Genomic DNA, 268,780 nt, shown 5'->3' on the forward strand with positions numbered 1-268,780 from the left:
CAGTACCAGCCAAGGTGTCCAATGCAATGTTGAGCCCAGTGTTGTGGAATCATTTCCAATTGATATGGCCTGAGGCAGTGGACACAATATTTTCTGAGATACCCCCAACCACCTGCTCATTAGATCCTTGTCCATCCTGGCTTATTAAAGGTAGCTGGAGTGGGATGATTGAATGGGTCACAGGTGTGGTAAACACATCCTTGTGTGATGGAATGGTGCTTGTAGGCCTCAAAAAGCCAACCTTAGATCCACAGAGTGTAACAACTGTAATCCGATTGCCAGCACCCAGAGATCTGATACACAGTGGTACCTCGTAAGACAAAATTAATTCGTTCTGCGAGTTTTTTCGTCCTGCGAGTTTTTTGTCTTGCAAAGCACGGATTTTGGAAAAGCTTCAAAAATCACCAAAGTCTTCAAAAACCTCAAAAAAGGCTACCACACCGCGTGCTATGAGTTGCTCCTCGAAGTCAAGTCGCAACTGCACCCCCTGAATGCACGGTTTTAAGAAAAAGGAAACAAACTTGCATGACAAAGGAAACAAACTTGCAAGACGTTTTCGTCTTGCGAAGCAAGCCCATAGGGAAATTCGTCTTGCGAAGCAACTCAAAAAACGAAAAACTCTTTCGTCTTGCGAGTTTTTCGTCTTACGAGGCATTGGTCTTGCGAGGTACCACTGCATTTCAGTTCAGGTTCTTAAGTGAAACCAGAGAAGAACCTGGTGCTCAAAGCTCATTGATAAAGGTAATCCCCCTACCTCCCAAACTTCATTGTGTTTACCTGTACTCCATGTTCCTGCAATTGTTCATCACTGCACTTGTATAAGCAAATATTTAACTATTTATTTGCATTTGCATTCATAGATAAATTTAGTAAGAAAAAGAATCTAATATATATTATTCAGTTCAATGAGTTATGGGAAGGTGACATTCAGGTCTACAAATGTAACAGGCAGGTGGATACCTAGCTAGGGGTGAACATTATTTTGGTGATCTTAGAAATTTTTTTTGGGAAAATTCAATAATTATATTTATTTTATAATACAGGCAAAGACCAAGATCACTGGGCAAGGTCCTACATTCTGAACAGAGTAGAATTCCCATTTCTCCCCTTCTTGCATCCCCTAATCTGTTCCAGAGGGGGCCTCAATCTTCCAGAGCAGATGTTGGCAAAACACAAGAGGCTGTAGAAGGGAGAGGATGAAATCTAAGTCCCTTTTGCATAACTAGAACCAGGTATCCCATGGTTCAGGACACTCGGTTTCTATAGACCAGGCTACCTCAACCTTGGTCCTCCAGATGTTTTTGGCCTACAACTCCCATGATCCCTAGCTAGCAGGACCAGTGGTCAGGGATGCTGGGAACTGCAGTCTCAAAAACATCTGGGGGGCTGAGATCAAGGAAGCCTGTTATAGACCCTCTTTGTCCCTTCACCAATATGGCAGCATGTGAGTTGTGCCTAATGTTTAGACCCTAAACTATGAAATAACCTCCCAAGAAAGTTTCCTTAACCTGCTTTGCCTACTTTTAAACAAGCTCTTAATACAATTTTATTCCAGCATGCATTTTAGATAAACATCTGATATATTTTTGTGCGTTTTATGGAGAAGGCTTATGGTGCTGTTCTAGTGCTTTTTCAAATTTTATTTTTAGAGTGGTTTTTAATTTTTGTGATTTATATTTTTACTTTGTAAATTGCTTTTAGTTTGGTTGTATCTTAGAAAAGCAGGATACAAACGGCCAGGTAAACTAACTATGCTTTTAGTGGTACATGAAGATGTGTGCATAGGGAGAACATGGCAAAGTCAACTTCACTGGATTACCAGTCAGCTCTGCATGTTGATACAGATGCTGTACAGTATTATAAGCTGCAACATTTGGCATGTTGGCTCAGAGCACTTTTGCTAACCCCATTTTAGGCAACAATACTATTTTAAAACTTTTAGTACTTGTCATGGGTGTTGAGAAGAATATACTGGCCAAGCCACCTGTTGGAGGCTAGGTCAAGAATGGGAAACTGGCAGGCAGAGATCTGCCTTTCAACTCAAAATCATGTTTTAGCAATCACAGACCTAGCTCGAAAGTAAATGGAACAACTGCTGCCTTACACAGGGGCATCCAGATCCCAGACCATTTCCACTCAACATTTTTTATCTTCATAAATTTTATTTCCTTGCCACTGCCATCATATATGATGCGCAGAGGATGACTGTTTCTCAGTTGCTCATATATACATATTATGTATCACATACAGCAGGCCATATCTCTTAAACCCAGTAAATGCACTGGGCTTTTAACAATATGAGAATTGTCTGTTCAATTTGGTATTCAAATAGTTAAATAAAAAGCTTCATCCAGTCAGTCCAGCTGGATCATCTCTGCATAACTGACCCTGTCTGCCTGATCTGGTAGTGGATTGTTTACACCACTTTGGTAATTAACCACTATCGGCCTCATTAATGAAACATAAACCACCTCTCCAATTCATTTATAAAGCTCTTGTCAAACATTTAAAACCAAGGGCAAAATCTGAGCAAAGCAGCAGCTCTTTCATAGCTACTGGGACTCTGATTACTGGTGGTCACTTTGTTGTTGTTTTTCATTTTTTAAAAAATTAAATTATGGAGTAATCTATTGGTCTTGGCTAGCCCTCCAAAAATCCATCTGTGATCTGACATTTAGAAGAGTAACGATTGGGCAATTATGCTGCACCCTTCCCTCCCACTACCCCCCCCCCCGGGGTAGAAGACTGATGTTTTAACTCCTTAACTATAAATCATTTAACTATAAAAGCAAGAATGTAGCCCAAAGCAGGCACAGTTCCTTAGAAGATCCCCTTCCTCATCCTCCTATAATAGAAGTGGGAACAAAGTTCATGATGAGGTGCTACATTAGGAATAACCAACATGGTGACCTCCCATTGTTAGACTACAGTTCCCATCATCCCTTATCATTGACCATGTTGGCTGGGATGATGGGAGCTGGAGTCTAACAGCCATCACGAGGTAACCACATTGTCTACTCCTGTGCTCAAAATTTATGTGCATTTAACTTGTGTGCATTCAGCTTTATGCGCTTGGCAAAAAAAATAATAGAAGAGGGTCAGGGTTCTGGGGAAAATGACTTTGGCAATCCTACCCACCATTGAACCCAATATGTTTTAACTATATGTGATTTTGGCTTTACGCTCAGAACAGCATGCATATATTTTCCCCATTGTATAACTAGGTTTATAAGTTGCATCTGAGGAGGAATGGTTGCTTATTGAAAGCAATTAATGCTTTATATATAAATTACACATTGGCTTGGATCCAGACTAAGATAATTGAACGTGGGTCCTGTTGTAATTAACAGGACAGGGTATTCATTATTTAATTTAAGTCCCTTTGGGGACTTAAGTTCAGCTAAGACTGTAATCCTATACACATTTATCTAGGAATAAATCCAATTAAACAGAAGGAGGCTTGGTTTTAAGTAAGCCTGTCTAGGGTTGCACTATTAGATTGGACTCGGCCCACTGTACAGTGGTACCTCGGGTTAAGTACTTAATTCGTTCCGGAGGTCTGTACTTAACCTGAAACTGTTCTTAACCTGAAGCACCACTTTAGCTAATGGGGCCTCCCGCTGCTGCCGCGCCGCCGGAGCACAATTTCTGTTCTCAACCTGAAGCAAAGTTCTTAACCTGAAGCACTATTTCTGGGTTAGCAGAGTCTGTAACCTGAAGCGTATGTAACCCGAGGTACCACTGTATCTTGTTCACTGGAGAAGTTCCTTCACTGAAATCTACCTCTCATTTCTTGCAGCTACATACCTATATTGTGGGTTTGCCACTTGAGTTGTGTTTTGGTTTTGATTTATTTGTTTATTTTGTGTAACTGAGTACTTCTGTAAGTACTAGGGTTTAATTATAGCCACTTGCATCACTCCTCCTCCTCTTTACAACAATCCTGAAAAGTAGGTCATTATTATGCCTACATTGTAGATAGGAAACTGCAGTTAAGTGAATTGCCTAGATCCAGCTGGGCCTAAGTTTGACAGTTTAACATTAGGACAGACATTGTCCTGACCCAGGTAGTCCATATCAAATAAAGGGGCTGCTATATTCATGTATCAGAAAATGAAACCCTAAGAATTTAAAGCTTGAATGAGTAGCAAGTTCTGAGATTGTGTTGCCATTGTGAATAGGTTGTCTCTTCCATCTTAAGTGTTAACTGCTATGGACACATTTAGTCTCCAGCTTCCTCAACTAATGCTTATCGGTAATTTAGCAATGCATGATTTCTGGCCCTTTGGCAGTACAGCCTAATAGGTTCTTGAATGTCATCTCTTGATAAAGGTAAAGGTAAAGGTACCCCTGCCCGTACGGGCCAGTCTTGACAGACTCTGGGGTTGTGCGCCCATCTCACTTAAGAGGCCAGGGGCCAGCGCTGTCCACAGACACTTCCAGGTCACGTGGCCAGCGTGACATCGCTGCTCTGGCGAGCCAGAGCCGCACACGGAAACGCCGTTTACCTTCCCACTTAAATCAGAATGAGAATGACAATCTTTGGATGCTGGAGTCTTGTTGCTGGGCCTCTGCCACAAAAATGTTGTTCAACAGCAGCGTTCAAATAGGGTTTGCAGATTTCAGAAAAACTGTTGATTGTTTATATAGCACAAGGAGACAGCAATTAGACAGGAGTTCCTGGCTAGCATTAAGGATTGGCCATTCTTCTTCAGAGAGCTGGTTAGGTAACAACATAAAGAGACTTCTGTTTTATGTCAAGTATTTTAGAGAAATTTGACTAGTAACATCAATAGTGAAATAAGCCAGTGGTGAATATGAATCATATTAGTCTTCCCTGAATGAGCTACTAGAGTATTCCTAAATTCTGTAGTGGGAAGGATGAACTTCTAGTTTGGATTCCACCCTTGTGCACAAGAAAGCCAACCTACTCATTCTCTCCAGTGACACATGTAAAGGTAGCATCCCTGAGCATGTCAGTCTCAACATTAGGGAAGCAGCTGTACCTCTTTGTAGTAGAGCACGTTCTTTGCTTGCAAAAGCATCCAGGTTAAACCACATGGATCTTCAGGCAGGACTGGGAAATATTAATTTCTGAAACACCCAAAGCCACTGTCACGTCAGTGAAGATGTTGGACCAATTATCTGATGAGCTTCCGGGGTTCCATTTTATTTCTTCAAGATGGTATGACTTCTGATATTAAACAGTTCTGTTATGGAATTATTGCTGCAGAGCAGCAGTACAAGTAATAAGATGACTCCCCTAACCACTTGACACTTGTATTTTGGAACTGCAACTGCTGCTGCTGCAATTCTGTAGTGAATACCGAGCCACTTGGTTACTGTTCTCTTCCATCCAGTGGCTTGAGCTAAATTCAGAGAACCAGGCTTGTCCCTGCACTGTTAATTTGCCTGGCTCTTTGTAGACTGATGTCTGGATTTCTTCAAAGCACATGGCAGATAAGAACAAGTGCTGAAGCACAAATAGTTGCAGTGATGCTGATTCTAGAGTCCTCAAACTCTCAGCTTTGTAAATCATCAACAGTGGCTGTACTGCAGATACCTTGCTCCCATCCTACTTGCTCTCTTTGATTTATTAGCACACACATAGTACCAAAAGAATATGTTCTCTATTACAGTAATCCTGCAACTTGTGCTTGCTTTGCTTACGCGATCACAACCTTGCTCGGGCGTGGGGGTGAGCATAAATGAATATAGAGAGAGCACTCCACTCTCCATTTATTTTCACCTCACCTTGCACACACAGTGGGATTTCCTGACTTACCAGGCGTGACTACTGCTGTTGAGGATATATTTGCTGAACGGTGAACTGCAGAATTTCTTTTAATTTGCCTACACACAAAATTTGTGCTTCACTTGAACACTCAAATCCTGACTGTTCAGAAAATTGGCACTTTCACAAGGTGAGCAATATATGTACACTAGTGTTGGCTGAAGCTATTGGAATATTTGGCTATTGTGAAATGTCATTTCCCAGAGATGTGATAGCCTGTTTTTCTGTTTAAACGGTAAGCTGCTTAGACAAAGGACTTTGTCCTGGTGGACATCCAAAAGGAAACCCAAGCCAGCTGCCCAAATGTTGCCAGCTTAAAAGTATCCTGGTCAAAGGCATCAGAATTAAACCACAGACCCAAATTCTTGGTTTAACTTTATTTCTTTGAGGTACTGTCTTTCTGGGTAGTAAAATCCAGGAGTGGATTGACTGGTTTGGTCCACTATTCAATGGTGTTCATTGCTTGTGGTGTGCCCACTTATTTATTTATTTATTTATTTATTTATTTATTTATTTACTTATTTTATTGGCAAATTTAACAAAGAAAAGAGGAAAATTAAAGAAAATAATAATATAGAACAGGAGGATGTCAGGAGGAGCTGGGGGTGGAGCTAAATGCAGCAGCCACAAGGTTGCTGCTCCTCCACCTTCTCCTGGTGCTGCCACCAATGGGAGGCTGCTTCAACCCCCCCTTCCCCTCTGCAGCAGCAGCAGGAGGAGGAGCCAGGCACTGGAGCTGTTCCATGCTTTGCCTCCATGCTTTTTAGACATTGAGGGGGCCCACTCCCTACCCCCAAAATATTGGGGGGGGGCAAAAGGGCTCAGCCCCCAGGAGTTGGTGCCCCTGAATTGAGACTCAAATTGCCTTGGTGACTAGGAGTATGTGTTCTCCCTTGCTGCTTTTCCACTCAAAAGTCGCTTGCTTTCTTTTCTCTTTTTTATTTTTAAAAATGGCATCTGTGCTCCATAACATGCATAACATGTAATTGGCTCCTCTGCCATGCTATTTATGGGAACATCTTATCATTGCTAATGAAAAAATGTAATAGAACAGAAGTATTTGAGACACGAAAGAGCATTCTAGCCTGAAGAGTGTTTACATTCACATTATAAACCAAGAACCCCCTTGAAACAGCATGTGGAAGTGGGTGGAATACCCTGAGGCTGAAAAAACAACCAGCTGACCCTCTACCTTCCTACAATTAATACAGCTCACTGGCCATTTGGGAAGGAGAGTTATTTAAGACTTACTGGAACCCTGGTTATTAAGTATGTGTTTGCTCTGGAATTATATATTTGCAGCAACCAGTCAACATTAGTATCCAGGGGCCTGCTTTGGCTTGGTTGTTTTTCTGCAGAGAACCAAGACTTCCAGCTCTAATCCAGCAACCACTTTAGCTGGTGTGTTTGTACGTAAGCTGAGCAAGCTGTAGCAAATAGAATTTAATTAGGCTGTGGTGGTTTGTTTTACACATTTATCATCTGCAGCCATAAACCACACATTGCACTTGACTCTTGGCAAAGCTGTGGGGGAAAACTCAAAACAACAAATATTTGAGTTCTAGTTCTGGTACCCTTTGTGGGAGGTCTGGATGGTCAGAGGTGGGCTCACATTACAGAATAAGTATGCTGCTTTCCCACCCCACCCCCCAATTAAGAAATAAAATATTTCCTGTAAGGGTTGTAAAGGGTAGACAATGGACACCAGGAAAATAGGAGAATGAAAGCTGTCTTCTGAGGGATGCTAACCAGCTCCTGAGTGTTACTGTGCTGAGACATGCAGCCAAATTCCATTTTTAATTGTATTTAAGAGAGCATGTAAAGTTGTGTTTGAACACTGGATATTTCTTTTCACACAAAATTCCTGGTTTTATTAAATTCCTTTAGGATCACAGAGAAGATGTAGTAAAAGTAGATGCTGGGGGGATGCAATTCTGAGTAAAATTTAGTTGCATACCACCCATAGTTATACGCAGAGTAGACCTATTGAAATGACTGAACATGGCTAAGGTCCATTAATTTCAATGGGTCTACTCAGAGTAAAACTTAGCTGGATACCACCCGATCTCATATCTGTCCATAGTCACCTGATAACATTTTTGTTAAAAAAATCTGAATATCAAACTGAACAATCTCTTGCAAGCATGCTTTTAGTTTTACAATGGAGCAAAATGGCGTATCTGGGTCAGGGATGGAGGACCTGTGGCCCTCAGGACTGTTGCTGCACTACAGCCCCCATAAGCCCCAAACAGCATGGCAATACACAGGGATGATGGGAGTTGTAGTCCAACTGCAACAATTGCCACAGGTTCCTGACCCCTGATTGAAGTTAACTGTTGTGTGAACAAGCCAGACTGGATTTGTTTCCAAGGATAGCGCTTTCTCCACGAATATTTCTAAGCACCACTGTTTGCCTGCTGAAGTCTAAGGTACAAATTCTCTGGCCAACATCATCAGTAATCCATCCTGGCTTAAATCATGTGGAGACCAAATCTTTGCTAAATATGTTCAGCTCATTACCAGCTCACATATTTTTGCCCAAAATGTAGCAGTTGCCCTTTGGGGGAGAAGCATCAGTTAGTTTGTTCCTATCTGTACTTTTCCTGTTGGGACAGCTCTGTGCTTTATTTGACAAAATGCAGCCATGTGGCTAAAAGAACTATTAAAAGCATTAAAGCATTAACCTCTCATAACCCCATTTTTCACTTTGTACACATCCATAAGTGTTTAATTGAACTGGAGTTAAACACAGAAAACTTGGAGAAGTCAACTTTATACATTCCCTTCAGATTATACAAAGCCAGCACGATAAGAAGCCAAGAGAACTAGAAAGAAGACAGCACCATGTGAAAAGCACTCATCATTTCATTTGCCTCCTTTACCGCTATGATCAAATTTTAGAAGGACTGCTTGGATTTTAAAGTAATTCTGCATGGACAAATTTAGGGGTTTATGCTGCTTTTTATAACAGATTACAGGGGGGTTTTTCCTGCAAAGGTGCCAGTTAAAGTGTGGATGCTTTTACAAAGAACGTGCTCTGGATGAAAGAATTAAGATGAGTCTCTCAATAGATACTAAGCGACAAACTAGATGTCACTAAACTATGCATGCAATTACATATCTTGTTTTTTCCTTAAATAATTACAGGGGTGGGGGAGACCAATTATTCAACAAAGGAAGACTTATCTCTTTACTCCCCCACCAAGATCAGAATGGATGGGGATGTAAAATGGGGACATTTTTTCCCTTTGGCTTCTAGCCACAAGAATGAACAACCCCCACCCCCCACGTGCTGCCTTCACAATGATAACTAAGCTCTCCTGCCCTTGTAATTTAGTGCATAGCTGCTTGCTATGTTTAACTACACTTCAAAATTAACATGATGTGATTCAATAAATGCACATATTACATTTTTGCAGAAGATCCACCTGTCTTTTCTCAAGTTTCCATTGGGCATTAATTTCAGCAGGACATTTTGGGACGTGCAGGGGTTGGAAATTAATCAGTATGACCATCCCAAAACTTCCCAAAAAATAGTATTGAAAGTGGGATTGTGAGTGACCACCCTGCCCCGACAGCAGCATGATCACAAATCACCATGAATGCACAATGAAAAGGACGTCTGGACGGGCCTTAAGCATAGGAATGCTGGTGAGCCTTTTAAAAGAAACTGATGAACAGAAGCAATGCAAGCTCCTTTCCCCCAGCAATTCCCTGACACTGATAATTTTTCACCCTCTTAATATCTCTATTGACGCTTTGAAGGCAATGTGCTTCTCCTCTCCAGCACTGGGGCCCTAGGGTATCAACATTTTAATTGATCACTGTAGGTATGTGTTTAACAGTAGCTTGATATGGAGACATTAGCAGCTGATAATGTTTATTTCCATGTCAAGGCCAATTTCTGTGCGGCAAACTGCTGTTAGAAAAGCAGGCAAGGCTGAACCCCCCCCCCCCCCCCCCCGCTCACTTTGCAAACTTTGGAGGAACCACAAATAAAAACCCTATGGGGTGTGTGTTAAGCTACAACAAATCCTCTGCATCTCGGCAATTCCTTTGTCAAAAAGGCTACTCCTTTATGTGGGGACTGAATATCATGCACTGCATATTTGCCAAGTGTTAATTTAGCAGTACTGTATCAGGACTGGAGGTAGAGGGCTTGGGTTGTGTGAAAGTTACTTTTGCCACCTTGTTGCTTTTCTTACAGATGTTACCATGCCAAGACAACAAAGACTTTTGTGCTTGATGAATACAACAAAACCTACATCCCTGATCTTAAGTGAACACATTTATTTGCAAATCTTGAGATAAAGGTTTCTTGTCTTCCCAGGTGAGCCTTATACAAGGAGATTCAAATATGTGTACTATGTTTGGTGCAGACACCCAGCTTACTTTCTGTCTTGTGAAAATACAAAAGGAAAGATTAGGTTCCAATTATGGAGATGTACTTCAATGTAACTGAGTCTGGGGCCCATCAGACATCATGCAAGAAAGTCAAAAGAAGCACAGAAAATCTACACACTGAACCCAAGCCAGTCGCTACCTCTTAGCCTAACCTACCTCTGGGGGTAGAACCATGTACACCACCTTGAGCTCCTTGTCAAAAAGGTGTAATAGAAACACAGTAAAAAAAATGCAAGGGGAAAGTCTGTAATGCACTGGAAGAGAGCGAGGATGCGTCTTGATTTGAACCAGGGCCTTCAGCAGCTAGTCTTTGTTGCCTTCTGTCACCAGAAGGTTCCTTGACAAACCAGGAAGAAATAGCATTATGAGTTAAAGCTTCAGTACTGGACTGAATACTATCATCTGGACCCCAACCCCATACCCTAAATCCCTGCCATTCAACACCTTGCCATTGGGAAATGCTGCTGAAAAGACTTAATCTGCTTTGTCTTTTTGCTATAGAATTTAACCATTGGCCCATCAACCTCTAGCTCTCTGGATCCTGACCTGCCTGTGCAGCAACTGAATATCTATATAATTTTAGCAGAAACTGCAGAAACCAGAAGATTAAACTTTTCATAGCAGGGCACCAGCAGCAGACAACATGGTGGGGTGAACCTCCCAGTAGGTGAGTCCCTGCTGCTTGCCAGGGTGAGATGGTGGTGACATTGGTGCATTGCAAAAGCCCCAGTGAGGTCAGCCCTGTGGTCCTGACAGTGCTTTTGCACCACACTGCCCTGCCTGCTGACTCACCCTTCGCAATAAGCATCAGAGACTTGCTGCTCTATTATATCATGAATATTTTTAAAATACCAAAGCAGCAATGTTATGCAGTGGGAGAAACGAAAGTATGTATTGTGTGTGAGTTATTGCGCACTCTCTCTCTCTCTGTGTGTGTGTGTGTGTGTTACACATCAGGAATTCATAACCTATAATGGATTTTAAAAGTAAGGTGTGAAAAACCATACTTTTAGCTTTAGTAGCTGGGATTTAACTGGTACCCTTATACTCACAGAAGGGATCCAGTGGAGGCATCTGCTTACGGAAGAGTGGGGGATTTTTGCCTTTTTATCCTTCCATGTGTAACTCTCTGTGACACCACTGGTTCTGGAAGGCCCCTTAACTCTCAGGAGTTGATTGTCAGGGGGCTGTTAGTGCAGGGGTAGGGAACCTATGGCCCTTGAAACATTGGACTCCCAACTCCCATTAGCCCCAACCAGTATGAGAAGTGGTCAGGGATGATGGGAGTTGGAGCCCAAGAACATCTGCATGGCCTGGAAGGCCACAGGTTCCTCTTATGTTAGCAGATGCCTTTTCTGCATCGTAAGCCATTTCATGAATGCAAGGGCAGCACTTAGACTCAGTTCCCTTAAATCAGAGAAAAACATCACAATACTCAATATAATGAAGGTGTGTTGTACACTTTCTTGGAAAAACAGCCTGAAGATCCTAATTGCAGAAAGTTGGAGCAAGCATTGAATAAAGGTTTTTCAGCAATACTGTTTTTAAAGGCCAATAGGTCTGAGCCATTACAAAAATGTCCCATTGAACAAAGTTAAATGAAGAATCAAGGACACCAGCTATCACTAAGAGTACCTTCTCTTAGCAAATAAGTAACAAAGATTCCAGTTTCCGTAACAGAATGTCTGGTTTTTGGTGTGTTTTTTTTAGAAAACATGAATAGAGGCTGTTTACTGTGAAAAGGAGCAAACAAGAATATTAGATAAGATGACATATTGACAAATCTCAGCCTGGAATTCATTAAACACTTTTAAAGGCAGTATTTAAATAGATAACCAGGGCCTGTCAGGTCAAGGATAGGAATCCATGTGCCATGCAAATATATGAGTCCAACTATTTACAGTATAGCAAGAAAATGAGGCACAGTCCTTTGAGAACTAGGGCAGGAATGAATAGGCTCAGGGTTCTTTCAGCAAGCTTGGGTGTGTTGCAATGGTCAACATAACTATGACTAAAGAAAGCAGACCATATATCTATCTGGTTCAATACAGTTGACACTGACTGGCAGCAGCTCTCCAGGGTTTCATGCAGGGGTCCCTCTATATACCTGGGATTGAACCTGGAACTTTTTGTGTGTAAAGCAAGCATTCTGCCACTGAGCTAAGCTCTTTCCTAGTTGCAATTCCAGGTTGCACAACTGTTCAACCAGTTCCTGATTTTCACATCACAACTAACCTTCCTTGACTTACCTCCCCTTCTTAACACAAAACTGCTCCAAAACAAGTTTTGAGGATAAGAAGCAAACAACCCACAGCCAATAAGATATGTTTTTATTCTAATCTTCAAGGTAACAAACTCTGCAGTGAATTCCTTTAGTGGGCCTGGGGTGGGAAGCTCCTGAAATTGTTTTCTGAGAAACATCTGATTGTTTAGGAAATACATTTTTTGACCCTGGAAAGTCATTCAGAAAACACAAAATATTTGTACACAGTCTCTTAACAGTGGACAGATTTCTGCGTCCTCTTCTTGCCATATCAGTCCTTAGATGCAACTGCAAATGACAACACTGCACAGTGGGATTTGTTTATAAAAGCCTTTGTTTACAGAAATCCTTAATTTGCCAAATTCTAGTTTCTTGGCATGGTAGTGGTTTAAACGCAACATTCCTTATATCATTTTTCTCTCTACTTCCATGAGTAGGCCACACTAATATAAATACGGGGGGGGGGGGGCACACAAACATCCATGTTAGACAGAAGGAACATAAGCAATACTGCCAACGTTTGCTAGAGCAGTCTCATCACCACCACTGCTCCAGATGTTACAGAAATTAGCATGAGGCTTAAGTTGAATTCTGTATATACTTGTCAGGCCACTGAATTCAATAGGACTTATTTCTGAGTAGACATGGCTAGGATTGCATTGTCAAACAGTTTTTAATTTAACTATTTGCACCATATCAATCCTGCATTTCCTTTCCCTACAATAGATCCCTTTATGAACCTTAGGTAGAAAATGAAAATCTCTTTTCAAGTGACAGCAAGGTGAGGGCATACAACTTCAATTACTGTAGTGAGCAAGCACTCATAACAAAGAGAAATAACAATTAAAAGTTCCACCCAGCCTTCTCTTCCTGTTCTGATTACAATCTTCCATGTGCAGGACAAAAGTAGTGGAAGTAGAATTCAGTTGTAAACATGTAAATAACACATCCTCTTGGCAACATGACCACTGCCTATAAAAGCTAATTTGCTCTGTCCTTGTTTTTTGGGACTGAATTCTGGGTTGTTGTTTTAAAGAAAACATTAGGGCTAGGAAGATAGACCAACAGGAGAAGTTAAAAGCAAGGATTCCATGTGTCAATCCAATTGATTTTTTTAAAAATTTTATTTTTTTTGTAAATACAGGTTTGCTAGAATCAGACTTTGGGAAATTCGGTACTACTGTCTCCTCAAATCAAGTAATAATTATTTAAAGATTTTTTTACAATGCACTTTAAAAAAGGATCTTGGAACAACTTACAGATAATAAGTACTATAGTTACTGCTCTCAGGTTTGCCAAGTTAAAAGACAAGATCAAAATGCAAAAAAAAAAAAACAACAAAAAAACCCCCAACATATTAGGGTAACACCTTCAGGCAACCAAAATAATGTGCAAGCTTTCAAGTTCTTTTATCAGGCTAGGTTAAGATGGGGAATCTTTTCAGCCAGACAGCTCTAGTCTCCCAGACATTCTCCAGAGAGCCATGCACCAGTGGTAAGCAGCCCTAGCAGCAGAAGTGGGCAGAACATCAAATGTAAATTTTGCCATTGTACCATAGGCTGGTTTCTACACACCCTCCCTCTTGTCCATCCAGACAAGCAAGAGAAATTCCAATCAAGCAAAAAATACTTGGGAGTTTGAAGCAGGACCTGGATGGTAAACAGAGTAATGGGGGAGGGAGTTGGGTGACAGGGACACCATGGAATCAGCATTGGGGCACGCAAGGATAAGGAAATGAGGAGGGTGGAGGAAAACAGAAAGCTTGGGCACTTGCTACAATTCTTATAAGGACTTGCTGGAATGAAAACGGGCAGTCAATGCAATGACTGTCACTAGATGGCAGTTAAAGGGAGGGCCAAAAAAAAAAAAGGTAGCCTCTCAGCAGAGTTGATGGGAACGGTCCTTCTTTTCTCTACTTCTGCTCCGCAGTTTGAAGGACTCCAGCCGGCAGAATTTAAAGCAACATTTCACGCTGCAGATTTGTAAACGGACAGCTAGAAGGAAGGCAGGCAGGTGGGATAGATGCGCACATGGCTGGGTAATGGCTTGCTAAAACAAATGGAATTGGAAAGCGCTGCATATTGAATTGATTTTAAAGAGCAGAACAAGCCTACGCGTGCCTACTCAAAAGTCAATCCATTGACTCCAATGCGGTCTCCCCTACCTCTTACAGCGCAATCCCTATACAGAACATGTCTACTCATAAGCAAGTCCTACATGGCAAGTAGATACAGGACTGCGACCGATGCCTGCGCCAGAACTTGACACGGAGCTTTCAAGTTACGAGGCTGCGCCTGACAACTGATCTCGAGCCTTTGGCTCCTGCTAGCGGAACCGCCGGGCTCCTTACGAGGCTGCAGGCCGCAGAGATGCTGCAGGCGCAGCCTTCCCCGGTCGCTGCTCCGCCAAAGGAACAGGAAGGCTCCACCTGTTGGATTTCCACAACCCAAAAGGGAGCCTCGGCGAGGCGCCTGCAACCGGAAACCGGAAGCTTCTCCGGAGAGCTAGGAATTTCCCTCGACTCGGAGAGGAAGGAAACTTCATACCGGAAGCGGCGGCGGCGGCGGCGGCCGGAGCGCGGAGCCTGTGACCTCTGCGCCCCCTAGTGTGCCTCGGAGCCGGGACCCTCTTCGCTGACGGCCGGAGGGAGGGAAGCCGGAGCGGGAGGCGCGGCCGGAGGGGGTAAGTAGGAGGGCGCGGACCGGGGGTCGCCTTCTGGGAAGGGCGAGGGGCTGCTTCGGGGTCGCCCGGGACTGGGAACGGCCGCAATGCTATGTTGCCTCCTTTCTCCCATTCACTCCATGTCGGACGCGGAAGGTGCTGCCTCCCTGGGAGGCCAGTGAAACCGGACCCTGCTTGGCTGCCCTTCCTAGGGCACAGACCTCCCTAGAACACACAGAGTGGAGCTGGGGGCAACCATGTCGTGTGGCCCAGCCTCCTCTAGTGCTTTCGTACGAAGACACCTCCGCCCTCCCCAAAAACACCCCACCGTAATATTTATTTATTACATTTATGTGGTGTACCTGGTTCTCCTCTTCTCTGCTTCATCCTCTCCACAACCCTGTGAGGCTAAACGATGGGGACTGGCCCAAGGTCATCCAGTGAGCTTCATGGCTGAGGGGGGATTCGAACCCTGATCTCCCAGGTCCTGGTCCAACACTCTTAACCGTTACACCACATATTTCAAAGCCTCACATACTCTGAGCCTGGCTTTGATAGCTCTTGAATCTTAACCCGATCCATTCTCCTTTCAGTTCTCTGACAATGGCCTGTACTATAGAGAAGATCCTGACGGATGCAAGGACCCTGCTGGAAAGGCTGAAAGACCACGACAATGCAGCTGAGTCTCTCATTGACCAGTCTACCATGTTGCACAAGCGGGTTGTGTCCATGAAGGAGGCTGGCACGCCTCTTTCGCACAAAGTGAGTACGGACCCAGCAGTGTCAGCGTGAAAACATGGGTCGGGGTGAGTGGAATGTTGTATGGATATTATTAGACTGCTCTGGGTTCACATGGACCATCTTTCCTTTACAAGTATCAAGAGGACGGAGCTGAGCTGAAGGACATGTCTAAATACAAACCTCATATTCTGCTATCTCAGGAGAACACTCAGATCAGAGACTTGCAGCAGGAAAACAGAGGTGAGCATTGTGTTAGCGAGGTAACTATGAGCCCTCAAGTGACTTGTTTGGCTGCAAGGGTTAACCAGAACATAATGCAAGCCTGCACCACTGATGGTTGTCTTGAACTGAAGGATGTAAAGAGCATCCATGCCTGTGTGGTCTAGTCACAGCTCTAAACAGGATTAGTCCTTGGATATGGTTGCTCATTTCACAAGCACCCTAATCCTAAGCATACATACTTTAAGTTCTATTGATTTCTGTGGGTCTAATGTCTTATAATAATAATAATAATAATAATAATAATAATAATTTATTATTTATATCCCGCCCATCTGGCTGGGCCTTCCCAGCCACTCTGGGCGGCTTCCATAAAAACCAAAAATACAGTAAAATCACACGTTAAAAACTTCCCTGAACAGGGCTGCCTTAAGATATCTTCTGAATGTCAGGTAGTTGTTTATCGCTTTGACATCTGCTGGAAGGGCGTTCCACAGGGTGGGCGCCACTACCGAGAAGGCCCTCTGCCTGGTTCCCTGTAGCTTTGCTTCTCGCAATTAGGGAACCGCCAGAAGGCCTAAGTGTGACTACTGATCTACCGTAATTCCTTCATACTAAGTGGTGTGTGGCACCTGATGAGTGCCACATTTTGTGCTGTAGCACAAAAATATATCTGGATACTGCCCAAATATTCTTCTCAGTACCAGTTCCTTATTCAATTGCATTCTTGGTGAAAGCTGTCTTTAAAGCTTGATAATAAAATTCTATTTCTATGGCATGCACACATTTCACCTACAGTCCTTTTTTAAAAACTGGCACCCATTTCCATTCTTTAACCTGATCACTTTCCCCACTGCCTCCAAAATACAGTCTGAACCTGAATAGCATGGCAGTATTGATGTTTATGATCTATTACTGTACCTTAAACTTCATGAACTGATGAGTTTTTCTTTTAAAACTTTGGAAAACTTCAGGGTACTGGGGCCAGTAAAAGTTTCAATATATTCTAATTGATGGTTTCTGCCAATTGTAACTAATCTAAAAATTTAAGTTGTGCATGTTTGGGCTGAATTAACACCTAATTCAGTTCAGTACACAAAGACTGCAGTTTACAGCCTTTGTGTGCTGGCCATTAATGTATGTCAGATGGATCGGCTCTTGAGAGCATGATAGCGACAGGAGGATTTCCCAAGACTGCCATCCTGAACAGACACATCTTGAACAAAATGGGGCTTATATCCAAGTAGATGTGCACAGTATTGGTCTGGAAACAAAACTGAATAAGTGCTGCACATATATCCAGAGTTTGAATCAATAGGTGAAGTACTGTACAGTTAAGGAAGGCCAGACCCATAAGGAATTTCTTGAAATTTCAGAAAATTTAATTCTTATTATAAGAGTAAGAAATCATGTTCATAAGGCACCAGTGGGCTAAGAAAACGTAAGGATTTGAAAATTATTGTATGTATAGAAGATGGAGAGGTAGGATGCACAGGGAAGTTATACAGCCTTAATGTGACCTTACAATATGGAGTTTCTTCCTTGTATTTGCATGGAATTTGTGTTATATTTTTCAGAACTGTGGGTTTCTTTGGAAGAACACCAGGATGCTTTGGAACTTATTATGAGCAAATATAGGAAACACATGTTACAGCTGATGATGAAAAGAAAAGATGTGGATGCTCAGCCAATTTTGAAAGTGCATCAAGCTCAGTCTGCAGTAAGGAATTATTATATTCCTTCCTTTCTATTATCTTCTTTCTGGAATAAAAAGAATAAGTTTTCAATAGCAATAAAGATGAGTGGCTTAGTTGTTGTGCTCTGTTCCAGTGATGTTTTTTTCTTGCCTTTTTTTACATTTTCCTCAAGAGTTTGTTCTCTGAAACATCTTCCTTCCATTAGTGCTCACAGGTCACAAGTGCCTTCCCTTTGTAAAATAAAGTGTTGCAACTCATCCACAAGGTATCTTCCTTAGAATTCTTATAAAGAAAATTACCTGATATCTCTCTCTCTCTCTCTCTCTCTCTCTCACTCACACACACACACACACACACACACACAATATAATTGCAGTTCTTTGTGACTTCAGTATTGTAAAATGCCATGAGATACCTTTAATTTGTTTTTGTACTGCTTGCAAAAATACATACCAGTTATAAGATCCAAGAGATTCTCACCACCACCACTACCTTAAAGCAGCCAGTATGTTGTAATTAATTCTGTCAGATTGCAACCTGAAGATCTGATCTTCCCTCTTAAACCTTCTGGGATAGCAGGAGAACATGCAGTTCCAGTACCTCCTGCCACATTCTGTAACAATCCCTCTCCTCTATTTGTGACAGCAAATGAGACTTTGGTTTTACCACACCGCCAGTTAAGGGAACTAACATGGGAATATGACAGAAGGCACAGTAGAGCAAAGTTCAGGAAGAAGCTCAGTTGTACAATATGGCAGCACTAGGTTCAGTGAGGGAAGGATGAAGATATGACTCTTTGGTTCTGTGTTCATTGACTTTTCTTTGGAAATATCTGATTTAACTTGTTTTTCTTTTTAATAGTTTATAATTTTGCTTTCAAATCTGCTTACAGGAAATTGAGGGTCAAATCGACAGGATCTGTGAGATGGGAGACGTAATAAGAAAAGCTGTTCATGTGGACAATGACCAGTATTATAAAATACAAGAAAAGCTAGCACAGTTAGAGGTAAGATGCTGAACAGCTGTAGTTGGGGATAGAAAACAGGGATGCTTGTGCCTTGTCAAAGGGTTCTTTCAGCCTCCAAGCCTAAACTAGAGTTGATTGCTGCTTTGTTAAAAGCCAATGCCTGCCTTGAAGTCCTCCTGCTGTAGTCCTGGTACAGCTGATGAGATAGGAAAGCTGGCAGCTGAGCATCATGAAAGTAGAATCGGCACTTGCAGAATGCTGCTCCGTATCAAAGCCCTTAAAACTGCAAGTTAAGAGGCCGTAACTCTTTGAGTCAGGCTTGAATTACTGAAAATTCTGTTGCTTCACTCTGATATGGGACACATGAATTTACTGGAGGGAAAAGGGTAACACTGCATAGTATGAAAATACGGTTTCAAGTTGGCAATTAAGCAGGTTAATTGGGGGATACAGCATTCAGTAGAACCTTACGACTAGGTACAGCAAGGAGCAACATGCAACCACTGAAGCTTTCTCACATGATTAAGAAACAGCAGTTGAGGTGGATAATCAGAATCTTAGCTTATCCCTCCCCTTTGAAAGTCAGGTAGGAAGCCATGTTGGTCTGACACAGTATGTATGTATGTCCAGTAGCACCTTAGAGACCAACTAAGTTTCTTCTTGGTATGAGCTTTCATATCTGAAGAAGCTGAAGAAGTGTGCATGCACACGAAAGCTCATACCAAGAACAAACTTAGTTGGTCTCTAAGGTGCTACTGGACAATTTTTATTAATATTTTTATATATTTCTGCTTTGAAAGTCAGTTGCAGAGGGAGCCTGTGAAAGTAGAATGGCACTGTCTGTAAACACCGAAAAGCAAATAAAATGAAACTTATGGTTCATTTTATTTTCCTTTCAATTCCCTCCTTAAGGAACTGCCATGACTCCAAGCTCCTCAGGCAAGTGCCAATAGTGGTAATGTTTCAGCACCTCCAAAAATTATTACTATTTTATGCACTGCTTTTTACATGAGTCCGAAGGCAGTTTACAGACATACAATAAAAAACAGCTAAAATAGTTTTTAAAGCTGAACAAAAACAACTAAAGATAGGTTTAAAAATAATGCAAAATAAACCTCTAAAACAGAAACCTTTTCATCCAGCTGGAAAAGCTTGTTCAAACAAAACTATCCTCAGTTTCTAGAAAGTACAAATAATGGGTGCCTGTTATACCTCAATAGGGATGTTATTCCACAAAACAGGATTCAAACTTAGTTTATTAACCCTCATCCAGCCCATCACTGCACCCAGACTGTGGTCTGGGACCTACACAACCACTCCCAGTTCAGATGTTACAGAGAAATGGAGCTTGGTATCACCACAGTACTGATGACACCTCACTACAGTTTATTGTGGGAGGAGCGGGGTACTTTTCCATTGGCAAGGAGGAGTGTTGCCAGATGGCCCTAGGGTCACCTAGTCAGGTGGAGAGCTGCCACCAGTGGTTCTTCTGCCTAGATAGTCAACAGAAAGTTCTGAAACAGGATGTTTTTGTTTGGCGGAGGAGGAGTTTGGATTTGATATCCTGCTTTATCACTACCTGAAGGAGTCTCAAAGCGGCTAACATTCTCCTTTCCCTTCCTCCCCAACAACAAACACTCTGTGAGGTAAGTGAGGCTGAGAGACTTCAGAGAAGTGTGACTAGCCCAAGGTCACCCAGCAGCTGCATGTGGAGGAGCGGGGAAGCGAACTCGGTTCATCAGATTACGAGTCCACCGCTCTTAACCACTGCACCACACTGGGGTATCTGTGGCTTTCGATGTGCTGGACCAAAGCCCCATGAATCCCCCAAGGGGTCTAAATTCAACTGCCCCATTCCAGGGCTTCAGATGATCCATAGTGGGTTCACCGCTCCCCTCCACCCCACAGCACCCCAGATCATTTGGATTTCTCTGCATTTATGTGTAGGAAACTTGAGCAAAGCCTCTGTTTTTTAAAAAGACCAAACCAGGATCAATTACTGCAGCCACTCCAAATGGTTGCTAGATATGTTTTTTTCTAGCTGCCTTTAAGGGAATCTTAAATACGAAGTTACAGCATTGTTGTGAAATACTATCTCACCAAACCAGCAATATGAGGATAATAACACTGGATAGCTTTTGTATTGGCACCATTTTAGTGTATTTTTTAAAACTTCATTCTCCAGACAAGTTGGCCTTGGTTTGAAGAAGCATGCTGCTGCTAAATTAGTACAACAATTTAAGTCCTGGATTTCTCTGTGAGCAGTTGTCCCTGTTTGTCACTCTTAATGAGAGATAATCATGGCAACCAAACCAGGAAACCAATCTCCAAACAAAGGATCTGTCAGTCTGATATTATAATCTGGCCATATGTGTCCTTTTGCTGTAGGAAAACAGCTTCCACAGGAGATGGGGATTAGAGTCCTGCTCTTTAGGAAAACATTCAGGATTGGACAGAATGTGTGTGTGCCCCTCTCCTGGTAAACTGGACCAATCAATATCTTAAGTGGCAAGCTTATAAAAAGCCACTGAGGGAGTCTTACGTTGACAGTTTCGCTTTGGTATAAACACTAAATCATTGAACAATTTGAACAGAACCAGGAATAATAAGGTGGCTACTTGGCAGCAATGGGGTGATCTTGACTCTCTTGAAAAATTCTTGCAGAGCATTTAAAGGACATTCAAGGTTGGTGGTCAATAAATAACTAGGCCAGGAAGCTGTGTGTGTGCTTGCTAGGTTCTTGTTGTCATGGCAACAGAGAAGAAATACATATAAGCCCCAGGCTGTGTCCAGAATAGGAGTTTGAGCAGTTCTTAAAATGGATGTTAGATCACCAAGCTGGCAATTACCAGTCAACTCGGCCAACACAGGTTTAGTACAACACAACTTGTGAAAGTGCTGATAGAAATGGATCTGTAAATCATTAATGTTTTCTCTTGCTATTTTTGTCTAATAAATGAGACCAATATTTATTTGTTTATTTACATTTGCCAAGGGTCTGGATTTAGTACTATCTTATGTTAGCACTTATATAACTGTCACTGCTTTGCTCATAGGTTTGAAACTGTTTTTATTGGTTTTATAGCTTGAAAATAAAGAGTTGAGAAAACTCTTAACAATCAGCAGAGAATCTATTGAGGTGAGGCAAGAAGAAATGCCTGATGGTGCTTCTCAATCCACAAAGCAACTGCCTTTGAATAGTTGATCTCTGAAGCTGGTAAACTGCACTGCAGGAAGGAGTGTGCTTATTTTACAAGCTGTTCTTTTAATTCCCTCACGTCTCCGTTTGGGTATCATTCCAGCCTTTTGCTATATTATAGACTGTGCTTTGTGCATAGCTGCTGAAATGACTCCCTCTGCAGGCTAAGCTTTGCCCTGCTTAATCATGCAGAGGAGTACTCATGCAGCTGTAGTCCTAAGCAAATGCTTTCTCAGGGTTATCCTTGCTTTCAGAAATCTCAGTTGGATAGGACAATTTGATCACTTTTGGCTTTTCCAGTGTAAGTACATTTCTTTAAAAGTCAGACTTTTATAGGAAATGCAGCAAAATAGTCCAAACAGACTTATTTTCTTAGAAGTTTATTTACTTTCAAGCAAATAATGCCTAAGATAAATTGTCATGCAGAATTTAGGCACTCCCGTTCTTAATTTGATTTAATTAATTGTCTAAGCAGTATTTTTGTTCCATTTAACTACTGTGTACCAAAATTACTTCTCTTGAATACATCAACCAATATAGAAAGTAATGCACAATTATCTGTAAAAGTATTCTCTGAAACCCTACATGTGTGAGTGCAGTGGTTGCACACAGAGAGATCTCATAATGTATAGCAGAATCTTGCATTTAGCACCCTGTCTAACATGCCATACCATTATGGAGGTCCTTGAATGTCTCATGTATTTCCATCCATTCCTCCTTTCCCTCTCCCTCCCCAACTCAAGGAATCTGAGCTCATGTTCCTTCACTGAACAGAGCTGGCATGTACAGACCTCAAATTCCTTGTAATTGCTTGTTGAGGGTCAGGGGGCAAGATATCTGTTAAATCCCTTGGAGACTCCTCTGTGTGCAGGCATTGCTCTTGCATGGGGAAGAAATCATGCCCCATCTATTCATGTTTACATAGTACTGAAATGATCTAGAATGATGACTCTTCCAAAAGCAGCATCCTTTGGAACTTCATGCTAAGTATTTCAAAATTTACTCTTTGCGAGGTATTGATAGTAAGATGCTGCTGTTTCTAGATTTCCCCCCTTTTCTTCTACTTGAGACTTCAGATGGGTGCTGCATGGAATCTTGTTTGTGTACTTTATTGAAGATCTTGTCTTCATGCTGAGTAGTTAAGGAAAGCATACACCAAACAGACTTGAAGACAAATAAATTATAAAGTGATTGTATAGGAACCTAGCCAAGTCCTGTCTTCATTTATAGTGCTCTGCAGTTTATTGTGTGTTCTTCTTAGCTGCTCGCTTGCAGACTCTCACATCCTCATACCTGATAGATTCTATGACTGTCTCAACATTGTGCTTGTGATTGTGGAGCTAGAACTGGAGACATGTCTAGCCTGTGTGGTCACATCTGTATAAATGTATTTGTCCCATAGCATGCTTCCATCTTGTACAGCATATTGCCTATTGTTAAAGTGTTGTAAACCATAATGAATGGGAAAGAAGATATTTCAGTATTTCTGCTTTCTACAGGTAAGTTTCAGAGTAGGATCAATTGCTCAGTGTTGACTTGAGCTTGCGGCACATGTCCTTTCCCCATGTTTATCGTCTTTCCCCATCAGTGTGGTGGAGATGAGAGCCGGGTTTATTTTTCAAATTCATCTTTTGGTGTTTTTAAATCCTTACCAGTCAGTTTTACTTTGAAGACTGAGCTGATAAAAGAGCTGCTGCTTTTGTGCATTATGCAAACATAACCTAATCAGCGGGACAGATTCACCTGTATATCATCACTTTGCAGTGTAATGCCTTAAATATATGCCATCAGTGCCACCTTCAGAATCAAACAGGCTCTTGTTATGAGCGGCAACATGTGCTCAGTCCATGCATAGATTCTGGATTATTTTGTAAATACCCTTGAGGGATGTTACAATGTACATAAGTGAGTTACAGAGCTGTTGTGCTATTGTTTGCCATCTTATCTGCCTGCTCTGATCAGTGAATTCAATCTTGTCTTTACCTCTCAGGTATTAAATATGTATATTTGTTCATTTTCCTGAAATAAATGTTTTGAGGCAATATTATATGTTGTGGCACTTTTTGTACCGTGGATAATTTATGGACTTACTTTACCATTGGCCAGTACCATTGTTTGCTGATTAACCACTTGGACCATTGCAAGTTACGTTCTGTATTTATCTGCAAATTAGGCTGAGTAAAAGGAACTGAAATTGGCATATGCTGGCTATAAATAGGTGTCTAGTGCAACCATGTTTATCAAACCAATTAAACCTTTAAGAATTTCATAAATGCCTATATTTAACTTTGTAAAACCAAGTTTTATTTCAGTCATTGACAGAAACAAAATGTACACATTCTCCTTCATACATGAGAATGACAAAAGCGAGCCTGTTTTCAAACCTAATTAGTAATTAGCTTTTCTCTAAAATATAGTCTAGGACACACAATATGAAATACAGTAAGTTAAAAGTACAATTCAAGCTGTTACCACTGCAACAGTACAATCCTATACATGTCTACTCTATTAGGCCTCTAGCTGAAAATTGCTTTGCAGTTAACAGACACTGCAAGAATAAAATAACACCTTTGTTTTAGAAAATAGGCATTCAGTTACCAGCCCAATATTGCACCTAATTTTATAGTGATGCTCATAATGGTTTGGACCTAAAAGTAGAGTGAGGTTGCTTTGGCTCATAGAAGGGGGCCTTGTTTGCACTCTTCATTGCAGCAACACCATACACCCTTAAAAATTATCTCCTGAAGGTTGGAGAACGATTCAGTGGCTTTGGAGGGTGGGGAGAGACTACATTTGCAGAGGGGGGAATATGCAGAGGGGGGAATCATGAGTGTGCAGAAATACCTTCTGTGTGTGCATGTTGGGACTGGAGTCCAAGCCTCTGGTTGGTTCACTAAAAGCACTGCTTTTGAGTCAATAAGGACAGGGCATCCCAACCTGCTTCAAGGTAATTCACTGACACAATCAGGGTTATGTCAACAGCCACTGTTGCTGGATATGGCATGCCAATATCCTGCATAGCTGTCACAAGAAGTAATTTATGTGTGCTCCTAAATCCAGTTAAGGAAGTTGCATACCATATTTTGCTGATACATAGTAATTACTATTATGGAGTTGCAATTATAATCCAATGCGACAGGCTAAACTAGTCTGACTAGCCTTGGTTTATTTACCCTACTTCCAAGCAAAGTGGTGTACCATGCAATGTTGCTGTTGTGTGGGAGATGATAGATGTGTGTGTGTGTGTGAGAGAGAGAGAGAGAGAGAGAGAGACTAAGACTACTATGTGACACCTTGCACAGAGGACCCAATTTGTTTGTGTTTTATAGAAAAGGGAACTGGAGGCTTCTTGGTGGTCAAAGGTGTAGGAAGCTGCAATTTCAATTTGGGGATCAACTGTAGCTCAGACAGAGCATCTGTTTTGCATGCAGAAGGTCCCTGGTTCAATTTCCAGGTGGGGCTGAGAGAGGTCCCTGCCTGAAACCCAAGAGAGCTGATGCCAGTCAAGGTAGACAGCACTGAACTAGATGGGCCAAGGGTCTGACTCAGTATAAGGCAGTTTCCCATGTTGCAGGTAGGGCTACAGATACTCTTATTGTAAATGGAGCCAGCCATTCAGTAAGCTAGAACTAAAAAGGTGGAGCCAATAGGCAGCTCCTAAAGTGCAAGGATGTTTCCAGCAAGAACCTTGAGATATTTGTGGTGGTGAACAAAGGGGGATTTAAAATGTATTAGAGGAGGAAATGATAGCCCTGTGAAACATTATAAATCCTTTGTTCCCTGTCTTCTTGTCTCCGTTCATTTTTCTTACAGCCACCCTGTTCATGTGCCTTTTGCTTCCTCTGCATAAAGCATTGTTAATTCTCCCTCTGCCATTCCCCTTTTCTAGTCCCAAGTATTTTTGCAGGGGCCTTAGGGCATGCCCAAGCAGCTATTCCTCTGTGTTAATGAGACTCTGCTTACATAGGTTATTACACAAGCTGCTTTGACTCTTCACATTAGTCTGCAGCTGAAATAGCTTAGTTCAGACTGCTCAACCTGCCTTATCAATGCTTCTTACTTCCAGGAAAAATAAGAGTAATGGAGGGATGAGAGGTGTGGAAAAGCACACTGTGCCAAACTAGGAAAGCTGACAATAGTTATGGTTGCCAATGCAAGGTAATTCCCAGTGCCTTAGGCTACAAAACCCTACACATCATTCTGAATTGGATACATCTACCCATCTTACGTGAGGGAAAGGAAGTAGACGCAGGGCTGTCTGAGGGAAAGGACAAGATGGTTAACAGGTGAAGCTTATTCCTGCATGGAGATGTGTATAGCTTCCCCTGCTGAATCTTTCTGTTGTGCAGCTGCTTAGAAGTGCAAGAGGCATGCAAGAAAATAAAAAGCGGTATTCCTAGACTGCGGCCTGGAAACTGCCTGCATTGTAGGCATGTGAAATTATGCAGTGGGGTGGGGTAGGTGGTGCTAGCAGCCAACCATATGCCTATAGACATTGGGCATCCTGGCACTGGGGCTAATAGCCATAGGCATCTAATTGGACAATATTGGAACAGGATGCTGGGCTAGATGGGCTGCTGGCCTAATCCAACCGGCTCTTGCGTGAGGGGTGATGGGAATTGGGAGTCCAGTCCAGCAACATCTGGAGGGTCACAGGTTTTCCGTCCCTGTTGCAAAACAACTGGACAGTTCACATCCTTCCGCGGAGGGTTTGCAATGTTATTGTGTCATTGTGCTGGTTTGATTAGGTGCCTTCCCTTTGCCGGGCTCATGGTTCTCATGACCTTTGTTACACATACACCCATCTTTTTCACATTTTGCAATAAAGATGCAATTCGTGCATCTCAATTCTGCACGGCGTCCCTTTAAACAGCGGCTGCCCTGAAAGGCGGCCAATAAGTAAACAGAGAGCAAAGGCGCGCATGCGCTTTTGCGTGGCTACTTATCCCGAAGCCTCCCTTAGAGCCCGAGCTCCCGCTTCCACCCCCCCGCCCGGCCTTGCTGCGCACGCGCGGAACCGCCCTCCTCTCTGCCCGCGAGTCTCGCGAGAAGCCGGGATTTATTCCTACGTGCTGTGCCGTGCTGCTCATGGCGGCGCTGGAGCGGGGGCGCTGAGCTGTTGGGGTAAGTGGGGTTGTCCCTGCCGGGAGGCCGGCAGCCTCCTCTGCCCGCCCGGCGCGACCTTGACAGTGGCGGGCAGGGAGAGCCGAGGGGGCTTGGAATGTCGCCTGTCACTCTGTCCCAGGGACCAACGGTCTAGCGCGGGGGGAACCCCTCCCCCACCCGCCGTGTGCCCTGCTCGTTTGACAGACGGGCGCAAAGAGGCGGGGGGGGCGGGAAGGGAAGGAGAAGCGAGAGAAAGGGAACCTTGCTGCGCCGAGCGGGCTCCCTCGCTCTCTTCTCTCCCTAGCTTCCGTTTGTCTCCAGGCAGGGGCCTAAAGAGAGGGAGGGAAAGGGAGCGGACTGGTGGGCCCGAAGCCCGACATCACTACGGCTCCCAATGTGTACCGCGCGACTGGCCTTCCCTCGCAAGGGCCGCTGGGGCTTGGAGTTCAGGGGCGCGGTGCTCTGGGCGGTCGCGGCGATGGAAAGCACTCCAACTCCCGGCGCGGCTCCTGTAAGCTGCGCGGCCACTGGGCCTTCTGGGGGGTGGAGTCCTGGCACCTCGTCTTCGGCGGAGCGGAGTGGGAGACGGGAACTACCTCTCCCGGCATGCAGCGTGCGGGTGCGGGGAGGGGAAGAGGAGGTCAATCTTCCTTTGTGTGAGGGGGAGCGGTCGCCATTTTCCTTCTCTCCCTCGCTCTACCCCCACCGCGCCCCAGCCTCGAGAGAGGGGCAGATAGTGGACACGCCCCAGGCGCCTGAGGGGAAGAACGTGCCCGTCGGTGTAACCGGCCGGAGGGGCGCCCAGGGCTGGATTCCGGCCTTGGCTCGCCCCCAGGCGCAGCAGGACTGGGGCTTTGGGTTTCCGCATCCTTTCTTTTTCGGATGCGGACCCCCGCCCCGCAAGCGTTAGATCGCCCCTCAGTAGTAGGAGCCACCATCTTGCTGCCTCAGTGCCATGTGCTGTGGCTTTCTTTAATGTGATGCTGCGGCACAGGGTGGAATGGCCACCCGTAGCTCCTTTCGCTCATGTGGGCAGCGGTAACGAAGCTGAGGAAACAGACGATTGTCTGGCACCGCTCTGCGGTCGTCAGAAATCCGTTTTGAGTGCTAACCCTACAACTAGGCAATTCAATTCATTTGCTGCAATATAAAACTATAAAGGCATTGTAATCGCGCATTCAGATCTCAGAGCAATATTTTGAGGCTTTCTTCAATTATTATTACATACTGCCTAACCAACATATTCAACCTTTAGGTTATAAGCATTAAATAAGGGTGTAGTCTGATCCGTAAGCCCCCTTTAAGAATAAAGCCTTCTTAATTCTATTGGTGCCTTTGATTTGCTGGTGACTTTGTCTCCAAACGATGACTATATTTGCTGATTTACTCAGTGGGAAAGGGGTATATAACAATACTGAATTCATAAAAGCGATATTGAGTTGCAGTGCACTCCTCTGTGTTCATATATATATACACACTTGGGAGTAAACCCGCTAAATTTGGTGGTCCTTTATCCTAAGTATATATGCATGGTTACAGCTCAAACCCATACATGTCTGTTCAATAGGATTTGCACTCAAAAATGTTTAGGATTGCATTCAGCCTCTTGTATAATTTCCTTTAATTACTGCTATCTCTTAATTGCATGTGGATTCTTCTGATCTTGATTACCAATATTCTATTTAGCTGATACCAAACAATGTTTTCAAAGACAAAACTCTGGTAGATGTCTCTGGAAACATGTAGCAATGCCTTGTTAGTGTTGCAATCTAAATATGGCTGCCACAGCTTACATCAGCTGTGTAGACAATGTACAGAAAACTTGACTCATGTCAACAAAGTACAAAAAAACAAACAAAGATCACTTAAGTCATAAGGGGGGAATACAATTGAACTTGCTTTTTACTGTGCCTAACTTGAGCTAATCCTTTGTGGATTTATGTGTTATCCCAGAGTCTGCTGCATTGGAGGCTTGGCAGCTGCACTGGGTGTTTGCCATTGGGAGGAGTATTTATAGCAGCTGAGCTGAAAAGTAAAGAATTTAAAGCACAGACATACACACTACTGATTTCACTGAACTACAGTCCAATGCTTCACAACATGGGAGAATCAACATATTTTGCCACCAAGTACAGGGAATAGTTAGGTTTAAACTGATTTAGAAGCAAGCCCCTCTGAGCTTGGGAGTTCTGTGTAAAATATGCATAGGAATTAAGACTACATTCAGTGGAATAGGCACTCTTAAGCATGCTTATGTTGAAGTAACAACTTTGTTTTAGTCAAATTTAATTTCAAGGATGTGCTTAGTAGTACAGCATAACAGCATTCTAGATTACACCAGCTAAACTAACCTGGTTCTGTTCTTACAAAAATGTTCAATTTTCTTATCCTGCATGCTGACCTTCCTACTTTGATTGGCTAGGAGAGATTTGGGATGTTCCTTTTTTGCCTTACTAAGTTTCTTGGACTGTTTTTAACTGTGCTAACTGTACATCAGCAATAATATATGGAAACACTTACTATTCAAGAGATGTTGTCTTTCCTCCATAATATGTTGTCTTTCCCCAAAACATTGTGGGTTAGGAAAGACTACAGAAGTATAAAAACAAAGATGTGGGGTTTTTGTTTTTTTAAAAAACTATTTACTCATGTTATCTAGCTCTTTCTGCTCATTCCCCTCTCAAGATCACAATACTTTTTCACTCTCCTTCCCTTTATGTTAACTGGCTCAGCTGTTGCACAGTATCATTCTGCATTCCATGTCCAGTGAAGTTTGGATGCTGAAAAAAATTATCACTAGGTTCAGATTTATCTATCCGTTACTGCATCATCCTGACTCTATCATATAGGAAAAGAAATATGTAGCCCCTTCATTAATGAGAAAATACGTTACATAGATGCTGTTGATTATTTATTAATTATTAGTGTATTATAAAAGACAAAGTAATAAAAGCTAGTTAAAAACCATAATTAAAATACACCAAAACATACGTCTAGAGACAATGAAGACAATGAATGAAACAAACACTAATAGATGTACTGCTGGATAAGTGTTTAATGGTTATTGTATTTGTTTAAAAACCAATTAAAAATTGTGTGGTTTGGTTTGGTTTTTTAAAAAAACTCATTAAAACCAGCAGTAAAATACAGTTTGCCATGGCAGTGGCCCAGTGGTCAGTATTGTCTGCACCTTAGTTTTCAAAGTCCTGTTTAAATAGGAAGGTCCTGGCCTGCCAGCGGAAGAGGAAGCCAGTCTAACTTCTTTTGGGTGGGAATCCCATAATATGGGAGCAGGCTCAGAAAAGGCTCTCTTGTGTCTCCACCAACCATGTTGATGGAACCGAGAGAAGGTGTTCACCTGATATTCTTAGCACCCAGGCAAGTGTGTGTGTGGAATGTACTGTTTCTTCCTAGTGCATTGGGTTTGGAAACAAGTTCAAATACACAACTTAAAATGTAACTTTTGCATTTGTCTTCTTCTATAACTGGCAGGCTCAGGATGAAAAACAAATGAAAACAAAAATATACTTCCATGTTTCAACTCTTAAATCTTTTAGCAGTTTTCTTTGGTATTGGCCCAGATAAACTGCAGGGATTGGTTTGGACAAGCAGCTTACAGCTAATTTTTGTGCTACCTGCGTAGTTATGCTTGTTGTTGATATTATATAATAGCTTTAAATATTACAAATTATTGTACTGTTACGTTAGAGCATGATAATATCAACATTTTTAGATTACCATACTGCTTTCCTAGAAAGCAAGTAAAAGTTTGTTTTCAAAAGAAATAGACATTTCACATATGCTTTTGCATATCTGTGGTGATTCGTGTTTGTCTCTAATCTCTATTCCTGAAGCAACAGGAGTTTATATTCTAGTTGTGAAAATGTTCATGACTCAAATACATGCTTATAAACGTATTGAAACTGGTTAAGAAAGCCTGATTACTATATAAGCATTAGAATTTACAGTGGTGCCTCGCAAGACGAAATTAATTTGTTCCGCGAGTTGCTTCATCTTGCAATTTTTTCGTCTTGCGGAGCGCAGATTCCCCGGGTATTAACGGCTTTAAGAAAAAGGAAGCAAACCCGCAAGACGTTTTCGTCTTGCGCAGCAAGCCCATAGGGAAATTTGTCTTGCGAAGCACCTCGAAAAACGGAAAACCCTTTCGTCTTGCGAGTTTTTCGTCTTGCGGGGCACCACTGTACTGGTAATTTCTGAGATTCTAACCAGATGTTATGTTCAGTGCAATTTAGGATTTGAGCTTAGTAAAAAGGTAGAAGCTTTTTTCAAGCATCAGTAAAACCTTGGAGCTGTGAGAAAGATCTGCGCAGAAGGATGGGATCACATCTGTTAAGTGTCCAAAATGTCTAAAAGTTGTGGCATAATAGACTTCTTATTTGTTTGTTTTCTCTCCAGTATGAAGTGTAACAGAACAGAATTTACCACCTGAAACTGCTGCTTCAAGTTCAGATCAGGAAAGGAACACATCACATCGTAACAACAAAACAAGACCAAAGAAGAGTAAAATTTACACTGAAGACACAACACTTGATCTGAAACAAGAAGTTTGTGCCTACTCAACAGCTTCAAAAGAGCACGTCCCAACGCTGCTAGTAGTCTTTGTTTTCTTCAGTGCTGTGCTGAAACTGCCCAGTGCAGCACCAGTTATTCCTTATTAGCTTGATAGATCACTTGTCTCTTGCTATCTCTTTTTTTTAACAATAGCAATCTTCAAACTTTGAAACGTGTGCTGAAACGAAGAATTCGCGAATACTACTGAAAGTGCAATATTAGAATATCACTGCGAGGTTGGTGCATGTACTCGTTAAAACAGTAATAGATACTGGAATTAAAACTACTGTTTGACATGAGTTTAAATAATGCTTTTATTTAAATCCTGACTGCCTTCATTTGGTCAGAATATCAAAAGCGGAGCTAACATCTGGCTGTGGTGCTTATGTTTTTAAATGATTTGAGTTCATCAGTATTGCCATTTGGTTATATTTGCTGAGCTAACTGTGGAATGCAATCTTATCATTGTAGCTATTTCATTAAGCTTTCTGCTACTATTTTCCAGTTTCTCCCTTTTGAAATCAGTTTACTCTAATGCTATAAGTCTGGATCTCAAACTTTCTCCATATCCTTCTCCCAATTACTAGTATCGGTCAGTGAGTCTCCATTTCATAAGCTGATAGGTTTAAATGTTAATTGTCTGCTATAAGGACAGCTGAATTAATAGTAACCATGAGTTCAGTTAGCATCCAGCTTCTGCTCTCCATTTCAGAACCCCTCTTGAGGTAAAATAAAGCTATTAAATGCTTCCTTAACTAGCACATCAATCCCTTCTTGTCTTAGTATGTTAGGAGGCTGCCAGAATGGCAGCTTTTTATGACACTGGATAAGTGGCAGATATACATTGACAAGGTTGTCTTGTTTGATTTTGTTATATGCAGCATTATAAAATTAAGTTGAAACAGGCGTAAAAATATGGCAAGCACCTGGAAAGAATTTGTTGAATTTTCCATGCCGTCTTCTCCCCCTACTGCATACGTTAGTGCCAACCTGGGCAATGCATCTCCAGTCGGACTGAATTTATCACCTTATGGCCAATCAGTAAGTTCTTTTGCCATACTAGCAATATTCTTAAGGGTAAAGCCAAGCTAGCTCAGATGGTGTGATGCAACAACCTCCTTTGAGCAAAAAAAAAAAATGTGGCCAGTTTGCAGATTACTAGCAGAAATGTCTGCTCATTTTGGAACCTCTTATTAAACAAAGCATCCTATAACCATGCCAAAGTGCAGTGAGCAGGCTAAAACACTCTTAATTTGACAGTTTCAGTTTGAAAATCATTTCACACTCACCCCTCATTCCCAACCATTCTTTTCATTGGTCATTGTACCAGGCCTAGTTCCTGTTTCAGGGCAATTGGTTACCTCTCCAGCTGTTTAAAATCAAAACTACCCTAATACTTAGATAATTTTGGGTTTCTTTTGTTATTTCTCTGGAAAACCCTAAAACAGAGAGATCCAAAGCTTCCTTCAAATGGCCAAAGGCAGCCGATTCAAATTTTGAGCCTTTTTGAAAATGAGCAGAGTATACATCTGCCAAATTTTCTTGTCTGTGACAACTCAGTGTCTAGCTGGAATACGGTTGATAGCTAGTTAGTTGAAACATGTCCATCCTTAGCCTTTACTAGCATGGAAATTGTTCCGGGGTTCTCCCCAAAAGCCTGTAAGATTGGCAGCGAACTACTAAGTTTAAAAGTTTATGTCCTTGAGAGACAATGTGTTTGTTCTCATGTCTAGCATAGTTAAATGCTGGGGAAGGGGCTCTCTTCAATCCTCTAAATACTTGTTTATTGCTCAATAATGAAATGGAAAAGTAGTTGTGATGCCATAAAACATAATTAGGCAAAATTCTCAAGCCTCAAGATCGTATTTCAAAATAATTGAGGGCTGCTGAAATGGAATTATAAGTACAGCCCAGAAAAGGGTCATAGCACAGTGGTAGAGCACATACTTTCCCATATACAAGGTCCCAGGCTCAATCCCTGGCAGCTTCAGTTAAAAAGCCCTTTCAACAGGGCTGAGTAAGACCTTTGTTTTAAATAACATTCAGTAGCTGCTGATCAGTAGTACTGAGCTAGATGGACTAATATTCTGATACTTTATAAGGCAAATAATATTCTTAAAATAAGAAAAAAAAATCCTTCTAAAATCTTTTGTTCATTGCCCTAAAAACCCTGAAAATGACTGCTACTGTACATCAGTGTAGGAATTTCTTTCCTGCATTATGGATTTGACATAGTAAACAGTAAACCAGCAACTGTTCATGAATACAATACTGGTGCAACATGCTCTGTAGAATAGAGGCCGTAAATTGTTGCTGGAGCAATTTCACTTCAGTTCATCTCTGTGCAATACAGTTGATGTTTGCTTAAATTTATTAAATAAAGGTTGAGGAGAACTGAGACCAGCTGTTATCTTGCTGCCAGTGTTCCTGGTGTCCTAAATATAGTTAATGACCAGTTTTGAAGTGCTCATTACTTGAAATTCAGGTACTAGTCTCTCTTCTCCAAATCATGAGAAGGAAAGAAAGACTTCGCCTGAACCCTTAGGGTTAATGAACACAGATAACGTAGTGTTATCTGTGTAAAATTCCAGTTTTTGAATTGTTTATGTGTGAATGTACTCTCTAGAACCTATGTAATAAGCAGTTTTTCTGTGTCTCATTAATAGTGCCAGTTCTTCTGCTATCCCTTTCAAATGGGAAAATATAAAATACTATTATAATTCTATCTGGACATACTGTTTGCTGCAGTGCAAGAACATGCAACATGTTCCAACTCTTAGCTCAATCTATTACTCAGTTATTTCAAATGACACTTCTCCCTTGTGAGTACTTTTGTGTAAGAGCTGGTCAGAGTTCTGGTAGTATGAGCAAATCAGAACATTGTTGGAGAGGAATTGACCTAGAAATAGTGCTTGCTAATACTATTTATACTGTAATCCTATTTTTAAAAAAGAAATTTGGATTGATTGCTTTCGACTTCCAGGTCTCTTGAGAAATGGAATTTGATAATTACTTGGATGTGTTTAAAGATGTGCTAACTATTGACTAGTTATACTGTGTACTATGTTATCACAGCTGTATGAGATGGAGAACCATTATACTGTGTCATCAGATCCTCTCCCCCCTCCTGCAGCTCCCCCTCCTTCTCATCCTTTACCTTTCTCTTCATCTTCTACTTCATCCGGGTCTAAAAAACAGAAGAGGACCCCTCTTTATCAGAGATCTGTAAGTCAGGGCAACTTGACAGACATGGAATCTTAGCATGGGGATCCTTTGCAGTTAACTCATCTCTGTATATGTTCTCACTTCTAACTTCACTGATATTAAATCTCCTCAACAGGTTAAAGGATAAAATTCCACTTGAACCAGCTGGAAATCTTGCTGGGTTCTTAAAAGGTGCTTTCCTGTATCTGTTTCAGAAACTTAATGAAAGCTTGGTCATGTATGTCTATGTGTTGCAACTTCATTTTATTCATTCTGATAAGTTGATTGAATGTATCTTGCCCACTTAGATTTATTTTCCTAAATCTTCGAAAGAATGATGTGATGGCATAGATAATATAAATTCTACTTGATACATTTGTAATAGGAAACAGTTTATAGCAAGCACCTTCTCCAGATGCATTAATTTCTAAATAGGGAGTTGTTGCATCTTATGTTGCCAGAAAATGAGTTGCAGTATATCTTAGTGTTTTTTGGTTGGCATGTGTACAAGGGATTTCTGTTCTTGTTTCTTTGCAAGAAGAGAAATGACCACTATTCTGTATTTCATAATGTTATCTTAGTGCCTGTACTAGTTGACAAAAACCAAAGCCTCTTTCAGCCCAATCCTATACTCAGAAATCCCACTGAGTTCAGTGGACCTTGCTCCTAAGTAATTGTCCATAGGAGGATTGCCCACATGCATCTCCAAAAGCTATGTGTGGGCTTAGAATCTGGCATTGTCCTTGGTGGGTAGGTCAACTGATTAATAATGATGACAGCAAAGGGCATTATTTCCAGCATAATGAGTAAGGATCTGTTTGGTTATAACTGTGCAGTTAGACTATTGTGTTTAGAGCTTCTTACACTTGGAACTTTTGTACACTTAATGGCTCCTTGGAGTTGCAGGAATTTTAGGTTTGCTTTCTTAAACAGATACACAGGAAACTGCAACATATCTGTAAAATATATGGTCTCAAAATGCATGATTTTGGCAATTTCTTGCCTTGAGCCCTTTGACTTGCATGATATGTTCACTGATTCTTCTAACAGCAAAAGTTAAATGATACCCTAATGCTAACTTATCTCTGGATTTGATTTAACTTAAGATAGCTAAATTGTTTTTAAAGCGTATTTATATCTATGTGTTTCTAGAAGATTAATGAGAATTCAGTAGGGCAGTTTTCTCTGTTTTCTGGCATTAACCAATGCATTTATGGCTAGAGAAGGAGCATTTAAGCTGAATGAGTACAGCAAACAATTATGAAAGTTCGTAAGATATTAGGCCTCCAGTTCAACAAGGGTAGAGTAGGTGCTAATGGAAATTGCCTTGAGATTAGCAAGCTTTTGTCTTTGCTTTCTTGGTAGCCTTCTTTGGCAAAGGCAAGTTTATACTAATGACTAATTTTGAATAAAGTATTAACTTTATTCTGTATATAATGGGAAAATATAGCGCTATATTAACCGCATATAGATAAATCCTACAAGGTAAATGTGGTTTAGTTACTGATGGATCTCAGCTAGACAAATAGTGTACACAAGCTGTGCCTTAGCTGCCAGAAACTTGCTTGCTTATCTGATGCTCTTTAATGCACAATATGTGTTCTGTGTTCCCTTAAGTATGAAAGGTGATGGGAATTGCTTTTGGAAGATTTCACAAGTTATTTTTTGCTTTCAGATGAGCTTTGATCCAAACCTTCTCCATAACAATGGACACAACGGGTACCCCAATGGTACTTCTGCAGGACTGCGTGAAACTGGGGTTATTGAAAAACTGCTGACCTCCTATGGATTCATTCAGTGTTCAGAACGGCAAGCTAGACTGTTCTTCCACTGTTCACAGTATAATGGCAACCTACAGGAGCTTAAAGTGGGAGGTAATTCATCTGGTGGAATTCTCTAGGTTCATAACTGAGGCTCTTTACATGCGTGATGAGGATTAGCACCTCTTAACACTAGAGATGTGTCTGCCTAGTCAATAGTAGTTAAACCAACCATTAGTTGAGAGAGCCAAAGTGAGGCCTTGTGTTTCAATTTATGATAATTTTTTGTTTTAGTTTCCCATTTTCTCTGGATTGTTTTTATGTACACTACTTAGAAATGCAAATAAGTAATATAGAATAATGTCATAAATAAATAATGATAGATAGATAGGCTTAACTATATGGATGCTTCTATGATGAAGATATATTGAGTAGAGTATCGTAGAAACTGGTTTCCCATACTGTGTTCTGGGAAGCTCTTCCTTGTTCTTCAGTAGAATGGCTGATAAGTTTGCTCACCACCACAGACTGCTATCAGGGTGGGATGTAGGGCTCATGTTAATCCCCTTATTTACTAACTACATGGCCAGACTATTGGTTTCCTGTGTACAGTTAAGTGCTGTTTTTAACTTCTAAAGCCCTAAATGATTTGGAGCCAGGCTGTAATAAAGGCCACTATCTTCTGTATAATCCTGCCCAAGAACTGAGGTCTTTCACAGAGGCCCTTCTCACTGACCCTTCAACAATTTCAGAAAGTGATAGTCCTTGAGGGCCATTTCTGGGATGGCCACCACCTCTAAAATTCTGTTTCTCAGGCAACACTTAACTATCTGTCTTTAGGAGGATAGTTTAAATAGAAAAGTTTTATCAGACATTTGTGCTCTTGCTTGGGCTGCTGTGAGTTTTACTGTTTTCTATTGTTTTTTAGTGCACACTGCTCTGATCTCAGAAAGAAAGAGGGTGATACAAATTATGTAAAATAAATAAATTTTCCATTGCACTGTGCAGCTACAGGAGGCAGTTGTGTGTGTTCTAGAATGCACTCAGTTTATCTCTGGCAGAGCTGGAACACCTGTGGCTCTCAAGGTCTGACTGAGCTACAATTCGCATAACCCATTACCATTGGCCAAGCTGCCTGGGGCTGATGGGAGTTGATATCCAACATATAGAGGGACAGAGATTCAGTATCCTTAAGGTAGAGCAACAGTGAGGCCCAATCTGTGTGCCCTCACAAGGTAATTAATGGCCCTAAAAATACAAGAGCCCTGCTGAATCAGACCAAAGGCATATTTAATCAATTATTCTTCTCTCACAGTGGCCACCTAGATGCCTTTGGACCCTAGAATTTGCTTTAGCTTTTTATAACACTTAGAGTTGTTTTGGTAGATGAAGAAATGTGGTGGAAAATACCTGCGGTGTCATAAAGTTGTGAAACCAGTGGACTAGAAGAATGGGCTTTGAATGCTGTACAGAAAGAGCCTCTCATTTTGCCTACTCTTGAGTTCATGAGCCATATTCACTGACCGAGGAGAATGCAGTCATGTTTTAAATTGTTATTTTGATCTTAGCATGCATGTGCAAGATAAATGCCACTGACTGAGATCCAGGGGAACCATTTACATGCAAGCAACTCATTGGGCTTTTTTGTAGTATTCAAGAGTTCTATCCTCAGGCAATCCTCCCTGTCTCCAATACAACACAGCCTCAAAAGCAGTCTTAAATTTGCATGCTTAATGCAAATTTAAGACTACTTTTGAGGCTGTGTAGTATTGGAGACAGGGAAGATTGCCTGAGGAAAGGTAAAGCTGTGCTTGCGAATTATTCCTGTTAAGTGTTACTAGACCGGTCCTGTCTCATTGATAAAACTTCAATTGCTTTACAGATGATGTTGAATTTGAAGTATCTTCTGACCGGCGAACTGGAAAACCGATTGCTATTAAACTGGTGAAGATTAAAACAGAAACATTACCTGAAGAGCGAATAAATGGACAAGTTAGTGGCTATAATAAGCTTTTTCCATGCATGCGATTTGCATCTGCTGTGGTCAGACAAACAAGGGCAGAGTTGAGTGTAGCATGCCTCTCCTTGGTTGCATAGAAATATTTTTCTCAAATTTAATTTTTTCCACTTGTTTTGGCAAGCGCGTAAAAATTGGGGTTTTACCTAACCAAGAACAATTCTTACAGTTAACAAAAGTACTGTAAGATATAAGCTTTGCAGCATGGCATACTGTTGTGGGTTACCTGTAAAGTGCATCCCCAAGTGTATTATAGAAAACTAACAGTCTGATGCATAATGCTGCCTCTGGAAATAATTAGCAATGGATTTTTTTTTGACTGGTAGGTTGTGTGTGCTGTTCCTCACAACTTAGAGAGTAAGTCTCCAGCTGCCCCGGGTCAGAGTCCAACAGGGAGTGTATGCTACGAACGTAATGGGGTAAAACTTATGTATTTACTTAAACTTTTTGACTGATCCTCCAATATGATTTAAACTAAAATACTTGCCAGAGTAGACAGTGAAAAAACTGTACTTGCTTTAAAAAGTTAAAATTTAAATTGCTAAAAACTTATTTATTGAAATAGAAAACATCTGACTTCATGTTTTGACTGTAATTCTGAAATATTTTCACAACTTCAGTCTAGAATTATATGGCTAGTTAAAATGAAGCAGAAAAGTTAGCTGTTTACTAATGTCTTCACTGTGACTATTTTTTAGTTTCATAAAATGCTAATAAAATGTCAAATATTCTGCACACTTCCCAAGTTCTGAAACTCAGAAATTTAAACTAACCAGGACTTTATAAATTTCTCTACTCATAGCAAAATATTAATGATATCAAATTTTAATTCACAGGAAGTGTTCTACTTAACTTATACCCCAGAAGATGTTGAAGGAAATGTACAGCTGGAAACCGGAGATAAAATTAACTTCATTATTGATACAAATAAACAGTAAGTAGATACCTTGTAATGACTGAATCCATGTTGGCTCTAAGGTAGTAAACTCCAGAAACTAGTGTTACTACTTGAGTTGAAGTATACTTAGCAAACTTTGCAAAGGCCATTCAGATCAAGTTTCTGAAGATGCTTTGTTTTTAGTGGTTATTAAAATTGCTAGTCAGTTTGTCTTTTTCTTTCAATGACAAATGGATAATCTGCAGTACAGCTATCTAATAGGAAACTTGCTCTTTTTTTTCGACCTAAATGAGAATGTGTACTTCAAGTAAAGAGATTGTAGCAGTGTGATGTTTTCATCTTAAAATATCCTGGTCATAGCGGAAGGAGACTTATGTCTTTCCAGTTTGTAGAATAGAATTTAGCTCATTAAACATATAAGGTGACCCAGTATTGCACCAACTCATGTAACTCATCCCTCCTAGTCCCCCCCCCCCCCCCCGCTGCCCCAATCTGCTCTGGTGGGACAAACTAGGGTTTCCATATGTCTGGGAATTCCTGGACATGTCCTTTTTTTGGGGGGGGGGGAATTTACATTTTAAAGCAGATGTCCTGGATTTGGGGTTTAATTTTGTGTGTGTGTGTGTGCGCGCGTGCGCGCATGCGCGCGCATGCTCAGGCAACCTGGGCTTGGCGGCAGGGGAGCTATCAGGCAATAGCCCTAAAAACATCAATTTTTGGTGTCCGACTTTTTACTTCTTGAAATATGGCAACCCTAGATAAACACAACTGGAGTCACTCATAGAATTTAAGAATCATTCTGTAGTTGGCTGTATTGTGATAAGTCATTGAATCATATTTTCCTTATGTGACCTTCATCTACTTTTTCCCATAGTACTGGTGCTGTAAGTGCTCGTAACATTATGCTTTTGAAAAAGAAACAGGCTCGGTGTCAAGGAGTAGTTTGTGCCATGAAGGTAAATTAACACTTAACTACTTTCTGAAATTTACTTGTACAGTTATGGAACCATGTAGGTGTGGAGGAGAAGGTGTATAGACTTATTCTAGTACTTTTGAGACAGAACTTCCATGTAAGGTTGCTTGGGAGGAAGTCTCATTGAACATTAGATCTTGCATCTGAGAGAGCATCTGAGATAGCAGGCATTAGATTGGGCTTTATATAATTCAATCATTCCTCCTTTAAAAAGTTTTTATATATGCACATTTTTAGCTGTAGATCTTTCTAATGACTATTACTGTATTTTTCCTTCTATAACACGCAGATTTTTTCTCCTAAAAAGGAAGGAAAAATGTCTGTGCGTGTTATTGAGCGAATGTGTGGTCCCTGGAGCCAAATAGTGCAAGGGGAGGCAAAAAAAGCAGGCAAAATTCAAATCGCGCGTCTCCTAGAAGGGAAACCTGAAAGAGGAAGCGGCTGCTTTCCGGCATTCTGCCTCAGGGTCTTACTGCCCACCCACCTCTGTTTCCTTGCTGTGTTTGCTCAAACGGAACAAAGAGCAGAGAAAGCCCCTCCCCTCCAGGCAAGCAGAGGGGAAAGCTGAAAACATGCAGGAGAGAGAGAGAGAGAGAGCTGGCTGGCTGGCTTGGGTGGGTAGGTGAAGGAAAACTTTTGCCTTCCTTTCCTCCCTACCCCTCTCCTGCATTCTTAGCCAGCTGCTTCTCTGCACACCCCTCTCCTGCTCCTTGTCCCTTCTGTGTTTTTCCTTCCCTCCCCACTTAAAATGTGGTTAAAAAGCATGGATCCACATGGATCCTCAGGATCTTTGCATTGGGTCAGCCCAAATTCACCATCAGATCACATAGCATGTCCATGGCTACAGCCTGCCCCCCAAAAATCACGCACCCACTGTTGCCTGGGGCTGCAATGGTGCAAAAATGTGGTTAAAAAGCATGGATCCACATGGATCCTAAGGATCTTTGCATTGGGTCAGCCCAAATTCACCATCAGATCACATAGCATGTCCATGGCTACAGCCTGCCCCCCCCCCCAAATCACGCACCCACTGTTGCCTGGGGCTGCAATGGTGCAAAAACGTGGTTAAAAAGCATGGATCTACATGGATCCTCAGGATCTTTGCATTGGGTCAGCCCAAATTCACCATCAGATCACATAACATGTCCATGGCTACAGCCTGCCCCCCAAAAACCACACACCCACTGTTGCCTGGGGCTGCAATGGTGCAAAAACATGGTTACAAAACATGGATCCTCAGGATCTTTGCATTCAGTCACCCCAAATTCACCATCAGATCACATAGCATGTCCATGGTTACAGCCTGCCTCCCAAAAATCACGCACCCACTGTTGCCTGGGGCTGCAATGGTGCAAAAACGTGGTTACAAAACATGGATCCACATGGATCCTCAGGATCTTTGCATTGGGTCAGCCCAAATTCACCATCAGAGCACATAGCATGTCCATGGCTACAGCCTGCCCCCCCAAAATCACGCACCCACTGTTGCCTGGGGCTGCAATGGTGCAAAAACGTGGTTACAAAACATGGATCCACATGGATCCTCAGGATCTTTGCATTGGGTCAGCCCAAATTCACCATCAGAGCACATAGCATGTCCATGGCTACAGCCTGCCCCCCAAAAATCACGCACCCACTGTTGCCTGGGGCTGCAATGGTGCAAAAACGTGGTTAAAAAGCATGGATCCACAGGGATTCTCAGGATTTTTGCATTGGGTCACCCCAAATTCACCATCAGATCACATGTCTGTGGCCACAGCATGAAGCACAAAAATGATACATCCACTGTTTCATTCAGAATGTTTTTTCCCTTGTTTTCCTCCTCTAAAAACGATGTGCGTGTTATGGTCAGGTGCGTGTTATAGAGCGAAAAATACGGTAGTCACCAAAAGAAAATATGTTTTATTCCACCTAGGTGGATATAGATCAAGATAGCATCACTTTGCTTAACGATCCTATTTTCTTCTTAGGAAGCCTTTGGATTCATTGAAAGAGGTGATGTTGTAAAGGAGATATTCTTTCACTATAGCGAATTCAAAGGTGACCTAGAAGCCTTACAGCCTGGTGATGATGTGGAGTTCACAATCAAAGACAGAAATGTAAGACCAAATTTCTTAACTCCAACTTAAATTGTAAATGCATGACATTGCAGGAACTTCCTTAAATGTCTCTATTAGATTTGTATGTTGTGTGACCTATTGTTGGTCCTTGTAACTACTTAACCAGTTGACTATTTGGCTTAATTTTCTGCTTATAGGGTAAAGAAGTTGCAACTGATGTAAGACTTTTGCCTCAAGGAACTGTTATTTTTGAAGATATCAGCATTGAACACTTTGAGGGAACAGTAACCAAAGTAATTCCAAAAGTACCCAACAAAAATCAGGTAGCAAATATCTTACATTGTTGTGTACAGAAATTTATTTGTAAATGTTTATTTTAAAGTACTTTGATAGTCTGTGACACTGAGCAAATTCAGTAAGGGGAAACAAATTGGGTAAATCATTAATGAAAGAGGCATCCTTGGGTGCTACAATGGAAGATGGAACTTGTTCAGCTCTCAGTTGATGTATTAAAACTGTACAATCCAGGAAAGCTCTAATATGGCCTTTCTTTTGTACTCTGATCAGAATGACCCATTACCTGGACGTATAAAAGTAGACTTTGTGATTCCTAAAGAACTTCCATTTGGAGACAAAGATACAAAATCAAAGGTGACGCTGTTGGAAGGTGACCACGTTAGATTCAACATTTCAACAGATCGGCGTGACAAATTGGAACGAGCCACTAATATTGAAGTTCTTCCCAATACTTTCCAACTCACTAATGAGGCTAGAGAAATGGTAAGTAATTAAAACTGCATGCCATGTCTACTTTCATAGGAGTATGTTCCATTGAACTCAGTGAGAATTACAGCACAATTCTATAGAGATCTACTCAGATGTAAGTGTTCTACACAGAGAAATAGGATATAATTACTGTTGCCTCATTTAGCATTGCTGGTACTGTAGAACGATGCTCGATTTATGTAGCAATGAACACTGAAATAGTCCTGAGAAGTTGTCTGAATCTTCAGCACGTTGCATTTTTCCTTGCTACGTGAGTAATTATTTTCCAAGGAAGCCTTTGATCGAAGATGTGGCGAGCTGCAGTTTTACAGAATTTTAACTTTAGTTCTATATGTCTATATACATATTATAAATACATTTCCATGCGCACAACAGAACATTCTCACCCTCTCCTGTCCCCTCCAGCCTTTGCGCACCCTCAACCTCTGGGTGGTTGGGAAACTCTCTAGAGCACATTTGGGGGGTGGGGTCCTGGTGGTGGAGAGGAAATTATTTTTTAGATAAGTGACCAAGAAATATAATAATAAGCATGACAATGGGAGGGCATTCCAGTGCTGAATTGCTCCCATGGAGAAGGGAGTACATGAAACTTGCATTTGTAAAAATTTTTTTTAAAAAAATTCTCATTTACAGATCCCATTTTAAAGGACTGTATAGCAGGAATTGCATTGAAATCCTTCTGTTGCCTCTTTCCACTTAACTTTATCTCAGTTTTCAGAAAGAGTTTTGCATCTTAAAAATTGATGTTAAAATTCAGAGAGCAATTTGAGCTTACCTCAAAGGCTTGCAAGTTCAGAGTCATGTTGGGACTTGTACAGCTAGTTGCACAATGTTTTGAATCCTCCATCTGAGAATACAGTTATTTTCAATGAATAATGCCTCACAGTTTTTTCCACTCTGAGGAATTAGAGTGAGAAAAGGAAGAAAAAGCTTTGTGGGAAGGAAACAGTTTACTGAGATATTGTCTGCTTTGCTCTGGATTTGTCTTAGAGTTTTCCTAAAAACTACCATTTATCTGAGTCAATAAGCTTTTTATGCTCTTCCATTGTAGGGTTTTTCTGGCCGGGGGAGGGGGGAGTGCTGGGCACAAATTATTGCCATAGACATGTCATTATTTTATAACATTTATTTTCCGCTTGGTTCACATGTGGCTTGAGTTCTCTCATTGACTTATTAGGCTGATGACTGTTTTTTAAGGCAAAGAGAGAATGCCTAGAGCGGGGGTAGGCAACCTAAGGCCCGCGGGCCAGATGCAGCTCAATTGCCTTCTCAATCCGGCCCGCAGACGGTCCAGGAATCAGCGTGTTTTTACATGAGTAAAATGTGTCCTTTTATTTAAAATGCATCTCTGGGTTATTTGTGGGGCATAGGAATTCATTCATCCCCCCCCCCACATGGTCTGAGGGACAGTGGACCAGCCCACAGCTGAAAAAGGTTGCTGACCCCTGGCCTAGAGCATTGTGGACTAGATGGTATTCTGTTGTACCTGACAGATATCCTCTAAGGCAGGGCTTCCCAAACTTGGGTCTCCAGCTGTGTTTGGACTACAGTTCCTATCCTCCCTGACCACTGGTCCTGCTAGCTAGGGATGATGGGAGTTGTAGTCTGAAAATGGCTGGAGACCCAAGTTTGGCAGTCCCTGCTCTAAGAATTCTTCATCAGCTATAGTTACTGACCTATGTGTTGCGTCCACAGGGTGTGATTGCCGCAATGAGGGATGGCTTTGGTTTCATTAAATGTGTTGACAGAGATGCCCGCATGTTCTTTCACTTCAGTGAAATTCTAGATGGCAACCAGCTCCACATTTCAGATGAAGTAGAATTTACTGTGGTTCCTGTAAGTACAATTTTGTGCAATTTAAGTTTACCAACTTCATGTTGCTTCAGGTCATTTATTTATATTTCCTGACTTACTATGCTTCATTATTATCTTTCATCTAATAAGATCTCAAGATTGCTTACTGTACTAATTAAAGCAGAGATAAAACTAATAATGAAAACAGCCAAATAAAATAAAACAATACAGTATCAGCTGCAGAATTCAGTCACTTTTTATCAATTTATCAATTTCATGACCTTCCTCTTCCAGGATATGCTGTCTGCTCAAAGAAATCATGCTATAAGGATTAAGAAACTTCCAAAAGGCACTGTTTCATTCCACACCCAGTCAGATAATCGTTTTGTGGGCACTATAGAAAAGGAAGCCACTTCTGCCAAATCCACTAGTCCAAATAAAGGCAAAGAGAAGGTAATACTGCCTGGGGTTTTTCTTCTGTTTCTCTGTAAAATAATAACTGAAAACTTGTATAAAAATTAGACAAAGAATATATTTATAAACATTTTCTGGCTGAAGATAACAGTTTCCATACTTTTATTTTTCATGTGTCCTTTGAGATGGATAAACACACATATTCTAACAAGATAATGGAAGTACAAAAGCTGGTCTTGCAAGTGTGTCTAAACTTGATTTACTTAGTGTGGTTGCAAGGTTTGGGTTTTCTATAAGCATAATGTAGATTCTTTTTGGTTGTAGAAATAAACGTAGGTGCTGAATCTTAGGAGCATCTCTCTGCTATGAACTTTTTCTTATACAAAGTATCTAGTTGAAACATACCTGTTGCATTAATCTTCCTCATTGCTAAAATAGTTTAGGGCTTTTAATTAAATCATGATTACACTAATGCTAGCAATATCTCTGTTCAGTGGAAACTAGGTAATATATATTTCAGAAACTGGTCATGAGTTACCTAATTGATACTACTTTCCTGTATAATCCCAAGTAGAAAAAGATAGGATAGGCTTTCTTGAAGTTCCAACAGTGATTGGTTATACATCATTTTTAAAAATGAGGTGTTTCCCTGTATAAATACATCTCTGTCAAAACTAGTGAATTTCATGATTACAAAACTTAGTATATTTTCTGTCACTGAATACCTATGTTCACACTACCAGTTCACATTTGTATGTGGTATATTGGAAAAAGTTAAATTCCTTCAGTTTTGATCCTTTTATATTTTATTTCCTCTCCCCCTGCCCCACTTTTAGGAAGCTGAAGAGGGAATAATTGCTTATGATGATTGTGGGGAGAAGCTGACCATTCCCTATCAGGCTAAGGATGTGGAAGGATCTACTTCTCCTCAGATAGGAGATAAGGTAATATGCATACTGTTTTTAAAAATGTAAGAATGCCCATGATTGGGTAAAATACTTTTAGAGATCCTTCTTGGTTTTTCAGTTTTCACTATATGTGTTGATTTGTAATTATTACCTCATTACCTCCTTAATATTATTAGAGTATACTGAGAACTGGTGCATAGTTGTAGCCTCTCTTCAGAAGTTGAGAACCATTCAGGCTATGAACCTTACACCAACATCTTGTGTCCCTGGATTAAGATTTGTTTAAGGCTGCTTTTGTGTAATACATTTTTTTTAAAATAAGATCTCAACAAAAAACAATGGTGTCACTGTGAAAGACTGTTGTGAATTAGTATGTGAATTCCTTCTCTTGTTTGGCTACAAATGAGACTGCTGATGTTCAACTTTAAATGGCATAATAAGAGAGTACTGACTTCAGCGCTTGAGAATTGAATAGCCTCAGTGAGGGGATTTTCAAAAGAGAGCTAATACTACCATAAGTTGTTTTCACTTCTGAGAAAAAGCAAAATGTCCCATTAGATTACTTCCAGAAGTGCATGTGATCTTCCCAATCCTTCTAGAAGGCATTTTATTTTGTTTTATATCTTTTCCCAAATAGGTTGAGTTTACAGTCTGTGAAGTGAAGAGAACTGGGTTGCAAACAGCTACGTCTGTAAGAATGCTTGGTAGAAACTACAGTTCAAAAAGGCTTTTAGGATATGTGGCAACTCTAAAGGATAACTTTGGATTTATTGAAACAGCCAATCACGATAAGGAGATTTTCTTCCATTACAGGCAAGTTGATTAGTCTAAGAGTTTGTTGCACATTAAATCAGGTATGGTACAGGCCGGATGAAGCAGCTTCTACATGGTCCATACAGCAGCACACAGGAGTCTCCACATCACCACTGACTGTTCCTTGAGACTACTAACAGTAATGTGGAGGTGCTCTGTATATTGGAAGGGGGTCCATGTGGTCAGCTTTTGCATCATGATGGTCATGTGCTGCAGTCCCCATATGGAAACCATTACCATCTCATTTAAGTGTGCTTCAGTGGTTCTGAAAAGTGGGAACCTCCTTTGGTGCACATATAACATTTGGAAGGAGAATGAAAATTTCCAGTGAGGGCACAGAATTCTGAGACAGGTGGAGTCTTCCTTCACCAGCAATAACAATTGGTTGAGTAGAATGCCTGCTAGCAGAAGACTCATAATTGGATTTGTGACTGTAACTACTGCTCCCCAAACAGGTTTAGGATGATGTGGCAGAAGCTTTGTTCTACTTGTATAATGCCAGTGCTGGATTAGTGTCTGCATCCCCAGATCTTTGCACACAGTAGCAAGCAAGAGTCCCTGTGCATCCTGCTGTGGAACAGATGGTTAATACTGAGTTGGTTGGTTTGCAGGGTCGAATAGCATGCTTTGTCTGCTCCGCGCAGACTGCATATTAACCTTAATGTGAAAAAATCTTCCTATAATCCTAAAAAAAGTGGAACATGAGTGCTCTATGCAGCAGGGATGGAGAATCTCAGGCCTGGGTTCCCTGCAAGTTTCTGTCTGGCTCATGCTGTACAGCAGGGACATCCAACTCCCAAGAAACAGCGATCTACTCCTAGAAAAATAAACTGGCAGTGATCTGCCCTTGGGCGGGGAGTTCAGAGTTGTTTAGTGTGGATAATTAAAATGAATCGCTCACCAACAACACAGCCGCTAACAGAAGAACACACAGTAAACCCGGCGCAGGGAAAGACCAAGCGGGGAGGGGGATGGAGACATGATTCTAAACGCGAGCGATAAGGATCCCACGATCAACCATGATCAACCGTGACCTGTCGATCACGATCCACCAGTTGGACACCCCTGCTATACAGCAACAGACACACCCATTGGTATTCCGCTGCGCCAGAAGCGGTTTAGTCATGCTGGCCGCATGATGCAAGATGAGCGCCACACCCCATAGTCACCTTTGACTGGACTTAACTGTCCAGAGGTCCTTTACCTTTACAAAGCTTATCAAAAGTATTATTCCAGTGTATGTGTGTAACAAGTTAAAGACCTTTCAGTCACTGGCAATAGCAAAATAGATATACAGTGGTACCTCGAGTTACAAACGCCTCAGGTTACAAACTCTGCTAACTTAGAAGAGTTACTTCGAGTTGAGAACTTTGCCCCAGGATGAGAATGGAAATCATGTGCCAGCGGCGCAGCAGCTGCAAGAGGCCCCATTAGTGAAAGCACGCCTCTAGTTAAGAATAGTTTCAGGTTAAGAACGGACCTCCAGAACAAATTAAGTTTGTAACTAGAGGTACCACTGTATCTTTGATATATTGCTCTCTAAACTGGACTACAACTCCCATTGTCTCTGACTAGTAATTGTGCTTAGTTAGGCTAATGTGAGTTGTACAGCATATGCTGAGGGCATAGGTTTTTTGCTCCTATACTAGTGACATAAACATCCCCACTTTATATATGCTGCATATTCACATTTTATAAGCTTATTCTGATTTACACAAATAATGGCTGATGTAAAAAATACTCATGGAAGATCCATTTGTAATGTTATTGATAGTGGCATGCTATGGGTGTTGCATAGGTCTCTTATATAAAGTAAACATTTGACCTCTGGTTAATAAATTAGGTCTTCTACATGATATGCAGCCTGCTGCACTGTGAACGCTTGAAAAGAAATTAGAGTCTCAATACCATCCCATTTGTATTGGTTTGCTAAAAATGTAAATTTGTTGGGATGGCATTCTTGGTTACATTTATGCAGACTCAAGATTTCTTTATAATTGTTTGCAGTGAATTCTGTGGTGATATCGATAGCCTGGAACTTGGCGATATGGTTGAATACAGCTTATCAAAAGGCAAAGGAAACAAAGTCAGTGCAGAGAAAGTGAACAAGACACATGCAGGTAAAGCTGTTTTTAAATTTCTTTTAAAGCCAAATATTGGTCCTCAAATGGTATGTACTTGGCGCTGACAATTTTGTGGGTGCCTGCTTGTTGCATTTATCCCAGTTTTGAAAAATAGGAACTTAATTCCAGCCTCGGACTGTTCCACTGTAATGGTTTATTATCCAAAACTAGAAGTGAGAATTAGATCTGTCTTGGTTGCCTGACGGCAATTCTTGCTTAAAAACAAGGCTAATTACAAACCTGTTCTATTAGTGTTTTGGATTAGATAAAACTAACACATATATGACATGAAAAGCAGGACAAAGGGGACAAATAAGTTGACAGCAGCTGCTGCAGCTACCACTGCTGCTGTGAAAACAGTAAAAAACTTGCATTTTAAAACATAGCCTTCTTGCTTGGGAACACCACAAAGGATTTTGTCAAGTGTGGAGTACAAATCAATCAATCAATCATGATATCATGATGATGTGTGATTGGCAGATGGCTGGATCCACACACCTGTCATATTTGGTCTGTGAGGCTGATCCTGATCAGGATCTAGCCTGTGGAACCCAAAAGGGTTCCTCACCCTTGCTATAAAGTGTTGTTTGGCTCTGCATTCCTATGTGGTATTTTGACTGAAGTGTGGGAGCCTTACTGTCTTCATATGGGTTGCGGATTCTGATATAAAATATTTCGGAACTCTGTATTGGAAACTGAATAGCAAGGATATAGAACTAAACAACTTTACCCTATAATTGCCACAAATTGAAGAATTGCACTACTCAATATTGGGAAACACTGCAGTAGAAAAATTGACAGTGTAGCTACCCAGTGAGCTTATTTAAACTTCCGTGCTAGAGATGTAGTGTTACATCTTAGAATGTATGTGGGGAGTTGCACATTGGAATGTGATCCCATCAGGTTCCATATACAAGGAAAACGTGAAGTGCATAGTTAGGTGTACTTTGTGCCCTTCCCAAACATATGAAGAAAAGCCAGTACTGACAGTATGTGGATGAATTGCTGTTTTCAGTATTCTCAGAGGCTTTCCCATGACATCTAGTGATGTACTACTGTGTTTCCAGATAGCAAATATTAGGAAAAAAGTATTAAGGGTTAACATTCTACCTAGATTCCATTCCCCCCCCCCCTGCATTTTGCAAACCTGCCACTTTTAGATTTCCATACCTTTAGCCATGGTAGGACAGGTTTTACTTGATATAGGGTGACTCTGCTAAGCTCCATAAAGTTCTTTGGGAAAGATTGTCACTTGTAATGCGGATGACCTTGTTTTATAGTGAATGGCATCACAGATGAGGCTGATCCAGCTGTTTACACGGGTAAAGTAATTCGTCCTCTCAGGAGTGTAGATCCCACCCAGACTGAATACCAGGGAATGATTGAAGTCATGGAAGATGGTGAGTAGTGTGCCTTTCCAGTAGTATGCTGATCTAATTCCATAGTTGGTTTGGTACCCTAATAAATCTTTCTAGGAAAGTTGGTTGAAGTGAGACTTACATGTTACAATGTGATGTCTAAATGACATGGAAGCTGCTACTTGAGAATTCTTAACCATGACACGTCTTTGTGTTATGCTTGCTTCTCCAGGAGAAATGAAAGGTGAAGTCTATCCTTTTGGAATTGTTGGTATGGCAAACAAGGGGGACTGTCTGCAAAAAGGAGAAACCGTAAAGTTCCAGCTTTGTGTCCTTGGTCAAAATGGACAAACAATGGCTTGTAACATTACACCTTTCCGCAGAGCCACCGTGGAATGTGTGAAAGATCAGGTGAGAGGACTTCTTGAGATGCAAGCCATGTCTTTGCTGTTTGGGTGATTTTTCTGCATTATGGCCTCCTCTGTTTAAATACTGGAAGGAAATTGTTGGAATTTAACATAGCATTCTTGTTCTTTTGCACCCAGCTAGATTTTGAAGGCCCCAAGTTTTACCTTCAAACAGTTGAATTAGCTGAATTTATAACTTTCATTTGGGTGTAAAAGACAAGATAACAGTTCTTGAATCTTGACAGAAGCCAGGAAGTATGAAAATATTATTGACCATGGAAAGACCTGTTACAAACGTTTTCTCTTTTAGTATCTTATCGGGCGGGGCTAAAATGTTTTTCCAAAAAAATCCCCTTTTGTCAGGAAACGTTTAAGATGATAGTAGAATCCATTTATTTCAGTGGGTCTACTTTGAGTATGACTATCTTTGAGTATCACCCTAAATAGTCTAAATTATGTGCTGTCTCTAAATAAATTTCAGTCCTACTTGTAAACAATTTGATTGCTCATGTTGTGCAATTGAGAAGACAATTTCCATTCCTTTTTCAGTTTGGTTTCATAAACTATGAAGTGGGTGACAGCAAAAAGCTCTTTTTTCACGTGAAAGAAGTTCAGGATGGTGTGGAACTGCAGGCTGGTGACGAAGTAGAGTTTTCAGTCATCCTCAATCAACGCACAGGGAAATGCAGTGCCTGTAATGTGTGGCGTGTTAGGTAAGCAAAAGATACTAATTTACCTTACTCTCTTGCAGGGGGGAAACCAAGCAATCCTGATCTGATTTCTTGATAGGAAATTAGCAGACATCCTTGAGCTGCCTCAAGTTGGAATCTTGAAAGTAGCTGCTGATGAACAAATTATTGAAAATCTATTAAGCTTTGTGTAAGGGGCCTTTCAGTGGCCCTTCTTTCCCTTCTTTGTACCACATGGGATGAGTTAATGTTGAGAGTGTTGGTTTAAAAGGAAAAATTGGGAAAGAGGAGGAGAAAATTGGCCTACTTTGCACCATATTGTTCTACATACTCCATTCATTGATTCTCTTCATTTATAGCAGCCTTCCCCAACTCTGTGCACTCCAGATGTTTTGGACTAGATAGCTGTCATCAGCCTCTGCCAGCACAGCCATGTTGGCAAGAGCTGATAGTTAAGTAGTGCCCCATCAAAGATGTCTTTCATGAGCTGATTTCTTTAGCATTCAACATACATCTGTTTGGGTTTCCCCCTCTGTTCGTTAATAAACGTTTAATAAACTTTAATAAACTTTCTATTTCTTCACCTGGTCCTTTCAGGAACTCATTTTACACATTTGTAAGCTTGAAATACTACTGTGCCACTCATTTCCAAAACCTTAAAAAAAAAAAATCATCAGTACTCCAGATACTGTGCAAGGACCATTTCCTAAATGTATTAATTCATTGAGTAGTTACTCTTTATATATTTTGTTCTATCAGCTCTTTAACATCCTATTCTCCCATTTTTTTGGATCTGCGAAACATAATGGGTTGTGAACTCATGCAACATGGCTTACCTGTCCTCTTTTTTTGTATTTAAGCCTCCTTCATCCCCCCCCCCCTCCAAAAAAGGTGCAGGGGATTGGGACTCTCAGGAGAGGTCTGGGGCAGCAATGGGAAAACCAGAAATTGGGTGGGGCCTTGTGACAGCAAAGCTCCCTATATGCTGTAGTCATGGGGAGGCTTGGGAAAGCCAGGTTTTGTGAACAGTCTTCTACAGGCAACTCCCAGTTTACAAGGGGGTTACGTTCCAAGGCACTGTATGTTTTAAGTTAATTCATGTGCATTTGAAACCTTTTTTAAAAATTCAAACACCCCATTCCACCCCTTTTTGTGACTTTTGGGGTCACTTCTGGCTTCAGCGCAATGTATGCGTGCACAGTCAGTCATATGTCGGGCACGCCTTAAGTGGTCCCTCCCTGTACTTGCATTGTGTGCACAAAAATCACTATAGTTTCATTACTGTTTTCCTTCTCGGTTCTTTCTTACCCTATAATTCAGTTATCATTGGTGGGGTTTTTTTTAACATTAAGGCTGAAGCACAGTTATACTTACCCTAAAGGTTGTAGTATTAGTATCAGTGAAACCACTTCAAAACATTTTGATCTTATTCTACCATTCCAATTGTCATTCTTAGCACAAAATTGTATTTCATTTATTAGCTGCAGTATTTCTTTCATTGTGCCTTTCTTGGCACTTTCATGTCTCCAACTTATGCTGTGGATTTCTTGCACTTTTTTTGTTGTACTTCATGTTTTTGTAATCCTGTTTTTCTCATATTTTCTTGCTTCCTGCATTCCCATTACTGTTAGCTTTGCTTTGCATGTGTGCAGAAACAAGATAGGCATTTCAAATTCTAACATATTTCCACTTTGTAATCATAGTTTATGAAAGGTTTTCACATGGTTTATGACTTCTGGGGGTTGGCTCAGTAGAAAGCTCACTTGCATTCCAAACAGCTTATCTTCTCTTTCACTTTGTGTGTATGCTCACTCCCCTCCTTTGCCTCTTGGAATCCTCAGATTGCACATACAGTCTGAGATTTTATCTAGATTTGGGAGAGATGTGGGTCTTAGGGTGGGAGAAACATTCTCAGGGATTCCCTTTACCTAATTTGAAGCCCCCTGCATTGGTCCACAACTTACTTAGTGAGGGGACTGTTCAGTACTGGTGTCTAATGGGAAATGTGCAAATACAGATGAATAATAGTTGAGCATTGTCTACATGCCAGAGTACTAAAGATACTGGCAGTCCAGAAGCACACATATCTATTAAAGCTGCAGTCTTAACTCAGTGAAACTTTCACGCATGCCATGATTACTACCATGAGCATAATATTACTGCAGATTAGGAATGCATCTACCTGTTAGGATGCATTTTGATAATGGAATTTTATCCAACATCAAAACTACATTTGTCATTGTAGGGTGTCCATATATCTTGCACTGAATCCCCCTTCAAAATTAAACAGTTATTCCAGGCAGTGTGGAAAAAGATACTAATAACCAGCATGAATGCTGTTATAGTAGAAAGTTGGCTTTTTCTCTCTTTTTTTAAAAAAAAATAACAAAACATTAAAATACACATCTACATGTTTCCCCTAATGATTTAGTTTGTTTCTATTAACAGTGAAGGTGCTAAGGCCATAGCTGCTCCACGTCCTGATAGACTTGTTAATCGCTTAAAGAGCATTACTTTGGATGATGCCAGCGCTCCTCGTCTAACTGTTCTTCGTCAGCCAAGGGGACCGGATAATTCAAAGGTATGTTATAGGATATTTGCCTGATGTGTGGTCATTACACTGGGATTTCTGCTTCTGTGACATACTGGATAAGAAGCCAAGCAACTTCCTTTTAATTGGTAGGAATTCTAGTAAATGTTAATCATCAGCAAAAGATGGAAGGACATAAAAATACTTTAGGAACTCAAAGGCAGTTGAGACAGAATGCTGGATTTCTTAGGTTGCTGAGACTGTGAGTTGAACATGGAAGTACAAAGGACTTAAATGATAAACTGGAACACAGTGCAAGATTTTAGAGTGCCTCTTCTCTAGTGTGTGTAATTCCAAAATAAACGAAAGGGAGGATAGAAAATGGTAGGAATACATGAATGTGTGAGAAGATTTACTTACATATAAGAATGAAGGTAATGGGTCAGCCAAAAACCCTTTAAAAAAAGAGGGATTTGATGGGAGAGAAGAGGTACTAAATGTTTAAGTTATCTTAGAAGACCGAGAGACTGTCAGATTGCAGAGGATTCTATAAGAAATTGCTGTCATTAGCAGGGATGTAACTGGCAGACCAAGGGCTAAAAAGACTTGGTAAAACTGGAGAGTTTTAACGGTAAAGATGTGGAGCATCTGCTGATTTTTTTTTTTTAAAAGGATGCCAGTGAAGAGATTTGGGGAATATTGTGTAGAGTAGTCTTCAAGGTCGGTGAGGGGACTAAGTGTTGTGTAAATTGCGGAAAAACTCCTCTGTGCTAAAGGGATCTAGTTGGAAAGCGCAAGGGCACCTCACAGAGCTTTAGGTTTTGTAGCAAAATATGATGTGTTATTTCTAGCAAAAGCAGTCAGTGGAGTCAAGAATAGAACGGGAAGGAAGGAAGGCAAAATTGCATGAATAAACAATGCCCATGAATTTGCAGCAAAGGGGGAAAAGGAGCAAGCAGCTGGCAATTAGAAGTTGAGGTTGAGTCAATGGAGGTTTCTATTTTTAGAAAATAGGATGTTTAAACATGGTAGAGACAGACAGAGAGACAGGTTAATAAGGAGTGATAGCACAAGAGGTGGAATAGCATCAAGGGGGCATGTGGCATGATTGGGTGTGGACAGATGGCAGTGGAGGAGAGTATGTTATGAAAATGAATAAAGGATTTCCTTCTAATATGCCCACTAGCAATATTGATTATATGTGACTGCTTGCAGCTCTCTTTATTTTCCTTATTCATGATTTCAAGTTCCAATTTAAACTCATTCAGTTACTTCACTATTTACAGGGATTTGGTGCAGAAAGAAAGATTCGTCAAGCTGGTGTTATCGACTAACTGGTCTCAAAGCAAATAACTATGTTGGAGCAAGTGGTGGGGTCTGGTGAAGGGTACTGAATATCCCCATATTCATCCCTTCCAAATTCTAAAGAGCTATTACACCAGTTTTAACACCTTCCTCATGTTATGTTTAAAAATAAATTTATGAAACAGTTTTAAAATATGCACAGTTGCATCCTGGAGAACCTAAGGTGGCGCCTTATAGTATCACGTGTTAGAAGCTTTTTGAATGGTGCATTTAACGCAACTGGTAACTGCAAATCTATTTTGCCTCTTTAAGTAAACATTATAGACAGTTCTACTCTGGTAGACCTTATGAAATTCTGCACTGAAAGGATATACATATATCTATCTATCTATATATTTCCTTAATTCACATCTTGCCAAGGTGTTACAATGCCTTAGCTTTCAGTTGCTTTACTCTCTCTTAAGACAGGAGAGGTTAAGTTCCTGTTCATTCTGCTCTAGTTTTGAGGACCATATGAGGATGAATATACCAACTGTTTATATAGAATCCTGTATGAGCACTCAAACCAGTTCCTTAAGTTGATGGCCAAATGTTAAAATGTTTTGTATGTCTCATTTAAACTAAAGTCCATATAGCAAGCAACGTTATCTCCTAGATCACATTGAAAGTATCTTCCAGAGTAGACTTGATAGTTTTTGTAATTATCTTCAATTAGCATGCACAGTGCAGAATTTCATAAGGATAAGGTGTGCCATCAGTGTGATAACTTAAAGATATTTAAAACAATGCACAAATTTGCTGCTGCTTAGAACACTGCAGCTTCTAAACCCAGTTTATTTTACTGAATAAAAAATTTAAAAAGTTGTGCCTGAAGTGAATACTTTTTTTTTTTTTTTGCAGCCAGCACCCAGTGTACTGTAAAAGAATACTTAGGCTTTCCATAGCTGTATTGAGACTTTCATCAAGGTGAAATAGTTGATGTCTGTGTGCTTTTTTTTTTCCTCCCTCCAGGCCCCTTCTCTCCCCTCCCTCCCCTTCCTCAGCCACACTTTATCAAGCGAGCAAACTAAATGATTGGTCTAAGTATTACTTTAACCAAAAAGATCAGGAGTTATTTTCTTTGAATAGAGGGCAGTACTGTGTTTTTTCCCCATGTTACCTCTATTCTCAATTTAGGGTTTTTCTTCTCTGGGAGATGCATTATCTTTGTAAAACAAACATTGCTTTCTCCAATTTTTCTGTTAATGGCGAAGAATGGAAATAGAATAAAGTTTTACTGATTTTGAAAAACTGCCTCAATCTTGTAACTCCTTCATTAAGACTATTCCTAGTCACAAAATATACTCCATGTGGTATAGATCAGTGTTGACTAACTTCTGTATTCTCAGGCCATTCTAGACACTTTGTCCAGCCCCTGTAAGGATGATCTGGCTCAGTGAAGTGTTGTAAGGGTTTCACTGGTACAGAGCACATGTCCTTGGATGGTATGAGGTCAGATGCTGAGCACAGGTTGGCAAGGAACAGTGGTTTTTTCCCCAGGCAGGGGGTCTCTTCCACACATCCCACAGTGAAATGGATGTCATACCAGTCACACCAGGGAAGCTGAAGTTGAAATTGCCATGTCTAAGTAGAATTAGAATAATTTCAAGATTTTTAAAAGATAACACTTAAAACCACACTGATTGCACTTTTTTTTTTTTAGTATCAAAGATTTCAGTTCAAACATTTTGGACTATGAGACAGAATCTTGAGATTTATGCAACATGTAAAATTAAAGATGTTCTTCATACATACATACACACACACTCACTATATTCAAACACCTCAGATTTGTTGTCGTTAATTTAGGGCACATATTCCGATTAAAATTTGCCAGGAAACCTTTTTCACTGGTATGCTGAAACTTTGACACAACTGTGTGTTTGCATTCCCCACCCCAATAATTTGCAGGCAAATTATTAAGCTTGTCATGCAATTGCAATAGAAACTTTACACACCACCTCAATGCAGTCATTTCTTTTGCATGTGTCCTAGGGCTGTGCGTATTCCTGGTCCGCCGCTAGGCCCCAACTAGATCTGGCCTGCAAATGGATTGCGGACACTCGCCCGAAGCACGGGGAGCCCTCCGGAGGTCTCCCCGTGCTTCGGGCGACAGGCTGCCACCCCAAGCCTCGCGCACTCGGCGGGACCTCCCGCCAGGCGCGCAAGGCTTGCGGACAGCCACCCTCCGGAGGGCTCCCCGTGCTTCGGGCGACAAGCTGCCGCCCCAAGCCTCGCGCGCTCGGCGGGACCTCCTACCAGGCGCGCAAGGCTTGCGGACACTTGCCGGGGCTGCAGGCTGCTGCCCGCAAGCCTTGTGAGCCCGCGGGAACTCCTGCCGGGCTTGCAAGGCTTGTGGATAGCTTCCTGAAGGCTGGAGAGCGAGAGGGGTCAGTGCGCACCGATGCCTCTCGCTCTCCAGGCTTCAGCGAAAGCCTGCATTCGCCCCATAGGATGCACACACATTTCCCCTTCATTTTTGGAGGGGAAAAAGTGCGTCCTATGGGGTGAAAAATACGGTAATTTTCTACTACCCATAAATCCTTTCTGCAATGAAATTATCAGACTGATAAATGAGTTCATAGACAGATTCTGACAGTAGTTATTCTCAGTGTGTAGTATATATGCAGCTATTTGTTTATACAAAGTATAAGTGCTTTGGTAAAAACCGATCACACTCTAAAGTTGGTCAACATGTCTAGCATGTTGCCAACTAGATGTTTCCAGAAGGCACAAGAACAAGAAATCAATAACACTCCTGCTCTTGTGCATGTGTGTACACAATGCAGCTGCTATTACTTTCTCTGAACAGTTTTGAATTGATGTTTTATTTATTTAATAAAATTTATACACTGTTTGATTGTAAAAAACAACCCTCAAAGTAGTTTACATAGGATCTTGTTAATTATATTGTAAGAAAGTAACTTTATTTTGGCTATCCTGAATCTAATGAATTTCAGCTTCATTATGCAACTGATTTCAAGTGTTTGTGGATAAAGGTTCTCTTTATTCACTATCTCTATGATTTCATAAAACACTTGCTTATGTTAGACATATATACTATTTTTGCTATAATGGTATCACTGGGTGCCCACTGTGATTTTACAAGTGTCATGAAGTACCTATTGGCCATTATAGGGTGGGTGTTGGGTGTAAAACATGTGTTTTCAGTATATTATCTCCCCCTCTCCTATCTTAAGAGGCTTGAGTAGAAGCCAAGTCTAGCTGGATTCAGAGGTGACGGGGAAAGAACTGTAGCACTGGTCCGTTCACATAGTGAGAAAAGGGAAGAAGAGCGAGGGTGGGACACCATGCAAAAAGCACATTTTCACAAAAGCACACTATCTTCTAGTGAGAAGGAATTTTGAAAAGTTCAATTCTTTTCATTCACACTCCAGTGGGACCCGTGCTCTGTAAGTGATAACATGTGCAAGGTCCTGCATTCAATCCCCTGCCATGACCACTTTAAAAAGGCAGCATGAGATCATTGTGAGAATATGTAGCAGCGGCTACAATGGACACACAAGTGTGCCTGATGGGCAGGGATGATGATGTTGGCCTCCATCTGCCTCGAGAATAGTGTGCCCCAGGGGTGAAGTCCAACCGCTGCAAAGTGACCTCCCCAGGGTGCAAGCCCTGTGTATGGAGGTCTTGGGCTGCCCAGACGACAAGGCCACCCTCCCAGTTTTGCTGATGCAGCCCAAAGGAGGAGGATGATGATGATGATGATGATACCCCACCCATCTGGCTGAGTTTCCCTAGGAAAGCAAAGCAATATGCTTGGGACCAGCTTGGCTGTAGCAGCTGCAGCTAAGCTGGTGCAGGGGGCGGCGGCGTACAAGGCGCCATCCAACCATCTTAGGGACCCCACTCCGGATCCGTGTAGTCCAACAGCAGACGGAGGGCTACAATTCAGCGCCACCTGGCTCCATAAGCCACTGCTGTGGTCCTGAAGAAAGCGACTTCCATCAACTCCCGGGGGCTGCAGCGGGCATTGCGTTTGGCTTCGGACTCCTGCCAAAAACGAATCCGGCGCCGTCCTTCCTTCCTACTTGCCGCAACTGGGGTGGGCAGCGCCGTCCCGCGAGCCCTCCTCCCACCTGCTCTCGCCCGGCAAAAGGACAACAACATCCAGCCGCCCAGCGCTCCCCGCGGAGCCCTTGCTTTCGGTTAGCCCCGCCCAAGCGAGCGAGGTCTCCGAATACTTCCGGTGCCGGGGGATGACGTCATTTGTACGGCGGGTCGGAAGGACCGATTTTGGGAAGGGCGTTCTGGCGGCTGCGGAGCCTGGAAGTGAGGTGAGAGGCGAGTCGTAACGAGGAAAGGGGGAGGCAGGGCAGCCCCGTCTCCCCTTCGGGCTGAGGGGCTGGTCGGGAAGGTGCGGCGCTGTTTTTCTCCGCCTGGTGCCGGGAGAAGCTGCCTTGGGCGGCTCTTGGTTCGCTGCCCGGGTTGGGTGTGCCCGTCCCTTCCGCTGGAGCCGCTTCTCCCCTGGACCTCCATGCGGGCTGCTGGGGGCTCTATCTCAGCGGCTCTATCTGTTTGGGGGCCGGCAGCCTGAGGGCTTAGTGGGCGACCCCCTTTCGCTGCCCTTCTCGTATGGGGAAGGATCCTCCGGGGGCTGCCCGGCTGCCCTTGGTGGTCCCAAGGCGTGCAGAGAGATGGGGTGTTGGGGCTGCCAAGCGGGGCTCGCCTTTGCCCCCCTCTGGACATCAGACGTTGGCAGTCGCAGGCTAGACGCGAGTGAACGTAAGAAGAGCCCTGATGATGGATCCAGGCCAGTGGTCCATCTAGTAGTCTTAACATCCTGTACCCACAGTGGCGGGACAGGTGCTTGTGGGAAGCCCGAAAGCAGGACACGGGTGCAACAGCACTCTGCCCACCTGTGATCCCCAGCCGCTGGTACGGTGATACCTCGGGTTACATACGCTTCAGGTTACAGACTCCACTAACCCAGAAATATTACCTCGGGTTAAGAACTTTGCTTCAGGATGAGAACAGAAATTGTGCTCCCGTGGCGCGGCAGCAGCGGGAGGCCCCATTAGCTAAAGTGGTGCTTCAGGTTAAGAACAGTTTCAGGTTAAGAACGGACCTCCGGAACGAATTAAGTACTTAACCCGAGGTACCACTGTATTTGGAGGTGCACCGATTGCTGTCAGTGGAGGTGGAATATAGCCATTGTGGCTTGATAGCTTCCTCTGCCACAAGTTTGTGTTCTGAAATGTTTACATTTTGACACGAGACACGCCTAAATCTATTCACTGTATGCTCTGTATTGAAACAACATTTCTGTTTATAAAATCATTTGTATGCTAGCCTTCTGTGCAAAGCCATCCAGTGCAGATTGCATAAAACCGTACATATACAAAATATAACAGCAGCAGTATTTGCAGTCATTTAAAAACCTAAGCTAGTTAAAAACAGTTTTAAAACATCAGTATAAATTGCTAATAGACAGAACTCTCTGCACCAAAATTACCAATTCTAAAAGAGCAACCTTTAAGAAAAAATGGACCAAAAGATAAGTTTTTAAGGACAACATAATGTTGAGGCCATACAAATCTGCTAACCACAGATGTCAGCTGCACTTCAAACTACAAATTTTGATGTCACACTTCAGGAAATGCAATACAGTCTGAGGCCAGTTGTCTTCTCTATCCAGATCAGTCAGATTCCCCATTCAGAGCAGCTCTATCTTATCTGAATTGAGTTTCAGCTGGGTTATCGTCATCCATCTCAAGATGGTCTCCAGTTTCCTATTCAGAAATCATTTACATATTTTTCATCTTATTCTCACATCAGTTTAGGTTGAGCAGTAGCTTGCCCAGCACCACCCAGTAACTTTCTTTCTGCTGTAAAAGTTCCTTAATGGCCTTGTGCAAGCTGCTGTTCAACCTAAACTACTTCACAGTGTTGTGATAATAAGGGGACCCTCGGGCCCAGGGGCCATATGTGTCTCTCCAGGCCTCTCTACCTGGCCCACAAGACTCTTCCTAGGCCACACAGACTCCCGAGCCACACCCCTCCTTAAATATTTTTGCCTGTCTGGAATGCGCCTTTGACTTCTGATAACATTTCTTGTTTGCCTGGCTGGAGTTAAGAGAGGGATGTGTAACTTACAGTACAAACATATATCTACAGTTGCTCCCCCCACTAATGTTCTGTCCATGCTCACTACTGGCATGTGGCCCCAAACAGGTTGCCATGAAGGGAATGTGGCCAGAGGCTGACCAAGCTTCTCCACTCCTGTGGAAGAGAATGGATTTGAGCCAGTGGCTACCTAGGCTAATAATGCAATCCTGTGCGTGCCTACTCAAAAGTAAACTCTACAGAACTTTCTCTCAGGTAAATGTGTACAATATTGCAGCCCAGGTCTAAGATCTTACACTGCTGAGCCTGTATTGGGGGGTTGGGGTTGGGTCCAGATCAATCATCCATGAATTCTCAGACTGAGTTTGGCCTTGTTTTGTTTAATTTATCATCTGCCTTTCAGCCTGTGGTAAAGCCCTCTTGCTGGCTACTACATTACCAAACATGTTGGGTGTTCAGAATTTTTATTCTGTCTCTGCATTTGCTATGTGTTTCTGAAAGACATTCCCTTGGAGATCTTGGCTCTGCTAATGTATCTGTCCTGCCAACAGGTCCCTGAGGAGGGCGATGACTGAATACAAGCTGGTGGTGGTAGGAGCTGGTGGTGTTGGGAAAAGTGCCCTAACCATCCAGCTCATCCAGAATCACTTTGTAGATGAATATGATCCCACTATAGAGGTGAGCTCCTGCAGGCATTTTCAGCCTTGGGACCTTATTGACTGTGTGTGTGTGATATGAACCTATGTTTCTTGTGTTTGCTGTGCTACCAGCATACAAGAGGTGCAGCATACTGTCGTCAGTGCTAAGTGTTAGAAACCCAGAGTCACACTCAGTAAACTTATCCCGTCTTTAGAAAAGTGGACAGAAAATATGGGTTCATTTATCCTTATAATATCAGGAAGCTCAGAACTTTTTTGCAAAAGTATTGATATTTTTTCAGATCTGCTTAACTGTTAATTAGTGGTATCTTTTTAAATCATTGAAATCAGTGAGATTAAATTACTGTAGTTATGCTAACATAAACCCACTGGTTCCAATGGATCTACTCTGAGTATGATTTAGCCAGACACCACCCAGTATGTGTAGCCAAATTAAAATATTTGAGTTTTGGGAATTATTTGGCAAATAATTGGGAGAAATTGGGGGCAGAGGTTGCTGTAGGATTAAAAGGATGAGGGACAGAGCTCTCCCAGAACTGGGACACAGATTCCTCCCTTGTTCTAAGTTTGGTTTCTGGAACTTTACCAGAAACTCCCATGTTTTCAAAATCTCAACTGATGTATTTTCTTGTTTGAAAAGAGATCGTGAGGTTCTTCAGTTGAATGAACAAATAGCTTGTAAACAGGCATGTGTGGAATCCCCCAACAGCTCATGCTTCTGGAAGCACGTCATCCTTTAAATCACCAAATACAGTAAAGATTGGAGAAGGGCTGATTTCGAAACTGTGGATCATCACAGTGTGTTGAAGTGTGTGGCAAACAGGATTTGGTGGATCAGATCATGCTTAGTCCTGAAACTATACTTCTTTCCCACAGGACTCTTACCGTAAACAGGTAGTTATTGATGGAGAGACCTGTTTGTTAGATATCCTGGACACAGCAGGGCAAGAAGAGTATAGCGCCATGAGAGATCAGTACATGAGAACAGGGGAAGGCTTTCTATGTGTGTTCGCCATCAACAACAGCAAATCATTTGCAGATATCAATCTTTACAGGTAAGCTGTGTTTGCAGGAAGGAGGTGGGAAAGGCACAGCTGCGTACTAGTGCTGGGTCAAAATCCACCGTGGCCCTTGAATAGACTGTATTGCTAAAGTGGTTGGTAGTCATGTCTAGAACAGAGGTGGTAACTGGGTCCTGCCAGCAGGTCAGATCCTGACCTCCTCCAACCCCCATAGACTGTTTTGACAATTAGGTGAGGGCTGCCCACCTGTCAGTCAGCTGCTATCTGGTAAAGCATTTTCATTTGCCTGTGTGGTTTGAAATCAAACTGCGCATTCCGAAGCTCAGGAGTTTATGTACAGCTGAATATGCTGTTCAACAGGTGTTTGCTCATTAATCAATCAAATACCATTACCTAATCAAATATTCAAAATAGTTCTGGAGAAATAGGGGACCATTGTGATAGCTGCCCTGGCATAGGAAGGGATGGAGAGGATCATACTCAGGTTAATAAAAGGATGGTTGGAGCACCTTTCTGTTCTCATTACTTGGTTCATATAGTTAATGGTATGCTGATTTGATTTCTATCCCACTTTTAATTCAGAAGGACAGCTTATATGAAATTATGCAATCATGTGATATCATAAGAGCACCTTATGCCATTGCTCTGAACTGCAGGATTTTTCATTATCTGAAGTCAGAAGAGAAGCAGCCAGGTGCAGCTGCCGTGTTTTGGGAGCAATGACAATTTTAACAGCATGTAAAATTGAAACGTAGAGGCTGTGATCTCTTCCCACCCATTTCTCCAGAGAGCAGATTAAAAGAGTGAAAGATTCTGAAGACGTACCAATGGTGTTAGTGGGAAACAAATGCGACTTGCCAACACGGACAGTAGATACCAAACAAGCTCATGAAGTAGCCAAGAGCTATGGGATTCCCTTCATTGAAACATCTGCCAAAACGAGACAGGTAATGGATTCTTGTGCTTCTGCTTTGCTCTCTTGAGAACTGCCAGCACTGTTCTGGTACACTGATTGAGAAGCCAGCACTTGGCAGGCAGAGGGTTGGAGCTTGTTGGTAGGAGTACTATTCTATAGGCTGCATAAACTTGGAACCTTAAAAAAAACACACAAAAAAACAAGCACACTTCCTGAATGTGAGGAGTAAGGTTCCACTGATGAAAGTGGAAGCTTTTTTTAAACCCTATTTGTCATGTAGGGACGCGGGTGGCGCTGTGGGTTAAACCACAGAGCCTAGGACTTGCTGATCAGAAGGTCAGCGGTTTGAATCCCCGCGACGGGGTGAGCTCCCGTTACTCAGTCCCTGCTCCTGCCCACCTAGCAGTTCGAAAGCACGTCAAAGTGCAAGTAGATAAATATGTACCGCTCCGGCGGGAAGGTAAACGGCATTTCCGTGCGCTGCTTTGGTTCGCCAGAAGCAGCTTAGTCATGCTGGCCACATGACCTGGAAGCTGTACACCGGCTCCCTTGGCCCATAGAGCGAGATGAGCGCCGCAACCCCAGAGTCGGCCACGACTGGACCTAATGGTCAGGGGTCCCTTTACCTTTGCCTTGTCATGTAGGGATGACTCTTTCTGGGGGGAATCACAGCTGGGGTTAACCCTTTTCTCCCCTCTCCACTGCCCCAAATGCCATGCATGCAGCAATCAGGCCTGAAACATTCTAATTAATGTCAATAGGAGGCTTTTTTCCAAGCCTACCTGATTGATGTCTTGTGGGCACGTTTGTGGCTTGGGAGGAAAGGGTTAGACTTCCCTGGCACGTGTGGCACACACACACCCCTTTTGGGTGTGGCAAATAGGTTTCAAAAATAACAACAGCACCCTCATGTTGGCTCAAAATAAGAAGCTCTTTTTAAGCCTATTTGCCACACAGGTAGGGGTGGGCAATCTTCATGGTCATTACAGTTAGGGAGGGAAGGATTAACCCTCCCCCCATGTGCTGTGTAATACCCACAAAAATCACCTCCTCAACCTCAGCTTCAGTATTTTATTTTCAATTCCAATGGCTGCTGTTGTTCATTAGTGAATGTGAATGAATGAATGGTGGGGGTTGAGGTGTATGTATGTTTTTATGTGTGAATGGGGGTGGGTGTATATAAGGGAGAGTGAGGGGGTAAGGTTCCCCTATTCCTTGCATTGATTCTGCCGACGACTATAATGCAGTCCCTCGCTCGGTAAATTTGACATGAAACCTTTCAAGAGGGATGTGTGGAGAAGGGGCAACAAAGAAGACATCTCCTAGGCTCAGAAGCACTTGTTTCTGACCAGAGTATCTTTCCCGTTCAGGGTGTTGAAGATGCCTTTTACACACTGGTGAGGGAGATCCGCCAATATCGGATGAAAAGACTCAACAGCAGTGAAGATGGGAATCAAGGCTGCATGGGACTCTCGTGCCTTGTGATGTGATCAGGTGGGTGGCAGTTTCTGCTAAAGAAGTGATTGAGAAATATGAGGGCACAGTGTTTTTGAAGAAATCTCTTATTTTGAAGGAGAGTGATACAAACAAGTTTTGCAAAGTAGGCGTAGGAGACAGCGAGAGTCAGAAAGCTGAGTGGCAAACTGGAGAAAATGCAGAGGAATGCCTCATAAGAAGGACTTGTCAGTTTGCATCTTTAAAGCAGGCTCCTACAAAGCTCAAATAGACAAAAAGGGCTTGGCAAAAATCTTTGGAAACCTCTGACATAGGGGCTGTAGCTTCCTAATGCTAAAGTTCATGTAATAGGTGTCAGGTCTCTATAGCCTCTTTTAAAAATAGAAGTTTAAATAACGTAAAAATCTACCAATCCCTTATCTGATAGGGATAAAATGCCTACAGCCTGTTCCCTCTGCTCTAGCGTCATTATCCTGGGCAAACTCTACAGCTTTCTTGGTTTTTGTAGGTTTTATTCACTGGAAATTAATGCTGCATGTGGAGTTCTCCTGGGACTCTGCTTTGGCAGTCTTAAACTTTGCCCTGTTTCTGTTATAGAGCATGTAGTGGAGCAAAACTAACACGATGTATCTCTTTGTTTCAGCTGTCAAAAACATCTGGCCAACGTGCAGCTAGAGGGTGAATCTTAAGTCCACTGTTGCATTTCACCAGTACCCTGGTGCCAGTTCTAATTCTTTTCTGTCGGCACCGGAAGAGAATGTCTCTGAACATCTACCTCTTTGCTCAGCTGAGCAAGCAAAGAAAGTCTCCTCTGTTGGTGGTGGATTTCCCCACCCCACCCCCTCTTTCTCGGATAGGTTCAAACAGAGGAACTGGTTTGTGAAACTGTAGAGACCGAATACTTTGAAAGGACCATATACCTGTTTCTGGAAGGAAAGCTGGAGAAAATTGTGATCATACTGTTCTGAAAAGCCTGACTCTCCACCATTTTTGGACGGAAATGCTAGCAGCATGCCCCTGCACTGTATATCTAAAATATTTCTATAGCACACCAACTTATTGCACTTATTTTGACCTCTAGCCCTTGGCTTTCTTTCTAGTAAGAGATCTTGAATAACCAAGTGCCTATTTGCAAAGGCAGGACAGGCCTTAAACTTACCCTGCAAAGTTCCTAGCTGTCCCATCTTGAACCTGCCTCAGACCCTTGGTCTGCCTGCTCTTGACCTGCAGTGGGTTTCCAGTGTCCTCCTTCCCTGCTCTGTTCACTGATCCTTCTTAATAGGACTTTCAGGGGATTGAATGTGGAACCTTCTACATGCAGAGCATGTGTTCTGCCATTGAGCTATATCACCTCCCCAGTAATGCACAAGGACGTCTCTGCACCGTTGACTGAAATACACATTGATCTTTAAGACCTGTGGGGAACTCCAGCAGTCATTCGCCATCCTCCAGTGTTAAATACATTTCATTTAACTCTCCTTGACAATGCTGGAAGCCATTGGTGCCTCTCACCAGGCCCAGTTAACAGCCGTGGATATTAAAACTAACATTTACTCCAATGCCGGTCATAAATCATGGCTCTGTGAGGGCTATGTAGAGAAGATTGAACTGCCCCAGCTTTCTATGCACTTCTCTCTCTTTTTTTTAATTCGTTCAACACCTTTGTCAGGCACAGACTCTTTATTTTTGATCTGTGAAAAATGAACCAGGGGGAAACACACTTCATCAAGATTATATACTTTGAAAGCTCTTTCCGGGTGACTGCTGTGCAGTTAAGCTACAGGTAAAGAGCTAGGGGAACAAAAGGGGAACACAAAGGGATTTAGCCACACAGTTTGATGCTGCTTGGATAAAGAAGTAAATTGCTGTTGTGTATTCAGCCTTACGAACTTTGGAACTGGATTTTTCATGAGCCTATGTGCCCCATAATTCTCTGTTCAAATGAATATTTGCTGGGAAAAGAGCTGATTGACTAGATAACCACTATTTATTTGAAAGCCATAATATTTGATCCTGGTTCTCATGTCTTGTTCCTGTTTTGCAATTGAATGTGTGAACTGCCTTGATTCTGAAGTGTTCTTGCTTGATATGATGGAAATTTGTACAAAAGTGCTGTCTGTGGTAGTTGTTTGATACATACATGTCATTGCTAGATGTTGTGGTTATTGCATTTATAAATTCTTCCTAAGCGGGGGCCAGACTGCAGTAGAAATGGAGTACAGGACCGTAAGTCCTTTATTGGTGGTTTTATTACGTTGCCATTTTACTGTACAAGCTCTAAGTTGGAGAAATCACTGTGCAATCACAAATAGCGAGATGGTGGACACCTATTTCCTAAAATAGCTTTTCTCTTGCCTAATATGATGATGATGATGATGTATCGTTTCAGAGATGTGCAGTATTCTGAGAGGGTGTTAATATGTCTTGCATCTAGGTAAACTGTTAATCAGGTCTAGGCCTTAAGACATCACAGAACTCCCTTTCTTAAGGGCTGGTATCACTTAAGCAATAAAGTGGTACATTGTTTAAGTCCATTTCCTTTGTTTTTACGGCCAGAGTTCCTATGTCCCTTTCTTTTTGCATGGCATGTATAAATGTAACAGGTACATTGATGGAGGGGGCAGTATTTGTTGATTTTCTGCTCATCTTGTAGCTGTTCAGGATGTTGAACATGGGAGTACTGCCAGATAAAAGTGGCAGGCCTTGTACCACTTTAGGAAGTCTCCCTTCACTTGCATTTACCATGTAAAGGTTGTGTCTGCAGAAGCCTGAAGATTAAGTGTCATTTCTGGCTGAGCTTTCTGCATATTAGCCAGCGAAAAAGCAGCAGTGAATAAGATATTGGCCAGTTTTACACCCATTGTTAATCTGAGTCCAGTTGCTGCAGATGATATTCCTTCACTAGACTAACTTTGCAATCTCTAGAGATAAAGCATTCTTCCACCTTCAGAATAATTATTATTGTTGTTATTATTATGTGCCCTGATGAACACCTACGGTAATTGATTAACTGAAACTAGTGGTCAGTATTTTTTAAAGTATTTGTGGTATTGTTTTTAAAAATACTAGAATTCTTCTGGCTCGGGGGCAGGGGTGGTACCCTGCAGATGTTACATCTTCCCATCTTCCCTGACTAGTGGGCTGACAATTGGGACGCAGCAGCATTGCCTGCCTCTGCTCTGTGCCTTTGTAAGTGGCCAGTTTTGCCGCATGTGACTGAATTAATGGTTAGAGAAAGCACAGATATGGAGTTGAAAAGGGAAGAAAGTGCCTATTTGCTGCCTGGTGAATTTGAGTTCTGGGGTGTTTAAATATAATTTTAAAATGCTCACAATGGTGCTTGCCTCTTCAGATTCTCCACCATAATACAGGATGGTCATAAGCTACGAGAAATAATAGTAATATACATGAGCAAATGGCAAAGTTTGCATTAATAAGATCCATACTGATTTTACAGCTAATTGAAGAAAAGCTCCCTTGTATGTTCATGAGTTATGGGAGTGACACTCTGCCAATTTCCTTCCATTTGGATAGTAGAAAAGGTGTCTTGTCTTAATTGGTCTCTAACATAACTGATTCTGCCACTGTTTTGCTCTTGCTGACAGGCAATCTCATTTCCTACAGCAGAATACCACAATTAATATGGGGCAGTAGATTCTGTGTGGCTAGGAAGCAAGGCATGCTTCAGCTGTGATTGCACAACACTGGATGGGCTCTCTTTTTAATGAAGTATCAGAACCCAGCATTTAAACATGGCATGTCACCAAAGGACTAAAGTCAACTCTATTACTATGTAATCCATTTCTCACTCATTTTGTGTTTTAATCAAATAATGTTTGTAAAAAAATTCTAAAATACATCGATATTATTCCTTGGTGTGTGTGCAATTCTTATTATCCATTTCATTTCTATACTGCTTTATATTTTTAAGAGGAAAGCAAATCTCAAAGCGGTTTGCAACCTTGGGATACTAGTAGTAACTTCTAAGTGGCAAAGAAGTATGAGCCTGCTTAAAAGTCACTGTAAATCTATAAGTAATGACGGAGTGATCTGAACTGGTCTGAACCCTATATTACTCAATCAAACCACAGCAAGCCTGCTGCTGTGTCATAGACTCTGTCTGACAGTAAGGAAATTGATTTACACTTATCTGTCTTTATCTTCACCTCCCACTTGCTTTAGATAAGTCTATCGTGGGGGAAGTCTCTAGGTTTCCTGTTCTCTCTTCAGCTTAGAGGGTTTCCCCCTTCCTAAATCATACTTTGTAGCTGGACTAGAGATTCTCCATTAGTTATACATGGGTGATGGTGGAAAGTTCCTGAGTAAAGGCCGGTATGAAAGCTAGCATGGTGTAGTGGTCAGAATGTCAGACTGGAGGAGATCTGGGTTCAAATCCCCAGTCAGCCATTATGCTTACTTGGCCCAATTACTCAGCATAGTCTTCACAGGTTTGTGAGGCTAAGCCAGAGGTCTTTGAGGAGAGCAACTTGGGAAAAGGCTGGGATGTAATAAATGAATGATTTCTCTTTTACCTTAAGGGGCATCGCTTTTCCTTAGGGAGCACAAAGCTACAATTTCTCCTATGTCCACAGACTACAGTCTGATTAGTGGGATAAGCCCATCTGGGCAAACAAGACTTCTATTGTTGGGAATTTAGAGCCTATAATCCTACCTCTGCCAAGCACTTGCACTTTCTGCTTTTGAAAGGGCCGTAGTGGATCCAGTTTATCTTCAATGTGAATTCAAAACTTCTTTAGGGTTGGTTGTCATGGATGACAAACCCTAGCCTGCTTCTACCCTGAAGTCACATTTTTGCACATGGGCCAGCGGTTGCTCAGAAATGTGGATTATCTGTTCCTAGGTGAGTAATACATATATGGTATTTAGTCTTCAGATTTTAGTGATGTTTGCCACCCCTTTTCTAGGTGCCCAGGACATTGAGACCTTTAATTCCTAGACTCGATTGCCACGTTGACTCATTTTCTGGGATTTGCAAGCTCCTCTCACAGGAGCTCAAGAGGAAAGCATAAATGCATTTTGGTGGGTACTGCAAAATGATAAGCAACAAAGCCAGAACAGTTTTCATGAGAACATTGTTGTTTTACCTCTCTGTTGAAGAAGTTTGGTTCTGTAGAAGCAGTGTGAAGAAGCTCATTTGAAGGAGAAACACTTACCAGGAAAATGTTATGCAGGATGTGTCCTATCTGCTTTCTTTGAATCATAGTGGCTGGGTAGGACAATTACAGAACTGTACTGTTGAATTGGTACACTAAATGGGCAGAGGGTTTTTTGTGTTGTTGTTTTTGGTAACTATAACAGCCCATCCCTTTCCTCTAAAGTAGGAATGGGAAACCTGTGGCACTCCAGATGTTGTTGAACTTGCCTCAGCCAGCATGGCCAATGCTCAGGGATGACATAGTCAAAAACAACCTATCAAAAGCAAACCTATCAAAAGCAAAACAAAAAAAATCCACAACCTATCAAAAGCAAAACAAAAAAAATTCCTTCCAGTAGCACCTTAAAGACCAACTAAGTTAGTTCTTGGTATGAGCTTTTGTGGTATGAGCTTTCAGGTATCTGAAGAAGTGTGCATGCACACGAAAGCTCATACCAAGAACTAACTTAGTTGGTCTTTAAGGTGCTACTGGAAGGAATTTTTTTTGTTTTGACTATGGCAGACCAACACGGCTACCTATCTGTAACTATCAAAAGCAGTTCTCATTCCTCCTCTAAAGCTGCTGCAGGTGTGTTACTCTGGTATAAATTATCAGAAAGGAGCAAGCAGAATCTACGTATGTTTACTTCTCTCTAAATACTGGAGCTGGCTGGTGGCTTTCAATGCTTGCCATGCAGAGGAAATTCAATCCCTTAGTTATCTGATATGACCACATGCAAGTGTGACTTGGACAAGGGCTGTTGCTTCAAGAAAGAGTAGTAAGAGCTAGTCTGTGATGTGTGGATTATTTGTGCGAGTGTACAAACAGAAACAGCATTTCCCATACTTCTCCTAGAGGTCACAATTTGTTTTTATGAATTAGAACCACAGGCAGAGCACTCATGGCAATATCTAAATTAAAATGAAGTTGTGCCGCCAAGAGTGAGACCTTACATTTGAACCCTGATTGTAGAGTTGGAAGTGACTGTGAGCATCATCTAGTCCACTCCCTGCAATGCAGGAATTACTATTGCACTGGGGAAATGTCTGTGCAGCGCACTTCTCCCATTCCTTTGCTTCCCACTTTCTTTTTCCTAGTGTAAAGTATGAAGCCTTTCCCTACATGTACCTGAGCTGACATGTCCTCAGCTGCCACCTTGTTTCAGCACAGGACGTGGGTGGCGCTGTGGTCTAAAACCACTGAGCTTCTTGGGCTTGCCGATTAGAAAGTCAGCGGTTTGAATCCCCACAATGGGGTGAGCTCCCATTGCTCTGTCCCAGCTCCAGCCAACCTAGCAGTTTGAAAGCACACTAGTGCAAGTAGATAAATAGGTACCATTGTGGCGGGGAAAGTAAACAGCGTTTCCATGTGCTCTGGTTTCCGCCACGGTGTCCCGTTGCGCCAGAAGTGGTTTAGTCATGCTGGCCACATGACTCAGAAAGATGTCTGCAGACAAATGCCGGCTCCGTTGGCCTGAAGTGAGATGAGTGCCGCAACCCCATAGTCGCCTTTGACTGCACTTGACCATCCAGGGGTCCTTTACCTTTTACCTTATCTTGTTTCAGAATGTTATATACACATTGGTCTCAGCAGCACCCTAGTTCTGTGCATCAACAGCAGCTTCAGCCTGAATGTCTAATGTCAAAAAGCCTGCCACATCTTGGTGTCATACGTGAAAAGAGCAGAAGCCTAAACTGCTTGGGTTAAGAATCTTGGTCTTGAAACTATTGGATTTTTGCATACACATGGATGCCAGGAGAAGTTAGGCAGTGAAACCTCCCAGCCAAGGAGGAAAATGTACTTTTAATAAAGGCCTGCCAATGGGACACAGCCATCATGGAGCACAAGGGTCTATCTGCTCTGCTCATATCCTCACATTCTCTGTTCACCCTTTCCTTCTGACCCCAAGGAAGCTTAGCTAGTTAATTTGATATTCTGGATAAAAGAAGGCGCAAGAACTCAAAAGAGAATTAACAAGACTGTAGAGCCTGAAGGTCATTCTTGGTTTCAGATGCAAATTTAATGCCGTTGACATTCAGTGCAGAAAGATTAGAAGCAAATGCACTCTTTATAGATAGCCATAGAGGGCAGATAGTTTGCGCATTCAAAAGAGTGAGCCATTGGGCTTGGCTGTAAGGTTTGGTTATATTGATGGGGGATAAGGAATTTGGAGCGCCTGGTCAGAAGACATTGGTGACTGGAAATAGTTGTCATGGTTGTACATCAGAAGCAAAGCAGCGTTTTAGGAAGGCCACTCAAATACTTGGCCCTGTTTCGGTGGTCATAACATTCATTTCTTGTGCTATCCTTGCTTTAAAATTTGATTTTATATCCCACCATTCTAGCCCTTAGGATGACTAATACTAATTGAAGTTAGTTATAAAATACAATAACATTGAATAATGTAACATCATAAAACAGGGGTAGGTTCAGCAGGGGGTAAATGAAACAAATGTACCCCTGTTCACCACAGAAACCTGAGCATCCATTCTCAGGAAGGATTGGAGCCATATAAGGCCATACAATAACATTTCAAAAAAGCACTAAACATATTTGGTATGTATTGGTGGATTCAATATTTCTTAGTTTTGCCATGCAATCTTGCTCTAAGGGAGCAGAGTACCCACTGCTAGCCTGGATGGATACAGATTTTGAAGAGGCAAAAAACTGCTTGAAAGGATGCTGCAGAAAAGTTTCCAGTGTTGAACATATCCCAAAGGATTGTGGTGCAAAGTCAGTACTTATTTATTCAGTACAAATAGTTGTGCTAATCTGGTCTCCATTCATGAGTCAGTGATAGGGGCCACCTGTGACCAACTCAAAAGCACCCAGTCCTGGCCATGATCCTGGCAACATTCTCTCATTTGTGGTGGGTGGAACAGAGCTCCCAAATTTACTGTCCATACATCTCGGGACAAACAGAGTTAACCCCCAAGCCTGTAGCTTCACCTGTTAACAACTGAGACTTTGCCTGGCTGCAGCTTTAAATAGTCTGCTGCGTATTCCTTCACTCCTTTTAGATGAGGAGAGTTGGGTTACAAGAGCAGAGATAAATAGTAAAATGAGTGTTGGGTGGTTGTGCAGCTTCGTTCTTCCACTCGTCCACGCCACACTTGGTTTCTCAGGACTCTCCTGAGGTAGTAGGGAAAATGCCGAAGGTGAAAGTTCCAGGTAGGTCCAAATTCCCACATAGCCTTAGGCAAGTTAGGAAGGAGCCTTCTTTTATGATTAGGCTGGTGCCAAAAGCCAGACTCTCAAGAATGGATTCACAAAGCAGCTCTGATTGCCTATTTAAGTTGTGCAGGGCACAGGAGGTGGAAGGAGTGAGAGCTTGAGCCATTAGCTTTCCCAATATGAGTAGTTTGGATAGACAGTCAGGCAAGTGGCTTTTAGGCCACAGAAGTGAAATTGGATGAGACCAGTCGATTCAGCAGAACCCAGTTTTGCTGTGTTAAAAATTTATCAGAGGTTGGATAAACTTATACAGGAACACCCCTAGACATTGGTGTTTGCCAGATAAAAGAGAAATTAGCAGCAAGGTAATTAAGACATGCACCAGGCTAGTAGCCAAAGGGGGGGGGGGCTGAATTTAGCTTCTCTTTGTCGGCTCGTAAAAGACCTGAATAAACCCTCCTCAGAACATGTTGCCTTCCAACTCTGTGGTTCTGTGCTGTTACTAGCAGAATAGCAACATGGTCCAAGGAAACTATAACAAAACTGATTAGATTCATTGCATTTTTTGAAGCAGCAGCAGCAGCAACTATCCACATATTAAATCTAAGCCTTTGATAAGCTTAAAAATTACATAAATAATCCTTCCAACTTGCTCTTATTTTGTTATGCTCCTAAAGGAACATTTCTTACAGCAAACAAAATGGGTTTTAAAAGTGTTTTGTCGCTTTTCTCTTTGTCCAATATTTCAAGTTGTTATCAAAGAATTCAGTTCTCCCCCCCCCCACCATATTAGCGTACAAAGATGCTTCCCTTTTAAATAAAAATACTGTAATAAATATCCATAGCTCATAATCAAATATTCCTACAATGTCCATGCCACATGAACAGGTAGCCTCAGGTCTGTTGATTTCATTTGACAGAACGTGAATGGTGCAATAGTTTCCCTTTGAGTATGACAGTTATATTTAACAAACAGACCTTGGTTCCAGTTTGTACTTTTGCATGTTTTTTAAAAAGGTGAAGTATAGGAAGTTTTGCTGCTGTATCCTTTTACTTCCTTTGAGCAAGCGAGCTGAGAAGATGAATCCTACTGGTAGACAGGCTGATAAATTGTCAGGGGAGAATGAAGAGCATGGATGGACCTGTGCTTTATAATGGTAGAAATGCTGAATAATGCCCATAGGTGCCTACTAAGAAGACCTGGACCACATTTTTGTGTTGCACTTTCAACTGATTTATCATACTAACATTTTTAAAAAACTGTCAGTCTGCACCCCCTTCGGATACAGTAGTATCTTCCATGCTTGGAAACACCCCAGCTAAGGGCTCATACACACTTCTGCTTGACCCGTGATTTGTAGACATGGATCTGAGTGGTTTTCCTCTTGCCTCGCTCCAGCCCCAGGGAAAACACACTCTCTAGTGCTAAATTGGAGCAAATGTCAATCTGGAGAAAACCTGAATTGCTGTTTGCTCTGATTGAGCGCTAATGAGTGGTTTTCCCTGGGGGAAAGCAGGGGAACAAAATCTAGTCTAGGCTGATTTTCTCCTTACCAAACAACTGTTCTAAGAAGTACTACATACTAGGTTTTAGGTTTTAGAATATTTGTGTGTGGAAACTACTGGACTAAAGGATTATCTTTTCATATTACGTATTACTTTGGCATATATGGAAGGTGATAATCAGAGCCATGCCCCAGACCACCATATGTTCACAGTTCAGGGTTACCATTTGCAAAGAGAGTATTGCATTTGTAGGCAAATGTTCCAAATCCTGCATACAAGAAGCTATATACCTTCAGATGTACAAGCACAGAGTCTGTGAAAACAGTATTTTTTAAATACATGGAGTCATTGAGTTCAGGCCCTCACAAGCCCCTTCCATATGCTCACTTGTATCCAAATAAATGCATGGAAAGGGATATTGGTGGTGCCAATCCCAGGTTCTGAGGTAGAATTTAAAACACTGCATCCGTCATATCAGGATGTCTGGGCAAGTTGTCCCAAATTGCTTTCTTAACTGTTCTTCTTTCCCATTGTAGAGCTGTTCAACTACTATGGTATGTAGAGTATATATTTCGGCAAACATTTGCTCATTAAAAATGTTCATTTCTGTATATAAATGTGGACAAGGTTAAAAAAAAACTTTAGGTGCTACATCCTGTGATCTGATAACATTTATTTTATTTCACTCTCAAACAGCAGAGGAGAAACGTGAGTATAACTCGGCCTTCCTTGTGCCGCCTGCTGCTTTGTTAAGCAGTTGATCATATCCAAAAGACAAATGATCACAGCAACTCAGCGATTGTCCGTTTCTCAGCAGTCATTGCCAGGAGCTATTGATGCATCTGGGGTGAGGAAGAAAGCTTGTATGGGGCTTGGAGGAAGGAAGGGTGTCATAATGGGACCTGCATGGGGTGTGCTGTCCTCATGAGTCTGGATGATTCAGCCCTTCATCAAACCTGCCTTTCCAAGGAGCTCGGATACCTTCTTTTGAGTTGCAATACTAGGAAGGAACGCTGGAGCCCAGTTCTCTCCACCAAGTCTTTTACCTGGGCACCAACTAAAGGCAGGACCTTGGGTGGTGTTGTGGGTAAAACCACAGAGCCTAGGACTTGCCGATCAGACGGTCGGCGGTTCGAATCCCCGCGACGGGGTGAGCGCCCATTGCTCGGTCCCTGCTCCTGCCAACCTAGCATTTCGAAAGCACGTCAAAGTGCAAGTAGATAAATAGGTACCGCTCCGGCGGGAAGGTAAACGGCATTTCCATGCACTGCTCTGGTTCGCCAGAAGTGGTTTAGTCATGCTGGCCACATGATCCGGAAGCTGTACGCCGGCTCCCTCAGCCAATAAAGCGAGATGAGCGTCGCAACCCCAGAGTCGGCTACGACTAGACCTAATGGTCAGCGGTTTCTTTACCTTTACAACTAAGCTGGACCCTCAAAAGCACCCTGCTTGCTGGGAAAAGAGGAACATGTGGATGGTCGAAGTTACTTGATAGTGGTCCCACTTTGACTCTTGGGTTATATAGTTGGACTCTAAGGTTCTCTGCTCATTAAGCTCCTGGTATATGACTGCATTTCAACCTAAAAACTGGGCATTGGCACAGATTGCCCTGCTGAGAAATGGCTGTCTTTCTGGGCTGCCTGGCTACCGCTGGGTGCACAGCTGAGCATGAGCCACATTGCCCAGCAACCCCTGTGCGCAAGGGCATTTGCTGGGAACAATGTTGCTTTCCTGTTCTTGTGGAATTGAGATGCGGATCACTGGCTGCTTTGACAACACAGGAGGTCTCTAGGCAGGACGTAGGAGCTCGGAATAGGATGATGACCCCTTATGTCCAACCTTCTAGTCTGGTGTGAGTGTGGACTTCATTCCCCGCTCAATCCCCATGCACATTGTCTGTCTGGAAAGTGGCATTGCATGAACTTGCCATTTGCATGGCCTTTGGCATTCCCATCTCATTGTCATGATACCCTATGCCCTTCCTGCTTATTCTACTTGCATATCTCCTGCTGAACCAGATTACTTCCCTGCTTCCTCAATGTCCACCATTAAAGCAGCGCTTGCACACACATGCCCTTCTGATAGCCTACGTGTGTGGATGGATTACAGTGATTGAGATATTAAATTTTTATAGGAAAACATTTTCTCGGCAGCAAAATAGTGACCGATCACCAAAACATTTTACTATATGAATTTAATGTATCCAATAAACTAATCCCATTAGTGCACGGATTTCCATTTGGGCAATGGAACTTTCCCTCCTCCTCCTCCCCACCCCCATTTCTTCCCCAGATCTGCTCCAAAGAGTTGGAGAAAACTTCAGAACAGATTTAGGGGACGCTCAAAGAAAGCAAGAGAGGGGAGGTTCTGTTGCACAGTCCAAAGTCCTTGCACTAAGAGAACCACTTCTCTGGGTACCACCCAATATCTCTGTTTTGTTAGTCACTGTAATAAATATATGCTTTTAATAATTAATTGCATCCTTTCAAGATCCAGAGCAACACACACACACACACCCCTGCAGCCTTTTGTATGATACAGTCGTACCTTGGTTGTCGAACTTAATCTGTTCTGGGAGTCCGTTCGAGGCACAGCTTCTGATTGGCTGCAGGAGCTTCCTGCACTCAATTGGAAGCCGCGTCAGATGTTCAGCTTCTGAAAAACATTCACAAACCGGAACACTCACTTTTGGGTTTTCAGCATTCAGGAGCCAAAACGTCTGAGTACCAAGGCGTTCGAGAACCAAGGTATGACTGTACTAAGACTGCAGTTCTGGGCACACTTACTCGGGCAATGGTGACGTTTACGTGTGAGTAAACATGCATAGAATTGGACGATAAAATTGTAAGTCATAGCCAATGCTGGATTCTCAGCAGAAGTGGCTGTCCTGCGAAACACCTTAACCTGAAAGGTCTCACACCAACCATACTCAGAAGGACCTGTACAGATCTGTATAACACATCCGTTCATGGGACTGTACCTGCATACACCATCATTGCTGGCTACAACAAGAAACATCATGCATTAGTCTCAGGCTGTTTGAAAGATCAGAGCCTGCCTTTTGGAGCTCTGACCCCACAGTTATTTGTGAGCACTCCTTATTGTGCACCTTGAGATCTCTAAGCAGAAACATCTATGACTGTTGCCCTTTCCTGTACACATTGCTCAGTGGCAGAAGGGTGATATCCAGGCTCTGATTTCCACAAAAATGGGCTAAGACTACAATGAGGAAGTCCAAAACAGGTAAGACACTTCTTTTCTAAGTCACCTGGTTTCACGTTAGCTTGGAATTTAGTTTAGTTCCAGTTCACAGTCCAAAGCAGGTTGCACCCACAATGATGATGCCATGTACACTTACTGGCTGAGAAAGCCAAACCTATCAGTCCTAATTCAGCTTCATTCTTATTTTCATTGCCATGACATCATACTCAGTGTAGAGAGGCACAAACATTTCCAGACTATGGAGAAACGCAGACTCCAGCCATCCAGAATCTAGAGCCATGAGTGTATACCAAGAGAAGCTTGTCCGTCTTCACCTCCATGAAGCATTTATGCACCCCAACACATCCATGGTTCGTCACTGGTGTTTCACCTTTCCTCCCTGAAGCCCTGGAATCTCGCTGCAAAAGGTTATCAGTAGAAGTACTAAGAATACTATCTGCTTAAAACCCTGCAGCGACATTGAGTCAAAGTAGACTATGTTGAGGCTGATGGATCAATTGTGTGACACATGATAAGTAAGCTTTTTAAATACTCTGCAGCCCTGTAGCTGCATTCTCCCCTACAACTATCAAGCTGCACCCAGGAATTGTGGTGCAGGTAAACATTCAGTTTCAGAGCACATGTGACATATTGTTTTAGCCTGTCAGTTCCCTGTCATGCGTACAAAGAGAATGCAGGCATGAGGTGGCCTCTGAGTGCACACAGGGCTGGTGTGCTGAGTGACGTAATTGATCCATCCTCCCGCAATGACCAAAAGCTGGCCTAGTGATCTTCTGCTTTCTCCTGACAGAAACGGATGATGCCATGCGCTCCTTCGCAGAGAAGGTCTTTGCCTCAGAGGTGAAGGATGAAGGGGGCCGACACGAAATCTCTCCCTTTGATGTGGAGGATGTCTGCCCCATATCACATCATGAAATGCAACAGCATATGATCAAGGAGGAGGAGAGTTCAAGTGACACTGGGAAAAAGTGAGAGTTCTGTGTATGTGTGCATGCGCTGGTGGGATAATGGGAAATTTGGGCTGAGGGAGGAGCCATGAAAGATTGGATGGGTAACCTAGTAAGGTGTGGCTCAGATAGATCCTGTGCCAGATGTGTGCTGATCACAGTACTCTGAAGCATCATAATGCAGGCGCCTGATACTGTTGCACTAACACTAAGGAAAGGCGGCATGAATGTGAAAAGAGCTGGTTCCTGAACCTTGGAAGACTTGCGTTTATGGGAAACTACAGAGTGGCTAATTCCAGTCGGAGCAGCCACCAGCACAGAGTGCACCATCTGTACTAGCACTCCTTAATCATCAGAGCAGACCAAGTGATTAAGTATTTTGAAGATTAGCTTAAAACGAAATCATTTGCTCATGTAGATTTTCAAAACTGATGTGGATATAAAACATTCCCCAAGTCACTTAGCTGGAATTGTTGGAAGAGTAGCATTTGCCCTATGTTTCTAGGCATTGAACAGTTTTGAGCAGATATATTCTCAACCACATTGCCTTCCTATGGAAGAATGGAGTATTTCCATATGATAATAAAGATGGCAGATAGGTAGCTTTTCACTACAAGCAAGTGTGAAAGACATGGTCTTATTTGTCCTTTTGATTTCCATAACTGTGCCTATTGTCAATACTACCTGAGCAGTGGCACTTTGCTCCTATTCCTCAGTGGCTTACTCTGACCCCATAATTTGTACGCTCTGCTTCCTCGTGGAAATGTCTTTAGATACAGATTACAAATTTGCTGAAGAAGCTAGTCAATTCAGAGAAGGTTCAAAAGCACACCAGAAAGACGCTAGTTCTGAATCTATTTATAGAATGTATAGTTCAGCTTCTTCACAAGTGATCCTTGGGCAGATCACAACAACAACAACAACAACAACAACAACAACAACAACAAAAGACAATAAAATGTAATTAAAACATACCACTAACACTTCCTCTCTCCTTTTTCAAAAACCAATTCAAAGGCTTTTTGAATTGGAGGAAGAGAAAGATCTTCAGTTGGTGCCACAAAATAGGCATGGTAGGTGCCAGCCAGTCTTCAGGGTGCCATTACTGACAAGGCCTTCCACAATACAGTATATAAAGACATTTATATATTCCTTTGCTACCCTCCTCCAGGATCATGAAATATCAGCAAAACTTTCAATGTAGCCAGAGCTATGGGAAGTGTATGGTGAATTGACCATGCAATACAGATGACTGCTGCCAAAGCATAGACAAAACTATATGAAATGAGTTTCCATTTGTATCGCTTTCCTTTTCTTCATCCCTCCTAGGAAGAAGAGGCTCTTGCGGCTGAAGACCATTGCACTGCTTGTTCCTACTGCAGGAAAGTCTTCAACCCAACTGTCCACCTTAGATGAGGTCATCTCCAGCAGTGCTTCATATCAAGCCGTTCCCAAATTCCAGCGTGTTCAGATCACGGGCGACTATGCTGCAGGGGTCAGTAGCTGGAGGTGCCAAACCATCTCCTATCATGGATGAGCCTATTCTGCTGCCTCTTCTTCCATTTTGTTAGATGTAGTATTCCCAATACTGACTTTTCAGTTGCAACATTGGGGGGGGGGAGGTAACCCTCCTGTTTTTCAGGGCTTCCCTGAATAATAATAATATTAAAAAGTCTGTTCAGGGCTGGTACACACCATATATTTAAAGCAGACCTCACCTGTAGTTTGTTAAGGATGCTGGGTTTTGTAGCTCAGTGGTAAACTACAGTTCCCAGGTTTCTTTGGGGGTGCTTTAAATGTATAGTGTGTGTGCTAACTGCAAGTGGGATCGACAAGGGAAGTAAAATAAAGTGTGATCAGAGAATTTAAAAAATAGCCCTCCAAAACAAAAATGTCATGAAGTGGATATAATCAAGCATTGTGCTTACAGCGCACTTGGAAAATGTGGTCCACTCCCCTCCTCCAGCACTGCCTTGAGAAAGAATATCTGCTGGCTTTATGCAGTAGATGGGGAACAAAGGCGCATTTATTGGGCACAAACCTCGATCACGTAGAAAAGGCTTGCTGCTCTTTCCAGATCTTCATCCCCCATACCCCCACCCATTTCAAGTTGCAAGAGACACAGCCCCGAAATGGAATAAGAGGAGGCAGAGTTCAGTGGCACTCCTACAACTAACCTTAGCTGTGTCCTTAGGCTAGCTGTGTCTGTGTTTTGAGTGGCCTAACTTGAACCTGTTGAGAAATAAATCAAATGTGGGGGGATTTGCTGGGTCAAGGGATATTGATGAAATTGAAGTGGGAACATCCTGGTGCTCAAAATAGCTCCAACAGCTGGATCTTGCCATCTCCCTGATCACCTTTCATTGCCAGCCTTGGTGGGTTATTGGAAGACATGGCTGCTGCTGGAATATACTCTGTACTCTCTCCTTCACTCGAGCAACCATACTGGGCTATATCCCACAGACGGCTCCAAGTTTAAGCAAAGTTCTTGCTGTGGCCTCCCTCCTGGGTGGGCTTCCTTTGCAGCATTGTGAAAAAAGTGGTTCTTTCTTTCTTTCTTTCTTTCTTTCTTTCTGTCTGTCTGTCTGTCTGTCTAATTGTAGGGAGCAGAAAGGTTCCTGTGAGTGACAATCTCCCAATGTCGGCCATTTTGTTTTCCTTACCATAGCCCAGGAGTTGTGATGGCCCAGAGCATTGTGGGGAAAATAAAATGGCAGACATCAGCTAAATGGCAGCCACCAGAGCTCAACGAGGACAGGCCCTGCCAGGGACATGGGAGCTGCAATAGCTGCCATGTGCTGACGCTGGGCCTGCTTCATTCTCATTGCTATTGTTATCCCCACCACCACCTCCAACCAGGCATGCTGGGAGAACACTCTTTATAAGGATCTCACAGTGCAAGAGTAGGGAACTTTAGGCCCATGTGTCCCCCATGCCTCTCCATCTGGTCATTGGGATACTCCACAGGCCACTCCCTCCCCCTACCAGCCACACTATCTCTCCTCAGGCTACAGCCTTTGCCAGTCTTGCCTCACACTTTCCATGAGCGTTTTGGTTTTTGCATGATTTGAACTCTGAGAATCCCCTTTCCTTGCCTGCTGTATTATCTGTATCATTTATGACAGACCCTCCAAGTGTCTCTATTTACCAGGGACAGTCTCAGATTTACAGAAGCCATCCTGGTTTCTGATTTGATCCCACAATGTCCCGCTTTTCCTTAGGCTGTCCCTATTTTCACTGGAGAAATGTCAGAGGGTTTGGAATAGGGCATCCCTATTTTCATCAGAGAAATGTTGGCGGGTATGGTAGGATGTCCCTATTTTCCTCAGAGAAATGTCAGAGGGTATGGAATAGGACACCCCCATTTTCATTGGAGAAATGTTGAAGGGGAAGTCTCTATTTTCATCAGAGAAATGTTGGAAGGTATGGAATAGGGCTAAAGTGCCCTTTTGTGGTTTTCAGCACACCTGGGTTTTCCCCCCTTTTGTTTTGTAATTTCTGTCTTTTTTTATCAGTGCCAGAAGTTTTAACAAATATTTCCACAGGTGACAGTGGAGGATTTTGAAGTGGTCTGCAGAGGCCTATACCGTGCCCTGTGTATCCGGGAGAAGTACATGCACAAATCTTTTCAGCGTTTCCCCAAGACTCCCTCCCAGTTCTTGCGCACTATTGAAAGTGAGGTGTGGAAGCCAAATGACGACCTGCTTCCAGGTAAGTACCCAGGCAGGCTGTGCAGGCTGTACTGGGTGACTGGGCTTGTGGGTGTGACAGCAAGACAGCAGGTATCAGTGGAGGGCACTGTGGAGAATTGCATTAGCTGCTTTAATCTTTTTTTTAAAAAAAACAACAACACCACACTCCTGTCTGTGCAGAGCTGGTGTGCTGAGCATGCAGAACACTTACGAACATAGGGAGCTGCCTTAGACTGTTGGTCCATCTGGTTCAGTATTGTTTACACTGACTGGCAGCAGCAATCCAGGGTTTCAGACAGGAGTCTCCTCCAGCCCTGCCTGGAGATGGCCAGGGGTTGAACCTGGAGTCCACTGCCTTCCATTCAGATGCTCTACCACTGGGCTATGGGCCTTCCTTACTTAGAAGTAAGAGCACAGTGAGAGAAGCTTTCTGCCGGAGCCATTGAGAGCCAGGCCTTTGCAAAGACTTGAGGAGAGGAGCTTCCCAGATGGAGTTGTAGAGGTTTGGCATCCCTCCTCCACCTTGGCTCACATTCCTATCTGAGCAAGTATTTTTTTTATATTTACTATGAATACTGTCAAGGTAGTCAGAGAATCTGAATGACATGTAGCCTTGGCCTTAGGGCTGTATGTCTTGTGCTGGACCTCTTTCCAGTGTGCAATATCATGCCATATTTTGGCTTAGCTTTGGTGACTCACCCAGTCTACCATTTTCAATCTCAGCCCCCAGTTTTCCCATGTTACAAAGAACAGCCTGGCCTAAGTGGAGTTCTCATGCTTCTATCACACAGGCCTCATAACAGGTAGGAATATAGAAAACTCCCTTTCACCACATCATCTAGCCTGCTGTTGTCTACTGTGACTGGCCAAGGCTTTCCAAAAGACATCTTAGCTCGGGTTCCTTCATATCATCTTCCATCTGATCCTTTTTTTTAACTGGAGAGGGCTAGAATTGAGCAAGAAACCTGTTGCATGAAAAACATGTGCAAAGGGGTATTTTTTTAGTCTGTACCTGAATCAGACTTTAATTCTCTGGTCTAGACTTCCATTATATCAGATCCATCTACATACAAGATGAAAAGGGGCCTGTGAATCAAACGAGGATATGATGTAAAGCAGGGATAGCCGACAGGTACCCTTGGGATGCTGTTGGACTTCAACTTCCATCAGCCCTAGCTAGCATGGCCAGTGGTCAGGGGTAGTGGGAGCTGTAGTCCAGCAATAAATGAAAGGCGCTGTGTTGGCTAGCCCTGGTGTGAGGTATGAAAAGCCTAGGCACCCGTTATCTTAGGGCTAGAGCCCTGACCGTGCTGCTTCTCCTTCTGCGTTTCTGGACTGCCACAGCAGTAGGCTGCAACTTTGAGGAGGAGGTAGGACTTCCACATTTCTGGGAATGCTTTTCACTACACACTCAAAACAAAAGATATGTGCAATTACTAAAACACACCTAAGCTAGTTATTAGTCACACAGAATAAATTGGATTTTAGGATTGTGCTACAAGAGGCGGCATCTTGTTAACGGATACTCATGCAGTCGGGAGCCAAAATTAGCTAAAACAAAGACAGAAATTGTAGCAAAAACATCTGCATGCAGTGGATGGATAGTGGTGGCATTCTCTCATGGGGATTTCAGTCAGTCTCAGTCCTGGCAGTCATGTGGTTTCCTTAGCGGTGTAGAAATTAATTCTTGTAGGTTGATAGCTGTAAGAGAAGCATGCTAAAGCCCCCCAAGCCTTTTCCTTTGTCCTTCCCTTGTTCAACGTTAGCGCACTTTCCTCTTGATTTTAGTGTTATCTCCCCCTGTGAAGAAAGACGAAGATCCCTTCCAGTCTGGCAACTTGCCCGAGAATCTGGGCTACCATGTGGAAATGAAAGAAGGTGTGGTATACATCTACGCTGACAAAGCTGCTGCCGCCAGGGGTGAGCCCAAGGACCTGCCCTACCCTAACCTGGATGCCTTCATTGATGACATGAACTTCCTCCTGGCTCTTATAGCTCAGGGACCTGTGTAAGTGTCTTAGAGGTATGGCCCCATCGCACATAAGTAGGGCCAGCCCAAGAGATTTTTGAAGCCTCAGGCAGAAAATACAAAGGGCGCCCAGCCTGCAATGAAAAATGTAACAGTGAGCTAACAACCAATGTGCTTCCTTTTATTGAAGCCCAGGGTTTGCTGCCTAAGGTGGCTGCTGCTGTCCTGGGTTTGCCCTGAATAGGAAAAGGGCAAAAGTCGAGCCACCCCAAGGCAGCGCACATATATCCCTGTTGCAATGACTTCTGCTGTCTCGGGTCACTTGCTCTGGAATGTGACCTTTATCAAGCTGTCGTGTGACAGCAGCAGGGTTACTTCTGGCTGGCAAATGTTGGTTGCGTTGGCAAGCTGGTGAACCTGGGCTCGGTCACTTATTCTGTGAGTGGCTTATTTGAGACGATGCTCTTTCCTTTGACTGTTGCAGCAAAACCTACACACACCGACGCCTTCGGTTCCTCTCCTCCAAGTTCAGTGTGCATGAGATGCTGAATGAGATGGAAGAGCTGAAGGAGCTGAAGAACAACCCCCACCGGGACTTCTATAATTGCCGTAAGGTGAGGGATCTGTCCAAGGTGTTGCCTCCTCAAGCAGGAGTGGCTGATTTTTGTCACCCTCTGGGGCTGCAGAGCAAAGTGGGTGTGGCCAAAGTGTAGGTGTGGGTGTGGCCAATATTTTTTAAAGGGCAAATTTTGCGGGATCATAAAAAATACAGCAAAGGATATTTATTTGATTATGTGAACTGCCCTGAGACCTCTGGGTATAGGGCGGTATATAAATTCTAATAATAATAATAATAATAATAATAATAATAATAATAGTAATAAGCAAAAATGGTCAGTATCTTTTTTAATTTAAAAATGTTTTTTTAAAAAAATGTTTATTCGTAATGGATGGATTTGGGGGTTTGGGGGATTAACAAAACCTTTTGGACCCAGTGCTGCCAGAGGAGAGGCAGTCAGTAAACATATTTTTAAATATTATTATTTTAATTTACAAGATTTGGGGGGCCTTGGATGGCCACAAAAAAACCCCTACATATGTGGCACCGTAATATTATCATAATATCACATTCTGGCCTCCCCTGCAAAACTAGTGGGAGTTCATTAAGAGCTACAAAAAAGTCTGGTATCACAGTGGAAGGCCAATAGGGGCAGTAAATAAAATAAAACAAAATACAGCATTTAACTATAATTTTTTAAAGGCAAATGGGAGAGGGTTGTGGGGGATGAATGAGACCTGCAAGTTGTGGGTTAGGTACCCTGGCCTTAAGGTACAATGATGTACCTCATCAGTGCCTCCTCCAATATCATTGCTGTGGTGGGTTCTGTGGAAGGGAGGCACCTGCAGTTACCATCACCTCCTAGGCTGACTTTTCTCTTCTCTTAACAGATCGACACGCACATCCATGCTGCAGCTTGCATGAACCAGAAGCACTTGCTGCGATTCATTAAGAAGTCTTACCGGGAAAATTCTGAAAGGGTTGTGTACAAATCCAAGGACAAGACCTTGACGCTCAAGCAGCTGTTTGAGCAGCTCAACCTTCACCCTTATGACCTGACTGTGGATTCCCTTGACGTCCACGCAGTGAGTCCTGCTTTTCCTTTCCAGTACAGAAGATCTCCCACCCTTCCCCATGGTCTCTGTCATATGACTGGCTGTGGCTAATTACTCTCCCCCCCAGCTGTTGCTGCCCCGCCATCTCTACCTCCTACAAGTATTCTTTGCTCTGTGCATCTAGCCAATGACTCCTCCTCCTCCTCCTCCATGTCACAGGGCCGGCAGACCTTCCAGCGCTTTGACAAGTTCAACGCCAAGTATAACCCGGTGGGTGCCAGTGAGCTGCGTGATCTCTACCTCAAGTCTGAAAATGCCATCAATGGTGAATACTTTGCCACCATCATCAAGGTTAGAGACTATGGTATGCAAGGGTTTGTGTCTGTGCAGCTGGTAGACTGAGGATAAGGCCAGTTCCTGGAAACAGATCAGGTAATCCCTTTCCCTTTTTATTTCGCAGGAGGTTGGCTCTGACCTGGAGGATGCCAAGTACCAGTACGCAGAGCCACGGCTCTCCATCTATGGGCGTTCACCGGAAGAGTGGCCAAAATTAGCCAGCTGGTTCAACGCACACCGTGTTTATTCACCCAATATGAAGTGGATGATCCAAGTGCCCAGAATCTAGTAAGTACTGGTGGGGGCAACGTTTGATCAGGTCAGAATTGCCAAATTCCATGTATAGATCTGATTAACCCAGATTCCTCCTATTTCACTAATTATGGGCCCCTCCATGCAGCCTACCCCCTCAGTACTTCACCTCTCTCACCTATCTCCTGGCTTGAAAGTGAAGGTTTCTCTTCCTTTCCATGCCTGTTTCCTAGTGTGTTGCCTATGGTCTTGGGCAGGTGCAGTGGAGCGGGAGCATATGGGATCCTTCAAGGGGACTGGACTCAGGGGAAGCCATCTACAAGGATTCTGGTTCAAGTCTGCAGACTTATGACCACTAGTCTCAGGTTCAGTAGCAGGAGCCTGGCTCAGTTCCTTACCTGGTAGTATCATAGCCCTGAGTTTGGCTGGCTCTTCTTCCTCTGACTCTGATTGAGTTCAAGGCCAGGGCCATGACACTATCTGGATTTTCTTTGGTTTCCTCTGGGTTCTATGGGGCAAAGCAAAATGAGTAGGAAGCTGGGACACAGCTGGGACAAAGTATGTGCTTCAGGACTGAGTTCACTTGCTTCATCTCAGTTGCTTCTGCCATTTGCAGCCCGCTTACATTTTCCTTTCTCTCAAACATCCCATGCAAGTGATATGGAAATGAGCAGAAGTGTTTCTGTCTCCTCTCAGTGATGTGTTCAGGTCAAAGAACTTTTTGCCACACTTTGGGAAGATGCTGGAGAACATTTTTGTGCCAATATTTCAGGCGACAATCAACCCACAGGACAACAAGGAGCTGAGTGTGTTTCTGCGCCATGTGAGTACTATTGCCCAGAGGCACCCTGGGCCTAATCCTAGTGCAGTGACAGTAGGGTGACAGAGAGAGTGGCCAATACAGCACCAGAAACCTGAGGGTGTATCTAAGTCAGCATATTGTCAACCAGATCTGGCCAAGGGTCCACCTCACTGAAGGTGACGCCTAGTAGATACTACATAAGAAATGACAACACCTACCTGTAACCATTATTGGATTCCAGTCTTCCAGCTTCAACAAGGTAGCACCTTGGACAGAGGTGGCCACTCTATCCCCCTGCAGCAGAGGGTGACTGTTGGGTAATGGGAATTAGAGGCTATCGGCTTCATGTTATTTGGTGAAGGTGGACTTGCTTTTGGAGTTGGTCCCTTCCTCAGAACCAATTGTACGATTTGCAGATTACTGGTTTTGACAGTGTGGATGATGAGTCCAAGCACAGTGGACACATGTTCAGCACCAAGAGCCCCAAGCCGGAGGAGTGGTCCCATGAGAAGAACCCCTCCTATACATACTATGTGTACTACATGTATGCCAACATCATGGTCCTCAATCATCTCCGACGGTGAGTCCCAGCCTGGGCAGAAGGATTATTGCCAGGTGAAAGGCTTTGATTACAAATAACCTGCACCAACATTTAGTACAGTGTTTCTCAAACTTGGGTCCCCAGCTGTTGTTGGACTACAGCTCCCTTCATCCTTAACTACTGGTCCTGCTAGTCAGGGATGATGGGTGTTATAGTACAACAACAAGTTTGAGGAAACACTGCTTTAGCAGGAGTAACACTCCTAGTTCTGCTGGTTCTGATAAGACCACCCACTAACCCTGACTAAAGCATATTGCATCTCAAGAGCTTGACGGCATCAATCCTTCGCCTTCATTGATCCAAAGCCCTAAGAGGCACAGTTCCAGGTTCTGCTAGACTTAAATGCTTGGATTCTAACCTGCCTTCTGTAAATGAAACAGAATTCCCATCTGCATAAAAGAGGTTTGCCACCTCTTCTCTCCCTCTGCAGCCTCCTGCATTCCCCCAAAATCTGCTCCTGGGGATTGGGGGGCCCTTAGGAATGGTGCAGTAGGGAGCTCAAGATGAAAGGGAGAGTTAGTGAAAGCCTCTCCTCCTTTATGTGAACTGAGGACTAAGTAAGGATCCAATCTAGTGTTGGCAAAAGTAATGACTTCATATAATAAGACCAGGACTGCTGAAATAATCTCTCAGATATTTATATATATTTTCCTTTGCTAGTTTGAGAATGGGTTTTATACACCATAATAATATTGCCTAAGCCTTCTATTAAAAGAACTAATGAGACTCTGGGACCTAACTAAATATTATCTGCAGGCAACTGCGATGAAACAAGACAGGTGTTTTTATAAAGAAGAGCAAAATGTTTTAAGAAAGATCCATTTAATACAGAGAAGCAGTGAAGGATCACTTAATCCTTTCTGTTCTTGCTGCTTCTCTCAATCAAACTGCACCTCCAATTTATCCCCCCACCCTGCATGAGTTTCAAATATGTATTAACTTTGTGGGCAGAAAAGCAACTGGATTTGTGTGGCTGTGGAGCAGAGAAGTTACAGTACACTCATCTGCATGTTAACATGGATTTTTATCATTCACCAATGCAAAGCACAAAAGTGAAGTCCCTGCTGCTTGCTAATCATAGCATTACACCAGCATGTTTGGTCCCTTCAAGTAGGAAGTTGTCTGGGGCCATCTGATGGTTGCTTCCTAAATAATGCTAGATGTGTCCAGTGATCTGGGTTTTGCATAAAGGCTGTCTTGCCACCCTCAGGGAACGCGGAATGAACACTTTTCTGTTTCGTCCTCACTGTGGAGAAGCTGGTGCTATCACCCACCTGCTGGCTGCCTTCATGACTGCAGATAATATTTCCCATGGTCTGAACCTCAAGAAGGTGAGTTGCAAGATGTGCTGGGCTGTGGAGTGAAGATCCCCAGGTGTCCTTTCATGCTCATGTTACACCAGCAGAGTTATCACTGATCCATCCAGCTCATTCTTGGAGCATCCCATTTCAAGGGAGCCTTGTGACCTGTCAGAACTCGATCCAGCCCATTCTCAGAGCATCCTTTTTCAAGGGAGCCTTGTGACTCCTCCATGAGCTGCTGATGTCTCCTAGGTGTTAAGATCCTGCCATGGATGTTTGGTGGGCCCATAACTGGGAAAGCCAGGATTTTGTACTTGGCACGTGGTGCTGAGAAGTAACTAAGGAACAGTGCGAGCAATTCTGCACGGCATCTAGAGCACAGAGACAAAATGACTCCCATTTAGAAAGAACCTGGAAGCCCATTCTCATGATGTTTGTCAGGAGGGAATAGAGGTCCTGCTGCCTACTTTGACTTGATCTATCCTTGCCATGTCTCTTTGCAGAGTCCTGTGCTGCAGTATCTGTACTATCTGGCCCAAATCCCCATTGCCATGTCCCCACTCAGCAACAACAGCCTCTTCCTAGAATATGCCAAGAACCCACTTCTTGATTTCCACCAGAAGGGCTTAATGGTGTCTCTATCCACGGATGACCCTATGCAGTTCCACTACACCAAGGTAGGCAGCTGGATCCTTTCCTAGGACTGCTGTTTGCTCTCACAAGTGTGAGGGCTGCTAGCGTCCAGGGGGATACATTGCAGCTTCTGCGATAACCTTTGCAATGGCTACACTTTGTATTTCACTTTTTATTCCCCAGGAGCCTCTCATGGAAGAATATGCCATTGCTGCCCAGGTCTTCAAGCTCAGCACTTGTGACATGTGTGAGATTGCACGCTACAGTGTTCTGCAATCTGGTTTGTCTCATGAGGTATGGTGTTCAATGGAAATCTCAAAGGGGTATAGAGTGCTCCCTGATATGGGTGATTTAGCAGCACCAAATCACTGCTGTTCTGCTTTCAGCTCCAAGTGGAATAACAATTCTGGTTCTAGACTTCTAACAATCTGTAGCCAAATGATCAGTACTACTTTCCTCAGCTGCCATTTTGGGAAGGGAGGTTCATTTGGAAATTTTGGGGGGTGGGGTGGGAATAGTGCTAAATACTGCCTACTCACTGCATCTATTATTATGGTTCCTCACTGCAATGGTCTCCCCACTGCAATCTAGGGGGTGGGGGAAAGGAAAAAAAAAGAAAGACCATGCCATTTGGAAAAGGAAGCATTGAAGTAATATAGCCAACTCCTAGAGATGGAAATGGCTAGTTCGAATTCTGTAAAATATCTAGGCCATCTACACCTGGGAAGACTGTGGAGATTTTTCACTGAATTTTCTGACTCTGGGGAGAGGAAAAAAGTGAAGCAGTGGAACATGACAGATTGATGTTTTATCTTACAGATGCTTTGTCAAAACTGAGTGAAGTAAGTGTGGCTATTCCACAGCATGTACCCTGTGGCTGTGTGGAAGTAGATCACCGCCTCAGGGCTTAGTGGCTGGGAATATAACAAGGGTTGAGCAAACAAAAGAGGGTACAAGAAAGCAATGGAAGCAATAGGGCTTTCTTTTTATGGAAAAGGTGATGGGAATAGGAGTCTGAGTGAGGGGGTGGCTCTCATTTACTGTATCATTTCCACAGGAAAAGCTCCATATTCTGGGAAAGAATTACCAAGAAGAGGGGCCTCAGGGCAATGACATCCACAAGACCAACGTGGCTCAGATCCGCATGGCCTACCGCTATGAGACATGGTGCTATGAGCTCGATCTTATAGCCGAAGGGCTGAAAAGTACTGAATAGAACCATATAGCAGGCTTGAGTAATGAAATCAGCAGTGCCATTCAACGCCAGGCAACTGTAGAGGTTGGAGAGTGAGGGATTATTGGCTCCAACACTGTTGTTTCAGATTACATACAGTCTAAAAGAAATTATGTGCAGTGTGTTTACTAAACTCTTTGCGCTCCTTCATTCTGCGAGCAAGGTGCAGTTTGCCCTGCATCCTGGGTATCTCTTGCCATGAATACCACAAAGATATTTATGTGAAAAGGAATCCAGGAGCCCCTGTTTCCTGGTGTGAACTGTTGTCTTTTATTTCAGTGCTTTCTTAAAAGAAAAGTAGGAACATAGGGTTAAAGTGATCCACACAGCCCCTTGACAAGGACGGAGGCAGGCAACACTGCAGGCACATTAAACAAGTCATTGTCTCACTGTCACAAGCCATTTAAAGGGCAAAAGGAGGCCATGTCCACAAAGAAAATGACTGGATTTTGTAGTGCAACAGGCACACTCTGGTCTGTATGAGGGACCCCCAGAGGCTTGATAAGGGCCTTAACTTTGATGCCTCTGATGAAGTAAAAATCCACAGGTGTCTCATACTCCAACTGGACTACAGAGCACCCTGTACTTTGTATAGTGCAGCAGATATGCTTACATGTTCCACCAACCTCTGACTTCCTTCCTGGGGCAGAATGCTTATTAAATAATTTCAGGATCATCAGCTGATCCCTGCAGATCAGCTGGGTGGATCTCAGCAGATAGGTGATTGAGTAGAGATTTGCATCCCTGTTGTGTTACTGAGCTGGGAAGAGAGGTTTAAAGTTCTTAGCCTGGCCCAGCACCCTGATGAGGATGCAAATATTTTCCTCCCTGCTCATCAGATTAGTTATCTGGTGTGTGATTTGTAGCTCAGCTCCACCATGGAGAGACACACTGCATTTTTTCTACTCTTGTAGCAGAGGCTTAAGCAGGCCAGTTTCTGTTTCACTCTACCCCACCAGATTTTCCCTTTCCCCTCCCAGCTGACACTCAATATTATGTGGCTTCTGGACAGAGGCAGCCCATCCACAAGGCAGGGTGAAGCATCTGCCTCAGGCAGTGGAAATGTAAGAGGTGGTGTTCTGCCTGCCACACTGCTTCCACTGCTATGAGGGGGGCATTATAGTGTGCCATCGGGGAGAAGCTGAGTGGCAAGGCTAGAGGAGTGCCCCGACTCCCGCCAGGTTTGGTGGCAGCCAGGGTATGGTGGTAGCAGACATCAGGGTGGGGACACAGTGGGAGGAAGAACAATTTCTGTTTCACCTCATGTGCCAAAATGGGGTGGGCCGCCCCAGCCTCTGAGCAGCCTCTGTCCTCACCAAGCTATTTTGTTTTTTGTTTTTAAATGTTTTGCACTTTTCATTATCCTCATCTGTTTATTTATTTGTATGCCACTTCCCCATAAGATTGCGCTCAGAGTGCCTCACAATGTCAAATGTACAGTATAACAATTCAAGACGTTAGAAACAATTATAATCATCATATTGATAAGTACAGAAAAGCAATCCATACAACGTTGTGTAAAACAATACAAATAATCTATAACCTACGGTACTTCAACAGTTTAAACTAAGCAGCGTTGCATAGAACAGGACAAATTCATTGAACTGAAACTAAACAGAAGAGAAAATGACAACAGTACAAAAATAGCATGGCATAGTGGTTAGAGTGTCCGACTAGGATCTGGGAGAGCAGGATTCCAGGCATGAAGCTTGCTGGGTGACCTTGGGCCAATCACTGCCTCTGAGCCTAACCTACCTCATAGGGTTGTTGTGAGGCTTGAATGAGGATGGGAAGAACCATGTACGCTACCTTGAGCTTCATAGAGGAAAAGGTGAGAGATAAATGCAAATAATAATAACATATTTCTGTTTTGTACTTCTGCACACCTGAGCATGGTGTTTCACAGGGCCTCCATTTTGGCTGCTGTCCTCTTGGCACTCAACCACCTGAGCTCAGTATTACTAGGGAACACACAAAGTACTGTACAGTGGTACCTCAGGTTACATACGCTTCAGGTTACAGACTCCGCTAACCCAGAAATAGTACCTCAGGTTAAGAACTTTGCTTCGGGATGAGAACAGAAATCGTGCTCCAGCAGCACGGCAGCAGCAGGAGGCCCCATTAGCTGAAGTGGTGCTTCAGGTTAAGAACAGTTTCAGGTTAATAACAGACCTCTGGAACGAATTAAGTACTTAACCTGAGGTACCACTGTATTACATTTTCCCAGGTACCAAGCAGTCTGTAACCTTGAGTGGAAATGTGTAACAAAGTGCTTTTTTGAACTGGTAAAACTAATTGTGAATGTGCAGAAAAGCCCATGGTATGTTTCAGCTGTGATCAGATTGTAAAATCATTTCTGACAGCTGCTCTCGTCTCTCTGAACTGTCATCACCACACAAAGTACCTGTTGCTCCAGATTCCTTTGTCTATATTCAGAGTTCTCATAATAGAAAGTTGCTCTCATAATATAAAAGTTGAAGGAAAATGGGAGGGAAACTTGAAACATCAGTTATATAATTTATAGTCATCTTAGGTTTCTGAATTGACATGGGAAATAGGTGAGGACCAGTGTGGTGGTATGATTCAAGTGTCTGTCTGGAATCTGGGAGACCAGGGTTCAAATCCCTGCTCAGCTACAAAGCTCCCTGAGTGACCTTGAGCCAGTCACTGCCTTTCAGCCTAGCCTACCTCACAGGGTTATAGTGAGGATAAAATGGGGAGGGGGAAATTCAGAAAACACAAACAGGATGTGAGGCCAAATGGCAGTGAAATCCTTGGAGTACACACATAGCACAGATTCTGCCTCTTTCAATTCATGGCTATTTTGCTTTGCAGTTTCGAATTTTCTCTATACCTGGGCGTGCATACATGTGTGTCTGCACACACATATATTCATCATGCCACTGATCTAATCCATGAAAGATTTTGTTGCTGTTGCAGCTATCCTCTACCTTACTGGCTGATATTTCATAGTTACACATTGCCACCTGCTGACTGCTGCTGCAGTAACTCACACAGAAGACTTGGATTCATTTCTTTGCTCAGAAGGTTGGATGGTACTGAGGGCTCAAAAGGGGCCAAAATTAACACCAATATCTCAACAAATGAAACTGATCTGTAGAAAATGTAACTTGAAAAAAGAGACATTGCACATACTTTTGTAAACCAGGAAATCTTTAATAAAAATACATTTTTAAAAAGAGGGGCCAAAATTCAAGACTATTCCACATATTTTTGGGTGATTAGTGCTAATGAGTGGCAAAACAGGAAGACCTCAGAAGTTTGTAAGCTTGAAAAGATAAGTGTCCAACCTTCTGGCCAGCAGCATTTAGCTTTTGTTTTTGAAGCATAGTCATAATAAGCCGCCCTGTATAATTAAACAAAATCCTGTTTGGGCCTCCCAAACCAAAGCCCAATTCTACTACTAAGGAGATCAAAGGCAGAGGCTTCAAAATCGTCCCCTGGTGGCCCTACAAGTTCTTGAAGACAGCAGAGATCCACAACTAGGGACCCACCATATGCAGCTCCCCAGATATGCAATATGACATACAGTACTAAGGACTTGATTCCCCCTTCATTTTTTTACAAACAGCGCTGCTTTATGTTCTATTGGGAGTTGGAACCCTGGGACCCAGAGTGGCACCAAAACTAGGAGGTTGCAGTACTGGCACTAGTCAAGTTGACTGTAATTTGTTTTAATTGATTTTAGTGTTGTATTTTGAAATGGTGGTGACTCACCCTGGGTCCTTATGGTGAAGGGCAGGTGAGAAATCAAACAAATCACCACCGCCACAACCACTTCAAGTCTCAGTCACACATCCAATTCACACTTCACTGTTTGGATAGTGACAAATTAGCAGGCCGCCTCCCAGCTTAATGAAAAGAAACCAAAACTGCTGTAGAAATCACAATGCTGGCAGAACATCTGCACTTAGGCTGTAGAAGCAAGAAGTCCGAAACCACAGAATATATCATAGTTTATTTTGGGTTGGTCCCCCCCCCCCCGTAGGTGAAAACCTAATTTGTCTGATAAAAGAGGAGTCTGACGACATAGGCTGTTGCCTAAGAAAACTCATGCCACACAAACAAGCAACACCCCCAAATAGTTTCTAAAGTGTAACCCACTTTTCTTCCTCAAATTTAGTCAGGTCAGGAAGGGTAATAGACCTCTTCTGATGCTGGAGTGGCCTCAAGAGGCCAGCCTTTGTGAGTCATGCTTTTGCAAAACAATGTTTGAGACTAGCCCATGGCTCCAGAGAACCCTGCTAGCTAGTCATGTGTTTTGCATTACACAGTGACACCTCACACCATTGCTCTAAACCAATGGTTCCCAATTAGCTAATTACTGAGGACACCCTATTTTTCAAAAGGCAAGCCACAGACTCCCTACTTTTGAAAATTTAGATAACTCTATGGTAAGTTACCTGTGCAAAGCAATTTTTTGAAGAAAATGTGAGGTAGCCCCTAATAAGCAAAGGATTTTAGTATACTCTAAAAAACAGACCATAAAATTTGTGATATTACCACAAATTGCCTATCCCCAGACAGCAGGAAAAACTTGTCTCCATTGCTCCACTACAACTGAATAAATGAAAAGCAATTGTGCCCCTAACTTGCAAGTGTTCTGTATGCAGCAGGCTTTTTATATGAGAGTATAATAATAACTATAATTTATTATTCATACCCCACCCATTTGGCTGGGTTTCCCCAGCCACTCTGGGGATTTCAATAGTATTCAAACATGCTATTCCTTGTAATCTGAGATGCAAAACTTAGTAGCATATGGTTCCGCTGAGGGATCTTGCACCTTCAAGACATAGGTGAAGGCTTGGTCAGGGCTTGATAAAGTATTGGTGAAGACTGAGTAGAAAACAGCTGGAATTTTGTAATGTTGGTAATAGTAGAAATAATAATAATAATAATAATAATAATAATAATAATAATAATAATAATATATTTATTTAGTCCTCCTGTGCCCAAGTTTCATCCCTGGCTTAAAGAGATTAATTGGTTTAATATGGTACCGTACATATTTGGAGTGAGGTTTTTATTCTTGCTGATTACCCAATAGGAACAACCAACTTTTTAATTTATTAGGATTCTGCCGTACATCTGTTTCCTTCCACCCCCAAATGTAGCCACATAGCTTCCCACAAAAAACAAGAAAACTGGTATTTAGCGGCTGATATATCATGGTGTTGAAAAGAAAGTATGGTGGTACCTCAGGTTACATACGCTTTAGGTTACATACGCTTCAGGTTACAGACTCCGCTAACCCAGAAATATTATCTCAGGTTAAGAACTTTGCTTCAGGATAAGAACAGAAATTACATGGTGGCGGAGCAGCGGCAGCAGGAGGTCCCATTAGCTAAAGTGGTGCTTCAGGTTAAGAACAGTTTCAGGTTAAGAACAGACCTCCAGAACGAATTAAGTTCTTAACCCGAGGTACCACTGCATCGCCCAGCCCTAGCACTAAACTACATCATCAGAGGGTGAGCTGTTGTGCTAATCATAGTGGCAATTTGCTAAGCTAATTCCTGTGTTGGACTTCCAAGATGAGTCATGAATCCCAAATTCATAAGGCAAGATTCACTGAAAACCCCACCTACAAGCAGTGGGAGGGCCCTCAAAACTTGATAGCCGTTGAAAGCAATTGGAAGTTATTTTCAGTTAAAAAGTAGAGAGCAAGGGGAAGGAACCCCTTACATTTTTTAAAATAAGCACGTGAGCTGTTTGCACTCTTTCCCCCCATTCCCCTCCAGTCACAAGAGCTGAAAAACTGTGCCCAATCTCAGTTCACTTGCCATCTAGCAACTCTTTCACCAAGTTTTCACCCTGCCAGCAAGCAGGCACTGGTTATCACCAGAGGCTGGATGATCTGTGGAAAGCTTTCATGGTGCAGTTAACAAGATAAGTGAGCCCCTGTTAGGGGATGGTGCCACGGACCCCCTGGGTGTGTTCCTTGGACCCCTAATTGGGAGCCACTACTTTAAACAATAACTGTGTCTTATTACAACGGCTTGCTGCCATTTGCCATTTGCTTCTAATTGGTTTTCCCATTTGCTGACATGAGCACTGGGTGAAATGGGCCTCTCTGCCTTGCCTGAGCCCTCTATCCTGTCTGATGGATTCTCCCATAGGAATAAGAGGGAGCATGGAAAGGTATTTGCTAAGCCTAGCAGAGCCTACCTATCTCACAGCTACACATCCCAGGGTGGGTCACGTGAGCCTAACTGGCTGGTGCCTGTCGGTGGGCATAGTGCCACTACAGCACCTGAGGATGAGTGTGCAGTGGGTGAGTCTGCAGGGCATTTTGCTCGTGGGTGTGTGGAACAAGATTTCAGGTGGTGTCAGTGGAAGCGTTGCTCAGATAATTTCAGCTTTGGCAACAAACAAAAAATTTCTTCCTGGAAGTGCAGACATTGCTTGAGTGAATCCTGAGCAAGATGTTCTAGGGAGCCATCATAATGTACATATTTTAATTGTTTTATATCCAGATTATTTATTGTGCTTAACTTAACAGAGTACAAATTTAACCTATATAGATTTGCATGTTCTCGGTTGCTTTTTATGTCCATATTTCTGGTCTGTGAGTATAATGAATCGATTCATTCATTCATTCATTCATCATAATTATCTGTAGGGTTCATATATTTTTTCATGAGTTATCATGGCAGTGGTTGAAAAGCCTAGTAGCTGTTTTTTAAAACAAGACTGGAATACAGCTTGAGGGTTTTAAAAAATGCTTTATCTGCCACCTCATGGATGAAAAAGGTTCATCATAACTTTGAGCCTTCGAGTGTTTTTCTTAAGACTCTTGTAGCACCAGCACTCCCATTCCATGATGCATAGAAACTGCGCTGTGCACGTGTTGAATGTGGACTGTGTGAAGCCTGTCAAGGAAGCTCGATCGGCTCGGACATCCCGCTGCCAAGAAGCCTGTAAAGCTTCAGACGTTTCCTACCCGCGACGGGGCTGCTCGCCTTTCTGCTGCCTGAGACTCATCCTTATTCACCATCCCCGGGGGAGACGAGGGCGGGCGCGGCGTTGCAAAAAGGGGCGCAGCGCGCCAGAATGACCCGAGCCTCCACCTCGGCAGCGCTGCGGGGCCAGCGGCGCCCACGTGTAGCGCGGGGTGGGAGGGGGGAGAGAGAAGCCGAGTAAGCGGGAGTCCATATAAGGCGAGGCGGGGGCGGGGCTTGAGGTCGGAGCGACGCAGGCGCTAGCCAATGGAGGCTTGGCCAAATGTGCCAGCTCCGGAGAGCGCGTCTGGTGGCTGCTTGCAAAGTTGCGAGCGAGCCGAAGAGCCCGGAGTGCAGTTGGCCGGTGGGGAGCGCGGGTGCCTCCGCTGCCGCCATGGGAGCTGGTGAGTGAGAGACGTGGGGGGCTGTCTGCCTGGGGGCCACTTGGAGGTATCGCCTGCCTTGGCTCGGAGCTGGTTGGCGAGGCGCCCTCCGGGTTATTGCCCCCTTGGAGAGCCGCTTTGGGCGCTGCTGCCTGCCTCCCTATCAGCCCTCTGGGACACCGAGGCCTCGGGAGGATGAGAGGAGAGATTGGGGCTGGCACCCCTCCCGGTCCCAAGGGATCTCCCCCCCCCCCCCCCGTGGGGCGAGGCCGTGAGGACTAGACACTCAGGAAACAGAGAGGCGTTTTCTTCTCGGTGGGGGTCTGGTTTGTTTGGCAGGGCTTAAGCTGAACCCTTCCTCACAACCGGAATCTCTCGTGAGTGTTAAGGAGGCATGGGAAGGAAGAAATGGAGGGCGCCTGAGCGTGTGCAGAGTGCCTTCCCTGCAAGCCGGGGTTTCAGAGAGAGAAAGAGAGTGATAGCGATTTTCAGGGTTCGTAAACATGCCCAGATAAAATGCTGGTGGCTGCTTGGCAGATACTTGGGATGCCTTTGTAAGCTGGTTTGCCTTGCTGCTCTTAAATAATCTGTGTAATAGGGCGCGTAACTGGCAGTGGCGTAGCGTGGGGGGTGCAGGGGGGGCCGGGCGCACCGGGCGCAACATCTGGGGGTTAGGGTTAGGGGGCGCAGATCCACGGGTTAGGGGGCGCAGACCCACGGGTTAGGGGGCGCAAATCCACGGGTTAGGGGGTGCAAATTACTTGCCTTGCCCCGGGTGCTGACAACCCACGCTACGCCACTGGTAACTGGTGTTTTATACATAATAACAGTACTTGTTAATGATAGTACCGAAAGGAAGTTCTAATTTGCACAGCACATAAACGATGGAATTTACTGTCACAAGATGTGGTGAAGGTTACCAGCCTGGATGCTTTCTGAGTGGATTCGACAAATAAATGGAAGATAAGAGTAGCAATGGCCACTTGTCATTATGGTTGTTTAATATCTCCAGGACTGGAAAACCTGTGACTTTGAATATAAATTGCTGGAGAATAATGGCCAGAAAAGGCTACTGCCGTCGTGTTGTGTGGGCTTCTTTTTGGGCACTGTGAGAAACACTGTGATCCTTCTTCATAAGTTATTATATTAGCTTAATTGTAATTGCTCAGTTTTGAAGTATTACCAGTTCAGGCAGCCAAATAGGGTGTTATAAAGGAAAATGTTTTGCTATGAGTCTTTTGACTATCTTAAATAATCAGGGCACACATATGCCTTGCTAATTTGGGAATTTGTATGTGCTTGTGGTGTTTGAGCCCTGACAGTTCACATGCGTACCATGCTGGTCTTACACCCATGCACATCTCTCCCAAAGATAGTAGTGAGCTCTGCTGTCAGTGCAGGTTGGTGGTGGAAAAAGTTGACTGATTTCTCCAGGAATGCCTTCTGTCCTTCCAGTATAGTTGGGAACTTGGAATTTTGCTTGTGCATCTAGGAATATTTTGCTAATTCTTCTTACTGGGGTTACCAAAATGGAAAATGTATCCCAAGTCTACCCTGATATTGAACCCCAGTACTATAGCATTTTAGGGTGCCATATATGCTATTATTCTTGTGGTTCAAGATTGCCATATGGTCTACTGAACAAATGTTTAAAGTGGGGATTTTCAGATTCTCCAGAATCCTTTCTGAAATACAAATGCTGGTGTCCTCTGAGGAAGATTTCTCACTCTGGATTAAATGGAGGCAGGTGACAGCTTTCTGAGTGAAGGTGAAGCCAACACTCTTTGCTCTAACATCTGTGCAAACTCAAATGGTTTGGGTTGGAGGAGAGTCAAAGTGTCTAAACAGTGGATTCCCCCCCCCCCCCCGCACTGTTTTGAAGCAGTTTCACAGCAAAACCAGGAAATGGAGTAATGGTGTCCTGTGACCTTTTATTATATTTAGGAGAGAATGACAATGGTTCTTTTCCTAATAGAGAAACAAAGGGAAAATGTTGGATCAGGAGTTTTGAATAATGCCGCAACAGCCTGGTTGAGGGGTCAAAAGTGACAGGACTTTTATTCAGTTGTCAGATTCTTCAGCCTGCTGAGGGGGTATCTGTGAACCTGAATACTAGGTTGCAGTTATGAATTTGAAGAGCAGACAAATGCAAGCAACTGCAACTATTAATACTGTACTGTGGTGGTAGGAAAGATATGTTGTTTTGCTGTGTGGAGCTTTCAAATAACAGAGGAAGTACCAAAGTTTTTCCTGGCTTTGGGAGCTTTTTACAGGAAAAGATGTGAAAGTTTTCTGTCCTTTCAAAAAAGGCAGAAATATTTTTTCTTTCTTTTCATATGTACACTTGTCAGTTAAAAGAAATATTGGGGAGATGGAGGGAACTCCCTGTTTTGTTGGCACTGGATTGGCTTGGAAAGTCAGATTTTTTCGCTTTTTGACCCATTACAGTGGTACCTCAGGTTACATATGCTTGAGGTTACATACACTTCAGGTTACAGACTCCGCTAACCCAGAAATAGTGCTTCAGGTTAAGAACTTTGCTACAGGATGAGAACAGAAATCGGGCTCCGGCAGCACGGCAGCAGCAGGAGGCCCCATTAGCTAAAGTGGTGCTTCAGGTTAAGAACAGTTTCAGGTTAAGAACGGACCTCCAGAACGAATTAAGTACTTAACCTGAGGTGCAAATACCATGTATAAAGGATAGGGCTTTCTTGGCAGTGACAACCTAGTTATGGAATGCACTCTTCAAAGATGATCACCTGGCACCAGCACTGCTATCATTTTGGCAGCCACACTTGTAAATAAACCCACAAAAGTTGCTAGTCTGTAAAACCTTTTTTTAAAAAACATTACCACCGTGCTGCAGACTGGCAAAGGGGATGGAGATAGTGCTGTCCCTCCTGCAGTAACCCACTACACTTTTGTGCTAGGTACACAGGAGGGAGAGACAGAGCACTTTATGCCTCCTCCACCAGCCTGCACACCCATCTGCAAGCAATTCCATGCATATTCCTGCATCCAGTTCCTTCTTACCTCACCTCTGGCTACCAGGCTAGTATTTAAATGCAAAGCACTCCCTAATTAAAAATAAATAAATACTCAGATGTTTTAATAGATTTTATTGACTTAATTGTGCAAGTTGTAGTCTCTTTTAAATTTTATCTGCTGTTTAATTGTGTTTTTTATGCTGCAAATACTGCCTAGAATTTTGGTATGATGGGTGTTATTGAATCATTTGAATTTAATGAATAAAGTCCCATTTGATTACTGGGACTTCTGTAAATGTACAATGGATCAAAATATAATTAGACAAATTAGTTTATCATTTTTAGCAATTATCTCCTTGCTGAGAGGTAGAGCAGAATTATTGGTACTTTTGCATTTGGGAACTGAGACTGAAGAGAGGGTCTATGAGTTCATAGTACAGTGAAGATTCAAAGCTAGTTTTCCTGGGTCAAGTCTGGCTGGCTTTGTGTGCCCTTTTGAAATAGCCTGTGAAATATCCTTCATAATCACCATTTGTTTGTAGCTTTAGCAATATTGTATTTCTGTTGTGGGTGATGCCTGTACTGCTGCTTTATCTTTTTCATTGGAAAACTGGTTTGTTCATCTGCGGAGAACACTTAAAATGGCAAGGCTACTTATTCTGCAAAATGTATATGCACAGCCACTTGATCTCACCTTCCATTCACAAGCAATTTTCCAGTTGAGTGGCTGTAGTTGAGGTTTGCAGCACCTGTGCTGGGATGACTGGTTTAAAGAATACGCCATTTCTCTGGATCGTGGAGGTTCTTCTTCCATCATTAGCTTGAGGTATCAGTCTCACAAAACTGTTACATTTCGAATTCCCTAAGGATTTGGCAGTCCACAGACAGATTGCTCTGATCTGCCACATCATGGATTGGCAAGATTAACCCCTGCTTAGACATACAGACGTATTTTACTGGGAATTAGATGCTGTGATGGCTTTAAGTGACTCATGATGGTGTGATGATAGCATTTGACTCTGATATCTTATTTTTAAAAAGGTTTGATATTCCAGTGTGATATGAGAAATCAGCATTCAGAATCAGTGACTTTTTATGCGTGCTTGTGAAAGGAGACCTGCAAGCAGTGGCTGTCTCTAATTTCTGTGTTTGCAAAGTGTTGAGTGTTAAGATTGTTGGAAGATGAGCTGAAGAAGCCTCTTGTTCTTTTACACCTGAAGCATTGTTGTGGGAGAAGTGGCAACCCTGCATCCTTCCTTCAAAATAAGGGTTTCACTCGCATCCGCTTTAGAAGTCCTCTTTAGAAGTTTGCATTCCTTCAGGACTGGCCCCAACAATGGGCAGATTGAGGCAGTTGCCTCAGGTTGCAGATGCTGGAGGTAGCATGATGGCAGCAGCCTTCCCTGGCCATTTCTTCTCAGAATCCTCTCGGCTGAGTCTCCTGGCCATCCTCCACATTCAGGGTGCTGGAAGCAGCAATGGTTGCTGTCTTGGGCTCTCTTTCAGTCTTGCCTCATCAACTTCTCTCAGTACATCACAGAAAGTGCCATTGGGAAGGCCTGTGATCGAGCTAGTAGGAAGAGAGGCGGCCAAGCCAGGCCATGCTCTCCAGAAGGTTTCTTGTGTGTAGATGCATTGCTTTGCTCCTGCTATGTATTCTGGCACTGCTGCTGCATTGCAAAATCTATTTGAGTGAGAAGCATCAGGCGTCAGATGGAGCAGTGAGCAAGCCATAGTGAAATATTGGAGGACAGAGCTGCGCGTGTTGTGTGTGAACTGTCGTACACCCCTCCCTAAGCTAACCTGCTGCTTTCAAGTATGTTGAATGATGCTGTCCCATCACCAGTATGGAGGCAAGATTCAATTGTCAGCCCAGGTAGCTGCTGTACATGGAACTGGGGTTTGTATGTGCGTATCTTGTCGTTCACCTCCAGCAGCAAAATGTCCTGGGCTTCTATACACATTCTTCTATCTTCACCACATTTGCAAGATTAGGATGATAAGGTTGTTGGATCTGGCCACAGGGCTGGCCCAGGACATTTGACAGCCCTAGACAAAACCGAAAATGCTGCATGCCGATGCATGCACACTGCTGTACACACACACACACACACACACACACACACACACAGAGACACTCTGTCTGCGGTGAGCAAGGGACTAAAAAGAGGTGTGCGACAGGCAGGCATTTGTGTGGGTGTGCAGGCAGATCCACTGTCCCAGGCAACCGCCTCACCCCACCTCTTGAGTACCACTTTTAGGATACTATTTTCCTTCTCCCATTTTTCGCCCGACATACATCTTCTTGCCTGTAGAGTTAAGCACTCCACCACATCTGTTTAGGGGGATTGATGACCAAAGTCTGACAAAATCACTTTTGCTCTGTGACCTTCCTTGCTGGTGCAGTGCAGCTGTCGTATTGTGCTTAAATGTGAGAAACAGTCACTTCAGTATGAGTTCACATTTGCCATTAGCATAATTTCCTTAGAGGGAAAAGCAGAAAGATCTCCTTAGACTCCATAAACCAGGGCTGGGGAACCTGAGGCCCTCCAGATGAAGTTCTGTTGCATGGACAGTGTTCTGCCCATTAACTACCAACACTTTCTAGTGAAAGTGCTGTGCACTTTTTATCTCTTGATCCTGTAACTACGATTCAGAAATAAGCGGGTCTTACTCCCATAGAAGTGTGCAGAAGATTGCAGACAGGTAGTCTTCAAGTGCATGATCTTGCCTTGCATATATGTACAGAGAGCTAAACAAAAATCTACGCATCTAACTGTAGCTCCTTTCTCTCCTAGCAGGAATAGTTTTGTAGTGATGGCTGTGGAATGAAAGGTTTTGGATTTTGCTCTTAGTATAAAGTGCGTGTTTATTTGCACATTGAGATGTTTTAATTGAAATAGTATCAACCAAACAGTGTGCATTTTTGTATGGAGGGGAGAGTACATGGATTACAGAATAGGAAATGTGATTTAAATCAGTTTGATCTTTTCTGGAAAGTTCCTTGCAGCTTGTCTTGGGAGGAACCAGTAACCCTAGAATATGAGGGCAAGAATGATGCTCAGAAGAAGCTATGCAGGATGACTTGTGTAACATGCTTCCACAGTACCATAAGACCCTATTGTGTTGTGTGTTCCCCTGGGAGAGCCCAGCCCTGCAAGTTTGTATCGATATAGATTCCAAGAGGTTGTGTTGTCTCAGTGAAGTGCTTCCTTTCTGCTGTTTTGTGTCAACTGTAAATCTCTAGGCTCTTTGCCAAAGTATTAGCCTGAATCTGCCCTGGCCTACTGACAGGAGGGAAAGGGTGTTAGCTAGCTAGCTGGATTGCTTTATATTCCTGTTCATATCACAGCTTGGAGCAGCAGAGAGCCAGCTTTCTCTCTGTGTGGTAGGGTTTTCCCTCTTTCAAGAGGCTCATAGCAGAGTGAACTGGGAAATGATACCTCTGTCAGTTAGATCCTTTGCTGCTGTTAGAAATAACGTATTTTCTGTTTGCATTTTGTTTTCTATTTTATTTTAAATAGTCAAACTTTACACTTCTGGGGAGCAGGATAAGAGAAATTTAGTAGAATTTTCCTTCTCTGGAACACATTTTTAAACTGGTTCCTCATTTAGCTTTTTTCTGTATCCTAGAATTGACATTTCTGTCTTGGGGCCAAACTACACATGGCATTAATCACTTGGTTTTACACTGAGTGCAGGATTTTTCTTGTAGAAATGTCTAGTGTGGTATTCTGATGGGGACCCTGCAGTGGGCTGTGGGTGGGGCAGGGTTTTAGCTTTCTCTCTAATGGGATATTTTTCTCTGTGCAAATTGCACATGTGGGGCTCCAGATGTGATCTGTGACTCCAGGGTGTGGCAGAGGGTGAAGAGCCCGCTCCCAAGTCCTGCTCAGAATTAGGTCCCGCATACTGACTGTTTCTGCAAGAAACACCCCCCCCCACACACACACATTCAAAAGGCAAATAATTTGACTGGCCTCACATATCTGTTTAAAACTGTTGTTCTTTTTTTAAAATTGTATTTTGCATTACTGTGACCTGCCCTGTATCTTTTTGGTGAAGGGCAGGTGAAAGTAGTAGTAATAATAGTTGTTATCATTTAGATTATTATTATTCTGGTTGTTGTTGCTATATTTATACCCCGCCTTTCTACCTGATGGGACTCAAGGAGGCTTACATATAAAAATGAGAACTGCTAAAAACATAGAAAAAAAACAATTAAACATTGTTAGAAGTAAAACTATATACGTATATAAATTTTATATAAAACCATACAAATAATCCCAATAAATGTTTAGTCTTTATTGTGCTACTTCCGGCCTGCTATGGGATCGAAGTGGGAATTAAGCACTTTTTTCTTTTCTTTGGGTAGTGCCTGAATAACTTAGGTTCATGGGAACATAGGAAACCACCTTAGTCAGACCATTTGACCATCTAAGTCTACAATGTCTGGCCATAATTCTCCAGGATTTCAAGCACTGAGTCTCTCTCTGCTTTATGTGGAAATGCTTGGGATCAAATAGGGGATCTTCTGCATTCAAAACAGATACTCTAGCATTGAGCTTTGGCCTTTCTCCAGTACCCAATGTCTTGGCTCAATTCTTTTCACCGCTTGTCACTCTTGTGAAACTGCCTCACAGTTGGGGCTCCTTGGTTACCTGTGAGACACATGGCCTTTCGACAAAGAGAACTAGAGCTTTGTCCTCAAGCTAAGCAAGTGCTGGAATTCCATGTGCTAGCCAAGGCTGAGGATGCACCGGTTTCTTTTCCTCTGCAAGCAGGTGCCCCTCCAGCCCCAAGCCTAGCTAGGCAAAGGTCAGGCTTGCTGTTCCTGCCTCTGAGCCAGTGACCTACTTTGTAGACGGGAGAGCTGTATATGCTTGTGTGTCTGCGTGTTCCGCTCCCTCCGGAGTGAGAGGAAAGCCAGACATGGAGGACCCACCCCTCATTATTAATATCTGCAATCCAAGCTGTTGGTTTCTCACAGTTTTCTGCTTAAGATTAAGAACTCTTTTACAAGAGTCTTCACCAAGACTTCCTCGACTAGGGAACAGAAGCTGTCCTCGAATAAGCACAGAAATTTCCGCACAGACTAGGATAGCCAGGTGCCATGGAGGAAAGGGCTCAGATAACCTTAGATAATTGTGTAGGAGGGAGCTTTGAAAAAAGCAGCATTCCTCATTTTTGAAGTACTGTGACCTTGCAAGAAGCATCTGCTGAAATCCAGAGAGAAAGAGAAAGCAGTTTCTCAGTACAAAGAGGCAGGGACTAGTGGTTACTAGTAGGAAACAGTAAACATTGCATAATAAAGCGCTCTTGCTTTTGGGACACTGAAAATTATTCTCTGGTTACATTGAGGCCAATTGTTTTTAGCATTGTATCATCTATGGTTGTCAACTCCAGAAGGAGCTCAACAGGTGTCAGTTTCCTGGATCTCAAAATATATGTGCAGCAAAAAGCCCCCACCCCTTTGGTGGTGGTAGTCACAGAATGTTTTGTCAGTGACAGCGGAGGGAGCCATCAACCCTATTTGCAGTTTCATTGAAAGGTGATCCAGTTGTGGACTCACATTTTCCACTTTTAGGACACGTGCAAACTTTCAAATTGAATTAGACCTAGGAGCAATAAGTTCTTCCTATTTATTTCTAGAGAAACCAGCTGTATGGCAGAACACTGATAAGGTGGCTCTTGTGACAATCAATCACTTCCCTTCCATTTCCTTATCAAGCTGTGCAGTTTACTAATTAGCTGGTCATTGTACGATGCTTCTAAACTGTCATTATGTTAGGTGGGATTCAACCACATACAAGTAAATTTGGATTAGAGCTGACTTGGAACTCTTGTACAACAAGCCTACTTCCCCAAAAAGATCAGAGTGTTTGTGATAAGGAAAGTAACAGTAAAGTCCACTGGAAAGTGTGAGATAACTCTTCCTTTGACACAATGTCATTTTTCCTCCCTAGAAATAAGTCAGAATGAATGCTCATTACACAGCCAAGGTTGTCTATTCTCCTTGTAAACAGGGTGAATACTCAATAAACAGGTCATTCAAAAACACATATAGAACCACAGAGTTGAAAGAGGTCTTGTAGTCCCTCTAGGCTTAACACAGGAAATCCAGAGATGGTGCATCCTTAACAGATGTTCATCTTTGGCTTGAAGACCTCCAGTAAAGAACAGTTCACCATCCCTCCAGGTAACTGTCAAGATCCTGTAACCTTCAATAAGTTTCTTCTGATATCAAACCAAAATCTGCTTGTAACTTAAGGTGATTGGAAGAAATCCTGTTCTCTGGGCAGCAGAGTACAAGTCTTTGCCCTGTTTTGTGTGTCAGTTCTTCAAGAGGTTGAAGAGTACTATTATGAGTCTCCCTCCCTTCATGTCTTCTCTCCTCCAGGCTAAAGGTACCCAGTCCCTTCATAGGATTTCTTTTCCATACCACTGGCCATCTTTGTTGCTGTCCTCTGGCCCTGTTCCCATTTGTTTATACCATTGTTAAAGTGCAGCACCCAAGACTAGACACTGTGTTCCAGATGGAGTCTGACCAGTGCAGAATAAAATGGACCTCTGACTTCCTGTGACTTGTAATCTGTGGTACAAGGGCACTCCTCACTGTTACCCAGAACATGCTTCCATCAAAAAATAAAATAGGTTTTTATTAAGGCATCAAATAAACATTTAAATACAGGTGCTTTAATAATAATAAGTGTTTGACTAAAATCTTCAGGGAGATGTGAATATCCACACTGGAGCTATAACCAGATACCTGTGTCAGTAGAGGAGCAAAGGCAGGGAGAAGCACAAAGCAGGAAAACCCACAGTGACTGTTGGAGGGAGGGTTTGTCTTAGTTCTTAATGGGTGTTGCAGGAAATGGAGAGAGTTGCAGGCACTCCTTTCCACCCGCTTGGCCTGGTGGTCTCTCCTTCCCCTGCCCAGCCCTCCATGCCCACTGAGCATGCTCAGTTCTCATTGGGCTATCTTTCCTCCTCCCCCCTCTTCTTTCTTTCTTTCTTTCTTTCTTTCTTTCTTTCTTTCTTTCTTTCTTTCTTTCCTCCATTTGGGTTTGGGTGGGGTGGGGTGGGTGCCCCGTACCCAATCCCAACTACATGAAAAGTTTAAATTTCTCACTGGATCTCTCTGGGCAACACTCCCTTCGTTGGCTGTCAACATTTAAAAATAGCTTTTCATTGTGAACCTGGGAGTGACCTTTCCAGACAGTAGGATGGTTCCTATATTCTCTTGTTCCAGCCACTTTTCGCTATTTTTTTAAAAAATCCTGCTTTTCAGTCATTCTCTTTTCTCCTCCATTTGCCATTTTTCTGTGTAAGTGTAAATAAGTATAAAGCAAACTGTTACAGCTTAAACCCAGTCACATACTGCATATTGTCCTGTATTTACTGTATCTAGGCACAGTGATTTAACCATCCCCTGCCTCCTTAAGAACAATCCAGGGTCCCAAGTCAGCCTCCCTTCTTTTCCTTGACCTAGGAGAAACCCTGCTGCAGGCCTGCATTAGGAGCCTTGCCAGGGAGTTGCATCAAACCCTGCTAAAAGTTGCTGACACCTGTGAGGAGCCTGCATTTAGTTAACAAGGATTCAACAGACAGTGCATTGTGGAATTTTGGAATACTTTCCAAAGAGCAGTGAGCTGATGGACAATGTGGAGGAAGTAAGAGCCCAGAGGGAGAGAACTGGGGCCTTGCGGTAAAAACGTTGGATGCTGCCCAGAAACTTTAAAATCTGCCTTTTGAAATCAGTGAAAACTGAAGAGCACAGTTAAGTGCTCACGCTTCACTGATTTCCACAGGACAAGTTCAGCAGGAAAAAGTCAAGCTGTAGATTTGCTTTCTCTTTCCTCCATGGGTAGTTGTGTGGCATTTTCTGCTGTCATGATGTGATGGGGGAGGTTCTGTGGCTGTTGAATCTACTGCGGTCTCTGGCTGTGGGTCTAAGGGCAGAGAGTGTCAGGCATGTGACGGGACGGGGAGGAGGGGGAATTGATGGGTGATGAATTCTGGGGGAGGAACATTGGGATTAGAGCCGAAACCAGTTCTATCCCTACTTAGTGCCCCAGATGAGTCACTCTTCCTGTGCCCACACCTTTGCTGGGGATGAGTGAAACAGGGTGTTTCTTATGGGCTGTCTATTTACAAACAGTGAACGATATTTTTAGAAAAGTTAAACTTTTATTCCCTCTGGTGGATCACCCACGAGGATGAGGCGTCACTGAGCTCTCCTGACGCCTTTTGTTGGTCTGGCTTATGGTGAAGGCCTGGAGTGCTATTGAAATGGCTCCCGTTTTCTTTGAGACTATTAGTTAGTATAGATTAATGAACCCTTAACATGCTTAGCTTGTTCCCAATGCACCAAGAGGTGAAAGTGTAATTAAAGTTTAGGTACAGCTTCCCTTTTATAGTACAATGCCTCTCCCCCACCCCCACCCCGCTCCTGTGAGTGAATTACCCTGATACAGTGTCAAGATACTTTTCGCCTCTTGCATATTTGCATATTTTCAACTCTTATGTATTTTGTGTGAATGAGGAAAAGAGAGAGTACTGCATGTTAAGCAGGTACTATTCCTAAGTGACGTTTTGAATTCCCTTAAACAAGTTGCATCCGGAAAATTATTAGTCTCTTGAAGAAGGTGTGGGTCTAACATGTGTTTAGAGCTGTGTGTGGGTAAAAGAGCTAGTGCTGGAAAAATGAGCTGCCAGGGAAAGGATTAAGCATCCTTGTGTTGCTGCCCCTCCTCCCCCAAGCTGGTTTTCCTTTCCTGATCTATCTTCACCAAGAGGTTTTTTTTAATTAAAATAATATTGGGGTGTAATATATATCCACATGCAATATCTTTGTTGGCTCTAAAGTTCTTCTAACTTTGGTCTTGGTGACTGGGGTCATCTGATCCCCAGTAATGGAAGGAAGCCCTTGCAAAATTAGGACTCCCAGGTCTTTGTATTCCACTGCCCAGAGCATTCAGGTGGGGGTCCTTCAGGAAGGGCAGCTCCTAGAGATGTTTATAAGTTAACAATGATGTTTTGCATTGCCCACCATCCTTTGTGTTGTCTTAGAAGAGGAAACAACTCAACATAGCCCAGTAGGAGAAATATTCCTGAAAGAATTGGGAGGGGAGGAAGACAATATGTTACTGCATGCAGTGCATCCCACCCCAGATAATTGGAGATAGATGGTTGATGGAGAAAGAAAGTGTTGCACTCTTTCACTGAGAATCTGCAGTTGTTATACACTCTATACTTCCCCTGTCCCACCGTTGTCATTTTTCCTGTTAGTGACAGTTAATGAATGCCAGTGTGTTCTCCATAACAGGACAGATGGTAGCCTTGGTTGGGGCTTGGTTTACATTTAGAAAATGTAATGTGGGTGAAAAGGTTAACCTCCTCCTGCAGGGTCCAGATCCTCACCCCCACTCTGGCTATCTTTAAAAGATATGTAAAGACATAGGAGATTTGTGATTAGATCTCCAACATTTCATCTAGTTTAACCCTACTGTATGTTTCTTTTGGCCAAAAGCATTGTACCTATCTATAGGAGCTTCCAGACTGTTACTGTTTTGGGTGGGATTGAATTGCATACTGGCAAATTTAGGTCGTGCAATTATAGTTGATTGGGAGGTCTTGCACAATAAACCTGCGTCCCCAAAAGATTGGACTTTTTTCAAGAAGGACTGTGTGAGAAAGTTTTAAGACAATAGCAGTGTGGCTGGACTTTGGTATGTAGTGCTGCAGAATACGTTTGACTGCTTCCTCTTCTCTCTTATCTTGGCTAATTCACCTAATTCCTTGTTCTGGAAAAAATGTTAGGTTCCTATATAAATAGTGTGAATCCATATGAGTCTTTGTTTCACAGGTCTTAGTTCCCAAGCCTATCAAATATTTATTTTGGATGGACGGTCTTCTCCACTTTGGACACAGATACATTGTGTGTGTATTTATGTATGGATCTGTTTAATGAGCTTCAAGTGGGGAACTGACACATTTGTGAGGTTTTGAAGTCTGGGGATGGTATTCAACTAAATTTTATTCAGCATGAACCCACTGAAATTAATGAACCCGACTAAGTTAGGTCCATTAATTTTAGTAAATCTTAGTTGAAATCTTAGTTGAATACCACCCTGCATTTTCCAAATGATGAACCAAGGCAGTTCCATGCAGTTCTATAACATTACCTCCTTGCATTTCTGAGAGGAACCTGCTGCAAAAGAACTTGGCCTTTACCTAGATAACTCTGTTCCTGTGACTGCCTCAGCCCACATCCCACTGATTAATGGGATGGAAGAGCTGTCTCAAGTCGGCACTCATGTAGTAATCAATGCATCCCTGGCCACGTTGGTGCACTTTCATCAGGCATGAGTGATCGGTAGTGTCATTTCACTATGGCTGTGATGCAAGCCTCTTGTTTACAGTATTTAGCAATTCTTGCTACTTGCAACTTGGAAGATGCATCACAGGAAGTGCTGTTCAGCTCTTGTCCTTGCCTGGACTGGCAGAGGTGAATTACGTGCTTCAGAGCCGGCATTTCTCTTCCTTGATTCATCCATAACCAGTCATGTTTGGCATTTGATTTCACTCTTTCCATAGCCACATGGGGCAACAAATGTTCCACTGAGAGGGTGTCTTGGATTGATACCAGCTTAGCCGAGGCCTTTTTCTTTTTTCTTTTTGGTTGGATTTGATGATCATCAAAAGAAACTGGGACTTTTGTTCCTTGAAAAGGCAAGTTGGGATGACTCAGATATTAGCAATGGTAGGAAGTCAGTGTTGGCTTTTAAAGTGCTGAGGGTTCTTCTGATGCCGTACTTATGCAAGGACAACGTAAAGCCTTACAAGATCCATGCTACATGCCCTGATTAGTTAATGTTGTGGGCACATTCATTGCTATACAATTGCTAAAGTGAAGAAGATGTGAACCAAGTTTCAGTGCCTGGATGGACGATCATTAACAACTTCAGGTAAAGCAAGGACAGCCAACATTTTTGGACCAAGGGCTGCCCTTACCCTTGGCCAATCCTCTGGGGGCCACATGCCAATGATGGGTGGGGCCACTTTCACTTGCCCATAGCTTGGGGCAGATGAGCAGGGGCAATATTATTACTCCATCTCCAATGATCAAATGATCAGTCTTAATGACCAGGGAGGAGTGATTTGCATCTGTGTCAGGATGCTGGGTTTTACCCACTTCAGTGCTGTGTATCCTCTATTTTTTCCACCTTATTGCTGCCACTGCCAAACTCAGTGGGGTCTTGAGAGGATCAGAAAAATGTGCTTGTGGGGAGGGGTTCAGATTAGGTTCCTGAATTATGAATTAGCCACTCCTGACATAAACCATTCATTGTTGAAGTTAAGTGGGTATGGATCAGTGAGTGCACTGAGAGCCTTGTATAAACTGCTCAGAGTTTTCTAAAGGAAGAGTGGGTTATAAGAATAATAAAGAGAGGAAATGCATTCTGCTTTGTGTAGAACAGGGGCGGGGTGAAAAATCTGTAGGTGTCCAGCTGTTGTTGAACTCTAACTCCCATTACCCCCTCCAGCACTGCTAATGTTCAGGGATCCTGGAACTTGTAGTCTAGCAACATCTGGAAGGCTGTGGGTTCCCCATCTCCGATGAAAAAGCTAATCCTGGAGCTATAATTCTGAATGGTGACACAGCAATTTTTCTCACTGTATTTCACTCAAGCAGGGTTGAGAGATCTTTGATTAGCCAAAGAACGTGACCAATCCTTGTGTATATGAAATACTCTGTTGCATTTTGCAGTGGGCAAGGGCAGTGTTTACAGCCAGGAAGAAAGCACCAGGATCTTAATCTGCTGTTTGGGATGGGTGCTGTGCAGTCAGATAAAAGCTTAGCTGACCTCTTACTCCCATGGGAGACAGTGTCCTCACAGAAGGCCACTTTGCACAACTGCGTCTGTGTGGCTTGTGTAGGCTGCTCAGCATGCCTGTGGTTTGGCCAGAGAACATTGGCGTTGCAGCTGGCAGGCTGATTTCATTTGTTTTATTCTCACTGAGACAGAATCTCTTATATCAGGCTATGGGCTGGTGTGCAGGTATCCCAGGATACAAATTATCTAAATGTGGATTTATGGTCAGGGCCAGCCCAAGATATTTTGCCACCTCAAGTATACACCTCAAGATACATATAGAAGCTAACTGGACTTGCTGTTGAATTTTACTTCAGCAGTGTAAATTGGATAGCATCATCCATTGCGTCTGAGAACAGGGCTCTCTACCTTAGGGGGCACAGAGCGGGCTAAATGGCACACCCAGTGGTGCCTATCATCTCCACCATTCCTTGTATCCCAGCCCCTGCTTTCTGAGGCAACAACTTCCCTCTTCCCAATGTTAGGGTCAGCCCTGCTTCTGGTATTGCACAAAAAAGATTCCACATTTGTATCCTGCTCATACACAGCCCACTCACCAACACTTGCCTTGGTGTAAACACTGCTGTAGGCAGCCGGTCACATAGGTTGCCCAAGTTACAAGCCCTGGTAGGATTGGTGGGATAGGAGACAGTTGATTTTTGGGGCAGATTCCTAGACCGGCCTGTACAGAAGAAGAGACTAGTGCCAGCCAGGAGCTGGTGGAATAAGCTTGCAGGAAAAGAGAAACAAAGAAGGAACTCCTTGAGCAACACAAACAAGGCGAGAGTTTGGCTGTGTCCCAGGCAATGAAGGAACCAATGGCTTCCTGAGGAGGAAGGAGTTCTGGAACTTGCATTCTAATAGTTCATTGCATGCAGAGCAGGAAGATTCCTGGAACTCTGTTGATCTCTCATAATATGGAGGTAAGTACTCTGGCACTGTGAGAATTGCTGGTAAATGCTTCGTTAGCTAGAGAACTGTGTGGGGAATCTACAGCCCTTGGATTTTGCTGGACCCCAGCTTCCATCAGTTGCTGCAAACATAGCCCAATGGTCAGGAGTGATGGGAATTGTAGTCCAGCAGTGTCTGGAAAATCACATGTTCCTTTTTCCTCAGCTAGAGCAAAATCTTCTTCTTTGACAATCACTCATAGCCGAGTAAGATAGTCTTCCATAAAACACGGTTTTAACAGTGAGTCTGTAAGTGATTGTGGAGGCCAGTTCTGGATCCACACGTCCTTCCACAGTGGGAATATAGGTTTCCAGGCAGGAGTTGATTATGGTGAGGGTTTGCCAAATGTGCCTACCTCTTAGCATGTTTCTCCCTTTTGTCCTGTCTGTGGTCTTCTCTGAGCAGTGATGAAACATGAAGAGACTAGCTTGAGGTTGGTGGTGATAAGAAATGAAAGGGGAAGATTAAAAGTTCAGTTTCCACTCTGGTTGCCCTCAAATAAATGGAATCACAGGTTCAACTCACATGATACTTTTCTTCTGCACACAAGCAAACTCTTCTGTCCCTGGGATCATACTCATTTGGTAGGATTTTGTGTGCAAATCCTAAGCAATTTACATGCATGGTTGTATAGATTAACCTCAACATAAACTGAGCAGTATATAAATAAGCATCTCCAGCCGTTTCCTTAGTTGTGGTGGTTGAATAGGGCCTACCACTATTGTACAAATTATTGCCAGTTGTCCCTATCCATTCCTGCTTAATGACAGCTGCAGATTGTTCACATGTAGGAGCAACATCCTGCAAGCAGGGAGATAAAGGGAGTAACAGGGCAACTGTTTCTCTGCTGGGATAAGTCTCTTGTGAATATGCGTTTCCTGACCACTGGTCTCAGATGAAGCTGAGCTTTGATCTTAATGCTTCTCTTTCCTCTGCCACTTTGCTGAGTGATCCTGCAGACAGCATCCCCTGGGGCTAATGGCCTGGCTTTGAAGGATGGGTTGGTTGTGTTTCACACCTTGCCTCTGAACTTCCATGTTGGAGGAGTGGCAATCCAGCTCCTTTGTGGATATAACTAAGCACAACTAAAGGAAAATTGATTTGAGCTGTGTTATTACCTCTAACCCCCATTCCTCCCCTCCTTCCTCTCTTCCCCCTTCTGTTCTGTCATCTTAGTGCAAGTGTTGGGAATTAGAAGACTGCTAAATATGTTGTTGTTCTTGTTGTTAATTACATTTGTATACTGCCCTGTACCTGTTCAAAAGTTGAAATAGTTCACTGCAGAGGTAGGGAACCTGTGCTGCTGGATTACAGCTCCCATCATCCCTGAGCATTGGCGATGCTGGCTTGGGCTGATGAGTCCAGCAACATCTGGCAGGGCACAAATCCCCTACCCATAGTATAGTGTCATGTGTTCAGCTGGAGGCAAAAATGGCAGAGAGCAGCATGTCTGAGAAGGGGTTCATGTTTACTCAATCTGATTTGTTTTATGTATAAATGTTTCGCTTTCAGTACATGGCCTACCTGTGCTCAGGAAAAAAACACAAGGTTTTGTTGCAAGCCTATGTAATAATTCTAGGAGGCCAATTCCAATTAATATGATTAGTCCCCTGGCATAGGATTCCTCAAAGTGGGACTTTGGATGCCATATTAATGATGTTGGGAAGCACAGTGGATGAGAGCAGGTTGTGTTGGATAGGCTTTAGTTACTGCACAGCAGGATAGGGTGAAGGAATTTGGGAACATTTAGCTGCTTTTGTTCGTTCTTCTACAGTTAGACACATTTCTCGGAGGCAGGCAAACTTTCCTTCTCTCAAACAGTTAAGCACCACAACCAAATTTGAAAAGGGGATCTCAAAAAGTGACTTGGAAAGCTAACGTGGTCACAAGGAATCAATTTGTGCACGTTCTGCTGGCTTTTGCAATTGCAGCCTGGTAATATGAGACGGTGTGTACGTGTGTTAATGCTTTGTTCTGCCATTCTGCTGTGATAGCAGGATTGCTGCAAGGGAGGGTCATGCAGACGCAGAAGTGCCTTCATTGGGTGGGCTTGACCTCAACAATGAGGAAAGCAGCGATAGCCAATGATGCTGGCAGCAGTCTCGTTTTGGAACTCATGGCTTCAGGAAATTGAATCCTTTTGGGAATTTTCTCATGGAAAACATTTGAAGTGTGTTCTGGCTTTCAGCACTGGAAAGATATTAGAACTGCCTGTCATGTGGCAAGACCACTTCTCAGCTGCCTTCTTTCGGGCAAAGATGTCAGGAAGGGCACTCTGTTTTTGAGACCCCGCACAGCTGCAGGTGGGTTGGTTGTTGTTGTTTTAATGCATTGCTGATTCATCTCCAGATTTGTGTCATCATTGTTGATGGAGGGCATCACCCATTACTCATTACTGCTGCTCAAAAAGCAGCAATGTGAGGCGAACCTCAAAAAGTGTTGGTAAGCTTGTTTGTTGAAGCATTTGAGAATGCATTTGTTGTGCTGAACCTGATACATTTTGAGTATGATATAACTCAGAATTGAAGACTATGGACATTTAAACTCTCCTGCACATGATATGTCATTAACTTGAGAGAGACTTTGCTGCTTTTCCTCATGAAGACTCTTCAGGACTGCATTCCAATTAAAGAAATTTCAGTTGATTTAATACTATGAGTTGATTCATTGATCTATAGACCAGGGATGGAGAACCAGATAGTGCTGGGTTACAGCTCCTTTCATCTGTCACTATTGGTCATGCTGAATGGGACTGATGCGCCTTGGAGTTGAAGGGCCACTGGTTCCCCACCCCTGCTATAGATTAAATTTGCATATGGTTAAAAATAGCATGTTTGAAATTAGAAGCATAACTTCCTTTGGGCTATATCCAATGAAGTTGTACCATTAGCTTAAGAATTTCCACCTGTGCCATGGTATTTTGTATCCCCACCCCAGTTTGCTCCAAAGGGTGGGGTATCTTTAGAACAGATGAGGCGGGGAGGTGAGGAGAGGAGATTTGCCTGCACAAAGGAGAAGTCATTATGCTAATGGAATAACTTTGTTGGATATATCCCCCCTTCTAAAGTAGTGCATAGATGTGCCTTGGGAGAGGCATTCTCTCTCATGTGAGGGACAAGGGGGGTGCCTCATTTAAGATGTAACATTTGTGATGGATATATTAGTATTTAAACATCTGTAGATGGTTTAAGCTGGGGGTTCCTTTTTAGCCAAATAAATGCTTCGGAAGGGATTAATTAGATGAACTGATTGGCTCTACTGCTGCTGCAAGGAACACTCAACTGCTGCAGCAAAGGAAGGTGACAAAACCAGCCCTCATTTGGCATCATTTATTTTTTTTGCCTTTAGGACAGGAAGGCCTAACTTTTCATACCCAGTTGGCCTCAAAAGTGCTTGGATGTTGAACCCACAGGCCACACACTGCCTTGTCACATGGGGCAGGGGATTGAGGCCAAAAATTCACACCTCCCCCTGCCCTCACACTGCCATGCTAGGTAAGTGAGGCCCTGGACTTTGGGAAGGATGCTCTGACAGTGTCCTAGAGCCCTCTCACCTCCTTCCCAAAGCTGAGAAAGCACTGACTAGGCTTTGGGAAGGAGGAGGGAGGACTCTGACCCTGTCAGAGCCCTCACAGCTCCTCCCCCAAAGTCAGTGTGAAGGTTTGGAGGAGGCATCAAGTGTTGCTGAGGGCCACCCAAAAAGGCCTCGAGGGCCGCATGTGGCCCTTGGGCCATGTGTTGGACCACCCTGCTTTAGGAGAACATCAGTTGCCAGCCATGGGGGACAGGGACAAAACCAGCTGTCCAGTTTTTCAACGTCAATAATTTCCCATATGTTGATTTTAAATGTTTGTTATTTTTTGTTATTATTCTATTTACTTCATTTATGAATTGCTTCCAATGAGGCATTCTGAAGCAATTTATACTACAATAAAAACATAAACAGAACAACTGCATATACAGAAATAGCTAAAACAACACACACACACACACACACACACTCATACCTCGGGTTACAGACGCTGCAGGTTGCACATTTTCGGGTTGCGTATCGCGCCAAACCTGGAAGTACCGGAACGGGTTACTTCCGGGTTTCGGTGCTCGCGCATGCACAGAAGCGCTAAATCACGCTTTGCGCATGCGCAGAAGTGCTGAATCGTGACCTGTGCATGGACAGACACGGTGCTTTGGGTTCGAACGTGCCTCCCGCATGGATCACGTTTGCAACCCAAGCGTCCACTGTGTGTGTATATATATATATATATATATATATATATATATATATATATATCAGAAAGCAAAGTCCCCACCAGAACACCTATATTCAAAGCAGTGATGTTCTCTGCAGGTGCTGCGTTATGAAATAAAAGACATAGAATCATGCCAGATAGGGCTGTAATTTTCTTAATTAAGGGAGAATACTGTCATAACCTAGATGACTGGCTGTTGTAATTTCTCCATGATATTTCAGGAAGCCTAAGTATTTAAGAGCACAACTTCACAAAAACCTATCTATGCCACAAAACATTGTAAATCAAAAAGCTCAATGTTGTGGAATCAAAGCTGAACAGGAAGCACTAGGTTCTGTCTGTTTGAATAGAACCTGAACATTGTAGTCTCTCTCTCTCTCTCTCTCTCTCTCTCTCTCTCTTTGTCTCTCGGGCAACAGCCCACCTTTATAAAATAATGAATTTACAGCATTTCTTGGTATGTATCAGATTAATCTGGATTACTTTGTCTCCAGTGGCTGAAGAAACCTGTTCTGAACCAGCAAAACTTGCCACAAGTTTCTCATCTGCAGCCTTCAGCGAGAAGGTCTGAATCTGATGCTCTCCTTGGTACACTTACACTGGTCTTCAAGCTGGATGAGCCGTTGAGAAACATAAGCAGCCAATCAGTCAGTTGGTCCTTCTTGCTCATATAGTCTGTCTGGCAATAGTGCTTCAGAAAGGAATCTTTCACAACCCTATCTGGATATGTCTGGGATTGAACCTGGCCCCGTAAACTTTTGCGTGCTAAGATTGTGCCCTACCTCTGCGCTACACCCCTTTTAAAATTGCAACACCATTATAATAGAAGGAACTTTATTATTACAGCTGGGGTTTTCCCACATGGAAACTAGCATAGGAAATATATGACGTGGTGGGGGGAATCCCTGCATTATTTAGTAAAGAGAGAATGCTGATATAGCTGTATCAGCTCTTGTTCTCGGATTCTGATGTATCTGTTATATTAGCAACTCTGGTTCAACCTCACCTCAATCTGGGAGGGTCTTGCCAGTTGTTAGAATAGAAAGTTGTAGGTCAAATGTATGGGGTGGGGAACCTGTGACCTTCCATATGTTGTTGGACTCCAACATCTATCAGCCCTAGCCTGCATGGTGAATGGTCAAGAATGAGGGGAGCTGTAGGCCAGCAATATCTGTAGTCCAGCCTTCAGACTCAGAAGGTTGCAGAGTTTTGAGTGGCTCCAAAAAACATTTGTAAGGTTGCTGCTGCTTAGGATGTCCTATTGAAGGAAATATCTGTGAGCTGCATTGCTCAGAAAGCATTTGGGAGAGACTGGATTAAATTCTTTTGGAGCGGTTGTCTGCCAGTGTGTCTGACTGCATGTTATAACAGCAACACTCCTTTAAAATCAAAGACTGGGTCAGCTGCTCTCTGCTAAGCACATTACCAGAAGAGGAAAGTAGACAAAAGTCACTTGCCTTGATGGCAACCACAACTACTTAGTCTGCAAGCCTGTGCAAGTCCAGACATTAGAGTTCTATTCTTCGCATTGGGTGTGGTTTAATAGACGCCCATGCAGGGCTGTGCCTCAAGCAAGAAGAATAGCCAGCTATTTTAGTTAGTTAATTCTCAGAGATAGATGGGAATGTGAGGGGAATGTGAGGTATTTGGGAACCTTATCGGTTTCCAAGAGTAATACACTAAATGCGAGTTGAGAAGCCTGCTTTGAGAAAGAAGTTTTTCCTAAAGTTGTGAACAGCCAGGCAGTCAAGGACATGTCATAGTCTGGAAAATGTCCTTGAACAGAGGACAGCTGAGGAATAGAGGCAAGGAGGTGCCAGAGGTTCCTCATCCCTCCTGTAGATTTTGGGTGCAACAAACAGCCTGTTCTTTTTTCTTTTTTTAAGCTGTTAGAGTCAGGGGTGATGGGGTTGAACATGTATCGTGTGCCCAGGTTTCCGACAGGAATTACTGTAGGCTAGTTCCATCTTTCCGGGACGCAGGTGGCGCTGTGGGTTAAAGCCTCAGCGCCTAGGGCTTGCCGATCGAAAGGTCGGCGGTTCGAATCCCTGCGGCGGGGTGCGCTCCCGCTGCTCAGTCCCAGCGCCTGCCAACCTAGCAGTTCAAAAGCACCTCCGGGTGCAAGTAGATAAATAGGGACCGCTTACCAGCGGGAAGGTAAACGGCGTTTCCGTGTGCGGCTCTGGCTCGCCAGAGCAGCGATGTCACGCTGGCCACGTGACCCGGAAGTGTCTCCGGACAGCGCTGGCCCCTGGCCTCTTAAGTGAGATGGGCGCACAACCCCAGAGTCTGTCAAGACTGGCCCGTACGGGCAGGGGTACCTTTACCTTTACCTTTAGTTCCATCTTGGAAATGATTGGTGCCTGCTGTTTTAAGTGAGCTGCTTTGGGAATGCATATGCCAGGAGCAATCCTGGAAGTTCTCCCCCACCACTGTCAGAGAAAGAGTGTGGAAGACTTATGTGTAAGAAAGAGTTGGGTAGAGAAGGGGAGCACCAGTTGGGGACCAGTGGTGGCTTGCTTTTGCCTTGAGTAGCTGAGACTGGCGCTCTATCTAGGGCTTCATTTGTGCCAGGGTTTAGCCCAGTGCCAGAGCTGGGTTTTGGAAAGTGTGTGAAGTAATGCTAAGTAGTGGCTGTGAGCAGTTTCCCTTCACTAGTGAGTAAGCACAGCCCATCCACCCCACTCTCCACCCACCTACATGTGCACCAATCTTCATGTATCTTTCCTTTCAAAAGACGATTCAAAGATGCTGGCTGCCTGCAGTTGGAGGAATGGGAGGAACTTGCTTATTAAACCTAAACTCCCCCTCATTCTGCACATTTGCTGCCAAGGAGCTGGGCTTCCACCACAGATGGTCGGGTCTTCAGCCAGTCTGGCAGCTCTCTTTTTAGAAGTTGGCCACACTGTCAACATAAATCATGAGCATCTTGGTAGAGCAGCCTTCAACAATCTAGTACCTTCCAGATATTATTGGATTACAACACCCAGCAGCCCCAGCAAGCATGGTCGGTGGTCAGGGATGATGGCTAACAGGTTACCCATCCCCATTGCATTGATTCCTTACTGAATTGATTCCTTGCTGGTATTCTCCAGGCAGCTATGCAAGAGGAGGAAGAGGGAGTACTGGGTGAGTAAATGATAGAGGGAGGCGAGAGACAAGATGGAGAACTAGCATTTGATTTGCTGGTGTGCCCATCCGACAGTTCAGCTGTGATGATGGGCTTGCTGTGCTGTGCATCTTCTTTTTGAATTAGCATCTGTTTTTGCCATATTGGAGAACTCTTTGGGGACTCTCATAAAAGCAACAGATCCCAGGATGTATTAAGAAAATATAGTGCCGTTAAACCGATATACTGTAATTAATTGGGATGGGGGAAAACAATTGTAGCTGGCCTGTGTGTATTCTCAGTGGAATTACTGTATGTGTATGAATCGTTACTGCTGCTTTGCCTTTGACAACATTATTGAACAAGGAAGACCCTCTGTTTTCTCGGTGAAACTGAAGTAACATATTTTGGTGGCAAGTAGGAGAGGATCAAGGTCTAAATATATTTCAGTGAGAAGAAAGGCTCCCCTTTCTTGCCGAGTTCTTTGAGGGTGTGGTGCAGGCCACTTGCACTTGATCAAGGCCCATGCAAAGCTAAGCTTTGAAACTGTAAGGCTAATATGAGACACAGATGTGGCAGCTCTTGTTTTTGCACAAGATCTATGAGGCTATATCACATTATTTTTTTAAAAAACTGATGTCCTGTGTGATGTGCTGCAACCTGTAGGAGCTGAACCTGCTTTACATGGTATTACTACTTGACTCAGCTTCTCACGCTCAGCTCCAATCAGAAGATAAGTTAACAAAGATCCACGTTGGTGTTTAAGCCATAGTAATTACCACCACCCTACTGCATTTATATCACTGTAGTACGCAGGGACAGCTAATTATTGCATATTAAAAGCACTGTCCCTGTAATGTAGCATATGTTTTCCTTTGTTTCACATGGCTTTTCAACCTTTGATGATAATACTAATAAAAATACTTAATATTTACTTTAGGACAAGGGTGGGGAACGTGTGGCTCTCCAGATATTGTTGGACTCCCAACTGCTTAAGCCAGCATGGCTGATGGTCAAGGATGATGTGAGCGGTAGTCCAACAACACCTGGAAGAGCACAGCCCCCCCAGCCTTCCCTGCTTTCAAGTGCTTGAGCTGTTTCATGTACATTAGCTTAGTATTCCTTACAAGAGCATTGTAAAGTAGGCCAGTGTAATTATTCCCATTTTGCAGATGTGGGTGGATGGAGCTGAGACTTGGACTACATATTATCTTGACAAATACATATTTCCAAGGTCTTGTTTTCTGAGGTAATGTGGGGGTGGAGATAGCATTTGCATGGGGTGTTTCGGTAGGAGAGAGTGCTGCTTCCCTGATTAAGTCTTACAGGATTCCCCGCCCCCTCAATCAGGCTTGTTTCTGGTTTTGGACCCTGGGCAACTGCCTAATAGGGACTGATGAATTATTATCAGGTAGTATCTATAGTGGGAGGCCTGACTAACAGCAGGTTCAAATACTTACGGAACCTTCTTTGACTCTACTGAAGATGTCAGCATGGCAGAATCATCTCCATGATAGCAATAGTAGGAAATTGCTGTAGGATGCCTTTGCTGAATTGGTATGCTTGCTTCCATCTTTTAGAGGTTGCTCCCCTTCAAAGGAGGACAGTTGGAAAGGGAGGCAACAGAATGGGATGGGGTGAGAGAGCAGAACTTACATGTTCAGCAAAACAACAACAACATATGATAAAATTATTTCTCTACTGTAAGCACTTCAAGCTCAAGCAGCATGACCAAATGCTCCCACATGTAAAAACAAAAACCTCTTCTACACAGAAAAATATATCACCACATTTCCTGATGCCAAACTGCATGCAGTACCCCTTGTTTTAAAAGTGTAGGAGTATTTTTTACATGAGGAAACCATAACACATTGATAGGACACCCCTTCCCCCAGTATGAAATGGTACAGTCTCTGAAAGATCACCTGGTTTTGCTGAGTGTATAGATTAACCAGTCTTCATTTTGTGCCACTTTTCTAGGCACAAGTATGGGATTTTTTAAGCTCTGTGTCTGAGTGTGTGGTGGTTTTTTGTGTGCAGGCACTTTCCCTGGGGAACCCATGTCTTACTGCTGAATCAGAACAAATCGCAATCTTGTTTTCTGCAGATTGTCTTTTGCTATGATTCAGCAGTAAAATGAGGGTTTTCCCAGGGAAAGTGCCAGGACGGGTAGAAAAACCCACTTGGACACACAGCTTTAAAGTGCAGATGTGTGTTTGGAAAGTGTGGCAGAAAATGAAGTCTGGATGAGCCCTATGTCTGGCTCTGAATGGAAAGAACAGGATGGAGAGGATTTGTGCCATATTACCGGGGAAGGAAATGGCTGGGCAATGTTTTCAAGCAGACAGGCAACATGATGAACATTTTGGGATATTTTGCAAGAAGTTGGAGGCTGTTCTCGCTATTTGGGTTCCTTCATTCGTAGTCTCTCTCCCACCGCCACCCCAGCTAGCCAGACCCCCTTGCTTCTCTTGGGCTCCATGACCTCCAGAGATGTCAGCAGCTGTTCCTTGGGGAGGGGGGAGAGAGAATTATCACTCAGTGCCAGCCTGTTACTTTGGGGAGTGGCCACATTGTTGCTGCTGCTAATCAAGGCCACACAAGGGTGTGTGGAAGAGGCCGACTCCCAGATGCTCAGGATGCTTTGAGGCAGGCCTATTTATAGTAATTTTCTGCGTAGGACTGGAAAGGAACCTCCTGAAACCCTGGAAGGAAGGGAGCCCCAGCTGCTTTGCAAAAGAGCACAGCCTGATGGAGGAGGGGAAGGGCTTTCTTTGCCTGTCAGGGTGGGTCTTACCAAATGGTGGGCATTTCCATGTGGGTCAAAGCACCGGGCAAAAATATGGGTAGGTGTGGGATGCCTGTCGAAAAGTAAAGCTAAAATTCAATGCAAGGAATTCTCCACAGACTGGATAACTCCCACTGTCTCTAATGCCCTTGTCCTAATCAGGACTAAATTAACCATGGCTCATCCTAAGGAAAATGCTGAGGGTCTTTGCCATTTTAGAACCCCCATCGTCAGCACTCATCTATACAAGTTTCTAGAGCTCCCAGTTAAAGAGGGAAGCTTGGAAACGTGATCTGTGACTCCTGAAGTCTCTGAAAGTAGGAACCTTTCTGCACCTGAGGCTTTGCTTAGTTCTCCCGCCAGGTCTCTCTTGAGTGTTGATAACAACCTGGTACCTCTGTGAGCAGAGAAAGGGCTGCTGGCTTCAAGACCTCTGCTGCTGGTTTATGCCACTTCTGGATGATGGTTCAGTTGTTGTTGGTTGTTTATTTGCTGGTGTCAGAGAACACTTGTACTGGTCTTGTCCTATGGAGATGGGAAAATATTATGGGTGTTTTGCAGTGTTGTGCAACTGCCCTGGAGAGTGCAACCACAAAGATATATATTAGTACCGGTAAGTACGCTGTAGCAAACCCCAGAACACCTGGTGCTCTTTCTTCAGTTTCTTTACCTTAAGGGCTTAAAAGAGCATCTTGGGCAGCCTTCAGAGGATCTTTACTGGGATCTGAAGCAATACTGGGCCTGGGAGGATTCTTGCACCCACCTGTGCAAATGATGGGAAAACACAGCAATCTCCCTGTCATCACCATGCAGGGTGTGGGGCAGACAGAAGCCTGTGAACCAGCTCTGTTGGGTCCAAGACTCGCCTCTGCCACCTCCGCCTGCAGTGGCGGTGGGTGGTTTGCATCACTGTCTCGCCCTGTTTTCCTGTTTGTGAAATACAGACAGCATCAGCCTCCAGCTGTGCCCTGGGACTCGGGAGGCCTTGTTAATCTTTTCAGTAAGTGTGCCGAGTGTTGCTGAGCAAAAGAAGACTGTGGTTGTGGTGGGCTTTCACACTGAGGAAAACCCTGGTCTCCGCTTGGCGTCCAGTCCAAGCAAGCATAAGCACTTGCACAAACTCTGGGCCTTCAGCTCGTTCTGTTGTAACTTGGTCGCCTTTCAACCATTGGTAGTTCAGATCCCCAAAATCTGGTGGTGGCAGAGGTGCTGCTTTCCTTCTGTGCCAGCGGTGGGGAAGCTTCTCCCCACTTCCTGTTGAGGATCAGTGGTAGACAGAGCTGGAGTAAGCATGGGTGGGGCAGAGCCAAAAAGGAGTGAGTGGGGCCACCCCTTCTCTCTCTTTCTGACACCCCCTTCTCTCTGTGTGTCTCTTTCCTTCTATCTCCTGCCTTCCCCACCCTGCGGGCTGCCAAGAGAGAAACAGATCACTCTTGACAGTGGTATGAATTGATCCCTTGCAGAGAATTCCCCCCCATCTCCTTTCAGCTTCTCCCTTCAATTTCCCACTTCTTGCCTACCCTCCCTCTGGGCTCCCCCCTATCCCCCCCCAAATTAGACTAAGGGCTGCAGTTCCGTCCCCCGTCCCCCATGCAATTCCTTGGCTATAGCCTGCCTCCATTGTTGGAGGCAGCGTGCCCTTGAATGCTAGAGAATTACAAGTGGGGAAGTGATGTTGCACTCAGGTGCTGCTTACAGACTTCCCATAGGCATCTGCTCAGCCAATGTGAGAACAGGATACTGGACTAGACAGGCCACTGGTCTTTTCAGCAGGCTCTCTTTATGTTGCCCTCAGTTCTGCAGCCACCCAATAATATGCAGTGAACTATCCAGAAGATTCATTTTTTTTCTTTGCTCTCTCCCTTTTCACATTCTATTCTGTTTACTTCCTGGATTGAAAGATGAAGGCTTTTGCATAAATACCTTCACAGTAAGAGCACCCGATAGGTTGTAACAGCAAAAGGAACATAGAAACGTTCTGTAAAATGAGAATAATAATGACGTTTCAAAATGCTAAGTGCTGTATTCATTAAAAGGGTGCAGAGTTTCACCTGGCTGCTTAATTTCTAGATCTGAGGGAAGCTGAAATGGGTGAGGTATTCAAAACCAATCCCTGACACAGCTTGGGAAAGTTAGACTTCCGTTTATTGCTCATGCTCAGGAAGTTATTACCTTATGTGCAGAGGCGCAAATTTGGTTTGGTTATTTAGGTATACGCTTAAGCTTTTAAGGTATACCTAAAAATATAAAATGTGTGAACAAGGCAAACATGTGGATTGTACACTTGTCAGAGATCTGGGACAAGCTGGAATTCCAGGTCAGGTGTACATTCACTTGGAAATCTGGGTTTCCTGCAATGTACAGAAAGATTCTCGGAGTAATTTAAACAAACCAAGAGTGTCTTGTGACACCTGAAAGATGGTTGATTGTGTCCAAAGCATACGTTTTGCACCCCTTCTGATGGATGTCCCGTTTCTCTCTTTTTCTTCAGGGTGCCATCAGAATATGTTTCCCCTTTTAGCACAGTTGTTGGATTACTTTCCGAACTGGATTTGACTGGAAACCCTCAGCATCTTGACTCTGGAATTACAAATCTCACTTACTGCAACTGGGAGGCAACGTGCTGTGATGTGAACTTACGTTGCCTGCCATGCACCCCACGGGCAGCACAGATCCTGGCTTTTCCCGCACTGCTGTGCAAACCCTGTCTCGTAGCCACTGCCGGAACATAAAACAAAAGATTTCTCAGTGGGAGGGTCGGACTCAAGGGGGTTGCCAGGAGGAAAGACAGAAGCCCCAGGACTTTGGGGTCAAGTATGGTCAAGAGAGCAGGAGACAGACGGTGGGACTTGGGCACAGCAGGCATTCAGAAGGACTAGCAAACATTCAGAGCCTTGGCTTAGATTTCCGGGAAAACTCTCGCCTCTGCTGTGTGACTGAGGAGGAAGAGGAGAGGCTCCAAGAGGCTCCAGAGAGCCCCTTGGTTGAGCAGCTCCCCAATGGTGCTATATCTGAAGGAGAGGATGAGGCGGACTGGCAGGGGGAGAGGCTCCCTCCAGGGAACTTCTACACCTCACGGGAGCTGTGGAAACAGATAGAAGCCCTTCCTCCTGACCAAGTCCTCGCTCTGGCTTTGGACCTGAAAAGAAAGCGGGAAAGCTGTGGCTCAACAGAGAAGGAGCTGAACCTGGCTCCGACAAAGAGCTTGGAGAACATCTACTGTGACGTTGAAGGTCAGGAGAGGCGGCCAGCCATCAATCCGGTACCCAAACCACGAAGGACTTTCCGATACCTGTCTGATAAGGACCACACAGATTGCCCTAATGGAGGCTATGCCGAGAGGAAGGCGCCAGAACATCAGTCTAATGGTGGCTGTCCTGCCTCAACCTCCCATGACACTGGGCAGAGAGTGGTCAGCAGAGGAATCCGAAGCAGATCCAAGAGGTGGGTGCCAGGTTGATTTCTCTGGCTCCTCTTATGCAAGTAGGTAAAGGTAAAGGACCCCTGGATGGTTAAAGTCCAGTCAAAGGCGACTATGGGGTTGCAGCGCTCATCTCGCTTTCAGGCTTAGGGAGCTGGCTTTTGTCCACAGACAGCCTTCTGGGTCATGTGGCCAGCATGACTAAACCGCTTCTGGTGCAACGTAACACCATGATAGAGGCCAGAGCACACAGAAATGCCGTTTACCTTCCCGCTAGAGTGGTACCTATTTATCTACTTGCACTGGCATGCTTTTGAACTGCTAGGTTGGCGGAAGCTGAGACAGAGCAACGGGCGCTCACCCTGTCACACGGATTCAAACCATCAACCTTCCAATTAGCAAGCCCATGAAGCCCAGTGGTTTGGACTGCAGCACCACCCGCTCCGTGGTGGATATTGCTCATTGTAGCAAGTCCTGTTCCTAATCATTGTGGTTTTCCCCATCTTAGGGAACAGCTAAGCATACTCTTCTCTCAGTTCCCCCCATTCATTCTTCCATGATCAGGAAATCAGAAAGGTTCTCTCCCCATCTTTCAATATTTCTATTTGCAATTGTAACAGAAAAAATGGGGGGGGGTAGATTAAAAAAACAAAAATAAATTTCCAGATGACTTTTCACCGTAAGAGTATGTCAGGGAACTGCCATCGGAAAGGCAGGAGGTGGAGGGTCTCTCAGAAGTCAGGAGAGACTCAGCAGCGGAGGAAGGCACCAGCAGGGGGAGAGTGGGAGATCAGAGAGAGAGAGAAACGAAGGAATGGCTCAGGGAATCTTCCAGCGATAACAGCGGAGAAGTCTCAGGTCCTCCCATAGATACACCCACTCCTCGCCGGAAACTGTCGCGCCGAGAATCCAGACGACGCGTTTCCGTCAAGGAGCTTTTATGCTGGAGTAGATTCTGTAAACGCCCACTGTCGGATTCTGCCAGCGATTGAGGGAGCCACGCTTAAGGGCTCCGCTAAAGACAGAGTCTTGCTAAGCTGAGCAAACTCTGAGGGACTAAGCTTTTACGCACAAGCAGCTCATCATCCCATCACAGAGTATTTCATCATTCTTGTTTTAGTATACATTAATATAAAGGTAAAGGTAAAGGTACCCGTACGGGCCAGTCTTGACAGACTCTGGGGTTGTGCGCCCATCTCACTTAAGAGGCCAGGGGCCAGCACTGTCCGGAGACACTTCCGGGTCACGTGGCCAGCGTGACATCGCTGCTCTGGCCAGAGCCAGAGCCAGAGCCAGAGCCGCACACGGAAACGCCGTTTACCTTCCCGCTGGTAAGCGGTCCCTATTTATCTACTTGCACCCGGAGGTGCTTTCGAACTGCTAGGTTGGCAGGCGCTGGGACCGAGCAGCGGGAGCGCACCCCGCCGCAGGGATTCGAACCGCCGACCTTTTGATCGGCAAGCCCTAGGCGCTGAGGCTTTAACCCACAGCGCCACCTGCGTCCCACATTAATATAATCAGTCTAAATAGTTGTCTAAATGAAATTGACTCTTACAACCCATATGTTCAAATGTAGATGTATGTTGGACTACAACTCCCATCATGCCTGCCCACTGGCCATGCTGGCTGGGGCTGATGGGAGTCCAGCAACTCCTGGGGCAGGAACAGGTTTCCCCATCACTGCCTTAAGGTATGAAAAACAATTTCTGAGAGAAATTATGTTAAAAATGATCTCACCCCTTTCTGTTGTCTTTATACGTTCTGAATGGAGAAGAACTGAAGACAGAGCTGCATAATACTACTTTTTCTAAAAGAGCAGTTTTATGCTGAAAATTCTCCAAAAGGAAAACAAACATTTCGGTCAGCTCTAGACAGGGGCAGCAGCCCTTTAACAAAACATAGGAGATGGGCAAGTTATTGCTTGTGAGGCTTGTGTGATGATAAGGCAACTATGCTTTGTTTGCAGAAAGTCCTTCGAATTTGAGGACATCCAAGGTTACCGAAACCGGCTAGCAGCCATGGAGTACCAAAAGCTCCATGAAGAATTGAATGGCACCACAAATGTCCGCCTCTATTGCACGCAATCGGAGGACAACCTCTATGAGGACATTATTGGTATGTTGCAAAGTTCACTTGGAGGAAATGAATTGTACTAGTTTGGAGCTGACCTGTTGAACATGTTTATAGATGCCTGTTTGTGGAGTGATATCAAATACCACTTCTTCTGCAAAACAGCAAATTGAAGAGAAGCGGGTGTGGGGATTTGCAGAGCATCCTGCTGCTTTGTGCTTTCTTCCTCCCCGTTTCCTTTCTATTAGTTCACAAGTAGGCACCCTATGGGCCCTAATGTCATTTTATGCAGCCCCCAAACCTGCTCAAGCTGCCCCATTCTTCCATCGTATCAGAGTTCCTTCAGTCCTGTTCATTTCCTCCTTATTTTTCCTGTTTTCTTTTTAAGTGTCTCTTCTCCCCCACCCCATTTCTGTGTAGTTTCAGAACAATTTGAAGGGCCACATTTTATTTGATAGAAATAACTATCAAATAAAGAAATAGAAATAGAAATAGCCTTTTCCTGGTTGTACAAGCTTTGGGAAAAGGATGTTTTCCTCTCAGCTCTCTAAGAACAAATTGATAGATTTCTGATGTGTATGTGTGGTTATTTTGTGGTTTGTGTGTGTGTGTGTGTGTGTGTGTGTGTGTGTATAGCACACCAAAGCCAGAGAGTAATCATTTTCAAAACAGTAGCTGCATTGGTCTGTTGTACCAAGAAAATCCTGTGCATGACCTTTGACATCTTAATGACAGGTGGGTTGTCCCTCCCACCTGCCAAGTTTTGCCTGTGTGGTTGGGCTTCAGCTCCACAGCAGGACTGAACCCGCCCCCCCATCAGTGGTGGTGAGCTGAAACCTGCTATCTGCAGCCACAGGCTCTGTGCATGAGTTCCCTGCTACTTGCTCGTGTAGCAGAACAAGGTAGAATTCACCCCCTGCCCATCAGCTGATGGACAGGTGGCTGTGGTTTTGGAAAATGGTCCTTGTGGGCTGAATTGGAACCCCTGGTGGGCCAGGAGTGGCTTTTGGGCCAGAGGTTCCGCTCCTCTGCTGTAGACATGGTCCCGGTTTGTGCCTTTTGTTGTTGCAAGCATGTTGGTATTCTGCCTCTCTCCTTCACGATACTCCTTTTTCCTAGATCCTGCTAAGGAGAACCTGTATGAAGATATCAAAGTGAAGCCTCTATGGAGGATCCCCTCTACTTGGAAGCTGCCTCCTGCCCGGAGCACCATCAAGCCTCCCAAGGTGAAGGCTCATTTCTCAATGTCTGTTCTCTGCATCCCCACCTAAGGCTGGATTTTGTCCCTGCACCCCACAGGAATTCAGCTGACTAAGATGGAATAAGTTCAGACATGCACAGACTCAGTGGCATTGAGCTAAGTGTTTGAACTGCTTCCACTGAAAAGTTTTGTGTGTTTGGGCTGATGGCAAACCTGTGACACTGTGGCTTTCACCATTGTTGGCAGTTATCAACTGAAGATTGCACGTCTGTGAATTCACCATTAGAGAGTAAAATGCTGCTTCGCTATGCTGTGTTAGCATTAGCTTGATCTCTCCTTGTCCGAAGACAATACTCTGCACTCTCCATGCAGGGAACAAAAGAGGAAGGGGAAAATTTGTGCATGCATGCTGAAGCGCATTCACGATCTGTGGGTTAAGAGCATACCTCCACACCACATGCACTAGGGTACTCTTTTGTGGAGGGGAGCTTGTGCTGCCTGGGGATCAAGCCATATGCCCAGTATCTACAGCACCACAGGGAGCACTGTAGCAGTGCAGGGGAGGCACTTTGTTGCCTAAACATGTGCACCTGTGCATGCTTCCCTTTTCAGACCTCCTACTCATTGTGCTTTTACCACCTATAAAATAGGGAAGTGCATTTGTTCAAGACTGAAAGCTGACGCTTCCTCTTCATCCCTCCCACTTGTGAAGGAATGAGCCTGAGGCGCATTCACAATGCTAGCCTTTCCCATCCTGTGGCCCTCCAGCCCTGAGGTGTTGGTCTTGCTGGCTGGGGCTGATTGGAGTTCCAACAACTTTTGAGGAGCCAAGAAAAGGTGTTGGCAGGCACTTAAAGCCTGTGTCCTTGGTTCCCATTATAACTGACTTGAAATGACACCCACCCCCTGCTTCTCCAGTGACAAAGCAGGGAGATTGTGTTAGCTGCTATTTTGCCCCCAAATGATTTTAGGGGAAGAGGACAGTCACTAAGCTAAACAACTGCTAAATGCACAGGTGTGTAAATTGGGAGAATTGGGCAGGCGGTGGGAGAGGAGGCAGGCCTAATTAGATTTCCCCACTGCTCAACTAAGGGGACTTTTCGGCCTGTGCTCTTCTCCAAACCAGGGATTGTTCCCATGCCTGTTAGACACTTCTACTTCATTGTCACTACCATAAAAAGCAGGCAGCCTGTTTGCAGAATTCTTGTTCATTATTGGTGTCTGCCCACATCCAGCTTAGTGGGAATCACTTTCCTAGTGAAACCTTTTCACTCTCAACCATGTTTTTATTTTATTTTTGGTTTTGTGCAGCTACCCCCGAAGCCACACTTCCTTCACCGCAAAACCTTGGAGCTAAAGACCACAAGGATCTGCCTGCGTGGGAGGCTGCCAAAGGACACAACTCTACCTGTTACGCTGACCGAGTGGAAGTTCTTCAAAGCAGGCGAGGCTGGAAGCAGGAAGAGGAAGAATCTACCTCGGGTGAGGAAGCACGATTCAAAACTTTGAGGGGTTCCCCCCCCAGGGGGAAAGCAGCAAGAGGAACTAGAGTCTTTTCTTTCTTTCCCTGCTCATGCACCACACCACTCAGCTTTGGGAATGGTCCTGAGCACGAGGAGATCTTCACCCTTCCTCTGCAGCAATGCTGAGCAGTGATTTGAACCTAGTTCAAACCTAGGTGCAAGATTCAGCTAGCTAGTCCTCCTTGTGGAAGCCCATGCCTGAATTAATTTCACTCCTTTGTTTATTTGGATGCTGCTGTCCTGCTGTGCATAGACAGCTATTCAGGCTGATTAGCAAGTGGGCACAGGCAGTATGTGGCAACGTGCAGTTAATACACAGCTAACCCCCATTCACTTTGGAAGTTTAATTCTGATTTTAAACAAGTGATCAGTGCTGCTTGTAAAGGCTCAATATATGACCCTGAGTTCATTTTATTCTGCCTAGACTCGTGTAGCTTATTCCTCTGGAGTGGCTTACTCCGGATTTAACATTTTAACCTCCAAAGTGTTTTGTGGCTTAAAGCTGCTGAGCAGTTTATTAGGAATGAGACAGTTCCATAAAACTTGAATATCATTTTCCTGATGTGTTTCCTGCCGCTCCCTCCCGTGGGTGAGTGAGTAACAGAGATGCATGACTGGTGTAGTCGGCAAACTAAGATTCGCTTCTGATGCTGCCTACGCACTGGAGAAATTGGACTCCTGTCCAGCTAGGGGTCTTTTTATATCACCTCGCATACATCTGTATTTTTAAAAAATCAGTGCACAACACACACCAGTTCTCTTGATAACCCTACAGTAAGAAAGCATTGCAAAAAAAGATGTGTTTCAGATATTGTTGTCTAGCTAGGGACCTGAGCAATAAAAGCTCCCAATTCTGGCATCTACTTTAGGCTAAAGGACTGAGCCAGCCCACGCAGCCTAGTAGAAATCTCTTTCTTCTGTGGCAGAGGGAATTGGGGGTAGGAGGAGGCAAGGCTAGCATATTCCCCAGGCCAGACTTGTTGCCTTTTCCAAGTGTTACACATCAGCATTTCTTGGAGTGTGCAAAGATGATTATAAACGTTGTGCCAAGAGGAATGATGAAATGTCCCACATGAGTGCCCTTTGTCAGACAAAGACCCCTAAACAGCCTCCAAACGTAAAGGAGTAATTTACTGACAGGGAAAATGCATGTTGTTCTCTCACTCTGAACTCACAAGATTGCTGGAGTGATGCCCAAACACACTGTGGCAAAGAATCTTGGTCAACCCCACCAGAGAAGCATGTGCTACGTTCCAGCATCCTGACGCCATATCTGCAGCTCTCAACCACTTTTCCTGGGTTCTTGAAGCTGCTGACAAATGTGACAGCCCTGTGACTGCCAGAGTTTGTGGCAGCTGGCTTAGAACGTGTGGGGTGGGGAAACACATTTCCAAATCACAGTGTTTCCGTGGCAAAAAGCTGTGGAAAGTCTCAGCTACCTGGCATGCACACACCCACCCCCTTCTCCCCTCTGGCATTTTGCATGTTTTGTCTCAACAAACACCAGTGTAACCGGGCTACCATTTCAAAGTGCGAAGTAGCTCTCGGATTAAGATCAAGGCTGGGAAAACTCTGCAGGAGCGGAAGAGAGGCAGGAGGAAATGGATGGAGGAAGTGCAGTGCTTCCTGCAAAAGGGCAGCCGTGCCCTCGGGTTGTGCTGCACGCCATTGTGCACCGCCCTGGCCCAGGAACAGCCGAGCAGATTGCTGCTGCGGTTCCTTCTTCCTCTGCCCGCCTGACCCTGCTTGGGTTGCCGAGGTCAGGGAAAGGGTTGGGACTGTGAGCGGATTTACCTGGCGCTTGCCTCTTGCACTTGTGCATTGCTGGTGGTGATGGGAACGACTGGTCCCCACCCTGTGGCCTGTGCTTGGAATGTTGAATGCATTCTTAAAGCCGGGCAAGAGGGAACTTGGCCTGCGTGCCGCGCCTTTCAGGCAGCAAAGCAGTTCCGCAGGAGATGAGAGCGCCAGCAGGTTATGACTTGACATGCTGAGCCAAAGAGCTTTCTGTCTGCCTGTGGCTTGAGACACCTGATACTACACATGGAACTGGATGGGCTTGGCTGCTGCTGCCACCACCACTCATCTCTTAGTGCATGTTTTTTTTTTTTTACAACATAAAGTAGGTAACTCAAAAAAGGGGCACCCAGTAGCTAAGTGCCTGCCTGCCTCCAGATATGGAACTATGTTCCCCTCTCTTATATTTGAAGCGTCAGTCCTTCCCTTCATTTCCAGGACCAAACTGTTCCTCAGTCCTGGCAAGGGAGGTCCCTTGGTGCCATTTCCTTGAGAATCTGTGGCCCTCCAGACATTGTTGGATCACGGCCAGCAGTATTGCATGAGGGGGCCAGAGCATCAGTGCTTCCCTCTCAGCAGTAGCACATGAGCAATCAGATTCTAGAATGGTGAACATGGTTGTAATGGAGCATGAATATAGATTTTCATGTTTCTGATCCTCGAAATAGGAACACCTTTGGAAAGCCAACCCAACCTATGTTATGAATCTTGGGTCTGTGTGCATGGAGTTGAATGTGCCTTTGCTCAAGACTGTAGATGTAACAAACACTTCATGCTACAGAGTACTGTGGGAAGTTCTCTAGTGGTCCACAGGTTTCACTTCTCCCTGTGACCTGGTCCCAAGATCAGGCCCATGTCAGGACTCCTAATGGCATGTATAGCCAGTGTCCATATACATCCCTTGTTATCCTTTTCAATTACACGTTTGTATGTTTCTTCCGGATGCCAGATGATTCAGTTTGCCTTCTAGATGGATCAGATCATCCTTGACATGGGTTTGGTAGCTGCCCACCTCAAAATTTTCCAACATGGCTCTGTGAATGGCCAGCTTTTACAGTCCATGTCTGGATATTTGGGAGACACGTGGCCCCTCTTGATTTCCACTTTGTTTTTTGGGTTTCAGCTTGTGTTGAAGATTCAGGAAATCTTTGACTCCAAACGAGGGAAGAAGAGGGTGAAGTTGGTGGCCCAGACAGGAAAAGAAGTTTCTCCAGCCAGAGGTATAGATTTTGAGTTATGTAAAGTTCTACTAGTCAGATATCCAAACATTGGTGGGGATAAGCATGTAATTGCCAACTCTTGAGTATTGATTATGTTTAATATGTGCTTACTCCTTTTTTATCCTGCCCTTCCTCTAATGACTTTAGGATAATGTAGAAGGTTCTGTACTAAAATTGCAGAAGAATAAAGTAGTCCCTGGTTTTTCAAAAACTGTGCTACTACGTTTTTCTATGCGACTTTTCTTCCTGGCATGTGCTGAACTGCCTAGTAAAGAGCCATGTGTTCTTTGTGTGACCTGCATTTTGCAAATCAGCATTGTCAAGTTGCCTAGCAGTGCTAAACAATTTATGGTGATGCTTCCTTACATTGCACAACATGGAAGATGCCTCCTCGAAACCATATGATGAGTTTTATTTGCTTTGTTTAACACTTGGAGTGTGTGTGGCAGCAGATGCTTTTGCCAGATGTTGCACCTGTGCCCAGCTTTTGGTGCCCTTAGGCCCATGATGGGTCATCAGCGCGTCAATTGCCTTCCAGCATTTCCTATTCCCACCCAGCTGGCAAATTCTGATGGAAATTCTCTATCGTTTCAGGTGAAACCAATGGGTATGACAGTGAACCAGAGAATCTGCCAAAAAGTGAGTGAGTCACAAGGGCTGAGCCAGCTCATGGGGCATAATTATAGCTGCTGGATCACCTGCTGGTATATTTACTAGAAATGGCCAGAATGCATATAGCTTCTGTGAACCATTTGAGTATTTGGAATATTGACCATTTGTTTGTGGCAAAATGGGCTCACTATGAATGCTTAGAGCAGGGATGGGAAGCTGTGGCCTTCTGGATGTTGTTACCTCCAGCCAGGTCGGCCATCAGGGATGGTGGCAGCTGTAGACCATTAACAACTGGAGGGCCACCCGTTCCCCATTCCTGGCTGCTTGTGGAGCTTAGGGAATGCATATTTCTTCCAGCACCTGGGAGAGCATAGCTTGCTTGGGAGCTATGTCTACTAAAACTTTGGCATGAGGACTTCATGCCTAGGATCCCAGTGAAGAGAATAAAGGATTGGGGTGACTGACAGGGAAAAAAAATATCTGGAGGAAGTGGGCATGTTTAGAGCTTTCAAACTGTGTCCTCATGAACTCTGGAGTTCCAGTTGCTAGATGGGAAAATCAGCAACTATGGAAGGCTTTCTTGAAAGACAGCCTGTCTGTCATTATTACTATTTTCTTGCAAAGGGTAGCCTCTCCCTAGTGACTGTTTGACATGTTCTAGGGCACATTTGATTTTTACAGGGCAACAGCAAAGCCCAACAAGCTTAGCTGTTGCTCCGCATAAACCTTGAAAGCGGACCAGAATCCTCTGAGAAACCTGGTAATCCCATGGCAGGCATGAATGGGTGTTGCTGCACATGAGCCAGTGTGGAATGAGTTCACTCAAAGGAGGGATGTTTCCCCTCAAAAAACCCAACTCTTTTAGGGAATACCGTATTTTTCGCTCTATAACACGCACCAGACCATAACACGCACGTAGTTTTTAGAGGAGGAAAACAAGAAAAAAAATATTCTAAACGAAAAAGTGGATGTATGATTTTTGTGGTTCATGCTGTGGCCACAGACATGTTATCTGACAGTGAGTTTGGAGTAGCCCAATGTAAAAATCCTGAGGATCCATGTGGATCCATGCTTTGTAACCACGTTTTTGCACCACTGCGACCCCAGGCAACAGTGGGTGCATGATTTTTTTGGTGCAAGATGTAGCCATGGACATGCTATGTGATCTGATGGTGAATTTGGGGTGACCCAGGGCAAAAATCCTGAGGATCCATGTGGATCCGTGCTTTGTAACCACGTTTTAAGTGGGGAGGGAAGGAAAAGCACTCAAGGGACAAGGAGCACGCATGGGGTGTGTGGAGAAGTATGCTGCTAATAATGCTATTTAGCGAGCTGAGTGAGGAGGAGAGAGGGACAGAGAGCCTGCTTACTTTAAAGGAGCCAACCGGACAGGTACCGCTTACACGAGTTTGCTCCTCTCCTCTCCTGCTTTGCTCCTTTGAAGCAAGCAGGCTCTCTGTCCCTCTCTCCTCCCCACTCAGCGGCCCTTCTCCCGCTTTGCTGTTTCAAAGCGAGCCACGGAGGAGGGAAGGAAGGGGAACCATGGATACTCTGCTCACAACTGCAGCAGATCCTCCCCGCCACCCATAGGCATTCGCTCCATAACACGCACAGACATTTCCCCTTACTTTCTAGGAGGAAAAAAGTGAGTGTTATGGTGCAAAAAATACGGTAGATTCCATCCAAAGCAGTTGTGTCCTTTTCCAAAGGTGAAGAGAAGATATCCGTAAAGAAAAAGGTTAGAGTTAGGGCATCTAGATGCTGCAGAGGCTGCTTCTCTCCAGTTCCTGGGTGCTACGAAGTAGTCACTGAACTTCTTGTGGTAAAAAATATTAAGAGGCTGGTCACACGCCCCTCCCAAAGGCATCTCCAGTGTCGCCTCTTTAGCCCATTCATTTCTGTACTCTGTATGGTCCTGCAAGATTGTGAAACGCCCTTTGCTGGGAAAAAAGGAGTGAGATTATACATAATGAGTTTGGCCCTTTATCCCAGGCTTGCATATAAGCACTGGAGGAAGAACAACTAGAGCAACAGGCTCCAAACTGGATCTGTGTCATGACTCATCTGCTCTAGCTGGCACCGGTGGCTCTGGACACACCAGCATTTCCTGCTCTCCATGCCTGCAAAGCTTTGCCTGTAGCCCAGCACGGACACACTTCAGTAGTACCCACCAATGTCAAGTCATGTCTCCATCCATCCTGCAAACTGTCTTGTGCGGGCACTCAGATCAGCACCCTCTCTTAGGTGCTAGAGTTGGGAAGGGAAGACAATACAGTAAGGTTTGGAATAAAGGAAGTGCGACTTTTTACATGCAGGCCGCATGAAGCCTAAGTCACTGCAGTTGGTGCAGTTTTGAATACTGCTCCAATCCCATTCAGAATGGGATGCTTACTGTGGTGTTCTGTCCCTGTAGCATTCAGATGTTAGTATGGTTTGCCTCAGATTGGGCAGCGTAGCTAATTTGCTACTAAGCTGTCTCTTGCTTACTGCTCCTCCCAACCTTTACTGGTATGTGGGAGAACAGAGCTTGCCTTGTTCCCAAGTTTATCTTTGACCGTCTGCATGACCTTGAGTAAATTCCCTAATCCAGGCCAGGTCAATGTATTGCCCTCCAAATGTGTGTCCAACTACAGCTCCCATAATCCTTGAGCTTTGGCCATGCTGGGTAGGACTGATGGGAGATGGAGTTCGGCAAGAACTGGATGGCACCATGTTGGCTAATCTGCCCCTAACCCTTCAACCTTCTTCCTCTCTGTTGCTGCCTCCCCTTCCTTCACTCAGGATAAAAGGCTTTAGCAGTTAAGAGTTCATTTGTCTATCTTAGGTCGCCATAAGCGCCTGCTGCAGGTACAGGCTCAGTCCAAGAGAAATCCACACTACCAGACTCTGGAGCGGGACCTCATCGAGTTCCAGGAGCAGCAGCTCTTTGAGCTCTTTGTGGTGGTGTCACTACAGAAGAAGCCATCAGATGCAACATACACCCCACAGATTATACAGCAGTTTCCTAGCAAGGTGAGTGGCATAGCAATGCGGACATCTGTCTCCATTGTCCAAAGCTTAATGTTATTATATGCACTATGAGCCCCGTTGCTCTTGTCATAGCAGTATAATACACACTGAGATGAATAGAAGCACCAATACACTAGCTTGTGAGTCCTTAGTTGACGTTTTTGTATCTCTTAAAATAATTCCACTGTGTGTGACTCTTAAGGGAATGAGACTTATCAAAGGCCCATAGTGCAGTGGGTGACTGAGATTGATTTTGTGGCAGTCATCGGGATTTGTCCTAGCGCCCCTCAGGAAGTGGAGCATATTTTGCATTTTTCATATGCAAAATATGGGCAAAAAGAGTCAAACAGCTGCTTTTCCTTAAAAAATGCAGCTTCAGGAGGGAGATGCAAACTACACCATTTCCCTATAAACCTCTATAAATCTCTGTCTATCTGTAAGTGATGTTTTAACCCCACCTTTCAGTTTTATTTCTAAAACACTCAAAGATGGCCTACATTGCCTGAAATAAATTGAACCTCCAAAATACATATCCTGTGAGGTTTAAAATGCATGCTTGCTTCCTCAAAAGTACATCTGGAATCTGACAGAGGTATTGCGATGCAAGCAGCTTGGATGGAGAATTGACTTGGGGACAGAGAAAGGGTTAAATTCTCCCTCTCTGGTTCCATCCCCCTCCCAGTCCAAAACTCCTGCCTAAGAAAAGCAACCATTGGGCTTTACATGTTACATGCATTGGGGAGCAACATGTATTTCTGTCCTCTGGGTGAAACATTGCCTGCTGGATTGTGGTCTAGAGGAAATGCCCAAGTGCTGACCTGGCTGGCTGTGTCCAAGCTCCTGTGCAAAATCTGGGCTTGAAGATTGCTCAGCTCTTTGCCAGAGAGCCAGAAAAGAAGCTCAGCTTTGTTTGGGCAAAACATGCACCAGTTTCTAGTGCTGAGCTGCTGGGGGCAGCCCACAGACAGAGAGAGGAAGTGCAACTGAGTTTTAATGGTAATCCCAGAGCAGCGCTGACTTCATCTGGTTGCTGTTGATAACAAAAACAGGGAGGGGGATGTGTTGGCCTACATTGCTCAGGAGGCACAGTGAGCAACATCCCACCGCCTCCCATGACCTCCCTGTGTGTGTTTTCTCTTTGTGCCACTGCTGACAAAGTGGATGGCGCCCTGCCAGTCTGCTAGCCTTCCCTCTGCCTGGGAGACATTTGGTAGGATGTTAACAAGATTTGCACGGGAGGGTCTTTGAGGCTGGGATCCAGCAGGAAACATTGCCCTAGTAATTACGAGGCAATGATTATAATATGAGCACAGTGATTACAGGCTATCGCCAGCTCTGAAAATAGTGCTGTTTCCAAACAATGTGCCAGTCACTCCCTTGCATGGGAGTCTGCAGCGAAGCAAAGCTCCTGGAAAGCCTTTACTAGTCTCAACAGTAAAGCAAGCTAGACTGGAGTGGGCAGGGGTGTGTTCTTTTTCCAATGAAGGCCATGCTGTAAATTAATCAGGAAATAGCAAGGCATGTATATATTAATATGCCTATTTTTTATTATTATTATACACTCTGTTTTCTGATATTTTAATTCAGCGCTGTTTTGGAAACATTTGTTGCAAATTGGTTAATGAATTCTGAAGGAAATCAGTAACCTGCATACTCTTACTGCAGAATTGATCTGATCATACCTGGAAACTGTTCCTCTGCCTTTGAAAAATTGTAACTTATTTTTATTTGGGGGAGTGGGGTACCCTTTTCAAGGTATTCAGGTCAAAAGCAGCTCTTGGAGGAGAGGAGAGGATGAAAAATTGATGTGGGAGCAGGGCTGGTGTTTGGTGTGCTTGGAGGATAGTTCCCCATGTCTGCACCCAGAGAGAAACTCTTTGCTTGCCTGGCTGTGTTCAGTGACGTGGCGTGTGTTCCCTCTGCAGCCTGACCACCCCTTTCGGCAGTCTAAGGACACTGAAGAGAGGCTAAAGGTCATCCCCAAATTCTGTTTTCCTGACCCCAAAGACTGGTGCCCGACATCAGAGTCAAAGAGGTGAGAGACTGTAAAATGGATTGTTTTTATTTAGCGAGGATCTAGGCTAAGAACTGGATTACTTGGGAGCAGCAGTGGGGAACTGGACCTAGCTAGTGGGCCTGGGTCTGACCTCCTCTAACCCTTGTGTGGCATTTTGACAGATCGGTGTGGCTACCAAACTGTCAATTACCCAATGTCACCATGACATCAGGCATGGCATTTTCATTGCCAGCATGGCCAAAGCACAGCAGGCTTATTGTTGATGCCTTCACACCCCAATTCCTTTGCCCAGGAGATTTGAAATCAGTTTGCAAAGGCACAGGGGTTTAGAGGCGCCTATGATCAGTAGGTCAGCAGCACCTTACAATCCATCCTTTCGGCAGGAAACCGCCCCATGCCCGATGTCACTTCCTCTTGAACTTCCAGTGCTTAATGAAGCCCCTTTTCTTCATTTCCAGCAGGCTTCTAAACTGAATTCTGATATTACAAATTTAACACATTCTTAGTCTTATTGCATTGGGTCTCCTGTACACCGACCACTTGGAGATGACTGATTAAGTGGTACAGTGGTCCCCCGCAAGACGAACGCCTCGCAAGACGGAAAACCCGCTAGACGAAAGGGTTTTCCGTTTTGAAGGCACTTCGCAAAACGAATTTCCCTATGGGCTTGCTTCGCAAGACGAAATGTCTTGCGAGTTTTTCCGACTTTCCCCCCCTTTCCCCCCTTTTTCTAAGCTGCTAAGCCGCTTATCAGCTGATCCGCTAAGCTGATAAGCCGCTAAAAGCCGCTAAAAGCCGCTAAGCCACTAATAGCGCTAATCCGCTAAGCCGTCAATGGGCTTGCTTCGCAAGACGAAAAAACCGCTAGACGAAGAGAATCGCGGAACGGATTCTTTTCGTCTTGCGAGGCACCACTGTATACAAATTGTTCAAGTACAGAAACAAATGATGACAACAGGTGTTGGGCATGACTTATGGGAAATGGTCTTGCAGGCCCGAGGTCCCTTGCTGCTGCTTGGGAGGTTTTCCATCTCTTAGGCTATCTCTTGTTGAGGGCTGAATAGTGACCCTGGGAGTAGAAGTGATTAGCATTGAGGGGTGGGGTTGGTTGCCCTTGGTAAGGGCAACATGTCTCCCCTTTCACGTGGTTTTGCAGCTCTCAGACTGAGATGCGTTAGGAAGCGTGTCCTTTTGGCTAGTTGAAGAAATTGATTTGATTTTTAATTTTATTTTAAAAGATACCCTACCTTGAAAACTACAATCTTTAGCAATCTTTTTATTTGCTTGTTACTTTCTGCCCACTTTCCCCCCCAATTCACTGCAGTGTCGCAGTGACCTAGATATTGCTGACCATGAACTGCTTACCTACCCCAGTGGGACCCTTGCAAACAAGAGTGGGATAAGGAGGTAATCTCTTGGCAGCCAGTTCTGGTCATTTCTGGGTGGGTGGAGATCTTGGAAGGCAGCACACTGATGAAATATCTGCTGTAAACAGATTTAGGAACTGGACAAGCGCTGTGTCATTTTTGCCCAGCAGTGAAATTCACGTTGTGAAGATGGGGCCCTCTGCAGCGTAGGCTAACTTCTGCTGTGCTCACTCAGTAAACATGGCAATCTACTTTTTTCTCTCTTTCCCAGCGAAACGTTTTCCTTTGTGCTGACTGGTGAGGATGGCAGCCGCTGGTTCGGATATTGCAAGAAGCTCCTGGTAAGTAGCTCCCTGTCTTGGATGCTAGCATGAAAGCTCTGCAGCTGCAGGTGAAGGATGAGTGCATGTCCACAGTCCTGTGGACCGATTGGCTTTGAGTGCCACTGCAGTGGCTAGCAGGCTATATGCCTGAGCAGCTTCAAATAATTTTTAAGGCTGGCATATTGAAGGAAAAGGAGGGTGGAGGGAAGATGCACTATTTAGAAGCTGAAACCAGGGGTGCTCAGGTGACAGTAGGGTGAGAGATCTTTAGCAGTCTGGCCTTCTTGCATGTTCCACTGCTTTGCACCTAAAGGTCTGCTCTTGTCACCTTTTTAGCCAGAAGGGAAAGGCAAACGACTGCCTGAGGTATACTGCATGGTGAGTCGCCTCGGCTGCTTCAACCTTTTCTCTAAGGTGAGTGGGTTGCCCTGGACCTCATAGAGAAAGTGGTAAAATGCCTTTCTAGGGTTGCTGTTGGTTGTTGGGATGGCACATATTTTTACGGCACTTCCGACCAGGGTGGGGAGCCTGTGGCTCTACAGCAGTTAGTTGCACTCCATCTGCTCCAGCCAGCAGGGCCAGGCCAGGGATGATGGGAGCTGTAGTCCAGCAGCATCTGCAGGGCTACAGTCTCCCCAGCCCTGTAGTAAAGGAAATGAGGGGAAGGGTTGGATCTTAATGCACCTTTAGTGGGGTGGAAGCAGAATCAGCACCAGTAAAGGTTAATCCAAAGCCAACCCCGCTTTCCCCAGCCCCCAGAGTTGTGGTCTCTTGATTTAAAGAAGCTCTTAAGAAACAAGCTTTCAGTTCCCTTCTTACTGGAAGAGAAGGGTAGTGCTTTGATGAAGACTGCAGAGAAAACTGCCTTGCTGGCTGCAGACTGGCAAAATGACAATAATTCGTTCAACGTGGTTTGTAATGTATTCTGAAGAGACTTCATCACATAACAGCTGTCCACTCCCTAGAATGCTTGTTGCTTGTCATTCATTTCATTTTCAAATATTAAATTTGTATACTGCCCTTCATCTGAAGATCACAACATAAAAGTACAACATGAGAACACAAAATACATAACAAAACAAAACAAATTTTAAAGGACACGTTTTAAAGGACATAGAATGTTATGGGCCTGGTTATAGGGAAACGTTTTTGCCTGGTGCCTAAAGAGACATAATGAAGGCGCCAGGCGAACCCCCCAGGAAAGAGCATTCCACACATGGGGAGCCACTGCAGAAAAGGCCTGTTCTTGTGCTGCCACCCTCTGGACCTCTTGCGGAGGAAGCGCACAAAGAAGGGTCTCAGATGGTGATCTCAGGGTCTGGGTCAGTTCATAAGGGGACAGGCGGTCCTCGAGGCACTGCAGCCCTGAGCCATTTAAGACTTTATAGGTCAAAACCAGAACTCTGATTCACGTCCTCCTTCATTATACGTAGTTGCTGTGGCATTGCCAAACTGATCTGTGAGATTTGCACAAGGCATCCTGATTGTTTGCCAGCAGCTCCTTTTGGACTTCCCATAGGCAACTAACCATAATGGCTATGTTCTGCCTCCAGTGTCAGAGGCAGTATATCTCTGAATGCCGGTTCCTGGGAATCAAAGGTGGGGAAAGTGCTGTTGTGCTCATGTTTCGTTTGTGGGCTTCTCACAGGCATCTGGTTGAGCCCCGTGAGAGAAAGATGGGCCATTGGTCTCATCCAGCAAGGCAGTTCTTCCGTTTCTCTTCGAAAAACTGTTAACTGCTCTCTGCAATCAGTCATATAAAGGAATGTATAACTGAACATTAACATTTAATAGCATTTCAATTTGAAGCATCTTTTGGCCTTCTCTTTGAACCATTTACATCCTCCATGCACCATATTGATGGATTTTAGGTGTGAATTCATGAGCAAGGAGGAAATGCACACTCATTGTTTTTTGTAGGATTAGGGGGTTGAACTGGATCTGCTTTGGCCCCAGGGTAAAACTGCCTCCGCCTCATTTGTCTTGAGATGCCCAGTGTAACATACAGTAAGATCTCAGATCTCATTACATGATCAGTATTACTCCACGCACACTAGCCGCCACTTAGAAAAGTGAAAGAGACAGCCATGGAAAACAAATGGGTTGTGTGCGCATTTAAATATGCAATTACAGTGGTGCCTTGCAAGACGAAAAGAATCCATTCCGCGATTCTCTTCGTCTAGCCGTTTTTTCGTCTTGCGAAGCAAGCCCATTGACGGCTTAGCGGATTAGCGCTATTAGCGGCTTAGCGGCTTTTAGCGGCTTATCAGCTTAGCGGATCAGCTGATAAGCAGCTTAGCGGCTTAGAAAAAGGGGGGGGGGAAAGGAAAAAAAAGTCGGAAAAACTCGCAAGACATTTCGTCTTGCGAAGCAAGCCCATAGAGAAATTCGTTTTGCGAAGCGCCTCCAAAACGGAAAACCCTTTTGTCTAGCGGGTTTTTCGTCTTCCGAGGCGTTCGTCTTGCGGGGCACCACTGTACGCGACTTAACAAAGTATTGTGAAGGAAGCGTAGGCGGCTGGAGTCTGGAAGAATGCTGACAACAAACTTTGAAAGTGGCTCACAATGAGCTAGGGGAGGTGAAGGAATGAGAAATTGAATGTGAGGAAGGTGGAATTGGGGGTGTGTGCATCTAGGGGTGTGTCCTGGGTGGGTGGGGTCCGCCCACTTGGTGACACGGTGACTTACTCACTTACTAACTTTTCTGGTGAATTAACTTGGAAAACTGGTTTCTCTGGATGGTTGTGCCATTACAATGAAGGGCACATCTGTGCTGGGGGAGGGAAATGAATGTGCCTTTATATCATGTGCTAATAACACAGCACATCTTACGAGAGGACATCAGCTGAAGTGTCAATCATTTCTGCTTTCATAGAATCATAGAGTTGGAAGGGATCCTGAGAATAATCTAGTCCAACCCCCTGTGATGCAGGAATGTGGAACTGTCCCTTGTGGGGATCAAAACTGCAATCTTGGTGCTCTAAGCATTACACTATAACCAGCTGAGCTATCCAGCTGCTTCTCACTTGTGTTGCGGCCAGGAAGAACCAGTCTTGTAACAGTAAATTCTTCTCATGCAGATATTGGATGAAGTGGAGAAGAGGCGTGAGATGTCCCCAGCCCTGGTGCACCCATTCATGCGCAGTGTCATGGAGGCACCGTTCCCTGCTCCTGGGCGCACTATCACTGTGAAGAGTTTCCTGCCGGGAGCAGGAAATGAGGTAATGGCAAAAGGCATTGTTGCCTAGCAAAGGCGTGAGGAATGATCACCATGATTGCAGTAGGAACCTGGGGGAAGGCTTGTTTCACTGCCCAGAATGTGCAAGTCATAAAGCAATTTCCAGAGGGTTGATGAGTTGCTGGCATCCTTTATCTGTCCTTTTGGGACACAATTCAGAGCTTGCCAAGTCTAGGAGCACACACCTAAGTAAATGCATGAGCGGAACGACTTCCATTTGCACAGTGGGACTTCCCTTCCCCTTTGTGCACCCCTTTAAATCTGTTCTGGGGGTTCCCCCAACCCTCGTATCAGATTTGGGGATAGCATAGTGCATGTGTGGAGGGAGAAGAGGACGCCATTCTGCTCCTATAATTATTTAATTGAATACAGTCGTACCTTGGTTGTCAGACGCCTTGGTACTCGAATGTTCTGGCTCCCGAACACCACAAACCTGGGAGTGAGTGTTCTGGTTTGTGAACATTTTTGAGAAGCTGAACGTCTGGTGCACCTTCCGTGGCTTCCGATTGGGTGCAGGAAGCTCCTGCAGCCAATCGGAAGCTGTGCCTTGGTTTTCGAACCGTTCCGGGAGTTGAATGGACTCCCAGAACGGATTAAGTTCGACAACCAAGGTACCACTGTACCACCTCAACATTTTGGGTTTCAAGAGAGAACACAACAACAAAATAGCTCAGTTCTTGTCCATAACTCATTTACAATTGTCTGCTCTCAGGTAATTGAGCTTTGCCGTCCCCTGGACTCGCGTCTGGAACATGTCGACTTTGAATGCCTGTTTAAGTGCCTCAGCGTCTCTCATCTGATCCAAGTCTGCGCTTCTCTCCTGCTGGAAAGGAGGGTGATCTTTGTTGCTGACAATTTGAGGTGAGACTGAAATGACAAGTCCCCTGCCTGGCTTGGCAAGATCTTTGTGTGCATGTGTTTCCCCCCGCCCTTTCTGAACCTTTCATGGCACAAAATCATTGCAACTTTTCTTGTTAATGCATATATAGACTATCATCATCATCATCCAAATTCAGCCACCATAAAATGCAAAATCTGGAAACGTGAAGCAGATATTCATGAATTACTGGGGGAAAAGACTATTGGTCTACCTTTACATAAGGTGTAGCTTGCATGGAACCTGACACCAAAATCTGGAATTGCAGGGCCAGCTGGGGAAGGGCTGTAGATCAGCAGTTGATCACCTGCTTTGCATGCAGAAGGTCCCAGGTTCAATCCCTGCCATCTCCAATCTTGTCTGAAATGCTGGAGAGCCACTGCCAGTCAGTGCAGGCAATGCTTAGCTAGATGGACCAATCGTCTGACTTGGTATAAAGCAGCTTCCTATATTCCTATGCTTCTTCGTACTTGGGAAAAGTGCATTACACAGTCATCTTGGAACTGTACAACTTCATAATTGTGGTGAGAGATAGCATGTGTGAATTTTCCTCCATAAAAAACGAATTGCACTTAGAAGACTTTCATACCATGGAAAAGCCTGTATTCTTTCCCGCTAAGATTCTGACTTTCTGGAACCAGGGAGTATTTATTATGGGACAGCATTCATTCTCGCAGTTAACTACCTCTATTTTGCAGTGGTACCGTTCCAAAAGTTTCACATATTTTCTCTTGCATGGGACCATTACATACATCACATTTTAGCCTTTACCCGTACTAAATGAATTTCTCTAAATTAGGGATGCTTTTCATCAATCAGGGACTTCATATACTGACTAATGCTTTTGTGTTTTATTTCCCTCACTTAGCACCTTGTCCAAATGTGGTCATGCTGTGGTTGCAGCACTCTACCCGTTCACCTGGCAACACACTTATATCCCTGTCCTGCCAGATTCTATGATAGACATTGTCTGCTCACCTACCCCTTTCCTTATTGGCATCCTCTCCTGCTCCTTAACTCAGCTCCAGGACCTGCCCATTGAAGAGGTGAGATCTGAGAAAACCTCAGGAGGAAATGTAAGGGATGGTGGTGCCCCAGTTATTACACCATATTAGTGAGGAGTAGTGGTGTGTTCTGGGATGACGTATTCATTTAAGATACAGTGGTGCCCCGCAAGACGAATGCCTCGCAAGACGGAAAACCCGCTAGACGAAAGGGTTTTCCGTTTTGGAGGCGCTTCGCAAAATGAATTTCCCTATGGGCTTGCTTCGCAAGACGAAAATGTCTTGCGAGTTCCTGCGGGGTTTTTCCTCCTTTCCCCCCCTTTTCCTAAGCCCTAAGCCGCTTATCAGCTGATCCACTAAAAGCCGCTAAACCGCTAATAGCGCTAATCCGCTAAGCTGTCAATGGGCTTGCTTCGCAAGACAAAAAAACCGCTATACGAAGAGCCTCATGGAACGGATTAATTTCGTCTTGCGAGGCACCACTGTAATATGCTTAATTTTTACGCTTTCACGAACCTTGAGTCCATCAGTGATACACCGTATCCAGCGTAGTGCTACGTGAATGTTCATCAGCCCAAGGATTTCTGCTTGTGCAGTAGAATGTTTTGTCCCCCTCCTCCCACCCCACGCCCCCTAAATCTGATCTAGGCATTCCCCCAACCCTCCAGAGCAATTCTTGTCCTGACGGGACATGTTAGTTGAATGCTCTCCATTGGTATCAACATAACTGTTTGCTCAATGGCCCATTTACACAGAATAACTTTTTAAAGACCTTGATGGGGCCAGGGACTTGAATATTCATTTGTAGACATTGCTTCCCCTTCCTTCTCTTCTCAGTTGAAATGTGCTGCCATTGTAGATGTGGCCCCCTCCATGCGCAATAGCTTCCACCAAAGTGCTTGAATTGAAGTCAGAGCTATGAAGCGATAACTTTGTCCTATCCCAGATTGCCAACAATTGATGGACACCACAGTCACTTGATAAGAAGAGTTGTGCTTATGTTATCTGATCTGTGTTATCTGTTCCGTGCAGCCAGACAATAGCCTGTTGTCACAGTGTCATGTGAATCAGGATAGGAGGACTGTGGGTTGCACAAGGGGTTTGTGGATTATATGCAGTAACCGTCTATCTCTTTCCTTAGGTACTGATTGTTGATCTGTGCGCAGATACATTTTTACAACAGGTGAGTCAAATTACTTAGCTACTGGCTGCTTCACAAGCAAGCAGAAAAATTCCCCACACATCCTGAATGGAGCCTTACAGTGGAGTGGGGATAAATACACAAAAGAAGCTAAGGATCAAACTGCACATTGGAGATCCATATTCAGATCTGCTGGCTCTTTGTTTAAGCTTAAAAGGAACAGGGAACAAATTGGATTGAGACTGCAGAGCTGGGGGGAAGTCGGGGTTTAATCTGTTCCCATTTGCCATTTACCTGATTTCCTCTGCCCCAAACTGTCTACACTGATGAGGAAAAAGGACATCAAGGATGATTAGTCTTGTCATTTTGTGGTTCTGAGGACTGGGAGGAGGGATTGCAGAACGCTGGGCTTCTGGGGAGATAAGATTGCCCAAGGGAGTTTTTCTTTTGTCTGTGCATTTGAGTGGCTTAGGTATCAACAAGTGTTTTCTGTGGGGAAGTGGTATTTCCTAAGACAGCTGAAACTTAGTAGGGGGCTGTGGCCAAAATTTCCAGTTGGCCCACTTCTCACATAATGAGATAGCATTTTTTCAAACTATGTGCATGAGCAGGAAGGAGTCACCATGAATTCCAGACTTTAGTCAGTTTCTAAACAAACTTAACTTCAAACAATAGATTACAAAGCTGGCTTGCTTAATTAACCAGAGTGTGTTTTTAAACCACAATATTAGGTTTGCACCTAACAACAAGCCAGGTCTTGTGGAAAGTGAAACTAAACACTTTCCTAGACACGCTTGGGAAGAAGGAGGATGAGCATATGGGTCTTAAGTTCAATGGAGTTCCCTACTGCTTGAGCCCATGGTTATCGTGGTTTAGCATGATAGGAATGAGCCTAGCTCCCCTTGGACTTCTGTGCTCTCCATTGCTCCCCCATTCCCAGCATGGCTGCAATGAGACTGGAAGCTTCTGCTTTAAATTAACCTTGGTTTACTGTGTTGTCCAATCCGTAAACTGTGGTTATTCTTGGAAAATAGGAAGCTGCTTTATAACGTCAGATGATTGCCTGTCTAGATCAGGTTTAAGGCAGGGATCTTTCCCAGCCCTATCTGGAGATGCTGGGAATTGCATGGGTGGAGATTTTTTAAACCTTTCCCATGCCATAGTTCTGCTGAAACCCCCCACCCAAGTCGCTATTTGCATCAGAGAGAAGCTTCTGCTGGGACCAATGGCAGCTTTGCTTCTCACACAAATAGCTTTAAGGGGATGGGTGCTAAAGGTTTAAGTCCCTTCCCCCACTTTCTTCAGTCCTGGTCCTGATCGTTGCCGCCTGCCCCATGATTGCTGTTCTGAAATAAAAATGCAGAAGGACAAACTACAGTGGTACCTTGGTTTACAACCATAATCCGTTCTGGAGGTCTGGCTGTAAACCAAAACAGGTTGTAACCCAAGGCGCGCTTTTGCCAATGGGGTCTCCCACCCCCCGCCAATGGGTTGTAATCCAAAAAAAAGGGACATGCACTTCCGGGTTTGACGTGGTTGTAATCCAAAATGGTTGTAGTCCAAAGCAGTTGCAAACCAAGGTACCACTGTATACTTGTAATGTGACTTGCATTTTGGTCTTTAGAAAGCTATTGTCTCTCTAGCATCTTGCTGCTTCTATTTTCTGTGTTTCCTCTCCACAAGAGTTCTTCTCCTCATTGTCTAGAGTCTAGACAGTCGAGAGTTTCCTGTAGTCAGCTGTTCTTAAAATAATATCTAGTGTTGTCATTCTCTGCTGACTTCCCTTTTCCCCTGTTGCCCGAAGGTGCTCCCCCAGGCAAAGCAGGGGAGACTGACAAACTGTTCAATGCAACATTCCACCAAGCAAAATGAAATGTCATTGGGCTTTATAGTTCTAATGCACAACTCCTGGTTAAGGAGTACTCAGGACTAATTGGGTCATTGCATTTGCCCAATATCTAGTACTTCAGTATATTAGAATGTTTGAAAGGCATTGCTAATCTCAGGCCGTTGTTGTTTGTGTAATGGTGTCTCTGTCCATGGCAAAAGACAGGTCTTTGCCCAGAGGAATTTACAGTTTTAAACTTCAGCAGTTGCCAAGGTGGGTGGAGAGGCGGCAGGCAGAGAGGGAAGGAAGGGTGGCTTGCATGAGAGCAAAAGCAGGCAGCTGTATCTAGATTTTGATCCAACTGAGGACAAGAATTAAGGAGTTCAGGCCAAAGGGTTAAATAGGCCAAAGGGTTAAATAGAAGCAATTTGCTAAGATTTGTTTCAGTTTCAATTATAGAAAGCTATAAATGTCCTCAGGAGTACATCAGTTTCTCTTATCGTCTGTCTGTTTATCTGATCCTCTGTTCATGGTAGTGACCATTGCCACATCTTATGGTAGCAAATTGCAGGCTATAGTTCATGTGATGTGTGAAGAAGCATGTCCTCTTTCCCTTTCTTGAATTTTCCACCTCAGTTTCTAATATAACAATAGAGGAAGAATAACTTCTCCCTCTCCACACTCTTCATACCAAGCAGTCCTCCTTTTTTCGCTCCACTGGTCTATTCTGCATTGGAGCCAGTGCATGGGAGTTGGTTATTCAAAGGATCTATCTTAAGATGTGACATTAATTTATTGGATTTTTGTTTAGTTTTTGAATTCTGCTTCTAGGGGCTAGAAATCTGTAGTGGTTGTATCAACATCTGCAATGCTTCTTAAAAATATTTTTGATAATGGGTGGTGTACAACTAAGTTATACTCAAAGTAGACCCCCTGAAATAAATGGATTTTACTTACTTGTCCATTGATTTCAGTGGGTCTGCTCTGTGTATGATGAACACTGGAAACCACCCCATCTGCTTTAAACATAAATTTTAATTGGTTCCACACTTTAATTATGTACAGCCATGAGGTGTGCCCTCTTAAACTGCATGCTGAAATAATTTCATGTGGTAGGTGACATAATTACTTCATGAAACATTTTAGTGATATCACATGGTCCTGTTTTGGAATACATGTTAACTACCACCATTCTGCTTCCTCCCCTTTTATTTTAAAGGTTTCAGATGAAGATGAAATCCTACCTCACAAGCTCCAGGCTGCACTCGTACAGATCTTAGAAGAGAGAAATGAAATCTTGTCTCGGGAGCGGAATTACACACAAGGTGACTTGGATCAGAAAGATGGTGTACAATGAGTTAAAGGAAATCTTCAAATTTACTTACCCCAATAAACCAGAAGCATTTCTTCTAGGTGTACTTGGGAATGAGTTACCAAAGAAAGCCCACAACCTGTTTTTATATGCAACAATAGCAGCAAGGATAGTAGATGCAAGATACTGGAAACAAAGAGAGACCCCAGGGAAAGAACAATGGCTATACAAACTAATTGAATGTGCAGAGCTTACCAGTATGGCATTTAAAATAAGAAATCAAGATGATAAACAGACGAGGAGTGAGTGGGAGTATCTAGGGGGATACTTCCAAAAAAATTGACCTCAGATATAGATTCCAAATAAGGGGGTACTTCGTGACCAACAGTTGATAATATGAAAGATATGAGAATATGGAAAATAAGGTGAAGGAATTAAAGTATATGCAGCTAAGCAAGATGTAAAAAGAACTGTCATGGAATGCTGGATGGGAAGTCAAGCAGAGTTATTGTACAGTATAAGAATAGGAAAAAGGTGTAATTGTAAAACTGGAAAAATTAAAAAATTAAATAATCAGGAAATTAGACATCCATGAGAATATGGTGGTGTGGAAATCTCCAGACAACTCAATTGCAAAGTGTTAAAGTGGGGTGGGGGGGTGAGTGGTTGGCAGAGGGAAAAGTGTCAGGAAGGGGCTTTAACTCCCCAGGGACGATGGGGAGGAGAGGAGGTTGCAGTGGGGAAATGGTGACTGGGAAAAGCACATGCACGGTGCTTCCCACTTCCAGCAAGCTGCACATGCATCCTACTGCTTGGCAACAGAGAAGTGGTGGTTTGGATTCCCAGACCCACTGCTGCACATCCATGTTGATGATTACCTAGCTCCCCATTAAAAGTGCAGTTATTGTACCCACTGAAGCTGTTGACACCCTGAGCTATGTGCCAAGTTTCATTATCTCTGTTTAAATAGAGATATGTAGGTAGAGATTTAGGCTCTGACGCACCCAATAGGATGCGTGGTCCCTTCATAGCCTTTGGGAGCGAAGTTGAGGTTGATCTCTCCAAAGGTTGAGATGTGGCTGCTTTCTGTGCCTTCTGGTAGGTGACGTGACTCTGGACTTGTTGGTATCGGAGGCTTTTGTGCGCTTCTTCGTGGAGATTGTGGGGCACTACTCCCTGCACATGCACGTCACTGAGAAAGGAGAGCGGGTGTTTCAGCGGGATCCCTTCCGGAAGTCCCACACGTCCCGCAATGTGCGCCATTTCCTAGACATCTTCATGGAGACGCAAATGTTTGCTGGTTTCATACAGGATCGAGAGCTACGGAAGAGCGGGGTTAAAGGTGATGCTTGCCAAATCCAGTCCTTTTCTTGTTTTGTGTAGAACAATTGTGGTACTTGCACAAGAATTTAAAACAGCCAAAGGGGAATCCAAGTTGGATTGTTTTTCAATATCTGGAACCTTCTAAAATGTTTTGCTACTGCAGGTAACCAGGACCATTGACCACCTGCTTTCTCCTCATTTTGGAGGGACACGTTTGTTTTGGATGGCCATTTATTTTCTTGGCCCTACCTAGTGCGTATGGTGATTTTTAAAAAAATGACCCTGTGTTTTGGGAATTTTCAATGAAAATTGATTAAAATAAACCAAGTGAAAATGGTAGAAATGCAGAGCTACTTTGTGCCCGCAGAATGTCCTGTGCTCTTCTTCTGGGATTGCCTTCAGTTGTGAGCCCTTCCAGGTTCTGAGCTTGGAAACAGGGACACTCCTTTGCTGCCTTCCCCAAAAGCATTCTTTATTTAGTTCTAGGGAAGTGGGGTGAAGGCTTATCCACACTTCCAAGGAGTTGTAGATTAACTTTTAAATGAGATTGTAATGAAATTCAAATGACTTCAAACAATAAAGCTGGCTTAGCTTTACTTTATTAAAGAATTAGACAGGTAGCTGTCAGCATGATGGACAGGAGAGGAAGCCCCTTCCCTTCACTTAAGTTAATACCAGAATTGGAGGTGATGGAAAACCTTCAGACTCTCTTCCAGCTCTTGTACCAGCTGCCCGGGTAGTGCACCAGGAAATAATTAAGAAGCTGAACTTTTCCTTTGCCATGGAGGAGGTAAAGGCTGGAGAACGTGAGAACATCTCTAACCCAGAATAAGAGGCTATAAACAGGATGCCTGGCTGCATCCATGCACTCATCCCTTTTAGGCAATGTAGGGGTATTTCCCTTCTTTGGGGCACATGTGGGCTTTCTCATGTGTAATCTTGTTTGAAACTTCATCCCAAAAGAGAGAGAGAAATGCATGTCTAAGTGATGCTTTCCTTTTTTTTCTAGGCTTGTTTGAAGTCCGTGCCTTGGAGTATTTGGAGACCATTCCAGAGTCTGAGCCAAGTGGGATGAACAAAATCCTCCGTAGTCTGGGTAAATAATGCTCAATCTTGTTCTTGGCTGCTTTGGTCGCTTGTAATTTGTGTAACTATGAACTACCAAGGAAACCTTTTAAGCCTCCTTCTCTGCCTCCATTGCACCCGCAGTGGAGCTTTTCCAAATGGTGAATGGGCTGGTGAGATGTAGCCCTGGGCAGGATGCAACCAATCGCTTGGAAACTTGCTGTGAGAGTTTTACAAAATACTTTTGGGTCAAAATCACCCGTATCCACACCAAACTTAAACACCACAGCTGATGTAGGCCCCGTAGAAGTGTTTAGAGCACCCTCTGGTTAAAGTTTGTGCAGATACCATCTCATCCTGAGGTTCATTCTGTACAATGTAGAAATCTGGCTTTTGGTGTGATGGAATCTCCCCTTTGGAACTTCCTCCAGACAAATGTAATTAATGTTATCTCTTTGGCACTAGCTGAAGGCCTTCATTTCCCAACAAGCTTTTAAAGTGAAGATTCTTATCTCAGCCTGTTTATGTATTGGATTTAAATTGTTTCTATGTACGTTTCGTTGCTGACATTTTTATGGCTGACTGCTTCGTTGTGTTTCATGGGAAGCGATTAATGAACGCAGTGAAATAGGCATGCCCATGCATGTCTCAACCTTACCATTTTTCTTTATTTTATGCTTTTCCTTTTAGGTAGCAAAATGAAATTTCTGCAAAAGAAGTGAGAAGAAGCTGAGTGCAAAATTGCTGCTAAGAGTGGTTTCAAGTTCTCGCCTGGCTGTCAGAAGGGGGCGCCACATTGCCTGTTGCTGCAGCGTCAGATGGGATGACTCAAATTCAAGCTCAGATACCCTTCAAATAATTGGAAGAAAGGGCATCAGATCTGGGTGGAATTCTCAAATCTTTGCTGTGCCCAGTCCAACGGGACTATTACTGGGAGAAACTAGGCTTCTGTGTCTTTGTAGGATTGGTCTACAAAGGAGAATCCAATTAGCTTTGTGAACTATCCCTGTTTATGCTGCTTGGCCTGAAGAGACTTCCTACGCCCTCCTGTTTTTATAAATGACTCCTGCTCAAAGTAGCCCTGAGGGCTAAGCTGATACCTTTTAATAAGAGGAATGAACCAGAAATAATAATAATAAAAAATTCAGGAACTGACCTATGGCAATACTGCACTGCAGAGATTCTCTGCACCTGGAAACTTCCTCTAAAACTGGAAAGGCAAACCTGTACTCTAGGGCCTGTTCATCCATCTTCCTGTTATGTCCTCTGTTACTGGCTCAGGTTTAGCCACATTCTCTTATTAACTATTGGCTTTACTTATGTCTTTCAAAGCTTTCTGTTTTTCAAATACTGAAAGCAAGACGAGAACACCCACTTCTTTGTTTGTTCTGTTGGTTTTTTTTACTGCAAACTTCAACCTGCTGCAAATATACAACTTCTGTGCCTTTCTGCAGACCTGCTTTTGCTACATCAGGGGATATACCTCAGTCAAGACTGGTGTTTACTGGCCAAGAAAATGCTGTTTAAACCCAATTTGGGAATATGAAGACTTTTAAAAAAACAAAAACAAAATCAAAAAGTGGAATTTAAAATGAGTTTGTTTTGGTTTGATACAGAACTATTGTAAAAGAAAAGTGAGTTTCTTACCATTGCATTTTGTTGTGAAATGGGTGGGATAGAAAAGGGTTCTTCCTTGTAAAGCATTGTTCTAATTTACCACAGCTGAACATTAATCAAAAACATTTTCTTCCTCATCTACACCAAGGTCTATTGTTATCTGCTTTTAGGGAACCCTTATTCCTCCTGGTAGCTTGCACACTATTTCCAATAGCTGTTTAGAGTGTAAAGGCAAATACCTGTGTCACTTCCCTAATCAACTATGGCACAGCATGTCATTTTCTTATTGGACCAGCCTTGTATTTAAGGACTTGGCAGGCAGGCTGGCAAAGCAGGAACTGAGCACCCTGTCCCTCTTTTGAGCCCAGCATAAAAACCAAGCAGGTTGCTAGAGGAGGGAAAGTCCCTTCCTCCATGCCCAGCATAGAAATGCTGCTTCCCATCCTTTTGCCAGCCCCCAGTAGACTATTAACTTTTTGGGAGGGGGCTGGCAACTTTGGAGGGCTTATTTACAAGGCAGTATTAGACTACTCCAATTACTCTTGCCTCTGTGGACCTATTGGATGTAGCCAAAGACTACACTCCAGTGGCGCTTTACCATATGTTTACATGTAGGAAATAGACTCAGGATGAATGCATGGGACAGTTGTACAGCCTTGGAATCATAACAAATGATCACACGAGGAATTCCTTTGACGTACAGAGCACTGTTGTACCAAATGGCCTTTTCTCTGCCTTACAGTCTGATTGACCTCTGGATTTGAGAGAAACATGAATTTCAGGTCTTCGTGGGGTTTTTTTTATATTATTGGTTGTATCTGAAAGGTGCTCCTTTCACTGGGGAGAGTTCCTGAACATATATATCTTTTGCTGTGCCAAAAAACATGAAGACAAAACGTCAAATGTATATATGAGGATAACATCAGAGAACTTTTTACATTTAATCCTGAGTTGGTTGTACAAGGCCAACAGCCCATCCCATATATGTTTACTCAGAAGTAAGTCCCTCGACATTCAGTGGGATTTGCTCCTTGGAAAGCATTTGGGATTTCAGCCTAATGCTAAAATCCTATGTGCACCAATCTGGGAGCAAGTAAATCTCAGGGATGTGCGTACTTCTGAGTAATCATGCACAGGATCACATTGTAACAAGTGGGTCCCAAACACAAAGGAAGTGATTTTGTTCAGTTTCTGTTCTCACGTGTTTTAGAACCATTGCTGCGATTCCATTTCGAATCTCTCATGCTTCCACCCTTACAGAACTAGATTCTTGATGAGAAGAAGCAGACCTGGTCATTATTTTGTGGGAGCTTTCCAGCACTTAAGACTATTGCACTTGATCAGAAGACCAGGAAGAAGAGTTCACCTGTGATTCTGTTATTCATATCCACATTTGGGTTACTTGAGCCCTCATGGTATGAAACCCACTTTAATCATTCCTGTTGCATACTCCTGGATGGGAAACATGCATCTTTCCCTCATCTCCATAAAACCACTTTCCTTCAGACCTTGCGTACTTCTTCTCAGTGGTTGTCTTCTCTCCTGTGTAGCACATTTGTGTGTTTTTGCAGCCAGTTTGCTCATTCTGGATAAAGCCATATTTTGTGGTGTTTAGATGAAACCAAAACTATATGTACAGTTACAGATATGTAATAAACCAAGTTCTTTAAGGAACTGGTTCAAATAAAATATGCTGTGTTTTTGTGTATCGGGTCATCTCCTTTTCCTGTCTGTCAATAATAATGACACCATCTGTGCTCTACGCGTGTCTAGTTTTTCCAGAAAGACTGAGCTCTTAAAGTCAGAGGGATGCGTTGTGCCCTTGCCAGAAGTAGAACTTTAACATTGTAAATGGAAGGGCCTGGATGCATGTCTGAAAGGTGCAGCTTGTACGGAATATTGTGTGTTTATCTGCTAAGAAGTACTGGTTACCAGGCGTGCACCAACCCAGTATGACATCACTGAACCTGCTGCCTTGTATAGCTTTATAGACAACAATTCTAGGAGTGGAGAAAGACTGCAGCTCAGTGGAACGTAAGAAGCTATCTTATACAGAGTCAGATCACTGCTGTGTCTAGCTCAGTGATGTCTACACTGAGAAGCACTGGCTCTCCAGGGTTTTAGACCGTGGACATTTCCAGTTCTATTGTGAGATACTGGGGATGAACCTGGGCCTTTCTGTAAGACAGATACTCTATCACTGAGCTACGATGGTAAACACCATGCTTTGCAAGCAGCAGATCCCAGTTTCTGTCATTTGCCTTTCCAGACAGGGCTGGGAAAGACCCTCTCCGAAATCCTGGGGAGCTTTTGTTAGGACTAGCTTGATGGGTCAGTGGCAGTGGCATAGCATGGGTTTCCAGTGCCCAGGGGCCGCGCAACAGAATGGGAGGAGGGGAAACACACAGAGTACACATGCACATTCAACTGCCTAATAGAGATAAGAAAAAAGAGTCATTCCATTGTCTAGAGTGGTCACTTCCTGGTTTATATGGAGCTGTTTTCAATGGAGCCCAGCAACAAATAAGCGGTTTTCCATACTCATCTGTAAGCAGAGATCATGGAGCACAGAACCCTTTGCAGAAAGTGAATGAACTGCAGACCAGTTCTCAGAACCGCTTATGGCTCTAGCGGTGCTGGGTGCCCACTAGTTTCCTCACACCAACAGCTTCTTGTTCCTATCATTTCTTAACTCCAGCCTATGACTGCTTCGCTCCTTCCCTCATGGGTTGTAACGGAATAAGGAAATGGACCCTGTGACCCTGGTCAGTGGAGAATTGGTATTGAACAGTGAGAAGTAGAAAAAACACCGTTAACATGTAATAAATTTTCCTTAAAAGGGACACCATTTTTGGGAAAATTACAGGTTTGTGCAGTGAAAAATATGTCTGTTGTTAAAACAATAATACCATATAGAGAACTTGCGCAAAGTCCACTGCACTGTGGCAACAGATTAAACCGGATTGGTGTGTGCACTGGGGAAGTGGGCCTGAAAGCAGGGAAAAATAAAAATCCCAGAGGCTGGGGACACCATTTATGCTGTGGGAACGTGTAAGAGGGTAAATAACTCATTAACCAGAGGCCTTGGAAAGGATGTATCGTATGTGTGTATGTATCGTATGTAGTGTTACTCTCCAGCACTGAAAAAGATACACCGCTTGAATCACTGTTGTTGTTTGCATTAATCTGTCTCGTATAACTATTTGTTACTTCGGTGCCGCTGCTCCTGCTGTTCCTTACGCCGCCCTGCAGGGGGAGCAGCAGCAGCAGCATGACTTGCCGGGCCGTGTAGCCGAACACGCGCAGGCGCCGGGAGCCGCGAGGGGATTCCTTTCGCGCCGGAGAGCTACATTTGCGCAGCCGCAGTGGCGCAAGTGGATGTCGGGGAGACGGCGGCCGCGCAATCTTAACGCGACGGAAGTTTGAGGCGCGCGGGCGGGCGGGCGCTGGGAGCTGCGGCATGTCGGGTCCGGGCTTGGTGGCCGGCGAAGTCGCCGTGGACGCCCTGCCCTATTTCGACCAAGGCTACGAGGCTCCGGGCGTGCGGGAGGCGGTGAGTGGGGCGGGGGACAGCGGGTGTGGGGGCGAGGATGCCGGGGCTTCCCCGCGTCCCTCTGACTGCGTGTCTCCCGCTTCGCTCGTTTGTCTCCCCTCAGGCCGCGGCGCTGGTGGAGGAGGAGACGCGGCGCTACCGGCCCACCAAGAACTACCTGAGCTACCTGACGGCGCCCGACTACAGCGCTTTCGAGGTGAGGAAGGCGCCCGCCGGGCTCAAGCGTACTCGCCAGGGCCGGGTTTACGTATAAGCTAACAAGCTATAGCTTAGGGCCCCACTTTCTTTGGGATCCCCCAAAAATTTAAAGGAAAAACACAACTGGATGTACATTTCTAAAATATAAGGTAACCCCCCCCACACACAAATAAAATAAAACCTACATACAGCAACAGTGGTTTGTGTTGTGTAGGTTCCTATGATGTAAGTAATTGTATTTCAGTTCAACAATTACTTTGATAAAAAAAAAAAAATTATGTGCAAATGGCTTTAGGTCCAAAAATTACCATATAGCATATGTTCAACACAAAAAACTGTGACAATTTGTTGTTGACAAAGGACAGCTGGACATATAAAGGGCCCCATTACCTTCAGTAGCTTGGGGCCTCATCAAACCTAAATCCGACCTTGGTCCTTGGGTTCAGAGCTGGGGCTTGCTGGTACTTGGACTGCAGCTCCCAGCACCCACGGCCGCTGGCTGGGGCTGATGGGAATGGTAGTCATAACTATCTGGCGGGCGATAATTTCCCCATCCCTGCCACGGAACTACGAGAAGTGGCCATGCGAGTATTTGCAGATGCCCGCAAAGACAGTGAAACAGACTTTTGGCTGGGCATGATGGAATCATCGAACTGTAGGGTAGGCAGTGGCCCTCAAGGGTCATCTAGTTCAACCCCCTGCAATGTAGGAATCTCAGCTGAAGCATCCATGATAGGTGGCCATCCAACCTCTGCTTCACAACCTCCAAGGAAAGTCTAATGGGCTTAATGTGGCACAAGCTTTGGTGGGCCAAGATAGCAGACTCAATGCTTCCTGCATATGGTAGTCCATGAGAAGTTATCTTGCAGGTGTGTGCTTGTATTTGCAGTGTAGCAAGATTCCCTGAAATCCACCGCCTGGCATACAGAAATCCCGCCCCCCGAAATTTAACTTAAGGTCAGGGTTGAGTCTTGAAGACGCACCTCTTGGTTTTTGGAATTGTCTCAGTAGGCAATAGTTTGAAGTGCTTGTTGTTTTTGTTTTACATGTGTAGCCAGTTTATAAAATATCCAAGATTGTTTACAATAATTAAAAATACACAATAAAAAAGCAGTTTAAGGATGTTAATCTAGAAAAGTTATTTAAAATATTTAAGAAATTTCTAGGCTGCCTTTTAGGGTCAAGACATTGCAAAGTTCTTTTTACTTTATTGAAAGTAAATATATATATATTTAAAAATACCTTAATAAAGCAGTTAACTGTAGTCTGGTACGAATAAAAATAAGGTACGAATAAAAATAAGCCAGTGTTCAACTTCAAAAGTAGTTAGCGGTATTTCCAACAAATGTAAAAAAAAATTCCTGCCTGTCTCCAAGTGAGCAAAAATAGAAAAAGATTCTCAGTGTTTAGGGGGAAGTGAATGGAGAACATCTCATATTTATATTACATAGATTTTTGCAATGTTCAAGATACATTACCTTGGGAATCTCTATATTTTCACCTGTTCTGTAAGGTAGGATAGTATATTATCTCTTTATTGTAAATGGTAGAGACTGAGAGAAAAGTGGCTTGCTTAAAGTCACATTGTGACTTTCTGGACTAGGTAAAACTTGAACTGAGAGCTCCCTGATTTTTAAGTCCTAGCAGTGCTTTGAAAAATACTATTTGTTTCCAAAGGCTGGGCTGAGCCCTAGAATACATGAAGTACCCTGAATGTGTTCAGGAGTTCCAGGGACAAAGGGGACCTCTCTTAGGACAAAGTGATTTTTTTGGTGTTGGGTTGAAGTCTAGATCTTTGTTTCTTACGTGTGATCATATTTAGAATTTTCAGGTTATTGTCTTCCGGACTGCAAGTAATTCTTCTTGTGTTTCATAGACTGAAATAATGCGGAATGAATTTGAACGCCTAGCAGCCCGACAGCCCATAGAACTGTTGAGCATGAAAAGGTAACTCAGAGACCTTCTGTGGGGTGTACCATCTATGCGAAGTCATAATCTAGAAAGAACTAAGGTTTGGATGCGAGATTCTGAAAAGTATTAAAATGTGATGTTCTAGTTCTTGCCTCAGGGTGGCAGGCATACTCTGTTGGAACAATAGCTAGTGGTCTGTTATGTCTTAAAGGAACTTGTAAGTCTGTTTGTGGAATTATAATTCAGCATTTTAGCAAAAGAGATTAAATTTTTTCATGCTGATAGCATTGGAGAAAGCAGACATTGGGTCAGACTTCTGCAAATAGGACTACATGTGCCTGAAACTAGTCAAATGAACCAAAATTGTTGTGCTTCCCAGGTATTTTAAACAGCCTTTAGCATTTATTGAGCTATTGAACGCTGTTGATATACATCTATTTCACTGATAAAAATTAGTCATGGACATGATCAGCGCAATGACTTTCTTAAACTTCAAACCACCTAAACTGTTGTTCCTGAACTATAATTTCTCTTGTTTTCTTCACAGATATGAGCTGCCTGCACCATCCTCTGGGCAGAAGAATGACATCACAGCATGGCAAGAGTGTGTTAATAACTCAATGGCTCAGCTGGAGCACCAGGCCGTCCGAATTGAAAATTTGGAGTTGATGTCTCAGTATGGCTGCAATGCCTGGAAAGTGTATAACGAGTAAGATATTTGTGTCTCCTTCAAGTCATTTCTTACAAAGGGCTAGCTGGAAGGCTCTATAATTTTTTTTAGTTGTGAAATGCCTCCAAAGTGGTAACGGAAAATCTTTTAAAAAATCAGTCTTGAAGTCAATGGAATGCTGTCTTTCCTGCTACTGAGAACCGAACCTACCTCTCCTTCCTTAGCACTTTCACACCTGCAAGTAAAAACTAAGAGCCATATACTATTGGATACTTCTTCATTGAAAAAGGTCAAGAATTGGTTTTATTCCTTCTTTCAGTGGATCTTCATTCACCACATGGATATTTTTTAAGCTGAAAAGATTAGAGAAGATGCTGCAAGTCAGAATGTAAACTTTGCAGTGGGGCAGTGGTGTCCAGACTTTTTTCAAAGAGGGCCAGATTTGATGAAGTGAAGGGCCATGAGGGCCAACCAAAATTGTTGACCTTTTTTAGGTTTGAAATTGTTGAGCTTTTTTAGGATTTTACCCCAAAGTTGTTGAGCTTTTTCTGGGATTGAGCTTCCAGATTAAACCGACCAGTGGGCCGTATTAGGCCCCCAAAACGGACTGTGAACATGACTGCTGGATTGAGAATTAAGAGTGTGTAATGGGGCTGCTGGGTGCTGAGTTCCCTGCCCCCTCCTTACCATGTCAGACTCCCCCACATTGGTCCCTGAAAAAATTCACTGATTATTAGAAGCTGGCATAGTAGAAGTCGCCTCCACTCAATCTCAGGGATCCCATTCTCTCACCCCTTATTTTCAGGGAGCTGGAGGGCTGCTGCAAAAAGGAGAGGACAAAAAAGTTGTTTATTTAAGGATTTCTGTGCTCCTTTTTACAAAATCTATCAAAGTGGTATACAATAGAAAGCAATAAGAAATTTCATTAAACTACACAAGACATACACATCATAGAGCAGACCAGGAATGCCACACACCAGCCCCATTAAGCATGCTTTACTGTGAATCCTACCATATTTGTTTCTCTCAGTAAAATATTGAATTTTCATGACTTAAAAGTATCTAATCTAGAAAAAAGTTTCATGTCAGCTTGGTTTACTAGTAATTAATTAAACAAGAATGGACACCAAGTGCCATATTAGCATTACTGGGAATATGGAATGGGCCAATGAATGTGGTTTGGGTAAATTGATTTCCTTTAAACGACTATGGGTATTAAGTTGGTATCTGAAGTTCAAACATAGAACTGTGTCCTGTGTGCCAAATTTTATTCTTATGTTTCAGGGATCAATAGAGTTACAGCACTGTAAAGAGATATACAAACAAGAGTTAAGATAAAGGCCCCAGTTAGCTTAAGTTATGCTTAAGATAAAATATAGATCAGTACATTGCATTACTTGAACTCTCTACTGGAATCATTTTTTGAACTAGTGTTTTTCTTTGCTGATAGGCATTTAGTTCATATGATTGAACAGGCACAAAAGGAGCTGCAGAGTTTGAGGTGAGTCCTGTTTTTCAGTTGCCTTTAGGAATAAAAATGGAATTATAGTTTATGGGGCTCTAATAATGTATAAGACTTTAGTCTTGGTTGCAGATTGCAAAATATGCATTCTAGTACAGTGTGTATTTTGAATTCTTCATGTATACATGGGATTGTGCAAGAAATAAACATTTAAATATGTTTTTCTTTCATTTTGGAATTTGGGTTGGAATTTACTGCTGCTGTTTTTAGACATTCTCTTGGTTATTATGAAGGTCTCACTAGTCCATCATTTCCAAATATTAGATACAAAATGGTTAGATGGCTCCGTTCCCCTTAGATAATTTTCTGGAGACAACTGCTTGAGAAGCAGCATACCAAGTAACAGCTCAAGAATGATACTCGTTTCTGAGAGTGAAGCTGTTTGTTGTAATTATTTTTTTGAATGACATGAAGTTAGGTCTGTCAGTAGTTTGAATCAGAGGGCCAGATTCAACTAATGGGTCCCTCTAGCCAGTGCTATTTTTCTAGAAAAAGACATGCTGGAAGTCCTCATGAACACCTCCCTTGTTCTCGTAAAATGGCAATGGCGCCCACCTCAGAGGTGCTGGAACTGAGCTCTGGTGAGTTCTGTTTAAAAAAAGCCTTGCTTCTAGCAGAACCCCATCCAAGGACTTCTGCTAGTACAGGGGAGCTTCCCCCCTTCCTTCTACATGCTTCCACACCTCCCCAAAATTGGCTCTGGAGGAGCTGTTTGTGGGGAGGGGAAAGGGAGATCACTGACAATCTCCTTTGTGCTACATTGAACTCTTTCCTGGATCTTTCTTAATGCAGGCAGTGTGCACATGATTAATTTACTTTGAAAAAGATGTAGTTTTCCTTTTTTCTAACCTTCAGTGCCATAAAATATTGTAGAGATCCAAATTGCAGGGATGAGCTCATGTTTCCTGCTCCTGAATCCTTGTCTGTTAAGTTGCATGGCTAGCTAGGGCCACTGTTAAAACTAAAAGGTCATTCATAATTACTGATAAAATGCTTTTTGAGAAGAAATTCAGAAGAAAAGAATTAGGAGTGCCATACAAGGACTAATTCAAGAAGCATATGTACATTGTTTTTTAGAGATCTGAATGGTGGTGGAGTCCACAAGTGGTGCTACTTCTGGATAATGGATCTAGATCAGATGTGGCTAACAGGTCTTTTTAGCCGAAGGATCACATTCCTTGTCAGCCAACTCTGAAGGCTGCATGTCAGCGAAAGGTGTGGCTAAAGCATTAAAGTGTTGTATCCTGAGTCTTTTAGAACTCTTAACATTGCTTCCGAGATAGTCCAAAATAGTTGTCCAAGCTCCTGCTTTTAGGGCTGAATATGTGATTGTACAGTCTATTCCACTTGTCTGTGGACTTAGTAGGGCAGCAGAATAAATGACTACAAGTGATTCAGTATGTCACCCTTTTCTTCAGGAAACACATTCAAGACCTTAACTGGCAGCGGAAGAACATGCAGCTCACAGCTGGTGCTAAACTTCGGGAGATGGAATCTATGTAAGTTTCTTGAACTTTGCTCCCTGCCTCTTCTCTGTCTTTCAGGGAGGAACAGACCTCATACAAAACCAGTTGGAAGTCTCAGTTGAGATTGGCTTCCCTCAACCACAGCGCTTCCAACTTGTTCCCTTAACTGGTAACCTAGCATTAAGGAAGCCTATAGTAATTTAATTTTTGTTCTCTTTCCCCCCTCAGGTGGGTGTCCCTGGTCAGTAAAAACTATGAGATTGAACGAACTATTGTGCAACTAGAAAATGAAATCTCTCAAATCAAGCAGCAACATGGAGAGGCAAACAAAGAAAACATCCAACAGGACTTCTGAGACTTGCGTTGGCCTTTAGCTGCAAAACACAAAAACTGAAGTCTATGCATGGCTGTAAATTCTAATTTCTTAGTGTGTGTGTGGGGGGGGGGGTGGAGCTGTCATTTGTGCAACTGATTGCTGAAAAACTGATTGCAAGGAACAGAAGTGTTCCTAAAAGGATTTACTGAGTTTCCCAATTTCTGGCATGAATGTTGCAGATTTTTTGTTTGTGTATGTTTCCAATTTTTAAAAATAACTAAAAATAAACATTTTTCAACTTAATTTGTGTTCTAGTAGAAACATAGCAATGAAGAAGTTACTACTTCTAAGTTATATTAGAGGTGCCAATGCTGCCAGCTATAGCTGTTAGGAAGGAATACAAGCTTTCGGGTGTTAAAGGATCTTTGTCAAATCCGATTTCTTCAGCGTTTCAATTATTTGCACTACTGTAGCTCAAACTTAATAAAAACGTAATAAACTTAATAAAAAATGTAACTTGCATATTTTTCAGAAATATGCAAGGTGAGACCAAATATATGTATCATTCAGGAGTTGGTACATCAAGCAGTTGGTTAAAATTGTATAACTGGTGGGATTCTTCATGTGTCCTTACTTAAGAAGTGAAAGGTATATCTTTGCTTCTAAAAAATGGGTTACAAAAGTGAAAGCCTGTTTCATGACCCTCCTGCCATAGCTGCTGAACACTTTGATGGTAGGCTACTAGTATTTTGAACAGAGTTGGTTGTGAAGTTTGGTAATAGTCTCAAAATCTTTACTATGCCACTGTAATAGTATGCATTCATAGTGACGTACTGAAGAGCATTCTTAGCACATGTTGCTGTGGGGAAGTATGTTCAGTTAACATTAAGACAAGGAAGGACCAGTGGACATCAATGGACCTGTGAATAGAAGTATTCAACAGCAGGTAATGAATGGGTGATGCTTGCGTATCACACTAATGTCTAATATTAGAAAGTGCATCTCTTGGTAAGCTAGGCCCTGTCTCACTGACTTCACTAATCCTACACCTCAAAAAAGTTTCCAAGTACGATTCCCGGTCTGTAGAAGCATTGACAGAAAGTGGACAACTTTGTTGTCAGCTTGTCCCCAAGCCTATTTCTTCTAGTAAAGGTAAAGGACCCCTGGCAGTTAATTCCAGTCGTAGACAACTGTGGGGTTGTGGCACTCATCTCGCTTTACAGGCCGAGGGAGCTGGCATTCGTTTGTTGTTGCTCCTCTGCCCCACTGATGGATTGAGGGCAGGGGTTTGTGAAAGGACAAAATTGGGGCAGGACTCAAGCATTCAGATTTTGATCTGCATGGAGGAATTAACGGAGTGGTGGCTGGAAGACTTCCCATTTTGAGATAGGTTTTTCAAATGTCCAGTTAGTATCTGTGTCATCTGTAATAACAGCAGTGTACTAGACACAGAAAAAGGGAACTAGTTGATAAGTGTAGTCTCTAATGGTAGTCCCTACCTGGGCCGCTTTGGGAAAGGTTATGCTACTGAAGAAGACATTAAGGGGCTAAAATATGAAAAAGGAAGTGTGCCAAATAATTGGAAATTACAAGTGCTGGACAGTATTGTAGAAGATATGACACCAAGAAGTAGGAGAAGGTGGACTTCCTTCTGAGGAACAGGGAAAGTGAGTGGGGGATATAAAGGGAGATGAGTTGAAATGTTCACTCGGGTTGGCTTGGGTGTCCTTGTTGCTAGGATCTAAAAGGTGGTGACCTATCTATTTCATCCATTATAATCAACTTAGCTATATTAGCAGCTTATCACCTAATCAGTTACAAGCCATCTTTTCACAGTTCCTTATCCAGAGGTTTCTTAAGGGCTTGAGGAATTTTAATTCTCCATCTGCGTCAACAGGAGATCTGGATTTAGCCCTCTTAAGGCTAATGCTTCCGCTGTCCAAGTCTCCAACCACACTTTAAGCAGGAAAGTAGGTTGCACTGTCTGTGTACATACCACAAGAGCAAAATCAGAAGTTTTTCCTAGGAGTCTGAGGATTCCTGAGGATTCATCAGTAAGTCCACTTTCCAAAAGCATGTTACTAACCCGATAATTGGGAACCAACTGGTAGGAGGAAGGTGACATTGTTTTCTTGGTGGATAGACATTGCTGGATTCCACCAATAATACTTTGCAGAAGAAAGTCATCTGTATTTTTAATTTAAAAAATCTGTCTTTAATAAAAACTTAAGTCTTGGAACTGTTACTTTAACTGTTACTCCTCTCAGTTTGATGTCATCTGCAAATCTGATGAGCACCCCCTCAATACCTTCACCCAAGTCCACTGTGTAGTTGCTATAGCAAGTGGACTTGGTATGTTTCTTTGATCTCAACTGATGTGTTGCTTTTAGTCATTTATCTCATTTCTTTTCCCGACTAGTGACCTTCCTACCCACCCTTTTGCGCTTTGCTGTCAGTGTCACCCAATTAACATTTCTTCATGACTTCCAACTTGTAAACCATCTCTGGTCTCTTTTTCATGGTTCTGGCTTTTAGAGAAAAAATGGCTTGTTTCTTACAATGACCTGTGTAACACTTGAACTGGTGATGAACGATTACTGAAATTTCTAGGAGAAATCTGGGCAGGATCAAAGAACATACCAGGCAGTTACAGTACCTGCACCCACTCGAGGGTGTGTAAGTGAAGCTGGTGTGGATGTTCTGCAAGAAAATTCATCCTCCTCACATAACAACTTTCTGGCTTCAACAGTGCATCACTGAGCTTGGAGACTTGGCCAAGAAAGAAAAACTCGTCCTTAATTGTTGTTCAGAAGCACTCGTTGTTGGTTTTCTTGGCAGAGGTCACCCTGCCGTCAGCAATCGTGCCACAACATTCTGCACTAGCTGCTGTTTCCATATCAAGTCCAGGGAAAGCCCCACTTAAAAGATTGGATTACTGCAATGTACTCTTAAGTAACCAATTCATGAACTACTCTGGCCAAACTTTCCCAGTCCAGAAATGGTAATAGCTATTGTACCAGTTGTAGCATCAAAGGGTGCTTTTAGTTGTTGAGGTTACCTGGGCCTCCAGTGACACAACTTGATCCAGAAGCACCCCTAGAATGTGAACTTGCTCCTTTAGGGAGAGTGCAACCCCACTCAGGGTAGGCAACTGACCAGTTTCTCAGGTATGAGAATCACTCTACCCACAGTCCCTATGTTTTGCCAGGATTCAGTATTTGTTTTAGCTCATCCATCTCACCACTCCATCCAAGCACTGGTCCATGAACTCTCCTGATTCAGATGTTAAGGAGAAATTACAATGATTAAGGCCATTCCATATATGATTTCCCTACACAGGTATAAATAAAATAATAATAATAATAATAATAATTTATTTATATGCCACTAATCTGCCACTCTGGGCAGCTTCTAACAAAACATCTAACAGTAAAACATCAAACATTACTTCTGTTCCATGGCAGGTAAGCAAAGGTACAGATTGGGCTGAGGAGTGCTGGGGCATTAGTCCAGAACCCTTTTAAAAATAATTGCTTTAGTGCATTCCAAGTTCTCTCTCTCCTAGGACTGCAGGAGTAAGTGGGAGGGTGGTGGCAGCAATTCCTGGAAGTTAAACCCATTGGCAGCAGGGCTGTTGTGATGCAGTTGGGCAACAAATGGTGTGTGAGAAGCGCTCTGGGGCGGAGGTAGTCAATGCCAGTGATGGGGGGGATGGATCTTTCAAAATGTGACGGAACCTTTTAATATATGTTCAAATAAAATTGGAAAAGGTTCAAGAGATTATACATCTTATCAATGAGATTAGAATTTTTTGTCATATTGATGCAAAACTTAGAGCTTCTAGGATATATGAATCCTTTCACAATATGCTGCAGACTGGAATCCAATGGGGTAGCTTACTATGCAGCCATTTGTCTAAATTTTATATTACAAAACCCACAATAAAGTTTCTTTTCTTTTGTAAACCTTGAATCTTTTGAAGGAGACAGTAGTGTCTAAAGAATGATCACAGGCAGTGATGTGGGTTTTCCAGAAAATTTGAACTGGCTCACTTAGAGAAATCAGAAATGCCTTATAGTGATCTAATTTAGCTTGTAAAGGGGGGGGGGGAATGAAACTGCCAGCTTGTCTAACACTTACTTGTAATTGACATTCACAGTTACTAATTAATCTATGAAGCAGAACATTTTCCACAGAAAAAATGAAGCACTGGAAGATTTTCTGTCCCACATTACTGATCCCAGGTGATGCTGCAGACTATAGTGGTTTTATTAGTCCCCGCCCCCCATAACCAATAAATCCTCCTTATTCTCAGGAGCTTTCTGAATGCATATGTAACACCCTTATGGGGATTTCCCCCTCTCATGAGTCATTATATATATTAAGCAGATTCCTCTGTGAAATCTAAAAATAGACCAGATGTTAGATGTTTTGTTTATTAATAGGATATAAGTAATGGATTTCCTAGTCAAAATACATCTCCAAAGCAGTTTAAATGAAACTCATTAAATATGATAGAATATATAAAATACAATAAAATAGAACAATGAAACAAAGAACAAATGCAATAAAACACTGAGATGTGATGTCAGCTCAAAGTCAGTTGATAGTAAAGGTGTTGTTGTTGTTTTTTAAAAGAAAGGGCTAGATCAGCCTCCTTAGCACTGAGAGAACACAAAGCTGGAGAAAAAAGGGCTTTGGCTCTTCTAAGGTGGTCTTCCTGATGGGACAGATTTACTGCCTATCTCAGTTGCCTCCAACCACATGGACTTGAACCTTGTGCTCCACTGCCTGTTTATGCATGCCTTTGCGACCACGTTTTCTGTCTTTATCAGGACAGGTCTTCTCTGGGGGTGTGGAGCAGAATGAGGTAATGCCAATTTAATTGCCCTGAATTTTAATGTTCTTGAATGCCTCAAATCACACTCCCTGGGAGCACATCTCACACATGCCCCCCATTTCCCAGCCCCATAGGGCAGGCTGTCCACTCACTATGCCACAGAGTGTTGACACCTTAGCTAGTAGGCTGAAGCTAGCTATAACTTAGTATTTCTAGTCAAGGGGGAAGGTCTGGAATAGCCTGCTGAATAGCCTAGTTTCAGGCAGAAGATACTTTTCCCTAACAACTTGGCTTGCTGTAGAAGTCACATTTTAGCCTTGGCATGTTCCAGAATAATCATGGAAAACTGGTGTTCAGGGGATAGGCTGATTCTGCCCACCTCAGTGCTGAGCCTACTCCCAGGTGAATCAACATTTGGGAGAGGATCAGGCTGTTCTATGTCATGTTTGTCAAGATACATCGCATCAGTAGGTTGTCCAGAAAGGCAAACCAATATACGGTAGCCTGGGGCCTGAGGAGGCCAATGTGGGTCCCCAGGGGTTTGGTGGGGAAAACCACCATAGGGCTGAGGTCAGCCTGAATGGGCGGGTTTGGAACTGGCACTGCTATTCTCCGTAACTGGCATTACTGTGTAGCAAAAATGTATGGGGAATTTCAATTTAGTTGTCTTTCCCACCCCACCCCGATGCAGTTCAAAACCATTTAAAACATGAATGGATTAATTAACAAGCCCCTGACCTAAGGCCTGTGATATAATTATTATGAGCTATCTCTATCTCTTTTTTTTACTATGATTTAAAGGGGCCTTTCTTAGCAGCCTGGTCTAGGAATATGGTTTCATAACACAGTGCTGGATTTCAATAGACCAGTGCTGAAGAAATAGTTATTTTTTACTCATATTTAATTCAGAAGTGAAATCTATTATACATTGCAGAACAAAAAAATATGTAAATGATCCATCAAGAACCCTAGCAAGCTTCAAGTAGTCCACAAAAACGTTTGAAAATGGGTGTGAATTCAGAAATAAGAATGCAAAACTGTTCCAGATCAGGCAAAATTAGTTGTCTCAGAAGTACTTCACAACTGTAGCCAAAACAACATCACTTATACTCTCAAAGGCAAAGAACTCTTGAAATTAGCTTGGCGAGATAATTCCAGTTAATCCAATTAAAGTTGAAGCAAAGGCTGGACTCATGTTGGATTCACACCTTTCTATAGCATTGGTGAAGTGCTATTTTCCACCCTTCTCTATTTCCTAGAGCAACATTTCACTGCCCAGCTGTTTACAATTAGTTATACATAATCTAACCTAAATTTGGTTAAAACTTCAACTCATTTTTCATCCTTCTTAAATGAAACCATTAAATATATAAAAATTAATTCCACAACCTCTTCCCCAAGCCACTTTTCTCTAAGTGAAAATGTCTAGTGCCTTCTGAATGCTATTCTCAACTCTGAATTTGTCTTCAGAATCTTCTCGTTTGTTTGTATAATTAAAATGTGAACACATGATGCAGCACTTCAGAGACCTATAATAAGCGTCACAGCGAGAAGTGTCATTACCTCTTATGTCTTGCATGCTTCTCTTAATAAATTAAAAACAGGATTTGCTCCTTCCTCTTTTTTGCTACATCACCACTTTGCTGACTTGCATTGGGCCTCCAGTCACAGTAACCTGTACATCCTTCCTAGCAGCCCTAGAGCCCAACTAACTATATCTGTAACAGCTACCCAAGCCAATGTGCAATAATTTGGGGAACCCTCCAACCAAATATGTCCCATTGTTTTCATGAGAGAGCTTAAATCACGGTCACTGTAGACCTCTGTATTTTATTTTAGGCAAAATATGGATTTGATTCCCTTACTTCTGCTTAAATTGACTAAGGTACACTTTCGTTATAGGGCACCACATTTTTTAGTTAGCTGCGATATTAATATATCTGAAAAAGCAGGGTATATTTCAAAGGCAATGAACTGTATTTACAAACATGGTGTGACTTGGGTTTCACAATAGTGCAACCTGATAGACATCTATTCAGACCAGAAGCTTAATGAGACTTAGTCCCATGTGAGTGTGTATATGATTGTAATCTGACTTTCAAAATACCTATTGGGAACATTCTGTGATGTAATTTCTGACTAAGAGTAGATAACTCTAACAGCTCCTACTCAAAATCAGTCCACTGGCAGATTACCTTGTATGATTCCCCCTCCTCCAATTATGTTACTTCAAGATTGTCCATTTTCTACTCCCCAACTCAATTTTTAAAAGAAATGGCGAACATTAGCAAAATTTCTTTCCCTACCCCATTACACATACAGCTATTCTCTGTGTTTGGTTTTATTTTGTATCTTTAAGGAAAGACAGAAACCAATACATTTGAAATGACTGTGAAAATGGTTTCTTTATAACCATGTTCACGACCTGACATGCAGCAGTCATTACCACCACTTCTCATGCCACTCAATGGCTGGCCATTGGTGCATACTCCAATAACATTTTACTCACCGTATGCTATCCAAATAATGGGATCTCATTTATTTTTCTCTTAATTTTCACCTAGGTGATATCAAACGGCTACTTTTCCCTTTCTGAGACCAAAGAGCCAGGGTGCAACCTTATGGTCCCTGTGAAAGCATCTGAGAAGTTATACTGGATAGCTTCCTTCTCAGAAGCCATAATCCAACTAATTAGAACTCCAACAAGGGTTGGGACCAAAAGGTGACAATCTAGAAAGCAGCAGAGACCCAAGAGAGCCTAAGCTTTTAAAGTCCCATGACTCGCCTTCAAACCAGGAGATAATTTAAATATGCTTTTGATTGTGTCCAAACTTTGAATACAATTGCAGGAGAGAAACTTAAAAAATAAAATAAAATCCTGAGGCCAGAAATGGGCAGAGGTCTCAGTTCTGCCTTGCTGGTGACATTGCAACAAGGTTGTCTGTTCCCCGACTTAGCACTGTGATTTATTCCTTACTTCATTCAAAGGAGGGACGCGGGTGGCGCTGTGGGTTAAGCCACAGAGCCTAGGACTTGCCGATCAGAAGGTCAGCGGTTTGAATCCCCGTGACAGGGTGAGCTCCCGTTGCTCGGTCCCTGCTCCTGCCAACCTAGCAGTTCAAAAGCACGTCAAAGCGCAAGTAGATAAATAGGTCCCGCTCCGGCGGGAAGGTAAACGGCGTTTCCGTGAGCTGCTCTGGTTCGCCAGAAGCGGCTTAGTCATGCTGGCCACATGACCTGGAAGCTGTATGCCTGCTCCCTCGGCCAGTAAAGCGAGATGAGCGCCGCAACCCAAGAGTCGTCCACAACTGGACCTAATAGTCAGGGGTCCCTTTACCTTTACCTCATTCAAACATGTTCAGGTCAACGCAACTCACATGGTACAATAAAATACATCTAATCAAAACAGCCACACACGCATGGGTGTAACGGTAGCCCTACTTACCTAGGAGTAAGCCCCACTGAACTCAACTGGGCCTACTTCTGAGTAGGCAAGGTTTGGACTGCGCTGTAAATCATTTCGAAACGCGGCAAGCCAAGTACAGAATCAAAACAACCCAGTGCAAACTGAGGAGATTCAAATATTGCCCCTCTTTGCGAGGCGCACATAATGGACTAGACCGCCCCGCGTTATGTTTCCTATCATCCCACTCAGGAGCCCCAATTCTTTCAGCGATGAGAAGCCGGCAAGTGTGAGAGGCCGCTCTCCGCCCCGCCCTCGCCCTGCCTCGACTCCTCTCCCGCCGCACCGTTTCTCGGCCCCCGGCACGAGCCGCGTTTCCCTCCACACACCAACCGCCAAACGCTCTCGAGACACCCACGCTTAGAACGTGAATCTCTCTCTGCGCGTGCGCCGCTTCTCTTACAGACCTGAGCGTGCGCGCTCGCGCTCTCCTTTACGTCCGTGCTATTTCCTTTAAACACCATACAGAGAGGGAGGGAAAAAAACTGACCCCCTTTCGCCGGCCTCTCAACCTCGGGCCTCTCCCACCGCCTTCCTCGTCCGCTACTACCGTCCAAGCGCGCGCACGCACACGCCCAGCACCGCCCCCTCCCCACTGGACGCGGCGTCCCTCCGCGGACCTCGCGCCAGATGTGCGTCGGCCGCGCGCGCGCAGGCCGCTAGCGTGCTTGCGGGCGCATGCGCGGTCCTGTGCGTGAGCAAAGCGGGGAGTCGGGTTCAAAGGAGGAAATATGGCGGAAAACAAAGGAGGAGGAGGCGGCGGTGGCGGGGAGGGGGCTGGGGAGGCCGGGCAGGCCGGGGGTGGTACCGAGTCTGTCACCTCCGCCGCGGCGGCCGTGGTCACCTCAGCCGCGGCGGCCGTTGAGTCCCCGTCCCCTCCAGCCCCCGCCGCGCCCGAGGAGAGAGAGAGTCCCGGCGCGGTGGTCCTGGCTGTGGCGGCGGCGGTGGCGGCAGACAAGGGCCCCGGGGAGGCGGAGGCCGCGGCGCCCGTGTTGGTGAGCGTAGGCCCGGCGCCGGGCCCCGTGCCGCTGGCTCCGCTGGGCCCCAGCCCCGCGCCCCCCGCCCTCTCCAGCGCCGCGCCGGGCCCGCTGTCGCTGCTGGACACCTGCGCAGTGTGCGCGCAGAGCCTGCAGAGCCGGGAGGCCGAGCCGAAGCTGCTGCCCTGCCTGCACTCTTTCTGCCGGCGCTGCCTGCCGGAGCCCGAGCGCCAGCTGAACGTGCCCGTCCCCGGGGGCGCCAACGGGGACATCCAGCAGGGTGAGTGGGGAGGCTCCGGGCATGGGCGGAGGTCCAGCTGGGGAAGATGCCCCGCTACCTGGGGTGGACCCGGCTGGAGGAGTCGGGCCAGGTTGCTAGGCGCCCCGTTACTAAGCTGCGACAGCTCTGGCTCGAGTCGCGAGTGTGGGGTGTGGAGGGTGAAGACCAGAAGCCCGCTTCTCATGAGAGGCTGCGGGGAAAGGGGGCGGAAAGCAAGCAAGGGCAAGGTGGGTAGAGCTAAAGGAAGAAGGTCCAGGGAAATAGAGATTAGGGAGCGATGTGTTGCAGGTGATGTTGAGTAGCGAGGACCGATATGCTGGAGTTACCCTAGACGGCCTTTTTCCGTGCAGATGTTGTGGTGCACTTGTTGGTTTACAGCAGGGAGACGGCGGGTTCGCAGCATCAGGGCCATGCACTGAAGAATGTTATGTGTACAGTATCTTAAATTCTAGACAGTCAGCTGTAGAGAGAGCACATGTTGAATCAGTTGTACAGAAAAGAAATCAGGATCTCCAGCCAATCTTTTAAAAGCAGTTAAGTAAGAATATTAATAACTGGAGATAGTACTCTTGCTACTCTATGCAATACAGTTTATGGCATGTGATGAAAGGTTTGTCAAACTTGGCTGGATTTATCATTTGTAATAATGCATTCTCCTTCGAGAATGCAGCCCTCGTGTTACTCTAGGTTTTGCAGCAGTTCTCAATCTCTCTCTCTAGCTGTGATGTAGGTTTTCTGGAAAAGAATTGAAATTAAGGGAATTTGCATATGGCAACTTAAATCAGAACTTTAAAATGCCTGAGATCTAATGTAGAATGCTTGTTTTACTTAGTAAACAAAGCTAAAAGCATTGAATGCCAAGTTTGCCTAATAGTGTATTTGGCATCCATTTGTTATTACTAATCAACTTTTGAAACACTAAATGTTCTGCAGAAAAATAAAGCGTTGGAAACTTTTCTGTTTTGGAGAATTTTCTGCTTCACATCACTTCTCTTTAGTAATGCTAGGTGCCCCTTTTTCTGAACCTGTTTTCAATATATCATTGTCCGCCACCCCAATCTCTGAGCAGTGCAAGATTCCAGGGGTTGCAGGTGCTCACCCAATGTTTGTGTTTCCTTTTGGAAATGAGGCACAGTGGAGACTGTGGTGTCTTGTGACATGGTTTATTTACACATATATGCAATGGACAGGTTCACAGTATTGAACACCCCAAAAGGGTCTTGTTTCTCTATAACCACAGTATTGGATTCAAGCAGGCATTAAACATTGCTCTCTGACTCTCTCCCCCAGCATATCACTGATTTCCTCACCTCTCTACTCTAAACTCTGGCTTTATATTTTGCTGGTGGGTGCCCCTACCCATTTGCCATCTCCAAGGAGCCCCTTGATCCTTTGTTTTCTTAATAACCCATCCAGGAGATCTCCTCAGCACAGGAAGGTAGTTGGCTTAATTAGCTGTTAACAATTGCTGGATCTAGGGATTGGATGTGTCCGGCCCTCAGTTTAACACCCCAAGAGTTGATTAAATTCTAACACTTGCTGGATTCATGGATTATAGGAGTCTGGCACCCATAAACTCATAACAACACCCACCATTATTTTCAATATTCACACACTGGGGGAAGCCACACGGGGGACTGTGGGAATGAAAATAGGGCCATTGCTCATCAGCTCAAGATAAAAAGTCTGGGGGAAACTTAAATTGAGGGGTGTGTGTGGACTGAATCACTGTCTTTCTGAATCCAGAGTCTCTGAACTATGTAATACAAATATGTAATATATGGGCATGGTGCAGTAGTTATGTTTGGTTTTACAGCTTTTGGAGACGCAAGTTAAGTGGATGTTAAAGGTGACTTGCCCAGTATATATTTCCATAAAGTGGGTGGGTATGAAGCAGCAGATATTTTATTGTCTTTTGTGGCTTTTGTTTCGTTGGGACCTATTTGATTGGGGGTCTGTAAGTGTTGATGCCTTTCTTACATTGAAGCATACTCAATAAGAAAATGTTTGGAACTATTATATAGGTCACAGGTGGCAATTGTGTATGCTTCTTTTTTGGCAGCCTATATGTGCTTAGAAACTGTTGTTGCTTTCTAACACATGAATATCACGTATGGCGGTATACATGCAGCTTTCATGCACTTTTTTTACAAGAAAATGCTTAGTAGTGTTTAGTTGTCATATCTACCGTATTTACTTGAATCTAACGCTCACCTTTTTTTGTCAAATTACATTGCGAAAATTAAGTTGCGCATTAGATTCAATGGCACATTTACATTTGTCAGCAAATACTTTTTTTGGTTTCAAGCTTCTGAAAATTGAGGTGCACATTAGATTCAATGATGCATTAGACTTGAGTGAATACGGTAAATCTGTCTTTACCAGCAGTGTCTGTGAACTGCATATACTTTAAATAGGCCTGGTCACAATCCCATTGTGTTTTCCAACTTCAATTTTGTTAGTTATTTCAGAGAAATAACTAATAATTATTGTCAGCTTATAAAATGATCTACTTGTTCAGTAATCTGCTTGCTTGACTTGATCTAAGATTTTCGTAGTTATCCAGAATAATGAGCCAAAATGGACTGTGGTATAATTTTTTATAAATAAATGTAGCACATATTACATATGGACACTGTTCTAATACTCACTATTTATATAGCACTATTAATGTGTTTGTAGCACTTTGAACACTCTGATATCCTTCCAACAACACCCTTGTAAGTTAATCAGTATTATACCCATACTGCAGAAGGGATCTGCTGAAGGACATTAGTGAATTCATGGCAGAGAGGACATTTAAACTGGGGACTCAACTGCTATACTGCACCAGCAGTATATGTATTTTGACTTTTTAAAAATCTAACACGTTCATTTTCTGTGACCATATAGGCTTGAAATTTCAAAAAAATGAAAGCTGATATTTCTGTGGTTAGTTTTCAGATCTCAATCAATGTGGTCAGGATTCATTGTATATTACAAGACTATCAAGCCTGGATTTAACTTTTATGAAGGGCAGTGTACAAATAACCTAAGTGAATAAATAGCATACTTTAATGTGCTAGTCTTGGATCGTGAGAAGATTGCAGTACAATGACCTGGTTAGATAAAAGGTTAAACCAAAGTTTAGTGTTATGTTCATGAGTTGTTCCTCTCCCTCCTTGTCTTCTGTTATGCCTTTAAGTAAATGGAAATTTACCTTTAACTGTGTTTTGTCTGTGCAGCCCAGGGTCGTAAACCATAGTTTGAAGTTGGCTTTTTTGGAAAAAAAAAATGCTTAAAATGCTTAATCTGTTTGTTCCAGTTCGTACATAACATAAACCACAGTTAGTTGAAAACTAAGGCAAATGCTTCTGATCTCCAAGTAGCTGCCCTAGATGGGAAGGGAGAAGGACGTGGGCATAGCCCTGCTTGCTTATGTAGTAGTATATGATGAGTTAGTGTTATGTTTGAATACAGGCACTGTGTTTCAACACGGTTCCAGTTTATGTTTACCGGTATATGAGGGTGGGGGGAGCATTTGTCCCTGCAAATAAGTAGGGCATAGGCAAACTCAGCCCTCCAAATGTTTTGGGACTACAACTCCCATCATCCCTAGCTAACAGGACCAGTGGTCAGGGATGATGGGAGTTGTAGTCCCAAAACATCTGGAGGGCTGAGTTTGCCTATGCTTGACATAGACAAATGTAGAGGAGGGCTGCCTTTAGTGAGTCATTAAAGTGAAAGCAGTAGTGTGTTTACTAAAATATAGAACCTTCTATAGAAGGTTGCCTTTTTTCTTTTCCAAACAAGAATATTTGTATCGTCAACTGATATAATAGGCATAAATTCAAGTCATCATTTGTTCTGGCATGGAGACGGGGAAAGCCACAGTTTTTGAGTTTTTGTTCTATTAATGGGACAGAGCCTCTATCAGGAAGAAGGTGGTAGTGCTAACATAGTCCTGCAAGTGTAGCTGTTTGTTCATAACTCTTGCAACTGGCCTGCCATGAAGTGAAAGTCTTGGAAAGAGTGTGTGTGTGTGTGTGTGTGTGTGTGTGTGTGAGAGAGAGAGAGAGAGAGAGAGAGAGGGAGAGGGAGAGGGAGAGAGAGAGAGGCTGCCTCTTCAACTATGATGCTGCTGAAGAAGTGTGCATGCACACGAAAGCTCATACCGATAACAAACTTAGTTGGTCTCTAAGGTGCTACTGGAAGGCATTTTTTAATTTTGTTTTGACTATGGCAGACCAACACACCTGTAACTAGAACTATGATGATGTCTGTTTTGTGTGAACCATTATGTGATAACATTAATTAATTAATTAGTCACCTAAAAATAAAAATCTCTAAGGCATTTGGCATTTTCACAAGGACATTAGAAGCAACCGCTACCAGTTTTTTTTTTGTCATGTCTGAACCAAGGTTAACAGTGATTGGTTTTAACTATACTCTGAGTAATCTCAGGATCATAAGCCACAATTTGAAGTTGGCTTTTTTTGCACAAACCATATTTAAAACAAATCACAGATTGTCCTGGGATAGACAAGCAGCATATGAAAAGTGATGAAAGTCAATTAAACCTTATCGATATTAAAATTCTAAAATAGACATAAAGAAAAAAAATTAGTAAAAGAGTCCTTCCCAGTCCTACGTGGAGATGCCATACATTGAATTTGGAACATTATATGTGCAAAAGAGTGTGCAGTATCACTGGGTAGAGTTATTCCCTTCCTTGTAAAAGTCAGTCTAGTAGATTTCAGGTCTCTTTAGTAAAGGCTTAGGTTTTGTACCTTTAGCCTACAACCTGTGACTTTAGGAGGAGAATGCCTATCAATTGGCACACAAGTTTTGGATTGACGGAAGGCAAGTAACATTTAAGCTATCCTGCTGTGTCTATCTGGGGAGTAATGAGTTTGTGCTTCTGGTTCTCCATTACACAGGTCCAGGAGATTTTCCCTGTGTATTCTTTGCAGATTTGAAATAACAAAAACAAAGCACTGTAAGTAAGTAAAACCATCTTTTCTGTGCACTTGGATGTTATTGTTTCTAAGATGCATATTTTGGTGTAACTCAGGATCTGCTGTGATGAAAGTAATTTGATACATGGATAGATCCATTCCAGACAATTAAAGATTTAGGGTAGCAGGAGGCTTGGTGCAAGGTGTAGTGAATTTTATGAATAGTTTGTCAAGGTGGTCTTGTCCAATTCAGTTGGGTACGGAGCACATTTATTTTTGGAAAGCTGTTGGTTAAGTTTGCTGCATAAACACACCGTGTGTTCTTCTGTTCATAAGAGTATTCAAATGAGCCATGCATCTGTGGACTTTTCAGGAGAAGTTTAGTATAAGCTAGTCATTAAAGCTGTAGTAATCCTTCAAAATGAATTGGCTTATCTAATTATTGGTTCTGTCTGTGGTTCAGTGCTCTCATTGGATAAATTTGAGGCTGATTTTGCAGCATTTAACAACAGATTTGTAGAATTTTAAAGATTTAAGCAAGGGCTTAAAGGGCTTAAAAATTCTTGATAGAAGTGATAAACAATAAGGCTAAAATGATTGAAATATTTTGCGTGTTTTTGTGTGTGTCTAATTGGACTGGGGTGCTGCTTGCAAGATGCCATGTTCTGCTTTATAATTGGACTTTCTCCAGAAGCAGACAGTTCTGTAGCTGTGACTGCTCACTTCCAGGTGCAACAAGCTGTAGTGTGAATGGTGAAATAGTTAGTCCATAAAGGCATAGCATGGCAATGTCTCTTGTAGAGCCCTTTGCTTTTCACAATGTGGCATGTATTACTTGGTAAGGGTGTTTGGTAAGTTAAGGCCATTTAATGAAATATTCTGGAAGTAGTGCACAGAATATGATCTGCTCTATATAATTAGCTTTTCATTGTGGTACTTAAAGCAACATGTTTATGTTGTCCTTCTAAGCATAGTTATGTAGAAATAATAAAATGCATTCAGTGTTTATGCATGGGCCCTATTGTGCATATTACATGTTTCACAACTGGAGTTTGTCTCTTTGGATGGGGTAACTACTTTTGGTGTTGTCAAAAGTAATAAATTAGCAAAACTAGCTGCCATAATTTTTGATGTTACATAGTTTTCAGAAATGTTCTTATTGTATTTTACACATATATTAAAAAGTTCTGCTGCCACTTCACTTGCAAACAAGTATTTGAGTACAGTTGTCCACCATGGCTCAGATCTCCCTTTCCCTCCCTTGCAACTATATGTTTTCAGCTATGTGTTTTAATATATTGTTGGAAATTGCCCAGAGTGGCTGGGGTAACCCAGTCAGATGGGCGGCATATATCATATTTTTCTGTGTATAATACTAAGTTTTTTCCTAAAAATAATGTCAAAAATTAGGGGGCGTCTTATACATGGATACATCTCTCCCCATTTTTTAAAATCTGAGTCCCCCAAAATAGGGGGGCGTCTTATACATGGTGCCGTCTTATAGACGGAAAAATGCAGTAAATAAAATTACTACTACTAGTACTACTATGCTGTCTCTTTTCACCTCTCCTCCTCCCCAGGAGAAAAAGGGGTGAAGCCAGCAAAGTAAAAGCCCCTTTGTCTCTGCTTGGCAAAGGGAAATACAGCAAGGGGGATTTGGCTGTTATATTCCTCACTGTGTTTTCTTCTCACCCTTGCCTGCTGGGGCAGGATTGCAGCCAACAGTTAGAGGGACTTGCTGTGTGTTCTCAGTTGCAGAAAGCACAGTGCTGTGAAGGCTGCTGAGAGTGGCACAAGTAGATAGGGAACAGCAGCAGGAGTAGTGGTCAGTCTTGTGCCTTTTCTTCTTGGCAAAGGGCATGAAAATCAAGTGAGAACTGGAGAAGTAATCACTTTCACACTTTTTTTACATCTCCTTTTTTTTCTAAAGTTCTCTTCTGGTGCCTTCTGTGTTTGTGTTCTGGATTGATTTTCTTTATTCAATTTACCCGCTCTTCCTAAAGGAGCCCAGGATGGCAAAAATCACAGTAAAACAACTTTTATCAGTTAAAAAGTTATGAAAATCAAAACATTCAAACAATGATCTCAGGGTTGACAGGAACAGATATTTTCAGCCACCAAATATCTGGGGAAACAGGAATGTTTTAAACTTCCTCCTGAAAGTCAGTAATAATGAAGGCAAATGCACCTCAGTCGCCATGGTGGGCTAGAACAGAAAAGACTTTATCACAGGTCAGTGCCAACCAGGCAGGAACAAGTAGTAGCCGAAGGCCTCACCTCCCAATCATAGGATCTTACATGGCTGATACAGGGGAACAAGCTCTTTTAGATACTTGGCTTCTAACCTGCTTAGGCCTTGATACAACATAAGCACTAACTCTGTTACTTGGACCCAGCAGCTCACTGGCAGCTGGTGACACTTTCAGAACTGGTGACACTTGGTCCCATTGGACTACCGCTTTTAACAACCTAGCAGCCACATTCTGTGCTAACTGCACCTTTTATAAATCTTCAAGGGCAACCCCATATACAGTCCATTACAATAGTCCAGATGGGAGGTCACCAGAGCATATGGAAAACTGAGACCAAGCTATCCTGGTCTAGAAACAGCTGTAGTTAACAAATCACAACAAAGCTGGGCATGAGCATTCATAACCACAGAAGCCAAACAAGACTCTAGTGACAAGTTAGAATCCAGGTGTACTCCCAGACTACAAACTTGTTTCTTCAACAGGAGTGCAACTTCTCCCAGAACAGGTCCTACACCTAACTTCTGGACTCAGGCATCACCTACTCATGACACTTCTGTCTTAACAAGATTCAGGCTCAGTTTATTGGCCTCCATCCAGTCCACAGCTTTCTCCAGACACCTGTATAACACATTCACAGTGTCTCCTGATTCCAATAGAATTGAGAAATGGAGCTGGGTGTCATCACCAAACCAAAGATACCATGCTCAGAATCTGCAGATGACAGCTCTAAGCAGTTTAATTTAGATGTTAAATAGCATAGGAGGCAGAATGGATCCTTGCAAGTCCTCACAGTTCAAAAGCTATGGGGCTGAGCAACAATATCCGAATGCTACTCTCTGGTAGTGACCCTGCAGGCAAGAGTGGGACCAGCATAATTCAAGTGCCTCAAACTTCCACCTCAAGTTTCTCCAGCAGAACACCATGCCCAATGGTGTCAAAAGCCACTGAGAAGTAAAGGACTACCATCAGATTTTCACTCCCTCTCTCTCTCCTGATAAAGGTCATCACGGTGACCAAGGCTGTTTCAGTTCCAAAACAACTAGAAACCAGACTGTTAGGGCTTTTTTTCAGAGGGAACTCCCATCTCTCAGGTGAGCACCATTTCCATTCTAAGAGAACAAGGGAGTTTCGGCACCTCTTTTTCACACACATGGAGAGTTCTGGCACCTCTTTTTCTAGAAAAATAGCACTGCTGTTAGGGACCTAGATGATCCATTGATTCATGCTTTGCCTATAATGACTGAATGCAATAAAGTGAAGGTTTTTTCAGTCTTAACATTGAAGGTTTGGGGAAAAGATTTCTTTTCTTTTTTGGGGGGAAAAGATTTCTTTTCTTTTTTTTTATAAAATATTTATTATGGTTTTACCAAGAAAAACACATAAATACATACCACAAAGAAGAAGAAACAAACATAGCCAAAAATACAAAAACAAAAAACAAAAAAGGTCAACAAAAAATCATCAAAAAACGATAATAAAACACATAAAAAAGAAAAAATCCAACTTTTAGCTTTATACTTATTTAACTCTGTTTCTTGACTTCCTCACATCTCCCTTTTTTGTGTTCCCATTTACCCATTTGTGTTTCCATTTACCCAATCAGATTCAGCAAATCCTTACCCTCTTTCAAATCTCATTGTCAAATATATAGTTCAACCTATTATGTCTCCAATCCTTCTTCTCTTTTTAGTTCATTCTTACCTATTCCTTATAACTTAGTCACTTATACCATATTATTTACGTTTGACATAATATAACTCTAGTCTTTCACCCTTTTTTTAAATTCATCTATGCATACTCCTTTAACTTTGTCACTAGTGCCTTATTATTTTAAAATCTAACATCATTATAACATTCATAAATTTTGCAGTGTTTCTGCAAATAATCTTTAAACTTCTTCCAGTCCTCTTCCACCGACTCTTCTCCCAGGTCTCGGATTCTGCCAGTCATTTCTGCCATCTCCATATAGTCTATTCGGGAAAAGATTTCTAACCCACATGTAGCTATCACATTTTGAAACTAATACAAAGAATAATGCAATTGTTCTTCCTTTTGTTCATTGCATACAAAAAATTATCTTCCTATGGTTTCATTAAGCCACCTTTTTGCAGTTACTGGTTACCAGGATAATGTAATGGCATTATGTGATAAAATATCTCATGTGCTTAATCCTGCCTTGCAAATAAATCTCCTCAAATTGCCAGATCACACAAAGTTATACTACCTCACATTCCTACACATACTATGAATTAAATCAACCCTGTTATATTTCTTTAGGATCTAGTCCTGTACAAATTTACCTGGGAATACATTCCATTGACTGCTGAGCAGATGTGTACAAGATTGTACTGTTAATCTCATCCTTACTAGTAATGAGTATAAAAATAGTCCTTCTGTGGTTAGATGGTTAAAGAAGGAAGAACTAAATGGATGAGGTATGTTTAGTTTTTAGGTTTTTTTATTTTTTTTAAAAAAAGATTCCATCCTTTCCTATCCCACAATACTGCAGCTTTTGTTTGTTTTCTGCTCTGACTTGCAAACCAAACAAACAATCAAATGTATGTTCTCAATGTGGGTATAGGATTGCAGCTAATTCAAAATTGCTCCCCTCTACCTGGGAGTTGCCCCCATTGAGCTCAGTAAGGCTTACTTCCAAGTAAAACTGTATAGGTGATCTAAAGGTCCAAACCTGGCAGTCATGTTGACTATTCCTTTGCTCCTTACGCTTTAGAAGCACTCAAAAACTATAGGCAAAATATCTTTTGATGAAGGGCATTATATAAATCAAATCAAATCAAATCAAATCCAGTCAGTCAATCAGTCAATCAATAGAACTGTGGTGTCAAAGACATGAGCCTGGAATTTATGGGAGAGACTGAATCAATTTCTTATGAGATGGATAGGGCCAGTGGTAAACTCTAATAATTTTATTTACTGTAGATACCCGACTTTTCAGCCATGCTTGGCTCCCAAAGATGCCTAATACTCATGTCCAATATTGCAGTAATACTAAATTCCACCAACTACCTTCCTATTTAACATTTGTCTATTTTTTAATTTTAATTTTTATCGCTCTCCAAGGAGCTTGAGGGGCATGGTGTACTGGGGGCAGTATTAGAAACTCAGATTTATAAGCTAGGCACCAAATGACTCCTTAAACCAAGATTACAATCAAAACAAAATGTTTAGTTGTCATTTGGGGGCAAGACTATAAAGTCTTATTTTTTTGAATGATAGACTGACTGTGATTGATTCTTGGTTAAACATCTGGCTAGTTGTATGACAACCTTGAGCAAGGTTAAGAACTTTGAGTCACTTTATCCAGGGACAGTTCACATATATATTTGTCTACTCCAGCTCTTTTTCTTAATGGTGACACAGACCATTCATAACCTAAGAATATTCTTCACCAGTGTAAGCAGGACAGTGGGGTAAGTGAAGACAAGTGACAACAGTTGACTATAATGTTTTTCGCTGCTCCTGCTCAGGCTGCACAGAAAAAGCATTTTGGTTCCTGAAATTCATTCTGATTGTGCAGATAAAATATAACTGATAGAATTCTACAGAATGTGGTATTAGTGTGTGAAAACAGTCAAGATCCAATGATCCACAGGCATACACCTCCAGATGTGGAGATGTCAGACACCATCCTGGCACCTGGGCATCTTTATTTGGTCCTAAGTGGTCTATAGTCAGGCTAATTTCGAACAATGGTTGGGCGCTGTTGTATTGTATCTTCACCACAACTTGTGACAAATGCTTGAATGAGAAATAGTGACTTGCCCAAGATCACTCAGTGAACTTTATAGTTGACTAAGATGATAGTTGCAGCTTCATAGCACAGTTGCTGTTATGTAAGAAATGTGAGTAGTAACTAATTGGCAGCCTTGCTAAGAACTAAATGTTATAAACATAATTACAATTTCTCCTGGGATTAATCTGAACTCTTGCTATTGTTATGCTATCATTAAAACCTATAACAAACTCAGTGCTTCATAGGTGTGTCAATTATTATTATTATTATTTTAAAAAAAACATGCTGTACACAAATGGTCTGCTTTAAAGAAGTGGCTGCATAGCATCTATGGAGGCATACCTCCACTTTAGGATATATCAGGATTGTCTCTGTTCAAAAGTGCTTCAGGAGAGCATTCCTTTCATCTACCAGAATGTTTGGACTCAGTGAAAAATACCAAAGTGGAAATGACTAGGGAAAGAGTCATTAAATGACGGGGAGTGGGGATGAGAACACAATATTTCTTCTGAAAGAAGTTTTGGGACTCAAGGAATATGTTCATCAGAGCAGAAACACTCATACCAGATCTGTGCACAATGTTCCTTAATAATGAGGTCACATACTCAGAGATAGACATCTCCCAATTACATCTAAGGCTAAACATTAAGCCCAAGGCTACATGTAGTGAAATAATCCTTTTAGTATAACAAGTTCAAGGGAGGGAGGTTGTCCCCTGGCCTATTTTATCATTGCAGCAACCTTTTGAGGTGGACTAACTCCTAAGGAGGCACCTCCTTCCACATGAACCTGCATGAGGTCTCTCCTTTGTTTCTGAAGCCTCCACACTGTCTCTTCACTAATAGACATGTGGCTGGCACAATTTTGTTGTACAGCTAGGGCATCTTCTTCATTATTAGATTACTTGCCCCAGTTTTGCTGCCCATCATGTCTGCACATGGCACACACACCACTGATCTGGGAAATGATGGTAGAAAGAGCCACAAAAGAACTGTCAAAGATAGTTAGGAAAAGCTGTTTGGGTTCAGAGTTTTGAGAATTATCATGCAATAGTGATATTTTTTAAGATAAGTTTCACAGTGGTACACTGCAGCTCGAAAGCCACATAAGATCTGTAATACTTTAGAATGCAAAATGATAGTGACAATGACAAAATGCAGTCAAATAAGATTTTATACATTGTATAGTAAACATGTAAGAAAACTAATAACTTATGGAAGATGGTTTCTAAAACCATGTATGCAATGTTATTTTTTTCTGATGTATGTTGGCTAACTTTTATAAAGGAACATGTTACAGAAGTAACCTAAAGGAAGTCTTCCAAAAAGTAGTGACTGGATGAAGCTTGAGGTACTATTAAAAGAGTAAAACAAGTTGTTGCCTTGGAGTTGATCAGGAAAGGCTTCCTGGCTTAGAAGGAGGACTTGATATGATGGTAAGAGTTGGGGTGTATGACAGGGAAGGGCCAGAATATGCAGCAACACCTCTGACATTTCTCCTTTTCAGTTCAGCTATTCCTTCTGCTTTCTTCTTCCTCCTTAATGCTTCCTTGCATTCACATGAATCTGAGTGGCTAGTTGTTTCCTTTGTACAGTGGTACCTTGGGTTACATACGCTTCAGGTTACATATGCTTCAGGTTACAGACACCGCTAATATAGAAATAGTACCTTGGGTTAAGAACTTTGCTTCAGGATGAGAACAGAAATCACGCGGTGGCCGCGTGGCAACAGCGGGAGGCCCCATTAGCTAAAGTGGTGCTTCAGGTTAAGAACAGTTTCAGGTTAAGAACGGATCTCCGGAACGAATTAAGCACTTAACCCAAGGTACCATTGTACAGAAATTTGACTGCATTAGTTGAGGACTTAACAGCAATTAATTCATTGCACACTCTAAAGATTCTGCATAAGAATTTTAGAATGGTAGAATGCCTTCTACAATTTCCAACTGCATCAGAGGTGGGTTGGCATCTATGAAAGCTTATGTCATTTTATAATGAAAACTTGTAAAAAAGAATCTCAAGGTGTGTGAAACACATTTTGCCTCTGTATCATACAAGGCAAACACAGTTTTCATCTTTTATAAATTATTGTTTAAATGGTGTTTAACACCATGTAGGCTTAGCCATATTTATGTTGGAGTAAACAATAAATATTGCACATGTGGTTCCTGTAGAGGAAATATCTTATTCCATGAGATAATGCTACAATATATTTAAGGTGCAACAATACTTTGGGTGGGATTCACTGAACAATCCCTATCATCAGAAGCCCTGCACAATGGGGATTTCTCCCCTCTGCTCCCCCTGTGCACCCCCTCCGGCTGTGGGCAGGTCAGGGAAACCCACAGAATAGCACATGGTGGGGAGGGAAGGAGAGAGGGGATTGCTCCATCTGGCAAACAGATGGGCTTATGCAGATGTAACATTTGTAATAGTGTGATGTTGAATTCTTCCGTTTGCTTTTGTCCTCCTAACAATAGTTTTTATTAATTTCTTATTTAAGGGCCCACTCTCTGCCCACTATAATATGGTTGCGTGCCATCCCAATCTCCAAGTGTTGTGAGATTCCAGGAGTTCCAGACACTTACCCAGGGTTTGTGTTTCCTTTTGGGCACTGTCTTTTTTTTTCTTTTCCTCGTTAATAATATTTTATTCATTTTCCACAAAAGAAAACAAAAAACCAAAAAACCCCCATTTTTATACAATCAATTCACATTTTATCACACATTCATATCTTTTTTTTTACTTCCCTCAGCTCCTCTGCCGATCTTTCGTTTGCATCGATATTATTAACGCATTTCTTAACTTAGTATTGCCTTTAAATATCTCCTTCCTTCCTCTTATTTTCTTTTTAACAATATTTCTCTGTTTTTCACAGAGTCTCTTGAAAACCAACAAACGTTATCTGTTCATCACATATGCCTTTCAGATAATCTGTGAATCTTCCCCAGTCCTCGATGAACTTTTGGTCTCGTTGATACCGAATCTTCCCTGTTAGTTTGTCCAATTCTGCATAATCAGTCAATTTCAGTCTCCATTCTTCCACCGTCGGTAACTCTTCCTGTTTCCATTTTTGGGCCAGAAGTATTCTCGCTGCTATAACTGCGTATTGAAAAAGTTTACAGTCTTTCTTACTTATCTCATTTCCTACCAATCCCAATAGGAAGGCCTCCGGTTTCTTAATAAACGTATATTTCAGCATCTTTTTCAATTCATTATATATCATTTCCCAGAAGCCACTCACCTTTTTACACTCCCACCACATATGATAGAATGTCCTTTCTTTTTCTTTACATTTCCAACACTTATTACATGTTTTGTACATTTTAGCTAGTTTTACTGGCGTTATATACCATCTATATACCATTTTCATCACATTTTCCTTTAACGCAGTACATGCCGTAAATTTTAGTCTTTCATTCCATAATTTTGACCATTCATCATATTGTATATTATAACCAAAATCTCTGGCCCAATGTATCATTACCGATTTAACCTCTTCATCTTTTGTATACCACTCCAGCAACATTTTATACATTTTAGACAATTTTTTATACTCATTATTCAATATCTCTAGTTGAAATTTTGATTCTTTTTCTCCATATCCATACATTTTACAATCTTTTTTAAACATTTCACAGACCTGATAGTAATGCAACCAATCATAGACAAATTCTTTTACTTCTTCATAGGGTTTCATTTTCCATTTCCCCCGTTCTTTAACTGTCAATTCTCCATATGTTATCCACCTCCCCCTCATATTGATCTTTTTTACGCTCATCACTTCTAAGGGTGAAATCCAGTGGGGGAGTTTAAATTCCAACAAATGTTTATACCTGTCCCATACATTTATTAATGACCTTAGGAAGATGTGGTTTTCAAACCCTTTATGAATTTTCTTCTTTTCATACCATATATAGGCGTGCCAACCAAATCTATTATCAAACCCTTCCAGATCCAACAATTCTCCATTTTCTAATTTAATCCACTCCTTTAACCAGCATAAACAAGATGCTTCATAATATAGTTTCAAATCTGGCAGGGCGAAGCCACCTCTTTCCTTCGCATCTGTTAGTAACTTAAACTGAATCCTTGGCTTCTTACCCTGCCAGATATACCTTGATATTATCTTTTGCCATTCTTTAAATATTAATGTCCCCTTGACTATCGGGAGTGATTGAAATAAAAATAACATCTTTGGTAGCAGGCTCATCTTTATCGTTGATATTCTGCCCCAAAAGGATAACTTCAAACTTCCCCACACCTCCAAATCCCTTTTTATACCATTCCACACAGGTATATAATTATTTTGAAACAAATCTATATTTCTGGGGGTTAACCAAATTCCTAAATATATCACTTTGTTCACCACCTCTATTCCAGTTTGTTGTTGCATTACCTCTATTGATTCTTGTTTCATATTTTTCGCAATAATTTTTCTCTTCTTTTTGTTTAAATAAAACCCTGCAACTTGACCGAATTGATCTATTCTTCTAGTATTCTTTTAACACTTCCCAGTGGTTCCTCCACTGTTATTACCAGATCATCTGCAAACGCATTAACTTTATATTCATTTTTACCCACAGTCACCCCTTTTATTTCTTCATTTTTCCTTATTGACTTTAACAAAACTTCCAGAACCAAGATGAATAATAGTGGCGATAACGGGCATCCCTGTCTTGTACCTTTGTTTATTTTTATATCTTCTGTCATAATATTGTTTACTATCAACTTTGCTTTCTGCTCTGTATATATTGCCTTTCTTCCATTAAAAAATTCCTTACCCACTTCCATATGTTCTAAATTCTTTAACCTAAAATCCCATGCATTCAGTAGGACTGACTTCTGTGTAGACATGGCTAGGATTGCACAGTTATGCATGCCTTAGCATATTCTCTATTCCCAGTCTTCAAAGAACCGTTTCAGAAAGTCTCATTGATAGACACCAGTACTTCTAGCAGCAGCAGCAGCAGCAATACACAAGAGGATTTGAGGGTGGGGTGGATCTTATCTGTCACTACAAAAATTGAAAGATGTTTATGCCTCTTTAGTGCTTTTCCTTTCCCCACTGTTGGTTGCAAAGAGACTTGACTTCCACTTCACATTATGCACTGGGGAAATAGCAAGGAGGACTCCTGTCAGTTCTTTCAGTCTTCAAGGCAGAGCACAAAGTGATGGAAAATATTTTCCCCAACAGTCTGCTGCCCAATGATGATGGGGAAGTGGGTGGATCTTATCTCACTTTGGGCAGGAATTTTGCTGAAAGTAGAACAGAAGCAGTGCAAGCCTCAGTCACTGCTTCTGTCAAAACCTCAGCATGATGTGAGGGATTTCTCTTGCAAGATACCTTGGTAGTTTATGGGGAAGTGGGAATGGGTGCTGGCAACTGGATTTGTGGAGCTCAGCCAGTTTTGCAACCAAGAAGACTAGGAACTATTTTCTCATGAATTGGTAGGTTCCCGAGAAGCCCAACAAAGCTGTAAGTTGTGTGTAAGAACTTTAAGATTCACTTGTGCTGGCTTTTCCTAGCTCAAGCAATATATTTCTAAAAGGCATCATAGGACGAAGTGCAGATCAGAGAAAACAAGATAGGGTTGCCATATATCAGGACACAAAAATTATTGAGCTTTTTTTTTTTTTTTCTTTTTTGCAAAGTTGTTGAGCTTTGCAAAAATGTTTTTTTTTTTTTTTAAAAATAAGTTTTTAAGCTACTTGCGAAAAAAATAAAAACTTCTGATATGGACTGCCAAATGCCTGTGTTTCCCTGAACATTTTAACTGCTTTTCGAAAATTCCGTCAGACATCATTTTTGACAGATGGATCCCGGCTTTGTTCAAGAAATTCCAGACATATGGCAGCCCTAAAACAAGACTAACTTCTTTTGCCATGCTCTGAAGGGCATGTTGCTTGTCTTGCTTTTGATATATCAAGTCAGTTCTCTTTGTCTCCATTGTAGTAGCCTTGAACTGAAGGGTGGTATATAAATAGATTAAATAAAATAATGACTTATTTTGAAAACACATGCCCCTATGCTTCTGTCCCTCACTCCTAGCAGTGCAACCATAGCATACTTTTTTTTGTTGAAAGATGCTTATAAAATTATGCATCATGTGAGAGAAGTGGCGAGACACAATAGTTTCTCCCTCTCAATACTGGAGCTTCAGGCAATTCAGTAATGAGAGAGGACAACTTTCAGTTGTTGTTTTTTTTTACAATCAAGCGGTGTATAAATTTTACAAAAAAATTGACAGTGCATAATTTCTGGAATTTGTATCTACAATAATATGTGGTAATGGCTCATAGACAACTTTTTAAAGGGATTTGACCGATACATGGAGCATAGGCCTGGTGGGTCTAAGGAACCTCCATGTTCAATTATGAAATGCTGGGGAGCAAAGGTGTGGGAGGTGTATTTTGTTTATGTCCTTCTTGTGAGCTTTGTGAAGCTACCAGTTTGGTTGCTGTAGGAAGAATCATATTGGTATAATAGACAGGGCTTCTTTTATGTTCTTCAGCTGGGAAAAATCTAGCAGTGTGCTTTGGCTGCTCCACATTTCATTCATCACTTCCTGGTTTTCCCTACCTAAGTACACTCAGATAAGATTGTACAAAAATAAGCAAATATTCAGACTGGTACTAAATCTGTTCTATGTATTTGACCGATACATGGAGCATAGGTGTCAGGGAACTGCCATCAGTAGTGGAGGGAGAGCGCAAAAGCCAGAGGGATTCCAGAGAGCGTCCAGGGATCGGGAGAAGCAGCCCATCTTCTGGGGAAGAGAATCAGCGTAGCACCAGTGGAGAAGGGGGGCAGGTGGGGGAAGTGGCGAGGCAGTCCCATGACTCCTTGCCTGGGACCAGCGGGAAGAGTAGGGGTCCTCCGTTGCCCACGCCCTCCCTGCACAGAAGGCTTTTGCGCAGAGAGGGTAGGCGGAGACTAGGCGTCAAAGAGCTTCTTTGCTGGAAGAAGTTTAAGAAACGCCCACTCACGGATTCTGCCAGCGACTGAGTCAGCCACGGGTGAGTGGCGGTCCGGACAGATGAGGTTCACTTTGGCAGCCCAGCCAGGTGTTTGCACCCAGCCAGGGAGATAGGTACCTGCTTACGCACGAGCAACCCCTTAGAAACCCTTACAATAGGCTTTCCATTTTTATTTTTATTTTGGCCTGGTGAGTTTTTTTTTTTTAATGTAACTTGAAAGCTTGCCTGTTTCTGTGCCAGCAAAAAGTTTGTCCAATTAAAAAAAGGTTGCTTTACCAGTTTTATAGTATTGGCTGGTACCACATAATTATTTGTATTTAATTGTTCCATTTATAGCTTAGCTTTTATCCAACAATGCTCTTGATATCTCTTCAATTTGCTGTAGTTTGCTGTAGGTTTTTTAACAATTGGAAGATTAATTACACAAAATGTTTTTGAGTTGTCACTTGGCTCCTCTGACCTCCTTGTGATCTTCCACAGGGGTTAATTATGGAAATAGTTTTGTTTTTTAGATGCTGTCAGAGCTGCCTCCAGGTCCCAGCTCACAGAGGACCAACGCTAGGCTGTAGTTATGTACAAAAGTCTTTATTAAGATTCAGTCTCCATTTTAAAGCCGCAACGTGCAGCTCTACGTCCCGACCTTAGACCGGCGAAGTCCTGTCTGAGTCTCCTCCCCCTCCACACCAGTTTAAGACTCTCGCTTTGCTCCACCTCTTCCTAAGTTCCTTTCTCCTCTGGGCCCTCCTGCCCGCTAGGGTCTCATCCTTCCTGGACTCCTCTGACGCTGACCCTGACGATTCTTGCCCCTCCTTCCGGCGGGCTTTAGGACCTGGTTCCCTATCCGGGCTACCTTCTGTGCCGCTCGCCTGTACCTTTGAACTTGGCGCGCGCGCCCAGCCTGCAACTTTCCTCTTAACCGTTAACTCGCTCTCCGATGGAGGCGTGGTCAACCCTGACTCATCTTCTCTCGCTGGTGGTGCATATGTGGGCTCTGACACCTGGGACTCCTCCCCCCCACTACGCTCTGGTGGGGAAGCTGGTCCTAATTTCCAACTGCTGCTCTGGGAGTCCCCGCTGGCCCCTTGCTTCTGGGGTGTCCCCCTTGGGTCGCCCCTTGCCCTGCCCATCGGCGCCCCCTTCTGTGAATCTTCCGATTCGCTGGAGAGGCTCATGGAATCTATCGGGCTGCTGTCATATTCTCCTACGCTGCCCTCGGATTGCTCCCCCTCGCTTTCCATCTCCTCTCCTCCCTGCGCTCCCGCTGAGTCCCTGACAGATGCACAATTAATGCATCAACCTAACTTCGACCTTTAATACTCTAATTAACAGCTCTAATTTTGAAATAGGAGAAGACTGTATCCTCAAGAAATGCAGCAACATTTGGCTAGCAGAGGACTGTTGGAAAACTTACTATATTCCATGCTAAGTGCACCACAATTCTTCTACCTCCCTTTGGCCACTAAGATCCTCTGGCTGTCAAGAAAGTAGCACAGGAAATCATAGAATCATAGAATGTCAAGATGGAAGGACCCATGAGGGTCGTCTGGTCTAACCCCCCTGCAATGCAGCCTGGCATTCAGAGATTTCCACATGGCCGCAGTTGAACCCGCACTAGTCACAAAACACGATTTGTGCCTGGGGAATTTTGAACACTGATGAGAAAACCTCTTCAGATTTAAGCTCTGCCCAGAATGTGTTTGCATAAGGCAGAACAGTATCTGTTGGCACATATCCATTTTGCAAATGTAGAGTCCTTGCTTAGGGACTGTTTTACTTGTATTCTCAAACGTTATTGAAAATGGAGCAGAAGAAAGCTCAAACTAATAGCATATTAGTAATAGTACAAACATTCATTAAATGTCAAACTCCTGTTCTTTCATATTTAAATGCTACTGATGAGTGCTGTCTTTTATCAAAAGGCATAAATTTGATTGTGATTGCTATTTTAGTAATGTGACATAGATCTGGTTCTTGTATCGTGGTCAGCCAGATAATGATTTACTGTGACAATGTGAACCTGCTAGCTCCTAGAAAGACGCATTTTGATCCTCCTCAAAGGCAGCCTTCTGAGGCCCAGAAAGGTGCTGGACATATTGAGACAAGTGTTTCCTCAGAGGTGATGAGCTGTTCTTGTACATAGAACTTTGCACTTAATGGCTTAGTTGCTGGCTTCTGGGGAGATTGCAGCCGCTTTGCTGCTCCTTGTCTCAGCACAGCATGGCACCTAAGCCTAGGTTTGGCTTTGCATGTCATCCAAATTTGAGATTATGGTTAAGATCTCTCCTGCTTATCCATGACCAGTAGCCAAGGTTTTTCCTATAGTTACAGGTCATAGTTTGCAAGGAGATACCTTAACTATGATTATGGGTTCATGTGGCACTGCTGTGCAGAGCTAAAATGCCCAGGGAGGAGCAAAGTGCCTGCGCTATTGTCCTCAGGAACTATCATGTTCATACATTCATGCCAAGCCATGGTTCGACTTCTCAGTACATGTGAATGAGACCATAGACTCTGACTCAGTTCTCATGTCATATTAAACTAAAGTTAAACACACACTTTGATTTAACATGAATGTGCATGATGTTCAGTGTGCTGAAAAGTTCTTATTCCATTCCTTGTTGGCCTTGCTGCATCATGAGTGAAACAAGCCAGATTTGGGCTTATCCTGTTGTCTGAACCTGGGCTCATAGTTTGCTTCCCACCAAGCAAGCTGCAAACATCAACCAGTATTTGTTCATGCCTTACTGCTCGTTGTTTTGTTTTGTTTTGTTCTGTTTTGAGGAAACAATGGGATAGATCCATATTAAGTTAGTTGTCCTTGGCTTCCACTGATTTAAGTGTAACTTAAATTAGGGCCTACTGAAATCAAAGTTATTACGTAATTTTAATTTCATTTAACTTGGTCTGGATCCAACCCTCTAAGTGGAAAGGATCAAAAACAAATACCAACCTGTATTTGTTGTGCTGCTATTTATTTAGTTTCATAAAGTGCAATATCCCTGAGAACTGATGAAGTATGGCGTAATAAAAACCAACCATTCTGAAACTTTATGGAGCACTGTTAGTGTGTTAGCTCCCAGGTTATCTGGCCCACTGGAGCTGAAAGTGCTCTTATGCATTGTCCTTGGACATATTATCCTTAATAGGTTTGGAAGAAGAATTTGTATTTTAATTACAAATATTATGATGATTTTAAAAATCAAGTTATGGCAATCCAGTAAAGTGTAAGAAGTACCCTTTTTTTGTTGCAGTTGGTGTGATCAGGTGTCCAGTCTGTCGCCAGGAATGCAGGCAAATAGATTTGGTAGATAACTACTTTGTCAAAGACACATCTGAAGCACCCAGCAGCTCTGATGAGAAATCAGAACAGGTATGACACTTCTACTCTTTTCTCCTTGCAATGTGATTTGAGTTTTGTCTTGTGTAAGATAAAATATTTTGGTAATTTTTGGATTGACGTGTCAAAGCTTCAGCATTTGAAAATATTCCCCTCCCCCGGCTTTTAGGTGTGCACCAGCTGTGAAGATAATTCTAGTGCTGTTGGTTTCTGTGTGGAATGTGGAGAATGGCTGTGCAAAACCTGCATAGAAGCTCATCAACGAGTTAAATTTACTAAGGATCATATGATTAGAAAGAAAGAAGATGTCTCTTCAGGTGAAATTTCCGTTTCTAACTTAATACATGCCTGTCAAGAATAGCTCTGACTCTATAGATAGCCTAGGATACTGAAAATCCATGTCATTTTTGTGTTTTGGAACAGAGAGAGGCTGTTGAATTGCATCTACTCAGTTTGTGACTTCATTGGAAAGCAAATAACACAAAATACTTAATTTCATACATGGCTCAGTCCTTTTCAATTGGGCAGCTCAGTTGCTGTTGTTATGTAGCCCATGGTACAATTCTGACACCCTTGCTGCTAAGTTCATTACCTAGCTACCTTCTGCTGTCCCTTTTCTGATGCTAGAGCCATAGTTTCCCATCGGAAAACTAAACAATTCTTGGATATTTCTGAAGTACAATAACGGTCCAGTCATTAATAAAAAACATTTAAACATTGGCAGTAAACTTTCACAAAAAGTCTGTCCACACATGTCTGTTTTCTTAATGTAATTTGGCAGTATCAGTAAAATATATGAAGACGAGTAATATCTGGCAGTTTATTAGTCAGAAGACAGATGTTGTAGGTGGGTTAGTGGATACACCCTATTAGTTTTGTCCCTGCTATTGCAATCCTACACCTACTCACTATGTGCAATGCTTGTGTTTAACCATTTATAAGTGATGAAGACTTACCTAGGTTGTTTATGCTTGCTTACATCTTATTCCTTTTCCATTACTGAAGCTAAGCTGAAGTATATGTAACTGAACGGAATCCATACTCTTCCAATTTACACTTGCCTCCTTCTCCTCTCTTCTCCCTCTTCTAACATTTCCTCCAGCAGAGACAGTGTGTCAAATACTTGATTACATGTTCCACAGGGCAGAGGCCTACTTTTTGATGCCGCTTTATAGTGGCATATAAATTAATAAATATAAGAGTGTTTTAAGATGAAAGTAAGAAAAGTAACATTATTATGTTTATTTGGATCTAGAAATGGGTGGTTTTGACTAAGGCAGTTTCAATGAACTGTAGGAAGTGGAAGGCAGTTTGTTGAAGGCTGAGAAAAGAGTTGGTTGGAGTAGCTGGAGACATAAGGTAGTTGGAGCAAGTGAGATTCTCTCAGAGGTTAGAGATAAATAATTGTAGGAAAATAGGACAGTAGTTAGTGAGGCAGGATAGTTTTAATTAGTGGGATAATGGGGATGTGGTTCCACCATCTTAATACCTTCCTCTGGTTGAGATCTAGGCCAGAAACATTCACCAAAAGCAACACCCCCTTTAATGTCTTGCAAGGCAACTGCCAAAGGTGGATGTTAATGCTGCTGGATTCTTCCCTTAATGCAGGACCTAAATGAAACTGGGAAGGGATTTTGTTCTGAAGGCAGAAGTTCAGCAAAAGTAACACAGTGTTTGGTTCTTTTTTGGAGGGGAGGGGTATTTGCTGAGAAAGAAGTGAATAGCCAAAATAGATGAGAAGTGGAACAAAGCACTTTCCCATTCCAAAGAAACTGAAAGACAGAAATGGTGGGCCCTGATACTGTTCCTAGTCAGCAGTCTGTGCCTCTGCATGGGGAACTCTTCCATGGCATTGACTCTCCTTGAGCTCTGGACGCACTTCTGCCAGTTTCAGTCTGTAGACTGACTTAATCTTTACATTAAAATACAAAAAGTCTCTCTCTTTTTAAACACAGAGGCTGTTGGAGCATCTGGTCAGCGTCCTGTTTTCTGTCCTGTGCACAAACAAGAACAGCTAAAACTTTTCTGTGAAACTTGTGACAGACTGACATGCAGAGACTGCCAGTTACTGGAACACAAAGAACATAGGTATGGCTCTTCTTCTGTTCCTATGCTGTTTTTTCACACAGCAGATGCATTTAAAGTAGTGTACAGTCCTCAAGTATTTCTGCTATAAAATGTGTGAACTTTGTGTCTGTAGCAGATAGATTTGGCCTGGTGGTGCTTTGGGCTCTTAATTCCAGTACTGGTTCTAAGTGGCAATAGAGCAGTCGTCAGATTAAAGAAATCTTAATCACATGAATTTTAGTTGAAAATTTAAGTTACACATTTGTACATGAATAAAGCAATATTTTTGTGGGGAAACATATCTTGATTTTACATAATGTGTGCAGCAAGTATCATCTTAGAAGAGGCATTTCCTCCAGTGTGGGGTAGAGAAGGGAAAGTGTGTTTGTTCAAAAGGCACCTGCCATTTTTGTAAGTACATCTGTTAAAAATAATTGACATTTTCAATGTATTGCCCAGTTAATCAGGAACTGCTTTTTAATTGATCAGTTTTAGAAATAGATTATTTTATACAAAAAAATTTCTCCCACTTTTTCCTTATAAAAGGAAATGCTCAGAGCGACTGACGAAAGCCTGATTCACATGTCATATTAAATCATAGTTAAACAAAATGATAGTTTAGTCTGAATAAGTAGTGTGCTGGTGCATGTGGTCCAAGGTCCCCACTTGTGCTGCTGCCTTGCTGGGGACAAAACAAGTTTCTTGTTGTAGCTCAAGCTTTGTTTCTCTCCAAACAAACTATGAGCAAAGGTTTGTTTTTGGCTTACTTCTCATATTTGGTTTGGAGAGGAACAATGAAAAGCCAGAATATGGCTTGTTTCCACTATGGTGTGGCAGCATCACAGTGGGGAGGAGTGAATAGGGAACTGGAATTTTTTGAGTAGCGTGGACCACATTAAACTATGCTGCTCCTTCACTTAAACCATAGTTCATTTAACTGTGATTTAATGTGATGTGTAAACAAGGCCGGAGTATGAAAAGGAACAAAAAATTAACGATTCATGAACTGATGTATGCAATTAGATGCTAATGTTTTAATAGAATTGGCACTGATGATGCTGACACTTTAACAAGGATTAGGCTATTATTGCATGAGTTCATTCCGTAGATTGATGCAACACTGAATGTTAATTGTTTCAAAATCACTGAGCTTATGAAAGAAATATGATGCAGCAAATGGCTACCTCTGGTCAAATATACATGTAGGTGTCATTTAAGCAGAAATACTTGTCTTAGCTTCCATGATTAGTACTTTGAAGAATTCATCTGTAACATTTCTGCTTCTATAGCATTAATGCAGCTTAATGAAAACACTTATCGTTTTCCAGCTGAATACATTGATTTGGTTTGTAAGATTGCCCTGCTGAACTTTAAACTGGTGACTTCTTAGAGGTATAGGAAGCTGTGCATAAAGGAAGAAAAAATCAGTGTAGTAGTGCCTGCCTCTGTATGCTAGGATATTTGTGTTCAGTCTGTTATCTTTGCACCTTCTAGGGCATACTTCTAAGGTAATTTCTTTATTTAAATATTTTAGTTCTTCAGGGAAATTCTCATTATGTTGTTTCTGGAGCATGAAATTCTTGAGGTTAAGATTGGTCACAGATTTTTAGAATAACATGCTATTTCAGAAACTTTGACAATATTAATTTGACATTAATTATTAGCAGTATATGGATAGTTGATTGAGCTTTTTTTGCTAACCAGTTGGCTGGCTCTGGTTTACTAAAATAAAGATGGCAAGCTCACAGTATTCTTCTTGCCTTGTAGATGGACCACTACAATTGCTTAGATTCATATGTAATGCAGATTGCAATCTGGACAAGTACAGTACAAATTTCTGAGACATGAACCCTGGTAATAAAATGAGACAACAGATATAATACAGTGTGAAGTTATTACCCCCCATTCACAGACTTATGTTCATGAATAATATTTTCTGGCATCTGCAGCAGAGAAGGATAGCAAAATTTGACGTGCAAGGGATTCTGCAAAAGTTTGACCATTTCATTGTGATTCCATATATTTGATTATTATTTAATATTCTTATGCTGCTTTTCCAGGGTTGAGCTCAGAGCTTTTTATTCTAATAAAGTATTGGAATAACCTATACATAAGTGGTTCATAATATTTAAAAAAACAGTAAAATATCAGTGAAGCAAAAGCAGACCATTCAATGAATGGACAATTCAGCATGAACACATAATTCAACCTTCCTGATAGAATATTTGTGCAGAATTCAAATGATTTTTCACAAAATCACCACATATATTCTTAGATTTCTAGAAAGACTGGATTTTGTTTTGAGAATTGAAACAGACTAAGAGGTGTTGCTAATGGCCTTGAGATCATTCTGTTTGCAGGGGGTTGTACTATATGACCCTTCCAACTCTACAGTTCTATGATTCTTTGTACAACAGAAATCCCCATTTGCAAACCTGTCTTTTAAGCATTCCTTACCAATGGTATTTATGCAGCTGCCACTTTTCACGTTAGCAAGCTTATGTTTCAATCCAGTGTTTCCTCTTATTGCATGGTGCTCCTGCTTGATAATTGCATGTTGTTTTTTGCTTCGGAAAGGTACCAGTTTTTGGAAGAAGCGTTTCAGAATCAAAAGGGTGCTATTGAGAATCTATTAGCCAAACTCCTTGAAAAGAAGAATTATGTTAACTTTGCAGCTACTCAGGTGCAAAATAGGTAGGTGATTATTATTATTTCTATAATAATGCTTATACTGTATTATTCTTTTCTTCAGGTGGGCTAGTTTATAGGATTACTAAAATTCTAGCCTCTGAAGATGGAAGTAGAGCAGCTATTCAGCCTGATCCAGCAAACAGAATCCACACGTACAAATAGATTTCTGCAAATTTTATCTGTTGTACCAAATTCACAAGTGCCTGTTCAATGAAGAGCAGTGTGCCCATGCACTTTGCAGCTTTGGCAGGGAGAGCCTTCCTCACTAATGAGTTAGAACGTCCAGGCAACCTCCCTGGCTTTTTGCGGCTAAAGATGGAGAGTATGTGCATACCAGCTGTGCAGTTACTGCAGCACTACAGTGTGTTTCATTACTCTGGAATCTTAATTGATGAAGGGTAGGTTAGCAATAGGAGTTAATAATGCCCCAGGGAGCACAACACATCAATATGACACCAGTGGCACAATAGGCCGGTGCTTATAGGAGGACAAATTACTACCTGCTTTAGGCAGAGAGGTGAACATTAATTTGAAATAACAGGTTGCCCCTTATATTAATTAGTTTTTTTAAAAAAAACAACAACTAAATTTCTCTGTGCTAAGTTAGGCCCCCCAAAAGCAAAGAAAGCAGTAGAATAAACATTTCATAACACATGAAACATAAATATCTAACAAACGTAGAAGGATATTTTAATGTTGATGGAAGTTGTTGTCCCATATTGTAAAACGAAATTACTTTTAAGATTTTCCTCTTAAGAATGAATGGAAAATATGGTTGGATGTTATGTTGTATTGAGGTTGAACATACTTCATATAAATCTGTATCTATTTACATAATACGTTGAATTTTTGCTTGAGGGGGAAAAAGGTTAAAGATGTTGCAATGCTACTGCCTGACAGCACATTTCTCTCTTTCAGGATAAAAGATGTAAATGAAACTAACAAACGAGTAGAACAGGAAATCAAAGTGGCTATTTTTACCCTTATTAATGAAATCAATAAAAAAGGAAAAGCTCTCCTACAACAGCTTGAGGTACAACTAAATGCAAAATAAATAAGTAAAAATATTTGGCATGAATCCTGCTGTGATCTTTGCACGTATATGGCTTCCTCTATCTTGAATAACCCTGTGGTTGGTTTTGTCCATTATGAAATTCTTGGCGCATTTCACACACAGTGCTAGCAAGCATGATTACATTCAAACTTTGTATATCTTTGGTTAGTTTAAATTACTCAGTTTAGTCAAGCAAGCCAAGAGTCAAACTGTGGCTTATGATCCTGGCTTGTTAACAGACTGTAGTTTAACCTAACCAGATTTGCACACAATGCGGAAATCTAGTTAATTGCGTTCATGGCTATGCTGGAGGAAAGTGGGGAGCATGTGTGCCTGAGGCTTGCTGGTGCTTGTTCATATAGTCCTAAACTACACCTTAGCTAAGTGCAGAAAGGGCCATTGTGTTCCTTGCTCAATATGCCTGCCTAAAACCGACATGGATTGTAAATATTCATGACAGTTCAGTAAGGCACAAATTACAGAGCCACTCGGTAACATGACTTTTAAGTGTGCTGCTTTCTGTGTGATGTCATAAAAATCTTACCCTTTGTTGAATGCATCATTTTAAAATTTGAAATCTCTCATTGATACTTGTCCTACCCTTCAGATTTGTGTGATCGCATCCATACCATACATTTAAAGCACTCTTATGCCACTTAAACAATCATAGCTTACTTCAAAGAATTCTTGGAACTTTAGTTAAGAGTGCTTGTAGCTCTGTGAGGGGTCTCCTAATGGCTCACAGCATCCTTGGGAAAGTACAGTTTAAAGGATTCTTTTAGTGGCACTAATTGAATCTGTAGTTAACAGTTAAAATTCTTCGGTCTTGGATGCAGATTATTATTTTTTCAATGGATGACAAATTAGTGGTCATCTACATTGCAGCTTTGTGTCTCATTACAATATTGGGCTGTTCATTGCCAAGTCCCCTGTCATAAGATGAAAGGGTGTTGGTGATGTGGGTTGCTCAGAACATTTTGAATCGGACAATTTTATGATGACTTTAATCAGTTGGGATGAGATTTTACATGTTTGGCTTTTATATTTCATAAAGAAAATGTTTTTAAAATGCTAATCTTATATGTGGTACCAATATCTCAAAATGGTTTCCATAGCCAGATGTAGTTCAGTGGAAATATTGAATAGGAAAATAGTTCACAAAATGCACAATGTGGTATAATTTTTATGGTCAAATTATTGTTATGGGAATACTTGTAATTTTTTAAAAATGCAATAGCCTAAAAGAATACCCTTCCCCTTGTTAAATTTTAAGGAGAAAGACTAAGACACTGAAAGGCACTATTAACAGTGCAATGCTATACGTGTCTTTTCAGAAGTAGCTTCCATTGAGTTCAGTGGGGCTTACTCCCAGGTAAGTGGGCATAGGATTGCAGTCTAATTTTAGTACACCCAAAGATACTGTGCGTGTACTGTGCTCCTAAAAAAAAGTTAATTGCAATTTAGAAAGGCACAATTTGAATGGTATTCAATCCATTCATTATGCTACTAATTAATTCTTATGAACAAATGAAATTTTAGAAATAGATGATTCTTTACAGAAAAAGAAAAATAGTAAATTTTTTTGTAAAAATGTGACCTATAACAGTGATGTTGCTTTTGTAGAGTTCTTTGAAACTTTACAGTACCTTCCGTGTTTCAAAATTATGATAAATCATATTCACATTCCATGTTGTCTTCCTTTGTGATGCCCAGAGGTATAGATTGCCCCACTTTTTGCTTTAATTTTGATAAAATTACTGAGATGCCTGAAAGCAAGGCTATTAAATCCCTAAACTCTGCGGTAACAAGCACCAAATGGGATGGGATGGGGGATGTTTATTGCTGGTGCTATATTTATTTGATAGGTTAAGTAGGTGATGACTGCTTGAACCAAACTCTGTCAAAATGTAGATATAAAGCTAGCTTTAACTACTTGCGTCAGATTAGCACTTTTTGAAGAAATAAATCATAATGCAAAATTATGGAGCAGTTACAATCCTATTGTATGTTTTTCCCTTTTTTGTGAACTGCCTTGAGCATCTTTTAGGTGGATAATGTATAAAATAATAAAATTGTATATATGGAATGTAGCCAACATTGTGTGAGTAGAAGGCAGGCTCACATAGTGGATCTTTTCTTTCTGCCGTCTGTATCATCCCATCTGTATCATCCCACCACCACCCCAAAACAAACAACTGCTCTAGGGGGCTGGGGATCACTACCAAACATCACAGGGCTCTGTTGTCCAGTGCTACAGTGGTAGGAAGAATTGCCCATAATTGGGCAGAACAAGATTTTCCCTTTTTCTCCTCTGAGGCCCCATCAATCCCCCAAACTAAAGGGTCCCCCAACCTCTGGGACAGATTTTGGGAGCATGCAAAGGGCCATGGGGAGCAGAGATAAAGGGAAAGGGTGAGGTATAAATCTATTATTATTATTATTATTATTATTATTAATTTATTAGTGCGACTGGAATCTTAATCTGCTCATGCACAAATGTCATTGGATACAACCCAGCATCTATATTTTAAAATAATCTAAAATAAACTACGCTTTTCAGCATTATAGGAAGGAAATACATCTGAAATAGTTGCATGCAGTTTAACTAACACTAATGATTACAATTATGGTTACTGGGAAACTGTATGAGGAATGAGGAAGTCATGTCTAAAATAAATCCATCTGTGAGACTGAAGTGTGCAACCACAATTAAACTGAATAAAAATTGATGGTATTGCCAATGACTATAAATATTATTTATTACAATTAAATCCAATTTTCTTCCATTATTGTTTGAACTTTTTGAGTTCTGACAAAGTCTGCCACCCAACCACTTACTTAGCTTCAACAAGTTTTCAGCAGTGTACATTTTCAGATCATGTCCATGCCAACATGATAATTGTAATTTTAAAAAACAATTAACAGAATCCAATGAATTGTTTTTGTTCTGCCCCGTGACCTGTCAGCACTCAGTCCACTCTCAAAATGTTGAATTTTACCCACTATTTGTTATAGCCACACTTCTGATTTACGTCTCTACTAAGTATCTACACGTTGCATAGATAGATGTTTTAATTATTGCACTTGGTATTATTTTAAAAAAACGGATATGTGTGCACTGTTTCTATTCAGACTGTAACAAAGGAGAGACAGATGAAGCTAATACAGCAGCAGAACGATATCAGTGGTCTGTCACGGCAGGTGAAACATGTGATGAACTTTACTAATTGGGCCATTGCAAGTGGCAGCAGCACTGCATTACTCTATAGCAAGCGACTGGTAAGGAAAGCTTTGAATTCCAGTATAGCATAGATTATACTCTTATTCTTGCATTGAAACAAAGAATATTGCATCACGGGGACCCATGTTTTTCTTACTCTCAGGGCTTTCAGGTAAGTACAGCTAATGCCACTTTGCTAATATTTGTACAAGTGTTTCCAGTCCACACTTTATTCCAAACTTGATATTTAAAGTACTGTAAAATTTGGAAGTTTGTTTGGCCAGCCAGCTAGCCCTGACACATGCTGCATTTTGATTAGGTAAATGTAACACTGCAATACATGGCGTTGACAATTATGTAGGTCTTTCTAGCAGGTGCTCAATGGTTTTTTACCTGTTCCTGAATCTATATAGGAGTTGATGTCAGGCCAGATTGTTTCTGGTGGTTACCTAGGCTTCATGATGGTCAGCTGAGGGGCAATTTGTTGGCTTCTTTGCAAAGTTCATGGAGTTAGATGTTGTTTGAAACAAACAGTTTCACTTGTATAGACAGTCAGTGAACCTTTAGTGCCTTGTAGCTATATGTAATTTCCTCAGTACCAGTGAAGTGAGTCTGAAAAGGACTCCACCATAACCATTGATGGTGTGTTGGTAAGGCAGCTATAGCAACAACTTGCCTCCCCAAAAGCCTATGGGAGAATACGATGCTAACAACCAATACCAAGAGGAAGGTCTACCGGGCTTGTGTGTTGAGCACACTGCATTATGGAAGTGAGTCGTAAGCAACTCACACCCGCCAGGAGCGACACCTCAATGCCTTTTGTAAGCGCTATTTCAGGAAGATTTTGGACATCACATTGTAGGACAGAGTCTCAAACAAATATGTGCTCTTCCAAGCCCACATTCCCACCATGTCCACACTTCTGTCTCAGCGATGTCTACTGCGGCTTGGTCATGTCCACACAATGGAAGATGGCCAGATCCCCAAAGATGTGCTTTATGGGGAGCTGTTTTTAGGCACCAGGCCTGTTGGAAGACCAACTCTGTGTTACAAAGATGTGGCATGAAGGCTGGCAACATTAACCATGCCATGTGGGAATCCCTTGCAGACTGCATTTCCTGAAGACAGTCAGGTCAGGTATCCATAGTAGTGACCAGAGGAGAAATGACTGCTGGGAGAAGCACAGAGAGAAGAAATGCCATGGTGCTTCTGTAACAGTGAAACCAGACACCTTTATTTGCAGTAAAACATGTTTCTCCCATATTAGTCTCTACAGCCACAAGAGGCACTTTAACTCTCCAATGGTTTGACTTTACCCACCCGATGGCTCACTCTTCCATTGTCTCTTCAGACAGACAAATGCCAGCAGTTTTAACAGTTATATACCATCCAATGAACAACTTCATCTGGGTAGTTAAGTTAAAAACCATAACAGCAATCACCAAGAATTCTAAAGAGTAAAACTTTTCCCAAGGAAACTTTTCCATTTCCCCTCTCTAGTTCTAGTTACTTGTAAAAACAAAACAAAACACCAGGATAAAGTAAAACCAAAAAAACAGAAATTTCAGTTGATGAAGTTGTCACTTGATTTGCTTCAAGTCAAAACCAGTTGTTTTAATGATGGACTGCAAATCAGAGCTAAAACCCTGATTGCATAAAACCATATCTGAATGTGTTTTACCTTCCATATTGGACTCCATTTGGCAGCTGGCTTAAATGTTTAGCACATTTACATAGCATGGAAAATTAATACAGTATTTATAAAAGTTGTGTTTACATGATAATTCAGATGCCAGTTGAAGTGGGCCATCAAAATTTTACTTGCATCACTGCTTACCACCTTGGATCAATATCAGCAGTTGCTGTGAACTGATCCTGCTCAATTCTCAGTAATTCCTGTGCCTGTTTCAGTGAAAGGCAGGAAGCACATTTTTCCATTAGAATTTTGATACTGGAATTTGGCATTTAGCTTGCTGGAAGTGCTGCTGGAAGATAAGGGGAACAAATTAGTGGGAATTTACTATCATTTTTGAGTGTTGGTATGGCTCTCTCAGTTTGTAATTCCAAAGTGATAAAAGTCTAGCACCTTGCTCAGCGTGTGTGTCTTTCACATTGAATGACTTGAGCTTTGGGTGGCACCTTAATCATTGAAGCAAATTAGAATTTAAAACCACTTCCGGGGTTTTGACTTAGAATAGAACTTTTCCCATGTCAAATATTCATCGTTTGCTTTCTACTCACATGGAAAATTAAAGTCTTGTTCTATATTTTGTGTATGTTTTCTGTGTTATCATTTGAACATTGGTACAACTAAAGTCAGGCATGTATAAAAATACAAGTTACCACTTACAAACTCTGGGTGGTATCAGACTAAGCTATTCCTAAAGTAGATCCATTGAAATCAATGGGTTTCAGTGAGTAAGTATTTTCATTCCACTGGGTATACTCTGAATGTGGCTTAGTGCTGTGCCACCATCTATTTGCTTAAAATCTACCTTCTTGTATTTTAGAAGTAATGCACTCCAGTAGTAATTCTCTTGCGACCTCATGTTTGTATCCTGCAATTCTTCTAAGCGACTGAAAATAAGGTTTAGCTTATTTCTATGAGATAGGTTAGGATAAGAGATGGCAGCTTGCTCAAAGCCACACACAGTTGTTGACAATTTGCATTTTGTTTTGTCGACTTCTTTTTGTTAACTCTCCTCACAATGTCATCACTAATCTGAGAGTGTTTGTCTTCTCACAGATCACGTTCCAGCTGCGACATATTTTAAAAGCACGATGTGATCCTGTCCCAGCTGCTAATGGAGCAATACGCTTCCATTGTGATCCCACATTCTGGGCAAAGAATGTAGTCAACTTAGGTGAGAGGGTGTTCCATTTTTCTAAAAGCTGAATTCAATGTGCAAAAATTCTTAATATGATGAGTAGCATGAACTAGATAGAATTTTCTGTAGACTACCACTAAAATTGGTGGTAGTGTCTTGGATCCATTCATACCAGGAAGCTTTTTTTCACTGTATAATTGTATAAAATTATCTGACTTTAAGCAGACATTAAGCCAAACTCCCCTTGTTTGGCAAGTCCTCTCCTCTCCTGTGCACATGATGAACTGTCATCTGTTTGCTTGTATGGGGTTGGATCCGAGCCAAAGCTTTTATAACATATGCAGCCATTACCCAGATGCTTCTCTCAAACTATGCTTCTGCTTTGCATGCAACTCCCTGTCACTAGAATAGTTCTCTCTACAGTCTGGATGCATCTTTATTCACTTGGAAATCGATATGCCTTAATAGGTAGTGCTGCACTGCTGTTAATCATCAAATACGGTGGTGTTAGGCTACTTCAGATGCTTCTCCAGATTTTAGCTTTAATAGTCTTCTAAGAAAGCACTGTGGCAAGAGAGGTGGAGTGATGAGCAGGCACCACAGAGGGGAGGGGAGGGTAATGACAGTGGTGATGAAGGAGGAGTGGCGAGTGTCTCCTGAACTACATTCAAGATTACTCCATATAGATCAGTAGTGATTTCATGTACTCTGTTGGTCATTCCCTTCTATCCCTCTCTGGTAATAAGGGACACTGGAAAGTGTCAGTCTACAATCAGTGTGCTTCCTTGAAGGGAAAGCAATTGAGGGTCAAGTCTGGTAGCCCACATTCCGGTGTTGAAAGAAGACTTGTTTGTTCCAAACGTCTTAGTATGTTAGGCTGCAGCTTAGTTGCCGTATTTCTGTAAACAAAGAAGTAGAAAACAGTAGGAAGACATAGAAAACTCAGTCTTGTATTTGTCCTGTAGACTTAGTAATATGAGTAATAATTTATACCAGCTAAACAGGGCTGAAAACTTTCCAGAACTTTTAGCAGCACATTTTAGATATTCTAAGAGAAAATTGGGCACCAGATTCCAACTGGTCCCAAAATACTTTTGCATGGTATCGGCAGGACATTTTGGCTTTAAAGACTTAATAACCTTCCTTATAGCGACAGATTAGAATGAGTAAAAACAAGATTCCTTCAGTGACGCAATGACTGAGCAAGGTGCATGCGTTCTTTGGCATGGCAAAGCTCTAGTATCAAGTGAGAGACAGCTTCACAGGAGGGAAATCTATACCTTCACGCATGGCTCTCCAGCTTTTGGCATATATAGAAGGAAAAAGGGCAATAGCAGGCAAAATCCCATTTAGATCCATGTTTGTGTATTAAAATCCCTTCCTTATGTGTTAGACTTATATACCTCCCCATAGTAACTACAAGTAATATAAAAGAACAGAGAACGTTGATGAGAGAATTTGTTGATTGGATAATTAAGAGCCAGTATAGGATACTGAGCAAAATAGATTAGAGCCTCTTAGGTGTGTACAAAGGCTTACATGTCCATACCAGGTTTTTCCCGTGTTCTTCTCCAGCAGCAACTCCTCTTACTCTGTTGGAGGACACTTTCGAGGTTCCTCAAGCTTCAGGGCAGCTTGTTGGGCACTGTGAGGGGATGCTTCTGGAAAGGGGGAGGTATCGGAACCCCCCACTACATGTGCAGAGCTCATCATGCGGCCCTTTGGATTGGGGCTATACATTGGGAACTGAAAAAGGTATTGGAAATGAAGTCTTGGAAACTACATTAAAAAAAAAAAATTCAGAGAAATCCTAGAGGGAGCAGAAAGTAAAAATAAATCAATAAATCTTGTCTTTAATTTACTGAAGAATGAACAGGTATGAGGATGGCCTTTGACAAATGCATATGACTAGAAAAAATCTCTAGAATCAATGCAAGGATAATTCTGAAACCGGGGAAAACCATGGGTGTCATTGTCAGGTTCCTAAATAGACTGTTAAGAGAGGGGTCTCCCATTGTGGTTAATGGTACTGGAGTGCAAGCACTGATTTGGCTCCAGTAACACTGAAGAAAAGATTTCTAAGTTATAATTAATTTTAGACTTCCATTCAATAAATAGTGGGTGTGTGGTCTTGCATAAAACAGATTGTCACCCTTCCAGGAAGTTGTATTTGTTTTAGAATTACTAATGTTGAGTCGAAGTTGTGATGCAAGAAAATCTAAAAATATTTTGATTAAGAATTATGGTTCATGTAAGAAATAACCAGGTACACAAATCATTGCAACTTACAGTAGAATAGCTTCAAGGAAGTTACGAGTTTTATAATTCAGATGATCAAGAAAAGGACTGTCCAAAAACTGGGCAAAAGAAAACAGATCTTGCTTGTTTAAAAATGCAGAGGGGTAGTTACACATTTATCAGACAATTCACATTAATTTGCAGAAAGTTTCTTGAGCAACTAACAAATGCAAAACTTTTAGCTAAAATGGAGAATTGAGATGCTTGTCTTCTGTTTTGGTGACACAAATTCAGTTCATTATAAGTATTTTAAGATGCATTAATCTGTATTTCTGTAAAACCAGCTTAGAGACTGTGCAAGAGACAAATGTCTGTTGGGCATGTGCAAGCGACTCTATATGCACACTAGGACTTCCTATAACTCTTGCTGCTTCAGCTGTGTCAGAGGTCTGTGGTTTGAAAAATTGTACTGCAAAGGCATTAGTATGTGCTCAGAAGCTTCCCATATAGTCTTGAATCTGGGGCACGGTCCTTAAAATGTAAAATTGGGGATGGGGGACCTATAGCCTTCTAGGTGTTCTACAACTCCTATCATTCCTGAACTTGGCCATGCTGGCTGAGGCTGGTGAGAGGGAGTCCAACAACATATGGAGGGTCACAGTCTCCCCATACTTGTGTTAAAGTTGTGAATCATTCAAATTCCTGTTTGAAAGATGAAACAGAAAAATCATATTGCTAAACAGCGTGGTCTTATTTACAAATAACTTGCAAGCATCTTTGCAAGCATCTCTCACTGCTCAACTTAATCTTTGAAAGCAAGCTGTTGTGTAGTTCTGAATTGAGGGACACTGCAGTATTTCAGCTCAGTATCACTGCACAAGATAAGGGGTGGTTGGAATTAAACCTTGCACTCTTCTGATTGTTCCGTCTTCTGAAGTATTTCAGCAATCTCCTCCTTCCCCTCCGCACAATGTTCTGGGGGTTCTCCCAGTTCTTTAGAGTGGAACTGGAGGAGGTGGCAGGGAGGTGAGGGGAAAACCCTGTTGCACTACTGAGAGCCCTTGTGCTGACTTCTGCTAGCTGCCGGCTTAGTTGAATCAGAAAGATAATTTGTTTAATGTGATTATAATTGAAAGACTCTTACATGTAAAGAAACACAAGGCCCCTATTATCATAAAATGGTTATAAATGTTCTGAGGTTTTGTTTTATACTTACAGCATTAACAGAAAACAGTAAATTATCTTACTTTTTTTTAAAAAAACCAAAAACAACCCCACATAAAATACAGCAAGGCTATAAAATAAAAAAATAAGTTTAAATGATCCGAATAAAGCCAGCAAAAACCAGAACAATGTTCTAATGGTCCCAAGGCACCCAAACATGTTTCTAAAAATGAAAAGACTGGGGGAAGGGTTTTTACCTGGCATCAAAAAAACTACAGCTTGGGAGCCAGACAGCTGTCTCTGGGGAGGATATTCCATAACCCGGACACCACTTGCAGAAGGCCTCTGGTGTAAAAATTACAGAGCTATATTTGTATGATTTTCTATCTTCATCTTTTAGTCTCTTAAGTATTAAATGTGTTTCCTTTAAAAATCTCTAGAATGCTTAAAGTTACAATATATAATTTGCATATTATGCACAAGCAATAATTACTCTGTATTTAAGTCTTTTTTCTTCTAATGCTATGGAAATGAGTTCATAAAATATTGAATGCTTATTGATGACACAAAATTACTTTGTTGCAAAAATGTGTTGCATGACATTGATTGTGATGTATCTTTATGCATAAAACTAAGGTAAGATATGGGTAAATCAGAACAAATATCTTATTTAAAGCCAATAAGGAAGTGCAAATAATTACCAGTCTCTGAATATATTGATTAAAAGTACATTTATTTTTAACTTTTTAGCTGCTGTGAAGCTAGGGTGTACATAGTGTAAAACTTCTAGACTGTTAACATTTAGCTTAAAATAAATAACTTTGTGATTGACCAATTCTCTCTCCTGTTCTTTAGGTAATCTTGTTATTGAAAACAAGCCAACCCAAGGTTATACTCCTAACGTAGTAGTGGGACAAGTTCCTCCGGGAACAAACCACATCAGCAAACCTCCACCGCAAATTAATCTTGCACAGCTTCGGCTCCAGCATATGCAACAGCAGGTGTACGCACAACAAAAACACCAGCAGTTACAACAGATGAGGATGGGGCAGCCTGCAGGGCAGATTCCTCGCCAGGCAGGCCCACAGATGCTGCAGCAACAGGCAAGTTTCAGATGATCTAAATTAAGACACTCATTGTAGACACTAAAGTGCACCTTTGGCACTTTGAGTTCTACCTTATTCCACAAAGTTTAAGGTAGGGTTTACAGCGCTGTCTTGTAAAGCACAAAGATGCATCTTCATTTACTTCATTTGGCAAAGAGGACTGCTTTTATCTCATCTTTTAAAATACATAATGTTTTGTAGCCTCCGAGGTTGATAAGTATGCAGACCATGCAGAGGGGAATGAATTGCGGTGCTTTCCAAGCCCACCAGATGAGAATGGCTCAGAACACTGCTCGTCTCCCAGGGATACCGCGCCACAACGGGCCCCAGTACATGATGCAGCCACAGTTACAAAGACAAGTATATGCTGTGTGCACATTTTGTTTCCCATCTTTGATTCTGGACTTTTGATTCAGCTCAGCTTCTATGTATATATATCAGCTGTGAAACCTCTTTTAAAGGGACATCTCCTTCCATGTTGCTGGCTGTTTAAAGAGCCGCATAATAGGAATCTTGTAAAATTTTGGATATTACTAGCCACATGCAGAGTTTTTAAGCTAATGGAGCATATAATGAAATGCACTTGCAGTCACATTTTACCTTTCACAACTTTATTGCCTTTTGGCTGGATGATCAGCATGTTAATGTGGGAATAATTTGTTATGTTCTCCGATTGAGGGGGAGTAGAAAGCTTGCAATAAGGTTTAAAAAAGAGGAGAAAAAAGTTGATGCTTATAATTTTTATGGAACCTTCTGACCTGTAAAAAAGTGAATAAAATGCAAAATGTTTTAGAAGGTTTAAAACAATTATCAGCAATGAGAAACTCATGGAGAGAATTGCAGGAAAGCAACAAGCTTTGAAAATTTTCAGTTTTGCATAGGAAAGAGTTTGCTCCTTATCATAAGAATATTTTCTCTCTTTTGCTTCCCCCTCTCCTTTGTCTTGGCAGCATTCAAACCCAGGACATGCAGGTCCCTTCCCAGTTGTTTCAGTGCACAATAATACTATCAACCCAACAAGCCCTACAACAGCCACCATGGCCAATGCGAACCGTGGTCCAACAAGCCCATCTGTAGCAGCAATAGAGCTTATTCCATCAGTAACCAACCCAGAAAATTTGCCTTCCTTGCCAGATATTCCTCCTATACAGGTTAGTATGCTATATGAAATCAGATGAAAGCTAATAATACGACATCAGAATTTCTAGATATCAGTTGTGTGTTTCGTGTCAACACTTAAAAAACTGTATTGTAAAGGTACATTTGACTTGGGTCATCTTCTCATAAACTGACTAGAATCGTCTTGTTTTCCTAATCAGCTATGAAACTCACTGGACAAATCACTGTGTCTCCTCCTAATCTGCTTCACTCTTTCATTGCATTTTACACCTTTTAGTATCAGTATTCTTATTTAGAATCTTTTTTTGCTGGGGGGCGGCATTTATGATTTTTGGAACCTGTGTCTGAATTTATTCTGCACTGAAACTAAAATGCAGGAAAAGTTTTCAGTTCAGCTATGTGTCTACTAAGGTAGGGATTGCTAACTCATGGGCCACATGGCTCCCTCAAGATGTTTTTGTGTCCTCCCGGTTTGTCATTTAATGAATTAACACCCCCCATATGCTTCTGTGGGTCCTCTGCAGTGATGCCACAAGGTTTTTTGTTCCCAGACCACAAGCACATACACAAGGCTTTCCAAATGTGTCCATTAAAAGTGTGTTTTTAACTTCTAAAACACTTCTACTATCATGCCAAAATGTGTGTTTTATTTGGGGTTTCACTTAATTGCTTTTGTAACTCCCTCACAACCTCCCTGTGTCCTTAAAAAAAACTGTGTCCTTAAAAAAAAGGCCACACAATCTTTTTCATTTGGGCCCTGCCCTCTTTTACACGAAGTTCTCGTAGTGTTGATTATTGATGGGTCAGTGCTACCCTTGGACCTTGCTTGAAGGAAAAGCCCTACTATAAAATAAATGTATTCTTGTTTAAAACTAGATCAGATATCCTAAACTATTTTTGCCATCCACCCTGATCAGCTTTAAAAAAATATGATATATTTTCCATTCTTCTAGTGGCAACCCTCTTAGTAATATTGAAAGCATATGGTTTCTCCCTGTCTATGTTTATTGTCCTATATTTGAATAAGATAGTTAAAACATAGAAATCAGGGCAACTTCGTGAGTAAAATATAAGGTGCAATGAATGAGTTCCATAAGCAGAGAGTGGAAGTTGTTCTGAATGTAGACCTCTCTCTGACACAAACCTATGCATCAGTATTGACAACTAAGTTTGAAATAAGCTTGCTTCTTAAAACTCATTGAATTCTAAGATTTTGCTACAATATTCTATGCTAAAGTTTATTAATAATTTGTAGCCATGTCATTTCCTAGACTCCTTGATTATACATGCAGGAATATAGCAAATACAAATATGGCAAAACTGAGTATTCATCTGTTTGTTTCCCCTTATTATGTGAGTAAGTGCTAGTGCTTTAAACTCCTTCAGTGAAAATACAGATGATCCTCAAGCTGTCATTTCTAGCATGTTGCATTTAGACTTGGCAGAATCACTGTGTGGCTGTCCTCCTTTATTTCAGCTGGAAGATGCTGGTTCCAGTAACTTAGATAATTTACTAAGTAGGTATATCGCAGGCAGCCATCTACCCCCTCAGCCTATAAGCACTATGAATCCTTCCCCTGGGCCCTCAGCCCTGTCTCCAGGCTCATCAGGTAAGCTGGGAAGAGGCAGTGGGCATCTGTACATTTCTGCTTAAATTGAGACCTGCTTAAAGCAACCAGCAATTTTAATAATGACTGCTCCAAATACTTTAAAGAAATTTGATGTTTCCAGTACATTTTCTCAGGTCTTAACATCCCTATTTTTAATTTCATCCAGTTATTTCTAGTAACTTCTGCAGTAATGCTGATGAGCACTTCTTTCTCTCTTCCGGTGTCTGTACCTTTTATGTAGCTGTGATTTTGCCCATTTTTTATGCATTAAATAATTTCCACTTCATGAAATAGCCTGTAAATGAGAGGGCTATAAAAAGGAGTATAGCATTGTAGCCACCAGCTCACTAGAAAGTGTAACCCAGTCTGTGCAGCAAAAAGATTCCTGCTCAACAAGTCGCAAGTAGAAATAAATTTAAAACAGTATTATTGTGGGTCATGAGCCCAATAGTTTTAAAGTACATACCAGCAACTGTTGCATTGTGACTACAGGCTTTAATCCTGTGAGTGGTAAAATTAAGTTTTCTGTACCACCCATTGTCATTGTTTCCAAGGCAGGTTCCAGAAAACCAAAGCAATAAAATCACAATATCATAATATACAACAATAGTTCATAAAATGAGTGCAATTGTCATGGCTAGTATGGAGCTGAGCAGCAATCTCTTTTCATATCTGTTCCATGCTCTGGTGCTTCTGTACTATTTATATAGTCTTACAGCTGTGTAATATTCTGTGCCAGAGTGCAATTGAAGTCCTGTTCTTGAAATTCATCTGCCACTGTGAAAATTCAGTCTAGCATAACTTGCCTGTTTGTGCCACTGCTGTGGAATGTTGGAAGTAAGTGCAAAATACAGAGAGGAGGAGAAATTAGGTTTATAGACCTTTCTCTACACACCTGGACAAATGGCAGCACTAAAATTGCTCTGAATTATACTTCATACTTCACAGTGTGTAAGGTCTCTTTAAAAATGTATTGCTAGTAAATCAGCATTCAGTCCCATTTTACTCTGCACTCCAACCTTTTCAGTTGTCTCTGATTATTCCCAGGGTTGTCAGCCTATATTAGAGTAGGTTCTCTTTAAATGTATCATATGTTTGTGGTTAATATGCAGTCATTAATAGTCTTTTATGATAGTTGCATCAGAATAAAGTAATTGGGATTAGAAATAATTTAGGGCTTGACTTAAGACGTAAGGAATCAGAGCAACTATTTCATTTAAGGGGGGAAATTGTGAGATTAATTAACATGAAATGACACTGAATGTAGAAGTTTTGAATTATTTTATTACCAGTGGTACTGTCTGTGCTGATACACAGGGTATTGCTTGCATAACTTTAGATGTGCAGTTATACAGCTCATGCTGCTGGTGTAAACAATGATTCATCCTTCTTAGGTTTATCCAATTCACACACCCCTGTGAGGCCACCTAGTACCTCCAGCACGGGCAGTAGAGGCAGGTGAGTTGAATGGCTTCAAAACCAGCTACTAAGTTATTGAAGTGTATAGAGAACGAAATGCATATTACAGGATTTTTAAAATTCCCGTTTAAGAGACACATTGAGGCTTTTAAAAATCATCTGCCAAAAAATATGGAAATTGTAAAGCTCCCATTTTGACCACTGCTTTGATCACTTGCATTTAGGTTCTATGCACACACACTTTCTTTTGGTCTTTCAGCCCCCACTTCTATCCTCTACCACAGGGGAACATAGTAGTTGATGACAGAACACAGGTGGCAGGGAGCCAAAGCACAAATTAAATAGGGCCAAAGGAATCACATTATGTGTGTGTTTTGTGTGTATGTGTCTATATCTCAACATACACAAACACATACCTTGCTTTGCTTTCTGAGCTGTTCACTGAGACTGTTCCTTTCTCAGCATGGAAACCGAGCAAGCTGTTCATGGAGGAAGATTGCTCTTTTCTTCCCTGGGCAGCTGGTCAGGGGGACTCAGCCATGTCCCTTCTCCCCTGTTGCTCCTCTGTTTTTACCTAATAAATGGGGGGATCTCAGGAAGGGAAGGTTTAAATCTCCCCACTTCACAGTTTTCACTCCCACCAATGCTGCTTAGCTGATCAGAAGGTAGTAGGTCAACTATGGGGAAACAGTGGCCTAGGAGGAGGTAAAACCTGTGGAGAGACTGGTAGATTCGAGGTTTCCAATCATTGCTGTACACGTTAGGAGAACAGCCACTTGGGGTAAGTTCTAAATCAATGTTTAATAATATATATGCTTGTAAATTATATATAAAAAGGTTGATAATGAACCTCATGCTGCAGAGCCCTGTCTGCGTATGTTGAAGCAAAAGTGAGACCACCAAAGTTATTATTTATGCCTTATATAGCCTGTTGTTCCTGAATGTGGACTAGTCTGTTCATATATGGAATGTAGGGGGCCAATGTGCAGCAAGGGGGCCACTGCCACTGTGGTGATTCTTAACTTCATCATTGCTCCTAATCTAGAGGGTTGAAACATGAAGGGGAAATGCATGAAACGTTAGCTGAAAATTAGCACAATATGTGAAAGTACAATAAGAGGAATGCAGTATTGCGCCCTTCTGATAGTTCCATCAGTGAAAGCGTTTCAGCTTGCCAGATGGCATTATCCTCCCTTCTCCTCCTGCTGTTCTGGGGGTTCTGCTGACCATCACCACCCACCAGGCAGAGGGAAGGGTGCTGGGGAGGGAGAGGGAAGATGCCTTATTGCAGGCTTCCTCAACCTCAGCCCTCCAGATGTTTCGAGACTACAATTCCCATCATCCCTGACCACTGGTCCTGCTAGCTAGGGATCATGGGAGTTGTAGGCCAAAAACATCTGGAGGGTCAAGGTTGAGGAAGCCTGCCTTATTGTGTAAACTGAAGCCCCTGCGTTGGGGTTCTTGTAAGAGCTGTGGTTATTGAACATCTAAAAAAGCAAGCGTTGATGAGGAAAAATCAGCTCTGCATTCTTGAAAGGGAATTTCCACCTTACCAAACTTACAGAAGTCTTGAATTTCTCACTTTAAAAACAGTGCATGAAGTCAGTGAAAGGGACTCTACAGTGGTATACTTGGATTTTTGAAAGGTATGCTTTTTATCAGCAAAAAAGATCAGGAAACAAGACCCTAACTCCTCTAGCTAGAATGTTTAAATTTCAGTGAGAAATTTGAACAGCTTGTATATCTCTCTCAAAAGATTCTCCATACCAGACTCTAATAACAGAGGCAGATTTGATATTTAGGACATACTTATTTTATGTTTGGTAAAGTGCTAAAAATCCATTCCCTCTCTAATTTGGAACCACTTCTACAGCTGTAAAAACCAACTTGGTTATGATGCCTCCTAACCAAGTGCTTTATCCACTTACGGGCACAATTGCTTTCACTAATTATATGGAATTTTTAATTATTTTAATTCTAGCATTTTGAAGTGCAATTTAAAACGTGTGCTTAATCTCTTTGCTTTCCAGTTGTGGTTCATCAGGCCGAACTGTGGAAAAGAACAATATTAGTTTCAAGACTGAACATGTGAAAGTTAAACAGGAGCCAGGCACAGAAGAAGAGGTATGCAGTTACTCGGGACCAGTGAAGCAAGAAAAAACAGAGGATGGCAGGAGGAGCGCTTGCATGGTAAAAATCTATTTGTATGTTGTACAATTTATCATACAAACTATCAGCAAAGAGAACTGAGGGCATTTATATTTTATTGCTTTAGGAAAGTTGTGTTACTTCCCAAACCCTCCCCCTTAGGGCTTGCCCAATTTTCTCTCTCCCTACATTGCAGTAGTGGCCAGTGAGGTGATACAGGTGGGGCTCAGTTGCTCTCCTGGCTTTCAACACCATGAGGGTAACTGCTTCCCTCCTCCTCCTCAGCTGTTACTGTGCAGTAGGTTACTATTAGATTTTTTATAATACGTTATAGAAAAAGTAGGCATGTAGTCATTCCAATCTCATTTTCCAACTCAGGAGTTATTTGGAGAGTTTCACATGGGACTAGTTTGAAACAGTTTTGCCACGTCAGAGATGACCCTTCAAAATTAGTAATTTCTGGCACAGAGGAAGCAAGCAGTACAGTACCTAGTTTGCGTAGGAATTGTGTAGAGCCAGTATTGCTGGGTTCCCATCCCCTTGCACAATAGGCCTCCTATTTCAAAATATTTTAAGCTTGTTAAAATATTTACCAAATATAGTGCACTGAAAACTGTCTGAGAATTGTCTGCACATGCATGTGCATGTTGACATTTCCCTTTTGTTGAAATTCTTTGTTTATAGTCTACCCCAATTTAATCTTTTTTTAAAAAAAACAGTTTTATCAAGTTTTGAGAATACAACTGTAAAAAAACGTAACTGTGACTTAGTAAAGTACATAGGATGTTTATATCATGTTTTTCATCTTCAACATTAAGAAGTAAATAGGGAGCGATGGGAGGGTCAGCCCATATCATTTTTTATAAAGCTGAGCTGAATGGGGGAAAGAGCTGTGGAGACATGGAAGTACAGGTTAGAGAGACATGGAGGACAGATTAGATTGCCTACGTTATAATAAAGAAGGTAGGCAGGGGATGAAAAGGGGGGGGGGGGGAGGGAGGAGCAGAAAAAGGAAGGTGGAAAAGGCAGCAGTCTCCTACCCAAGGCAATTTCTCATAGATTTTAATCTTTTGCCTTTATTTCAGCTTAGCAGTCCTGAGAGCAGCTTGACTCCACCACTTTCTACAAACTTGCATTTGGAGAGTGAATTGGAAGCACTGGGAAGTATTGAAAACCATGTTAAAACTGAACCAGCGGACTTGAGTGAAAGCTGCAAACAGTCCGGACACAGTCTTGTAAATGGCAAGTCCCCAGTGCGTAGCCTCATGCATCGATCAGCTAGATCTGGAGGAGAAGGCAACAACAAAGATGAAGATCCCAATGAAGACTGGTGTGCTGTGTGCCAAAATGGAGGAGACCTGTTATGTTGCGAAAAGTGCCCAAAGGTTTTCCACCTCACATGTCATGTACCCACTCTCCTTAGCTTCCCAAGGTATGAAAACATACAGGAACATTGAGTTAGTCACAATGAGATAGCAGCATCAGCTATCTTCTGTCAGCCAACAGCAGGGATGGGAAGCCTTTTTCAGCCCTAGGGCTGTATTCCTTCATGGACAACCATCCAGTAACTGCCTATCGGGATGGCAAATTTGAGGAGGCTGCATTTGCCTCACTAGCAGCCATGTTTGCTATGCACCACATGTTTGTGGCATCTGGGCTGGGCCAAGCAGGCATGATTCTGGGTCTAGTAAGGAGGACAAGTATGAAGAGATCTGTTTCTAGGTTTCAACAGGAGGCAGTGGTGGGATCCACCTGGATTGGGCTTGGAACCTGCCAGTAAAAGAGCAAGTCACTGCCTTTCCCTACCTATCAGCTCCTACCAGTTGCAGGCTCTTTGTAGGGCAACTGATGGGCTGTGTAATTTCTGGGCATAGAGGAAGGATTGGCAGCGCTTTTGTCCTCTGCACATGGATCAAGGCGAGGTTAAATGTCAGTGTTAGACAAGAATAGGAACCTGTTCACTCTAGAGCCTTTGTGCTCCATGAAACTTTCCCATTGGCTTCAATCCCTGAACATGCCAGGTCTTTCCAGTGCCCCTTTCCTATTTCTTGAAGATTTATTGGTGGTGGAAGAATGTAATTCCTGCCTGGAAAACGTGCAAACAGGACAACCATATAGGACCTGTGCATAATATAATTTATTCTAGTTACAAAAAATTGATTTTCTACCTGTAGATTTTTCAGCACACTAGTACAAAAAAATGCCTGAATTTCTGAACTGTATTTTCCCTATTTTAGTGGAGACTGGATATGTACATTTTGCCGTGATCTTAGCAAACCCGAAGTGGAATATGACTGTGACAACTTGCAACATAGTAAGAAGGGGAAAACTGCACAAGGTTTGAGTCCTGTGGACCAAAGGGTAGGTTACGGATAATACATTTATCTTGTTTTGGAACTGTTCTTAACTAAATGCTCTTGGCTTTTCTTTTGCTGTGGTCTCTTGACTTAGTTTAAACTTTCATTTACATGGGTAACTTTACTATATATCTATATTTTAATTAGTAAGTGGGTGCATGTTGCTATAGCAGGGCTAGAAATGAAATTATTATTGGAGATAGTCCAGTTTTTAAGTGGCAGTTGGTTTTAATATTTATGGCTATAATGGGGGGTCTACTCTAATTGTTAAAGTAGATAAATAGGGACCGCTTACCAGCGGGAAGGTAAACGGCGTTTCCGTGTGCGGCTCTGGCTCTGGCTCTGGCTCTGGCCAGAGCAGCGATGTCACGCTGGCCACGTGACCCGGAAGTGTCTCCGGACAGCGCTGGCCCCTGGCCTCTTAAGTGAGATGGGCGCACAACCCCAGAGTCTGTCAAGACTGGCCCGTACGGGCAGGGGTACCTTACTCTAATTGTTTGAGCTTTCGCATCATAAACAAGAGATCAGAAATAATCTAGACTACTAGACTCCAAATAATCCAGATGACTAGAATGGATTGAAAATGTGACATTCTCACTGGGAGAAAAGGGTTTTTCCTAGAATTGACTTTTGTTTCCATGCTGATTGATTGATTGATTGATTGAACATACTGGCTTCCTTCGGGGCAAAGCTTTCCTATGATGGCTTACAAAAGATCATTACTTTCATGTGCATAGGATAATTTAGCTTCTGTGCTCTTCCAAATGATTTGTAGTACAATCCTCTTGCAATGCTGCTAGTCTCTGCCCTTCATGATCTTCCTTTTTTACCCTTTCACCTGTGATCCAAAGAGCTGTCCTTTTCGACCAGTATAGTTCCCACCTTGGCTTCAGCTCCCTCCTTAGATGGCCCCCTTGTCTCAGTCTGTGAAACATGTGCTCTAATGATGAAAAGATTTGGGAATTTTGAACACTTCCTTTTAGGTATGATTAGACTGTCTTTACTTTCTGTTTTCCAAAGCTGTTCACATCTCTATGATAGGCAATAATTCAGCATGTAATGGAACCATAGAATTGTAGAGTTGGAAGGGACCCCAATGGAGCTAGAAGCACAATGAAGCTGTTGCTTCTGTCTCTCTCTGTAGGTTTCAGTAATGGCAGTTGGTGGCTGCAGAGAGAGATGCTCACAGCTAGTGCTGTATCCTCTGGCTTTGACAATTTGTAGCAGCTAGAATGCTTATGGTTTGATTTTCATTGATGCTATATTTCATTGATAGCTGTTTTGAAGCTTTTTGTACCTTTTGGGGAGGTGTAGAAAGCAGATATAGAAATGGTAAAGTAAGTAAAATAATCACTCTATAAACGGTAAATAGTCTTGCCACCTGTGACAATGGCTTTTTTTCTAAAGGTTTTTGACATCAATGGTCTTGAACAACTGGTTTAGTTTTCTCCATAGAATTAACTGAAATGGGATTAGCAAAGTACATTCTGAGAAGAGGATGCAACAGAAGGTTGTGACACCTTCTCACAAGTGAAGGTGCAGTCTATGAACCAGTTTCCCATAAAAAAAACAAAAACCCAGAGGCAAAACTATCAAGGGGACTTTCTCTTAAGAAAGGCTTAAATAGTTGATTTTTTTTAAACTTAAAGTTGGTTGGATGCATGATGAAGGTTTCTAAAATTATGACTAGAGGGAGAGGAAAAAATAGAGAAATGATTCACTCAAACTCAGAACTTGATGTCATTGAATGTCATTGATAAATTTAATGCATTTAATAACATAAAACAATGTGTGGTAGGTTCAGGATGGGCAGAATACTTCAGACAGTGCCTTATGTTGCACTGAGTGTTGTGAATAGCATACACAAGTTTAAGAAAGAATTACATTTTTTGGATGATAGATCTGTCAGTGGCTCTTAGCTAGGAAGGATGCTTCTACGTTCAGAGGCAGTAAATAACCTGAGCACTAGCTTTGTGGAGGCGAAAAGGGTGGGTTGTCTACATGGTACTTGGATTGTGTGCTTCCCTGAAGTATCAGGCTAGTCAGGAGCTCAAGAGCTTGTTCTAATGTAGTGAGCTCTTTTTGTTGCTTAGAATATACCGTATTTTTCGCCCTACAGGACTCACTTTTCCCACTCCAAAAATGAAGGGGAAATCTGTGTGCGTCCTATGGGGCGAATGCAGGCTTTCGTTGAAGCTTGAAGAGCGAGAGGGGTCGGTGTGCACCGACCCCTCTCGCTCTCCTGGCTTCAGGAAGCTATCAGCAAGCCTGGGGAGCCCGCAGGAGTTCCCGCAGGGCTCCCTAGGCTGCGGATAGCAGCCTGCTGCCCGGAGCGCGGGTCGCGCTGAAGCCGCAGCTGGGGGGGGGGTTCTTTATCCCCCCCCCAAGAACTAGGTGCATCCTATGGGCCGGTGCGTCCTATAGGGCGAAAAATACGGTATTCTTCATCCTGTATCAAACTGCTGTCAAAACTTCCTGCAGCTCCAAAGGTTTTGGCATGTAGTACTGCTGGTTCGGGAAATAAATCCAAAAACCCCTTTGGCACATGGAATTAGTAGCCTGGTTCTTTGAATCTTAACCACAGGCTACACTTTTTCCAGGTAGTCTTGTTGAAGTTAGTGAGGCTACTGCAGAGTAGGAGGTTTATTTGTTTCAGTTGCTGGGCTTAGAGAATCCTTTATATAGACTATTCCCCTGTAACTTATACATTAACTGAAATGCTGCCTTTTGGAATTACTTCTTTTGGAAGATCTCTTGTAAACAGTTCAATAGGTTTTATTGCAATCAAGTAATATATAAATTTTGTTACATAAGCAAATGAATGAATAAATGAATATTTACTGTTTTTTTCTCTCTGCAAGAAATGTGAGCGCCTCCTGCTTTACTTGTATTGCCATGAGCTGAGCATTGAATTCCAAGAGCCAGTCCCAGCCTCGGTGAGTGACTTAATGCATTTTACCATGGAAATGATAGAATGTGAAATAACCAGCAATTGACAGACAAAATTGTCGTAATGAAACTTGGACTAAAATCAGTGTGATTATTATTTTGTTGGCCAGTCTTTTGAGTAGTTTTATCTGTTCACAAAGTCGTTTGGATGAAGATAGTTGACTGAACCAGAGAGCTCATGATGACCACTAATTTTTTTTTTATCACAAGTTTTCTCAGAAGAAAGAGAGAATGAATCTCTCTCTCTCTCTCTCTCTCTCTCTCTCTCTCTCTCTCTGGGAATATTTCACTGTTGCATAAATGAAATACCACCACATTGGATATACACTTTACTTTGACTTTTGTGACTCCCTCCATCTTTTCTCAACAGATACCAAATTACTATAAAATAATAAAGAAACCAATGGATTTATCTACAGTGAAGAAGAAACTGCAGAAGAAACATTCCCAGCACTACCAGACACCTGAAGATTTTGTGGCAGATGTTCGGCTGATCTTCAAGAACTGTGAAAGGTTTAATGAAGTATGTTAACTTCCAACCTGCAGAATCATTCTGGTTAATATGTGAAGCTCATTCCACGTAGACTTTAGTTACAACTGCTGTAGGAGTTCTAGACTTGTGGTTCATTTATGTAGGGCTCCCACTCTATAGGTTGTATGTTTACATGGTTGGACACAGAACTGAGTCTTGAGCTCTTCCCCAATTGTGCATAGAACATTTACTGTGAATGGGTTCAAAGCATATAAATGCCTATTCATGTGATCTGTCAACCTACCTTATAGTAGACAGATTACAGAGTGGTGCTTACTTGCATATTAATGTATGCACAAAGGCTTTTTTTCACAGTTTTAAGTTTTGGATAGCCCACTCACGTACAGTCTACTCTGTGATCTGTAGACAATTCCTTGGCTTCTCATATTTTCAGATTTCATGTTAGTGAACTTGGTATTTGGATGGCTCAAATCATGTCTGGAAGAGACTAATATCTGTGTATTGTCTAAATATATTGCAAGTTTTGATTGAAGATTGCTTGTGTTTTCTGTAGAGCAAACCTTCCTATGCTGGCACATTATTGCCTGAACTGAGCAGACCCAAATGATAAAACTATCCCAGACAAGTTCCTTGTGGGAATCACTTAACGGGATAACTGCAAAGCTTTAAAAGCAGTGGAAAACAAAACAAGCCATTACAACTAGAAGTAATCTTACTTATAAATTAAATCAATTATATCCACTTCTATATTATATCCACATAAATTATTTGTTTCATTAAAACATAAACTCTTGTAAGTGAACTGTAAACAGTTTGGGGAAGTGGTGGTACAGAGTAAATAAACCTTAAGTAAAAGTGTGAAAGGTTTAGACATTCATGGTTAGCCATTGATCAGCCAACATAGCTGGATGGAGCTTCCATGTTTAGGAACAGTATATTTTTGAATACTAAAGTCTGAGGATATGCAGCCGAGGAGTGCTGTTGCCTCCATGCCTTATTTACTTGCACCTTGAAACATCTGACTAGCTATTCTTAGGACCAGATACGGACTAGATGGATCATTTGTCTGATCCTGCAGTGCTAGTCTAAACCTCTCTCAGATATTTTTACACACAAAACCAAATTAGCTTGGGAAGACCCTTCATCTTACAAGGTAATCTGCTGGGCTTCATTATTTGTTGAGCTTCCAGCTAATAACATGACTTGAGTGCCCATTTTACTGTTGCATGTCAGTTCAAAAAATCCATTAATATAATAATACAAAACGTCTATGATTGTGCTTGTCTGGAATGTGGCATTTCATAGATGGTACTTTCTAAAGTACTCTCAGACTGAAGCATAAAGTTGTTATACACGCATCCTACAAAAATGTGACTTAAAAACTACATAATGGGGTAATTCATAAAATAATATAATAAAACAATGGATAGGGAAATACTTAATATGGACATGGGAGGTCATTTTGGCATAGGAATACATTTAAAGATGCCTACCTGCTTGTGCAATAGAAATTCACTTGTGCAAGAAGACTTCTGTTTTCTCCTACGCCCAACCTTCCAGAGCAGGAAAGCAGAGGCTGTAAACGGGAGGAAAGGAAGGAGAAGCCCAGTTGTGTGAGGAGATATCTCTACTCATGCTAAGTTGGATGTCACCCATAGTTTCCACACTTTAATCCTTAAAAAACTAAATTTAGAAACTTCTGCGATGTGTGACCATACACTGTTTGTGGACATGCAGGGAATGAGACAGATCTTGATGGTGTTCTACAGTTTATAATTTCACTTGTTTCATGGTGCATTCAAGTAGCCTGTGCTTTCTATTTCAAGACATAAGAACAATAAAAGTGTAAAGCCAAAAAGGGTATGAGTCACTACACATGGTAGACTTCTTGAAACCAGTTGGGATTTGACCTTTTTAACTGAGCTAAACAAGTGAGGTGGAAGAGCTGTGTGTCTCAGAGCATACGGATGTTAAGGAATAGTTGAATCATTTGCTATGGAAGGAAAATGCTTCAGCTCTTAAGGGTGAATAGTTACAGCTACAGTAGGAAACTACAGCAATGAAGGATGTCTGCCTCTTTTATTGCGGCAGTATGATCTCAAATGTTCAGGACTACTTTCTATGTGCGGTTACATTTTGTTTATCAAAGTGGACAAAGACCCAACAGAAAAATATTACATCACTTAGGCCATTCTTTAGGAGAAATTATCAGGCACTTGGATGAAAGAGATGACTGCCAAACTTCCACTTCACAGCTCTCACATCAGTTTGCTGAATAAATTTTCTGTGAGTCAAACAATACTGGTCTTCTGTGCTTGGTATCAGTTTCTGCAGTAACATAACTTACTTAGGATTCGTGTGCTGCAAATGCAGTAACACCTCATGAAGAGAGCCACCTCCACATCTCTGAATTTTAAAAATAAATTGGTATGGTTGACTTTAGTCATCCAATCCTGTGCGGTCTCATGACTTTAGAAGGGATTATAATTTCCTTTTTTTTGACTCTGGTATCCTTTTTAGATGATGAAAGTTGTTCAAGTTTATGCAGAAACACAAGAAATTAATTTTAAGGTAAGCGTTTCAGACCATGCTCACTTGCTGAAGGGATGTGCATTACCAATGGGTGATGTGTTACTATCTTTTTACTTTTCAGGGTGATTCAGAAGTAGCACAGGCAGGGAAGGCAGTTGCGTTATACTTTGAAGATAAACTTACAGAGATCTACCCAGACAGGACCTTCCAGCCTTTACCTGAATTTGAGCAAGAAGAGGACGATGCTGAAATAACAGATGACTCCGATGAAGATTTTATACAGCCACGTAGAAAACGTCTAAAATCGGATGAGAGACCGGTGCATATAAAGTAACCTGATTAAAACGGACCTAAACTATTGTAAAAAGAGAAACATATTTAAGTGTTCCTGGAATATTATCTTGCCTTCAGTGGCCATCTTATTGAAGCTGATAGTGTTCAGACAGTATTAGAATACAAAAAGCATTTGTACAGAAACATACTTGTCAAAAAAGGGGGGGGGAAGCTTTCAACTTCTGTTCTGGTTTTTTTGTTTTTAGTGTTTGAATTTTCATTTTTCACTTGAGAATACTCCCTCATTTCTCAGATATGTGTGTGGGATGAATGTTGATAAAGAAATGAGTTTTATATCACAACATTTGTATGAACAGTGAACTCTTGTCACTACTTAGTAACCATTTTTGAAAGACTGGACCAAGGCAGTCATGTTTGCTTCCATGCTAGGCAGCAGTATAAACTGCAAGAAAACTTCCTCAAGATCCTCTTCATGCAACCCTAGGTGTGAATTGGATTGTTTTTATTCATCGTCTCATCTAAGTGGTATTGCGAGTATCATATTCTGCGTTGGGTCAAATAGCTGGGTTCTGCTTTCTTTTACTGACTGTGTATAGAAGTATCGTGACTTGATCATTAAAACATTTTGAATTGGAGAATGCAGGAGCGCAAGTTCTTCATATGTGCTTCATTAAGTATGGTTGCAGTTAATGCTTTTCGTGGTCTTGAGTGGAAGTCCTATGCACAGAATACTTAAGTGAGTATCCTCTTGGAGTTTATTAATCCTATTTTTCTTCCCTTGAAAGGCAGGACGTTGGCTGCAATACTGGTTATATAGATCCTAATAATATCAGAATTAGACCATGAAGTTAATAGTTGGTGATTGTCCAGTCTTCCCTAATATCAGTTTCTGATAGACCACTATCAGCAAACAGTAACTTTGTCAACTACCAAATGTGTAAAATTTTCTGTATTCACTCTGTCTTATTTGTAAATAGTGGTATTGTAAATCCTTTCAGACAGCAACATTTGCTAGTCTGTTTTTAAGCTAATATGTATTCTTACTAATGTTCCTAATCAAGAACAGATTTGTAATATGTTGTTTATTTCTAAAACTGAGTTCATAGTTTGACGTTCTTTTATTATTCCGTTAGAGCTACTCAGAGTTTTCTTCAGAAGCAGCTTAAATGACATGTGGAAGAAAAGAGTCTATTGAGACAGAGTTAGTTGTTCACCCTTAAAACAGAAAATTTGCATGGACCAGTGTATCAGAGAAGTGATTTCTGGGTAGGTGATGAAAATGGGCCAGCCCCAATTGTGGTAATCTGCATGTAAGCAAGCTCTTCAGTTCTGCCTCAGTGGAAACACCGAGAGCAGAAATACTGCTGTGTTATTGTAATCTGATATCGAACAGGTAAAATTCCCTATCTGGTCTGTATTGAACAGCACCAGAGGATACAATTTCAAGCCCTTGTACAGAGCCGTACTTAGGTGACCTTGCCGTCCAGATTGCGCTCCCTAGCCACGAACTAATTAGCTCTTCTTTCTGCCTCTCCTCCAACCCCAACCCTGCACCCATTCTTTTTTTGGTAATGAATTCTTATTGAAGGAGGACACCAAGATGGGGAAGGCCGACCTAGATGACGGTATATAGCCATCTCCCTACTTACACACAGGTTATGTTCCGGGTCCCTGCCTGCATAAGTGAAATCACATAAAGTGGGGAGCACCCCACTTTAATAGGGAGAAGGGCATGGGAGCCAACTCCTTGGGGCCAAGGTTACTTGACTCCCCCCTAAAATATTTGAGGAGCCCCCCCCCCCCCAGTTAATGAGCATTGTCATTAAGTTAGTGTGCGTGTGCTCCGTCTTGTCGATTTTACAGGGCAATGCTTACCTGCCCCCCCCCATATATTTTATTCAAGTTGGCACCCTTGAGGGAGGGTGTGCGAAAGGAGAGAGAGAGAGAGAAGTGACTCTGGAGTAGACAGGCTTTGAGGTTGGCGGCTCTCCCCCGCGCCCAGAGAGGCAGGGGCATAGGCAGTGAGGTGGGCCAGGCAGTGTCAGAGGCTGAGGCTGGTGGACCTTCCCAGCCATGACCCTGAGTGAGGTCCGGGAGAGGCAGAGCCAGCGCCTCATGGCCAAATGGAATGGGGCGCTTGGGGCATGTGCAGGCTCCCCCGCCAGACTGCCCAGCTGCTAGGGCCGCCTGGGTTTCGGGCAGGGAGCGCTGGCTGGACAGGGTGCCTGGCAGAGGGTCTCAGCAGCCAATTTTACACCCCCCGTCGCTTGTGCCCCTGGCGGGGGCCCACCTCACCATCCCCTAGCTACGGCCCTGCCCCTGTACAGCATATTTTTACGACAGTTTCAAAAATGCAGACCATACAATGGTGACCAAAATGCAAATTGCTGTAACACTGAGTAAATTCATCATGGGAAATGGTTCATAGCATATAAAGGAATTGATGAATAGATTCTATTGCACAATGTGTTGTCTCATTGATGCAGAGAATTTTAATAAAAATGTGTGTTTTCATTTTCTGTGTGCAGACAGGATGTAACTGGATCTGTAACTGGGGAAAGTAGTTAAAAGATACTTTATGGCTTTGATTCACTTTTTTGGATCATCATTAACATTGCATTTAAAGTAGGAGCATCCAACAGAATTTTTGGATTCACAAGGTGTTTTCCAAAGGTTTTTGCCTAACTAATTCTAAATTGTCTGTATCTGAATATAATTATCATTGCCCTCTGTAATAACTTGGTCAAACATTCCTTTTCCTGTTGGAAGGTCAGCTGTAACAGTACAAGCAAGTCCTAGGATGATGTCTTTTCCATGCATCGAGAGTAACATTGAAACTGGGCTGTCATGTTTTTCAGTACATTGGGTCACCTACCACAGACACACACAGCACAAAAAATTAAAAGAAAATCTGGGAACAGTATCACGGAGCAAGGAAGTTCTTATGTGGAAAAAACCGGCACAGATGGGCTTGAATGTTACCATCTATGCTCAGTTGAAGTGATAATATGTAAAAAGTGAGAGCTTGTTCCATCTGTTAATGTGTTGACTTTCTCACAAGCTCCCACAAGTTTAGTAGATGTGCTTTTAACTGACATTTTGGTAAAACCGCTGCATGTCAGTAAGGCAGTATAGAGCAAAGTGCTTAATAACATACACTGTATTTTCTAGCGCCACAATTTGCAATGGAATATGCACCATGAATCTTAAAATTTATGTATTTTGTAGTTTCCATGGCATCTATATTTTTCCTGTACTTTGAAGAACATTTTGACAACCTGGCTTTCCATATTACCTGAAAGCTGCAATTTTGTCAGCATACTTTCTTTTCAGATCTCTTAGGCTAATCACCCATATTTCCATGCTACGTGTAAAAGTAGAAGACCCGTTCTTTTGAGGAATGTAACTAAACTATATACAGGAACCTGCTTTGCTGGTGCTGGTGGCATTTGGTAATCGTTTGACTTTTTTGCAGTCTTGCAACTTTGCAAAGTTCAGTGCAGATAGAGAATGGTAGTGTTCTGCAGTTGTAAGGATTTATTATATACAAAAGAATGAATAAATAGCTTTTTTCATACACGTTGGTTTTTGGGTTGCTCTTTCCCTTTGATTATCTGCTTGGAATGTAGTAGATCAGAAAGTTCTACACAAATTTTACAAATCACCAGGATGTATTCCTGAAGGATGTAGGAAGTAGACAAATACGTTTCGTGCTCCATTTTTAGATTGTGTACTTTTCTTAGTGTTCGCAAGATTTGTTCAGCCAGAGTAAATTTCCTGCCACCTTGTATGTTTAATGTGCATTCAAGATCAACCTGCATTTGGCAGTCCATGGATGTTTGTGCAATAACTGAGCTATACTGGGATTGAGAGCACACTTTTGTATCTGGTTTGAAATGAATAGTTGAGCTTCCCTTGCATGCGATATGGATTTACCTGTGCTGCATAATTACAATATAACTTAACTGTGTTATGGTTCCACATGGTCCCAAGATACTCTTGTCACTTAATTTGACTCTTGCGCTCTGATTTTTAATGTTCCTGTAAAATAATAATAATATTTCAAATCTCTCCTGTTGGTTGTATATGTTCTGAAAGTTTAAGTTAATCCAAAGAAGAAAAAAGGCAGTTTGCTTTGAAACAGGAAGGACGACAAGTATGCAGCGTGCTGACTGTGGACTTCTCAATTACCTCAGCAGGTCCCCTGCCATGTAATTACTAGTAATTAGTGTTAGTTTAACCAGCTAAGTATGTTCAGGTCTTACTTAACTGTGCCCTGGAATTAAGTGTCCTACCATATACTATTAAGGCTGAATTACTATCCAAAAAAGGGTGTTTCCCCGCGCTAGCTTTTAAAAGTAGAAATGCTGTTAAATGTAGATAGCCTTTTTTTTTCATGTGAAAAGATTCCCATTAATACTACTTGATGTGGCATTGACTGTCGGCATACTGAGCACTGGATAGATAAGTGGAATGTTTTATAAACATTTCTGCAAGCCACTGCAACCAACCAATATTTTTTAACAAATCACCCCAATTTGCCGTTCTGTTGTATAACTTAGTTTCCTTCGCCAGTCCTATTGAAGTGTAGGTAATGGCAACAGTATGTTGAAGTTGAGTATGTAATGTACTGGTTGTAGGCTTCTTCTTTTTTCCGTTTTTTCCTCCTTTTCCTAGGAAAAAGCAATAAGACTGCTTTGTCTGTTGCCTCTTTAGCATGGCAGGAATCCTTTTCCTTTGGGTAGTGGTTTTATAGGAGAATTTGTATGTGTATCACCCAAGTCTAGCTTTTTAAAAAATAATAAAGTGTGCAGTTAATAGTGTGGCATTTTATTTTAAAAATTGGGGAAAAGTTAACATATTTTTTTAAAAAGTAGGTGTTTGAGTAAATAACGGAGGTACTTTTTTAAAAACTTTATATGCCACAATTTAAATAGACATATTTCAGACTAATGCTTAAGACTTGTGATGTCAGATATGGTCATCACTTTTCCTTTCCAAAGTTGCACGTGCAGTAACTCCATCCATTGTAGCTTTTGTGGTTTTTGCCTATTTGTCCCTCTCTCTTCTTTTAAAACGTGTCTGAATCAAAATAGCTTTGATAAATCACTGTTTTGGTTCTTAACTTAGTAACTGATTTACAATTTAAAAATGCAGTTTGCCCCTTTCTATTTGAGTACCTTTAAAGCTGAGGAGCTGCTGCTTTCTTTTGACTTGATTTGTGACTTTGTACAAAGAAATGCAAACATAGACTTCTCATTCCCCTTAGTGTGAACATAAATTTCAAAATGGAAGGTGATGCATGTTTGTAAAAGGCCTGCAGATGTGGGCATTTCTTCAGTTCAAAATACCATTAAAGATGTATATAACAGGTCTATAAAGATTTGTGCAATTGAAAGCCTGTTTTAATTTTATATGTAAACCTACAAATCAAAGGGTTCCATTCCCAATATTATTTCTGGTAATTAAAACTGGTACTTTTTGCACATAGTTAACTTTACTGATTCTTCAAAAAAAGTGCTGTTTCTGTGGTAATGTATTCTCTGAATAATATTTAATTTTTTAAAAACAAGTTAACGTTTCTAATTGTTCAGTTCCTGTGTTTTTTGGCTGGTGTGTAATAAAGGCATTTTCCCCCTTTACATGATTATTTAATACATTTAGCAGCCTGTAAATATTTCTTGTTAAATGCTCTGGAATGTGGTGTAGCAGTTGTACTTAGAACAGTTTTAAAAAGAATTGTTTTGAAAACCACTTTGTTTTGGTTATTTCTATTAAATTAGAAAAGGAAGAATCTTTCAAATGGAGTACTCTTTTGTAAACTGAAAAGCCTTCCTGAAAATATGGACTATTGTTTTAGAGGGTCAGTTGCAATTATTGGTATGGAACGGTAAACAAAAATGGGAGTATCTGCAACATTCCTTCAGAAATAATGTTTCCAGTTAAACTATATTCAGAAGACATCTGAGCCTTTTCAGTATCTCAGTATCGATGGATGTAAAATGAAGTATCTTGAAAGTGCTGTATAAGAGTAAAATCTTTAAAGTAGACAATTCCCCTTTGTGCTTTGATTGCAAATGGGACTGAAGAGAGCTCTTCTATTATGAACACATGTTGTGTTCCACTGCACAAGTGCCCTCCGCCTACACTTCACTCACTGTTTTGCAACTGAGTATAAATATGTGGGCCTTGTGTTACAACACAGACTAAAAGCGTGTCACGCACAGTTCAGATTATGTACAGTCATTGGCAAAGTCTTGAGAGTATAAGAATGGAAAGCAGTTAGAGAAACTAATCAATGTTGTCTCATAATGAAATGCCAAGAACTTGATATGAAAGGTAGTCTGGTTTCTTCCCATAATGCCTCACGGCATCAATAGTTCTATTTCCTCCTGTGGAGGAGGGGATCTTCAGATGGCTTGTCTCTCTCGCTCCAGAAGGCACAGTCATGCAATTTGGTGACATCCTAAATTGAAGTTCACCCTTAATTTCTTCCTGCCTAGTTCCCAGAGCAGATCTTGGGTGTCCTTCTCTCATTCAGAGCCACCTTGGGCCTTGGCCCCCTTCCTCTACCCTCTGGGGCAATGTGGGGAGAGATGAATATCACTGTTGCTTTTGCTTCTGTTGTGAAGGTAGAATGAGCAGTCAGCTACCACCTTAGCAATACCCGATTTACAGGAATTGAAGTCAGCGCTCTATTTTTGCCACTTGTGAAAGAGTGAGCAGTCCCATTCTGCCAATTGAGTCTTCCATGGAGGCAAGGGGAGCCCAGGCTGCCTCAGGGTTCTGGGTTTCTGCCTGGTGCAGACAGACCTGTTGAAAGTGGTGGATGAGCTGCCGAGGGTCAGTAAGGCCCATCAGGTTCCAGACCACCCAGAGGGATCTGCCGGGAATCCAGGATGCGGGAAGTAAAGTGCACCCACAGCAGTATGACTTCCTTCCCAGAGCTTAGTAAATATGAAGGGTCCTCTCATCCCTGATATGAGCCACCTTTCTGCAAGGCCAGTACTTCAACATGGTTGAGAAACTCAGCTCTGTCTGGTTGCTAAGAGGGGCTTAGCTCCCTGGATTGATCTAGCAAGAGAAGTCCTTGGAAGTTAACTCTGTCAGATCATCCTCCCTACACCCCGAAACAGATGAGATGTGAGGAACTAAAAGAGTCCGAGGGCTACTACTGAGGAGAAGTTACATGCCCTCTTCAGCAACTGATAAGGGCAGTGAGCTCTTAGGGTAGAGACAAATGAGTTTTAAAACTAAATTTGTTTAAACTTTAGCTCTTTGGAACTAATTGGAATTAGAATTATCTGATGAATCCATGAGGAGTTAGAACGGTTTCTAGATGGTAGCCATATAGCCATATGAGCTTGTCCTTTCTCAAGTCTCATGAGCCTTAGCCATAACCATCAAAACATTATGATTGCCTCTGTTTTTTAAATCAAGGTTTCATTCAGTTCATTGAATAAACACCTGGAACGTGCATTCCAGTTCTCTGTAATTTCTATGTTAGCTAAGGCTTTTCCATGACGGTAGATAAAAACTTCAATGCTGTTTTCTTTTTCCTGCATGAATCTTTAGTTCAATAATAAGGAAAGGGTATACAGTTGTACCTTGGTTCTCAAACGGCTTAGTTGACGAACAAATTGGCTCCCGAATGCTGAAAACCTGGAAGTAAGTGTTTGGGTTTTTGAACGTTTTTCGGAAGCTGAACATCTGACGTGGCTTCTGCTTGAGCGCAGGAAGCTCCTGCAGCCAATTGGAAGCCGTGCCTTGGTTTTCGAATGGTTTTGGGAGTTGAACGGACTTCTGGAACGGATTAAGTTCGAGAACCAAGGTTCCATTGTAGTTAAAATAAAAGGTAAATTTGCTTCTTTCTTTGACAGGAAATCCTTTGGGAAGCCTTGGAATATGTATTTAATAGAATCAAGGACAAGAAGATGCTGCTTTATTCCTTACTCTGTTCCCTCCATGCCTTCTATTAGTCCCCTCCTGACCCTGAAAAAGAAAAAGAAAGAAGCTTAAATGTGGGGGTTACTGCACAAATTCTGTTGAGACCGCGATATCTTGCTGTGGCATGGAAGTTTCAGCTAGCAGTAGAAGCTTCTGCTACAGTTAACTGGCTGATTTCAAAGCTTTCAGGAAAGTTGTCTAACCCCACTGATTACCATTAGGTACATGCTTTATCCTTGGATCTCGGGATACTGAGCAGGTTGTGGATCTGAAACTTATCCGGAAAACATTATTGGGTATTGACTTCATTTTCTTTGCCTTAAAGTAAGCAAACACATGAAAAACCTCAAGACAATAGTGAAGACACTCCTGCACGACAAATTCCTAGATGCTTTGGATTTCATGGAAGCGTATGGTCATTGTTTCCTGACTCCAGGAGCTTCACAGAGAACTCAGATGGGCTTCTAAAGGCAATCACCATTAACACAAGCTTTTCAGTTCTAGTGTTCATTTGTCCTGAGAGTTTCTGCCAAAGTGGGTTGCTTATCTTGTTGATTCACCTGCATTTGCGGGTGATTTGCAATCACCATTGCAACAGTTTTGCTTTCAACACTGGCTCAAAAGTATCCAGGGGTCCCTGTAATGTAGTGTCTGTGGGTTTTTAAGTAGTAAAATAATTGTCAGGTTCACGTTGATTGTGGGAGAGTAGATCTTGTACAGTTGGTACAATCACAAGCTCCCAAGGAGCTAATCTAACCATTGTCTTCTGGGCAAGTTTTAGTGCACATTGGTTGTGAAATTCACTAGAGGTCATTTTAGACAGAGATGGTGGGCAGATAGTAAGGCATCTTCAACCTTTAAGGTAAAGGTAAAGGTACCCCTGCCCGTACGGGCCAGTCTTGACAGACTCTGGGGTTGTGCGCCCATCTCACTTAAGAGGCCAGGGGCCAGCGCTGTCCGGAGACACTTCTGGGTCACGTGGCCAGCGTGACATCGCTGCTCTGGCCAGAGCCAGAGCCAGAGCCGCACACGGAAACGCCGTTTACCTTCCCGCTGGTAAGCGGTCCCTATTTATCTACTTGCACCCGGAGGTGCTTTCGAACTGCTAGGTTGGCAGGCGCTGGGACCGAGCAGCGGGAGCGCACCCCGCCGCAGGGATTCGAACCGCCGACCTTTCGATCGGCAAGTCCTAGGCGCTGAGGCTTTAACCCACAGCGCCACCTGCGTCCCGATCTTCAACCTTTAGCTGGTCTTTAACCAACTAGCAGGTGAATCAGGTAGCAGTCCTGCCCCCCCCCCCAGATTCCAGTAGAGAGGATGCACTTGCATCCCTATTTATGATCAGGGGACCTGTTGCACAGTCCCATGGTCCCTGTTGTTCCTGGTCGGATGGCGGCTTGTACACCTTCTGGCAGTCAAGTTGGTGCCAAACATATTACTCTGCTTTCTTTTGAACCACATCAGTGAGGCGAAGAAGAGGTGTTGTCATCTGGGCAGCCCAGGACCTCCATATACACTGCCCAGGCGAGCATCATGTGCAGCTAAGGGAGTGGTTTGACTTCACCTCCAGAGGCACACTCCATTGAGACAAACACCTGCCAGGAACAACAGGGACCATGGGACTGTTTTTACTCCCCCCACTATACTTTTGTTCTTATTTCTACTCAAGTTTATTTTGATGGGTGCCTTGCTGTTCTTGAGTAGTGTTCTGTTAGCTATGGCACTTGTGAACTGAGTGTTGGCTACTGTCTTAACTCAGGGTGCCTTCCCTTTGCATAATCTTCCCTAGTGGAGAGTGAGTGGCAGAGACAACCCATCCAAGGCTTCATCCCTTGCAGAAAATGACTTCCTGTGGTAAGTCAAGCATTCACTTTGTGTGTGCGTGCTTTGACTATTAAGCTAGTTTATTCAAAATAAATGGATGCACATTTTATCTGCTGTAAAAGCAACACAACATTGGCCATTGAATACAGTTTGCGGTTGCCTGTTACCCATACAGAGTTATACAAACTCGCCTCTTGCAGCTGACCGCCATGCTGAACTGCTTGCTGCTGAAGGTGGCTCTGGGCCAGCTGGGCAGTGCCGTGAGTTGCTCAAGCAGCAAGCACAAGGCATTCTTCTCTTTGCAATTGAAGGGCAAGGCTTAGTCTTGCCAGTCCATCTGCTCCTGCTGCTTCCAGCCCATCTGCTCCATCACATAATGCCATGTTCAGCCTGGCTACCTTTGTGGCCAGGCTTGTGAGCTTTCACCATTCTGTTGTGTTGTCTCAGTTTGGTCCCCTGGGAAAGGCCAGGCACCTATGGTCTTGCTGCTTTACTAGGTAATTTTGGTAGGGAAAATTTTGAATTTTCAGCTTTTGAGTTTACATGTACAGATCTTTTCCCTCCTTTTATTACACATACATGTACAGATCTCTCCTTTCCTTTTGGCTGCTAGTGTAGTGTAAAATATTACAGGCAATGACAGAACTGGACACACCAATATGCATGAGACTTTTCCAGGCAGGTGCTAGCTTTATCAGGGCTGTGTATATTCTCTGCCTCTTGCCATGGCGGGAAGAGGGCCTAGATGAACTTTTCTGACTCTTTTTCACCTTTACCCATTCCCATCCAGGTGTAGATACGATGGATGATATGTAGAGAGGCTGTAGGAGGCTGTAATGCCTCCTAATAATGCCAGTTGATTGGGAATGAGCTGGTCCTATTATGTCCTATTAGGCTACCCAAAGAGGTCTGGTTGCCCACTCTGGAAAGCCAAGTGCTAGGCTAGATAGAGCCTTGGTTATGATCCAACAGGGCTGTCACTCAGACAATGCACACACACACACACACACACAGAGAGAGAGAGAGAGAGAGAGAGAGAGAGAGCGCATAATTAATGTTCTGTGTTTATATTATGGCACACTGGTTGCAGCAATAGAATGGAATAGCCATTCCATGAATACCTGACTAAACAGGAGGGTTTAAACCTGGCATTGAAATATCAGTTGACTTCCAAGCGCATTCATCATTGAGGTACCAACCCTGAGAGTTTGAGAGCTGTCTTCTCAAACTTTCAGCTACATAGTGGAGGATTTCTGGAAGAAGCACCACTAGAACATAGAAGGGAAGTTTTGAAATCTTGTATTGCTTCTTGCTGGATTTTTGTTTTTAAAGTAATCTTTCTTTAGATTTGGCAAAAATGAAGTCTTGTGACACCTTAAAAACCAGTTTAATGTGGCATGAACTAGAGTCATGGACTAGAGTCAGTTTCATCAGATGCTTGAGGTAAAAGATTAGTATATTTGGGTTGCACCAGAGTGGTAGCATCTATTTTTGTGGACTTGTAGTTTAAAAGATACTGTTTGTTTTGCAGGAATGTGGCTCTCCTGAAACAACTGCTTCTTGGCAGCCTTGAGAATTTTGTATAGTTTTTTTCATTCTCATTTTTATTGGGTGCACTTTGTTAATTAGTTTTTCAACTCTGAAGTAAGCTTGGCTCATAATATTAAAAAACTATTTCCAGTAGAATCTGGGAACTAAATTCTCAGATTAAGTTCTCAGATTAAGACTGGGAGGTGTGTGTATTTGTGTGCACATGGATGTTTGTGTGATGGTTGAAGTACAGCATATGTAGACAGCTAAGATTAACTGTTTTTGAGCAAAACCAATGAAGCCTTGTGGCACCTTTAAATTTACTATGTTTATTATGGCATAAGTTTTCATGGAGATACCCTTTAGGATGAAACATCATACAGAGATGCATTTTCTTCATGGTGCCAGCAGAGAGCACTCCAGGCATTCTGGACTTTGTTAAATCCAGAACTTCCTCTCTGAAAGCATAGACTCATTATTCCTGGATCACTTGTTTTTACTGGAGCATGAATTTTTATACAGGGTTTGCTGGTTTTTAAATAAAATATTTGATAGCCCACCTGTCAGTTTTGAAACTCCTGTTTTGTTTTAAAAACAAGCTCACAAATAAAGCAATAAAAATATATTAATAAAAGTGGCAGGCAGACAAAAGAAGCAAATAGCATGAACTAAAAGAGCTCACAACCATGCCTAATCATATAAATCTCTACCATGTATCCCCTTAGCTGCCTTTTTTCGTAAGCCAAAAAGGCCCAAATGTTATAATATTTCCTCATAGAGGAGATGCTCCTACCCCTTTGAATTGCTACTTAACAAACAATCGTAACTCTTTTGGGGATTACAACAATAAATTCATGTGCAGGAAGAGATGTGATAATAATGACTCTGCCTGCCAGAGGATTGTGAACCTCTTATCCACCTCAACCCCCTACAGGCCCACTCCATGCTTGTGAGAACCACTTGCCTGAACACACTACAGCACTTAACTGCTTCTTCAGTCCTCGGAAAGAGCCCTCTGAGAAGAGACATATTAATTGTTGCCTTCATCTCTACTGGGCCTTAGTTGTGTGGCTCACTGCTTATTTCTCCCTTCTCTTCAAACCTATAAAAAAGCAAAATGCTAGAACCTCTTTGCAGTGGAAGGTTATGGCGTTGCACAAATGTCTATACACCCATGTGTAAAGGTAAAGGTAAATGACCCCTGGACAGTTAAGTCCAGCCAAAGGCGACTATGGGGTTGAGGCTCTCATCTCACTTTCAGACCAAGGGAGCTGGCATTTGTCCGCAGACAGCTTTCCGGGTCATGTGGCCAGCATGACTGAACCACTCCTGGTGCAACGGGACACCGCGATGGAAACCAGAGCGCACGGAAACACTGTTTATCTTCCCGCTGCAGCAGTACCTATTTATCTACTTGCACTGGCGTGCTTTTGAACTGCTAGGTTGGCAGGAGCTGGGAAGGAGCAATGGGACCTCACCCCATTGTGGGGATTCGAACTGCTGAGCTTCTCGGCAGTAACCGAAAAAGCGGAACAAAATCCCCCCCTTCCAAAAATATAAATGACACACGTAATTATTGCAATGTGTCTTCAATCTACTGTCAAGATTATAAATATGGTGGTATGGGAAGATGTTTGTAACATAGGTGGACTGCTTTTGGAAGTAATTCCTGCTGAGCATGCTGGCAAACTATCAAAGCAGGTCTGTGAAAGATCTGCGAAAAGAAGCCACTGGGAATCAAATACCTTGCTCATTTGGATGTTCCTAAAAATTCCATATTGATGATCCCTCCTGACATGATGAGAGAGATGCTTAAAGCTGAATATTGCTATTGACCCAGCACTTTCCCCAGCAACATTCCAAAGCTTTATACCCTTTGAGAAAAGTGAATGTTGGGTCCTTGACATTTTAATGACAAGTCTCGTGATTTCTGGCTTCTCTAGGGGCTTTTATGTACCATCAGGGAAATTTGAGTCACTACTCTCATTTTAACTTGAGTGCAATACACTGCAAGTCTCTTTAAAAGATACAACAGTGCTAAATCTTGTCTCTATGGAATTGGAAAGAAGGGGAGAGAGGAACAGGCTTGCATATGGGCTGTGGCTTTCACAGAATCACAGACTTGTAGAGTTGCAAGGGGCCACAAGGGTCATCTAGTCCACCCCTCTGCAATGCAAGAATCTTTAACTCAACATGGGGCTCAAACTCATAACCCTGAGATTAAGAATCTCATGCTCTACTGACTGAGCTGTCACTTGTTTCTTAAGAGTGTAGATACTGAAAAGAACGAGAGACCTGCAAAGAAGTGAACCTGAAATAATAAGCAATGGCTACAAAACCTCAATGCATTGCGTTTTCTGGTAGCCAGCTTGAGTTTTCCCCCTCCCCAGTATTGTTCCAGTTGGGTGACACTGATTGGGGGTGCCCAGTTCTTTTTTACTTGATAGGCAAGGTGACCATGTGTCCTACATTACAGAGGACAGAGTTGTTTTTGAAGGCCTTCCAGATCCAAGTCTGGTTTAAAGGTAGAAGTAGGAAGAGCAGGATTTTTGAAGTTAGCACCTGGACAACAGGATGAGCAGGCACCCAGGCACCTGGCCAAGGTCTTCCTCACAAGGACAGGGTCCCATTAGGGGAAATGGTGGGGTATATAGTAATAGTTGCAAGATGCATTTTTATTTAAATTGTAATAATTTAGAAAATTGCATCTACAGTTATCAACCAGCTTATCCAAATTAGTATCCACTCCTGTCGTCTTTTTCAGTGACGTGTAAATCCCCATCCCTAGACTGTGCCTGTGGTAGTTTGTGAGTGCTGTGTGGAACTAAAACAGACATACTATGACAGGGGTGGGGAACCTGTGGTCCTCTAGATATTGCTGGCCTGCAGCTAGCTGGGGATGATGGAAGCAGGGCCAATGACATTGGCTGCCCCTGCACTACATACCTTTGCAGGCAACATGTATTTAAACTGTTGGGGCTGGGTACACACAATACATTTGAAGCGCACTCCCCACCCCTGATCATAGGAGCTGTAGTTTGTTAAGGGTGCTGGGAATTGTAGTTATGTGAAGGGTAAACTATATGATTCTTGGGTTGGGGGTGGGATGCATGCTTTAAATTAGGGTTGCCATATTTCAAAAACGCAAAAAAACAAACAAAAAACCAACAACAACCCAACCCCACCCCACAATTTTGACTTGTCTAAGATCCAGGACAAATTCCTCCTGGACATCAATTCCACCTTTGAAATCCCGGGAATGTATGGCAGCCCTGTTTAAATGTGGGCTTTGTCCATGGCCATGGGGTCAAGTATATCCCTACAAAGGAGTCCTGCAGGACAACCTGGACTTGGTTGGAAGTTCCCACTGTTCTGGTTCCCATGACTACTCCCTTGCAATTGCCCCCCTACTGCTTTGCAGTGAGGAAGCAGGCAGCTGAGATTTCATTTCACAAGTTCGCATGCAATGCATAATTAACTCCAAACTGTTAAACTGCAAGACTTCAACTGTGAGAGTTTGTAGTATACTGAAGACACGCTGCATACTAATATCTTCACTTAATGATCTCTCTTTAGCAGCTCTCTGCTTCTAATTTGACAAGCTGCTTGTGTGGCAGGGCAAGCAACATAGCTTGGTTTCTTTTCGGCCTCAGGGTGCGTTCCGTCATGGATATCCTTCTGAGGGACCAGAGACAAAAGTGCAGGAGGCAATAGAGGTGGTTTTGGTACAGTACGCTACATTCCAGGCACACAAAAGCCAGGGGCTCCTTCGCCTCCACTTCCACTTCTTCATTTGGGCAAGCAAGAGGCATTATCACAGGTCAAGGCTTTCAGCCAAGCAAAAAACACCTGAGGGGGCAGAGCAGGTCCAGGGAGGGATGAGACTTGAGGGGGAAAGTCCTGAGGGCCAGATAAAGAAGACTGAAGGACTGCAGAGTTGGCCCCCAGCACTGAAGTAGAGTCTCTCATGGTCACCTCGGTCACACACATTCCTCAGATGAAAATAGGGACATATTCTATATCAGTCTCCTTCCACCCCTGCTGCCACTGCTGTGCCACCACCTCAGAGGCTGGGACCCAGGGACCAAAAGCAGTGGCCCAACAAAGCAAGCTGGAGCCAAATGAGGCCTCTCTTCAGCGCCCATGACCCCTCAGCGCTCTTTGAAGCCATGGGTAGAAAGGCCACTCCCCCTTCGCTCTCCCACTCTCCACTTTCTTTTTGGGAGACAGACTGACCAAGGAGTGGGGAAACAGTGGAAAACTTTTTTTTAGGGGCATTCAAGTGACCTGGAGCTTGTATATGTAAAACAGGAAGTGACGCCATATTGAGTGGGGGAAGGGAGCGAGGGGCATAGATCTAAGAAATGTGTTAAAGGGACACATACTGAATTTCCAGAAACATGTTGAAACGCTGTACTGAACAACAACAACAACAATTTATATCCCACCGATCTGGCTTGGTTTCCCCAGCCACTCTGGGTGACTTACAGCATATATAAAAACACAACAAACATTAAAAAAACAAAATATCCCATACAAGCAAACCAATAAATCAGTAGAAACCAATAATAGCAACAAACAGGAAGAGAAGGCCCCTTGGGAATTCAGGACACTGTTTGAAAAAGTGAGAAGCTGTGATGGCTTAAGGGTTTTCATGACGATCCCGGCATTTGCAGGGTAATTGGAGCATATACAACAAAGCCCCTAAAGTGCACACACACAAAAACCCGGCCTGCAAATTAGCCTCTCTAAATCAGAACATCTAGTAACCCAGTTTTTGCCCTGCAACACAGTCTGAGTCCTCCCTAGAGTCTTCCTCTGGGAGAGGAAGGCAACTTCCTAAAATCTACAACAAAAGGGAAAAAACCCTTTCTTAATCTGGAGTGTTATTTCCTCTAAGCGCTAGAGAGAGATTTGGGCCTGGATCAATGCAGGCCTGAGAGGTTTGTCAACGCTACATTGATTCTCCTTTCACAGTGAGTTGCTCAGCTCAAAGGTTTTTTTGTGGAGGTTTTTTTCCTTGCCAGTCCTGCTTTATTATCCACGAAATGGTTTTCTTTTCATACATTATTGAAAAGTTTCAGTATAACAAAGCACTGGGTTTTAAAGGATCAGAAATGTGTGTGTTTGCCTGTTTTTGATACACTCAGAGAAGGATGATCTCCTTTAACTGAGTTGGAATGGCTGACTCTTGGGAAACAGGCGGTTTAACAGTTCGGGTGATCAAAGTATTTCACTCTGGTTCAATGAAGCACTGAAGAAAATTATGTGCATTCTCTGAAAATTGATTGCCATTCATTTATTTGTTTTATTTTACTAGATTTCCCCCCTGCCCTTCAATATGCACATATCAGGGAAGCTCACTAAAGTTAAATATAGAATGGAAATTCAATAAAAAACCATTTGGTCACTGTTCATAGCTGCTAAAATCACAAAACGTGTTTAGGAGATGGAGGAACTTCACTATAATTTTTCTGTCTTCTGCTGTAACTTTTGGATACTATTTTCTGATTCCCAGTCATTCTACCTTCCCTTTTCTCAATTCAGTTTCTACCATACCATCTGCCACCCTAGTCCTTGTAAATAAAAACATCAGGAAAAGTTACAAATCTAAATGATTTAATCACTTTAAATTCTTAAAACGATCCACGTTACCCTCTTTTAAATGGAGTGCGTATGATTAAGCCTCCCTCTGCCTGTAGTGGCTTCCTCCTTATTCAGCCACTAAAGATAGTGATGGTTGTATTTCCCTGTCCTGCTTGTCCCTGTATGTTGAGTGCACCATTGTCACTCATCAGAGAAAAGCTTTGCCATCAGAAAGAGCAAGAGAGCATGCAAAAGGTGAAGAAGGGCAAAGTGTCTGCTGTAAGGGAAATCTCTAGCAACTAATGTCTATACTACCTACTAGGGACAGCAGGCTTCCATGTTTACCTATGTAAGTACCAGTACAGAAATGAGGAGAACTTGACTTACATCATGGATGGGGACACTGTGCCTATCATCACTGATCATTGGCCATGCTGCCTGGGACTGATGGAAGGAGGAGTCTAACAACATCTGGAGAACCACTTGCCCTCCTCCCCCACAGGCCTTAAGTCTCAAGATGGTGAGTCTCAAGAAATTCGTGAAACCATGTTAAAACTTAAAAATCAGAATAAAAAATAAAATGTAGCTGATAAACCAAGTAGGGTTCAAAATTAACATAATTTACTGGAATTAAGCACCAATACAAGCCTCGGCGCATAAGTTCCCTTTTAATAAGCATGAAAATGTCATCAGGGTTGATGCCTGCCAAAGCTCAGTGGTGAGGTGATTCCATAATAAGAATGCCACAACAGAAAATGTTCTCCTGGTTGCCATTTTACATAAAGCAATGTTATATTTAGAGTACAGAATGTTGAAGCAGAAATGGGTGTCTCCCTAAAATTCCCAGCTCTAGAAGGGCTATTTTATGACAGCAGTAGTCTTCCAGGTACAACTTTCCACAGGGTTGGCTCAGCAACTGGCAAAGGCTTGGATACAAGCAATCAAGTCTTGGAGGAGGAGGAGGAGGAGGAGGAGGAGGAGAAACTCCCCCAAGGGAATCTGGGACCAAATGCCATTTGTAGACAATGTGGAAGAAAAGCTCGCTGAAAGTGGGATTGCCCAAGGAAAAGGAAGATGCATCAGGAAAACTAGAAGTTTCTGAAGCAGAAGAACCCACCCATATGAAGGGACCAAGTGAACGGCTCTCCAGGTATCTGCTATTATATGGATGGAAACACTGGTGACTGGGAGACCTCAGTGGCATTTGACTTGGCTTCTTAAACCAGCCTCACTCACTTTGAGCATCCTGCTTCAAAGGGAAAGACAATGGCTGTAGCTAGGGTTAAATGGGAGACCAGCAACTGGAGCAACTGAGCTCTTGGTGAATTCTAGAAGCAGCTGCTGCACATTGTGTCGGTTCCAGATTTGTTAAAAGCAACAGACCCCCTCTCTGGGGCAGCAGCTGGCAGCCCTCTTTCCCCATCTGTAATAACTCCACTTTCACGAGTGTCTATTAGGTAATTACAGCAGACGGCAAATAAGCAACCAGTGACAACCTATGAGATAATTACAGCTATAGGAAGGCAATTGAATGACTGCTATGGAATGTCAATTTGCAGCTGAATAACTCCACAATACAAGGAAAGCAGTTAGGGAGTCCTTGCATTTACTAACATTGGAGTGCCTGGTGCTTGTTGGAAAGAATGTGATTGGATGTGTTTCCGTAGAATCAAGTGGGATAAAAAGCCATTCAAGCTAATTTGCCCCTGATTTTAAGAACACTTGAACTGCAAGTGTTTCACATGTATCAGCCAAAATTCTCAGAAACTAGAAGACCAGTCTTAGTTAGACCTTGGTATTCTGCAACATACAGAAATGACCACATTGGTGTACGGTGAGCTTGGGATAGTTTGGTTATCCCAAGCAGAAAGATTACAAGCCCTGAACAGATGAGTTAACATACACCAGGGGGAAGAGTGAAGGAAAAACTGAGACTGCAATCCTATATCCATTCACGCAGTAGTTAGTAGGTAAAGGGACCCCTGACCATTAGGTCCAGTTGTGACCGACTCTGGGGTTGCGGCGCTCATCTCGCTTTAGTGGCCGAGGGAGCCGGCATACAGCTTCCGGGTCATGTGGCCAGCATGACTAAGCCGCTTCTGGCAAACCAGAGCAGCACACGGAAACGCCGTTTACCTTCCCGCCGGAGCGGTACCTATTTATCTACTTGCACTTTGACGTGCTTTCGAAGTTAGTAGACTTACTGAAAATAGGACCTAGTTCTGAGCAGACAGACACATGTGTTATCAGTCGGTCTTTAATTCTGGAAATTGGCTGCCACCACTAGCCCTATTCATGTGTTATCCTAAGGGTAGAGCAAGGATGCAAGAATCCTTAACACAGTTCAAAAGGACATACTAGCCAGGCAAAAGCACAGTATGAATCCTAGGGCCAGACAGAGAGGCTTGGAGGGCCACTGGTTTCCCATTCTTGGTGAGCAGTGTGGAGAGGGGAGGCATAAAAGTGGTTTGTGAAGCCAATCTCAGTTAATATCATTTTGCCAGTGTTTTATTTTGCTGGAGCACCTGGGTTCATCCAGTCCTAGCATCCATTTCGCTTCAGCAGGCTAGACAAATAAAATGAATCAAGTGGTACTCAGGCCTAATTAAAGATGCTTCTTTGCAAAATAAACTGCTGGAGGCATCACTCCCATAAACACAGGATTTTCACTTGTGGCCATGTCGGTAATTAGCAGCTTGACATACACAGAGTGCCAACATTATTTTAAAAGAGTGCTTTCCACTTCACAAAAAAAAAAGGACCTAATTTCTCAGCTTTATTGCCTTATTCAAAAGAAACATAATAATTCAAGGGTAGCTGATACTAATGGATGCTAGAATCTGGTGATTTTCCCTGATGGAGGGCTTAATGTCTAGAGTCTGTAACATTTGACAAGGAGCACCCATCCCTGTATTTGTGTTTTATTGTCTTCTTTGTGCCAAATTTAAACCCGGCGGCCATTAAAAATCCATTTTAATATGTTGACTGAGCTGTAGTTTCTTCCAATATTCTCTCTTGAACAACTGTTTATTATCCCACTGCTGCATTGAGGGGCTTTCAAATGCTTGTTGGAAAAAGACAAAAGGGGCCTTAAGCCAGAAGTCGGCGCGCTTTCCTAAAAAGTGAGTTTGAATGGATTCAGCAGGAACATTCCTTGAACTGTCCAAACTCAAAGTAGCAACGGGACAGTAAGCAATGTCCAGAAAGCACCGACATGAACTGCAGACCAGTTTGCATATTTATATGGTTTTAAATAGGCTCTGGGTTTAAATGTGGTACGAAGAAGCCAGATTCCAGCAAGGGCTTATCCACACTTACATTTTGCCCCACTCTTTCGAGGCAGAGGTCCATGCTCTAAAGCTCTGTGTCCAAGCATCATCCTCCTGGCTCTGGAGCTTTCCCTGTGAAAACCTGCTTTTTAAAGCTGAATTGGAGCAAATGGCAATTCAGGTTTTCTGCAGATTGCTGTTTTCTCCAATTCAGTTTTAAGGAGCAGGTTTTCACAAGGAAAGCTCTGAAGTGGGGGGTGCTCAAACACAGAGTTTTAAAGTGCGGACTGCACCTGGAAAGTACGGAGGAAAGATAAGTGTTGGTAATCCCTCTATTACAGGAATATGCACTCTTTTTTGAGCGTTAGAGAAACCAGACTTTTCAGCACTCTCTTTTGAAAAATGCCTGAATCTAACATTGCTTTGTGCTTGCTACTTAAGGATGTTTGTGAATGAGGTCTGACATATACAGCTATCTACACTATGAAAATACCCTATTTTGGAGGATCACTTCTGTGATGGCACAAAATGCTTCCCATGTGATAAGCCTCATCTTAAGAGAACATCTGCTTCAAAAGCTGCCTCACCTACACAGGCATATGCTTCCACATATGCCCAGCAGACTGTGTTAGGACTGTTAAACCCAACAGCTGTGGTGCACCATAGCAAAAACTTTATCTCTCTGGGCTAGTATGATTTCAATATTAGAGTCAGTTGTAGTGCAGTTAGACAAGTTGACTTCATTGCCCCCCAAAAGTGGCATACTATAAACCTTTGTTGCTTTGCTCACAAGGTCAGGGTTTGGGGTTTCAGCCCCTATTCTCTCGTGGTCTTGACTCGTCTAGAGAAGAGCTGCAAGAAAATGATGAAAAGCAGCAGAGAGAAGGTACGATATTAAACTATATTAAATCTGAGTTTGCATACCAATCAGGTTCATTACCAATGTAAATATTTCAATAGTCCTGACATGTCCGGAACATATCCGATACATTTGAATAAGGCTTCAGTCAGGAATAACCACACTTTGATAATGGCTCAACAAGCAAACGCTTCTATTAAATTGGTTTTAGTTTAACATACTTAGGAGTTTGGGTTTGAAGGCAGGATTTTAAAGTCTTCTGAGGAGGTTTCCTCATAGGTGATGAACTGTTCATACACACAGAACTCATTGGCTCCCGAGACCACATAACACCGGTCTTGAAAAACCTACATTGGCTCCCAGTACGTTTCCGAGCACAATTCAAAGTGTTGGTGCTGACCTTTAAAGCCCTAAATGGCCTTGGTCCAGTATACCTGAAGGAGCGTCTCCACCCCCATCATTCTGCCCAGACACTGAGGTCCAGCGCCGAGGGCCTTCTGGCGGTTCCCTCATTGCGAGAAGCAAAGCTACAGGGAACCAGGCAGAGGGCCTTCTCGGTAGTGGCGCCCGCCCTGTGGAACGCCCTTCCAGCAGATGTCAAAGCGATAAACAACTACCTGACATTCAGAAGACATCTGAAGGCAGCCCTGTTTAGGGAAGTTTTTAACGTGTGATATTTTACTGTATTTTTGGTTTTTATGGAAGCCGCCCAGAGTGGCTGGGGAGGCCCAGCCAGATGGGCGGGGTATAAATAATAAATTATTATTATTATTATTATTATTATTATTATTATTGGCTGACTTTGCACATAATGCTTAGCCAGGGGCCTTCAACCCAGCACCCATGAAGGCTTCTAGTGGTGCCCCTGGGCACCTTCTCCAGACACTGATCTTATTATCAAGTAAGTCTCCAGTCCTCCTAGAAAGGAAGCGATGACACAAAATGTGCAGGTACCTTCTAAGCAGTTTCTGTGAAATGAGAGCGGTGTGTCTATCTTGTATATTTTCCTGGTTCTGAGGAATATTCCCTGTTATTAGACAGCAGCAGCAACCATGTCAGTGTTGTGTGTTCTCCATAACCATGACATACAGGACATAGCTGACTTCTCATGATAAATTTAAGGTTGTAAAGGATGGTTGTTTCTCTCATTTTGTGTTACGTCATGCCTAGAAAGCAAAGGACAAACGGAAGAAGACATAGGACAAGGGAAAGTGTGGATGAGCCTATTGTCAGTTACGGCGTATTTTTAGGTCTACACCTCATTACCATTTGTCCATGTGATCGATTGCATTCGTACCATGTTTCTGACCAGCTAGTGTAGGTGCCAAATACTATGGTTTGTGCTGGGAGCACTGTGCCTGCTGCTCTGGCCAGGTAGGACAAGCCCATTTTGCCCAAAGCAGGGAGTTTGTGATGCTGAGCAACTTCTGCTACAATCAGCTTATCGGTGCTGTCAGGGGCTCAGGAGCAGAGGCACAGGGAAGAGAGGAGATGGAGAGCGAAGGGGAAGAATCCGAGGGGAGCGTAGGAGAAGAGGACAGTGGACCGAGGGATTCCATGAGCCTCTCCAGCGAATCGGAAGATTCACAGAAGGGGGCGCCAGTGGCCAGGGGTAGGGGGTTCCCAAGGGGAACGCCCCAGGAGCAAGGGGGCAGCAGGGACTCCCAGAGCAGTAGCTGGAAATCAGGACCAGCTTCCCCACCAGAGCAGAGTGGGGGGGGGAAGAGTCCCAAGGATCGGGGCCAGTGCATTCCCCACCAGGGAGAGAAGATAAGGCAGGGCTGACCACGCCTCCATCAGAAAGTCGGACAACGGAGGAGAGGTCAGATCCGGCCAGTGTCCCGGAAGAGGGAAGCAGTGACCGAAGTAGTGTAACGGTTAGGAGAAAGGTCACTGGGCTGGCGCGAGAGGCAAGTTCAAATGTACAGGAGCGTGGGACAACAGAGAATGAGGATTGGGAACCGGGTCCTAAAGCCCGCCGGAGGGAGGGGGAGGAGCTAAGCGACTCAGCGTCGGAAGAGTCCAGAAAGGGCAATGCCCCAGCGGGCAGGAGGACCCAGAGGAGGAGAGAGCAGCGTAAAAGGTGGAGCAGGGCTAGGATCTTAAACTGGTGTCATAGGGGAGGAGACTCAGACGGGACTTCGCCGATCTAGGGTTTAAGACGTAGGGCTGCACGCTGTGGCTTTGAAATGGAAACTGAACTTCAATAAAGACTTTTGTACAATACTACAGCCTAGTGTTGGTCCTCTGTGAGCTGGGACCTAGAGGCAGCTCTGACAGGTGCTACTTCTTTACATCACCCCACATCCTTGCACTTTTTTTCCTTTGGTTGTTACACCGTTCCCTGCTGAGTGCAAGTTAGTTGCTTTGAGATTTCAGAAGCTGTGGGTTGCTATGGCTCATGGTTGCTCATTCCGGTTTCAAAGCCAATGCGAGACATATTGTTTTTCAACCCAAATGAAATGCAGTTTGAGAGATCAATACTCTGCTCGGTTTGGCAGATGCACTCCTTCTGTCACATTCTGCATTGTTTCCAAACATTCAGTAATTAAATCAGTCACCCTGTGGCTCTTCTGGCACCTACACAGCCAGCAGCCCTGGGCGTGCATTCCACCCTATCCATATTTTCTGCCATGACCACCATCCCAGTATCCTCAAGCCTGATTATCTCCTCCCCAGAGAGAAGGGGAATGCAAGAGACAAGAGACAGATGGTGGATATATAAAGAAAGGTGGTACCAAATGAAATACACAGAGCTGAGACAAAACAGCAACTTTTTGTTGTTGTTTCACTGCTTTGTTTTTAGTTGAAAGCTCACTGATTTCCCCGCTCAACTTCCCAGTAATCTTTCAACTCCCCCTGCTCAACATTTTGTCTGTTTGCTTTGTCTTAGTGTTTGTCCAACCTGTGCCAAAGATCCCCTGCCCCCATGGATGGTTTTTAAGGCTCTAGGAATAGACTTAGTAGAGAAAGACTTCTTTTACCTTTGTGGGATATGTTGTTCAAAAAAATGGTTCTCTCCCTTATCAAACATGCATGTTTTGACATAGAAATCAAAACTCAAGAAAATTTGGCTAGAAAGAAACAGCAGTCCTCACACTTTCTTCAAGACAGCCCTTCCAGATTTAGCGGGGGGGGGGGGAGAGAGAATCTGTTTTAATGTCTCAAGAAATGTATTAAATGCTGGAATTTCATAGCATTGCATACTCATTCCATAACCGCCAGCATTTCCCCAGTGAAAAAAGGGACATCCCATTCCATAAGGATAATTTTACTATTTATATCCCACACATCTTACTGGGTTGCCCCAGCCGCTCTGGACAGCTTCCAACATATATGAAAACAAACGGCCTCGGTCCAGTATACCTGAAGGAGCATCTCCACCCCCATCGTTCTGCCCAAACACTGAGGTCCAGTGCTGAGGGCCTTCTGGGGCTTCCCTCAATGCAAGAAGCCAAGTTACAGGGAACCAGGCAGAGGGCCTTCTCGGTAGTGGTGCCCGCCCTGTGGAACGCCCTCCCACCAGATGTCAAAGAGAAGAACAACTACCAGACTTTTAGAAGACATCTGAAGGCAGCCCTGTTTAGGGAAGCTTTTAATGTTTAACAGACTACTGTATTTTAACACTTTGTTGGAAGCCGCCCAGAGTGGCTGGGGAGACCCAGCCAGATGGGCAGGGTATAAATAATAAATAACAAATAATAAATAACAAATGACAAACGATAAATGATAATAAACAATAAACAATAAACAATAAACATTGCTGCCACTTTGCCGTGAGTTTGTGGAGAGGACCACTCCCCCTGGAAGCCCATTTTCCACCTTAGGCCTGGGGGCGGGCCCCATACTCCACCACAGCATATAAGGCTCCAAGGAGGCCTCGGGACATTGCTGCTGGCGCTTTGCCGTGAGTTTGTGGAGAGGACCGCTCCCCCTTGAAGCCCATTTTCCACCTTGGGCCTGGGGGCGGGCCCCATACTCCACCACAGCATATAAGGCTCCAAGGAGGCCTCGGGACATTGCTGCTGGCGCTTTGCTATGAGTTTGTGGAGAGGACCGCTCCCCCTTGAAGCCCATTTTCCACCTTGGGCCTGGGGACGGGCCCCATACTCCACCACAGCATCTAAGGCTCCAAGGAGGCCTGGGACATTGCTGCTGCTGCTGTGCCGCTGAGTCTTGGTGAGGACCGCTCCCCCTTGAAGCCCATTTTCCATCTTGGGCCTGGGGACGGGCCCCATACTCACAAGCGCAGCTTATAAAGCTTCAAGGAGGCCTCAGGTGTGTGGGGTGGGGTGGGTGTTTATTTGGGTGTGGGAATTTGATTAATTTAATTTAATTATGTTGTGCTTGTAACTTTCTGTTTTTTGTTTTTATTGTTTTATTGTTCTGTTGGTTTGTTTGTTTTTATAGGTTTTATTTTGCTTTTAAGCAGTGGGGTCAGGGCTGCCTGGGAGTGGGTCCCAGCAAACAAAATGGCTGGGGCAGTTTCCACGGGGGGGGGGGGGGGGGGGGATGCACTGGGACAACCGATCTCAGTGATCATGGGTAGGAGGAGGAGTTACGCTAAGACCAGACCATGTCATTACCAAGGAGGCAGGTTTAGTCATTGCTTGAGGACTATCCCTGTCTCCAGGTCTGGTCCTGACCGGATGGATACTGGAATCAGCAAGGGATACCCACATGACTTGAAGGTGCTGCTGTGCAATGCCAGGTCAATGATCCATAAAACCACTGTGATCCATGACTTGATCATGGATGGAGGATTTGACCTGGCATGTGTGACAGAGACTTGGTTGGATGAAGCAGATGGGGCTGTCCTTGCCGCTGCTTGTCCACCAGGTTTCTCTTATGTACAGCAACCCAGGCCTTGTGGGCGGGGAGGGGGGGTTGCAGTGATTTTTAGGAAGTCATTAATCTGCACCAGGCGTCCTACTGGGAAAACCCAGTTTTCTGAGTGCATGTTCTGGAAGTCGGGCAATAGGGGCAGTACAGGATTCTTTTTGGCTTCCGACCTCCCCGCTGCACCAAGGATTCCCTGCCCGAGCTGCTTCAGGTCGTGTCGGATGTTCTCCTGGAGACACCTAGTTTGGTTGTTGAAATATACTCAGAGTCGCAAAGTGATTTCATGCTCTTTATTCAGCTCATAGTGGTGGGGAGGAATGAATGAAAGTCCCCTCAAGGTATCTGCTTTATATACATTATTTACACAATGGGCTGCACATGATTGGCTAATTCCGGAATTCTACTGTAAGCCAATCAGGTTGTGGATTCACTTCTATCTGGAGCATGATTGGGTAGTTCCTGCCAACCAATCATACTGCTGCATTGTTCTAGGACCAATCAGACTGCTGCATTCTGAATCCTATTGTTCTAGGACCAATCAGGCTGCTGCCTTTTGGATCCTATTGTTCTAGGGCCAATCAGACTGCTGCAGTTTGGATCCTATTCAACCCAGTACATAACAGTTGTCCTAGGGGATTTTAACATCCATGCCAACACGACCTTACAAGGGGCTGCTCGGGACTTCGTGGAAAGCATGGCCTCCATGGGGCTGTCCCTGAATAAGTCTGGCCCAACCCATAGCCACGGACATGCCTTGGACCTGGTGTTTACCTGTATGGATGTTGGTGATCTGACACTAAGTAAAAGCGAAACGAAAGAAGTGCCATGGTCAGATCACTTCCTGGTGCAACTGGACTTCTCCGTGACCCTTCCCCTCTGCAGGGAGGTGGGACCAATTCAGATGGTCCGCCTCCGCTACTTAATGAATCCAAATGGTTTCCAAAGAGTGGTAGGGGATGTTTTATCCCATGTTGATGGCCTTTCAGTTCATTCCCTGGTGGCCCGCTGGAATGTGGAGTTAACCAGGGCTATTGATTGTTTGGCTCCGAAGCGCCCTCTCTGATTGCATGGTTTTCCCCAGAGCTGAGGGCGATGAAACAATCATTGAGACGGCTAGAGCGCCGGTGGCGGATAACTCATTCTGAAGCTGACCAGACACGGGTTAGAGCTCAATGTCGATCCTACCAAGTGGCGATAGCGACGGCGAAGAAGACTTTCTTCACTGCTTCTATTGCATCTGCGGAAAACAGCAGCAGGAGACTCTTTCAGGTGGTTCGCAATTTAGCGGAACCACCTGCCCCATCAGGGCCCAGTACAGGCCACATGATCTCCTGCAATGATTTTGCAAAGTTTTTTTGCAGATAAAGTCGCTCAGATTTGAGAAGAGGTAGACTCCACTGTGGGAGCAGGGCCGGGGCGGGAGAGTGCTAGAGTCCTGTCTAGTCAAGTTGTATGGGATCAATTCCAATCTGTTACCCCCGAGGATGTGGACAGGCTGCTTGGACGAGTGAAATCAACCACTTGTCTCCTTGATCGTTGCCCATCCTGGCTTATAAAAGCTAGCCGAGAAGGACTGGGAGATGGGCTTCGTGGGGTGGTGAATGCTTCCCTCTGTGAGGGAGCCTTCCCAGACCCACTGAAAGAGGCGGTTATTAAACCGCTTCTTAAAAAACCATCTTTAGATGCGGCCACGATGGCCAACTATTGCCCAGTCTCAAATCTTCCATTCTTGGGCAAGGTAATTGAGCGAGTGGTTGCTGAACAACTCCAGGCACGCCTGGAAGAAGCGGACCATTTGGATCCTTTCCAGTCGGGATTGAGGCCTCATCATGGGAATGAAACTGCCTTGGTCGCACTGGTTGATGATCTCCGGCAGGCTAGGGACAAAGGTGAGAGCTGTTTCCTAGTTCTGCTGGATCTCTCAGCGGAGTTTGATACCATCGACCATAACATCCTTCTGGACTGTCTTGAGGGGCTGGGAGCTGGGGGCACTGTTATACAGTGGTTCCGCTCCTTCCTCCTGGGCCGTGTTCAGAAAGTGGTGGTGGGGGATGAGTGTTCAGACCCCTGTCTCTCACTTGTGGGGTTCCTCAGGGTTCTGTCCATGCTTTTCAACATCTACATGCAGCCGCTGGGAGAGATCATCAGGGGGTTTGGGCTGGGTGTTCATCAGTATGCGGATGATACCCAGCTCTACCTCTCTTTTAAATCAGAACCAGTGAAGGCGGTGAAGGTCCTATGTGAGTGCCTGGAGGCGGTTGGAGGTTGGATGGCGGCTAACAGATTGAAGTTGAATCCTGACAAGACAGAAGTACTGTTCTTGGAGGACAGGAGGCGGGCAGGTGTGGAGGATTCCCTGGTCCTGAATGGGGTAACTGTGCCCCTGAAGTACCAGGTGCGCAGCCTGGGAGTCATTTTGGACTCGCAGCTGTCCATGGAGGCACAGGTCAAATCTGTGTCCAGGGCAGCTGTTTACCAGCTCCATCTGGTACGTAGGCTGAGACCCTATCTGCTTGCAGACTGCCTCGCCAGAGTGGTGCATGCTCTGGTTATCTCCCGCTTGGACTACTGCAATGTGCTCTATGTTGGGCTACCTTTGAAGGTGACCCGGAAACTACAACTAATCCAGAACGCGGCAGCTAGACTGGTGACTGGGAGCGGCCGCCGAGACTACATAACACTGGTCTTAAAAGACCTACATTGGCTCCCAGTATGTTTCCGAGCACAATTCAAAGTGTTGGTGCTGACCTTTAAAGCCCTAAATAGCCTCGGCCCAGTATACCTGAAGGAGCGTCTCCACCCCCATCGTTCTGCCCAGACGCTGAGGTCCAGCACTGAGGGCCTTCTGGCGGTTCCCTCATTGCGAGAAGCAAAGCTACAGGGAACCAGGCAGAGGGCCTTCTCCGTAGTGGCACCCGCCCTGTGGAACGCCCTCCCTTCAGATCAACAATTACCTGACATTTAGAAGACATCTTAAGGCAGCCCTGTTCAGGGAAGTTTTTAATGTGTGATTTTAGTGTATTTTTTGTTTCTATGGAAGCCGCCCAGAGTGGCTGGGGAAACCCAGCCAGATGGGCGGGGTACAAATAAATTATTATTATTATTATTATTATTATTATTATTATTATTATTAAACAATAAATATTATTAAACATTAAACATAATAAAACCTTCCCAATATAGGATTGCCTTCAGATGGCTTGGGGCTCGGAAAACTCCATACCCTCCAACATTTCTCTAGTGAAAATAGGGACATCCTAAGGAAAAGTGGGACATTCCACGATCAAATCAGAAACCAGGACGGCTTTTCTAAATCAGGGATGTCCCTGGAAAATAGGGACTCATGGAGGATCTATCATGCCAGATGTGGAGCAAATAAGAGAAAAACAAAAGGGAGTAGGGGGAGAAGAGGAAAATAAAGGGAAAGCTGATAAAAAGCAAATGTAGCCCAGTTGGTGCATGAGGAAGAACTCCTTGGTTTATGTGCTGAAAAAATGTTCCCTGCTGTTCAATCCCTCCAAGGCAACTTGCAACAATTTTAAAAAGATGATACAGAATTCTTGGTGCCACTGCTAAAAAGGCCTTGTCATAGCCAGCTGAGCATCTGAAGGAAGGAAGAGGTAAGTAAGCCTAGGCCAGGGAGATCATGTCATCGGCTTTTGCTGTACTGTTTTGATGATCTGCAAATGCATAGGAATCACAAAGGCATTTCCAGTGGAAAGCTAATGCATTGCCTGATTCATAACTTAAGCTATGGTCCTAAATATTTTACCTCAAAACACTGGCGCAGTATGTCTTAAAAGTAATTTTGGGAAGCTGTTAAGCCTGAAGCTGAATGATGACCTTTTTACAGACATCAAGGCAAAAAGAGAAATACTGAACTGTACCAGAAGAATCAGTTTCCGTCTTGGGGTCTTTTTGAGTCTTACCTTTTTGTTCTTCAGTGAAACAGATGGCTTGTCCTGTGATACTTTGGTCTATGGTACGCTGATAACAGCTGCTGAGTTATGTTTCTTCTTCAAAGATTTCTTCCCCCCTGCAGCTATATTTTATTTATTGGAAAACCAACCAAAGTGTTTATGAGTTGGGAGGAATGAAGACATTGCTTCAAGATGACTGATCTCCACTCTCCTGCACAATGCTCTGGAGGTAATTCGAAGGGGAGGCATGCGCAGGAGGCAATGTGAAGAAAAGAACAGGCAATGGGTGAGGAAATGTGCAGCAAGCCATAATGGGTGCTTTTTCAAGCAGTCGCTATTTCGGGGTGGGATTCATTCACATACCAGGAAATTTAGGTTTGCACAGTTAAAGTCGATTTGCAGCTTTTGTACAAACCTGTCCACCCCCCCCCCCCCCATAAACAGAAAAGAGACGGGAAAATGCTTTGGAAAGTGTATCACCTAACATCCTCACCAACAAATCAGAATGAATACTTGATAAATAGCTGATGTTGTCTGATCTCCCCACAGACAAAGAGGTTGTCCGGAAGCAACCAGTTTCCTGATGAGAAAAGGGGGAAAGGCAGGTTAAAAACAGCGTTGCTGGGCTGCTTTTTCTTCGGCATCTGCTCATTGCCTTCCTATCCTGAGCAGTTTGCAGTGCATCCCCAAGTCCAGTGATTTTTGCAGTTATGAAGAAGATTAAGAGTCACTTACTTTAGCATAATAGCAAACAAACGCACAATCTTCCCTTCTTTCCAGGGCAAACTTCACATATTTATTGATATCGTTTGGCTTTTTAAAAGTCTGTCTGTTATTTTCTTTTGAAGAGAAGTGTTTTCATTTGCGGGGAAACTGTGTTGTAACCTGGTCTGAGCACACAGGGCTGACTAGAATATATCTATATATCTATATATCTATAGATATAGATATATAGGTCTATATATAGTGTGTGTGTGTGTGTGTGTGTAAATAGCCTACCAGTGAGATGATGGGCTCAAATGTCCCCATGTTTTTGACAAGGTTTGTCTTACTTGTTGAAGCCACAGACTGAAAAGGAAAAACACAGTGATCTCAATGATCTTGCTCAGGATGGGAGTGGTCATTGATGAATCCAAAGAGTCTTCAGTCCTAATACTATTTATTAGAATCAGAATGCAACAAAATGTACCACATAAATGCTATATTTACACAAAATCATGCTTTATTCCAATTGGGTGGCAATGAAATGACTATGTTAATAACAGTGTTCTGGTCTATTCGTAGCAGCCTCTGCGAGGCAGGCAGGCAGAATCCCAATCCTCAGACTGAGCAGAAGTGCCCTACTTATGTTCTGTCCCTTGTAACCTTGGGTGTTTATTGACATGCTAGAGAAGTCCAGGCATCAATAAACCTCTATTCTCTGCTTTCTTTTATGGGAAGGATCAATCGTCCTTTTCATTCATTTGAAACTTCTCCAGACCCGTCTGCATAAAAAAACAGAATTCTGAATCTATTGAAATTTGGGGCGAGTTTTTATATGCGTCGCTCATGCTGTAAGACTACATTAAAACAAAACTTATGTCCACATGGACAGTAGTCCAGATATTATATTGCTGCCTACTCTTTAGCAAGTGGAGCTATAAAGGGCTGATGTGCATTGAAAAAACCACCAGCTTTCCCATTCTGCCTCACTGTCACATCTATTAATAGTACTGGGCTAAATGGTCAATTAGATGGATTTGTTCTTGCCATCCCTTAGGTTTCTTTGTCCTTATTTGCTCCCTTTTCTGCACCTGATTGTCTTTAAACTGGCGGAAGAAGCAGCTTTTTGCAACTTATTGAATCTGTACAGTTTTGGAAACTTTGCTTTCCAGTGTCCATAGGATCTGCCTGATGAAATTAGCTCAGCAACTGTACAGGAAGCTGCTGGGATTTAGAGAAGCAATACAGAATACACACACACACACACACACACACACACTAATGAAAGTTATGGAATGTAAAGCCCAAGCAGAGCACAGTAATGAGTTTCCACCACCAGGGATTTTCTCCTGATAAATATGTACACAAAGTAAAGGGGGGAAATCTCATCTTTTCCTTTAGTGAAAGTGACACACACAAAAAACATGGCTTGAGAGAGGAGGGTAGTGTCTGTACTGGCCTAGGCAGTTGTTTTGGGTCACTTTATGTGAAAAAGCAACTAATAAATGCAACAGTAGTTCCAATACATGCCTCCCATTGCCCATTTAGGCTTTTGTGTTGTGTCTGCATGCACTCCATGGGGAATAATAGAATTATACAATTGGAAGGTACCACAAGCGTCATCTACTTCAACCCCCTGCAATGCAGGAATCTTTTGCCCAATGTGGGGCTTGAACCCATAACCCTGAGGTTAAGAGTCTCATGCTCTACTGACTGAGCTATCCCGGGTCAGGGAGAGAAGTAGGCCAGGGCTCCATTGTATTATATATGACAACTCATCCAACTTGCTGGATAATGACATTTTTCATTTTATAGCAGCCATGTAGATTCTGAAAGAAGAAAAATTGATTGCATTGCATGCAGTGTACCAATGTATGTAGATCTATGCAAGAGAGTTCATATTGTTGCAAGTTGGAATGGAAGGATCTGTCATTTTTCCAGTCTTAAACTCAATTCTCCCCATTCTGCAGCAATTTGATTTTTTTTACAAAATCGTATGAAAATTCTCCAGCATTCTTCCTAATAAACACATGTTTTGTGTGCAGTTGTGGCTGGGGAAGCAGGGGGCAGAGATTCCATACCTGTGTTTGGAGCACTTACTTTTTAGGTTAGAGAAAGTCAGATCCGGAACACCTTTGATTATTCCTTCTTAGTAAGAGCCATTTCCTTCAAGACCTATTGATGCTAATTTCCTGCAATGACTGATAGACAACACAGCATCAGCAGAAGAGGTCTTAAACCCTGAAGAATGACAAACCATACCAACAAAATGTTAACTGCAATAGGGAAACTGGTTTAACAGTGACTAGGGGATTAGACTCACTGAGATTTAGGATGAAGGTTTTCTTGAGCTGCCAGGTATGTTCTGAAGGTGCAGATCAGTGAAGCTGGTGCAGGAGTTGGCTGAACTGCTCATTAGGTGGAGTAGGTGGGGCTGAGAACAATGTTCATGGCCAATTTGGAAGGTCATTTCCATCCTCTAGGAATGAAAGTTTCTTTCTTTCTTTCTTTCTTTCTTTCTTTCTTTCTTTCTTTCTTTCTTTCTTTCTTTCTTTCTTTCTTTCTTTCTTTCTGCCTGCTTGTTTCCGTACTCTCCGCAATGTGGTGGGGAATGCAGAGAAACTTCTACAAGTCCCCTTCTACTTTTTATTGTGATCACTCTAATTTGTGCCACACAAGGCTGCAACAGAGCCAAATGCTTACCTGCAGTTGCTTGATGTCCCGAGGAGCTGAGCACTGATTAGTGTTGGAAATAATATCCGGCAGTTTGGTTTTTGCTGATCATTGAAGCATTTGCTTGTTGCAAATATTAATTGCACAGCCATCATTTCCTGTGTCTCAGCAATTCTTTGCAAGAGTTAGACACCCGGAGGCCTCTCAGCAGCAGGATGCGATTTCAATTTGAACAGGCTGAATAATTGTGGCGAGTATTTCAGAATAACTGAATTAAACGCTGGCAAGAAAAGTGGCAAATGGGTTTTGCTTTGTTCAGACAGATGGTGGATGTGGATGACCATTTACCAAGTGGTCCATCTTGATAAAGGCTGCTTATAATTGCTGGGTAAGGCAGTCAACAGCATTATCATGGCAGGTGGTCTGGACAACTTCACTCCTCCGCACCTGGTCAGAAATTTGGGGAAGCCTAAGTGTGGTGCAAAACTCCATTTCCCCCCGGTTTTTAATAAACTTTAGTTTTTCCCCCAAAAAACTTGGCATGTGGAAGCCTGGAAGCCTATGCTACCTTGGGAGACCCCAGGCAGGTAAGTGGAAACCTGGTAAACAGGTTTCTTACTTAGTGACTGTGAGTACCTCAAATGGGGGAAGGGAAGGAACAAGAGAGGGTGCATGCTGTTGTGGTCAGACCTCTCTCTCTCTCTCTCTCTCTCTCTCTCTCTCTCTCTCTCTGTGTGTGTGTGTGTGTGTGTGTGTGTGTGTGTAAAATCTGGAAGCTCTTGTTAATGTAGTCACGATTCATTATACTGAGATAACAGCCCTGCGACATTTTGTGCCCATTTTGCATTTCTACTCCCAAAAGAACTACTGAAGCATCTGATAAGACCTGTGAGATAAAGAACCCAAGGAACTTGACTGGGTAAACATGTTTCAAGAGCTTTCTGGCCACAACTGTTGCTGTAGCTTTGGGAAGATAGTGTGGTCCTTCCTCCTTGTTCAGAGAGCCAAGTACATCTTTTGGCAAATGGCTGCTGCTGTAGGGTGAATTATGTCCCCAGATAAATCTCTGTTCCTATGTAGGTTAGTGATGGATGAGACCAAATTGCCTTGGTCTGATATTATTTTCCCTCTGCCCGTCACCGTTTGATGGATGGCACTGCAACTCTCTTTTCCTTAACAGTATCTATGCCTTGCAAAGCAATTGACTCCAGGAGAGTTCGTGTTTGGGGGATGTCACACGGGGATCACAGATATTAATGTGACTCTTGCTAGCTTCTGTTCCATTCAGCCCTTTATGAAACTTTGGCTAGATGGTACATCACTTGGTCCTGACAAATGATCTGATTAAGGGAACTTCCACTGGTTTTATTTAAAAGAGAAGCATTTCAGCCAACAATTGGCTCCAGATACTGCCAGACCCCTCTTCATTTAGTTCAGGAAGTGGTGTCCTCCTACAGAAGGGGCCCCAAAGCCACATTCCCTTCTGGGCGATCTTTCAGGGCCACATGACAGTGGTGGGCAGGGGCAGAGGCAAAAGTGGATGAAGCAAGAAATATAATTTTTACCTATGTACATTCGGCTACTTTCCATACACCCACACTCTATTCACCATCCAGACATGGAATAATCGTTATCGGACACATTCCAGCCTTGCAAAAACACTCATGGAGGGTGCAAAGGCCAGTGAGGTGTGTGGTCTGGGGAAAGAAGGTGTGACTGGGAGGGGGTATTGCCTAGGGAGATTCCCAAGGCCCTGACAGAGAGGGCTAGAGGGTCACAACTGGCCTCTGGGCCTGAGGTTCTCCACCCTGTCTTAAGACAAACCACTGTGAGTAAAGCTATGACTGAAGCTTGTTTACTTGGAAGAAAGCGCCTTCTTCTTCACACCCTCCAACATTCCTCATGAAAAATAGGGACATTCCATTCTAAAACATATAGAATGTCCCTGTTTTCATGCAGTAGTGTTTCAGTACAGCGTATAGTCCAATCATATGCAATGCATATGGACTTAGTAGTAAGTCTGAACGCCTTACCTCTAAGTAACTACATATTGCATCCTTATTTCAGCAAGTATTCTTGAGATTGCAGCCCCAGGTTTCCTCTAAAGCCACATATCACACATTTAGGCGTTATCCACAGTTTCCTTTCCCCCCAAGCTTTCCAGGCATGATCCATACTTTCAAGCAAATGGCAATTCGTGGAAAACCCGAATTGCCATTTGTTGTACTTCAGCTTTAAAGAGTGGTTACAGATAGGTAGCCGTGTTGGTCTGCCATAGTCAAAACAAAATAAAAGAAAAAAAATTCCTTCCAGTAGCACCTTAAAGACCAACTAAATTAGTTCTAGGTATGAGCTTTCGTGTGCATGCACACTTCTTCAGATACACTGAAACAGAAGTCACCAGACCCTTCTATATAGTGAGAAGGTGGGGAGGGGTATTACTCAGAAGGGTGGTGGGAATGGGTGCATGCACACGAAAGCTCATACCTAGAACTAACTTAGTTGGTCTTTAAGGTGCTACTGGAAGGAATTTTTTTTTCTTTTATTTTGTTTTAAAGAGTGGGATTTTACAGGGAAAGCTCCAGGGGGTGGGGCGGGGGAGTAAGTGTGGACAAGCCCTTAAACAAGTTAATGGTCATTTTATGTCTATTTGTTAGCAATTATCAAGCTTCCTGTGCAAAACTACGATACCCTGAATACCCTGAAAAGAGAAGATAGTTATTTAATGATATGATTTTGTATGGATGTGCCCTGTTTGGCTACTGAATTAGAAAGATACTGAAGATGCATATCCATACATGAGCATGGTATGGATAAGCTGAGATACAAAAGTAACAATAATCTAAAAATTGCATGGAGCCGGCTTTTGAGTTGTTAATTCTTTGAGACTTGGGGGCTCTGGAGTGACTATCTGGTTGATGGAATAGAATACAGACTGTATTGGTGACAACACACACCAGATGGTGCTATTTGCTTCAGTTTGCAATTTGTGTGGGTATGTATATATAATATATACATATTTAATGTGGTGACAATTACTAGAATTTCAGACTGATTTGGTCTAAGCCATTTAGTCCCTGGAATCACCATGGACAGCATGAAACCCCTCTGTGCTGCTTGGCCTTGTAAAATACCTTGACTGAGACCAGGACGATCAAGAGCCCATACAGCCAGCAAGTTCAGGAGGCAGAGCCCAAAGAAAACGCTCTGTTCATTGAAGCTGAGTACAGCTGTTGCTTACAAGTCACCTCCCACCTCTGAAACCAACAACATACATAGGCTATAAGTGATTTCAAGCCAGTACAGATCAACCTCACACACCAAGGATGGGGAACCAGTGGCCATGTGGGTGTCATTGGAATAGAACAGCTCTCACCATCCCTGACTATTGGCCATGCTGACGGGCACTGATGGGAACTGGAGGGCCACACAGGTTGCTCACTGTTGTAATACACAATCCACACCAGTATGTCACAAACACAAAGCAAGAACTAAAAGTGCATAACTCACTTTTCTCATTGCGTTGTCTTTAATTGATACATACCGTACTTTCCAGGGACAAAGGAAATTGCCTAATTCTGATGTAAGCCATTGTGATGCCCTTCAGACATTGTTGGACAACAACTCCCATCAGCCACCAGCTAAAGAACGAAAGGAGTTTTAGTCCAACATTGTTCCAAGCATTTAGAAAGAGCAGTGTTTCTAGAGGAACTGAGGGCAAAGCACTGAGGAGAGATAAAAGCAGCTGAAGGGGTGTAATCTTCAGCAGGGAAATGGTGCCAGGGGGAAGGGTTAAGCGTCTATCTTCCTGCGTCAATTTCCTTCTTCAAACTGAGTGTATTAAGAATGAAACAGCAAGTCACAGAGCTACAGAGTTCTGCCACAAGGGTGGCCCAAACCGGGTACTCTGGGAAATTTCTTCCCAGAAGAGGTAGAAACTGAGGCAGATTCTAAGCATTCTGACTAGATGACCCAACTCTACAATTCTAGGATCGTGGAATGATGATTTTTCCAGTGATTATTTCTGCAAAGCGAAACAGGAAATAGCTCTAGCTATTTGGGATTGCCTTTGCAGGTTTCATACAATGGTTGCTGTTCCCTCTTCATCCCCTATACACATCTGCTGGTATATCTGGGAATAAGAAAAGCTGAAATCAAGATTATAAGTGTCTGACGTGTCAGCATGCTAGTCACCCACAAAAACACTTCAGAAAACCAATGTCTGAAGGCAACATCCCTAGTCCTCTGGTTCTAAGCCTCGGAACGCAATATTCTTAGAGATAACATTGTCTCTGCGCTTCATTCCCAATCCACCCTGTTATATACCTCATTCATGACTTCTTACTGTTGAACTATTGGATCATGGAGGTGGCCTGCCCATCTGGTTTGTGGCTTCCTACCTCTTCCCACTCCTGCACAGCAACTAGGCTTCTTATTGAGGTATTTTGAGGGGGTTGGTGGATCCTAACTCACTGCATCTGCTATTGAGGATTTAAGAATGATATCCACAATAAACAGATGCAATGATTTAGGGCATATGGCTAGGTGTGAGTGCAATTGCCTTTTCCATTTAATCCTGTCAGTCTCATTAAACACTCTCTGTATAGTAGCAGGAAAGAACTCTTGCAAAGTGTTTCTTGGGCATTGCTGAAATCCTGGATTAAGGATAGTACATGAATAATGGATTTGGATGATATGTGTGCCTGCTTATTGCTAGCACATTAGCAGATGCTTGGCATTTACTTGTGTATTGCTTCGCTCACCCCTTCTGAAATGAATATTTTACAAAAACTTTTGATCATTTGTTAAACGTGCTGTTTGCAGCTTTGCTTATACAGATTTCTAGCTGGATTCCAGTGGGAGAACCTGATTTATTCCTTGGCTGTTCTAACCTAATAGCCAGCTACAGGTCGCCATCTCTTCTGCCCTGCTCAGCCACCTTTCAGTAAATGCACTGGCCTTGTATACAAAGTATGATTGGTCACTTGTTCCAGGAATGACAGTGGACATGACTGCATGGGGATTTTGCAGGTAGAATTGTCAGCGTTTTCCTAACAGAGGTGCTTTGCATTTAACAGGTACACGAACGGCAGAAACTCAATAGGTGTGGTTTTTCCTGCTAGAGAGATTGATTTTCTGCCTTCTGTACAAGTGTTAAAGGCAGGGCACACCTGCTACTTTTACTTCCTATCTCCCCCACCTCTCTCTAAAAAAAAATCACTGCTGGCAAACCTTACAAGGGAGTAATTAGAATTGGTGGCTATGTCCACCCCCCCCTGAATTTTCTGTGTTATTTTTTATCATGAGGGTAGCTAGGGCTTAATTTGAGAAACTGCACACAAAGCAAGACTAAGGAAACTGGGGGACTTCCGGGTTAGCGCCTCCGGTAATGGCTGAATTCCTCTGATCGGGAGGAATTTGCCTCGTGGAAATCTGGTCTGGCCGCCACGGCGAAGGCGGAGACCCACTAGAAATCACAGGCTGGTGAAGCCTGTGAACGTGGGATTTGGCTGGCACCTTTTGCGCCTCCCCTACTCGTGGGGAAACCCGGTTTCGGGGATCCGGAGCCACGTGGGGTGAGCGGCGCGGTGCTTCAAATTGACTGCTTCTTCCACGGAGCGAAGACGCATAGCTGTTGCCGGAGAGCGCTGACTTTTTCCTGTGGACAATTTGATCTTAAAGCAACTACCCGTGAGTAGAGCGGAGAATTGGATTTTTAAACGTCTTAATTTGGTGCCGAAACGGGGAGGTCTAAAACAGGAAGTCCACCTTCCCCTTTTGTAAATAGATTGAAGCAATGAGGATGCAAGCTGAAGTCTTGGAAAGCCTATTGTAAAGGACTAAATTTTCATCAGTAAAAAATACTAAATCCCCCTTGGTGGCAGGAGAAGAGGGGGGAAAGTTTTGGACTGAGATGCAACAATAGCAGCAAGGATACTCGTTGCGAAGCATTGGAAAACCCAAGATCTACCCACACTGGAAGAATGGCAGATGCAACTGATAGACTATATGGAACTGGCTGAGATGACTGGCAGAATTCGAGACCTGGGAGAGGAGACGGTGGAAGAAGATTGGAAGAAATTTAAGGACTATTTGCAAAAATATTGTAAACTGTATGAATGTTAAGGAGGATGCTTGATCACAAACAACTTGGCACCATTGAATTAGATAAACTGAACTATGAAGATAAGCTAAATTTAGGAAAAAATCAACTTTTAGATAATGATTAGGCTAAATTAAAAAGTTTTAAAAAGTTAAATGAATATATCTAAAATTTAAGATATAACATTGGAAAATTAGATAAGGTGGGGACAAGGTGATAAATTGCTGAA

At 42.9% G+C, this 268,780-nt stretch overlaps 7 protein-coding genes and 1 long non-coding RNA gene across 28 annotated transcripts; 7 read left to right on the forward strand and 1 right to left on the reverse strand.

The window, feature by feature from the left end:
* Positions 1–14,983: 14,983 nt before the first annotated feature.
* Positions 14,984–23,987, forward strand: SIKE1 (suppressor of IKBKE 1). Of its 2 annotated transcripts, none has more exons than XM_079982459.1 (6): positions 14,984–15,143; positions 15,716–15,884; positions 15,998–16,103; positions 17,660–17,802; positions 18,672–18,785; positions 21,832–23,987. In XM_079982459.1, exons 2-6 carry the CDS (start codon positions 15,726–15,728, stop codon positions 21,949–21,951), a joined length of 642 nt encoding a protein of 213 aa, XP_079838585.1. In that variant the 5' UTR covers positions 14,984–15,143; positions 15,716–15,725; the 3' UTR covers positions 21,952–23,987. The 2 variants fall into 2 exon arrangements, with proteins under 2 accessions (XP_079838585.1, XP_079838584.1); XM_079982458.1 differs by lacking the exon at positions 14,984–15,143 and adding an exon at positions 15,437–15,529.
* Positions 23,988–26,933: 2,946 nt separating this feature from the next.
* CSDE1 (cold shock domain containing E1) lies at positions 26,934–56,952 on the forward strand. 8 transcript variants are annotated; one of them, XM_079979097.1, is made up of 22 exons: positions 26,934–27,069; positions 31,468–31,859; positions 32,505–32,664; positions 34,699–34,848; positions 36,503–36,701; positions 38,470–38,579; positions 38,931–39,023; positions 39,441–39,538; positions 40,377–40,458; positions 42,446–42,574; positions 42,733–42,858; positions 43,103–43,315; positions 45,017–45,157; positions 45,410–45,568; positions 46,366–46,473; positions 47,075–47,250; positions 49,258–49,370; positions 50,654–50,773; positions 50,964–51,142; positions 51,688–51,851; positions 54,276–54,408; positions 55,644–56,952. In XM_079979097.1, the coding sequence occupies exons 3-22, from the start codon at positions 32,539–32,541 to the stop codon at positions 55,689–55,691; spliced, it is 2,667 nt and encodes an 888-aa protein (XP_079835223.1). In that variant the 5' UTR covers positions 26,934–27,069; positions 31,468–31,859; positions 32,505–32,538; the 3' UTR covers positions 55,692–56,952. The 8 variants fall into 8 exon arrangements, with proteins under 8 accessions (XP_079835223.1, XP_079835225.1, XP_079835224.1 ...); XM_079979099.1 differs by having other exon boundaries at positions 34,822–34,848; XM_079979098.1 differs by lacking the exon at positions 38,931–39,023.
* Positions 56,953–59,888: 2,936 nt separating this feature from the next.
* Positions 59,889–69,714, forward strand: NRAS (NRAS proto-oncogene, GTPase). Its single transcript, XM_079980059.1, has 6 exons — positions 59,889–59,999; positions 62,340–62,466; positions 63,324–63,502; positions 64,257–64,416; positions 65,756–65,879; positions 66,484–69,714. Exons 2-5 carry the CDS (start codon positions 62,356–62,358, stop codon positions 65,873–65,875), a joined length of 570 nt encoding a protein of 189 aa, XP_079836185.1. The 5' UTR covers positions 59,889–59,999; positions 62,340–62,355; the 3' UTR covers positions 65,876–65,879; positions 66,484–69,714.
* A 4,338-nt stretch (positions 69,715–74,052) lies between these two features.
* On the forward strand, positions 74,053–92,389 carry AMPD1 (adenosine monophosphate deaminase 1). 7 transcript variants are annotated; one of them, XM_079979176.1, is made up of 16 exons: positions 74,090–74,167; positions 76,373–76,384; positions 79,689–79,866; positions 81,175–81,340; positions 83,391–83,556; positions 85,326–85,545; positions 85,991–86,120; positions 86,956–87,150; positions 87,340–87,471; positions 87,581–87,744; positions 88,405–88,531; positions 88,927–89,090; positions 90,322–90,442; positions 90,916–91,089; positions 91,229–91,339; positions 92,103–92,389. In XM_079979176.1, the coding sequence occupies exons 1-16, from the start codon at positions 74,146–74,148 to the stop codon at positions 92,259–92,261; spliced, it is 2,241 nt and encodes a 746-aa protein (XP_079835302.1). In that variant the 5' UTR covers positions 74,090–74,145; the 3' UTR covers positions 92,262–92,389. The 7 variants fall into 7 exon arrangements, with proteins under 7 accessions (XP_079835303.1, XP_079835302.1, XP_079835304.1 ...); XM_079979177.1 differs by lacking the exon at positions 76,373–76,384 and having other exon boundaries at positions 74,053–74,167; XM_079979178.1 differs by lacking the exons at positions 74,090–74,167; positions 76,373–76,384 and adding an exon at positions 78,886–78,919.
* Positions 92,390–99,540: 7,151 nt separating this feature from the next.
* DENND2C (DENN domain containing 2C) lies at positions 99,541–159,259 on the forward strand. Its single transcript, XM_079979071.1, has 19 exons — positions 99,541–99,645; positions 128,079–129,031; positions 130,975–131,123; positions 132,198–132,304; positions 133,591–133,761; positions 136,723–136,819; positions 137,414–137,458; positions 140,256–140,443; positions 142,366–142,475; positions 144,096–144,165; positions 144,484–144,561; positions 147,227–147,367; positions 148,097–148,245; positions 149,130–149,307; positions 150,407–150,448; positions 153,454–153,559; positions 154,649–154,888; positions 155,879–155,965; positions 156,625–159,259. Exons 2-19 carry the CDS (start codon positions 128,238–128,240, stop codon positions 156,654–156,656), a joined length of 2,784 nt encoding a protein of 927 aa, XP_079835197.1. The 5' UTR covers positions 99,541–99,645; positions 128,079–128,237; the 3' UTR covers positions 156,657–159,259.
* A 1,674-nt stretch (positions 159,260–160,933) lies between these two features.
* BCAS2 (BCAS2 pre-mRNA processing factor) lies at positions 160,934–167,490 on the forward strand. Its single transcript, XM_079980002.1, has 7 exons — positions 160,934–161,104; positions 161,208–161,300; positions 163,179–163,249; positions 163,761–163,922; positions 165,334–165,384; positions 166,824–166,904; positions 167,100–167,490. Exons 1-7 carry the CDS (start codon positions 161,012–161,014, stop codon positions 167,224–167,226), a joined length of 678 nt encoding a protein of 225 aa, XP_079836128.1. The 5' UTR covers positions 160,934–161,011; the 3' UTR covers positions 167,227–167,490.
* LOC307218063 lies at positions 164,512–176,078 on the reverse strand. Its single transcript, XR_013839724.1, has 3 exons — positions 175,473–176,078; positions 170,340–170,460; positions 164,512–164,700 (listed from the first exon to the last, which is right to left on the reverse strand). It is a non-coding gene; the product is annotated as an uncharacterized lncRNA (long non-coding RNA).
* A 78-nt stretch (positions 176,079–176,156) lies between these two features.
* Positions 176,157–232,875, forward strand: TRIM33 (tripartite motif containing 33). 7 transcript variants are annotated; one of them, XM_079978953.1, is made up of 21 exons: positions 176,157–176,747; positions 197,922–198,040; positions 198,177–198,324; positions 199,963–200,095; positions 202,652–202,768; positions 203,684–203,798; positions 206,952–207,098; positions 209,786–209,903; positions 211,443–211,622; positions 214,125–214,372; positions 214,577–214,744; positions 215,326–215,526; positions 216,972–217,104; positions 218,499–218,562; positions 220,554–220,713; positions 221,757–222,103; positions 222,909–223,032; positions 225,890–225,964; positions 226,348–226,500; positions 228,991–229,041; positions 229,124–232,875. In XM_079978953.1, exons 1-21 carry the CDS (start codon positions 176,222–176,224, stop codon positions 229,334–229,336), a joined length of 3,540 nt encoding a protein of 1,179 aa, XP_079835079.1. In that variant the 5' UTR covers positions 176,157–176,221; the 3' UTR covers positions 229,337–232,875. The 7 variants fall into 7 exon arrangements, with proteins under 7 accessions (XP_079835079.1, XP_079835080.1, XP_079835082.1 ...); XM_079978954.1 differs by having other exon boundaries at positions 211,446–211,622; XM_079978955.1 differs by having other exon boundaries at positions 176,163–176,747; positions 214,577–214,735.
* Positions 232,876–268,780: the final 35,905 nt, after the last annotated feature.

The sequence above is a fragment of the Podarcis cretensis genome, assembly GCF_951804945.1.
Source record: "Podarcis cretensis genome assembly, chromosome: 6".
Taxonomy (NCBI): domain Eukaryota; kingdom Metazoa; phylum Chordata; class Lepidosauria; order Squamata; family Lacertidae; genus Podarcis; species Podarcis cretensis.

Coding starts and splice junctions, on each gene's coding strand:
- SIKE1 (XM_079982458.1), top strand. CDS start 15,474: ATGTGGTGTACCTGGTTCTCCTCTTCTCTGCTTCATCCTCTCCACAAC. Junction 16,104..17,659: donor CTTGCAGCAGGAAAACAGAG/GTGAGCATTGTG, acceptor TATATTTTTCAG/AACTGTGGGTTTCTTTGGAA. Junction 18,786..21,831: donor AAAAGCTAGCACAGTTAGAG/GTAAGATGCTGA, acceptor TTGGTTTTATAG/CTTGAAAATAAAGAGTTGAG.
- CSDE1 (XM_079979097.1), top strand. CDS start 32,539: ATGGCAAGCACCTGGAAAGAATTTGTTGAATTTTCCATGCCGTCTTCT. Junction 34,849..36,502: donor CCCCTCTTTATCAGAGATCT/GTAAGTCAGGGC, acceptor TTTTGCTTTCAG/ATGAGCTTTGATCCAAACCT. Junction 45,158..45,409: donor TAGAATTTACTGTGGTTCCT/GTAAGTACAATT, acceptor TTCCTCTTCCAG/GATATGCTGTCTGCTCAAAG.
- NRAS (XM_079980059.1), top strand. CDS start 62,356: ATGACTGAATACAAGCTGGTGGTGGTAGGAGCTGGTGGTGTTGGGAAA. Junction 62,467..63,323: donor AATATGATCCCACTATAGAG/GTGAGCTCCTGC, acceptor TCTTTCCCACAG/GACTCTTACCGTAAACAGGT. Junction 63,503..64,256: donor GCAGATATCAATCTTTACAG/GTAAGCTGTGTT, acceptor CCATTTCTCCAG/AGAGCAGATTAAAAGAGTGA.
- AMPD1 (XM_079979176.1), top strand. CDS start 74,146: ATGCCGAAGGTGAAAGTTCCAG. Junction 86,121..86,955: donor ACTTCTATAATTGCCGTAAG/GTGAGGGATCTG, acceptor TTCTCTTAACAG/ATCGACACGCACATCCATGC. Junction 90,443..90,915: donor ATGGTCTGAACCTCAAGAAG/GTGAGTTGCAAG, acceptor GTCTCTTTGCAG/AGTCCTGTGCTGCAGTATCT.
- DENND2C (XM_079979071.1), top strand. CDS start 128,238: ATGCACCCCACGGGCAGCACAGATCCTGGCTTTTCCCGCACTGCTGTG. Junction 132,305..133,590: donor GCACCATCAAGCCTCCCAAG/GTGAAGGCTCAT, acceptor GGTTTTGTGCAG/CTACCCCCGAAGCCACACTT. Junction 148,246..149,129: donor TTTGTTGCTGACAATTTGAG/GTGAGACTGAAA, acceptor TCCCTCACTTAG/CACCTTGTCCAAATGTGGTC.
- BCAS2 (XM_079980002.1), top strand. CDS start 161,012: ATGTCGGGTCCGGGCTTGGTGGCCGGCGAAGTCGCCGTGGACGCCCTG. Junction 161,105..161,207: donor CTCCGGGCGTGCGGGAGGCG/GTGAGTGGGGCG, acceptor GTCTCCCCTCAG/GCCGCGGCGCTGGTGGAGGA. Junction 163,250..163,760: donor GAACTGTTGAGCATGAAAAG/GTAACTCAGAGA, acceptor TTTTCTTCACAG/ATATGAGCTGCCTGCACCAT.
- TRIM33 (XM_079978953.1), top strand. CDS start 176,222: ATGGCGGAAAACAAAGGAGGAGGAGGCGGCGGTGGCGGGGAGGGGGCT. Junction 202,769..203,683: donor GCTACTCAGGTGCAAAATAG/GTAGGTGATTAT, acceptor TCTCTCTTTCAG/GATAAAAGATGTAAATGAAA. Junction 211,623..214,124: donor TACATTGGGAACTGAAAAAG/GTATTGGAAATG, acceptor CCTGTTCTTTAG/GTAATCTTGTTATTGAAAAC.